The 273507-nt window shown below is 40.4% G+C and overlaps 1 protein-coding gene across 6 annotated transcripts; it reads left to right on the top strand.

Moving 5' to 3' along the window:
• The first annotated feature begins 60570 nt into the window (after nt 1–60570).
• On the top strand, nt 60571–266728 carry HIVEP2 (HIVEP zinc finger 2). Of its 6 annotated transcripts, XM_043457246.1 has the most exons (11): nt 61280–61409; nt 108034–108108; nt 175433–175545; nt 229889–229983; nt 238846–238890; nt 239540–245095; nt 247024–247178; nt 250909–251084; nt 255795–255896; nt 256655–257550; nt 264239–266728. In XM_043457246.1, exons 6-11 carry the CDS (start codon nt 239927–239929, stop codon nt 265061–265063), a joined length of 7323 nt encoding a protein of 2440 aa, XP_043313181.1. In that variant the 5' UTR covers nt 61280–61409; nt 108034–108108; nt 175433–175545; nt 229889–229983; nt 238846–238890; nt 239540–239926; the 3' UTR covers nt 265064–266728. The 6 variants fall into 6 exon arrangements, with proteins under 6 accessions (XP_043313185.1, XP_043313181.1, XP_043313183.1 ...); XM_043457250.1 differs by lacking the exons at nt 61280–61409; nt 108034–108108 and adding an exon at nt 60571–60944; XM_043457248.1 differs by lacking the exon at nt 108034–108108 and having other exon boundaries at nt 61304–61409.
• Nucleotides 266729–273507: the final 6779 nt, after the last annotated feature.

The raw sequence follows: 273507 nt of genomic DNA, 5'->3' as shown, positions 1-273507 counted from the left end.
CACCAACCCCCAGAGTTTACTCAAACTCATGTCCATTGAGTCCGTGATGCCACCCAACCATCTCATCCTCTGTCATCCCCTTCTCCTCCCGCCTTCAATCTTTCCCAGCATCAGGGTCTTTTCAAATGAGTCAGCTCTTCGCATCAGATGGCCAAAGTATAGGAGTGTCAGCTTCAACATCAGTCCTTCCAATTGACACTCAGGACTGATCTCCTTTAGGATGGACTGGTTGGATCTCCTTGCAGTCCAAGGGACTCTCAAGAGTCTTCTCCAACACCAGAGTTCAAAAGCATCAATTCTTCAGCACTCAGCTTTCTTTACAGTGCAACTCTCACATCCATACATGACTACTGGAAAAACCATAGCCTTGACTAGACAGACCTTTGTTGATAAGGAAACATCTCTGCTTTTTGATATGCTGTCTAGGCTGGTCATAACTTTTCTCCCAAGAAGTAAGCATCTTTTAATTTCATGGCTGCAGTCACCATCCACAGTGATTTTGGAGCCCCCCAAAATAAAAGTCTGCCACTGTTTCCACTGTTTCTCCATCTATTTGCCATGAAGTGATGGGACCGGATGCCATGATCTTAGTTTTCTTAATGTTGAGCTTTAAGCCAACTTTTTCACTCTCCTCTTTCACTTTCATCAAGAGGCTCTTTAGTTCTTCACTTTCTGCATCTGCATATGTCATCTGCATATCTGAGGTTATTGATATTTCTCTTGGCAATCTTGATTCCAACTTGTGCTTCTTCCAGCCCAGTGTTTCTCATGATGTACTCTGCATATAAGTTAAATAAGCAGGGTGACAATATACAGCCTTGATGTACTCCTTTTCCTATTTGGAACCAGTCTGTTGTTCCATGTCCAGTTCTAACTGTTGCTTCCTGACCTGCATACAGATTTCACAAGAGGCAGGTCAGGTGGTCTGGTATTCCCATCTCTTTCAGAATTTTCCACAGTTTATTGTGATCCATACAGTCAAAGGCTTTGGCATAGTCAATAAAGCAGAAATAGATGTTTTTCTGGAATTCTCTTGCTTTTTTGATGATCCAGTGGATGTTGGCAATTTGATCTCTGGTTCCTCTGCCTTTTCTAAATCCAGCTTGAACATCTTGGAAGTTCATGGTTCACGTATTGCTGAAGCCTGGCTTGGAGAATTTTGAGCATTACATTACTAGCATGTGAGATGAGTGCAATTGTGCGGTAGTTTGAGTATTCTTTGGCATTGCCTTTCTTAGGGATTGGAATGAGAACTGACCTTTCCCAGTCCTGTGGCCACTGCTGAGTTTTCCAAATTTGCTGGCATATTGAGCGCATACTGGACACCTGCCAAGCTAGGGCTTGTTTTCTGGTATCATATCTTTTTGACTTTTCATACTGCTCGTGGTGTTCTTGCGGCAAGAATACTGGAGTGGCTTGCCATTCCCTCCTCAAGTGGGCAACATTTTGTCAGAACTCTTCACTATGACCTGTCTTGGGTGGCCCTGCATGGCATGGCTCATAGCTTCATTGAGTTTTGCAAGCTCCTTTGCCATGACAAGGCTGTGATTCATGAAGGCGAGTTTATATAGACACTGCCCCCTCAAGGAAGTGAGAATAACATTCACCCCTTAAAAGTATGGGCTACTCATAGTGACACCCTTCCAAAGAGTCGAATGGGAAGTGCGAAAAAGAGTAACCCCAGAGTGGAGAAGGCTGAAGAACACTACCTTGGACAAGTGATCAAACTTAACGTTATTAGTTATAACATCTATTGATAGCATCTTTCTTTGAATATGAGGTGATGAAAATAATATTCCACCTCTGTGTTCTTCCTCCTGCAAATTCTTAACCCTTGTCTAATCATAGGGAAAAAAGTCATACAAGTACAAACTGCGGGATATTTTACAAAGTACTTGACCAGTATTCCTCAGAACCATTAAGACCATGAAAAACAAGGCAAGTCTGAGAAAGTGCCACAGTCTTTCATAAAAGGATTCTTAGGAGACATGTTAATACATGATATTCTAGATAGGATCCTGGAACAGGAAAAAGACAATAGGTAAAAATCTAAGAATATATGAATAATGTATGGACTTTAGTAAATAATAATGTCTTGATATTGACTCATTAGTTGTGACAGATGTTCTCTACTAGTGTCAAGTGTTGACAATTGGAGAAACTGGGTGCAAGGTTTATGGGGAGCCTTCTTAGATCTTTGCAATTTTCCTATAAATCTAAAACTATTCTAGATTAAAAAGTTCATTTAAAAATAAAATATTTAAAATGTTTTAACTTAAAAAAGTATTAGACTGCAACATCAAAGTAGATAGAAGTCTTCATTCATTGAATAATAATCCAAGATTAAGACTAAAAAGTACACCTAAAGCTGTTCAAAAAAAATTAATTGAGATAGCAAAAAGGGAAAATTGGGGAAGATAAGAATAAAATCATCATACTAGGCAGCCATTTGGTGTCGATTTTTTAAAGTAACAGTGGCATGGGAAAATGTATATGAAATAATTTTAAATGAAAAGACAATGTTAAATTATATATAAAATATGAGCAACACATATAACAAAAATACTAAGTTAGATAAATAGAATACAGTTGGGCAAAAAAATTGTAATGATAAAGGAGATACATTTAAACCTATTTTTCCAATTAATTTAAAATTATTTTAATTTATTTTTAATTGGAAGATAATGGCTTGACAGCAATATGTTAGTATTCACTGTTCAACAAGGTGCGTCAGCCATATGTGTATATACATCCCCTCTCTCTTGAGCCTCCCTCCCACCCTCCTCCATCCCACCCTTCCAGGTCATTTCAGAACACCAGACTGGGTTCCCTGTGCTATACAGTTCCCACTAGCTATCTATTTTATGCATCGTAGTGCAAATATATCAGTGCTACTCTCAGAAACTATTTTTAAAAATAAAAAAGACAAAAAATACGGGGCAACTGATATTCTCCAGCATTGCTGGTGGGAATGTATTTCGGTCTAAGCCTTCGGTGGGGTGGTGGGGCAGTGGGTTTTAGCATTGTTTTTTAAAAAGTTCAAATAGGCATACCCTAAGTTACAAACCCTGAGCCTGACTCCAAATATTCAAGGTCCCTGTTCCTGCCTTTCCCTATTACAGAATCAGGAATTGGGAAAGCAAAAATAATCACCTATCCTGGTAGCAAGGGATGTGCTATGATGGAGTACAGGTAGATGTCCCCGAGTAGGTCCTTTCCAAACAAATGATGAAGGTCCACATGGAGAAATTCTGTGCTGTTCCTTCTTTGAATCAGCATTACTAACACATCCCTGTATGTGCAACAGCTGTCTTGCAATACAGGGATGCAAGCCAAATGCCAAATATGGCAAAGCTGAAAATCTGAAAAAGACAAGTTTTCTGATGATATCCCTGAGCATCTGTATTAGGGTGACCTTGACTCCTGGTTTTTTGTGGCCTGAGACAACTGGAACTTCCTACTTTTGAAAACCACTGTGGTCAGACTTTTCAGTTGCCTGTCACCAGATGCAACTGTAATAGTTATAACAAAGAGATAGGGAAACAGACAGTGCTTGAAGGGTATAACTTGAAGCTGACTTTTTACAGGCAATGTAGAGATGTGTGACAAAATCTTTTAAACTTTATTATGTATTTTACCTATTTGTATTTATTCTATAGCAAAAATATGAGTATGCATAAAGATTCAAATATATGAACATTATCTGACCACTGTCAATAGTATAAAAAAAAGGCTCTATGTCCCAACAATGTGTTATTTACCTAAGTATTATAAAATATTTACATAAATTATGGTATAATTATCCAAAAGAACACTTCACAGTTATTAAAACTCAAGTTGTATAAGTTCACAGGTAAAGTTTCATAATAAATGTAAGAAGGAGTTTTTGTCAAAGAAGTAGGCGCCAACTGATTTTTAAATAAAATAATGATTATTATTTAATTAATATTGTGTTGTGTGTTAGTCACTCAGTCGTGTCCGACTCTGCAACTCCATAGACTGTAGCCCACCAGGCTCCTCTGTCCATGGGGGTTCTCCAGGCAAGAGTACTAGAGTGGATTGCCATTCCCTTCTCCAAATTAAAATAATAATTATTCTTTAATTAATATTAATAGTGTATAATAATAGATGGAGTAGATGGGGCTTCCCTGGGGGTGCAGTGGTAAAGAATCTGATTGTAATGCAGGAGACACAAGAGACATGGGTTCAATCTCTTGGTTGGGAAGATCCCCTGGAGAAGGAAATGACAACCCACTCTAGTATCCTTGCCTGGAAAACCCATGGACAGAGGATCCTGGCAGGCTACAGTTCATGGGGTCGCAAAAGAGTTGGTCACAAAAGAGCTTCTAAACAACAACAACAAATAACAATAGATACTAATATAAATTCTAGAATATGTTGATATGTACCACATGTGTATTATTATTATATATAATCTATGTAATTGTAAACATAAATGTAATTTTATAATATAAAATATGTAAAAGTATAATTATATTTACATGAACAGAAAAGTTTTGGGTGGATATCATATTGCAATACTTAAATGCATCAAATCACTATGCTCTACTCTTTAAAATTACACATTGGCATATGTCAGTTATACTTCAATTAAAAAAAGAAAGAAAGAAATTGGGGGATTTATTAACTGAAATAATAATGGTTGTCTTTAACAGTGATTTTTATTTTTATTACGTTACACTTCACATTTTTTACATTACATTTTTCCTACATTTTCAACGTTTACATTGTTCCTATATTACTTTTTAAATCAGAAAAAATGCATATGATTTTTTAAAAATTAAATCATGCTTAAAAATAGGCTGTGATACAAATGTAAATTCAATAAAGTCATTTTCAAATGGTTAATTTAGCCTTACTCCTCATTAAATGCATTCCTCCATGAGAAGAATTACTGTGCCTTGAGCTTTATAGTCTAGAAAGCTGCAATTTGGTGTAACTATGAAGCTGAATCTTGCATGTGTTAATACACCTTTCTTTGTGTTCCATGAAGTAGAGAGACAGTAGAGTTTTAAACATAGCCCTTGGAAAATCTGGAAATTTGAGTTCTAAATTTGGATTATTTACGTCTTCAATTGTCCACTAAGTCTCTCCACTCTCTGGGAATTATACCTTCCTACATGTGAAAGGACACCTTCTGTTATTAAATCAGGAAGCATTCTGGGAAAATGCATGTTTAGTGGCACTCTACTCCTGGCAAACGGTGAGCTGAAGTGCTTCCCTTTCGGTTTAACACACATGACCTCATTCATGTCCACAACCTCCTAGAAGGCCGAGAAGCCATAGATGTTACCGTTACCAAGGATCATCAGATGAAGTAGCAAACAGGCACAGTGAGGGGAGGATAAGTTGATTTGCAGACCACATGGGAGGAGAAGCTTTCAGAGCCAAGGATGAATCCGGGGTTACAGTATCAGGTAAAAATGCGCTTCTTTAACATTCCAGAGAGGGAGGTCCTCTAGAGCTGCCTGACTTCTTCAGGCTATTCAAGGCCAACTTCTGGGGTGGAATGAGGGACAGCAGCTCACGTAACTACCCTATGAAGTAGAAAATGGCATGCTACATGGAGGGAAACCCAGGAAAAGACCCACATTAGCACACTCTAATAGCACACACTCATTAGCCCACTCTAATTAGCACACTCATTGACATACACTCGGTCCCCTTATAGGTTTCTTAGGCTTTCCCACGTAAAAACAGTTGCTATCAATACAATTCAGGGGCCTAGTGAGTTCTTTATACTTGACATGGCTAAGTTAACTCCAGTCTGACTGGCAAGGGGATAGAGCAGATTCCTTCTATCTCTACTTAAAAAAAAAAGTATTTCAAGAAAAACATTTGACTAGAGGAAAAATATGGAAATGTAGAAAGGGATACCATGTACAAAAGATGTCAGGACTGTTTCCTCTCTATTTATGCCAACCGGGGTGGTAAACTGTGGCAGCATACACTTTCTGAGAGTTTCCCCCCCCCCCTTTTTTTTTTGGTTTTGTCCCTTTTTATAAAAGCCTGGAATTTTCCCTTTGTAGGTTCAAGATGTGGGCTACTCTTCAAGTATTGGGATAATAGTTACATGCTAATCATATCAATTTTTCACTCGTGTTGAAAAGATATGAAATGAAGGTTGAAGACTTATTAAAAATTCAGAAGAGTCATTTTGAAAACTGAATTTACCAAGTGAAATGGCTCAGTTGATAGTCATTTCTTTAAAATTGTGTTTGAATTTTGCCTTTTCACAGAAATCCCAATGGAAAATGTCTTTTAGTGCCTCAATCCCATTTCTCAGTGCAGAAGAGCCTGAAGTTACTATTTTGCATTCCCGCATAGACTGCTTATTGAACTTCACTCAGAGCTCAGCCAGACTGTCTTCTTGCGAGTTATTCCCTAACTAGTAAGTTATTTGGGACATCAAGTGGCTCATGCATTGACGCTTTAAGCTTAGTTCTTCTTTGCTGTGCTCTGGACCCAGAATTTTATGATGACTCAAATATTAGCTCCACAGTCCTGGTTATGACCCATGTTTGTGGTGTTCTGTGCGGCATCAGAAAGATCTTGAATGGCCATTTCACACTTTCCCCGTGCCATTATCACCTTCTGACTCCAGTATCAGTTTGATAGTATGTAAAATCCCAAGGTATGTTTCACTGGCAAAACTGACAGCCAAAACAATTTTGAATTTAAAGCCAATCACTTGATGAAAATGCAAGCTTCTGCATGTCTTTTTTCATCTTTCTATTACCAGCCACTACTCATACTGTTTCCCAGACTCACATTTTAAGACTGAGTAAAGAGGTGGGATATCAGCTTTCATTTTTATTACTAAGAAGGCAGAGCTCCACAGAGAAATGTCTGACTCCAGGACTAAGACCAGAAAAAGAGCAAGATAAATATTTTGTGGTACCAGATAATAAAGGAGGTGCTTAAAAGTAATAAGAATGGGCTTCCCAGGTGGCTCAGTGGTAAAGAATCTGCCTGCTGAGCAGGAGACACGAGTTCGATTCCTGGGTCAGAAAGATTCCCTGGAGAAGGAAATTACAACCCATTCCAATATTCTTGCCTGGAAAATCCTATGAACAGAGGAGTCTGGCAGACTACGGTCCATGGAGTCACAAAAGAGTCGGACACCACTTAGCGACTAAACAACAACAAAAGTGATGGGAAAGTGTCAAAAATACACAGGAGTCAATTTGAGTGGAATTCCAATTGCCACGTCTGGACAATGTGAGCAAAAAGCAGATGAATTAATAATGATAATAATGAATTAAAATCCAGAGGCTCGAACAACAAGCCATGAGTGCATACTGATGTAAATAGATAATTGAAACAAATACGTGGAAAGTGGAAAGCTCTTCCTCATGATAGAGTTCTACCTAACAAATAGAGAAGGAGGGGTGAAAATAGAAAATCATCACTTGGCAACAAACACAGTAGCAATTGTTTCAGGCAAGAATCACCAACAGATGGCAAAAGTACTGGATGAAAAATACCATGAGGAATGGGATACTTATGGTCTTAAAGCATCCCTCTATAAGTTACCTATTGATTAAAACAGGGAAAATAGTAACTACAGTAAAGAAACCTAGAAGATATCACCTTAAGCAACTGAAATTAACATTGCCAGTAACGAGATGATGGTCAAAGCAGGCACATCCTGATGTGCCACACTGAAGAGGACACAATCTCATTTTTGTGGAATTTTTACCCAAAATGAGTAACCAGAGTTTAATCAGGAGAAAATATCAGATAACCTTAAATTTAGGAACATTGCTCAAAATACCTGGCCAACCCTCTTCAAAAGTGTCAAGAATGTGAAAGATAAAGAAAGATTGAGGGACAGTTCCAGATTATAGGAAACTAAACATATGTGGGAACTAAATGTAACGTGTGATCATGAATTGGATGCTGGATGAGAAAAACGACAATCAATGGATAATTCATAAAAATGTGAATAAGAGCCAGTGATTGTGCAGAACAAGATTAGTCTCTTTATTTTGATTATTTGGTTTATGCAAGATGTTAACTTTTGGGGAATTTGGGTGAAGTGGTATGGGGAATGCTGTCATATATAAATCTGAAATTATATGAAAATCAAGTAAACATTTTTCAAAAAACATAAAAATGGATTGAAGTACATTCTTACAAACAGTTCGAAGTACTTTTGGAGTAACAATCCTCTGAGGCATTATCCACATTTTAAAGAAAAAGTTAAGGAAGTTGAAGTCATTTGCTGTAAGATCACAGGATTAGTGAATGTGGACTTTAAGACCTGACATACAAGCCTTAAAAGATAAGTGGCATGTTCAATTTCATCATATAATTATGCCAGTGTTATTTTGCTTTAAAAATCATCTTTATTGAGAAATAGTTTATTGAGAAATAGTATGCACCTAATTTAAGGGTGGGATTCCCAGGTGGTGCAATAGAAAAGAACCCACCTGCTAATGCAGGAGATGTAAGAGAAGTGGATTCCTGTGTCAGGAAGATCTCTTGGAGGAGGATATGACGACTCCTTCCAGTATTCTTCCCTGGAAAACCCCATGGACAGAGAAGCCTGGCAGGCTACAGTCCACAGGATCACAAAGAATTCGACACAACTGAGTGACTGAGCCCACTGCACACACTTTAAAGGTATAGTTTGGTGAGATTTGAAAGATATAGGTAGCCATGCAACCACCACCACAATCAAGATATAGAACTTTCTGTCAGCCTCCCAAATTCCCTTATGTCATTTGCTACCATTCTCCCCATCCCAAAGAGTCATACCTCTTATCTGTCCATTTAAACTGAATTTGTCATTTTAGGATCTCATATAAATAGAATCATTTGGTGTAAATTCTTTTGTGTCTGACTTCTTTTGCTTCGGATCATGTTTTGAAACTCATTCTTTTTGTTGACGATGTCAGTAATTTGTTATTTTTTAATTGTAGTCCTTTATGCACAGTTCAGTTCAGCCGCTCAGTCATGTCCAACTCTTTGCGACCCCATGAATCGCAGCACGCCAGGCCTCCCTGTCCATCACCAACCCCCAGAGTTTACTCAAACTCATGCCCATCGAGTCGGTGATGCCATCCAGCCATCTCATCCTCTGTTGCCCCCTTCTCCTCCTGCCCCCAATCCCTCCCAGCATTAGGGTCTTTTCCAATGAGTCAACTCTTTGCATGAGGTGGCCAAAGTGTTGGAGTTTCAGCTTCAGTATCAGTCCTTCCAATGAACACCCAGGACTGATCTCCTTTAGGATGGACTGCTTGGATCTCCTTGCAGTCCAAGGGACTCTCAAGAGTCTTCTCCAACACCACAGTTCAAAAGCATCAATTTTTTTTGGTGCTCAGTTTTCTTCACAATCCAACTCTCACATCCATACATAGCTACTGGAAAAACCATAGCCTTGACCAGATGGACCTTTGTTGGCAAAGTAATGTCTCTGCTTTTTAATATGCTATCTAGGTTGGTCATAACTTTCCTTCCAAGGAGTAAGCGTCTTTTAATTTCATGGCTGCAGTCACCATCTGCAGTGATTTTGGAATCCCCCAAAATAAAGTCTGACACTGCTTCCACTGTTTCCCCATCTATTTCCCATGAAGTGATGGGACCGAATGCCATGATCTTAGTTTTTCTGAATGTTAAGCTTTAAGCCAACTTTTTCACTCTCCTTTTCCACTTTCATGTGTGTGGATCACAATAAACTGTGGAAAATTCTGAAAGAGATGGGAATACCAGACCACCTGACCTGCCTCTTGAGAAACCTGTATGCAGGTCAGGAAGCAACAGTTAGAACTGGACATGGAACAACAGACTGGTTCCAAATAGGAAAAGGAGTCCATCAAGGCTGTATATTGTCACCCGGCTTATTTAACTTATATGCAGAGTACATCATGAGAAACGCTGGGCTGGAAGAAGTGCAAGCTGGAATCAAGATTTCCGGGAGAAATATCAATAACCTCAGATATACAGATGACACCACCCTTATGGCAGAAAGTGAAGAGGAACTAAAAAAAAAAGCCTTTATGCACATCTGTATATAAATAACGTGTTTACCTATTCACCACTTATTGATGAACATTTGAGTTGTTTACAACTCTGGCTATTATAAATAAAATTGCTGTGACATTAATATACAAGTCTTTTTTGGACATGTGTTTTCATTTCTTTGTGTAAATATCTAGAAATGGGACTGCTTGGTTGTATGGTAAGCTATGTTAACTTTACAAGAAAGTGTCAAGTGTTTTTCCACAAAGGTGTACAAGTTTGCATTCTATCCGCAATGAATGGAAGTTCCAGTTACTAGTCCACACCCTCACCAACATGGAATATAATCTATCTGGATGTATATATACTGTGTTTTTAAATTTAAAAATTTTAATGTTTATTAATTTTTTTAAATCACAAAATAGTGTTCTAATCATAGAACATTTATAAAAAGTTGAAATACATAAATAACAAAAACAGCCAAAACCCCTTGATCCCAACCTGTTGGATACAAGCACTTTTATAATCTGGGGATTTTCAGTTTTTTATTTTTCTATATATACTATAGTATATATATAATAAAACAGGATCATATTGTGTAAAAGTCTTTATATCCATTATATTTCCACCAACTATATTTTCTTAGCTCTTATTTCTCTAGTAGTTTGGAAGGTACAATTACAGTTTTACTATTAGTGATTATCTTTTTGTTGTTAAGTGCAGTTTGAAATATTTCTTATCAAGCCTAAGAATGTAATGGTATCTAATTATTATCATCTGTATAAAATGAGAAATCTTTCAGGCTTTTGCTGTCCTTGCTGTCTCTCTCCCACTTCACAATTTTGATTGATGTAATCTGGAATTTAGATCTAAATTATTATTATCTTACATTGTTAACTTTTCTCTGAAGACATTTTTGAAATTTTCATCAAATTTACAACATTTTAGTTCATTATTTCCTCAAATAATCTTACCTTTTCCCCAATACTCAAATAATGTTAAACCAACTGGTATTGTTCCACAGGTCACTGATGCTTGATCCACAATTTTTAAGAAGTTGTTTTTATCAGAGATCACAGACATGCAGACATCTAGAAACATTTGTTTCATTTGCTTGACAAACATTTGTTTGTCCAGTGTTCTACCAGTTTATGGTGGGAAAGTGAATCTGGGTTCTGTTACTCCATTAAGACAGAATACAGAGGTCTTATATTTTTCTTTTGATTAGCTGTTACATCTCACAAAGTCACCGTTTTCTAAACCCAGTTTCCCCCAGATTGATCTGTGTTTCAAAGGCTGCAAAGGGCTTACTGCTTCACTTTTATGATTCAGTTCTTTAGAGTAGGACATAAAACAAGCACTGAGACCACATCAAGCTCATGAAATAATGAATAAAACATTTAAATGCTTTCAAGGTCAAGGTGATGTTAGATAAGGATAAAGATGGGCTGCACCTTGATAGCCCAACAGCAGGATCTTTTCCTACAAGGGAATGCTTTCCTTTCATCAAGAAAATTTTATGAGTGCTCATTAGGCACTTGGTGGGGGAGAGTAAACTAAACAAGAAATGGCTCTGAATCACTTTTAACTGCCAAGTGTTTTAGTATCAATAAAGTCATACCTAAAGATAATAATAGCCAAATTAAATAAATAATATCCTAACATTCCATGCCAGAAAAAAATAGCTCATATATAATGTAGAGACCATTATGACTTTGTGTGTTTATTTCAGTGTATGATTGATGACCTTCTATAATTCCCCCAGTTCCTCAAGATGATTGGAATGTAGACTCTTTAGTATCTGTCTGAGTTCTATTTTTCTAGACTCCTCTTATTTTCCAGCTTTATTGAGATATTATTGACATATAACATTTATGTTTAAGATGCAAAATGTGATGATTTGATACATATGTATATTATGAAACAATTATCACAATAAAGTTAGTTAACACCTGTATCCTCACATATCATTATCATTTTTTGGTGGTTATAATATTTAAGATTCACTCTCTTGACAGTATGGTATCAATAATGATAGTCACTACACTGTGTGTTAGATCTGTGGAACTTATTCATCTTATAGCTGGGAGCTTGTACCCTTTGACCACATGTGTTGACACGGAAAGGAAAGATATCTGTTCTATCAATACATCTTTTACACCAAACCAGTCATGTATTTCTTAGAATGTAAAAAGGAACATCTGTAATTGTTATATTACTATGTATCAATAGTTACCTTGATGAGCACATTGACAAGCTTTAAATTCTTTAGAAATTTAGCAAAAACAAATTTAAAGTATCTTAATATAGCTTTCTACCATATTCAGATTTCTCCTCTGTCTCAACCCCAAATACCTCTTCATATTTGGGGAGTGGGGTACATTTTATTCATTTTTTAATTGGCGAAAAACCGCTTTACGATTCTGTGTTGGTTTCCCTTCCCTCCTGAGTAGAAATCCTTCCTCCCATCCCATTTGTCTACATCAGCACAGAGCACCAGGCTCGGCTCCCTGTGTTTTATAGCAGCTTCCCACTGTTTCACACATGCTTGTGTGCTAGGTCACTTCAGTTGTGTCCAACTCTGTGCGACCCTATGGACTATAGTCTGCCAGGCTCCTCTGTTCATGGGATTCTCCAGGCAAGAATACTGGAGTGCGTTGCCATGCCCTCCTCCAGGGGAGCTTCCCCACCCAGGGATCAAACCTGTGTTTCTTATATCTTTTGCATTGGCATGCGGTTTCTTTACCACTGGCGGCACCTGGGAAGTCCACACATGATACTGCCTATATGTCAATTCAACTTTCCCAATTCGTCCCACCCTCACCGTCCCCCACTGTGTCTACAAGTTCTCTGCTAGGTTCATTGGCGCCATTTTTATAGATTCCATATATATGCATTAATATACAGTGACCCCAAATACTTTTTCATATTAAGTCTAAATAGAAATACAGGTTTTCTAGACTATTAATTTATAAATATGATAGAAAAAAAATAAAACACACATCCCAATGATTTCAATATTGTGGCTAACATGTTGAGTTTTTAAAATATTTTTTAATGCTTCTAAACGAGAAGAAACTCCATTATGGACACTCAGTTACATACATATGTAAATATACATGACAAATATCCACCTTTAATTATATAAACAAAGCACAGCATCACACAATTTTGCATTAAAAGCACTAGGGAAATTTGCTGTTCTCTGATCAAACTTTACATAGTTATCACACATTGTGACTTTATATCTTGTCTGAATTAGGTACAGTTTTCACCTAGAATGAAGAAGTGGATATTTTTGAGCTGAATGATTACCATTCATTGACTATGACAGGAGTTGGTGAGTTTCTTGGCCATAGAATAGCAGAGACAGCAGGTGTGAGTAAAGAAAAGAGCTTGAGTGAGGAAAGGAGTCTGTTAGTAATCTGAAACTTCTCACATGACATCGGGAACTTTATAGGATTAGACAGCAAACTAGAATGGACTCTTCGGTCAGCACGTCCAGCTACAGCTGCTCACAGTCAAAATGCAATTCAGCAGTCAGGGCCGAAACTGGGGAAATGCAGGAAGTAACATCCAAATGCCAAGATCGTATTTAAGAATAAAATCTTTATTGAAAGTACTTATGATAGTGATTGATACAGAGTAGAAATTTAATATATGTTGGCTCAAGTTTTGGAAAATAGGAACTATCTCATAGGAGTTACATGGCCTTTGGCCAGCTTGTATTTTCTTGAGCAAGTCACTTAAACCCTTTGATCTTTAATTTTTTATGTAAAATTTACACAGTGAGAGCCCTTTAATGCTTAGATATCTACAATACAAAGCACTACACTTTCTAAACACTACAGATGAGCAATGAAGTACAATTCTCAAGAGTGATTGAAAGATATCTAGATAGGCTGTTTGTGTTTTCCATTGAGAATTCAAGTTGATCGTCATAAAGCACTGTGTTGCAGGGGTTTCAAGATGAATAGGACACAATCTCTCCTCTTACAGAGAAACTTCTTGAGAATAAGATCAAATTTATTAAGAACTTCTGTTATTCCAGGCCCTGGACAACATTATTTTATTTCATTATATTCTTACAGCAACCCAATGCTTAAGTTACTAGCATCACAACAGTGAAGAATCCATTCAGAAAAGTTGAAGATGACTATGGTCATCCCTTATGTATAATACAGACCACAAGCACTTCACCAAGGCAGCAGTGTCTTTTTCTCAGGCACTGGTTTAAGTCAGAAAGTGATCATTACTAAACTGCTCCTCTAGAAAAATGCTCAAGAGTCCATGAAAAAGAAAGGAAGACTTCTTTCATTTTAAAGTAGCACTAGATTTGGAGTTGTAACATGAGCAGTGATGTCAAAAAAGTTCCATGTCCAAATAGCTTGATCAGAGTGACTGTAACAATACGTTGTATATCTGCATCACAAGCCCAGGAAGAAAACCAGATCCACTCGATGGGGACAGATAGTCTCTAGGGGAACCAGGTTGAGTGTTTCATAGACAAAAATTGGGGACATGATGCAAAATCCTAGCTCTAGTGATTGGTCCCCCATTTCTGAGGCTAGCAGGGAAATGGTTCTAAACCACACTTAGAACCGCTTAGTCAGGGAGCTCTTGCTGTTTGACATTTTATGGTGAGTCAGAACTGTACCTCCTTGCTTTTGAAAGTGTTTTTGCCTCTGCTTAGAATGCACCTCCTCTTTGGTTGTTATTGTTAATCCTACCCACCTGATATAACCATGGGGTTTTTTCCTATGTACTTCCTCACCCCGGTCTTTCTCATCCCAACCTCCAGACTGTTTCTTTATTATTATTATTTGACTCTGCTGGGTTTCTGTTGCTGTGTGGGTTTTCCTCTAGTTGCCGCGAGTGGGGACTACTCTCTAGTTGTGGTGTGCAGGCTTCTCATTGTGGTGGCCTCTCATTGCAGAGCACAGGCTCTAGGGCCTGTGGGCTTCAGTCGTTGCAGCTCCAGGGCTCTAGAGCAAAGGCTCAATAATTGTGGCCCACGGTCTTAGCTGCTCTGTGGCATGTGGGATCTTCCCAGATCAGGGATCGAACCCATGTCTCCTGCACTGGCAGGCGGATTCTTTACCACTGAAACACCAGGAGCGCCCTTTCCAGACAGCTTAAATGTTTTTTTAATGATTTTAGATTTTCAGAAAAATTGCAAAGACATTACAGAGGAGGCCTATAGGCTGTTCACTCAGCTGTTAACTCTTAAATAATAATAGCATTATTTGTCCAAACTGGTAAAATAACAAGGGTACAATACTATCAGCTAAATCACAGACTTTATTCAAATTTCACTGGCTTTTCCACTAACGTGCATTTCTATTCCAGGATTCAACCCAGGATACTACACTGCACTTAGTTACTACATCTTTAAAATCTTATACTATTCTCTCTGACTCATTTATCACTCTTTACCTTGCATTTCAGTGATTTGTAGATATTTATCTATCTACTAGAGTGGAACCACCTTGAAGGCAGGATTCATGGCAAGTCTGATTCATCTTGTTACCCTGAAGTGACTTGCACTAATCATATGCTTAGTAAATATCTATTAATTATATATAAAATGTGTAATTGAGGATATATCATTTCTTCACATTCCTGGATTTTCTTCACCCTTGTTGCCCCTTCATGTGCCAGTTGTCTCTCCACTTACCCACTTCTAAATGATTCCCTGCCCAGATCTCAGACTTTGGGCCACTTCCCTGTTTTTTGTCTACACTTAGATGACAGGTAGGTTATCCCATCCAGTCTTGAGGTATTAAATGCTCCCAATATGCTAAGGGTTCCAAAATTGTACCTCTAGCCCAGACTACTCTCCTGGTATCTAGACCTCTATACTAAACTGCCTTGCTGACCTCTACCTTTGCATGTCTGATGGGAATCATGAAATTAACACATCTAACATGTAGTTGCCAACCTTCTCCCCATCTCACACCTACTACTCCAATGCTCATGTTATCTCAGTAAACATAGCTCTGTTTACTCAAATCAAATACTTGAGAATCTCTCTTTTCCTTTCTTTTACAGCCCACACCGAGCCTTTCAGAAAGCACGTCGGGTTTAATGCTTTTAATGATTTTCCCAAAAGTCACAGAGTGGCAGGAGTTGTTGTTCAGTTGCTAAGTCATTTCCAGCTCTTTGCAATCCCATGGACTGCAACACACCAGGCTTCCCTGTCCTTCACTGTTTCCTGGAGTTCACTCAAATTCATGTCCACTAAGTGGGTGATGTCATCCAACCATCTCATCCTCTGTCATCCCCTTCTCCTCTTGCCGTCAATCTTTCCCAGCATCAGGGTCTTTTCTAATGAGCTGGCTCTTCACATCAGGTGGTGTTGAAGCTTCAGCTTCAGTGTCAGTCCTTCCCATGAATATTCAGGGTTGATTTCCTTTAGAAATGACTGGTTTGATCTCCTTGCTATCCAAGGGACTCTCAAGAGTCTTCTCCAGCACCACAGTTCAAAAGCATCAACTCTTTGCCACTCAACCTTCTTTATGGTCCTATTGTCATATCCATATATGACTACTGGGAAAACCATAGCTTTGTCTTTATGGATCTTTGTTGGCAAAGTGATGTCTCTGCTTTTTAATACACTGTCTAGGTTTGTCATAGCTTTTCTTCCAAGGAGCAAGCATCTTTTGATTTCATGGCTGCAGTCTCTGTCTGCAGTGATTTTGGAGCCCAAGAATGGGATCAGATGCCATGATCTTGTTTTTTGGATGTTGAGTTTTAAGCCAGCTTTTCAAGAGGCTCTTTAGTTCCTCTTCACTTTCTGCCATTAAGGTGGTGTCATCTGCATATCTAAGTGGCAGGAGAATTGGACTTAAATCCAGACTTTTCCGTTTATTCCACAGCTGCCTTGAGCATGAGAAGCCACAGCAAGAAATGAAGTGTACATCTGGGTCAAAGTAGGGCCATTGGGAAGGGAGAATACTAGAGTTGGCCACAGGACACATGTCAAGTGGAAGCACCATGGTAGGAGGACATGAACACCAGATGGTAGTGTACACATGGAGGAGGCTTTGTTATGTCCTGGAAAAGTGTTTGTGTTTTATTCTCAGGGCAATGTGAGCCATGATCTAATGCTAAATGTATAAGGAATGTATGTTACTTTATTGACATTTTGCAACTTGAGCAGAACGTCTGGTTGAAATGGGGAATAGAGGACTGAACTAGATCTTACTGCTAACTAGGATACCTAACCGTAAAAAGTCATGAGAGAGAGAACTAATGATAGTTCAGAAAGAACTGATGATAGTTCAATCTCCCTTTATCCAGCAGAGAAGTTAATTTCAGCAGAATCTTATTTTAATTTTCAAATCATAACAAAGAACCAGACTTAAAGTCCCATTCTTTAGTGGTAATATTTACCACTGGTAATGTGGCTAACATTTACTTTGTAAATACTGGCAAATAAATACTTTATACATACTTTTTAAATGGATACATGAAAGTAGTTAGCTAACCTTACAAGAAGAAATCACACTTTATTCTACTAAGATGGTTGGAACCTACCATGAAAGTCAAGACAAAGTAACTTAGACGTCTGCTCTGAACTGGTGACCACATGCAGTATACTTAAACTGCTAGCCTCTCTGTCTTTATCTTTTTCTCTCTCTCCCTCTCTCCCCTGGTCTCCTTCTCTATTAGTCCTTCAGTGAAACTGAGTCTTATAAAGCTGAAATACCAACCTGCGCTTGTCACAGATTTGAATTCTGGAAACAAGAAACCTAGAAGGCAACACTCCATAGCAGACTTATTTCACTGCTGCTTTAAGAACGCTGCTTCAAATTACTCACATTTCAATATCTTCGTTTTCTCTTCAGTTTGCAATTACCATTAGGATTCTATCAACAACAAAATTTTAGCCAATTATGCTACTGAGTGATGCACTTTAAAAAAGCAGTTACAGATGGCAATCTACTTGGCAAATCTCTTTAGTAGAAATAAAATAATTCGTTAAGTTGATTTGCTGGTCAGACAAAAAATTAAGGCAAAGGAGTTAGGGGTTTGTTTCTTATTTAGCACGGGTCAGTTGTGCACAAGAAAACTGTCAGCAAACACTGCAGTACTTTCCGTTTTGTGAAGGGTGCCAAGTAGAGTCAACTTATTTTCAGAATAACTTCGAAAACATTCTTCTGGTTTTCAGCAAATATGATTTTGCTGAAAAGATTTTGGCTTTTAATTGGGGTCTTTCATCAAATGTCTTTGCTTTTTTCCTGTTTCATTTTAGGGATTATGGTCTTTTTATAAAAATGTGATAAAAATCTCAGCTTCTACCAGAGATCAGCATATACACAGCCACTTGATTCTATAAAGGATCTGAGTCAGCAGGAAGAACAGAAATACGACACAGTTGTCATCTGGAAGGCCCACTGAAAACAACATCATCCACATCTCTACAAGTTTTCTTCTAGGAGCTCATTGTTACTTTCGATCCAAAATTGTTCTTCAAAAGATTCATAAAGGGAAAGTGAACAACACAAGCTGAATGAAGGAGGAGCATGTAGTAGGCTTGGAACATCCGGATTGTGTAGGACCATATTTAAACAGTACCTTGTTGGAAGTCGTGTTTGTGTGCACACGTGTGCCTGTGGGTGTGCAAATACTCCAATTTTGTGTGTTTATTAATTCACAGTCATAAAGTAGAGTGGACCTCAAGGGGAACACCAGTCATCATTTACCCAAATAGAGCTGAAAAGAACTATCCTTGAGATAACATAATTTGGTATGGTTATAACAAATCAGTTACTGACAGATTGGGACATTTAAAATTGTAATACTAATTTTCTGTAACTAAACAAAATTTTAAAATTACTTATGGATCAGGCGACACATTGAATTTAAGAATTTCAGCAATCCCCGGTAATCTAATCAACACTCCTTGATCAATGAGCGCCATATTCTCTGGGCTGAGACATTGATGTGAAAATGAATGCTTCCCATCCCTTGTTCTAAGTCACGTGAGGGTTCCATTTCAGGTGGAGGTGTTCAGTAATAGTGTGAGAAGATTTTAAATGAACACCAAAAGCATTATTTGTTTTTAAAAAGTCAAACTGAAGTTTGTGGAGGAAAAATCAGTCCGCATTTAATGGATGGAACAGAGAGTGGAAACATCTGACAGAACAGTAGGAAACTTTGTACTGTTTTGAATGCCTCACTACTCCTCACACCATCTGTCATGCATTTGTCATGAAATAAACAATTTTCAGAAATGTTTTGTCCAGGAAAGAGACATTTGACATTTTATGGATTTATTTATTCCACGTGGACTTAATGTAGGGGCGTGTAGGAAGATCACTTGTGAAGGACGTACTGTTTTGCTAATGGCTACTAGTTCTTTTAGTTACGGAGAGTGTGAGATGTGGATACATATTAGAATAGATAGATCAAATAGGAAATGTTGGGGGTGGCCTGAAAAGAGAGGCAGCGCTGCCAAGAGCAAACGCTGAATTTCCTGCTGTTTTTATTTCCCCAAATCAGAGTTTCTGAGAAAGGTCTGGCTGGAAGAAAGAACTGGGGGGAAGGGAGAGGAAAGATGACTCTTCTCCAGGAGTTGAGGAGGGGGGCGGGTCTCTCCTTTACAAAATTCTTGAACTGTCGCCACAATCTGGCCATCTTTTTCTGCCAGAGGAAAAATGACAGTCTCTTCACTATTTACAATTTTCATACTATGTCTCAGTTGATTACAAAGTCTCTTCCCACCTCTCCATATGTGAAAATTACATTTTATTAAATGGCTCCTGTTTCCTTAATAGTTCAATGACTGTGACCCTTGGCTCGACTTTGACTTATTAGAATATTTTTAACACCATCTCCTTAGGATTTTTTCTACTTAAGAATTTTCAGCTTCAACTTTTCTCCTTTTGTTTCTCCTATTCTACAAATGCCATTTTTTCTGTTTCGAGGAGACACGTGTTGTGATAGGAGACTCTGAACACAGTCTCAGCTTCAGTGGAGCTGTATGTTCTTGGACAAGTTATTTAACCTCCTGCTTTTTGGATCCTAAAAGGGCCATGGTGACTCCTCAGGACTGTGGTGAAGGTTGCATAAAATAATGTATTTAGAGCATCTGGTTCATATCAGGAAATAAATGCTTATTCCCTCCCGACACGTATTCCTTCTGTCTCTTTCACCATTATTCCCACTACTGTATCCGTCTTTCATCCACCAGGTTCTCCCACTCCTCTGTGTTCATGGCACCACTTTTGGCTTTCTCAGGGATGAATGACAAGACAGAGGCGCTGCGGGCTGAAACCGTGCTCTCTCCCCATCTATTATGCTATGTTCAAAATAATTTTAAGGCTCCACAATTCATACTTCATAGAGCAATAAAAAGTAGCGGGAGTTCTAAAACAACCAGAACAGTTCTGGCTTTTCCTCATGCTTTTCAAATTTATCTCTCACCTCCATACTTCTGAGGTCCAGACACATTCTGTTGCTTTTTTTCCTCCTACTCTCTATCTCTCTTGGTAATTTCATCGTTGTTTTGCTTTCTGTTAACCTTTGCCCCTCCTTTTGCACTATCATTTAATTGGGTATCCGCTTGAGATGAACAGTGATTTCTTCTGGTTAAATCCAGCGGCCTTGCATCTCTGATTTAGTTGCCTTGTACTGGCCTTAACACTAATGACCGGCCTTAATGCTAATAACTTACCTTGCTATTTCATCTGTTCTTCTGTAGAAGCACTGATTTCCTCACATCTCTCACATACTTCCTCATTTTCACACGTGGTGTAGCTTCAAATAACAGTACCTCCTTATCTAAAATATCTTTTTTTTTTTTTTTCCATTTATCTATGGTGAAACAGATCACCAGCCCAGGTTGGATGCATGAGACAAGTGCTCGGGCCTGGTGCACTGGGAAGACCCAGAGGCATCGGGTGGAGAGGGAGGTGGGAGGGGGGATCGGGATGGGGAATACATGTAAATCCATGGCTGATTCATGTCAGTGTATGACAAAAACCACTACAATATTGTACATATACACCATGGAATATTACTCAGCCATTAAAAAGAATACATTTTAATCAGTTCTAATGAGATGGATGAAACTGGAGCCCATTATACGGAGTGAAGTAAGCCAGAAAGATAAAGACCATTACAACACATATATATGGAATTTAGAAAGATGGTAATGATAACCCTATATGCAAAATAAAATATCTTTATAACCACTTTTTATTTTCCCCTTTTCCAGGCACTAAAAAGAACTGAAAGTCTGCCTATTTTCCATTTTATTTGCCATGATGATTGTTAGGGATCTCCAGAGAAACAGAGCCAACAGGATAGACAGATAGACAGACAGATAAAAGAGATTTATTATAGGATTTGGCTTACATGACTATGGAGGCTGACGAGGCTCCCAACCCGCCGTCTGCAGGCAGAGGTACCAGGAGAGCAGGGGGTGTGATCAATCTGAGTCAGAAAGTCTGAGAAGCAGGGAGGCTGCTGCTATAAATCCTGAAGTCTGAAGGCCTGAGAACCAGGAGCTCCAATGTCTATGGGCAGGAAAAAATGGGTGTCCCAGTTGAAGAAGAGTCAGAGAATTCAGCCTACCTTTGCCTTTTTGCCCCGTTCACACTCTCGATGAATTGAAAGGTGCCTGCCTCCAGCACTGGTGAGGATGCATCTTTACTCAGCATTCCAAACCACATGCTGGTCTCTACCAGAAACACCTCACAGACCTACACAGAAATGTGTTGGCTATTACCTTGAATGCTTATAAGTCCTGTGGAAGTGGGGCCAGTGAGATACTTGAATTTTTGTCAATGTCACAGTTCTTCAGTTGAAAGCATTCAGTGGTGAACCCACCCTACTTCGCAGGAGAGATCTTCTCTTCCAGGATTTTGGCTGCAATTGAAAAAGTTTATGATCTTTTAGACTCTGCCATGTCTTCTTTTTGTGATACCTATTTTGTGATGCTACCTTTATGATTCCAAAGCAAAAGTCATGAATAATGTAAGCTACATACACAAAGTTTCAAAAAAATCAATAAAATACACAAACCAACACAGGAGAGAGGTAAGAGAAAAATAATTTATAATAGATTAGCATGAACTTCATTATGTAAATGATTAAGACTAAGCATTCTAGAAGATACAATAGTGTAGTCATGATTGCACCTAGGTACCAAACCAACTTGTGACAAACACAGAGGCAGATGGTTAGAGGTATGTTTATTTGGAGACTCACATAGCACACGTAAGTGGTGCTACTGTCAAAATGTGATCTTCAGAAATAGTGGTAAAGTCCAAACAATACAAAATACAATCTTTCCCATGAAAAAATAATAGTGTTGTTATATAAAATGGAATTAGCTTCTAGACTCAGATAATATTAAACAGGTTTTTAACTTATATGAATATTTTGTGGGACAATGATAAGTTATGTATGATGCTATTAATAGATTTTATTGTCTGGATTGTCTCATGTATTCCAGGACACCTAGTATTCCTGGACCCTGCCTACAGATCTAGTGAAAACCAGTAGCATATTCACTGTGGGGACAACCCAAAATTGTTCCTCCCCCCATTTATAAACTGCCACCAAGAAGATGAGAGCATTCCCATTGAGAATCACTGCTTTAAGTTATCCATCTGCCAGGGAATGTGAGCAGGGAGAAAGGCGGAGTATGTCATAATTATAATTTATTACACACCTACCAGGGTTTTCCAGGTGGCATTAGTGGTGAAGAACCCTCCTGCCAATGCAGGAGACCTGGGTTCAATCCCTGGGTTGGGATGAGCCCCTGGAAGAGGTCATGGCAACCCACTCTAGTATTCTTACCTGGAGAATCCCATGGACACAGAAGCCTGGAAGGCTACAGTCCATAGGGTCGCACAGAGTGGGACACCACCAAAGCAACTTAGAATGCACACATGCACACACCTACTAATGGCAGAAAGCAAAGAACTAAAGAGCTTCTTGATGAAGGTGAAAGAGGAGAGTGAAAAAACTGGCTTAAAACTCAACATTCAAAAGATAAAATCATAGCATCCAGGACCACTACTTCATGGCAAAGAGATGGGGGAAAGGTGGAAACAGTAGCAGATTTTATTTTCTTGGACTCAAAAGTCACTGCAGATGGTGATTGCAGCCACAAAATTAAAAGATGCTTGCTCCTTGGAAGAAAATCTATGACAAACCTAGAGAGCATATTAAAAAGCACAAACATCATTTTGCAGATGAAAGTCATAGCTATGATTTTTCTAGTAGTCATGTATGGATGTGAGAGTTAGACCATAAAGAAGGCTGAGCACCAAAAAATTGATGCTTTCACACTGTGTTGCTAGAGAAGACTCTTGAGAGTTCCTTGGACTGCAAAGAGATAGAAACAGTCAATCCTAAAGCAAATCAATCCTGAATATTCATTGGAAGGACTGATGCTGAAGCTGGTGCTCCAATACTGTGGCCACCTGATGTGAAGAGCTGACTCACTGGAAACAACTCTGATGCTGGAAAAGATTGAGGGCACGAGGAGAAGAGGGCAACAGAGAATGCAATGGTTGGATGGCATCACGGACTCAATGGACGTAAGTTTGAACAAACTCCGGGAGATAGTGAAAGACAGGGAACCTGATGTGCTGCAGTCCATGGTGTTGCAAAGAGTTTGCAATCATTTCACAACTTGGTGACTGAAAAACAATGAACAGCAACAACACACCTACTAGGTTGCAATGTCTATGAAAGTATCTTACATGTTTTGAAGCTTTATCTTGAAAATCGATCTTTGAGGTAGGCACCCTGGAGAGGTTAAATGACTTACTCAAAAAGTCACACAGCTAAGAAGCAGTGATCTAAATGGAGCTTGGTTTCAATGCTGGTAGCATTCTTGGTGCTCTGGTTGTGCAGAAAACTAAGAAATGGTCAATATCACACACACAGCAGGAGAGGCCCCTTCATGGAAATTTCAAGGGGTTCCCAGCTGAGCCATGCCAGATGCATGAAAGCCCAGGCCAGGAGGAGAATGTCAATCAAGCTAGGCACAAGCTCCAGCTGAGTAAGGTCCTACCCACCGCTGTGCCGCAGAGTCTAAACCTTGGCCCAAGACCCAGCCCTGGAACAATGCTGCTCTCTGTGAGATTTTCCTTTTTTTCTTTCAAAAAAAAAAAAAGATTAAATTACATTGTTTTCCTTCTTATAATAGAGATAATAGATGCTCATTGTAAAACGTTCCTACAATTCAGAGATCTATAAAACAGGAAGTGAAAATTCTATAATCTCATCCCTCAGAGATAATTGTTGCTACCCAAATGGTATACATCCTTTAGAACTTTTTGTCTAGAGTGTATAAAAACAGCAATTTTAAGTAAGATCACATCATACATAATATTTTAACTTACTATTTTTATTTAAAAATATATTGTGGTCCTTATCAATATGCAAGAAACAATCTCTTATTTTTAGTGGTTACATAATATAGACTTGTTTACTCTTTCTTGAACTAGGTCCATAAGGAATCTTTGCTGAGGGAAAATAGACCACAAAAAGTAATTTTTAAAACTTTTCTGCTGTCACAAACAATGCTATAATGGGCATCACTGAGCATATATAACTTTGCACAAGGGTATAACTACTCCCACAGGATAAATTCCTAGAAATTGAATTGTCAAATTGCCCTCTAGAAGGCTCTACCAATTTACAATTATACTAGTGGTACATGAAAATCTCAATTCTCTACACCCCAGCAAATTCTAGTTGTTAACAATTTTTTTTCTACTGATTTTGGGAAATAGTGCGTGTTCCTTATTTTAAAAATATAGTTAAGTATATGAAAAACTAATAACCCTTGAAATCACACCCTTCAAGAATTTCTATTGAAATACTGAGTTGGCCAAAAATTTTGTTCATTTGTTGCATAAGATCTCATGGAAAAACTGGAACGAACTTGCGGCCAATGCAATATTTCACCACACCTCTGTAGTGTGTTGATAGGTGCTCCCACAAAGGTAGGTTCACCAGGACCTTGCTAATGTAACTTACTAATATATGGAGAAAGATATCTATAGAAGTACTTGTATTAGTCAGAGTTCCTCAGAGAAACAGAACTAGTGGGATATACAGGGAGATAGATAAGAGGAGACTTACAGGAACTGGCTCATGCAACTATGGAGTGCAAGGAGTCCCACAGTCTGGAACACCAAGCTGGTAGCATAATTCAGTCACAGGCTGTCGGCCTGAGAATCGGGAGAGCTGATGATGTAACCCCTACTCCAAAGCCCAAAGCCTCAGAATTACTTGGTCTGAAAGCTGGAGGACCAGAAGCCCTGCGTCATAGCAGGAGGTGTGAAAGTCCCATCTCCCTCTCTCTTTTTCAATCAGGATCTTTTCAGGCACATTTTCTCAATCTTCACAAGAACCACACAGGGTGATTGTCACACTTCCCCTGCCTTTTTGTTCTATGTGAGCCTTCAGTGGACTGGATTGGATTTGACTGTATTGAATGATGCCCATCCACACTGGGGAGGCAAGCCTTCTTTCTCAGTCTACTGATTCTCTTTCAGAAACACTCCCACAGACATATCCAGAAGTACTGTTTTACCAACTATCTGGGCATCCCTTTAGCCCAGTGAAGTTGACACAAAATATTAACCATCACAGGACCTTGTTCCTCTTCATGGTTGTATCAGTCCTTCATTCCCTTTTATTGTTGAATAATACTTAATTGCATGGATACACCACTTTTGTTTACCCATTCATCTACACTCAGATTGTTTCCATTTTGGGGTTATTATGGATAATACTGCTATAAACACACATGTACAAGTTATTGTATAGACATATGTTTTTGATTCATTTGGCTATATAAGTAAGAGTGGAATTGCTGAGTCATATGGTTATCCTATGTTTAAGTTTTTGAGGAACTGCCAAACTGTTTTCCACAGCAGCTGCACCATTTTACCTTCCCACTAGCAATTTATGAAGATTCCAATTTCTCCATATCCTCCCTAATACTTTTTTTAAAAAAATTTATCTTTTAAATTATGAAGTTATGATAACACATTTACAGGAGACTTGGAAAATAAAGAACAACGTTACACATCATTCCACTATATATTACAATAATTTTTAAAGTAGATAAACCTAGATTTTTAGTTGGAGTTTCAATATCAAACTCAGAAATTAATAGAATGAAAAGACAGAAAAGTAGAAGGATATAGTAGACCTGATAAGCACTATGAACCAATTCAACATAATTAAGATTTAATTATAGTTAGCCTAGTGGGTATGAAGTGGCATCTCGTTGTGGCTTTGACTTCTATTTCCTTAATGAATAATGTTTTGAGCACATAATCACTTATAATGCTTCAGAATAGTCCATTGTATGTATATACCCTGGTTTATTACATAATTTATTCAAGCAGTTTCCTACTGAGAGGCATGCAGAACTTTCCAAAATCTTTTCAGTATTATAAGCAATTTTGCAGTATATCTATTCACTTTGCCCAGTAAATAAAGTTCTTCCGTGTAAAGTCCTAGGATTAAGATTGCTAGTCAAAAAAGTGCTCATTTTTTATTTTAATATGTATTAACAAGTGGCTCTCCCGAATAGTTTCTGCTCATTTTCCAGTGGTGCCTCTTTTCCCACATGCTGGTTAACCATGTCGCAACTAAGCCACTGAGACTTGGTGCAGAAGAAATGTCATATTCCCTTATTTACTAAAAAATTTTTAAATTAGATTTGGTGGTCTATCCTCTTGACGTGAGAAAAGGGATTAGATTACAACCTTAACTGCAGATCTCCTCCAAGCCTCTTTTCCAACGAAGCCACAAGGTCTTGCAAAACCTGGGGATTCTTAAAACTACTCCAGTGCAGCAGAGAGCTTCCTGAAGCCTTCTGTCCATGAGGTTACAGTAGGCATGCTTATCCTCCAAGGCTCATGTCCCCTGGCATCTGATGACTCTGCTGTTTCCATGCCATACTTGGGGAGCTTTAAAAAGCTGTAAACCTAGAGCTGGTCCCCAGACTCCCCAGGCTGCTGCCCCTGGGAACGGCGTAAGCCCTGCTGCCCTCAGGACCTTTGAATCTCAACTTTCTTTTTCCCTGTAAATCACCCTCTGTCTTCCTCTGTCTCTGTCTCTCTCTTTCCACCTTCTCCCCACCTATCTATGAAACCAGACAATTTGGTCAATGAGTTCAGTTGTGTACAAATAAATGATAGGCAAAGCCAGGTAGATTTTGTCTGCCAAAGCTGGAAAAATCCATGAGGTAAGAAAACAGAAAGGCTGGAGGTAGAACATGCTTACAGGAAGAACAAACACAGATTATTCACTGTATTCTACTTCATTGTGTCTTTTTCTTCTCTGTTAATCTGATATACAAAAGTTGTTATTCTTTTCTTGGCTCATTCTTCTCTTGAGGTGTTTCTTGTCTTCCACATTGATTAGAAATCTTTTTAATCTTTGTGAACCTAATAGGTATTAGATTATATTTTACTTTGTTTGAACTTCTGTGTATTTTATTTAGTGACATTGGTTACCTTCTCCCATGTTTTTCTTCATTTATAAGTCTATTCTGTGAATCCCTTTTTCATTTTCTTTGCTTATTTCCTAATGAATGATTTTTTTCTTATTGATGTGTAAGCATTCTTTTTTTCTGAATTGGAGTAAGTTGATTTACAATGTTATGTTAGTTTCAGATGTACAGCAAAGTAAATCAATTATACATCTACATATATCCACTCTTTTTGTTAGATTCTTTTCTCATGGGCTCCCGTGGTAACTCCGACTGTAAAGAATCTGCCTGCAATGCAGGAGACCTGGGTTCGATCCCTGGGTTGGGAAGATCCCCTAGAGAAGGGAATGGCTACCCACTCCAGTATCCTGGCCTGGAGAATTCCATAGACAGAGGAGCCTGGCAGGCTACAGTCCATGGAGTCACAAAGAGTTGGACACAACTGAGCGACTTTCACTTTCCCATGTGTGGTCACTATTTATAACAAAACTATTCAACCTTCAAATGTATCACAAGTATTTCCTCTTAGTGTGTTATTTACTGGCCAAGTTTTCTATGATATTTAAGTTTCTAATTTTATATAATCAGCTGTCAATATTTTCCTTTTCAGTTTTTGTATTTTTTTCCGAGTGTCACAATAGGCTTTTCTACACCATGAAAGATTTTTGTTTTGGTACTATATTTTGTTTTGGTGCTCTTGTATTTTATTCTTTATATTCTTTATTTGCATATTTAAACCATCTGGATTGTGGGTGCATTGTTTGAAGAAAGAATATAATTTTTTCCTATTTTGACTAGCAAATTCTTCCAAACTATTGATTAATCTGTCAGTCATTCACTGATTTGAATTGCTTCCTTTTCTTCATTATATTTTCTGATTATTATTGCTTATGTATATAGTTAATTCTACATATTTTCCTTATTTCTAACTATCTTACTGAATTTTAATGTTAAACTATCAGTTACTTCTTTGAGTTTTCTTTTTTTTATTTTCTTTGAGTTTTCTATATGTAAGAATACTAGAATCATCAAAGAGAGATTTAATATTTTTAGTCCTCATATAAACATCAATGAATTTATACAGTTTTCTTCATAGGAGTTTTAGGTATTTCTTGCTAAATTTAGTTCTTATTACTGTTGGGAATAGAGTATGTAGGTGAATGTGGGTCTGTGTGTCTTATTGCATAAGTAAGAGATCTTGAACAATATCAAATAATAGAGCTTTCTTTAAAATTTTTTGCTGCTAGTGAATATCCAGGTGGCACTGTGATAAAGAATTCATCTGCCAAGGCAGGAGACATGGGTTCAATCCCTGGGTTGGGAAGAAGCCCTGGAGGAGGAAATGGCAACCCTCTCCAGTATTCTTACCTGGAAAATCCCACAGACAGAGGAGCCTGGTGGGCTACAGTCCATGGGATCATAAAAGAGTGGATACAACTGAGCAACTGAACACACATGCATGCTAGTGAATGCACATTTAAAATATTTGAGAGAATTGTCAAGTTTCCCTCTTAAAATTTATATTCCCACTCAAGTATCTAAGACCTACTATCCATATTGAAAAAGAGTCATAATGTGTAATAATTCATCTGGGCATAAAATGAACATGGTCCTTGAAGCAGTAAATTAGATCCATCCTAGCAATAACCTGTCATATTTCTCTCCTATTCTTGCTTTCCCAGTGCACCAACTGTGGGCTCAAATTCTTTGCTTTGCTGCTGGCACTTTCTCCACTCAGCTCACAGCCTCCTATCTCGCCTCTATCTTGGCTCTAACTGAGCTGTTCCTCCCTCTTGTTTGGTTTGCTAACTCATCCCTACATGTAGGAGATGGAGTTGGCCTGGTAAGGCAGATACTGGCCAAGTGGAGCAGAATGTGTCAAAGACTGGGTTTCCCAGGGACTGGAGCTGGAACCCAGTCAAAGTCCAGAGGTTGAAAAGCAGAAGTTACTCTGTACAAACAAAACGAGGACCAAATGCAAACACTGGACTCGAGCTTTGAAACCCAGACACGGCTCACTGCTGAGCTTATCAGCCTCTCTCTGACTTGGACCTAGGAAGAAATCTTTGTGCTGATTTCAAAGCTTAAATGAAAATGAAAATGAGTGCCAAGTGAAGGTGTTACTATAATCATATATTAATATACGGTGAAAATTCATTTTTTTTCCTGAGTGAATGTGCAGAAATGGTATTCTAAGGCTGGTAGCATGACTTTGTTCTACAAAGTCTTCAGGGACCTAGACTATTTGCAGCTTTCCACTTGACCGTGCCTTTTCCTCAAGAACCAAAATGGAACTTTAGTTATCAAATCCATGTTCCAAAAGTGGACTGAAAGAAAAGAAGGGTCAAAGAGGGGGTCTTTATGTTGGCCTAGGGCTTCCCTGGTGGCTCAGAGGTTAAAGCATCTGCCTGCAATGCGAGAGACCTGGGTTCGATCCCTGGGTTGGGAAGATCCCCTGGAGAAGGAAATGACAACCCACTTCAGTATTCTTGCCTGGAAAATCCCATGGACAGAGGAGCCTGGTAGGCTATACTCCACCGGGCAGCAAAGAGTCAGACATGACTGAGCGATTTTACTTTTCTTTCTTTTATGTTGGCCTAAGGTGCTGGCCAGGTTACTATATTCTGTTCATTAAGACAGCTGCCCCTGACATAGAGAATAGGATGGAGGGATGGACTGAGAGTTTGGGGTTAGCAGATAAAAACTATTGTATATAGAAAACAGAAGAAATTAACACAACATTGTAAATCAACTATACTTCAATTAAAAAAGAAAATAGATCACCTGCCCCCAATGAAGCTTCTTGAATGCTGGCCCAGGACACTTTCATTAGATTCATTTTCATTTGGTCAGAATTCAGTCACTTAACCACACCAAGTTGCAAGGGAGACTGAAAATGTAGACTTTATTCTGGGTGGCCATGTGCCAAGCTAGCAGTTCTATTACTGTGGAAGAGGAGAGGATGGATATTGATGAGGCGTTAGCAATTGTTGCCACAAAAGTCTACTACGTTAGGGAATGAATTAGGCCTCACGGCTTAACAGAGGAAGACAAACATGTAAATGAACAAATGTAATAAATTCTTATATTACAGCTGTAATTGGGTGAAGTATACAAGAGGAAGCTGGGGTACAAAGGACAAGTTGATCAGTTCTACCGGGAAGGGAGATGATGGGGAGGTTTTATAGAAGATGCTTCAACCAAGTCTTTGAAGTTTAGTAGGTTTTCACCAGGTGCTCTATAAGCTAGGATATTTGAAATTATAGGAGCAGCTTAAGCATAGAACAGAAAATTATGAGGTGCCTTCAAATATACGGAAGTGTTTCCATCTAGCTGATAAGTACAAGATAAATGGGTAGTACAGGTAAACATTAGTCTGGAGAACGAAGCAGGTCCAAAAAATGAATAGCCATGTATACCCTGCTTAAGAGTTTGGACTTTAATGTCTAAGTAATAGGGAGACTATATGAGTTATAGGAGTATGAAATCAGATCTGATAGTTATTTTGAAAAATAACTGGAAAGGAGTAGGACTGGATGAAAGCTGTACGGAGAATGTGTTGAGGAAGTCTTGTAGGTTCTTAGTATGGATGTCTAGATGTCTAGGGCATCACTTTCAGATTGTTCGAAGAAACAGAAACAGTCGGATGGTGGGGTGCTGGCTAGTCTGGAGTCGGTAGGGAAGACTGGCAGGCTAGACACTCTCAAGCAGGAGCTGAGCTGATGCTGCTATCTTCAGGCCTAATATCTTCTTCCCCAGGAAAGCCTCAATTTTGCTTTGCAACTGACTGGTGAGATTTACTCAGATTATAAAGATATTCTCCTTTACTTAAAGTCAACTGATTGTAGACGTTAAACACATCTACAGAATACTTTCTCAGCAAGACCTAGATTAGTGTTTATTGGATAACTGCGTACTCCAGCCTAGGCAAATCGACATGTAAAACATTATAGGGACTTCACGTTTGGTTTGGTGGCTAAGGCTCTGCGCTCCCAATGCGGGTGGCTCAGGTTCTATCCCTGGTCAGGGAACTATATACCATATGCTTCAACTAAGGGTTTGTATACGGCAACTCAAGATTTCACAAGCTGCAACTAAGACCCAGCATGGCCAAATACATAAATATTTTTTTAAAACCTGACCACTATGGATGGTGACATATTAATTGTATAGAGACTACAGGAGAAGCAAATTTGGTGGCTAATGAAAAAAAAAAAATCTGTTTGGTTTTGGATACTCTGAGACTCAGGAACCTACAGTCCCTCTAGTGGGAATGGAGATACCATAGGGCATTTGAGAAAATGTTCTCGATTAGCACTTTCGAGTAAGGTAGTTGAAACCACAAGTGTGGGTGAGACTCCACGGGATGAGTTCAAGGGGTCGGTCATGGAAGTGAGTTAAGGGGATGGGCCAGAGATTCAAGGCAGCAGGGAGTGGTGAGAACTACAGCAAATAATTAGCTATGCAGAAATGTTGGTCTAGAGTTGTCAAATACCTCTATGTTTTAAAAGAACCTGGAAAATCCAAATGAATAAGTGAAAAATTCTATTTTTAAATACTGTTTCTTAAATTTGCCTGAAATACTGTTGAGCCCAAATTGAACATATCTGTGGACTGTATCCAGTATGTAGGCTCCTACTTTGAGAATTCTGAAGAAGCGTGAAGCCAGAAAACAGTGGATAAAACTCTGGGAGCTCCAATACTTAAGGGTCAATATGAGAAGATGTCAACTGCTTGATGTAAGGAAGGTCTAAAATGAGGTTATAAAATATGACCATTGAAAGTCAGTTGGTGAATTAGCCTTGAATTGTTGTAATAGTAGAGTGGAAGTAAAAGTTGGATTATACATGTTGAAGAACATTGAGACTATTTTTTGGAGACCAGCCTCATAAGTATTTTTTTTTCATAGAAGCAAGTTAGTAACTCCTACCTCACTTTTAGCTTTTGAGAACGCAGTGTACATTTCTTGCTCTCTTCATGGGTCTGTGCTCAAACTGGGGGAAAATATGATTCTATGGTCCTCAAACACTTTGATCTTCCTGCTTCTTAGAGTTGAAGGGGTGCAAACAAAAACTATCAAATAAATGATAAGCATAATTTATTTCTACCAATTATGTTAAGTTTATGCAAAGCAATCAATAAAAAGAATACATTGTAACAATTTATGAACACTGCCCAGACAGAATCACTGCAACTTCACATATTCAGCAAAAGAATAAAATTTACACAAAACAGTCATTCTTCCTAAGACTCTCTAAGACCTCTAGAGAGGAAGCTCATCAAAGGCCAAGAAAGCTGAAGTTTGTAGCATCTATACTTGTCAACTGACAATTCAGTAATTAATCATCAGTCACACCTGTATTTTTGTATGTTCTAAAGCCAGAAAGATGAAAGAGTGTCCAATGCAATTGAAATTGTTTTTGCCTATGAATGGGGAAGAAATGCTGCTTTGTGTGTGTGTTTGTGTGTGTGTATACACATGAATGAAAAACTTTATTTCCTCATGGGTTTATGCCAATCAGCAGGACTCTGCAAGCTGCTTTCATGGTCCACTAACAAAGCTGCATTCTCAGCGTCAAGCTTAGATGGCAGTCAGAAGTAACTCTTCTCTGGAAATAAACGCAGAGTTTCTAGGGACTCACCCAAGCCAAAACGGGGGGGAGGGGGAAGCTTCCCATGTGAGTAGAAAGCTAAAGGAATGAAGAAAAGTCTGTTGCCCATAGATGTCTCCACCCTGTAACCAAAACCCCCTTTAAATTCCATGTGGACTGGACTGTGTGCTCAGTCATATCCGACTCTTTGCGACCCCATGGAGCCTGCCAGGCTCCTCTGTCCATGGAATTTTCCAGGCAAGAACACTAGAGTGGGTTGCCATTTCCTTCTCCAGGGGATTTTCCTGATCCAGGGATCAAACCTACGTCTCCTGCATTGGCAGGCAAATTCTTTACCACTAGGCCACTTGGGAGGCCCCCCTAAATTTCATGGGATTTCACTAACTGTAGATGAATATAGGTTAACAAGCTTAAAATGCAAAATCCCAGTCAGGAAAAAGCAATGATTCACACTTCGAGTTTGACTAGGTGGTTTTTCTGTTTATACTTCTTTGAGATCAGCAGATATGAGAAAATGTGAGTTTGATGGAAAAGGAAACTGGAGAAAAAACAGTGATCATCTTGGAATTGGGGAGACTTCAGAGGAGGCAGGGAGAAGTCAGTCAGCAGAGAAGACAGCAGACTCCTGGGGAGCAGGGAAGGGACGATCTGGGTAAGAATGAGAAGAGGGTTAGGAGACAGAGGATGAGAACCAAGAAACTGAAGTGAAATGCTGAGTAGTGAAAATGAATTTTATTTATGATCCATTGCCACGTGATTCTCTTTGTGATTAGGTGATGAAGTGCTTTTCCTGGTGGCGATTTAACTGGAGCTGCCTGGGTTGGGGTGGGGCAGAGTGAGGATAGGAGAGGAGACTGATTGATCCCAGCCAGAGAAGCTGGGCTAAAGTGAAAGTGAGGAAGAATCCAATTAAAATATCTCAAATTAATGAAGAGATAATGGTAGTTGAAGGATGAATTATCAGAGCACTTCCACAGAAGTCATTTCTTTTTTTAAATTTTATTTTTAAAATTTTATTTTTAATTGAAGGGTAATTGCTTTACAGTATTGTTTTGGTTTCTACCAAACTTCAACATGAATCAGCCGTAGGTTTATCATTTCTAACATCTTCACTGGCGAGGGATGTTTCTCAGATCTGATTTCTCCATTTGACTAAACTTAAATTAAAACTCTGTGTTGTTGCTATACAATTGTTCAGCCATGTTTGACTCTTTATGACCCTATGTACTGCAGCACGCCAGCCTTCCCTGTCCTTCACTGTCTTCTGGAGTTTGCTCAAACTCACGTCCATTGAGTCGATGATGGCATCCAACTATCTCATCCTCTGTTGCCCCCTTCTCCTGCTCTCAATCTTTCCCAGCATCAGGGTCTTTTCTAATAAGTCAGCTCTTCACATCAGGTGGCCAAGGTATTAGAGCTTCAGCTTCAATATCAGTCCTTCCAATGAATATTCATGACTGATTTGATCTCCTTGCACTCCAAGGGAGTCTCAAGAGTTTTCTCCAACACCACAGTTCAAAAGCATCAATTCTTGGGCACTCAGCATTCTTTTATGGTCCAACTCTCACATCCATACATTACAACTGGAAAAACCATAGCTTTGACTGTGTGACTCTGTGTATGTACATCCATTCATATAAATATAAATATATATATATATATATAATTATGATAGCTACTACAATGTAATTGTACAATTACTCTTACTTGTAACTTGACTTTAATTTATCAGAGGTTATTTTTTATAGGTGACTATAGTTGTGTTAGTTCTTGGATTTGAAATGTATTTACTATAATTTTTATGTCAGGGAAGGAGTTGAAAACTGGTGCTCAATTATCTTTAATATCTTATATTCACATACAGATTTACAGTGCTTTTTTAAAAAGCTGAACAGTGAAAGGACATTTTAATCTTTCAATCTTTACAAATTCCCCGAGAAAGATATTAATATTTCTATTTTACTAAGAGAAAAAGAAACTGAGGATCAGATAAATTGAATAATTAGGTTGCCTAACCCCAAGTGCAAAGCTAGCCTCTGAGCCAAAAATCTGGGCACCGGTATCAGGATATCTTTTTTTTTTTTTTTTTATCATTGACATAGTACAACATTTATTTGACTAGAAATAATTTTTTAATGATGAGAACAATTCGTAGACTTTTACAAATAAGCAGTTTTCTCCTTGATCACTGGTAGACTCAAGTCCATCAGGATATCTTTTTGTTGGGCTTCAGGATCATTCTCATCACTGTAGAAAGGGAAGAACGACTTCTCTCTCCACCCTGTTTGTGACTCTGTTTGAGCTATTTATTCCCATGAGATGTTCAGAGGGCACCCAGAGGCGGCAAGCAATTAGTAAATAGTCTTATTAAGGTAAACAAATACCATATAAAAGGCCCAGAATTTGATTAAAATTATAACTACTGGGACTTTCCTGGTGGTCCAGTGGTTGAAACTTCACCTTCCAATACAAGGGATGTGATTTCGGTCCCAGGAATGTAGCTAAGACCCCACACACCTTGTGGCCAAAAAAACAAAATGTTAAAAAAAAAAAAAAGAAGCAATATTGTAACACATTCAACAAGGACTTTAAAAATGGTCCACATCAAGAAAAATCTTCTAAAAGAATAAAATTATAACCATTTACTTGTAAAAGAGTAAAGTAGAACCCTAGATTTCTGACAAGTTGGCCATCCACATGTTTCTGTAGTACCTATGGCTGAGACCTGGCAAATCTTGTCTTCACATTTGTTGTGAAAGAGAAAATTCAGCTCACAGTCTTGCTTTGAAGATTCAGTAAAATCAAGTGAAGTAAAGAGTGTGACTAAATATGATAAAAATGGAAGAACTCTGTGTCAGATATGAAAACTTGAGGAGACCCATGATATTCTTACATTGCTGTTTCTCTTAAGCTTCTCAGGGCATGCTAAATTTTTGCAAAAAAAGTCAGGAGGTTTAGAAACCACACAGAGAAACATTCCTTGGAAAGAGGAACTCTTCAATGGTCTAAGATTACAGATCCTTGAATTGGAATGGTATGCAGTTGAGTTTTCCATTCACAGTTCCAGGAAAAAATGGGATTTTTTTCCCATTAAGAATACTGTTATTTAGTTATTTTGAAGTATACAGTACATACATGCTTTTTTCTAAAACCACTAGATTTCACAAGAAGCACACATTTGAGTATTTCAAACCTTCTCTGTTGACTTTAGATTAGACCTGAGACTCAACTGTAGAAAAAATTTCAAGTACAGAACAGAAGCACATCCATCATATGGCTCATAAAGTGCTTAAATTTACTATTTACTTCTTGAGAATGACTCAGCATTCATATTTACAATAACAAATGCTACACAAGACCTGCCAATAAATATTGGAAAGGCTGAATTTTCTAGATACAGTTCAGTAATTATTCTATCCTGAGGAAACTTTTCTTCAGTCTTGATATCAAAGAGAAAAGTGCTTTACAACTTTAAAAGAATCTTAATTAAATAAAAATTAATTAGAGCACTGCCCTTTAAATCAATATTCTTTCTGTTCTACCCAAGTGAGTTGCTTAAGTTCTCTAAACCTCCGTTTGCTAAGTTGTGTCCAACACTTTGGCGACCCCACGGATGGTAGCTTGACAGGCTCCTCTGTCCATGGGATTTCCCAGGCAAGAATACTGGAATTGGTTGCCATTTCCTTCTCCAGGCGATCTTCCTGACCCAGGGATCAAACTTGTGCCTCTTGCTTGGCAGGCGGATTCTTTACCACTGAGCCATCTGGGAAGGAATCTGGTAACAGCCCAACCAAAAGCACATTCAGTTGCAAATAAAAATTACTCAGCTCAAAATGGCAAAAGGGGACAAAAAGAATGCATTGACCCTCCAGGATTAGCCTTGCATTGGTGTGTCTGGATTCTGGTTTAAATGTTGTCACTACTACAGACTAAAAGTTTCTGTCCGCCCCCCCCAAAACTCATATGTTGAAATTTAACTCTCAAGGTGATGGTATTGGAGGTGCGGTTTGGGGGAGGTGATTAGGTCATGAAAATCAAGAGGTGACCTCATAAAAGAGACTGCAGAGAGCTCCCCTGCCCTTCCTTCCAAGTAAGGACACATCAAGGAAATGACGTCCATGAACCAGGAAGCAGGCTCTCACCAGACAGCAACTGGCCAGGCAACTTGATCTTGGACTTCCCATCCTCAAGAACTAAGAGAAAATTAATTTCTGTTGTTTATAAGCTACCCAGTTTATGGTATTCTGCTATAGCAGCCCAAATAGACCAAGAGACTATGCCAAGACTAATGCCTTGACTCTGCTTTCTCCTGCTAGACTCAATTCTCAGGCAGGTTCTCCTCATGGGGTGAGATGGCCTCCAACAACTCCAGCTTATATCCAGTGAACTTCAGAAACAGAAGGTCTGTTTCTCAATTGTTGCAACAGTTGTCAAATCATCCATTGGCAATGACTCTGATTAGTATGATTCGGATGTTGTGATTGTTTCTGAACCACTCCTTGCAATAAGGAGTTTTGAAGTGTTATTGGCCAGGCCTAGGCCATATGCCCTTCCCATAAATTAGAGGTAGAGCCAACTCCACCCAGCAGTTCCTCATAGAAAATCTGGATGGTATGATGACACGTGGAGAGAATAAATTAAGTGACGGTGATGATAACATAATATATGTACATAAGATATTTTGTAAACATAAGGATACTTATTGTGCCAGATGTTGATATCTCTAACAGACTGTTTATTGTTCAATAACGACATTTAAGGTTTTGTAACTTGAAACATCTGAGTTCTACAATCTCTTAAAGTTCTGTTTCAATTTGCCGAATTCTCCCCTGTAATTATGGTGGCAAATTCTCATAGAGATGAGAAAGGAGGAAAGAACCACTAAGTAGTATTACCTTTTGCATAAGGATCTGAATTTCTCCAGAAGAATTAGCAAGCTTTTGGCATCCATGTAACAAAGTGTCTTAAATGAGTAGGAGAAAATAGTATGATCTTATTTTGCAGTTACAAAATACTGTAAATGATTCATTCTTTGATCAGTAAATCTGCGTGGAAGCATAAACGCTGATGATTAGTATTGTATATTTATTTATGCCCTTACCTGAAAACTAGCTGTCTGATTGTGAATTGTTGTAGAGACTGGCTAGATGGCGATCAATCCTCGTTCCCATTTCTAGGCAGACATAGGATCAGATTTAACAACCTCTTTGCATTGGGCTGAGACCACGTGACTCTGTTTATCAATGGAATGTGGGCAGAGGTGATTTAATCTGCTTCTAGGCCTAATCCTTAAAATATCTTGAGCAACTCGTCAGCCCTATCATCAAATGTGACACCCTCAGAAGCCATATCTCTAAGATAACCGATTTTTAAGATTGTAGGAGCCTGAATCATTGAGCTAGCAGGAGCTCTGACGAGGGGAAACCACTAGATCAACTTTGAAATGTTTCAAAAGACAGTGAATTTTTATCGTATTGAGTCTATGATTTGGAGTTTTTTCTTTCTTTTTTTTTTTTTTTTTTAACAACTAGCTTAATAGAATGAGCAAGTCTAGAAAAAAAAAGTCAGTGTCACTAATAATAACACTGCTTCATATCCAGCAAATTTATGTAGAGGTACATGAATTTACAATAGCAGCAATTGATTCAGCCTTCTCCAGACCTTAGAGGAAGCTTTCCTTGCCTTCTATCTTCAGAATGAAAACAGCTGCAGAAATCGTTACCAAATTTGACTCCTTTATTTATGCATTTTTTTAAGTCATAAAAATACTATGCACCAAGGTTTTGCCAAAAACTGACACTGCACCTACAAACTCTCAAATACAAGATATACAAATTGAATCCATTATCTTTCCCTATACCTTTGAAGGACATCATCATCTATCTAATCAGCCAGGCCCAAAATATAGGATCATTCTTGATTTTTATTTCTCCTTAACTGGGCCCTGTAGACCTTGTTGGTGGTGTTTAGCCGCTCAGTCATGTCTGACTCATTTGCGACCCCATGGGCTGTAGCCCATCAGGCTCCTCTGTCCACGGAATTCTCCAGTTAAGAATGCTGGAATGTGTACCCATTCCCTTCTCCTGGGGATCTTCCCAGACCCAGGGGGAGTCTCCAAGTCTCCTGCGTTGTAGGCAGATTCTTTACTGTCTGAGTCACCAAGGAAGCTCTCCATAATTCTCTAATCTGTATATTTCTCTCCCTTCTCATCACCACTCTTTGGAAACCTTTGTGACTTTGGATTAGACAAGGATTTCTTAGATATGACAAAGGCATTATCCATAAAAGAAGAAATGCAAACATTGAACTTCATCAAAAGAGAAAGAAAAACAAGCCAGAGATAGATAGAAAATATCTGTAAATCAGATAACTGATAAAAATTCTATCCAGAATATTTAAAGAACTCTCAAAACTCAACAATAAGAAATAATTCATTTTTTTGTAAATGGATCAAAGTTCTCAACACTTTACAGCTAATCAGCATATGAAATGATGCTCAGAGACATAATTCATTAGAGAAATGGAAGTTAAAACCACAATAGTGTGTCACTACAGACCTATTACAATGGTTAAAATTAAAGGACTGACCATACCCAGTGTTGTCAAGGATGTGGCAGAATAGCAATTCTCATAAACTGATAATGGGAATGTAAAATATTTGGAAAATATTTTGACAGTTTCTTAAGAAGGTAAATGTATACCAACCACACAATCCAGACATTTTAGTCCTAAGTATTTACTCAAGAGAAATAATATCATGTATTTCTTCCAAAACCTCTACATGAATGTTCATAGAAGCTTTATTTGTAATAAATCAAAAAGTGCAAACCATTTAAATGTCCATTAACAGGTGAATGGATAAAAATGAAAATACAATCAGCATTGACAAATAATGAACTACTGATGTATGTGACAACACAAAACAATGTTTATATCCATGGAAAATGCTTTACAGTTTGCTAACAGTCTGAATCTCCTAAATATATGATGCTGTGGACTGAATATATCCTTGTCAACATTCATGTTGAGGCTTAATTACGAATGTGGTGGTATTTGGAGGTAAGCGTCTTTGGGAGGCAATCAGGTCAAGAGGGTAGAGCCTCTATGAATGGTATTAGTGCCTATATACGAAAAGACGCAAAAAAGATGACCTCTCTCTCTGTCGTGTGAGGCTAAAGTAAGAAGGCATCCTTTGCAAACCAGGAACAGGATGGAGCCAGGAACTGATCTTGGACTTCCCAGCTTCCAAAACTGAAAATAAATTTCTGTTTTAAGTCATCCAATCTATGGAATTTTTGTTGCAGCAGCTAGAATTGATTAAGATATATGGATAGACTCATCTCATGATAATGTCACTGTCATTTTGTAATGCTTACACAGTCTAGACCAGGGGATGACAACCTCTCTAGATGAAGGGCTAGAGGGAAAATGTTTTAGGCTCAGAAGACCAGACTGTTGCTGTCACAGCTATTCAGCTCTGACCTTCCAGCACACAGGCAGCCACAGACAATACCTAAAGGAATGGGGGTGGCAGGGACCCCAAAAATCTTTATTTACAAAAACAGACAGTGAGTGGATTTGGCCCTCTGGTTTAGCACTGATGCGAGCCTTTGAAAGTTCCCCTTCCTTGATGGGCTGGGTCCTACTGGCTGTTTGCCTGACATTGATCCTGGGCGTCCAGAATGACATCAGTGGATCTCAGCCATCTCTGTGGTGCCAAGAAGCCTGACTTATCTGGGGACTTTTCCAGTGTCAGTGAACAGGTTCTTTATCTCACAAGATGCCAAAAGTCCATGAGAAGTACGGTGGGTTAAATGTGACTGCAGTTTTCTTTGTCACCACCATGGACTGCTCCTCTTGAATCTGAGCTGGCCATGTGACCACTTAGGCAGTAGAATGTGATGAAATTGATACTGTACCAGTTCTGTGCCTAAACCATAAGAGGACATAGGAATATTCTGATTTGGTAATTTGGGAGCCCTGAGTCACTATGTAAGTCACCTTTTTATCCTATGAAGACACCATAAGGTGAGATCACATGGTAAACACATGTGAAGAGCTAGAAGTCCTGAGACTGGATGGAGAGAGAGACACGCACAACCATCCTAGCATCCAAAGTTAAGTTCAGGTTTCATCCATCCCAATCGAGACATCAGAGTGGGGCGTCTGGGCTGTGCTAGCCAAGCCAAGCCACAGATAACTGCAGACTTAGCTAACATTATGTGGAACAGAACTGCCCAGATTATCCCAGTCAACCAAAATAATAAAATAAAAAGCTACTAAGTTTAATTAGCTGAAACAAGGGGATAAAAACACTGCATGGGACTTCCACCTGAATGAAAGAATTAGAGCAATTTAGTGACTCTTGAAGTGGATTCTGTAAGATGCCTATAGGTGTCCACAAAATAACAGCATAAGCAATTCATGTTCAAATAAGATTGAAAACCACTTTGGGCATCAAAATTAAATGTTTTTTTTTTAATTGCAGAACTTCTCAGAGGTTTTTAAAGTGCGCATTTAATAATAAACACCATGAAACTCCAAGAGGAGGATGTAAAATCTCCCTGTGACTTTTTAAAGGCGTACTTATTCACATCCTGAGGGCTTCCCTAATAGCTCAGTTGGTAAAGAATCTGCATGCAATGGAGGAGACCCTGGTTTGATTCCTGGGTCGGGAAGATCCACTGGAGAAAGGATAGGCTACCCACTCCAGTATTCTTGGACTTCCCTTGTGGCACAGCTGGTAAAGAAACTGCCTGCAATGCGGAAGGCCTGGGTTTGTTCCCTGAGTTGGGAAGATCCCCTGGAGAAGGGAAAGACTACCCATTCCCCTATTCTGGCCTGGAGAATTCCATGGACAGTAAAGACCATGGTGTCGCAAAGAGTTGGACATGACTGAGCAACTTTCACTTTATTCACATCCTGAGGAAGAATTCCCAGAACATGTGACGTCTAAGCTGTGTCCTGACCAATAAAGACTGGACCATGCTGGACAAGATAGTCTCAGCTTATTTCCAGCTCCAAAATGTCATTATCTAGGTTCCATTATGCAATGGTCTCTTAGTGTTCTTAGAGCTCTAATACAAGCTCACAGTAGAGTGAGCTCATGGGGTTCCTGATGGATAGCCTCTCACACAGTCTTCACTGAGATCCACTCATTATCGACAAAGGCTTCTGCTTGAAGCCATTCTAATACTTTTGCCCTCCAATCTTAATCAATGCCTTGGAATGAAAATATGGTCACCTAGGATAGAAGATAAAACCCAAGTCATGATCTAAGGTGTGAGACCTCAGTAAAAACTTTATACAAACTAATTTTTCTCATTTGCTATCATATTTCAATGACTCAGATGGTAAAGAATCTGCCTGCAATGTGAGAGACCTGGGTTTGATCCCTGGATGGGGAAGATCCCCTGGAGAAGGGAATGGCAACCCACTCCAGTATTCTTGCCTGGAGAATTCCATGGACAGAGGCTACAGTTCATGTGGTTGCAAAGAGTTGGACATGACTGAGTGACGAACACTTTCACACTTTCAAAATAATATCTCTCCAATGACTCTGGTCCCTCAATTTGAAAATAGGCTCAATTGGCTTTTATTTTTTGAACAAATAAAACAAAGATGAAAACAGCATAATACTATCCAATCTCATTTACCTGTTAGGATATTCTCTTACCTGCTTTACTCAACATCTCAGCGCGGCGACTTCCCTGGTGGTCCAGTGGTTAAGAATCCTCCTTCCAATGCAGCAGATGTGAGTTAGACCCCTAGTGGGGAAATTAAGATCCTACACACCGCAGGCCAACTAAGGCCACAACTAGAGAGAAGGCTGTGCGCCACAAGGAAAGATCCTGCATGCTGCAATGATCCCAATGCAGCCAAAAAAAAAAAAAAAAAATCTCACCACCAACTTTTTTGAGTTAGTTGTCCACACAGTTTGCATGTGTCTTCTCTCTTCCCATTTACTCCACAACCTACTACAATCTGGCCCTCTCATCTCATTTTCAGCTACTTTAAAAAATGGCACTTGTTCTCAGGTAAGTTCATCCAGTTTAAAGCTTTCAACTCTTACCTACTAGAGCAATGAGTGTTCATATTATCTATACTCCATATTATCTATAGTATATCTATCTATACTTCATATTATCTATACTCCACCACCTGCCCATACCAGAAGCCCAATGCTCACACTCCAAACCTATATTGTCAACTATCTATTTCTACCTGAATATCACACAGCTATAAAGAAACTTCTCCATCCCCAACAACCACATCAAACCTGTTCAAGTACTTATTCACTGATTCAACTAACATTTGCTGAGCATTACTCAGATGGTAAAGAATCTGCCTGCAGTGTAGGAGACCTGGGTCAGGAAGATCTCCTGGAAAAGGAAATGGCAACCCACTCCAGTATTCATGCCTGGAGAATTCCATGGACAGAGGAGCCTGGCAGGTTACAGTCCATGCAGAAGCAAAGAGTTGGACATGACTGAGTGACAACCACGCACATATTGTGAATGAGAAACTTTGCTGGATGTTAGATTCTGGCTATGATCAAGACTCTATTCCTGGGGAGCTTATAGTCCAGTGGTGGAGGCAGATAAATTGTGACTGTTGTTCACTCACTAAGTTGTGTTCCACTCTTCATGACCCCATGGACTGCAGCACACCAGCCTTCCCTGTCCTCTACTATCTTCCGGAGTTTGCTCAAGTTCATATCCATTGAGTTGGTGACACTATCTAACCATCTCATCCTCTGCCACCCTCTTCTCTTTTTGCTTGCAATCCTTCCTAGCATCAGGGTCTTTTCCAATGAATCCGCTCTTCACATTAGTTGGCCAAAGTACTGGAGGTTCAGTATCACTCCTTCCAATGAATACTGAGGGTTGATTTCCTTTAGAATTGACTGGTTTGATCTTCTTGCAGTTCAAGGGACTCTCAGGAGTCTTCTCCAGCACCGCAATTCAAAAGCATCAATTCTTTGACTCTCAGCCTTCTTTATGGTCCAATTCTCACATCCATATCTCACCACTGGAAAAACCATGGTTTTGACTAGACGGGCTTTTGTCAGCAAAGTGATGTCTTTGTTTTTTAATATGCTGTCCAGGTTTGTCATTCATAAATAACCAAGTTTTCCCCTTATAAGGAAAAACATGGTTTTCTATATGAGCATCAAGGAGGAACCCTTCATTCGGCTTGGAGGGTGATTGTGGGGGGTCTAGAGATGGGTGATATAAAGGCCTTCCAGGGATGAAAATAATTCTCATCTCTGAGGATAGATAGGGCAGATAAAGAAGAGAAGAGCAGCTATCCAGAGGAAGGATCTTGTAGGCAGAATTACAGGGAAGAGACTAAGTCACATACTCATGGAGCAGCAAGTCGTTCTGCATGGCTGGATCAGTGAATGATGGTGGTGAGAAGCCAGACAGGGCATTCAGGTGGAGGATTAACTGCCTTTACAGAACCCCAAATCACTGACTGCCTTGGTACTGTGCGGCAACTACATGTTTTGTGTTTGTGTTTTCCTTCTAGATGGAATATTTTAAACACACATGCATGCTTTTAATAAAGTTAAATAGGCTTCTATCCTGTGACCCAGCAATTCTACTCTCAGGTATTTACTCAAGAGAAAGGAAAACATATTATGTCCACACAAACACTTGTACAAGACTGTTCAAGGCAACCTTATTCATAATGGCCCTAAACTGGAAAGAACTCAAATGTCTGTCAATGGGAGAATGAATAAACAAATTGTGGTATGTTTATGTAATGGAATCATAGTCAGTCATAAAACAGAGCAAATTACCAAGACATACAACATGGTCGATTCTCAGAATCACTATGCTGAACAAAGTAAGACAGACACAGACCCCATTTATATAAAGTCCAAGAACAGACAACATATATTATGATGACAGAAATCAGAAAATGATTGCTCTGGGTGTCAGGGTGAATGGGAAAGGGAAAATTGATAGGAAAGAGACAAAGGGAATTTCCTGGGGTGATGGATACATTCTTCCTCCTGTTTTAGGTGGTGGTTACATGCGCTTATTGAAAACTCGCTGAGCTAAACACTATGATCTGTGCATTCTACTGAATGGTAATTATACTTCTATTTTTTAAAAAATGCAAACCAGACTAATTATTTCAAAAGTTTAAGAGTAACAACACTGTTTGCTCATAGAAAAGCTGCTCAAGTCTTGCAGTGTGGCTCATTACAATATAACGACACTAAAATAAAATTTCAAAAGTCTGGAAGAGAAATATAAATACAAACAAGGTGCCAAAAGTTTATCCAAACAGATGAAAAAGCATAAATACTTCATTTTACCTGAAATTTGATAGACGTTTTGGAAATTTTCAACTAAAAAAATCTGAGAAATCAATGACTTTTGATACGGACATACAGGAAGAGTACTTCTTTTGTCACCTATGAATTAATTTATTAAAGCACTGAGAAAAAAAATCCAGGTGAAAATTAATGGACTATAAAATAAAACTGAGTAATAAAATCAATAAAAATTCTTTTGTCATCAAGAAGTGAATTATAACAAAAACATTTTTCAGATAATAGAGAGAGTAATAATTCTTTAAGAAGAGACAGGTTTTAAAGAAGCTGTTTATTCTTTGAAAATCTAATGACTGAAGAGGAGTGAATCACTTGAACTCATTGGAAAAATATTTAAATGTCTTTCAAATTAGATACATAATACTGGCATTGTTGGAGTGGAAATCAAATTCACAATATACCATTGCAAAAAGGACATGAATGACTAGCTGATTCACAAGTGTCATCAACTGAAAGAGTATTTAAAATTATTCATTTATAGGAAAATTTGCAGTGCCTTGAAATCTTATAGCTCTTACAGTTTATTTAAGAAGGAAACTTGATTGAGATTTTTCTCTACTTGACAACAATTCTGAAAATTTACTTTTAATTATGACTAAGTTGTGAACCAGAAAGAAAACAAATTTTGATCAAGATTATTAGAGGAATGCATACCAGAGGAACTATTATTCTATTCTTTTGATGGGAAATGATTTCAAAAAATTCTTGTTGTGGTCAACAATATGCAACCAATATGTAGGACAAATAGAATTACAGATATGAATCACACAGTTAATTAAAAACAGTTTTTTTCCCTAGATTTTGTGATGGTTCTGGAATTTGTTGGAATTTTAAGACTTGTAATTTGTTGTGGCTTCTTTTCTCTCTGAAATACATATTCACTTTCATTCTTAATTTTGTATTTGTAATTATGGATTCCTGTCTTAAAATGCAGATCCAAAATTACACTAGCAGAACTCCCCAACCACACCTGGGTTCACTTGCTGTTTTTAGACTGTCTTATTCAAGGTCATGGGCTGTGATCTGTTTCTCTTTGTATTCCTGGCACAGTGCCTGATAAAAAGTAGGAGCATAACAAATATATGTGCAACTAAATGCAACAGGGCACATAAGCTGATAGCTTAGTATAAAGCAAAATATCAGTGATGAAGGGGGCACTGCAGATATATCAGATCCCAACCCACAGTGTCTCCAAGGAACAAATATCCTTTTACTTCTTGAAATAGTGGCCTGAAAGACTGAAATTCTAATTAGGTTTATTCAGTCCAGCCTTCCTACCACTTCACCCACCCCCCAAGTACTACTCAATTAAAATTAAAAATTGAATACAGGATTCTGTACATTGTCTTATCCCTAACTTCTTTTTTTTTTTTTTGTCTTATCCCTAACTTCTTTGTAAGGACATAAACTCAGTACCTTTCTGGTTTCGTAATGTTTGGGGAAAATATTACAAACAGGTAAGTAAGGTTTGAACCTTTGCTATAGATTCAACTGTATGTGTGTGTTTGAGTGCTCAGCTGTGTCTGACTCTTTGCAACCCTTTGGACTGCAGCCTGTCCAGCTCCTCTGTACATGGGATTTTTCAGGCAAGAATCCTGGGTAGGTTCCCATTTCCTTCTCCACTGGATCTTCCTTATCCAGAGATCAAACCTGAATCTCCTGTGTCTCCTGCATCGTGAGCAGATTCTTTACCTGCTGAGCCCTCAGGGAAGCCCAAATTCAACTATATACTGAATAATTTAGCTATCTAGTGTTGCGTAGCAAAACCCAATGAAAACAATTTTGTAACACGATTAAAACGATAGACATTGTTAAGTCCCAGTATGATAGGTGGACTGAAGTTATTTGTTACTTCTCAACAATCAGAAATAGAAACGGTAGAATAACCAGCCTCTGGGTTTGCCTGAGAAGCTGTGCAGTCAGGCAGTACCACTGTTATTCCATTCCCACCAGATGTGATCCTATTTTTAAAGACTTCTGGGAAAGGGAGATTCCCTCACCTCCCTTAGCAACCCGTTCCGATGTTTAATAACACTTGCTACCAGGGGTGCTGGTTCCCTGAGCCTAACTGGAGTATTTTTAAGTTTCTATGTGTTGGTGTTTTTCCCTATTCCCATTTCCTCCTTCAGTATTTATTTTATCCCCTCCCTTCTTTGCCTTTTTTCCACTAATTTCCCCTGTAGATTTCTCTCTCTCTCTTTTTTTTTTTTTTTGCAAATAAAAGTGAAATTGAAAATTGCCAAAAACCTAAAACAAAAGCAAAGCAGGTAAAATATTAATTTAGATGTCACACATTCTTGGGATGAAAATGAGTTTTTGCTTAAACTTTATACAAGTACTACATAGGCATTTGATAGTCTCTGCATCTATCAGACACCTGTGAACTTGGCTGAGTTGGGGACATATACCATTTTATTGAAACACATTACATTTTGGTAGCTTTGATCCCATGGAGTAGGAAATGGTAACCTGCTGCAGCATTCTTGCCGGGAAAATTCCATGTACAGAAGGAGCCTTGTGGGCTACAGTCCATGGGGTTGCAGAGTCAGACACAACTGAGCAACTAAACTCACACAACACAAACATTTAAACACATGTACAATTTTGTTTTGGTCTTTAGTCTCTTTTGAATGCTCTCCAAATTTCCATATTTTTCCTTTTGTTGATGAGCTCTGAACTGGATATGAAACTCTAAGGTTTGGCTAGTGCTAAGCATCTTGGGCAGAACACCTTTCATTTCTACCTTGTTAATTTACAGTTTTTACCTATGAATTTCATCAATACATGTAGTATGCAGCTGATCAATAGTGCTTAAACATCGAGCTGGCTGAGTCTCATAGGAAAGATGTGAACTGACAGATGTCAGGAAGATACTGTTGTTTTGAAATAGTTTGCATTATCTGATAACCTGACTACTTGAAATTCCACAGTCAGTGGTTTATTTGATTGCAACTGTTTCTCTGAGGGCTCATTGAAAAATGGAAGACTTCCTAGAATTGTAAGACTTTAATCAATTTAAACCAAGAAATCAGCACCTGACCAGAAACACTGGGTGTCTGGCAGATGACTGGAGTGGGGAGAAGAAGAGAGAAGGTGACCAAACCTCCCAGTTGACCCTGGACTGCCTTGGTTCATGCCAATCGCCAAGACTTATTTATTCACAGCTTCTTTCACTCTCAAATGTACAGTCACCTCTGTAGGGTCAACCAAAGGTGGGATATGGTTACTAAATGCATTTGTGAGGAGTCTGGGGCATAACTTTCAGAGAAGGCAATGGCACCCCACTCCAGTACTCTTGCCTGGAGAATCCCATGGACAGAGGAGCCTGGTAGGCTGCAGTCCATGAGGTTGCTAAGAGTCAGACACAACTGAGAGACTTCACTTTTACTTTTCACTTTCATGCATTGGAGAAGGAAATGGCAACCCACTCCAGTGTTCTTGCCTGGAGAATCCCCGGGACGGGGGAGCCTGGTGGGCTGCCGTCTATGGGGTCGCACAGAGTCAGACACAACTGAAGCGACTTAGCAGCAGCAGCAGCCGAAGCAACAGAGGGGCATGACTTTAGAGCCCTTAGCCCTGGACTTGAATCTCTTACCTGATGACTGGGTGATCACGGGAAGACTATTTAACCTCCCTCCACCTCAGCCTCCACATAGACCAACTAAGACTTAATATCAATTATCTTTTGGATACAGCTAGTAATGAATGCTGCATACACTAGAATTGGAAACTCCTGTTTTTCCCAGGCTTGGCATTTCCACACTAGTCAAACCTACTAAGATAGATAGTACTCAAACCAAATTTTCAACTCTAGAGGCACTAGCTATCTTGCTTTTGCATTTCATTTCTAATCATTTTTCTAAATTTTACCTTCTTAACTGTTCTTTTATACATACCAAATAACTGATTACACTGATAATATGTACCATTGTGCTTAGCACTTTCACGTTCATCTATGTAATTGGCTGTGGTTCTATGTATGACTTCCCAGATGGTTCAGTGGGTAAAGAATCTGCCTGCAATGCAGGAAACACAGAAGACACGATTTGATCTCTGGGTCAGCAAGATCCTTTGGAGTGGGAAATGACAACCCACTACAGTATTCTTGCCTGGAAAATCCCATGGACAGAGGAGCCTGGCAGGCTACAGTCCATAGCGTCACAAAGAGACACGACTAAAGTGACTGAGCATGTACGCAAGCACTATGTGTGTTTACTGTGTCCTTCCTCCCTTATTTTAAGTTTCTTGAAAGCAGCAAAATTCATCTAGCCTTTTCCCAGAACCTAGGACAATATGAAGAACAATAAGGAACAGCCAGATTCGTGGGTTTCATTGAGTTAAAACCCTAGGCTATACAGCACTCTTAGCTTCAGCCTCAATTTTAGCTGAGGATGAAAAGCATTAAAATGATGACCATCTTGTAAATGGTGCCTAATAGCTTAAAAGAGGCCCAAATATTCTTAAAAAGTGTAGGGACTGCATCCTTCAAGATTGAGATTAAAAATAAAAACAGCTTTGATAGTGATAGCTTCTTTGCAACATAAGCTAAGAAAATGAGTCTGCCTGAAAAAGAGGAAACTTCTACAGAGTTTGAGCTGTGTCTACATGGTTCAGTGGGTTCTTAGCCTCCTCACTGGGCCTGCCAATCAGGACTCTTAGCAGAGAGCTTTTTTGGCAGACAAGCCCTGACTACTTGCAATGAGGCAGACATCACTGGGGCATCTCAGAGGCCAGACACCAGATGGTAATAATACATTTCAACTATTAGAAGTTTAGATCAGAAAGCTAAAGGTGAAGGCCTTATCTCATTTGTCAAATGATGTAATTCATTATTAAATCAGGACAAACCAGTTAACATCTGAAGTATAATTTTGGTTGCTATTTATAATGCACTCACCAGTTCATTTGCCTGAACCAGCTTATTTAATTGTGTGTAGCTTTTCACAAAAAGGTTAGGGTGACTGAGGAAATGACCTATGCAAATCACAGTTCAGATAAATCCAAACTTTTCTTCAAGTGCCAATGAAATGTTAGCATGTTTGAGTTATTTTATGAAATTATGTTTTATTTAAAATTATTTGAAGAGGAAACTCTCCAAGTAAATTTACTGAACTCTGACAATAAGTATAGAATTTTGGTGCTAGAGTTTTCTACAACGAAAGTACACACAAAAAGTACCCATTTTCAGACTCACAAAAAGAGAGGGTGGTGATAAGTGAGTCAATTAATTTTTTAAAACATTGTTACTAGATGAAAAAAAATTAAGATGCTAGCAGATCAGGGTATCTGTCCTGGAAAATCTCTACCAATGTTTCATTGAGAAGCAAGTAAGTTTAGTTTTGAAGAACCTTTAGAGGATAAAATCTTAGTAACTCTGGCATTGACTCTGGAAAGAAGAGATCATATAATCAACCAAACACTAAATGTTTTAGAACTACCACACTATTTACCAGTGGAGTTATCATCATCATTATCACCACCATGGCTAACATGTATGTGCCAGGCAATGTTCTAAGAATTTCTGTCAATTTATTTTATCCTCTCAAAAATTCTGTGAGGGAGGTGCTCTTACTATGCCCATTACGAAGATGAGGAAACTGATACCATATAGATAATAAGAATTATCAAGTATCAGAGTTAAAAGGAAACCTAGGGCTCACATTGTTCAACTCTCAGTTTATAAACTAGAATACTTAGACCCAAAGATTAATGTCTTGCTCAGAGTCATATAAAAATTTAGTGTCCAAGCCACAGATATTTATACAAATAACCAGCACATAGGAAGTGCTTGTTGTACGCCACTTACCTGTTGCAGTAACACTGAAATAAATACTATTGTCCCAATTTTGCGGGAAAATTTGCTCTCAATCAGGAAGAATCTTTCGGTTTGTTCCAGATAAAACAAAATCTCCATAATCATGGAAAATTCAATCATATAGCTTCATGCTTTCAGACATTTTGATATTTAAAATCATGCAAATTTTCTTCATTTCTGCTTTCATTTAGGCTTTTTTGGGAGTACATTTTCCAAACACTGTTATTAATACTTACATAAATGAACCTGGTGATGAAATGTCTTATGGAGAACTTCGACTCAAAGGTAAGTTATCTCGATTTGTTTCCATCCTCAAATTTCACCCTGACCATGAAATTAATGTTTACCATCATGTATACTTCACAGTTTTTGCTTTTTAGTAACATCATGGTTAAAAAGGGATGTTTTAAAGGTGATCATTGGCTATTTGTTTTCAGTATATATCTGTTTCTACATAGTTGGATCAGTAAATATTAGAAATTCTTTTTAAAATGAGAAATATATAGCTTACTAAAGAGAAGATAAACGTGCATGTGTATAAGTATATACATATATGTAACATATATATATACCTGAGATTTTACATAATCATTTACTTTTTCTAATTACATGCACATGAAAATGTTGGTTTTCTAAGCTACCTAGCCAAATATCACATTTTTCTGTGTAAAGGGGAAAAATGGAAAACTTAGATTTTTAAGAGCAAAGTGAATTTGGGAGTTGCTTCATTAACACGGAGACGTGATTTGAACTTAAGTATCCACTAATAAGAGAAAGCTACCCTTAATAGATATTCAGAAGGCTATTATTTTTACTCATCTACTCTGATAACACAATGCATGTTCTGAGACAAGCTGGGGGTGGTAACCAAGGGCTTCATTTATCTGAAATTAGAAGTGCCCATAATGGGTTGGCAGGGCGCTGGGCAGCACTGTGTGTTTCCCAGTTCTCTCTAATTAGCCATAGAAAAATGTGAAGAACAGCACCCACATTATCCAAATTCTCTTTAGGATTTGCTACCTTAAAAACTATTTTCCTTTTGTTACATTCAACATGTATAATTACACTTTCACAAAGTCCTCTGCTTTGGAATTCTTTCCTCACTGACCTGCCATCCAGTTGCAAGTCATCTCTAGCAGCCACTACTTATTTACTGAAGGTTCTTTGTAGGAAAAGTTTTTACAGTTAATTAATAGAGTATATCAGATACATATTTCTAAACTCCAAGGTCTCCCCCCTTGTTCCAGTCACTTACCCCATAGAGGCATGTTACTCCGGCTCCTGGGTGCTTCCCTCACATTGTTTCTCAGGACTTTCTCGCTGAGTCCCCACCTCCCAAGTCCAGCCACTCTTGGACCAGTTCCTCTTGGTACTGAACTCCTTCTTGTCTCAGGGATTCTACACCTTCAGTTCTCTCTTCCTGGGGCTGTCTTTCCCTGCTCCTCAGTCAGTTCTCAGCCCAAATGGTACCTGGGCAGAGACTCCCCACCCCCATCCAACACTTCTCAACCTTACCTATCTATTGTCTATCAATTACCTTGATCCATGTTCATGACTTTTTTCATGATTTGGCCTATCTTGTTAACGTGCCTCTGATCAGGTCCCCAACCAGAATGTGAGCCCCACAGAGCCCAGAGGCCTCACCTGCTGTCTTTATTCCTGTGTCTCCTGCTACCAAACAGTGTGCACCACACGGGCACTCAATAATTAATTTTTGGAACAAAAAAATAGATAGAAGGATAGATGATAGATGTCTTTGCTCAAAAACTAATCTATGGAGATGGAAGTTAGAATGCTGATTACTTCAGGGGTCCATTCACTGGGAAGAGTCATAAGTGAGCATCTTGAAGTGTTAAAAATATTCTCCACTGTGGTCAGGGTTAGGGTTATACACACACACACACCTATATATATGGGCTTCCCAGGTGGCTTAGTGGTATAGAAGCAGCCTGCCAATGCAGGAGACACAGGAGACATGAATTCCATCCCTGGGTCAGGAAGCTCTTCTGGAGAAGGAAATGGCAATCCATTCCAATATTCTTGCCTTAGAAATTCCACGGACAGAGAAACCTGGTGGGCTACAATCCATAGCGTTGCAAAAAGTCAGACATGACTTAAGCAACTGAGCACGTGTATCTATCTATCTATCCATATAGACTCACATATGCATATATGTTGGGCTTCCCTGGTGACTCAGACACTAAAGAATCCGCCCTCAATGCAGGAGACGTGGGGTTGGGAAGATCCTCTGCAGAAGGGAACAGCTACCCACTCCAGTATTCTGACCTGGAGAATTCCGTGCACAGAGGAGCCTGGCAGGCTAAAGTCCATGGGGTTGCCAAGAGTTGGACATGACTGAGTGACTAAGCACAACATATATATATATATATGCAAAAAGCAATGACACAATTTGTTCATTTTGTGTACCTAAATTTAAAAAATAATACTGACTGTTCTATCAGTCCTTCAAGGTCTGGTCTATGTGCATGGCATTCAGTAGCCCTGGTGCTTTGTTGGGCATCCCTAATATCCAGCACAGAATCTTTAATTGCTGGAAAGTAATAATTGCCTTAAAGAACAGATCTAAGATCAACATCAGAACAGGCTGCTTCCCCAAAGCACATACAGTTCTTTTGAATGTAGATCTGTTTTAATCTGACCCTGTCTGTGTCATTATATGAGATTTTATTTAGCTAAGGCTGTGCCATGGCTTGTATGCAGTGACCAGGAAAAGTAAGATAAAACACTAACTTCAAAATTCATTGTATTTATTTACCCCAATGCATAGTTGACACAGTCTCAGCTCATTGAGGATTCCACAATCTAGATTAGGAGAAATGATTAGAAAACAATGACAGGTAAAATAAGAGGGCACTCTGGGGACATGAAGAACGTCAGTTTGCTGGGACAGAGCCTTCTGACATATTCTTGTACATGGGTAAGAATGTCAATGGAAAATGACATACTAAATAAATACTCCTCCATAAAATTTTTTTAAAAGATATAAACCAAATATTTAGCTTTGTAATACTGCTATACCATATGAACATTCAATGAGAATGGTCTTACCTATATACACGGACTTTTCAAATAATTGAATCAATCCTCTTAGACACAAAATATTTAAAAAATGATTTTAATTTTCTCTCGTGGAAACCCTTCTAAATGGTCCTGGATGTCTTCCTTCCCTTACACAAAATGTATTGCTATGACACGCTTCCCTCCGTGGTTTGAGTTCATCAAGCATGTTGATGGTTGTGTGAGACCATCTCAGGGGGTACCCCCACACTGTGTTGTGAGCAACGCTACATCTTGGTGGATCCCTTTGCTGCACATCTATGTAATTTGAGAGTATTCTCCCTTGGGTTTCAGATAATAACCTCTACTAGCACATATTCTCTTTGACATAATGCTTTTTAACCTTATTTTACATAAAATTTCTAGATAAGGGCCTGAGTTACTACACAAGGTTTGTGACAACTATTTGACTTCTATTTCTCCTCTTAACTCAGATTCCAAGCTATAAAAAAGAGAGTTAGATCTGATCAACAGATAGATTCAGAGTGGGTCAAGTCATTATTTTCAGAAATCACCAAAGTGTAAGGATTCAGATATCAATAAAAGACTTCATTGCACTTTCCTGGTGACTCAGTGGTAAAGAATCTGCCTGCCAATGCAGGAGATGTGGGTTCAATCCCTGGTAGGACAGATCCTCTGGAGGAGGAAATGGCAACCCACTCCAGTATTCTTGCCTGTAAAACCCCATGGACAGAGGAGCCTGGTGGGCTACAGTCCTTGGGGTCCCAAAGAGTTGGACACAACTGAGTGACTGAAAAACAACAAACAACAAAAAGACTTCACTGGATAAATTCAAGAAAAATACTTTTTTTCCCTAACACGTCTTAAGGTTGATAATGGGAAACAGTTCTCATATCTGGGCATACAGCACAATGAATTTATATAGCATCGGTTTAACCCGAAGTCTCTGTCCCCTCATCCTTACCCATTATTTATCCATCCTCCCAAATATGTCCATTTCTTTAGAATTGGAAATTGAGGTTTTCTCCTAAGAAACTACTCATGAGCTTTTGAAGAATGCAATGGTCCTTAGTAGGCTCTCTCCCCTATTTTTCTCCTTTCTGCTGCCCTCCCCTCCTGTTTCCTCCCTTCAGGCCCTACTGGATTGTCAGGAGTTCAGAACTGTCAGAATCTGTGCTTAGAAGGGGATCTCCTTGGTGTTTGGATCAGGAAGTGGAGGCCTGGAGAGGGAAGGCAACTTTCCCTTGAGCTCAAGGTCAGAAGGGGACCTACACTCTAGACTGCTGGAGCCACCCACTTCCCTCCTGCCTGAGAAGCCCAGATCATCACGGCCCCCTTCATAGACCCTGAGCAGAGGCATATTCAGTGGGTACCAAAGACCTCGTTCTGCTTTGCCTGTCTCTCATTTCATATTTCTACACCCTTTCCCCTATAGCAGTCCTGCCCAAGCTTTGACCTCTTTGTCTTATCCCCCTCCTCATACCATATCCATCTTAGGCTTTATCAAGATAAATCAGTGTGAACCCTGAGCTAGCTGTCACTTTGGAAAGGCAATTTAATAAATAAATCTCTCATAAGAAGTTAATGACCTATTAAGAGCTTAGGATAGTAAGAGCTCACTACTTGTATCTGGCTTGTAATGGAAGATTTCGATAGATGCAAAGACTTAACCTCAAGTAATGACTGTTGAGTGAAGGAATTTCAGTTATAATTTATTTTGGAGTGGCAGGAGCTGATGGAAGAGAGTAGAATGGGAAAAGGCTAATGTGGGTTTCCCAGGTGGCGCTAGTGGGAAAGAATCCTCCTGCCAACATAAGAGACCAAAGAGATGTGGTTTGATCCCTGGGTCAGGAAGATCCCCTGGAGAAGAGAATGGCAACCCACTCCAGTATTCTTGCCTGGAGAAGACCATGGACAGAGGAGCCTGGCAGGTTACAGCCCATGGGGTTGCAAAGAGCTGGACACGATTGAGCGTCTGAGCACCAATGTGATGTGGGTAAATTATTAGTGAGGTATTAATCAAGTCTCTTTGTCCCTATATCTAAGGTGCATTTGGATTTCAGTAATCCTGGTACTGACTGTTTCCTAATCTGAGTTTTTGTTCTTTATTCTTCAAGAAGGTTTTCCACGAGAGGCCGCTGAAACCGTCTTCCTCAGGAAAAAGACCAGATGTGCATATTCCCTGAGTGCTCTCAAGAATGAAGAAGTTGGTCTTCTTAGCAGCATGGACTGCTGAAATGCACAGTACCCTTCCAGACACTGTGGTCAATGATTGGTTCTGGTGCAAGGACCTGACTATAAGGCTGCCTGAGCTATCTGGGAAGGTCTTTTCCTGCTGCAGTTGCTAACCTAGGAAAACAGTCATCTGGGACTGTGGCCAGCACACCACATAGTATCGGTCTGAAGAGGGAAATGAAACAGAGAGACAGAGAGCTGAGAGAGGGGAAATGACTGAACCAGGGTAACATCATCTGAGCCTCAGGGTCCCACTGAATTGGAATTTAGTCCTTGATATTCTAGTTGTGTGAATCAATGAAGTCCCTTTTATTAAGCTAGTTTGAGTTGAGGATTGCAACTTGCCCACAGCAAACGTCCTGATTAATAACATGGCCTTGCCTGCTTTATGTACAAATAGCTCCTGGTACCCAGTTCACCTGGGCGTATCAGTCACTGTGTTTTGTGGCAGTATGACTCAAGATTTAGAATGGATAAGTATAAAAAATTTATTAAAATGCAGATTCCTGGGTCCACAAAGATTCAGATTAAGTGGGATTGGGTGGCAACGCAATAAATGCCCTTTGTCAAGCTTTTTTTTTTTTTCCTGAATGAGAGAAGTCCTTACAGTGGCCTGGGAGGCTGTTTAATTCACAGGCAGTTACATTCTGACTGTTTCTCTTAAGGTCCACAAACACTCCAGGCCTGCTCCTGCTCTTAGAACTTAATCTTAGCTGGTTTCTCTACCTGAAAAGTTCTTTACTCCAGATATGTCCACTGCTAAATCATTTCTTTCAAGCCTCAGCAGAAATGTCACTTCCCAGTGAGTCCATTCTGATCTTCCTATTTAATACTGAAACATGACACTTCTCACCCCACCCTTTACCCTATTTTTGTTTTTCCTTGTAATTCTTTTTATCTTCCAAAGTTCTCTACCATTTATGTATTAGGGCTGTTTTATATTCTGTTCCTCTCCCATCTCCTTCCCCCTTCACTAGAATACAAGTTCCAGGACAGCAGAGATCTTTCCTGTGTTCACTGATCCTAAGCGTCTTCAGCATGTAGGAAAGTGCTTTCAGGGACTTCTCTGGTGGTCCAGCTAAGACCCCTCTCTCCCAATGCAGGGGGTCCGGGTTTGATCCCTGGTTAGGGAACTAGATCCCACGTGCTGCAACTATGAACCAGTGCAGTGAAAGTTTAAAAAAAAAAAAAGCGCTTTCAGTTTGAAGTGATTTCTGACTCTGAAAAAAATACCCTACTGCCACGTGACATTATTTTACTTTCTTAATATCTCATAATCCAGATTACCAGATTTTCCTCTCCTTTGAACCTGAGAAGTAAGAAGAAAGACAAAGGAATGAAAAGAAAGTTTCTACCTTGTTGTGATGCTCCATGTGAGTGCCCAGTCAGGGTGAAGCTCTGGCCTAGCCAACCTCACTTACTATAGCACTTCTCGGGGCTGAGCGCACAGTTTACCCAGGCCAGTTTTGGTTTTGACTTTTGACTTTGAAGTTTTCTGGGCAGGGGAATTTTTCTGTTACCATGTTGCCCTTAAATAGAAGCAACTAGACAGACATGTTTTAGCAGTAGCGGCTGGAGACAGGGATGCTTTTACTTAAAGACAGTGATTCTTCTTACCAGAGGGGATGTCACCTAGTATATTCCTAAGTATTTTTACTTGTGCTTCAACTCAATTCAGGCTATCATCTTTAGTGTCTGATGATTTGGGGACAAAAGTTTGACTAGGGGTCCACTTAGGTCATCAAAACTGATGTCTATTTGCTTTAAAAAAAGTGAATAAACTAATTACATAAATATCCTAATATTCACATTATACCACTTAATCGAGTCCTTTAAAATAGACTTTTAAGATTTCAACTAACATTTATTCTTGTGAAGCAAAACACTGCTTGCTACTTTCCTTTTGCTTAGCTTCTGGGAGCTTGGGCAGCTGCTGTTGTGTGTGAAGGAAAATTGGATTCTTAAAGAAACTGCTTAATCTTCTCTATTAAGCAATTAAATAAAATGGGTTCTGGGAGTATGTAGCAGGTGGGTTTGGCAGTGAAAAATATCTTCAAAATCACGTTTTGCGTATTAAACGGATGTCTAAAAATGCAATGGCATACATATAAGAGAAAATGATGATCAGGAGTTTTTATTAAGTTCTTCAAGTTAAGTCAAGAAAGGCAGAACGATAAAGAACTTATACAATGAAAGGAGAAGCCGCTTCAGTGGAAGTAGGCCCTGAATTTAAATGAGCTCACTCTCAAAGGATACAGTGAAACTTTTTTCAAATCGTTTTTTTCTCCTTAAAAAAAAAATATATCGATAAAAAATGTATCACTGCTTTACGGTCCAGAAGCGGCCTTCAGGGCCATGTTGCCCTTGCACCGGAACCTCAGAAATACACTGATTATACGTCGAAATGGAAAACAAAACAAAACAAAAACGAAACCGGCAGTGCTATTCTCGCAGTCATTAAAGGGGCTGTCCTATTAATGCACTCGCTTTTAATGAAAAGGGAAGGGAATATTTGATATGCCTTGACATTTGGTCCCTTTCCGCGAAATCTGAAACTTGAGACGCAAAACAGTCCGCAGTTGTCGGTGAAATACCTGCCTTAAAAGCAGAACCACAGTGAATGTATTTGGCCCGGAATTCCAGAGACTAATTTCCACCCCTCCCACGGAGTCACCTGCTCAGGGGGAACCCCGGCCAGAAATCCGGGTCGCGCCAGGTCAAATCTTGCGCGTCTCTTGTTTACTCCGCCCGGGGCAGGGCGGCGGCGCGGCCGCGGGGTGGGGAGGGCGGCTGGGGCCCGCGGCGCCCGGGCACCCGGCTCCGCTCGGCCGCTCGGGCGCCCAGGAGGGGCTGCGCGCGGTCCCCGCCGGGTCCGGAGACCACCCGGAGGAGGCGCTCGGGGCATCCGCCCGGCCCGACGGCCTCTCGCGGCTCTCCGGCCGCCGCGGCCTCCCGGGAACCTCCCCCTCGAGGGTGTACACGAGTCCACACGGGCAGGCTAGCGGCTCGAGGGAGCCCCGGTGTCCCCCGGGGTGTCGCCGGGCCGGGGAGGAAGCCCAGCGCCCCGGCGCCTGCTCGCCTGGGATTCCCCCGCCCCCTGGTCCGGCTCTCCCCGAGTTGCGTGTGATTTCAGTCGCGTCCCTTCCGAAGAAGGGACTCGGCCAGGCTGGGGGCGGCCTCTCGCCCCAGGTCCCAGCTCGGCCCACCAGGAAGCCGGCAGCTGCTCCCCGCGCCGCTGCCCCAGCCGATTTGAATACCCCGGCGGGGCGGGCCGCGTTCCCCGAACTGGGTGCGCCCAGGGCGCCCTGGTGAGTGACCTCAGGGAAGGCAGCTGGGGCATTTCGGGCGCCTGAAAAGTTCGTGCTTCCGCGGGGGGGCAAGTACTTCTAAAACACTTTGCAAAGCTCCAGAAACGCAGCCAGCAGCTACAGTCTGATTTTGTTTTTCTTGACCGATAACAGAAATGTGAGTAGCAGAGGCGGGATGAGGGAAAGGGATCAGAGGATGGAACCGGCCAGAATCGTCCAAGACAATACTCATTATTCTGTAATCCCGTGCGTGTTCAAGACCGGGAAACAGCATCTGGGAAATGGGGAAGATGGGGGTGGGGAAGAGGAGGTTTCCACATCCCTAAAGGAAATTCTCAGGCTCCCAGAGACGCCCAAGTTGTTTTTTTTTTTTTCCTGCATGACAAGTAGAGACCAGCCCTCCGGGGGAGATCCCCGATCCGAGCGAGCGAGAGCGCGGCCGCGGTCTTCCCGCCCGGAGCGGCCGCGCGGGGGCCCGGCCCTGCCCTCGCGGTCGCTTCCCGGCCCCGTCGCCCCGCGAGCCGCTCAACCCTCTCCGCTCGCCGGCTCCAGACTGGTTTTTCTGGTTCAGCCTCCCTCCCTGGGACGCGCTGGGGGATCCGATGACGTCGCTGGCTGAGTCTCTCCCTCTTCCTCCCTCCCTCTCTCCGCCTCTCCCCCCCGCCCGCCCTGGCCGCGCACTCCTCCTAGTAACTTCTGTTCGGGGAGGCGCTGCCAGGAATAACCCGGTGCGTCCACAGACCGGGAGGGGAGGCGGCCGCTGCGGCTCCCGCACGCAGACGGCTGCGGCCCGGGCCTCGCGGCTCCCTCCCGAGCCCGGTGGCCCCTGCCCCGGGCCCATCTCCGTACAGTGTCAGAAAAATAAATAAAAGGAAAGAGGAGCCTGGGCAGGCGGTCGGGATCGCTTCCCTCCCTCCGCACCCGCCCTCCCTCTGTCCTTAAGGAAATGCTACCAGACACCCCCCACCAGACACGCTCAGCCTTGGCGAGGAGCGGCCGCCGCGGCAGCGAGAACAAGGGCACCAGGGGGGTTTCCTCCCCCTCCTCCTCTCCCTCCTCTTCCTCCTCCTTCTCTCCGTCCTCCTCCTCCTCCTTCTTCTCAGCGGTGACTTTCCAGGTGAGCGGCCGCCGCTGCTGCTGCTGCTGCGAGGATCCCCCTCGACCGCTCGGGCTCGGGCCGCCGCGTCGCGCCCTCCTCCGGCCCCTGTCACCCGGCGGCGGCCGGGAGCTGACAGCCGCCCGAGGGGCTAGCGGCCCGGGGGCGGGCGGCCGGCCGGAGGCGGGCTGGAGGTGAGGGGGTGGAGAGGAGGCGAGCGGGGCGCCGCCGAGCGCTGTCTCTGCCCGCCGGAGGAGGGTCTCCGCAGAAACATCTCCGGTGACTGTGGCACAAGTCTTGGCCAAGTTGTGTCTTGGACGTTGAGGCTCCCGGGAGCCCGGAGCAACTTGGAGGGTCTCCTGGCTCCTTAACCATATTCCTACACGTCTCGACTTTTGGGGGTTCTGGGTGCAGCCTTGGGGTGCGTGGAGGGCGGACCGACCGTTCGGGCGAGCAGAGCGGCGGGAATCTAGGTCCCTCGGCTCGGTAAGTGGCCTCGGCGCGGTGTTTTTTCCTGCCTCCTTTAGCACTGGGAGCTCGTTTCACTTTACACCGTAATCGCCGCCGCCGGACCCCTCTGGCCCCTCCCGGCGCGCGCCCCCGGCTCGGGACCGGCGTCCGGAGGGTGAGGGTCGGAGGGGGCGGGGATGGGGGAGACCTCGGGAGGGGGGGTCCGGCGCGTTGGGAAATGCGGGGAATACCCTGGCCGAGGATCTATGCAGATGAGGGGAGGCTGCTTTGCGTAATGTCCTGGGGGGAGGGGGCGGCGCGGGAGCGCTGGAGGCAGGAATGTGCCTGGTTACTAATGAGGGACGTGCACCGGCGCGCACCGCCCGGCCACCGCTGCGGCTGCCGCGGCCGCCGGCCGCCCGTCGTCAGGTAACGGGGGAGGGGGCCGCGCGGCGTGGGTCGGGGCCGGGGGCGGGCGGCGCGAGGGCCGGGCCGCCGGCCTGCGGCCGAGCGAGCGCAGCGGAGGAGCCGGCTGTTGGCATTTCGGCGACTCCTTTCTCCTCCCCAGCGGGGAAGGAAGGAAGGAAGGAGAGAAGGAAGGAAGCGAGGAAGGAGGGGACTGTCTCGATGGAAGGTTCAGGCGGAGGCGCCCTCGCCTCGCGGGTGCACCGGCCGCAGAGCGGCTCCCGGCGCGGCGGGCTGGCCGGGGGCGCGCGGAGACCGGTGGGGGCGTCTTGCATGCGTGTTCGTCTGTGCGTCTGCCCGGGGACCGGGAGAGGGACATGTGTGTTTGGGCTGTGCGCGGTGGGGAGCTGGGTCTGCGCCTTTATGTCTGTTCCCTGAAGTGGGTGGAACGTTGGCCCGTTCCGGGAATGTTCCATGACGTGGTGCAGCCACAGGAAGGGGGTTAACGAGGGGCTCTCTGCCGCGGCAGCTCTGCCGGCTGCTATCAAAGCAGACGTGCGGCTCTCCTCCTCCTCTCACCTCCCTGCACCCCTCCCCCCGCCTTTCCTTTCTGTGCGTCTGGTACTGCTAGGGGTGAGACAGGAAAACACTGCTGGGGGTGGGGGGGGGTGGGGGGGGGTGGGGGGGTGATGTGTGTGTGTGTGTGTGTGTGTGTGGTGTCTGTCGTATTTGGTGGGGGAGACTCCAGATCTGCTTTGCCACCCCAGCTGTTATCACAGATCCGTGCGCTTTATACGCATGTGCCTCCCGCGTCCTGTCCCTCTTACATAACACATCCAGTGCAGCAGAGGACACGAGAAAATGCGACCCCAACCCTCCCAGCCCCAGTCGGGCGAAGGGGTAGAAGGTCAGGAAGTGGCCCTTGGTGTTGTCCTTCAGGGACGTGGCTCCGGTGGGGGGGACCGGAGAGGGGGCGGAGGGTTTTCTTCAAGTGGCTCCTCTCTGACTTGAAAGCATCTAAGTCGAAAGGACTGCAGGAACTAGTCCTCTCTAATGGGAAAGCTTTTACATGCCACGCCGAGGAGAAGTGGGTACTTTAACCGCAGGAGTGCAGAGAAGAGAGAGGGTCCTTAATAGAGACGCTCGCAGGAAATGGGCAGTCGTCTGTGCGGGGTAGGGGGCAGTAGGGATGGCTTCGAGGGGACCGCAGGAATCCCTTGATAGTAGATCGGTTTCACTGGAGGGTTTAGGACACCTGTAATGGTTGAGAATTCGCACAGGAAGCAGAGTGTGCAACTGACATTGCAAAAGCCCTATTCTCTGCACGGTTACTTGGGCCTAAAATGAACATAAAAAGGCTTGTTTCCGGTACTTTCATTATAATGGAAAATTTGAACTGATTTTCTTCCTTCCTTTTTTTGCCGTGTTAAAAATAATTCAGTTGACTTCCAAATTGTTATTGGTACTCTCCCCCACCCGCAAAGGCTAGACCTGGGTAAGGCACAAGAGAACGGTGTTTTTCTAGCATACCCCAGAGCCCTGGTCAAGGGCTATTGATTTTTCTCTTCAGTACAGTTGTTTCTTCTGTAGCGCATAATCAAGCCCAGAAATTACTTGAAATATTAATAAGATCCATTTTAATTAAGTTTGCTATGATCTGTCCTCCTAGAAAAAAGCAGTTTAACTTTATTAGAAACGTTTTCTCTAGTGATATAGTAATGTTTGGTGCTGTTTGTCTTTGAGGAAATCAAGTTATTTAAAATATTTGCACATATGTGTTATATGTACTTAAATATTTATTACATATATCATATATATAGCACATATACATTAGAATTTGCAAATGTCTTGTGCTTTTTCTCCGTATAACAGTGCCAAAGCAAAAATTTACCAAGAATATTGTATAATAAATAGACCGGTCTTGATTTTTAGGATACAGGCCAAATAATTTATCAAGACAGAAATGCCCTCCCACTTGAGTAGAAAGGATATCATTTTCATTATTCAGACAAAATTCCTGTGGAACCCTAAGAAGTAATGTACCAGATGAAAACTGTGCATTTTTATTGTGAGGTGAAAGGGGTTTACCTGTATCTCCTTAATGACAGTGTGCTTCAAGTGTCATAACCCCTTTTGACCACTAGGTTTGAAATGCAGTATATTTCTTATATATAGGAAAATGTTGTATTACAGTGGTGAAGCTGTTAGAAAATTGTCTGAGTTTCTTGCTTTGAACATCGGTCAGGTATAAAACAAAATCTGCTTGTTGGCATCTATATTTCTGTGATGGTGATTGTATTTTATGTGGTTGACTTTATTAGAGACTGCTTTTATTTCTATAAGGGCATTTATGATTAAACCGATGTGAAATTAATTTGGGTGCAATTTGGGGCATGATAATTAATGATTCTACAAATTAAGATGTAACTGATTTTCAACTGGTTAGATCCTTGCAGCAGTCTCTGGAAAGATACCATTAGAGTAGATAAAACATGTTTATTTGTCTCTTAAACATGGAACATAAAAGTGAATTTACTGTGTATATTATCACGTAATGAGATCATGTTATTTGACTACATTGAAAGATTAGCCAGCAAAATTGATCAGGCTCCTTTTACATGAGATGTGTTGATAAATGTTCTTGTTACTATGAAAACAAAACAGAAACAACATGTTTGCAGGTGTTCCTTGTGGAATAATGGTACATGTGTCTGCTTGAGGTTTTGGGCCTTTGTCACTATTCAGAAAATCAGACTGAATCTTTTATGCTGATTCAATCTAAAATGAAGAATCTTTAAGAATTTGCCAATTTTTTTTTTTAAAGCAGGGTTTATTTCAGCAGTAGCAGCTACAAATAACATGTATTCTTTCTGTGCTGGTTTTAGATTTTTGAGTTATTAGTACTTAGCTGAAATTAATCAGAAAGCTTCAGTATAGGAAAAGTAGTTTTAAAGACCTATAGAAGATGTTATTTGGTGAGGAATGTTATTTGGTGAGGAAAGTGTAATCCATTAAGATGGGGAATATTGATATCTGATGTGGTAAATATTATAATAAGGGGAAAGTGGCTAAGATCAACTGGATGGATGGTTGTGGATCAAACTAATCACCTATGTCTGTTAAACATGATTTTCACATTTTAGTCCATAGTCAGCCTCAGCAGTACCCTCTGTAGGTCTATGCACTGATCCTGTAGGTGGAGAAATGGTTCACAGTTTAAATTTCCACCTGAAGCTTCCAGTGGTATGCTTCTGGTTAATGTATTTATGTATTAATTCATTGTGAATCCATGTTTTGGCTAAAATTTGGTATGTAAGTATTGTGCCTTTTTAACTGATATTAGGGAAAGGAGCAGAGGTAGTTGGCTAAGTCAACTCAGTGGACTTCAGATTTCATAAGACTATGTGTATGGCTTTGCTGTAACCACAGAGGCAGAGCCTTCATTAATCTTGAGTAAAATTGCAGTGAATCTTCTTAAGTCAGGGAGTCAGTCTTCTCAATGTTTGAAGCTGTGGATGAACACAGAGGGTGGAGGGAAAATGGGAAAACTTTATGAAAATAATATTGTGCTTATTTGAAGGAAATTGTGTAAGTCATGTAATTTTCTACTTGTTCCTGGTTATTGATCACAATCAAAAGCATTGCTTTTTCTATATGCTGTTTATGACAAAGTTAATAAAAAGGGAGGTTATAGGTCAGTATTTGTAGCTATGAGATGGCTCTAAGTAATTTGGAAAAATATTTCAGCATTTCATCTATTGCTGTGAAGCAACACCAGGTCTTTATGTACAAGGGGAGGACACAGCTTACTTGATCTCTGAAAACCTTGGTTTCTGAGGTGGATCATGGTTACTAGCATTAATATAGACCTAGGACTATACTGTTTTAACAACTGCATTTAGAATAGAATCAGAACTGCTTGATAATTTGTGTCATTATTGTTCTGGGTCAAATAATAAGCCACTAATCTTAACATATACTTTAATTGCCCATCACTTGACATGTGACATGTATTAACTGTGACATGTGATCTTACAAGTGTCCATAACTAGATTTCCTAACAGCTACAAATTTGGAATCTAACCATTTGAGGTATTTGAGGAAAGTGCTTGCTTTGGAGAGAAGCAATGAATGAAGGGTTAGGCTCCAAATTTATAGCTTTGGAAAGAAGCAATGAAAGTGATGTTTGTGTGCCTGAAGACAGTTCTGGGCAGAAAGCAGGTGGGGTTTGACCTGCTCCTTTGGCCACAAGATGGTTGGATGTAAAGTCAGGAAGTATTCAGGGCCCTCCAGTGTCTTGCCTTATCACTCACTTAAAATCCCAGCCTTTTCTTTAGAGTATTATGACAGGCGCCCTGGTTGTCTTGATCAGTTGCAACTTATTCATCCATTCATTCAACAAGTATTTACTAGGAGTCAGACCTTGTGCTTGATACCAAAGGTATAATGATGAACCAGATCAGAAAAGAAACTTGTAATCTGTTGGGGCTGACTGGTCCAAATCATTAGGTCTGTTACAAGTGCTACGGAAGAAACATAAAAGAAAGTGTAACAAGAGGTCCGTCACCCCTGTCTGGGAGTGAGGAGGCGATCTCTCTGAGGAGGTGATATTTCAGCTGAGACTGCAGAACAAATAAGAGGAGAAAAAGATATATATGGAGAGGGGAATATCCTTCAACGAAGGAACAATGCAAATGAGCCGAGGTGTTTTGAAGAGTTAGAAGCAGGCCAGTGGGGCTGGCAGGCAGGTAACAGGAGGGGTAATGCAAGATGAGTTCAGAATATGTGGGCAGGTTGACTACATGAATGATTATCTTTCTTGGCATAAATGGAGACTGTCCTTGGCAAATCCAGGCATATGATGACCCTACCATTGGCCGTGTTAGAGACTTTCATTGGAGAGGGAATCTGAGAGGCAGGGCCTAGAACCTGGAGAAGGCTTGTGTATAACCTGTGTCTTTTCATAGTACCTCATATAAATGACTCCCCTGGAGATTTGTTGTGATTTTATGTGCTGACTTCAGTTTGAGGGGGTTAGTTGTACGAAAACTAACAGATAATTTTTTTTTTTTAAGGAATAAATAGTTTGTCTTAAAATATACTTGTCTGGGGCTCCAGTTAACTAAATTGACTGGCATCATTGTTTCAGTTAATGAATAACTGCAAATTCAAAAGTCTTTACAAGGTCACTGTGTGAAGTAACCGATTAATCTTTAGAGCTCTGCATGAGCTGGATCTATATGATTCTAAATAGCTACTAAAACATTCATTTTGCCAGATAATTTGTCTACATGTTTGCAAACTTCAGAAAGTTTGGAGAAATTTGGATCTGATTTTTTTTTTTTTTTGCTTTCTGTGTGATGAGTGGTCAGTGTAGTAGTTACAAGAGAATATGAAGACAAAGAGGTTCTTGAAATACAACATTCTTTTAGGTAGTCTTGGACTCATATTCCATTTTTTTCAGCTGTATCATTTAATAATTTGCTTCCTGTTTTAAAATTTATATAATGTAAAAAATTTTATTTAGGTGGTAGAAAGAGTCAGTATTTGTAGGTATTCCAAGCTTGGTCTGTGGAGTCATACTGGAGATCAGAATGAATAACTGAGAAATAGAAAGACAAAGATCCCTGACTGCAAGAATTTTACAGTCTAGAGAAGACAGATGGTTTCTAAGTACATTTTATTAAGCTTACAAGTGAAAGCAGTGTATGAATGGAGGCACTTTTTTTTTTCCCCAGCAGGGAAGATTTGAAAATTTTTTTGGGAGGATGTGATTTTTAATTGGGGCCTTGGAAAATTGGGTAGGATTTCAGTAAACAAAAGGGGAAGGGAAGGGCCCAGCATAATTTGATCTGGAGTCCTGGGGCAGAGTTAAAGTAATGGGAGAGAAAGAATAAGGTGAGCCTGGAAAGATACATTGGTTTCAGATCTGTGGGGCTCTATAGCCCTCCTGAAGCCAGACTTCACTTAGGTTTTTGAGCAGAGAAATGATGCTATGATGTATATGTTTTAGAAAGATGATAAGGGTATATAGGATGGATATCTTGGTAGCTGAGAGGCAGTAAAATTGTTGTAATGCTCCAAAGAGAAGTAACAAAGATTGACACTACTGCCTAACAATATGATTCTTTCATCCTGTTAATGGACATCTTAAAAGCACCTTGTAAAGTAGTAACGAGAGTGATTAAAATATTTTGATAAAAATGGCCCAATAGGTATGACAGATTGTCAGTTTGAACTACATTTTAAATACAGTACTGCATTATTATTTTAACCTACTGTAGAACTTTTTGCTCCAGAAAATACTCATAAATACTAATAGTTAAAGTTGACCAACTTATGAAAATGGTTATACTCAGAATTACAAGGTATTTATGTTTTTAGGTTTAAGTATTTAAGAAATGAATAGATGATTCATTTCATGGTTGATTAGAATACTGCTTTTTAAATTTTATTAATTTTTTGGCTGTACTGGGTCTTCTTTGCTGCACAGATCTTTCACTAGTTGTGCTAAGTAGGGGCTGCTTTCTAGTTATGGTGCATGGGCTTCTCATTGAGCTGGCTTTTCTCATTGCTCTTGGGTGCGAGGGCTCAGTAGTTGCGGCACAGGGGCCTCAGTAGTTGCGGCTCCTGGGCTCTAGAGCACAAGCTCAGTAATTGTGGCACGCAGGACATGGGCTCAGGTGCTCTGCAGCATGTGGGATCTTCCTGGACCAGGGATCAAACCCGTGTCTCCTGCATTGGCAGGAGGACTCCTTGCCACTGAACCACCAGGGGGGAAACCCTAAAATACTGCTTTTTCATTGATAACTATTACACCTAATTCACAGCAATACTGGACAGACAGCCTAGTGCAGTGCGCTTGAAAAGCAGTGTTGTTTTTTGTTTTTTTTCCTTCTTTGACAGATTTATTTGGTGGTTTTATTTTCTCTGAAAAAGAAAGCAGGAGCTCTCTGAAACTCATTATTTGCTCTATGCAGATTCACTACATTTCAGAAACTCAACAGAAAGATGGGACTTTTGAAACTAGGCAATAAGTAAATGTAGACACACCCTCATTTATATTTGCTTGGGGATCTGTAGGCATGCATATGTGTATGGGCATGTAAGCGCACAAACACGCTAATCTTAGAAAATCATATGTGTACAGTGAGAAGGAAGATTTGATACTTAGAATGCAGTGTAGTAATTCTCATCCTGATAGTTGCAGAGAGTCTTTCTTTTAAAATGGAGATTAGGTCTAATTCCATATAAAGAAGATTATAGGAAAGGTAATTTAAATTGTAAGTAGCTTTGTTCACTAAAATGCTAGATTCATTTGAAACAGTGTTTTATTTCTTTTGGAAGCCAGACAACTAGTTTAATAGTGTACATATGAAACACTAATTTGGTTTGTTAATTGGATGCAATTAAACTGAGGTTATTTTATACTGCTTAATTGTCTGAAAATTACATGCATTGCCATGCCTGTGTAATGTGAGGCAAAAACTGGGGGTTTAGTGGGAGCCAGGGCAGAGGACTTAAGGTCTAGTTGTGTCTTTGCAATTAACTTTCTGTGAAAACTTGGAAATGGGTCATTTTAAACTCTGGACTTGATTTGGAAATGGGAAAGATGGGAACAGATGGCTTCTAAAGGCTCTTCCAACTCATATTTTATCAGTTTATAAATTGTACTTTGTAGTTATAGAGAATGCAGCGTCATTATATTCTGTAATTATGGTATTACAAGGATGAACCAAACACTTAAAAAAATCAGCCCGGTGCCAATTTAGCAAATCCGTTAGAAGGAAGGGAATTTAGGTTTTAAGAGCACTTACTCTGTGCAGGCTTCAGCGCAGGCATGCTCCAGTAACAACCCTGAGAAGATTTGGTGTCTTTCTCCTCATGGTTACACTTAACGAAACTGAGAGTCAGAAAGGGTAAGTGGTTTTGCAAGGATGCTCTGATAGTTGGTGGTGAAGCTGGATCTGAACTCAGGGCCATTTGGCTCCAACAACCTTTGGTCTTTTCACTATTCCACACTGCACAAGCTAGTGTTTGCACATCAGAATTATTTCAAAAATTTAAAGAAATCATCAATCATTTTGTCTCTTATCACATTGTTCTCCCCAGTAGTTTATGCACATCTGCCAGTGGGATACCCAGGTAGCCTAGGGGTTAAGAGCCTGGTTTGAGGGCAGCTATCCTTGTGGCTCAGCTGGTAAAGAATCCACTTGCAGTGTGGGAGACCTGGGTTCAATCCCTGGCTGGGACCGTCCCCTAGAGAAGGGAAAAGCTACCCACTGCAGTATTCTGGCCTGGAGAATTCCATGGACTATATAGTCCATGGGGTCTCAAAGAGTCGGACATGACTGAGCGACTTTCATTTCACTTCACTTCAGAACTGGGTGAATTCCAGTTCTACGACCAGCTTGGGGAATTTAGGAAGGCCAGCTAACCTCTTTGTGATTGCAAAATGAGAATGATAATCTCTGTTTAAGGGTCATTGTGAAATTTTTATGAGAATGTGGACACTGATGTCAATGAAAGTGAAAGTGTTAGTTGCTCAGTTGTGTCCAACTCTTTGCGACCCCATGGACCCACCAGGCTCCTCTCTCTATGGAATTCTCCAGGCAAGAATATTGGAGCTGATTGCCATTCCCTTTTCCACAACACTCAGGAAACACTTGATACCTCGTAGCTATGATTGGGGCTTCCCAGGTGGCTCAGTGGTAAAGCACCCTCCTGCCAATACAGGAGACACATGTTTGATCCCTGGGTTGGGAAGATACCCTAGAGGAGGAAGTGGCAACCCATTCCAGTATTCTTACCTGAATAATCCCATGAACAGAGGAGCCTAGGGGGGCTACAGTCCACGGGGTCGCAAAGAGTCAGACACAAATTAGTGACTGATCACACACACAGCAGGTAAGATTATTGTTAAGAAGGGGTCATGTGTTAGTTGTTCATCTGACTCGTTGCGACCCCATGAACTGTAGCCTCCTAGACTCCTCCATCCATGGGATTTTCCAGGCAAGAATACTGGAGTGGGTTGCCATTGCCTTCTCCAAAGAAGGGGTTAGATCAAAAGAAAAGACAATAAAATACTTAGACGTTTGATTGAAATGGTTTAAGAAGTGATGCCAGAAGACACTTGTTTCTCCATAGTTAACAAATGGAAATAGCAATTAAAATTTGGGATATTTCTCCTTTAACTCAGCTAGTGCTACACTAGTGGAGTGGACAAAATTCTGTGGTTCTCTGTGTATCATCCTTCTTGAGTTTTTGATCTAAAAATAGCCTTTGGGGTCAGAATTGCCCAACTTGAACTTCTACGTAAATTGCAAGAGCCAGAGAAACAGTGTTTACTCCTGGGGCCTTGGGCTTTCTTAGGAGACCAGCTAAAGTGTTTATGAGACTGCTGACTTTTAAACAAACATTTATTAATTCAGCAAAAATTTATTAGGCACCTACTCTGGAAAAAGTGGGGATTCATCAGTGAACAAAATAGTAAAAAAAAAAAAAATTCCTGTCCTCATGGCGCTTCTATTCTAGTGGACTAATTTAGAAACTGTTTATGGTGTATTCAGCAATTGTACTACTTTCTAGTGTTTTTAGGAATCTTTGCTTTTATATTGAGTCACTCCACCCAAATAACAGTTAAAGAAGCTTTGTAAAATCTTACTAAATCAGTAATGAAAACATCCCATTACATATATATATATATATATATGGCTTCCCTGATAGCTCAGTTGGTAAAGAATCCACCTGCAATTCAGAAGACCCTGGTTCAATTCCTGAGTCAGGAAGATCTGCTGGAGAAGGGATAGGCTACCCACTCCAATATTCTTGGGCTTTCCTTGTGGTTCAGCTGGTAAACATGCAATGCGGGAGACCTGGGTTCAATCCCTGGGTTGGGACGATCCCCCAGAGAAGGGAAAGGCTACCCAGTCCAGTATTCTGGCCTGGAGAATTCCATGGACTATATAGTTCATGGGGTCACAAAGATTCGGACATGACTGAGGAACTTTCACTTTCACTTTTTACACACACACACACACACACACACACATATTTGTATTTCTAGTAAGGTAGCTGCTAGAAATATTTTTCATAGTAAGGTAGTTTTTGAAGAGGTACTGTTTGTATATAACTAAATATTATAGCACTAGATTTTTAAATGGAGAAGGAAATGGCAACCCACTCCAGTGTTCTTGCCTGGAGAATCCCAGGGACGGGGGAGCCTGGTGGGCTGCCATCTGTGGGGTCGCACAGAGTCGGACACGACTGAAGTGACTTAGCAGCTGCAGCAGCAGCTTTTTAAAAAAGTCCTCTTTAGCATTACAACACTTCATACTTGTAGAATCATGTCCTGGCTGTTTTTTTTTTTTTTTTTTAATGGGAAGGGGAAAAAAAATGGTTTAATTGTAAAACACTTTGATCAGTTTGTTAAAGTGATTACTACAAATAATATTTGGATTTTTAATCTTGTTTTTATTTTGTTTAAGTGAATTTTTAAAATGTATTTTAAATCTTGTGTAAATGAATTTTTCACCTTTAACGTGATTTTTCTTATAAAATTTCTAATGGGTGAGGATGGTTTCCGCTTTCACAGAAGTGTGGTAGACACAAGACAAGGTGTGTATGTAGTAGGTGCAGAGTAGATATCTGGTGAATGCTTAAAGTCCTCATTCTCAAGAAGCTTGCTGTCCTCATGGTGAGAACAGACCTTTGGCCCACTGTAAGCAAAGGGGTCATCAGAACCACATGAGGGATGAAATCTTGCTCCCACAGGCACGTCAGTCTGCTCACCCCTAACTGTTGCTTCAGCTTTTTTTGAAAGAAGTCCTCCAGGAAACAGCTCCCTCACCTCTCCACGCAGCAGTCACAAACACTTCTTGCAGCCATACTCAGCCTCTCCTCGGGTTCTGCACTTCCCGTTTGTTTTTATAGCAAGGGAACCAATGGAGTCATCTTGAGGTGGTTTTTTTTTCCTGCGGTCGGATAGAGAAGTTTAGTGTCAGGCCGGGATTCCTCTCTGCAGAACAGCTTTCTTCGGCCATATTTTGTTAGGGTGCTCTGAGGAGGAAAGTTGTATGGAGGTGGTCATGGCTCAGGGCGGTGGGGTTTGAGAAAGACTCGTTTCTTGGTGGGTCTGCTTGGATGAATTAGGCAGAAAAGAGGGAGGATATGCCTTTTCTCCACTGAAGACCCTTGCCCTGTGGAGGCAGGGGAAAATGAAGACGCTGGGGGTGAGGCTTTTCTTTTCACTTGGAGCTAGTGAGGAAATCTGTCTTTGCAGCTCAGCGGTGCCCCATGGGACAGTCCTAATGGCTGGCCCCGGCACTTGATGGACAGGTCATGGGAAGTTCAGCTTCTCTTTTATCCATGAAACAGTTATCAGACTTTATTATTATTATTATTTTTTTTCTCCTGATGCTTCCATTTCGAACAATCCCCATTTCTCTAAGCGAGTGGAAAAAAGAATCCAGGGTCGGAAACATTCAATTAATTTTCTTGTCATTCAATGTATTTGCCATGTGTCAAGGCTGTGTTGGGAGAGAGAGAGATCTGGGGGGTAAAAATGAGGATTTCAGGTTTCTTTTGTGCCCGTGTTGTGTGGATGTGCTCATTAGAGCTCACACCAGGGTTGCAGAGGACACCGGGAGTGCTAACAGTAAACCCTGACCCCACTGGTTCATTGCTTGCCTCATTATTGATTTTCAAAATGATTCAGGCCAAGTGGCTGTACCTCCGTTATATTTCATTGTTTCTTCATCTGTAAAAAATGAAGCATTGTTTATAGCACTGCCCTACCTCCTGGGAACAGAGCGGGGTAACACAAGAGAACTGGAGTGGCTATTTTTGGGATGTGAAGCAATACTAAGTTTCGAGAATAATTCAATTGTTGGGAAAAGTATCTGATGCACAGCAATACATTTGTGACAAGGGTTGGTAGAGTGTTCTTGAGATAATTGACTGCTATTGATGCAATTTATTACAGGCATATGTAATTGTTTTCAGAAAGATAATGGTCAGCAGCTCCACAGCTCAGTGGAATATCCCTAATGCATCTAAATTTGGGACGGGTCACAGATGAACATGTGTACCAAAATTTCGAGATAGTTATACCCATGTCAAGCAAAAGAAAAGGAATCCAAAGACATTTGGTTTTGAATTTATAGTCTGTTTACTTGTTCAGATGACCTCAGTGATATTCGCAATGAACTTGTTGCCCAAATTTAATCAAGTGTAGCTTTTCAAATGGGCCAAGTGGCTGAGAGTACTCAAAATGACCTTTGAAAATAAATCACCCGGCAGTATAGAATATAGCAAATAACTGGATGCTATGTGGAGATTAGATTTTTAATGGATAAACTCAAATTCATTCTGTCATCAGTTGATTTTTGTCCATGTTTGGTGAGAATTTACTAATGTCAAACCTGATGTCGTCTGAAAATAGTTATGCTTAATATTAGTAACTGATTTGGAAAAATTGTACATTCTAGCTAGTAATCCCAGGAGCTTATATTGTGAGGACATTATCCTGATAATTTGTCTTTCTTTTCCTATATTCTTCCGTTTCGTTATGTAGAATGGGAGCAATGAGAAGCAAAGAGAAGACATTTTGAAATTAAATAAGTTTTCCTGGCTTTGAAGCTTGCTATGATTATTTTAACCCTTCTTACAAAAGCAAACAGTGTCTAACAATATATTTAATGGTTGACATCTCCTTTAAGCCAACTGGTTTTGGTTTATGTTTCATAAAAGATTTTTACAATATGCCACACCGTTGTGTAAATCAAACTACTGTTCTTATGTCTGACATGTAAGTGTTTCTGAAAAGTGAGGCAGTGAGAGGGTTAGGCGTGGGGAATTGGATTTCTGAGACTCTTTTGGAATATGCAGATGGCCTGCTTCCTTGTTCAAAGGAACCTCTCCTAGCGCTGGTTTCTAGACAGGTCAGATCTTAGGTGTGAACAAGCTGCATCTTCAGTACTAGTTTAGCATTTTGTGGGTAATTTTGCCTCTTCCTGTCACTCTGATACCATGTGTAATACTGCAGTGATGACTTTTTTAGGGCATCCTTTAAAGTGTCTTAATTTGAATTATGCTGATTATCCTTAAGGGTAGGGTCTGATGTATTGATTTGTCCAGGGATGACAGAACACTTTGCAGTGTGAAGTTTTTCATTGAATTTCAGGCTTAGAGAAAACCATCAGAGGCATCATTTAATCCCCAACCGAATGAGGAGCAATCACTCAGGACAAATCACCAAGGACTGCCTGCATTCACTTTGTACACACAGCTCTTCCTTTCTCAGGGAGGCCTGTCCACTCTTAGACACTTCAGTTCATCAGTTGAGCCTTCTGCCGCTGTCTAGAGCAAGTTTGCTCATCGACTTGCATGACAATCATATCATTATTTAAAGATAGCGATCATGTTCACCCTAAGCCTTTTCTCCAGGCTAAATATCCCTGGTTCCTTCAATTAGACCTCTTATTATGTAGTTTTCATTTTTATTTTATTAATTTCTTTAGGGATCAGGCTGTTCGTGTCTGAAATTTACTTCAGGCTATTATTTTTTTATGAATCCTCAAAAAAATTACTTGTCTCCAGTTACTCTTCAGAATGTATCCTCTTGCCAGCTGGTTTAGAAACATTTTACAGAAAAGGTCTAGACATGCTTTTTGAGGCTTACAACTGGAAGAGAGCTGGAATGTCCAATAGTATAATACAAATCTATATTAACATGGATGATTATGGAGATCCTGGTATGTGTAAGATATATGGGAATATGAAATAAAGTATAAATAGAATATAAAATATAAAGAAGATGGACTGTTCTCATCATCAAAACTTTTTTTAAGTGAAATAAATTAAAAAATAATAATTAAGGTGAGCTTGGTCAGTGAAGGCAGGTTAGAAGTACAGGAGTTTTTAACAAGCAGATCCCTTACCTGTTGTTCTTTAAGACAAGCTCAAGAATTTCTTCTGTTAGTCACCAGTTCTATTAACTCTATGTGGCATGATTTCAAACTGTTCACACCTGTGGGACTGTCACTACAAGCAAGATAGTGAACATAGTCCTTACTGCCAAAAGTGTTCTCCTGCCTTTGTGAGGCATCATCAAAACTTGTCTAGTTTACTATATTGAGGAAAAGAACTGTGCAAAGGAAGCTATAATTAAAAGAGGCAGGTTGTGCATATATACGGAATTTAGAAAAACGGTATAGATGAACTTATTTGCAAAGCAGAAATAGAGACACAGACAGGAGGACAAATATATGGATAGCAAGGTGGGAAGGGGAGGTGGAATGGACTGGAAGAGTGGGATTGACATATATACAATACTGTGTATAAAAGAGATAACTAATAAGAGTCTGCTGCAAGCACAGGGAACTCGACTCAGTGCTCTCTGGTGACCTAAGTGGGAAGGAAATCCAAAAAAGAGGGTGTTTATGTATAGCTGAATCACTTTCCTGTATAGCAGAAGCTAACACAACATTGTGGAGCCACTATAGTCCAATCAAAAATAAAATAACATTAAAAAATAAAATATTTATCACAAAAAATAAAAAAAAGCAGGTTGAGTATCAAAAGTCAGGAATATATGAAATATTAAGGTGCAACATCACCCATGGGTGGGGTTATCGAGAGAGTTTCCTACGAGAATAAGTGCTATAGGTGGGCCTTGCTTTTGATAGGCACCAGCTTGAAAAGGGGGCTTCCCAGGTGGCGCTAGCGGCAAAGAACCCGCCTGCCAATGCAGGAGACATAAGAGACGTGCGTTCGATCCCTGGGTTGGGAAGATACCTTGAAGGAGGGCATGGCAACCCACTCCAATATTCTTGCCTGGAGAATCCCATGGACAGAGGAGAGTGGCAGGCTGCAGTCCATAGGCTCACAAAGAGTCGGACATGACTGAAGCGACTTAGCACACAACCTGAAAAGTGTCAAGGGTGCTTTCAGAGAAGCATCTGATTTGAGGAGAGCACAAAATGCATATGAATTGAATATTAGTGAAAAAGTTAGAAAGGTTAGGATACATCTTGTGAGGATTTGTATTTCAGCGTGAAGATATTGGACCTAAAACGGTAGATAGTAGGGGGCACACGTCTGTAATAGGTGGAGAGTTTGGTCCCTGGTCTGGGCATTTCCATGCAAACAAAGTTAGATGAAATGAAACAGTTGAAAGGCGTGTCTGTGAAAACTCCTATGCAGAAAATCCTGTTGCATTTATAATTAGTGTGAAGTATGTGTGTTTTGCATAGGAGATATATTGACTTTGAATTAGCATATTATTGTTGCTGTCTTTGTCCCAGGAACCCAGAAATCTCGAGGATACTGACTTTAATCATAAAAGTAAAGCAAATATATTGCTGGTGGACGCACTGCTATTCACACCTGTGCCAGTTATTCAAAACTTTTCTACTTCCCACTTTTTGGCCATAGAAATGACATACCATACACTGTTTAGCACAAATGGAGATCACTTTAACACAAAAAAACATTTTCTTTAATTTATTTATTGTTAGTTAAAAGTGGGGATATAAAATGTTGGGAGGTACTTCCATGCAGGTGTCTTACGTGTAAGAATGTTATTTAGATAGCAACTGAATGAGTTCTGTTGCATCTTAATCACAATTTTGAAAAATAGTCTTACTTTAGGTCTGGATGGTCTTTACTGTCCGTGAGAAAACTCTCTTCTTTTAATTTGCCTGCATGATTGCTTATTAATCCATCTAATAAATAGGAGAGAAGATAGGTACCTAGATGGTGGGCATATTTCATAGCACAAGAGGCTCTTTATGCAGAAGCGATGTATGAGACAATAACTGAAAGTTAATAAGTTACCAAAACAAAGGCTATCATTTCCTCGGTGGGCACTTTGACCGCGCAGCCCTGGTTATAACCACTGTGGAAAGTAGGCTATTTTAGATTTGACTCTAGTCATACTTTTAGTCTCTGGAGAAGTACACAGGAGTTTGTGAGGCACTAGGAGAGAATAAAAAATATGGTATCGTAATAAAATAATTTGTGCAGTTCATTAATTTTTAATCTCACTTTAGTGCATGTGGGAACGCTGATGTCTCAATAACACGCTTGATGGTAGGCCATGGGGGCACTTGCTATTATTTAGACTTTATTGAAGGCCAATTCTGAAATATTAAATATAGACAGAGGGTGGAAAAGGAGGGGGTGTTCTTAAGCGCTTAAGTGCTATACATAAATACGTTTCTATTGGAAGAAGACACTGACTTTTACCCAGAGCCTGAAGGGTATGAGGTGACATACCTCCTCTTGCTGTCGTCTAGAGCAGGGGTCCCTAGTCTCTGGGATCTAATGCCTGATGATCTGAGTTGGAACTGATGTAATAATAATAGAAATGTGTGTGTTAGTTGCTAAGTAGTGTCCGACTCTTTGCGACCCCATGGACTGGAGCCTGCAAGGCTCTTCTGTCCATGGACTTCTTTAGGCAAGAATACTGGAGTGGGTTGCCATTTCCTTCTCCAGGGGATCTTCCTGACCCAGGGATCAAACCCCTGTCTCCTGCATTGCAGGCAGATTTTGTACTGTCTGTGTCACCAGGGAGGCCCCCGGGGATAATAATAGAAATAAGTGCACAATAAATGTAATGCACTTGAGTCATCCTAAAACCATCCACCCCGGGGCCAGAGTTTTAGGGACCGCTGGTCTAGAGAGAATGAAACAGCTGGAGGCCAGGGCCTGCCTCAGGGACAGCTGCAGTTGCACTTTGTATGGTGATCCAGCCTCCAGTAGATCAAGGCACTCAGCATTTGTGCTGAGGACCATTTGATCAAGAGAAGGTTATAATTTGGGAGGTGGTTTGTAAGAAAAATAAATCATGGGACTTGGAAAAGTGGAAATAGAAAAACGGTTTGCTGCAACCAGATTGTGAAGCATGGAAGTAGGTAGGTTTTTCATGAAAGGTTTATTCATATTTGCAGGTGTGTATGTGTGTGTGTGTAAAATGCAGTTCTCCACATATTCCTGTAGTTTCCCGTTCACTCGGTGAGCCGTCTGTCATCCCTGTTGGACTATAGATGTTTCATTCTGAGCTGGACTCTGACCCAGGGAAGTTCTGGCTCTGGAGGAAGCATGCAGCCCAACACTGTGTCATGAAATAGGACATGACCAGGGAAGGAAGACTGTCCTGATGATCTGCTCACAGCATTTCTTAGGAGCCGGTTTTCTGGAAACACAGCAAATGACTGGCAGATGCTCATTTGAGAAGAAAGACTCAATATTGGATATTATGAGATAAGAATACAAACTTAGGAGGCTTGAGTACTTTTAGAGATGCCAGCTTGTGAGGCAAGTCAGTCTCTAATAGTCAAATTACATCAAAGACTAGTCAGAGTCTAAGAGAATGCAGAGCCTCTGGTGGTAGTGAATTGGGATCTCAGAAACATGGAGACCCAGATAATTACTGCCATAACTAACTACGACTCTCATATTGTCACTGAGCATCTAAGGGAAACCAATCCTGAATGAAATAATGAGTCTTTAAAAGAATAACTTGGGGAAATTCAAGTCTCGATTCTTTCCCTTGAATGAAGTGATAATACGTTTTATTAAGTTGGAATCATGCACACTCATAACATACTTAAAAGCACAAAATTGGAGCATTTAAATTTTTTTCCAGCACTTGTTAAAGAGAAAGTCTAAAATAGGCTATCCTGCAAAACATCCTTTCATCCTCACAGTTTACTTGTTCTCTTTCATAATGTAAAAGAGATGCATTTGAATATAGCACCAGGAACCTGAAGAATTCATAGTTTATTATGATGGTTTATATTTTCAATTATGTTTATTCACAAGTTGATTTATGTTTCTGCTCTCATACTGGTCTTCATATTATCAGTCTATACTAAATTTACAATAGTACTGATTTCCTCTATTCTGTAATTAGGATTATAAAACAGAATAGTTTTTAGTCGTCCTTCTTTTGTTCTCTCCAAGTGCCATCATCAGCAATTAAATATAAACCAGAGAGCATGAACTTTGAATAAAATCTTCAGTAAGCTTAGACAGTATTTGGGCAGTCATTTGCAGCTTGTGGAGTGTTAATTATATACCACTGACAGATGATTTGAAGGAATAAGTAAAAGTATGTTCTAATCAAAAACACAAGAATCACCCAGGAGACAGACAATCACAGCAGCATTTCCTAGAATTGAACACATTCGGAATCACTTTTACGATCAAAAATCCTTTGACAGAGCTTGGGAAGCCCAGGGAAGTTGTTTAAAAGTTGCTGTGTTCAGACTAAGTGAATACAAGCAGTAGGGTGGGATTATTTTCCAGGCCCTTCCCAGCACTTGTACGGAAGAGGTGTGGCTACTAAGCTAGCCCAGAGCATCCTATGTAGTACAGAAGGGGTTGTTTTAGTCTGGAGTTCGGAGTATGGGATGGGAAGGGTGCTATTTCTTTTCAAACAGATTGGAAGGAGTCCATCTGAGGTTCACACATGTATGCTAGTCCTGTGTTTTCTGAGCCGATTTCTTGATAAAATGGGGACAGGGATATACGTGAAGTAAATGTTAATAATGCCTGACTTGCCAGGTGGTTCAGTGATAAAGAATCCACCTATCAACGCAGGAGACTTGGGAGACATGGGTTCGATGCCTGGGTCAGGAATTTCTCCTGCAGCAGGAAGTAGTAGCCACTCTAGTATTCTTGCCTGGAAAATCCCATGGACAGAGGAGCCTGGCAGGCTATGGTCCTTGGGGTCACAAAGAGATAGGACTGAGCACAAATGTTAACCTTAACAAGCTATGCTAGTTTCATGTTATTACATGATAAAATATCCCATTGTGTTATTTAGAGATTTAGAAAATAAAAGAACAGAGGTTCTCAGGGGCTTTGGATCACTTGGAGTGGAAGCCAAGGTTACCTTAAATACTGCCCTTAGGTAGTAAATGCTGGGAGAGGACAAGCAATATTTACCAGATTGTGAAGTCTTTTATATATGATTAAAATGTAAAAAAAAGAAAAAAAATTTTAAATTAGTAAATTAAAAAAAAATGTAACTTCTGGGAGTTCCCCTGGCATGCAGTGATTAGGACTGTGCTCTCAGTGCCTTGGGCTCAGGTTCCGTTTGTGATCTGAGATCTAAGATCCTGGAGCAAGCTACACAGTGCTACCATCCCCACACCCCAAAGTAACTTCTTTATCAAGGAGAGGTAGACCTGAATGATGAACTTCTTGAAAGCTTCAAGATGATGATTTCTTTATAATTCTTCAGATGCATTTACTTGTGAATCCATAGGTTACAATGCACTGCACATTTTAAATATCATGCTTCTTTTAGCAATCTAGAGTTAATAGCAGACTTTATTTTTTAAGAGCACTTTTATGTTCATATCAAAATTGACTGGAAGAGAGATGTCCACATATTCCCTTGGCTTCCGTCTACCTCTTCCCCCTCCCCACCTCCCACCCCCACCCCCAGTAAGCCTCCTCCGCTGTTAAAGTCTTGCATAGAGTGTTACACCTGTTACAATCAACAAACCTACGTTGACATGTCACTGACACCCAAAGTCCATGTAAAGCCCTAAATATTTAAATGTCATGTCTTTTTGCGAGCCACTGCTTAGTTCAGATGTTAGAGACAGCGGCACAATGTGACATCTGGAACTTTGATTCACCAGGAGAAGAACAGAATCTATAATTTCTTAAGCTCATTTAGTTTTTATTAAAAAAAAAAGTGATTATACAGTACTTTATGGTCTCATTTTTAACCCTTATTAACCTTAAGCCACTGCTTCTCTAGAATTACACATGGTTATAGTCTGGTTTATGGTTTCTTAACTAAATGGAAGGCTGGAAATTTAGGATAAAGGAAACTTTTAAAAACTCACCGTTATTTTTATATGAATGGGTAATTTCAATTTTAAAACATTCTGGCCAAAATCCAGTGCCATTAAACTGGATAGGAACAAGACTGATTCTTAAGAGACTCTGAGTTTTTAAAATATTAGACATTTGAGATATGATAAATTAGGACCAAATAAGTAAAATGACTTTTATGTTGTGTAGCAGGTGTTTTAATAATGAAAATGTATAGAATAGGCTTTTAGAAACGTCTAAGGGGTGTCTTCTTGCCCCCTTTGACCTCACTGGAGCTATGCTGGAGAGAATGTCCTTTTTCCTCTCAGATCTGACAGTTAAGGAGTCCACGGACAGGAGATGGCAAAGGAGGAGAAAGCATAGTCTGAACAAGACTGAAATGCTTTTGACTTTTGATTGTTTAAAAATAATCCTAGGGGAGAAAAAGAGTCATCTTGGGGGAAATTTCGTTAAAAATTAAGCAGAGAAACTTGCCCTAGGAAAGTGCTTCCTCTGACACCTGGAAATCCACGCCTTTCCCCTCACCCCGGGGAAGAAGCCGGAGGAGGAGCGGCCGGGCCGGCCAGGCTGGCCCGGGCAGGCAGGCGGAAGAGCGGATCCTCGGGGCGACCCCCCCGGAGCCGGGGGTCCTTCCAGCGCCGGGGACCCCCGGGCCACTCGCCCGGGGAGGGGCTGAACTCGGGGCCCCGGGTCGCTGCCAAGCGAGGGAGGGTGAATGCCGTGACGTCTCCGCCGGCTTCAGCTGCACAACAGGAAATGCTCTCGGCCTCCCCCCTTCCTGCCCAGAGAAAGTGGGGCTCGGGCTCCCGCCGCGCCGGCCCAGACCTAGTTTCTGGGGCGCCCTGAGAAGGCACTGGCTTTTGCCAAGCCTCCCTCTGAGGAGCCTGCCGGGGGACTCCGTTGTGCTGGAAGGGCGGGGAGGTCGGGCATCACTGGCCTTGGGGAGAGCACGGCGCTTGCATCACACAGAAGCCCTGTGGACCCAGGGACCCGAAGCCCTGGGGCGGAGAGTGCTGAATAATGCTGGCTGCAGAGGGCCTGGGCCGACTTGTTCATCGCCCTCACAGACTGTACCATCTCTCTTTTCACAAAGCCCTACAGGAAACCTCTCGTTTCACCCTGCTTCTAACTGTCACCTCTTTACTTTGTTGTGGAAGCAAAGATGTAATGTTTAGTGCAAAGCACGAGCATCCTGTCCTTACAAGACAACTCAGTATGCAAGATTTTAATCGTTGTTTTGTAGGTAGTGAAATCTGGTTTGAAAAAATGCTTATGATCTTGTGAATTGGGGAACAGTACTGTGGTCCTAGGTTTACAATGCTCAAATTACAGATGCTTCTTGTTGGTTTTTTCCCTCCACTGCTTTTCTTCAGTTTAAAAAGTTGAATCCAAGCAAATCCAGCTTTTTAAATAGCAGGTGTTTTACTTTGCATTAATGATCTTTCAAGTTGCATTTTAGAATCGATGTTTAGTATTAATAATCTGTTATTTAGTAACATGAATCTTAATGTGTTTTATATACTAATGAGCATGATAAAGAAGGGTAATATCAGCCGGGCAGTCATCATTGTGATTACTTCTCTGCTTGACTCATGAATAGGCTTTGTAATGGAAGATTGTTCTTTTGGCTCCACAGCCAAAATGCCAGAGTTCACTGGGAGGTCTGCTTAGGTTTCTTATATCAAAGACTTGACAGAGAAAGGATTTAACAGATGAAAATATGATTTAGTAGTTCATAGTAAACGTAGAAAATCACTCTAAATTGGGACATACACTGTTAACATGTTTAAGTTAAACTGACTTACAAGGCTAATGACTGACCTATGCTTTTATAATTGTTGCCAGAATATTTTCCTGTAAAAGGAGTCCCCACGGGGTCATTAGATGTGTATATAGTACAATGTCATTTCCCTTGAGATGCTTTCAGCTGATTTATGCAATAAGGAAACTGCAGAGTATTTGAGTACCCTTGGAAGAAGAGCGGTAGATTTCAACGTCATATCTTTTTTAGATAGCTCGTTGCTTTGACAGAATATAACATAAATATCCTCTTTTTGCCATGTGAACCTCATTCAAGTTGTTTTCATAGCAGTCTTCTTTGGTGGTGAGATGTGCGAAAATATTTGTGCAGAAATTCTCAATGACTCTCTAAAGGAAATAAAGTTAGAAGCTAAGAACAGAGGAGAAGTTGTGACTGTTCAGTTATATGCCAAAGAGAGTGGACTCCATTAAAATTTACTCTCAATAACTAAATGGGTTCAAGGGGCAAACGAGATGGTGTGAGAGAAAGTGTCGTGTAAAACTGAAACGCAATACATTAATGCAAGATTGGATTTTTATATGATTCTTTTTCCCTTCTCTCCCCAATAATAAAATTACACAGAAGAAATATTTGACATAACAAGGACAACTGTTAGACTGGAAATTAGTCTCAAACTTTTGTGGCCACAATATAGTTGGGTCCCCTACACCATGCTTATTTACTTTATAATAAGATTTAACAGCTTTAAAACCCAGCTTGGCCATTTACAGCACTGGTATTATGAATGTGTTTCTTTAGCAGTATTAATACAAGGATCAATTACTCCAGATCTGTATTAAAAATAATCCTCAGTTTTTTATGCAGCATCTCATTGGAGGTGCTAAGTTGGAACCTTAGACACATTAATTAAATCCCGTAACAACAAAGAGGTTAGCCTGCTGTTTTCTAAAAACCACTGTGTGAAGAACTCATATGGACTGTACATAGAATCTGAATTTTTATAATATTAACCCAAATCAACATGTCATCTGTAATTCTGATACAAACGTACAACTTGATTCATACAGGAGTTATAAATAGATCTACTTTGGGGGATACATTCTACTTTTTTTGTGGCAGAAGAATTTTGTGCCTGTATAGTGATGAAAACTATAATTCTGAGTAGGGTGGGTAGAAGAATAAATTGTTTCTTAGCTGAGAAGGTTGTGCTTCTTGGAGGAATATCCTAGACCAAATGTGATCCATTATATCTCAGAATCATGGTTTGAAATAGCTTGAAAAGTATTTTAAAATAATTGGTTTTCTACTGTATGCCTTTCCCAGTGAGTTTCACCAGCCAGGACAGAGTTTGTCTTGTCCCCACTGATTTCCTCAAGGCCTAGAGCAGTGCCCCACTCAGGGCAGATGCCCAGGGCACGGGTGCCCAGTGAAGATATTATGACGCTATCCTACCTCTCATGTTTTAGACACTGTCTGCTGTCCCTGGGTCCTGATTTCAGAGTCCTCTTTTTGTTCAGTGGTTTGAATTCAGCGAATAGGAGACAGTATTTGATTTTTTTTCAATGAATTAAAAACACAGAGTGGATGCACAATAGGCATTTAGGAAGTTGAAAAACGTTGAAAGAAGCATGATGTTTAAGCAATATTGTCTTCCTGGGTGCTTTGTTTACTATTCTAATCATTTGCAGCTCTCCTTTTTCATCTAAGGAGAATCAGTTTTTTAAAAATGCTTATTGACCTATTGATTTACAAAAGAAGACATTTAGTGAAGCAAAAGATCAGTCCACTTAAATTTGAACCATTTTTATTAGCACTTATGGAAAAGGAAATGGCAGCCCACTCCAGTACTCTTGCCTGGAGAATTCCGTGGACCAAGGCGCCAGGCTACAGCCCATGGGGTCCGCAAAGAGTCAGACACAACTGAGTGACTATCACTCACTATTAGCACTTAACGCTACGGCGCTACATACCAGTTTGAGATCCAAAGATTCTCTGAGCTCTTAAACATAATTTCTCTTTGACCATTCGTTGCATAGTAGGATCTTTGATGTTGGGTTTGAACCTTTCTGGAAATGGGAATTGTGGATCAGAAGTCCATTGCTTTACTTTAAGTGCGCAGGATGGTGCCCAGCGTAGCATCTACGGGCTCCAGAGGACTAACTTTGTAGGCGGGCGAGTGATCTGTGTAGTCCCCAGGCCCCCGGCTTGGTTTAACGCTCTGTTGTCTTAAAATTCTCACTTTTTGAACAAGGAACCTTGTATTTTTGTTTTGCACTGGGCTTTGCAAATTATGTAGCTGATCTCGGTGTCAATAACTATTTATCACAAAATGAGTGACTTGACTACAGGATTTGGAAACTTAGATATTTTAATCCTGAAAGCATTGGCTTGGTGATGAATTTTAGTTTCCCTGTCTGTCTGAAGTGCAGAGAATGAAAAACAGATTGGATTCCATCCAATAAACTATCTCAACTAGAATATTAAAAAAATATCTTCTCCAAAGTGTTCAGTATAACCTCTTGGTGGGGCTGAGCTAAGTAAAAGTTCTGATAGAATGTGGAAGATTGAAGCTCACATAATAGGAAATGTAATAAGTAGTATCATCTCCGTATTTTATTCTTTTCTTTATATTCTCAGCTATATTTTGATTTGTGTTTTTTAACTCAGCTTTTTTTATTGTTTTGAAAGTAACTCTTTTTGTGGTTTTATTTATTTTTTATTTATTATTGTTATTATTATTTTTTGGCTGCACCACATGACATGTGGGATCTTAGTTCCCTGACCAGGCATGGAACCTGTGCCTGCTGCATTGGAAGTGCAGAGTCTCTATCCCTGGACTGCCAGAGATGTCCCAACTATTAACTTTTAATTATTTGTCCCTGTTATCAATGATGCAATTATTCATGAGTATTGATTTATTGATAATACTCAGTATGTTAGATATTGGGCAAAATTTATATTAAAACATGTTTCTTTGTTCTCTGGAGAGTATGAATGAGTATATAAAATAATGGAAGAAGGTACATCTTAGTGGGAGGAGCATGCTGTGGTCATCTGGTCCTTCCTTTGCCTCCAGAAGCCAGTTGGTCTTAAAAAAAAAAATCTATATTTAAGGCTCTCCAGGGATGTAAATTTCATCATTTTTGTTGAGAGCCAGTTCTGTTGCTTAATCAGATTTATGGCTGGAAAAGAGGCAGCATAGAGCATGACCGGGAGGGGGGATTTCAGAGCTGGGCTGCCTGGCTTTGAATGTTGCCTCAGTGACTTTCTAGTTGAATGACTTTGGGAAAGGTGCCTCATGTTTCTTAGCCACAGTTTTTCTCACCTGTACAACAAGGATAATTCCTAAAATGGATCTCAGATGTTGTTCTAAGATTAAATGAATTAATGTATGTAAAGTACTTGGTCTACAGGAGGAAATTTTTAAAAGTTTACTCATTTCCTTGTTTATTTAATGTTACTTACAGTATTATAAAATAATAACTGAAAGCTTACATTGATACCCTCAAAGACATCCTGATCTCTGAGGGAACTGACATAATCTAAGGGTGAGGATATTGTGGAATGAGTGTAAAAATAGAAGGAAGTAGAGGGTGATAAAGTCTAGAAGGATCCCTAAGCCATCCTTGGGGCAGGGGTGCAGGGCCTGTTCTCTCAGCTGCTCTTCCAGGGGTCAGTAGGTCACTAGAACAGTATGGGGAGGGTTTGAGAATGCATGGGGGAGGGTGGGGAATCCCAAATAGTTTAGTGTGGCTGGAGCTTCAAGGACAATTGGGAGACCATGAAAAACATGGTAGACATGTAAGCTGAGCCAGGCCATGAAAATGTGGACCGACTCAGGAGGGCAACCAGAAAAATCTCACTGTAGGAGGCAGGCTTTCCCCAAAGAGAGAGAGAGTGTCAGTACCAAAGGCTATGGACAGTCAAAGGAAGATAAAAACTCAAAAGTGATTTAATAACTAGGAGATGGCTGGTGTTTATTTTTGTCTATCATTTGCTCTTTAGCGTGAATGACTATTTAAGCCCCTGCTATTGGTGAGTGTAGGGGAGACATTTAAATTAGACATAGACGTGTCTGACTTAAAGAGGATTAAATCCTTGAATTACCAAAAGAAGTTTTACAACCTTTTTTTCTCTAATGTTTTCAAATTAGGATAAACCACAAGCTCATAGTTAGTTCATGGCCCCACTCCATTATCTTCAACTGGGAGAGGGCAATAGAGCCTGTTTATCATCCTAACTTTAGAATCTGATCATGTTTTTAGTTTGTAGTAGTAACTAAAAAATAACAACAAAAAAAATGCTGAGTGCCAGGCACTTTTCTAGGCACTTTATATGTATTAATTTATATGTATTAATTTAATCTATTTCTCTATATCTTTGTCTCTTACAAGGCAGGGCTTTTAGTCTCATCATTTTATAGGTGATAAAACTGAAGGACAGAGAGATTAAGTATCTTGTCCAAGGTCACAAAGCTGGTGTGCTTTGGAGCTTCTGTTTAGCAGACAGTCTGAATTCAAACCTCAGACACCCCTTTATCCTGACTACCCCTCCTCTTCCTTACTGTAGCTCATTACACAGTTTGCTTGATGCATGGGTGAATGAATGAATGAATTACTGAAAAGGATAGATTGATAATTACTTTTTTTCAGGTTAGTCCATCTGACTAAAAAGTCTTTCTTCCTGTTAGTGGTAAGTTTCTTTTCTTTTTCTAAGGGAAGTTTATTCTTTCATTATTTCAAACAATAATCTGTCTGGGAGAGTCTTGGAAGTTTAAGATGTACTTGGGAATTTGTTTCTTGGTAGTTGGGGAATAGCCAAATGAGTTCTTCTCCTGGTGCTGGGTCTTGAAGTGGGGGGGTGTGTCTCAGTTTGTTAGCGGTGGTGATCCAAAATGTGATCGTGCTATCTGGGCCGTGCAAGACTGGAACTCCCCGGGAAGTGGTAGAACTGTGAGCCCCTGGCCCGAGGCCAGCTCCGAGTGCCCTGAGCTTTGGAAGTCAGGACTCTGGAGATACCAAGATAACTAAATGACAAATAAGTAGCAGAATGTGACAGAAGGGACATTATTCTTATGTTTGTGACTTTCTTTTTAGCTGTAGCTCTCTGACCTTATGTAGCAGTTATGCAAAATGGTCTATCATTCTTATCTTTGAAGATGAAATGAGTGTGAAAGGAAAACGTTTGCAGGACTTAACAGAAAATCTGACTCCTGTGTCTTTACAGTGAACAGAATAGTTTCATAGGATGAAACTTAATTTCCTACTATAGGAATACTTTTAAAAAGTTTACGTTTAAAGATACAAAAATGTGTTTGAAAGGTCTCTGATTTTTATCCAGAATAAAGAACATGTAGAGGGTTTTTTTCTGCAGGAGGGCATGGCAGCCCACTCCAGTATTCTTGCCTGGTGAATCCCACGGACAGAGGGGCTTTGGCGGGCTAGAGTCCATGGGGTCACAAAGAGCTGGACACGACTGAAGAGACCTAGTATTCACGGTTTTTTTTAACTCCTGTGATTTCCTCTGTGAATAGATAATTCCTTCAGACATTTCTGCCTCCACTGAGGACCAAGATTCTTTGCTCTTTAACGTTACTGACCAGTGTGGAGCTGCCATACATTTATTGATAAGTTATTAATCGTAAGAATGGTCACTGTAAAATATGAAAGGAACAGAGTGAGAGCCATGACAAGGTATTGTTTTTTAAACTAAATATAATTATCCATATTTAAAAATGTAGCTTTACTATCCTTGCATAGATGATGGATATTGTGTTTTGTTTTCTAAAACTTAATAGGTTTGAACATGGAGTTTATTCATAGAAGGCAAATAAGAGGAAATTTATAAATTTGGGTCTTTGAATAGAATAGCAATAAACTTATCCATCCTATAAACTGCATTATGACATGTGTTTTATTAAGAGCAGTGTGACTTGAAAAAAAGACCTGTATATGAGATTGTGAGATTACTGTGGACCTAGATTTACTTAGGAGATATTTGTAGATAGTTCCTGATTTGAGCTGCCACTAATAAAGTGCATCCCTGACCTCACCAGTGAGACTCTAGAAAGATTCACTTTTTGATTTTTTAAAGCACAATTATGAATCAACTCTTAAAACATAAAGCTCTGAAATAGCTGAATCAAAGCGCTGTCATCAGGAAGAGGATAGAGGATATTTATATATTTCACACAAAGTGCATTTAATACTATTATTTTCTAGTTTTCCTTTTATTTACTTTATTTAGATCTTTCCTCATGAAAAAAAAGAGTTGAGCTGAGTTACTTTATAATTTTTGAGTGTTCTTTTTGCTTGTGTTTTTATAACTTAAATTTTTTTTTTAAATATGGCAAATACACTAGAATTAAGAAATCCAGTGTAAGTGAATGAAAATGCCATTAAACTAGGTAGAATTTGGGATAGATCAGTGACTTGGAGTTAACAAAGACCTTTCAATCAAAGCAGAAGAACATGATTTAAAGATAAAGCAATCTAAATTGTATGACTTAAAAGTAAAATAATTTCTAAGGAATTGTATACCCTGAAGAAACACATGAATGTGTTAACTACAGATATATATATATATGTATTTTGAAATCATGGTAGGAATGATTTAATCTGAGACTTCAGGCTGTCTCAGTTAAACTGCTTTTATGCCATCATCGTTTTCGAAATTACTGAAACCTGTATGTGTCAGTTTGTTTTTACATCGCTTGGTCATGGGAAAAAACATTTTTGTAACTTCAGGCTCTTTCATTCATTTATTTCCCCCATACTTACAGTGTAAGAAGGTGTTAGTTCTCTAAAATTGAAAGAACATTGTGTTTATTGGTGAATAAGGACTTCTTATAGAGTGCTCTATTTTTGCAGCTGTGCTTCATGGTATCACGTTCCAAAGAGGTCAGCTGGGCATGACCTCATGGGCATGAATCTTGAGGAGACAATTCTGAAACAGCCACAGGCCTGCAGAGTTGAAAGGCAATGCAGAATGTCCCAGTGCTATAGTCGGGAGGCATCGAGTCTGTTAATGCTTTAGTAGTTTGTTTTTTAAGTAGCATCTAAATTCAAAACTGAATCCAAAGATAAGAGGATCAGGTAGGGTAAGACCCAGGAAGATGTAGCTAGTAGGAAGCAGGGTTTGTATCCCTGAAAACTCCCAATACTGTTGCAGTTTTAATTCTGAGTTTGCTTAAGAGAAGAAATAAATAGGAAGGTGAAGAGGAGGGCAGAGGGGGTTGAAAGAAGAAGGTATTGAAAAGGGGAGGAGCGAGACTATTGTGATAGTTTCATTTCAGCACTAACAGTGTTCTTGCTAAAATTATAGAATAGTATGGTTTTCAGAATGTGCATGAAGCTGTTGGAGAAACAGAATTTATTTGATGTGCATTTATGTGCAGATATGATTATTTGGGGGATTTGCTTAGCGTTGTCCTTTGTACAGTCATGGGCAAGGTTTGAGGCTGCTGTTGGGTACACATGTCACTAGAAATTGTATATAAGACTCTCACTAAATGAAGTAAAATCTGAATTACTAACATTTCCCCATCATTTAGAAAAGATGTGCTGCATTCTCTTTCATCATCACTGTTAACGAGAATGAAATGTGTCAGTTTGGAGTTCACATGCATTCATACTTGTTGCCATCTGCTGTGGGGGACTGTTACATGGAAGCCATTTCAGCTGGCATTAGCTGTCCCTTCTCAGCACCGTATCAAGACATGCACTCAGGTAATTTTAAGGAAAATGTTTTAATAGGGCTGTAGTGATAAGTCACTCATTTTGGTAATGTAACACCAGTACTTTATTTTTCTATTATTAAGCATATCTTATTTTTCATATAAAATAAATCGATAATCCTGGAGAAGGAAGAATTTGGTGGCAAAACTGAGAGTGCTTCAACAGACAAAACCGTCACTTTCACTTACTCATATGTGGACAATTAGAATAAGCATATGAAAGAAGTTATCAGCTAATTAGATGTGAAATTTTTAGCGACATATATTAATTGTTGTTTATGGCAGCCTAAGTGTTAACAACCCTCTCCAGTATTCTTGCCTGGAAAATTCTATGGAGAGAGGAGCCTTGGTGGGCTACAGTCCATGGGGTTGGAAGAGTCGGACATGACTTAGCGACTAAACCACCACCAGCAGGTAGAGAGAGCAGCTTGCACATTGGCCCTATGATGGGTGGGATCAAGGGTCCCCTCAAAATCAACGGAGCACTGCCTTGGCTGGAGCACCTTCAAGAGCAGGGCAGGGAGAGTTGGTGGGGCCATTGTATGCAGAGCCTTAGTTTAAGATATTGGTCTTTATCCTAAGATGATGGAATGGAAAGCCTTAGAGGTTGTTTGAGCACGAAGATGAAAGGGTCAGATTTGCTTTATGAATATTACTCAGTCTGCTGCAGAACAAGTTAGAGGACACCTTGAATGGACCTGGAACTAGTTAACAGGCTGTTGCAGTAGGGAGTGTATTGTTACACTGGATTAATGTACTACAGTGGAGTGATGAAGATGGAGAATGGGGACAAGTGGGGAGATTTGAGAACTTTCCCGGGGGAGAAAGAGATCTGGTGGCAGTTTGGATATGGAGAATGAAGGAGGGGAAATAGACAAGAGTGAATCCTGTGTGAGGCCGTGCGCCCGAAGGAGCAGAGTTGCCATCCACTGGCATGCCAAGAGCCTGGTTTGAGGGAGCCATGGCTTTAGTTTTGGGATTTGTTGAGTTTAAAATGGCTTTGAGTTATCTAAGTGTGGAGTTGTAAGTAGCCAGTTGAACATCTGGATATAAAGGAGAGGATAGACAGGGGACAGAAATTTGGGAGCCATCAGTAGGTAGACTGTAATTGAACTGGGGTAGATGAGAGGATGTAAAGGAGGACATTTAGTAAGAAAACAAGTCCTGGGGCCACCCCCTGAGAAACCCTAATTTTTAAAGACCTGAAAGCAGAGGGTGAACCCACAGAGAAGATTAGAAAAGGCTAGTCAAAGTAGAAGGATAGCACTGAAGAGACCCCAGTGTCACAGCCTCTTAAGTGAGGAGAGATGTTAGTTTCCTGAATGTTAGTGATGAAGTAGCACAAACTAGGTGCCTGAAAATAGCAGGGATTTATTTTCTCACAGCTCTGCGCATTAGAAGTCTGAAGTCAAGGTGTGAACAGGATTGGTTCCTTCTGAGGGCCAAGAGGAAGAATCTGGTCCATGCCCCCCTCTTAGCTTCTGGTCCAGGCCTCCTATCCTTGTGGGTCCTTGGCTGGTAGATACATCCCTGCAGTATCAGTCTCCATCTTCACATGATGTTCTCTCAATGCCTCTGTGTCTTCAAATGGCATCTTCTTATAAGACCACTAGTCATATTGGATTAGGGTCCCACTCTACTCCATTATCAACTCATCTTAACTAATTATATCTGTAACAACTCTATTTCCAAATACGGTTGCATTCTGAGATCCTGGGGTTCGAGCTTCAGCATCTTTTTTTTGGGTGGGGGTAGCAATTCAAATACAGACATAGGGACCCCATGTAAGAAATTACAGGGAAACAAGTGGCCATCAAGACAGAGTTCCCTTTCTTACATAATATTTTGGTACAGGTATTAGTCTGTCCAGTGAGGTCCAAGTAAAGTGAATATGGTAGCTGAGGTGAATGTGAGGCGGGGAATAGAAAGAAAGGGGGATAAGATGGGGAAAACTTCTTAGAAAAATGGAATTTAAAGTGAGCCTTGGCAGATGGGGTTTAGGATTTATATTTGTGGACAATTGAGAAAATCTGGGGGGAGAATTATTAGGGACAAAATCTGCACAAAATCTTGATCTAGAAAAATGTCCCCAGCCTTTAAAAAGTAGGGATCTGTTATAATAACATAGCATTGAAGAGCCATGCACGTAGCTGGTTCCCTTTCTATAAAGGGTGTTGGATGTTTTGTTTGTTGCGGGGAGTCCTGTGGCATGAGTAAGGCTGGGCTGTACTTTCAGTTGCTTTTGTCCACAGTTATTAAAACTTATGGAGAGAACTTACTATGTGCCAGGCACAGTGCCGAGTGCTTGTGTATTTAGTATTAGTCGTGTCTGGCTCTTTGCAACCTCATGGACTGTAGCCCACCAGCTTCCTCTGTCCATGGGATTTTCCTGGCAAGAATACTAGAGTGGGTTGCCATTTCTTCCTCCAGGGGATCTGCCTGACCCAGGGATTGAACTTGTACCTCCTGCATCTCCTGCATTGGCAGGTGAATTCTTTACCACTGAGCCACCTGGGAAGCCAAGGGTTGGGGATAAATTAGATTTTAGTGAGGTATTTCACTATGCCTTCCAACACCTCTGCACTGATCATCATTCTAACACATAGTTTTGGTTAATAATAGGAGGATTTTATCTTATGACTGCATTCATTTCTGGAGTCATAAATTTAATAATCATAACTAATAATAATTGCACAGCTTACTCAAGGCCAAGCACTATTCTCAATACTCAAACTACATTAAAGAATTGAAACTTTACCCAAACCCTATGAAGTAGGTTCTACAGTGCTTCATAGACATTAAGGTGCCATTATGTGTAAGATGGCATTTAATATACCTCTAAGAAAGAACAATAGAGCCTCCAATTAATTGAAAGATGCTCTTAATGATAGTAAGACTACAGTCTGGTTTCAGAAATGTTGAAATCATGAAATGTTTCAAATATGTTGAAATGACGGAGAATGTGGTGGATATCAAACTGGTTGGCACGTGGTGATCATTGTTAGTCGACAGCTGAGGACATGGAGCTCACCTCGGTGCGAGAAGGTAAATCGCTTGCCCAGGGTTGTACACGGACATGCAGTGACCCCGGATTCTAATGCAGGGGGCTTCGCCATCTTGCTCCGTCGCCTGTGCTGTGATCCCAGAGTCCAAGCACCTCCCCAGCGTCTTAGTTTCTAAGCTGAGAGCCCGGTCATGTTTCAGGGCCCCCGTCTGACCAAGTTTGGCCGCTGCTGTGATGGGAAAGGTGTGTGCAGAGGAGCAACTTGCTGCTGGTGATTTGATGAGTCAGGCATGAGGCGCCGAGTTTTCTTTTGGTTGGCCCCTTTTCATCCGCCTGAAACGTGAACAATGAAGAAAGGGCGTCATGGTGAGCAGTGGGGCCAGGGTTGAAGGTGAGCTTGGGGCAAGAGTGGGTGACTTTCTTGTGGAAAATGATGCGTCTCCGCGGGGTTTGAAGTTCCGTTTCCTCCACAGGCCACCTCAGCGCCCCCCTCAGCGCCCCCTTTCAGCGCTTATCTCGGATCTCTTTGGCCGTCATCACTGAAGCTCTCACTCTCCTGCCCACGTTCATTTCCTGTGACGTTACCTTTCCCCTGGCCTGAGGCGGCCTCGAGGGTACCTCTAGCTTCCATGGCTTGTGGGAAAGTGTCCCTGAGCTGACTGAAGAAAGAGAAGCGGCGTTCAAGTTGGCCAAATAAAGCCGTGAGTGGTGAAGTACAAATGGGGTGACTTTTCTCTTCCTTTGTAATTTTTCTGTCTTCATAGACATATCCAGTGTGCCCTGATACATGGGTTTCCCCTTCACCAACAGAGTTTTCAAAAATATCAGAGACCGTTTTTCGTTTGTTGTTGTTTTCAGTTGCTCAGTCGTGTCCGGCTCTTTGCGACCCCTGGACTGCAGCACGCCATTCTTCCCTGTCCTTCACCATCTCCTGGAGCTTGCTCAAACTCACGCCCGTGGTGATGCCATCCAACCATCTCATCCTCTGATATTGTTCATATGTTGTATAATTTGAAACTATCCAAATGATACCAGGACGGAAATTTACCTTTTTTATTTCAGTGGTCCAGAGAAAGTTGAGAAGGGGTCCTCATGTGAATCCCAAGGCTTGAGTGTTTGAAGATATTGTCACTGCATGAATGAGAATCAGATTGACACAAACTTTACTGAAGAAGCTTCTCCTAAGCTAACCGTCTGATTCCCATTGATCACCAGGAGCACTGGCCTTGTGTCCCCGCACAGGGGTCGGGACCAGTCTCTGTCTGCTGACTGATGATGCTGTGATAGGGTAGGTATTAGATAGCCCAGCACTTCTCTGACATATGTCAGCTAAAGACATTTTGGACCTACTCCTAAAAGAATCTCATTCTTCTCCTTCTAAATATGTGGCACAAGCAGCGTTTCCATCTAAGCAGTTACCTCTTGGTTCAATGATTACAAAACCGTACCGTGCTTTGGACTTCTTTCTTTCTTCCTTTCATATTTATATCATTATTCTCTGGATGTTTCCATTAGTATCATGTTCTACCTTGTTGCTGAGTTGCGTCTGGCTCTTTGTGACTCCATAGACTATAGCCTGCCAGGTTCCTCTGTTCATAGGATTTCCCAGGCAGGAATACTGGAGTGGGGTGCCATTTCCTTATCCAGGGGGGTCTTCTCGACCCAGGGATGCAACTCAGGGCTTCTGCATTGGCAGGCGGGTTATTTACCACTGAACTACCCGGGGAGCCGGTATTCTACCTAGTAATCTTTTAACTAAGAATATACCTTGTATTTATGGAACTCCTACTGAATTAGGTAGTGAGAGTGCTCACATGACTCCCATTGGTCTGGAGGAGCTTGCTGTAGGGAGGACGGTGTGCATATAACTATCAGGCTGTGATGAAAAGAGCCATGAAAAGAGAAGTGTGATGAGCAGAAGGAGCTGAGATGCCTGAGGAGGAAGCCGTGCGTTTCTACTCAAGAGACTTGGACATGCTTAGTGGAAGGGAACACAGTTTGGTCACTGGTGTCATCATATGTTTAGAAATAGCGGTAAATGACAATTGTTTATACTGAGATCTATAGCTGTATTTTGGGAGGCTTGGTACTCTAGGACCGTTGTGTTCAGTTGAAGTTTGCAGTGATGAAAAAACCCTGTATCAAGTGCTCGAACCTGGTGCACTGGGAAGACCCAGAGGAATCGGGTGGAGAGGGAGGGGGGAGGGGGGATCGGGATGGGGAATACGTGTAAATCTATTGCTGATTCATGTCAATGTATGACAAAACCCACTGAAAAAATAAATAAATAAATTAAAAAGAAAAAACCCTGTATCTGCACTAACCATAGGGTGACTACTAACCCCATGTGGCTTTGGAGTACCCAAGAGACTGAGTGTTTAATTGTAGTTAATGTTAATTTTAATGTTAAACAGTCACCTGTGGTTGTCATATTGGACAGTATAGCCAGTGGAAAGATGTGTATCACTGACCCAGTATGGTGATTTGGAGTGGTTATTTTGATCACAAATCCAAGAGACTTTATTTTCAATATAATTTGTCATAAATGCTAGTGCTGCTGGAGCATCTTTGAGGATGCCAAAATATAGTGACTATTAAGAAAAATGAATGGTTAGTTAAATTAGTCACATACATACTTGTGCATACATGTATGCTCATATATGGCCATACGCACACAGGCACACACACATTTTTTTGGTGGCTTTTTGAAATGGAGGGAAGGAGAGATATAATGGGTTGACTGGCTTGCTGTTTTGAAGGATGTGATGAATTAATGACTCTCCTCCTTGGGGCAGTGTCAGGCCAGGCAGAGAATTGCTGATGGAAGAAAAGGACCAGCTCTGGAAAGAGCCTTGGCTGATTCTTAGTTTCCTCATCTGTAAATGGGGCATAAGAGTGCCTCCTCCGTCTGCCTCAAAAGATAATATATATTTGTAAAAAGCTCATCTTCAAGGTTTCACCAAACAATGTCTGAGGTTTTTTAATAACCCTGCATCCAGGCATTTCTCTTTCTGTCTATGGCAACAGGAGATATGATAATAGGTATTTTCTTCTTGATCTTAAATGCCCTCTGGCAGCCTCCACACCTCTTCAGAGACTCGCGTTTGCAAAGCTCTCCTTTTCTTTTCTCCCGCCCGCTTGCCTTGGGAGTCCTCCGTTGTGAGTTCCAGTGATACTTGCTCAGTCCTGGACGGCCTCTTTCAGTGTCTTCTTGCCCACCGCACAGGGGGCTGCAGCCCACCCTCCCCCTCTGAATGCTTCGTGTGCCTATTTTAAAGCTTTTTCATTCGTCTGTTTTGTCTTCCTGGTTAGAATGGAAGTTCCGGGGCAGCGACAGCTTTTAAACTTTATGTTTCAAACTTTTTGAACTTAATTTTATCCAGTGCTTGGCCGAGGGTGGCACTCAGTAAATGTTATAAGCTGATAGTGAAATAAGACTTGAGTCTCTAGGGCTCAGCCTGACATCTTCAATAAGCACTCTTTGATTATTTAGATCGGTGCTTTCAAGCTTTATCATGCTCAACAGGCTCCTAAGGTGCTTTTAAAAAGTTCAAGGTCTTAGGCTCTAAAAATATGATTCAGTACATCTGAGGAGGAAACCTGCATTTTTTTTTTTTTTTAAACCTGCATTTTAAGAAGCAAATCAGGTAACTTTGATGCAGGTGGTCTGAGGACCACTCTTTGGGAAACATAGTCTGTGTGTTATAATACCGTTTCTAAGTACTCTGCTTAAAGAAACCTTTTTCTGACAGCAGGTATATTTCTTTTAAGCAAAAATGTGGGGGTTTTAATGTTTTTAAAAACTCTATTTTTAACTGGAGGATAATTGCTTTACAATATTATATTGGTTTCAATATTGTATTGTATTGTATATGTTTCTGTCATACATTAACATGAATCAACCATAGGTATACATATGTCCCCTCTCTCTTGAGGGCTTTAAATGTTTTTGTAGTTTTTTTAGAAGGGCATGGGAGAAAAGGTGGGAAATTTTGTGGGTAGAACATTTGTTTTAACTGTCTTCTCAAATGTCTGCCTGGGTCAGTGAGATAATAGAAATATCACATCAGAAAGAACACCATAATTTCATCAAACCACAATGATATGAAACACTTATTAAGCCATCACTCGGAGCTTGTTTGTCCTTATTTTATCTCAGTTTTTACCGGCTCAATGATCCAGTCTTCTAGAAACGATTAGGAGCTGTACATTAGATGGGAGGAGAAGAGTGTCACTGGTAGAGAATGGCACGTTGATTGCAGAAGTGATAGCTGACAGCCTGAAAGTGAAGAAGGAAATAGACAAGCTATAGAAATCAGAAAGAAGATCTAAAAAGGCAACCAGAATGTAGGCCAGTGGGGAAGCCAAAGAGTGAAGGAGTAAGCAAATGCATGCATCTCGCTAGCTTAAGAAGGCGTTAACTGAGTTACTCCAGTTTATAGTAACTATTTGTTGATCTTTCTTCTTAGAATCAGAATTCTACCAGGGTTGAGACCATGCTCGTTCCATCTGGTACAGCATTTCCAGATAATGTATTCCTGGTCTTACAGGAGAGGCTCCGTGTGTGTGTGTGTGTGTGTGTGTGTGTGTGTGTAGCTATAAGTATGAAGAGACATTTGCTATAGTAATCTATACTTAGGATAATAACTCTAGTAAATCTGTATAAATAAATACATAGTTTTTCTGGGTGATCTGTGTTCGTGCCAATGATCCTGAAAGTTTCTTGGCTAGAAGTACTTTTAACCTTTTAGATATATAGTTAAAAAAAAAACCCAAAAACTCAAAAGCTTTTGGTATGTGAAGTCTTATTCTACATGCTTGGTATGTAATTCGTTCCCTAGCTCAGTCTTTATATTGTTGCTCTTTCCTCTGCCCAGTTCATATTTAAATTGTCTTGAAATGCATAGGGTTTATTTCTCGGATTATAAATGCTCATATTTGTAGATATATACTAAAATATTTTGAATCATCAACCAGTATACACTATACCAATGCCACATGAGCACAACATATTTTTCAGAAATATTCAGATAGATTTCTGTATATAGATAGAAATCTGTATATACCATTTTGAAGATGTCTCTTTATATAGTTAATGCCACATCATATTTTATATGGCTAATCATCCTTTGATATATCATAATGGTTTCCTTGGAGCATGACACATCTATTAAAATAGATATGGTAGCATGCATACTAATTAAGAAAATGCATGTTATGTGCTAGGCAGAAATGTGGGCTCCATATAGTAGAGAAAATCATATTTAGATCCCTCTGAAATGGTACACCTGCTCTCCAGGTGTTTCAAATTTGCCTTTAAACTTGCTCTTTAGTAGATTTTTGTTAACTGAAGAAGGAGAATTATTTTTTGATACTATGTGAAACAGGTTAAATTGTGCTTAAATTGTGCTGGGTTACTTTGTATTTTGTTTCAAAACTGTGTTTTTGATTGGTTGTGTATAATTGAGAATTCATTTTCTTGGAAGGTTTTGTCTTATTGGTAGGAGAAAGAGGTGAGGAGGAGGTTCTCTTTTTCTGTGATACATGGTTGGTCTTAGACAAAATTTTGAAATAAGGAAAAGTGTGACTTTGATAATGACATCCTGCCACTTAGCACCCTCTCCAGACCAGTGAGCCCGAAGGCATCAGGTTATCACAGTTTAGTCCCACGTTTTCTGTGGCTGTGTTCCTTTCCAGTCTAAACTACGCCCTCTAACATATCTAGTTTCTGAATCATCTGTCTCCACCCCATACAAATGTCCCAGCCAGTAGTTAAGTACCTGTCCTGATTTGGGCAATAGGCTTGGAACTGTATAGAAAGAAAGGGGAATTCTGTGCTATTTACATTTTCGGACATTATACATACAATCTAGGATTGGTTATGAGACGTACATGATTAACTCCTTATACTAGAAGACAGGATATACACAAATAAGAGACATAAACCAACTGAAAGTGCAAAGAAAAAGATTACAACCAATGGTGGGAACCAGGAAAGGTTTCACGGAAGACATGGACTTTGAAAAACTACTAGCGTCTTTAGAAGCAAAGTTGGGATTGGGAGATGGCATTCCATGCAGAGAGAGTGTTACAGATGAAAGGAGGAGCACCCCAAATGGCTGCCTACGTGTTGAATATTTTTAAACTTTTGAGGGCACTGCTGACATAGACTCTGGTATAAATGGTGCCCTCTCTAATTGTTCAGGCTTCCCTGGTGGCTCAGACGGTAAAGGATATGCCTGCCATGCGGGAGACACGGGTTCAATCCCTGGGTTGGGAAGATCCCCTGGAGAAGGGAATGACAATCCACTCCAGTATTCTTGTCTGGTGAATTCCTTGGACAAAGGAGCCTGGCAAGCTATGGTCCATGGGGTCACAAAGAGTTGGATACGTTCAGTATGGTGCCCGGGAGTGAAAGCCAGGAGTCAAGAAATGTGCAAGGATAAGATCAGAGAATCACAAGGAATATGATTCCTTATGGGCTGTCTTGTGATAGATCTTCCATTAAAGAGTGAAGTTGTTTTACCTCTTTCACTGTGAGTTTTAAAGACCTTAAAACTCCTAGTATCTTAGGCCTTATAACTCATAGTATCTCTAGCTCTGAGATACTGTGATTTCTCTAATTCAGTTGGTAAGAGGAGCTGAGGAAGATTTTTGAGCAATGGAGTAGCTTGAAATTTCAGAAGATGACTATATGCAAAGGGTGAAATGAACTGATAAGTTACTAGACTTGAGATGTGCATAAAGTAGTCCTACTTCTGTAAGGTCATCTGAGTGAAGTGAATCATACATTAAACTGGGGCTCTGTGGAGCCCACCCTCACTTTGACCCCATCTTTACTTCTTCCCTATCACATCTAGACTTCGTTTCTTTGATCATATATGGCATCATTATTAATAACCTTTGCTGGACTTTCAACTTCTGTTTTTCTCTCACCATTTATGTCTCGTCTTGTCTCTCTGTGAATCACGTACTCTTTGCCTGTGCTTTTGGACGCAGACTTTTCTGGGTTGGTCCTGGGCTTGGACTCAGTCCAGTGAACTGCCTTAGTGGGCAACCTGTTGATCACAGCTGTTTGTTACTGGGTGTCGATTCCCTTCTTTAGCTCCAGCTCCGTGAATCAGGAGCCCAAGAAAGAGGGCTGTTATCATCAGGCTATTGGAATAGCCAAGTCATCAGGCTCAAACTGCAGGGTGTAGACATTCATTCATTCATTCATCAGATGTTTATCGAGTCATGTGGAGGGTAAGCACCGGCTTTGTGTGGCTTCCATGGTTAGTCCTGCTTTCATTCCTTTGACCCTTCTTCCCTTCCAATGCTCTAAGAAGTTTAAGATTTTTTTCACAACAGCTGAATCTCTCTGGGAGTATCAGCAAGACCTCTGGTAGTGTTAGAAGGCGACAGCCTGGGGACAGCAGCAGCTGGTTTTATTTTTGGTTTTCCTCAGTCAGGTGTTTGTAAGTTGAGAACTGCCTGTATTCAAACAACGTGATTTGGTAGCATGTCATGAACTCCTGTAGAAATAATGGATGTGGTACAGTTAAAAGGATAACAATGAACCATTCCTAACATCACAAGCTATACAGTAAATATTTAAATATCTAGGTGTGGATTAAAGGCTCAGAGGGCATGGATATGCTGTGGATCCTTCACAGTCTCATTTTGTATAAAATTTTGAGTCTTGCTTTGGGTATAGGGATCCGGCCATTGGTGAACTTGTCTGGGGGAGTAGTCATTGACTGGTGGTAGGTACTGACTGATGCATTTGGGAGATTTTATTTAGGGACTCATTAGATTAATGTGTGCATTTGTTCTTGTCAAGCTTTAAATTTTGTCCCACATGCACTGTTATGACACAAATAAATAAAAGACATAACTATCTGATCACCTTTTATAATCTGTTGATCTGGTTTTTATTTTTTCCTTGTATGCTCCTAATCTTTGCTCAAATTCACACATTTGAAATGGTTATAATCATGATATTGATGTAGCCCTTATTTTCAAAACCATACACTTTGCATTTTGCTAATTTCTATACTCTTTTAATGGCCATATAATTTTGATTTATTTTAATAGTCACTGTTTTCTTAAAATTCTCCTATTTCTGAATATTCACAATTTTATTTGTTGAAGCACTTGAATATTTTTATTATACATGATCCCTATTTCCCATTTTTATCATAGCTGTGCAAAAATGAAAATCTTGCCTGCATTGTTGTTTTGGTTTGTATTTCTTTAATAATTAATGAAGCTTCTTTATTAGTTATATTTCTTTTTCTGAATTGGTTTGTCCTATTTTCTAATTTATTTCCTAGTTTTTTTAAAAAATAAATTTTTATGAACTCTATATGTTACAAGTACTAATACTTGTCATTTTATACTTGGTTCTAATATTTTTGAGATTTAATTTTGTTTTGTTATTTTGTAAGTTTAACAATTTTAGCTTAGTTTTATCTGGTTTATCTACTTCTGATTAGTATTTGATGAATGTTTCAAAAATTATTTAAAAATTATACTCATAAAAATAATTTTTAAATAGTGCAGTTCTCTGCTTATTATTCATCTTGTTTCTTGGTCTACTGTCAAACCAATTGGATTCTTATAGACATGTATATTCTAGAATCATACAATGATCAGTAAGAGGGCATTTATCAGTTTTTATTTTTAATATTTAGAGGATCTAACAAATCATATTTCTTATATCTACAGATAAATGTAGATTTACAGACGAGTGTTTAGAAGGTAGATGAAAATTACATTTAAGACCTGAATATAGTGAAGCAGGCTGGTACATTAAGAAATATATTTAACTTCAGATTTTAATAGCAAAAATTATATCATATTTATAAAACACTTAAAAATACTCTGTTTGGAAATCAGTTTTTCCATGTTTTTTAGCACTTATGACACATTTTTCCAATGTCTTAATTTTAAAATTTAAATATAATTTCAGAAATGTTTCTTCAGATCATTGGTCCTTTGCGAGAATCACTTTATCAGTCTCTAAAAACTTTTTCTCCATTTTTATTTTTTGATTATTAATTAATTAATTTTCGGCTGCACTGCTCTCCATGCAGGATATTAGTTTCCCCAGTCAGTGACTGAACCTGGACCCTCAGCAGTGAGAGCTAACTTCTGGACCACCAGGGAATCCCCTAGTGGCCTCTTATTAATTATCCAAATTGTGCCTTGTTATTATTATCCTTCTTTTGAGGCTCAGATCCTATTATGTAACTGGGGTATACTTTAGGATTTATAAAGCATTTCATCATTTCCTTTTCATTGGCTTAATTGATTTTGTATTCATTTAAAAATAATCTTAGTCATCTGGTAAATGTTTAGTTTATGGATAGTAGTTGAACAGTATGTTTCTCAACTGATTTAGAAATAGAAGTTCAATATAGCTCCCATTATTTCATACAAGGAGGAAGATTTTAAAAAGCGAATGAAAGGTTGTTTCCTTTAAGTAATTTAGAAGATAAATTTTTGTATCAAAAGTATTATATAATAAAAAAAAAAAACTTAGCGGAAATCTCACCCTATATGAAACGTGCACAAACCACTGCACCAACCTTAGGCAGGCAGAAACCAAAAGGAAGAAAGAATTCAGCCTTGAAGCCTGGGAAAAGGAGACCTCAAATACAATAAGTTAAAAAATAATAATAATGAAAAGGCAGAGAAATACTGCACAAATGAAGGAACAAACTAGAATCACAGAAGTTCAAATAAATGAAGAGGAAACAGGCAAACTACCTGGAAAAGAATTCAGAATAATGACAGAAAAGATGATCAAAAGCCTTGAAAACAGAATGGAGAAAATGCAGGAATCAATTAACAAAGACCTAGAAGAATTAAATAATAAACAGAGACGAACAACACAATTACTGAAATTAAAAATCTCTAGAAGGAATCAATAACATAATATCTGAAGCAGAAGAACAAATCAGTGAACTGGAAGATAAAATGGTGGAAATGACTCTTGAAGAGCAGAATAAAGTAAAAAGAATGAAAAGAACTGAGGATAGTCTCAGAGACCGCTGGGGCAATATCAAACACACCAACATTCAAATTATAGGGTAGGGGTCCCAGAAGAAGGAGAGAAAAAGAAAGAGTATGAGAAAATTTTTGAAGAGACTATAGTTGAAAATTTCCCCAAAATGGAAAAGGAAATAGTCAATCAAGTCCAAGAGGTGCAAAGAGTCCCATACAGGATAAACCCAAGGAGAAACATGCCAAGACACATACTAATCAAACAAAGATTAAACACAAAGAAAGAATATTAACAGCAGCAAGGGAGAAGCAACAAGTCACATACACGGGAAACCCCATACGTTTAACAGCTGATCTTTCTGCAGAAACTCTGCAGGCCAGAAGGGAATGGCAGGATACATATACTGAAAGGGAAAAATCTACAACCAAGATTACTCTACCCAGCACGATCTCATTCAAGATTGATGGAGAAATCAACAGCTTTTCAGACAAGCAAAAGTTAAGAGAATTCAGTATCACCAAACCAGCTTTACAACAAATGTTAAAGGGACTTATATAGTCAAGAAATGCAAGAGAAGAAAAAGATCTGCAAAATCAAACCCCAAACAGTTATGAAAATGGCAATAGGAACAACAACAACAACAAAGTATTATATAATAATGGGCAAACAAAATCATCAAAATAGTAATTCAGTCAGTTTTAATGTATCATGGAGGAGGAGTCATACCACTTGTGTGTTTATGACGTATCAGCCTACTCTTATCCTGGGTCAGTAGATATGAAAACCACAGTTTGCCCATGGTTACTTAATTGATAAATAATGGGGCAGGATGTGAAATCGAACCAATTCAATTAGGAAGACTAAAAATGAAGTTTGAGGCAAGTTAGGATTGACAGATGAGAACAAATGAATAGTAAATTATGCTTACAGAATATTGTAGGCTTGGTTTTTAATATCTTCAGTATTGGTAAAGATGTTCCTACTGTGGAACTTTCTTTTTCTTTTGCGGGATAAGAAAGGGCAATTTATCCTCTTTAATCACATGATCAGTTTCTTTGGGTTGTCTTATTTTCATTCACAAAGAGGATAGGAACTAATATCAATAGTGAGTTACTATGTAGATCTAAGTACACTAAAGGGAACTTTGTCAGTTCTGGTAGTGTTTGGAATGAAATGTGACATTCACATCTGATCCTGCACCTACTGTATTTTCTCATAGGTTTTACTTTTTCATTTTAAGTTTGCTGTCCCATTGCCCATGCTGAACAATAGGTTTACAGAAATATATCTATTATTGAAGGAAAGTATATGTGACACTGTGACTTTTGACTCCAGTATTATTTTCAGATGTTAATTACTAAGTTTTCCATGACATTATTTTTAAGGAGAATCAAAGGGATATTCTGGCATAAAAGGGATTGATAAATCATATTTGGGAATGATTAGTATAACAGATGGAAAACAAAAGTAGAACATGTGTCTTCGAACTCATCTCTCTAATTTCCTACTTCAGCATTTTGAGGTACTTGTCGAATATACCAGTTGAAATCCTGGCAGGGCGAATTGATATTGTAAGTCTAAAAACTGCGAGAAGCTCACATTTTGTATTGATATAAGTGCTTATATTTATATCTAGTCTTCAGAGCTTGTACATCTTGCTCCGTTCTTGCTTCTCTCCTCATTCCCCAGCAGCCGGCCGTCATCCTGTCTCCTTATTGTATAACAAAATGACCAATCAGTGAAAGAGATGCTCAGAGACTCATTTAAAGTATCAAATTGTCACAGAGATGTGCTTTAGTTTTGCCAATTTTTAAACTTTTTTGGTGGAATAATCAGCAAGAAAGCAAGAGAGGAGTGAAATAGATGAAAGAGAGAATGCTGTGAACTCTAAGAAGGTATTGTTGGTTGATAACACTGTCTTTGGTGCAGTGTTCTTGCTGGAGAATCCCAGGGATGGGGGAGCCTGGTGGGCTGCCGTCTATGGGGTCGCACAGAGTCAGACACGACTGAAGCAACTTAGCAGCAGCAGCAACAATATCTTGAAAAAGGACCCCCAAGGTGTGCCCCCATAGTTGAGATCTCTTTTGTTTTGTTCTCTTTATTGGTGTTGGATATCAGAATCAGTATGTGAGTAAATGGGAATCACTTGAGTCACCTGCCTGAGTATGGAGACTCCGTATGAGTGAAGTATCTCAGTCTTAGCACTCTATAAATGAAGCACTATTTTATTTCAGAATTTCTTGTATTTACTCTTGACAAGAATGCCCCTGAGCCTGTAAATTATTAGTATTGTTGGTACTAAGTGGCATAAATGAGAGATTGAGCTTATTAAATAATCATTTAAATTATATATTCAATCAATAGTAAGGGACGGTCTATCAAAAGTGTTTTCTGGCCTGAAAAAAATTATATTTTCACATCATTGTTTGAATCATCTTCAAAGGACAATTTGAAGCATTCATTCAGTGTACAGCACTTATAGTTCAGTGGCCCAAAGCCTTAAATCTTGTGCCTGGGTGGATGTTGTATTGTACATTAGTAATTCTGTAAATTATTTACAATAAAGAGGAAAACACAAGAGAAAAGATCTATCTGTGTGCTGCTCCCAGTTTTACAACAAGGGAATACTGTTAAATTTCCAAAGTAGCTCCAGTAGTTCAGTAGTTGAGATATTCCATCCCCTCTCCCCCTCCCCAACATCCTGTTTCATCACAAATGTTTATCATTTTATTCATCGGTTCTCCACCCGCCTTGTGGGCTGTTGTGGTTGCTGTCACCCAGCCAAGAGGCTGGGGAATGCCTGTCCACAAGCAGCCTGGGGCGTCTGGCTAGGGTGCTTACTAGGCCCTGTGACTGGCTAACATTGAACTGTCGGCAGTGTTGTGCCTTTGAGATCAATGTAGAGTCAGCCTATTTATATAATTACCAGGATCACCAATAACAGGCACGTTGTTGCTAGTCATAGTGAAAATATACGTACTATTTGTGGCGAGGAAAAACCTGAGGTCTACAGCATTTGGAGATGTCATTCTGACGTGCTGTGGAAACATTAGAATTAAAGAAAAGGGAAAATGACTATTTAAACAAAATGACTACCTAAAAAGGCTAGTCTGTTTGAGTGCTTGGCTAATGGTTTTAAAGACTTGTCTGGGTTTCCTGAAAACTTCATTTGGTATTAATTGGGTGCCCACTTTTAAAAGATTTAATATAATCTACAGAATACAAATGCAATACGATATATAATAACAGCATAGCATACCATGGCTCCACTTGTTTCTGAAGGGATGGACATTTCCAAAGAGTATTGGGCCAGAAATTTTGTAGGCTGGAGTTATGGGTTTGGGAAGGAAGACTGCAGAAGGTGTCCTCCTTATTGCATTGTATTATCGGGTGTGTCCTGTCAACATAACTGGTCACCAGTGATGCTAACCTTGATCACTTAGTTAAGGGATAGTCTGCTAGGGTCTCCACTGTAAAGTTAGGACTTTTCTCTTTCTATATTCTGTTCATTGGAAGTCAGCCCACTTTAAAGGGAGAATAATTAAGCTTGGAGGGAGGGAGTACCTATGTGATTTATTTATTTTTGATATGGAGGCATGGGTATTTATTTTATTTTTTGGGTTATCATCCAATGCCAATCACTGTTTATTTTGTTGCTGGCAAGCTGATTTTAAACTTTTAAAATCATATTTTGCTTAGCCATCTGATATCCTGCGTACGTAGCTTGGTGCCACATTCATCACCTGACATTTTGGCCTCTCCCACCTTCACGTGTTTACATTCTTTCTTCAAACCAATAGATTTGGTTTTGCTGCTCTGGTTAGTACTTAAGGTCATTTTCATAGTCAAGTCTTAACGGGTGCACTGTGGAAGGAGAAGTCATAACACGAAACTTCTTGTCAGCAGATTGGCGAACTTACCTGAGAAACTGAGACTCAAGATTGTGAGGATGTGTGACTAGGACTGAAAGCAAATTTCCAGGTAGGAAATCAAAATGATTTTCTTGAACTCCTTGGCACTTGATTTTATAGAAGTCAAATCACCATTTCTTGTGAGATGCAAAACTCCAAAAGGAGGGGTGGCGTGAATGTTGAGATTGCATTAGCAAATCATGTTGTGTTCCTCTTTTAGATTCTTTTATTTGAGTTTTACACAGTAAGGTAATAGCTGAGCTTTGAAATGAAATCCAAGGGGACCTTGCAGAAGGCTATCTATATTTACAAAATTTTTATTCATATGATTTTGATTGTTGAGGCCTATTGAGAAGTACCCATTGGAGTAGAAAGAACCTGATTTATCTTGTCAGAAAAAACAGCCACTGGTTACAGGAGGTTTTATATGTTTCATAGAATATTTACTAAATAAGTGTTGATTTCTAGTTTGCCTTTCTGATCAACTCCCCTAAGATGCAATAAGGTCATAAACTCTGCTGGAAGGGTGGAGGACGCTCCCTGTCACATATGTGCTCTACTTTCTGCATGCTGAGCTGATAAAAGCAAGCATCAGTTTTTCAGCAGCTTCCATTGCAGCAATCTTACAAAGAGTAAGTTAAAAAAAAATCAAGTTCATGAGAACAGGAAGAGAAGCAACTGAAAATCAGGAATACAACCAGAGTTAACATCATGTAGTGATTCTTCCCTCTGCTGCTGGAAGTGTAAAAGCAGTGTGATGTCTCAGCTCCATGGCAACATGCAGAACCTGTTGTGTTGGAGGGTGTGTGTACACAAATGCATTCAAAGCATGGGCTTGGGAGTGAGTTTGGGGGAGGAGGGCTCCGGGGCCCAAGCCTCCAAGTCTTGCCCACGCATTTTTATGTGTGTATTATAATCAGGCCTTTGTGCAGGGAAGCCAGAGAGAAGTTCATGTCCACCGCCCTCTGGTCTTTTACATGGTCTCGCTGCCTTCACCCACCTCTCTTCTCTCCTCAGAAAAGAAGCAAGAAAGGGCAATGAAAGAATGCTGCTGGAAGGGAAATGCTCCTCTCCCTTTCTCTTTTTCGGATGTCGACAGAGTTATTGCTTTTCTGTGTGTCTCTAGGGATCCTTGGCTGCTTCTGTCCACCGTCCTTTTCTAGGGAAAGCCTTTGAATCGCAGTCTTCACATGGGGGCTCGAGAAAGCTGTAATCGGCTTCCCCCCTGGTGGGGAGGGGTGCTTTCTGGCACAGCTGGTATGCTGTCTTCTGCATAAGGACCCAGGGGCAGCGTGGAGTGATTGGTGAAGGAAGTCTCCCTGCCCACAGTTACTGGCGTCTGTCTCAACTCTGAAACTTCAAGTCCTTTCTCTCACTCATGCCTCACAGACACGCTCATCTCCATCAGTTCCCTACCCCCCCCCACTCCCCCCCTGCAACCTCCCCAGTCTCTTGGGGAGACTTGAAGAGGTAACTTCACAACTGAACTATTTCTCATATGTCCATGACACTGCCCTGTGTTTCGGAAATGATAGAACAGTCTGGAAAAATGTTTATTTTTGCTTTGATTCAATTTAGCTGATCTGTGGGATAAGTCACATGCTCTGCTCTCTCTTGGTTAGGTCTGAGAATATTCTCTAATAAGCCTTAGACCACTTTTGTGCCACTTGAAATTTGAGGTCGAATTTGGATGGTTATCCACACTAGGTTCAGAAATTAGGGAATCCAGGTAACACCCTCTTCAATACAGATCTTTACTCTTTTCCTTTCGTTCCTGAGCATCATCATGAGCCCAGCATCATGGATAGCCCCGTGGGGGTTGCTGTTGTTTTTCAGCCACCCAGTTGTGTCCGACTGTTTGCGACCCCATGGACTGCAGCACGCCAAGCTTCCCTGTGCTTCACTGACTCCTGGAGTTTGCTCAAACTCATGTCCATTGAGTCGGTGATGCCATCCAACCATCTCATCCTCTGTCATCCGCTTCTCCTCCTGTGGCGGTAGGAGGAATGAGGTCTGAGGATTTTATGTGCCTGAGGACTTGGCAGCAAAATGTTTTCAGCTTAGACTTTGGGCCACACTTATCACTTCTTCATACAAAGAAATAATCTGTCTCCCCCCATTATTTCTGCCTAGAACATTCTTTTTGGCTTTACTCTTAAAAATAAACGATCTTCAGCTCCAAAGACATATACTCACATAGCATCAGTTTAATTTATTAATTAACATATGCAACTGCTTTTGACTTACTTTTGTGTGCTGGCTTAAGCATGCAAAACAGAACAGGCATGTAACTGCCCCTGAGGAGCTAATGTTCTAGAAGGAAAGTGCAGACTGTAAAATATTCCAATAGGTGGTGAAATGGGCTGTAAGAGAAAGCGCACAAAACCTAGCTGTGACATAAAAAGGAATCAGTCAGCTCTGCAGGGGGCTTGACAGGGGAGGAAATGCCAGGGCTGCATCTTGTAAGCTGAATGGCAGTTTGCCTGGAAGACAGCACAAGGAAAGGCATTCCAGGAAGACAGAGCCCTGGCATGCGGAGACCCAAAGACATAAAACCAACAAGTAAAAAAAAATTAAAAAAATAAAAAAAACAAAAAAACCAACAAGTAAATCTTCGTATGGCTGGACTACAGGGTATAGTGAGAGGAGGCGTGGATGTCACAAGGGAAGGATCTGGAAATTTTGGCAGGGACCAGCTCAAGGACGGTATGCCATGTTGCCATGTTGGAGCTTTATCCTGTAGGCAAGGAGGAGAGACACATTCAGATCTGCATTTTACCAGGAACCATCAGACAGCATCACGAGAATGAATTAGAAGGACCCAAGCTTGGGTTGGAAGACATAGTTTGCAGACAGTTACAATAATCTTCAGGCTTCTCTGCTAGCTCAGATGGTAAAGAATCCGCCTGCAATGCAGGAACCCCGGTTTGATTGCTCCCTGGGTCGGGAAGACTCCCTGGAGGAAGGATAGGCTACCCACTCTCGTATTCTTGCCTGGAGAATCCTATGGACAGAGGAGCCTAGTGGGCCACAGTCCCCAGGGTCGCAAAGAATCGGACACAGTAAAGTGACTGAACATGCATGTGTAATCTTCAAAAGAAAGAAACTGAAGGCTTAAACTCATGCTGGGATGTTCAGAACAGTGAGCACATGTTGGACCCTCAAGCTTGGAAAACAGTGCTAGTCACCGAGCCAGCGTGAAGGATGAGGGAAAGGGAAGGCAGTTCTCAGGACTCTAGCTGGATTACCAGGTGAATAGTGATGGCATTGTGCAGGAAGAGGAAGACAGGAAGATGAACAGGCCTTTGAGAAAAGCAGTGACTATGGTCATGTGTGGTGTCTGGAAGGATACATGGTTTGGGGATCAGAGAGAATCTGAATTTCAATTTTACTTCTCTGCTTTATCACCTGTGTAGTTATAGCTAAGTTACATAACCCTCTGGGATCCTTAGTTTCCTGGTCTCTTAAATGGAGACAGTAGTTATTGACTTGAAGCCCTTTGGTGAGGGACAAAAGAGATAATCTATGTAAAGCTCCTGACTCAGCCCATTCTTAAATAAAGGGTAGATTTTATTATCTCTGCTTTGTTCGGTAGGCTGTACACAGGAGGAGTGGGATGATAGATAGAGGTGGAGACCCAGAGAGCATTTTTATATAGATGTGAACTTGTTTATGTATGCTGACAAGAAAGAGCCACTGGAGAGAGAAAGGTTGGTGATGTAAACAAAAGATGACCAACGATTGAGTAGAATCCCGAGCAGCCAGAGTGCTCCCAGCTCTAGAAAGGATTGATTGGGGCAGAAGGAGTGGGGATAGGAAGGTCTGCTACTAAGTTTATGGGAAAAACTATACGTGGATGAAATTTCTCCTTGAAAAACTCATTATTTTCCTTAAAATGTATTATTTTTATTTCTATATAATTTTAAAGGTTGTACTCCACTTACAGTTATTACCGAATATTTGCTATATTCCCCGTGCTAGACAGTCCACCCTTGTAGCCCAACTTACAACGAATAGTTTGTACCTTCCATTTTCTTTGTGGTTTTTGTGAAGGAGAAGGCAAAGTCATTTGTCCATAAAAACTGGATGATAGTGAAGAAAACAGGGAACTGCCTCTAGAGGAAGCGTGAGCTGACCTGTGTGTTGGAGGTGATGATGTTCACCTGACCTGCAGAAAGCTCAGCGGAAGTAGCTGTGTCTCAGCAACTGATGTTCCTCAGCCACTCCAAGGAGGGGCTGCAGGACCCAAAGGGACCATGATCCAAAGGAGGGTTTGGGGTTGAGCACGCCCAAGGGCGCGGTGACAGAGGATGCTGGCAAGGGCAGGGGCACAGTGGTTCCCAGTGGGATCCAGACAGGATAGAGAAAGGAGCCTGGAGGAGGAGAGGAAGGAGCTGGGAGGAGAGAGGATGGGGAGGAAGAGGTCCTGAACTCCTGGAAGGGAGAGGCTGAGGAACTGGGGGTCTCTGTGAGGCTGGAAAACAATAGTGTGGGAATGTGACAGGTTAGGTGATGTGATGCGATTGACTAGAATACCTGTCCTATTGACCGCCTTGTAAGGTGTTGTGGAAAATGATCACTTAATTAAGCAAAGTGCATTGTTGTGTGTGAGATGCGCATTGAGCAAGGATTCCCCCTTTAAGGTGGGGGTGGGGCGCTCCTAGTCGCATGTGTGCATGTGTGTGCTCAGTCGTGTCTGACTCTTGGCAACTCCATGGCCTGTATAGCCCACCAGGCTCCTTAGTCTGTGGGATTTCTCAGGCAAGAATACTCGAGTGGGTTGCCATTTCCTTCATCAAGGGAATTTCCCAGCCCAGGGATTGAACCCTCTTGCATCTCCTGCATTGGCAGGCAGATTCTTTACCACTGACACCATTAGTCAATAAATATTTTTCATTAAGGAACTTCATTAAGTTTCGCTTGAGTATTTTCCCCCCATACCAGTCATTGGTTCTTAATTGGTTCAATAAAAATGATTTTAGATAGTGAGGGTAAATATAGGGACTCAAGTGTCAGGTTTTACACTTAAGTAAAATGCTGAAAATAAAGATTTATTGTGTCAACAATCTCCACCAATACAGGGTGGGCGTGTCATCTTAAGCACTTACATTGGGAGTCTTCATTTGATTCATTTGGAGTCCTCATTTGATTCAGCACTCACTTGTATTGTTCCCTCATAGCTACACATTGAAGTAAATAATAGAGTGTGCTAACATCTTTGATTCATCAATTCAGTTCAGTCGCTCAGTTGTGTCTGACTCTTTGTGACCCCATGGAGCACGCCAGGCTTCCATGTCCATCATCAGCTCCTGGAGTTTACTCAAGCTCATGTTCATTGAGTCAGTGATGCCATCCAACCATCGCATCCTCTGTCGTCCCCTTCTCCTCCCACCTTCAGTCTTTCCCAGCATCAGACTCTTCACATGAGTCAGTTCTTCGAATCAGGTTGCCAAAGTATTGGAGCTTCAGCTTCAGCATCAGTCCTTCCAGTGAATATTCAGAACTGATTTCCTTTAGGTTGGGCTGATTTGGATCTCCTTGCAGTCCAAGGGACTCTCAAGAGTCTTCTCCAACACCACAGTTCAAAAGCATCAATTTTTTGGCGCTCAGCTTTCTTTATAGTCCCACTCTCACATGCATACATGACTACTGGAAAAACCATAGCTTTGACTAGATGGACCTTTGTTGGCAAAGTAATGTCTCTGCTTTTTAATATACTGTCTAGGTTGGTCATAACTTTTCTTTCAAGGAGTAAGGATCTTTTAATTTCATGGCTGTGGTCACCATCTGCAGTGATTTTGGAGCCCCCCCAAAAATAGTGTCTGTCACTGTTTCCATTGTTTCCCCATCTATCTGCCAGGAAGTGTTGGGACCAGATGCCATGATCTTCGTTTTCTGAATGTTGAGTTTTAAGCCAACTTTTTCACTCTCCCCTTTCACTTTCATCAAGAGGCTCTTTAATTCTCCTTCACTTTCTGCCATAAAGGTGGTGTCATCTGCATCTCAGGTTATTGATATTTCTCCCAGCAATGTTTATTCCAGCTTGTGCTTCATCCAGTCTAGCATTTCTCATGATATACTCTGCATATAAATTAAATAAGCAGGGTGACAATGTACAGCCTTGATGTTCTCCTTTCCCGATTTGGAACCAGTCTGTTGTTCCATGTCCATTTGTAACTGTTGCTTCTTGACCTGCTTATTGTATGATGCTCTTAGCTGAAGTTTCAGTGATGTTTACATTTTCCTGAAACTAGCAAAGAGATTTTGCTAAATGAAAAAGGCTTCAATAGAAGGACTGTATCTAGGAAATGGCAGAGTGCAAATCCTATAATGTATTCCAGTATGTGTATGATTTACCAGGGCAGCTTGCTGAAAATGTAGACTTGGGGACCCACCTAAGAAGATAATGATGTCGGTTGTCTGCACAGTCAACTTTGAGAATCCTATGGGAGAGTTTCTAGTTTTGGAAGATGGCTACAGTACTGGGCAACACCCTAGGTCATGTGACAAGGAGAATACACAACAAGAAAGGGAAAGTAGAACAGAAAAAGATAAGGAGAAAATAAGATTGATGAGGGCAAGAAGAGAGATAAGAATTTAAATCCTGAAGAAGAAATCCCTCTACAAATTTCTGTGTTTCAAAAGATAGGTTTCAAAGGGTGATAGAATCACAATGATTTTAAGATTATAAGTGGAAAGCATTGTGAAGAATGCAAGATTATGTGGGGAAAAAAATGTCAAAAGATATTGTTCATGGAGAGCCAAACTGGTTACAAATTCCAACTTCCAAGTATTAAATGAAAATGTAGCAATAAATTTTAGTGTTCCAACAACCTTTTGAATAGTAATATGGTGGGTATATTACTTGGGGTAAATTTTGGTCATAGAACAGGATTGCTATTATAGACAATTAAATTGGATTCTTTTATTTTTCTCCTGTGAAGTGAAAGTCGCTTAGTTGTGTTGCTCTTTGCAACCCCATGGACTATACGGTCCATGGAATTCTCCAGGGCAGAGCACTGGAGTGGGTAGCCTTTCCCTTCTCCAGGTGATCTTCCCAATCCAGGGATCGAACCCAGGTCTCCCACATTGCAGGCGGATTCTTTACCAGCTGAGCCACAAGGGAAGCCCATTTTTCTCCTGATTATCAGTGAATTACCAAGGACAACCGTCAGTCTCCAAGATGATGAGCACTGCTGCCTGGGGTTGTTGTGAAGATTACACGAGATCTGAACTCTGATTGCCAGAATTGCTGGGTTCAAGGTATTGCTCTGCAACTACCTAACTCTGTGCCTTTGGGCAAGTTAATGTGGCTTAGTTTCTTTGACTGTAACATAGGATAATGATAGTGCCTACCTCTAGAAATGTTGCCAGGAATACATAAGTTAGTAAATGTAAAGCATTTAGGACAGTGCAAACCACATGGTAGATAGTCAACAAATGTTATTCTGAAACATAACATCTGTTGTCATTCTCTTGTTCAGAGCACCTACATTTTTTAAAAGGATTATTCAAAATAGGGATATACATATGATTTTATAAAGTAATATTATCTTGAGCTTTAGTCGATGAAATTATTGAACACCTATCCCTAAGACACTTCAAGTTCTATTGTGACAAGTAAAACATGACCCTGTACCCCAGCCACTCAGCCTTGGGAAGTTACCCTGTTGACTGGTTTTCTCTGTGCTATGTAACTATGTTTTATAGCATAAGTAAAAGGTAGTGCATGAAGGACAGAAGGGAATACTAATAATAGATCATACCTTAGTGTATTTCTCAGCATAGCAGATCATCCTGGTATTCTTCCAGAGACAGATATAGTAAAATGGACAGAACAGAGATAGGTCATCAGAAAAACTGGATATTCAAGTGCTAAGTATGCTATTTCCTGACTATGTGACTGTGAGCAGTTGACTTAACCTGTGTCTCCCTTTCTTCACCTAAGAAACCGGCACGTAACCACCTTGCTGAGTATCTTGATTCATTGAACCAGTGCTTGTGAACTATGAGATGTTGGGCATTTGTATTTTTGCATGATTTATATTATATAGAGCTTGTGGGTTTCTAAAGATCAATGGCTCAGAAACGACCACTTAGGATAATGTAGTTTTAATAGGATTACAGAGAACTTTATTATTCTCTGTAGAATTACCTGTAGATCAATAATAGATGGGTGACTTGCTGCAGAGATCAGATCCTGCTCCCTCCCAAAAAAAATCACAGCTGGAAGATGAAATGGGACAGAGAGGTTATGTGGCTGACCTAAGGGAATAGTTCACAAGCTGTGGAATAAGAACTGACCGGGAGGATCCTCCCCTCCTCTTTCCACACCGCTCCCCAACTATTTCTCAATTGGATGGAAGGAGTACAGGCTTTGAAGTCAGACCTGAGTTAAAATCCCTGCTGTGTCACTTACTAGTTATGACTCAGGCTGGTTACGAAACCTCTGAGCCTCACGTCCGTCATCGGCACAGGGGTTAGCATCACTTGCCTGGCAGAGTTGTGGGCAACAGAGATTACGTCTGCAAGCTACCTGCCCGACAGCTAGCTGATACGTTATTTTTCTCATGATTATACGTGGCCAGATTTCAGGGCAACTTGAATTACACCCTTGCTGAATAGGAATACTAATGCAACTAATAATAGCAACTGTTTAACTGAAGGGTTCCATGTGCCAGGCACACGTCCAAGTACACTACGCCTATGAGTATCTTATTTAATCTTCAACCAGCCTGATGATGTGAGTATTACTGTTATTGCCACTGAGGCTCCAGACGTGTAGCTAACATGCCCAAGGTCACCCAGTGAGTTGGTGGGGGAGCAGGTTTCCAAACCTGTGCATTTGTGACTCTGGATCCCACTTTCCTCGTTACTGGATTATTCCTGTTCCTCACTGGCCAGTTTAGGGATGTGGGACAGAGAATGAAAGGACTAGTTGTTTCATGAGAATTGTTTTGAGTTGGGTGAGTATTTGCTTTCGCAGTCTTCATTCAGGTATAAACACTATTGGAAGAGACCAGCACTTACCTATCACGTAAATCACGTAAGTTGTGAGTGTGTTCTGAAGCTTTGTAGAGCGCCGCTTTCCTTCTTTGTACCTTTTATACTTGTCAGGATTGTCGTGAGCATTTAGGGGGATGATAACTGGAGAGCCCAGTCCTGGCAGACATCTGCAGCTCTAATCTCTGGGCCCCACTCCCTTCTTAAGTAGCAGTCTGGCACTGAGGACAGAGCCTTGGGGAATGCCTGCTGTCTTTTTCTACATTAAACCAATGGAGTTCTCTGTTATTCAGCACTCCCACGTTGAAATCCAATGATGTTATGTCACAGGACATTAACTACTGATCCCCTTGAAAGAGCAATAAAATATTTGCTCACATACCTTCTCGTTGAACATACTTCTGATCAACTACCTTGATCAGAATGTAAATCGCATTGGTCTTTTCATTGATTTGCATCCTGTGTCTGGATACGTGCATGCGGAGCGCAGTCCCTTTAAGAACCACTAGCCCTCAGCAAAAAATAACCTAGAGCAGCTCAGGTTACTGCTGGGCTCCAGAGACTCTTCAGGGGGTCAGGTTGCTTTTTTTCTCTGGCACCTGCCTCAGCAGGGATGTAGGAAGAAGTTGATTTATTCCAGCAGAGAAGTTCTGGGTGGATCTGGGCACTGGAGTCCTCACCTCCGACTTCTGGATGTGACCCTGTCTTCATGGTAGCAAGGTTTTGATTGGGCCATTTAAATGGAATTCAATTAAGTGACCCTGTCCTTGGACCTGGACATAGGAGCCTGTCTTTCCTATCAACTGTGGATTTTATATTGTTTCTTTGAAAAATGAAAATGACATCAAAACCCATCAGATGGGGATGCATCTCCCGTCCCCAAATCCAGTGAAGGGAGGTCATGGGAGGACACGCCCTTTTCTCCAGACGCCCTGGGCCTGCACGTGTCTGTCTCACCAGCCTTTCTTGAAAGGAATGTTTTTCCTGGCTGTCCACAAGCCCAGGGAACAAAGACTATACAGGGCCTAAGGCTCTGTAAAGATAAACGTACAAATGGCATGAACTCTCAATTGTGAAAAGGGAAAGCTCCTCGGAGGTGGTACAGTATGGGATGGGGCAAAGAACCAGCCAGGACTTAGACCATCTGGGGCTTGTCTCAGCCACGCTACTGAATTTGCTGAGTTGCAGAATAATAGAATTTTGTCAGTTAAGTGGTATCTGTGAGTGACTCACAGTCTTTACTTTTCCTAGAAGGAAAGTGTGGCTCAGAGCATTTGGGTGACTTACCTAACGTCACTCAGCTGCTTGATAGTAGATCTCGACCTGCAGCCCAAGTACATATATCATTGCTCTTCATCGTGCTACACAGACATTGTAGAGTCAAGTTCTCTCCACGTCCCCATTTCCTTACCTGGAAAAGGGAATTCTCCTACCTGGCATGCCTTCTTTGTAAGGCTCTGCTAAATGATTGTGGATAGAAACACTGGTAAAAACTATTCAGTGGTATGTTTATACTGATATCAATTAAAAGTAAATTATAAAAAAAAAAGTAAATTATAGGGACTTCCCTGGTGGTCCAGTGGTTAAGACTTCGCCTTCCAATGCAGGGGGTACAGATTCTATTTCTGGTTGGGAGCTAAGATCCCACATGACTCGTGGTCAAAAAGCCAGAACGTAAAAAAATAACAGAAGCAATATTGTTAACAAATTCGATAGACTTTAAAAATGGCCCACATCAAAAAATATTTTAAAAATAGTAAATCAAATATTTATCTGTACACACATATATGATGATGAGATATATGTATGATGTGATACCTAATATTTTGTTAAAATTCTTCTTGTGGGAGATATTAACAAAAATCTGGATTCCTCTTTGGAAATTTGAAGCACCATGAATTTCCAGACATATGATAAAAGTTCTATACTTTGAGTTATTAACCTGACAGTTTTACCTACTAACATTACCATTACTTTACCTTTCTGAGAAATGGGAATAATAAAATTCTCTGGCTATCTTCAATTCAGTTCAGTCCAGTCGCTCAGTAATGTCCTACTCTTTGTGACCCCATGGACTGCAGCACGCCGGGCCTCCCTGTCCATCACCAGCTCCCGGAGTTTACTCAAACTCATGTCCATTGAGTCGGTGATGCCATCTAACCATTGCATCCTCTGTCAGCCCCTTCTCCTCCTGCCATCAGTCTTTCCCAGCATCAGGGTCTTTTCAAGTGAGTCAGCTGTTCTCACCAGGTGGCCAAAGTATTGGAGCTTCAGCTTCAGCATCAGTCCTTCCAATGAATATTCAGGACTCATTTCCTTTAGGTTAGACTGGTTGGCTCTCCTTGCTGTCCAAGGGACTCTCAAGAGTCTTCTCCAACACCACAGTTCAAGCATCCATTCTTCGGTGCTCAGCTTTCTTTATAGTCCAACTCTCACATGCATACATGACTACTGGAAAAACCATAGCTTTGACTAGACGGACCTTTGTTGGCAAGGTAATGTCTCTGCTTTTTATTATGCTGTCTAGGTTGGTCATAACTTTTCTTCCAAGGAGCAAGCATCTTTTAATTTCATAGCTACAATCACCATCTGCAGTGATTTTGGAGCCCAAGAAAACAAAGTCTCCCACTGCTTCCCTTGTTTCCCCATCTATTTGCCATGAAGTGTTGGGACCAGATGCCATGATCTTCGTTTTCTGAATGTTGAGTTTTAAGCCAACTTTTTCACTCTCCCCTTTCACTTTTGTCAAGAGGCTCTTTAATTCTTCTTTGCTTTCTGGCTATCTTAAGTTGTCCTAAAGATAACTTTATGAATATATGTGAAAGTACTTCTTGAACTGTAAAGCACAGAAACAAATGATTATTGCCAAATATTGCTGAGGGCCACAAAGCCTGTCCAGAGAGCACATGAGGTATGTTCAAGGAGAAAAGTCATATATTCAAAAGCAGATTTCAACATTATCTGAACTTGGTGTCAGATAAAAACTTTATACATAATGATTGAGATGAATTAATAAGTATTTGTTGTAGCTTCCAAATGGAAGTGTAGTCATCCGTTAATTATTACTCTTTTCCCATAGATATTTACCCAGTTTGTCAAGACATCCATAGTGTCTCATATTTATAGAATATCAGCTACTGTAATAATATAGAAGGTAGAGATTTAAATGTTATTTATACAACTTTCTCAGTTACATGGTTTGCTCTAATATTTATGTCTGATTTATCTCATTTGATTATTAAAGAATATTTCTGAGTTATAATTAATATTATCATTATCTGATGAATTAGAGGCCAAAAGATTTTCCCAAGACCTCATGGAATGTGAATGGAAGAGCTGGGATTTGAAGCAATGTCTTCTGGTCCCAAATTCTGTGTACTTGTAACCTGTCTCCTTGTATTGTGTTGGGGGTTCTATTTTGTAGACTGTATATTTCATTGCTTTCTTTCATTGATACATTCATTCAGCATGAATACTCTGTGTGGCACTCTGTCATATTATCTCCTCCTCCAGGACTAAATTTCTTTGGAGAAAACAGTTTGTTATATGTCTGATTCCTTTAACTGAAGGTGAAGTAGTGACACGGATGCCTGAACCTTGCATAAATACTGATTTGAGTAGGGAAGGGAGGAGACAGGCCCTTAAATGGGGAAACACTGATGTCAGAGTCAAAATAAATCTTTGCTGTCCAGTAAAGTTGTCCTCTAGTGTCATAGGGGCTCAGTTGGTAAAGCGTCCTCCTGCAATGCAGGAGACCCCAGTTCGGTCTCTGAGTCAGTAAGATCCCCTAGAGAAGGAAATGGCAACCCATTCCAGTATTCTTGCCTGAGGAATTCCATGGACAGAGGAGCCTGGCGGGCTAAACTCCATGGGGTTGCAAAAGTCAGACACGACTTAGCAACTAAACCACCAGCACCACTAGTCTCACAGGGCTATTTACATTCAATTAAAATTAATTAATTAATTAAAAATTTTAAATCAGTTAATTTTAATCATTAATTAAAATTTAAAAATCAGTTCCTCAGTCACACTAACCACATTCCAAGTACCGATAGCCACCTAAGACTGATGGCCACTGTGTTGGACTGTACAGATATATAGATATGTGTTTGTCACTGATACAGGTAATTTTGGTGTCTGATATGTGTGTGTATAATTTCACACTGGAAATGAAATTGTTCTGGTATACATTTCTACCTGAGACATAATAATAGCTACCATGTACTGAGCACCTTCTCAATAAGCAGTAGGCACATAATCTATGTTACTTTATTTTATCCTCACACCATTTTTTATACTGGGAATCTAAGGCTCGAGAGGTTATGTAATTGCCTAAGATCAGTTTTCTTTGATTTCAAAGAGAACGCTCTTTTGCTCTCGTATGCTATCTTTCTACGTAGCCTAGTTGGATTACATCAGGAGTTAACATTCTCAATGCACTGTCTTATCATTCAGTCCACTTCAGTTCAGCAAGCGTGCCAGGCAGTCATTCCGTTGGGAGCAAGAGTGCAGCCCTGTCTCTGACCGTAGGGAGTTCAAGGCACATAGAGAGTTCAGGTCATAAAGAGTAATTATGGTAGTGAAGGGTGATCTGTGGCCCAAGACCGCATGATGCATCCAGGGGCCATTGAAGGGTTCTGTCCAGTGAGTGCCATAGTCAGATTTATATTTCGTAAACTCCACTGTAATCATGTAGAGCCTTGTTTGAGAGGAAAGGGCGAACCTATGATAGTTCTTGTATTATTTATTTGTAATCTTGTAAGATTTACCTAAGTGAAGGAATGTGGACGGCTAGAGAACTAAGGTCATAGCGGTGACGTTAGAAGATTGATGAGAGGGAAGCAACTTGGTAAAATTGTCAGGCTTCAGTGATTAAAGCTGAGGGTAAGGAGCAGTTAAAGACGATTCTCGTGTTTGGGTGCTTGGTGAATGTTTGGCCTCTTTAAAGTAAAGGAGATTTGCTATGTGGAAAAAGTTGTGCATGAGTGTGTGTGTGTATGAGCATGGATCCTTAAGTAGATGAACTGCAGGGTGGGAACGGGTGAAGATAATGACTTAATAGACCACAAGCCCATAAAATATCCAGAAAGCAGTGTTATTTGCCAAGTGGAAAAGTGTTAGTCACTCAGTTGTGTCCAACTCTTTGTGACCCCATGGACTGTAGCCCACCAGGCTCCTCTGTCCGTGGAATTCTCTAGGTACGAATACTGGAATGGGTTGCCATTCCCTTCCCTAGGCTGCTGTAAAGCAATGACATCTTTTAGGAATGTAATTTAAAAAATGAAAAATCAAACAGAATCCTGCCGTAATACTGAAACTAAAAGGGAAAACTTAACCTTCTGGCCTAAATATGATACATCTGTCCTAGGCGGGCACAGAATAGTGAACGAGGGATGTATTTTCCCATTTTTCTAAATAGTCACAACATGTAAAAGTATTTATCATCATGAGATTCCAATAGTAACATAGACAGTGGATTTAAGTATGGCTTCTAGGGATTCTCCTGTTGAAAAGGCAGGTTTTTGCCACATTTTCTTTGGTGTATGCCTCCCTTCTTTTTATATAATTAAATAATCTGTTTTTAATTTAGTGACCAGGTAATTATGTAATTTGACATTTCTGAAAGATAAAGGTTAGCAAGTATTCTCTAACATGGTTTTTAGCAGTCCTTAATTTTGAGCAGTGGTGTTTTAATTGTGTTGTAGCAGAAAATAACCTCATAGGTTTAAATAATTATAATGATAGCATAGGTTCCAATCTAGAGTAAGGAAGTTCTATTTTCTTAAAAAAAAAAAAATCAATTGTTCTGCTGATAGTACATTTAACAGGTGTGGAATTACCAAAACCAGGAGTGCTGATGGAAATAATTTCTTCTGAAACTCAACCTGTAGTCTCTGGATTGATAGTCATGTCTGTGCAATTTGAAACAGTGTCTGCTTTGGAGATTAGCGTTGTTTTATAATTATCTGAGGCTCCTCGATTCAGACCTGACCAGCATAGACCACCATGACAGAAGGCTGTCAAATGTACGATGCCAGCTGAAACCTGATGACTTCTGGGTGCCTGGTTTTGTTTTGAGCTACTTAAAAGCAGGAGCTTATTAAAAAAAAAAAAAAAGCAGGAGCTTCTGTAAAATTTGTGAAACATCTTTGGTTTCCAGTCAGTTAACTTTAAGTATTTCTTTCTTCTCGGACACATGCCTCATTATCTTGTGTTTTAAATTTTTTTCCCCCAGTTTCTTAATGTTTTTTTCCTCTATTCATTTTCAAAATGAATCATAAAACCTTGTGAAATAAAACAGGCTCTAGATTTAATGTTTCATTATCCCACATCTTACGTTAGGAGTTAACTGCTCAACTGTTATGAATTAGGAACTTTGCCATCCTTCTATGAAGAGAGTGATGTGTGTGTTTCTTCAGAGCTGCTTAGTGGTGATCAACTAGAGGGCACCCGCGAACATTTCCATCTGAGTTCTGTAAACTAGGCCACATACTGTTAACACATATGCACAGGAGAGAAACGTGAATGCTTTGCGAAATCTCAGTACTAAAAATAATTTCCACCTGTATTTATAGCAGTGTTATCATACTTGACGAAAGTGATGTGGAACTTACCAGTACAGGAAGAAAAATGTCATCTTGTTACCATTCCTGGAGAGCTGCCCTCTAGAATTAAGCCCTTAAGTTTGTCCAGAGTTACAGCAATGCTGCTCACAGGTCTTTGCCAATTGCATGGGCTGGATAGTTAATACCATTAAGTATTGAGATATGGTCTATCACAGAGAAGTGTTCTGTGGCTAATAATCAACTGGGTAACAGTAAAAACCTGTCCACTAGTAGGAAAGATTGGTAATTAAGACTACCAAATAGGGCATGCAAGTAGGAAGTCTTCAGGTTCTGAGGCAGAATTTTGGGTTCTGTTAAATCCAGTTGCCATTATGGCTCTTTGTGTCAGCACAGTTGCTTAAATGAAACTGGAGAGGGAACATTTTTTAGATATCCAGATATTAAAATGTGCAAAAATCCAGCATTTTCTGATAGGAAAGCTATGTGAAAAGACCTTCCTTTGCAGGGTAACTGTGCATATGTTTGAGTGGGAGGAAAAAGAACAGATGATTTGAAAACTATTAAAATTGTTACACATGTAGAAAGTTATTTTCCTCCTCATAAAAAAAACCAGGATTTCAGTCTGAGTTAGCATCTTGTCACTTAATTAAAATATTTGCATATTGCATTTCATTGATCGATCAATCGATTCATTCACTATTTTGGCAAACAGTAATATGCCTACTGTGTGTAAGATACTGCAGTAGGTGTATCTCATACATGGGAGATTTACTTCTGTAAATGATCAGACAATTCAGGAGAGATATAATTGCAATATGGTGTGCAGAATGTCCATTTCTTGGGTGAAACTGATAGTTAAGCTTAATTCTACTTAAAAGCACGTTTTAAAAGAAGATAACTGCAGAAATGCACTCTGTGTCATTTTCCTACCATTTATTTGGAAAGCAGCTAATGTTCTTTTTCTCTGGATCGATTAAGTGTTAATGTTTGGGGAGCACGCTTTGAAAAAAAGAAGAATGGTTATAGGAAGGAGAACGTGACTAGGAGGAGAGGTTATGTGGCATTTTATAAGATAGTTGGTGGTGCTGTTTAATGCTTATAAAGTTGTGTTAAAATTGACTAAACAGCCTGTTATTGCAGGAGCTTATTTAAACCAGCGCTTTGTGGTTATGTCTGGTGAGGAAAGCTTAAACTTAAACTCTCTCCAGCCATTTAACTGCAGCACAGTGACTTCAGGTCTCTTGTAAGAAAGTCTAAATGTAGGCTGTTGAATAATCCCTTTGAGGGCCCTGTAACTATTTTTATGCCTGGATATGCGTCATCAGTGGGTATTTTCTCTGGTGACTCGCTTACATCAGGGCTCCTACCATACATTCTATCAGTGAGTGGCTTATGATTGATGGGAACCACGCTGTTGTTCAGCTTATCTGTGACCTCAGCGAACGGACAACAGGAATTTCCAGGCTGTGACATTCTCTGAATGCTTGAAGACAGGGGCTCACGGTGTTGATCCAGGCAGGTAGCAGTGATATTATTCACCAGCGGAGGATGGGAGGAGGGACAGGAGCAACAAGGGGAGGGAGAAGGAGGGGAAGGGAAGGGGAATTCCTTTTGTGAACGGAGGCAGTTCTGGCTCAGCCGGCTGCTTCATCCTCGCCTTCAGAGGCTGTGCCCTGTGGGGAAAGGTGCATTTCCTGAACCGGAGGAAGCGGACAGTCAGACCCTTGATGGAGGCACCCAGTGACTCCTTCGGGTTGGCTGGGGAAGCATTGAGTCCTCTTTCATGAGTTAAGATTTTGTTTTTCCCATCTTTTGGATTGATTCATGAGCCACTGGACTGCTCTGGTCCTGGATAGAAGTAGGGGCTTTGGATCGAAGGTGTGCCAGGGTTTGGGGTGATGCAGAGGAATCCAGTGCTGTCTATCACCTAGTAATGTTTGGAGGTGATTTGAAAAAGTTAACCTGCAGCTTGCATCGACAAGTTTTGGGGGAGTAGAGCCGTGCATCAGTGTATGTGTGTGGAAATGAATTATAACTGAATCCACAAAAATGTTTTCTCCTTTCGTTCCTTTCCCCCACCTCTTTTACACATGGTGAATAAGGTTTCTGAACCTAGAATGAGAGTTACCAGCATTTTTGCAGCTCCGTTTGCTTTCGGATAACCGTGTCCATCTCCTAAACTTTTTTCCTCCTGTCTGTCTTCCCATCTCCTCCTCTTCCTCATCCTGTTTTTTTCCTCACCCTCTCTTTCTCTCTGTGATGTTATTTTGTTTGTAAAAGCAGTTCCGGACCTTTTGCTGAGTTAAAGAAAACCAGGCTCTGCACAGATGAGTGAGGTGCACATGTGGATTCAAACCCATGCTGGTCTGCCCGTGTTTGCAGGCTGTCCTTTCAGTGCCCTTTTTTTTTTTAAGTGACAGTTAAACAAAATTACACTTTTTTAGTGTAATGCAATTGCATCATTAAAGCATTTATGCAAAATTGGTTTTCTGATCTTTTAAGACTATATTCATTATGGAAATATAACATTTATTGATTTGACTTTCTGAGTTTTATTCCCCCTTTCTTCCCCAAAACTGAAGCCACATCTCCTTAATGTAACAGATTACCAAGGTGACCATTCATGTCACTAGTTTCTTGACGGCTGGCCTCCTAGGAATCACATTCTGAGCTAGATCCTAGACACTGAAACAGGTGCTGTGTGGGGTAAAAAAAAAATCCTAATGGAAAAAAGAGATGTTTATTCTTGTCTTTCATATCTCATCCAATGCTTCTGAGTGAGTGTGGACATGCATAATTACTTTGATAGTCTCAATTTCCAAATAGCTGTCCTACTGGTAAAAAATTATTCAACTGTCAAGTCATATTGTTTCAATTTTAAACATTGAAAATTCAGGTGACTGAAGGAGAAAGACAAAAGAAAACCACTGTAAACCTCATCTACCAAAAAAACCCACTTTTCTTTCAAAAAACTGCTTCTTGGATAAGCAGTGTGACTCATGACAAGCAATTTATAATTTGAAATTTGTGAAAGATTAAAATTCAGAACTCTAGGAATTTTGAGTCATTAGTAGTTGAATGAGTTAAGGCTTCATAATGTATCTCATTAGAAAGAAATCATTAAAATATTAATGAGATTCATTGTTTATATCACTGTACTGTCCCCAGGATCTGTTGGTGACTAGCTTTACTTTTATAAAAGTAGCATTATATGAAAAAGATAGTTGTTCGTTCAGATGCTGAGATTTTTGTTTTTGGCCCTCCATTGCAGGGGATGTTATTAAAAGCTGTAAAATTCTTCTCCGTCTCTTGAAAATGCATGTATGCTTTTATGTGGAGGAGTGTAAAAGAAGAACCAACATGTAGGAGGGTTATGCATTCTTCATTAAAAATATATTTCACAAAAGATTATAGTTTGTGTGGGAGGGAAATAGCGGCTTGTCTGTTGATTGCATTGTGCTTATTCCGTGTGAGAACTATTTGAGTTTAGAAAGGATAACCTCATTTTGATAATCTGATGATGGCTTCTGCTTGAAGACGAGAATATAATTCCAAGGCTGCGTGCTAATGGGCCACAGTAATTATTCTCTTTTTGGCAGAGCTTAGCATGGAACCTACTTTGGTATTTTTATAACTATGTATGTACATCTTTTCTTCCAGATCTTTTCCTCTCCTCTCCATGTATAGAGCTTTTTGTACAAGACTGTGAAATTCCAAAGGGGTACTATCTAATATGCCAGTGTATGATGATGTGTAAACCTAAGTTAGAGCAATATCTTGCCTTGAAGTCTTTTTGATAAGCAGATCCTTGATTGTGAGCAGATTCTGCTGTATACTTGGTTTCTATGGAAACCCTTTTATTACTTATGGATGATCAGAACAACTTGAATACAGTAGGAGTGATTGGTGTGTTGGCTTGGGTCCATGCGGTTGATGGGGTTTTCTGGTTAATATGTGATCCTTTCACTGAGTTTCCTGTTATGTTGCAAGGGGATGATGCAAATAATGAAAACCCCACCTAAAACACTGAGGTGATATGATACTTAATTTTACCTTCTTATAGGTGTGTTACTCCAGTGTTACACAAGGAAAAGACGCTGTGAAACCCTCAAAAGTGTGTAAAATTAGAATAATACCTAAATGGAAGTGTGAGAACAATTGAATGACCCACATACATAGCTCATTCTGGGAGGATGTAGAAAGATTTCATTCGGTAAATGATTCTTTGACTTCTTACCTATATAATTCAGTATGTTAATCACATTGAAGGAACTGCTTAGTTTTATGAATTCTTCTTAATGATTTGCCAAGTTTAAAAGGCTTTGGATTTTACTGTCATCATTTTTACAGATGAGGACCCTGAGGTCTAGTGAACTGATGAGCTTTATACCCCAAGTTACACATTGTATTGACAGCCGCTAAGCGACAGGCTCTCCTGATTGGAAGCTTTCCTGCCGGGGCTTAGGAGCTGGAAGGCTCAGGTCTCCTAGGTGTGGTGTCAGGAGAGAGCTTGGTGACCCTGGGCCCAGTCCTCCTGCAGCCCTGACAAGTGTAACAGAACTGTGTTAATTAGGTAGGGCAATGTTTGCAGCTTTGAATGTCTTGTCTTGATTTTCCTGGAACAGAAGTTGCCAGTGTACGTCAGTGACCGCTGAGTGGATCCTGTCTGAGGTCCTCAGGCGTCTACAGCAAGGCACCATCACCCAGGTCAGCAGGTGGAGGTTCCTGTTGAATGGCAGCTCATAGAGCAGGATCAAGGAGCTCAGTGGTAGATGCAGAGATCACTGTGGACGACAGTGGATGGAGATAAATGTATTTTCTTGTGGAAATATTGTATTCTACTCTTTTTACTCTGTGTGGAAGAAGATCTATTTGCTATAAAAGGAAGAACCCAGAAGCTATATTTTTAGATACAAATGATGGAACTCAGGTCTAAGGATTTTCATCAAAGGCATTCTTCTAACTCACTAAAGTTAGGTGACACTGTCTGATTGCCTCCCAACTAAGGGATGGCTAGGAATGTCTTCTAAGAGCCCATGTAGGGGAATTCTTGCTGCCTGTTAAACAAGTTGCTGTCATTACCTACATTCACCTTCTCAGCATTCACTTGCTGCAGAATTTTGTCTAAAAATATCTCCCTTTCCAGGTATTTAGACTTTTTATTGGAGGTTTAAAAATTCTTGACATGGAGAGTTACAGGTATTTAAATACCTAATTGCCCGTAAGTGCCTCATTTTCTATAAAATTGCCGCCTAACTCCTGTGTGAACTAGGTAAGGTCATATTGAAAATAGTTTCTTTCTGTTATTTAGGTTAGTTTTATGTGAGTAGAGAGGTATTCGTAAGATCACATAGCATAATCCAATAAATAACTTATTTTCCTCCTGAGGGAATAAGTTTAAGAAAGACCAGGAGTCTATGGTACGAACCACGAGAAAGGCGTTTTAACCGTAACTCATAAGATAAAAAACCTCTGTCTTCGGAAACTTGAGTCTAATATGGGAAGAAAGTGGGATATGTCCCATACTTGATCCAGACAGAGTGCTGGACTCATCAAAGGTGACTGAGGTTTGAGTTCCAGGGGGTAGAGGAAGAGGAGGGGTCCTAACAACAGAAGGCAGACACATTGGGGTGAAGACATATTTGACTTTATAGAACTTCTCTGTCCAGTAAATGGGTGAGGAACCTGCCATTTTGACTGTGACTTTGAGTTGTACCCTGGCATTGATGGGAAAGAGAAATTAACGTGGGACCCAGTTGTAGGCTAAACTTTGCCTGGAGATGTCGTCAGAGTCAAAGCTATGTTGTCCTTACAGGTTTGACCAAATGGGGAAGCGGAGTGGGTCCATGTTCCCCATGTGTCATGAAGAACCAAAGCAAGCCTTTCTCTTTTACGTGGAAGACTGTCTTCAAGGGGGGGCACCAGGTGCCTCTGAAGGTGTAGAATCCTCGGGCCTCAGAGAGCCTGGACTTTGAAAGGCAATAATGATCCCTGAGAAGAGAGGCTTCTTTGTCATTAATGTAGGACACATTGGTGACTGTCTGGTGGCAGAGGCTTGCCTGTCCAGTCCCGCTTGAGGCTCAGCTGTCCCCACTGGGAGGGTTTGGTTCCTCGCTGACCTTTCTTCCTTCTCACTGGTCATTTTTTTTTTTTTTTTTTTAGTAAGGCTTTACCTCCTGGAGCAGTGTTGAAGTTATGGGAATCTTGGCAAGAATGTTGAATTTGGGTTCTAATGAGGATAATTGTCTGAAATATCTTGATGTTCACCTATGTTGGTGGAAATGGATCCCCGTTGGACAGAGAACAAAATGGGACTATGAGAGATCTGACTTTAGTTCCCAGGGACATAGCCTTAAATGGAGGACAGGGAGAAAGACAGAATCTGGTAAAGAGGAGCAGTGAAGGGGGTAGGTGGAAGCCAAGAAAAAAAGTAATAGGAGAGATGGAGTATAGTGTTTCCGAATACTGTCAAAACTTGTTCATGGTATATTGTGGCTCAGCTGTGGGCTAAGTTGCTTCAGTTGTGTCTGACTCTTTGCAACCCCATGGACTCCTCTGTCCATGGGATTCTTCAGGCAAGAATCCTGGAGGGTGTTCTGTGTGCCAGGCCCTGTGGCTATAGAAGTGAACCAGACATCGCCCTTGTCCTCAAAGAAGTCATCAGAAGCCAGAGACCTCTGCCTGAGTGGCACTGTTGAATGACTTTTGCTGGTGTTTCAGTATAAGCCAGGGGGAGACAGAGAAAGCAGCCTCTGGGCTGAGTCAGGTTGGGAGAAGGGTAGGAGAGGGGAGACGGAGGGATGTGAGGAGAAGAGAGTGTTACTGAAATGTCTGACTCTGTAGTCCATGATTGCCCAAATAGCTGAAGTCCAATGGCCTGGCAAGGGTGAGATTAAGAGGCCAAAAGTCAACATGAGGGCAAAGAGGCTCCTCAGCATTTGGAAGGAAGTGCAAGACATTTAGAGAAACGAGTCTGGCATGAGCAAGTGCATGAGCAAGTGGAGATCTGAGTTTGAGATAAAGGAGAAAGAAGAAGGTCTGAAAGTGTTAAATCTGAGATGTTAGTGCAGGGCTGAAAAGGTTGAGTGACTGAGTTGATTTTAATGGCAACCACGGACTACCCGTCTATATTATTATTCTTGATGTTCAACCTTCATGTTCTTCCAGAAAAAAAAAAATCTCCTACTATATATTTCAGCTACCACTACTCTAGAATTGCTTTGCCACATCACACCTAGTCTACTATATGGCCTTTCAGGTGGTGCGTGCCTGTGTGATCAGTTGTGTCCAACTCTTTGTGACCCCCATGGAGTCTTCCAGACTCTTCTGTCCACGGGATTTTCCAGGCAAGAATACTGGGGTGGGTTGCCATTTCCTTCTCCAGTTTTAGGTGGAACTCCGACTCAAATGATTCTATCTGTGGTTCATTCCATGGTCCACTGCAAGGCTCATCTCCTTAAAATACCATTTTTAATGGGTTACTGTGAAGATCTGGAACCTTCACTAGCTGCCCATTGCCTGCAGTTTAAAGGATGCACCCCTCCATAAAATGAGAAATGTCCATTTTCACAAGACTTCATAATTGACCCAGGGCTTCATATACATAACCTTACTGAGTTTTTACAAAACCCATATGGTGGACAGGATAGATATTTCTCTCTTTCTAAATTTATAAATGACATAACAGAGGGTCAGACAGGTTAAAGACATGCCCAGAGTCACACAGTTCATGAATGGCAGAGCCAGGAATAGAAACCAGGGGCTTCTGAGTTCAAGTGCAAGGTGTTCTGTAGTATACCATGGCCTCACCTGGTCTGTGGAGCCCCATCTCCCTCCTAATCCTGTGATTTCTGTACTTCGGGTGGTGACGTGATTGGTGTGCTTTTACCAAGGCCTCTCGGCCTTCTTGCAGTCACTCTTCTATCTGCTGAGAACCGCTGAGAAGTTGTGATCTAGAGCTGTCGACGGAGGCACGTTTCATGGCTGATTTTCCCCTAGATTGGGACAAGTCTGTCTCCTGCCAGGACATCTGAGGAGGCCCAGAAAACACTCTGTACTCCCCTGATGTCACTCTCTGTGCCTGCTCGTCTCTTGGGACTTGGAGAGGCTTGTTTTGCAATGGTTTCTGGAGGGCTTTAGACCACTGGCAGGACCAACACTCTCTCCAAGAAGGTGTGGCTGAAGCATGCTTTCCTTTTTCACCCAGAGGAATAATGGTCTAAAAACTTGTTTAAAAATATCTCCTTATTTGTTATATTAATGAATGTGTGTAGATTTGTTACCATTTAGACATAAATAGTTCCCGGGAAATGCTGTATACAGAAGGAGGTAAAGCTGTGCTTTTAACTATTTGTTAAAATCAAGACCGTTTGTGAGCAATGCAATGATTAATGAGACTGTGTTACCGTGGTTTTAGAGTACACTCAGTTTCCATCATTTTCTCATTGTACTGAAGCCAGTGTGATTTGGCTTTTCAAAGTTTGAGGAGGCAGTTTACTGTAGCAGAAGTTTAAATGACATAAAAAAATAGGCCTGACAATTGTCTAGAATATCAAGAATTGCCTCCACTCCTATAAAAATTGATGTAGGAAATAGGTGCACAAGGATTACTTAAATAATGTATTACAAGAGTGTTGCATTGCCTTGGGGCTTCACTTTAGGCCACACACACACACACACACACACACACACACACACAGATCTGGCATCTGTTTGAAAATTGTGACCCTGAATCCTTTAACTTGGGTTTCCGTGATGAAGGGTGCATCTTTCCAATGACAAAAGCTTTGGAAGAATAGTTGCAATACTCTTTTGTAAAATAAAGTATTTTTATAATCTTCATTGTTTTTGACCCCCTTATAATAGTACATGCCTCCTGAGATGATAGTATACTTCTCAGGAGGCTGAGATATGTATTCAACTTCTTCTAGTGCTTTCCATATGTTGGCGTTAAGGGGCCAGTAAATGTATGGGGTGGTTTCCCTGGTGACTCAGATGGTAAAGAATCTGCCTGCCATGCAGGAGGCCCGGTTTCAATCCTTGGGTCAAGGAGATCCCCCTGGAGAAGAGAATGGCTACCCACCCCAGTATTCTTGCCTGGAGAATTCCATGGACAGAGGAGCCTGGTGGGATACAATCCATGAGGCCGCAAAGAGTCGGACGCAACTGAGTGACTAACACTTTTCAAAGGTACAGGGTAGGAATATGAAGGATTCAACTGCCAAACTCTGTATTTTTTTCCTTTACCTTCTTTAATTTTACCAAAGGTATTATGATATGCAGATATTGGATTGAAGTACAATTTGGACTTGGGTAGTAAAACGTTTTACAAGAATTTACAAGATATGTAAATTCTAAGTGGTGTCGAATGGAAATATTTCTGAAATGGAATTTGAATTCTGAACTCAATGTTGTGTTATTACCATCTGGGTAATTTTTTAAAGTTTTATTTATTAAGGTACTCATTGGAAATATTGATTTACATTGTGACCTTTTAATCTTAAGTCATTGGTTCTTCATTATAGTTAACTGGCCAGGTAATAAAAATTGAATGCTTAAAGAGGACATTCTTGGTTTAAAATAATTAGACATGTATGTACTGTTAGAGATTGTTAGCATACCTATTGGAATGTACAATAAGGTAAAAGATGGTTAGGAAGGCTTCTAAGTATTTGCAAAACTGAAAGAAGGCTGATTATAATATTTAATAAGAAGAACACAATATGGAAAATTGATATTTTGTAGATGTCTTTGTGCCTGTCTTTTCAAGTAGAGATGTCATGTGTCATATCCTGTAGTAGGATTTTTCAAAAGTGCCTACTTAGCCTTTCTGTATTTCACACAGTATTTTTCTCCTCCCTCGTTAAATGACTTTTGATTAGTGGCACTCAGCTGAAAGTCATTCTCACCTGCCCTGGTGCTGTTTATTCTTTAGAGCTGTGGCCCTTTCACCTCTGTTCTTGCCCCGCAGCGCACGCTCTCATCACACAGCAGCTGGAGACCAGGGCATCTTCCACCTCAAACTGATCTTGTACATGATCTGGTCAACTTTGCTAGCCCTCACCTATGTGTTGTGGTTCCCTGTAGCTCTACCTTCAGTCCATTTATCTTCTTTATCTAAGGTCTCTAGCAGATATCAATAGTTGCATGGTTTCAGATATCATCTGTACGTTGGTAATTTTCAAAGTTTTATATCTGTGAATGGGTCTTCTCCTAAGTTCCCAACTTAAATATTTCCTTAGTATGTGCCCTAGGCTGTCTGACGGACACATCCTAGTTAGGAAAGTCAGAAAGGAACTGTTGATGTCTGCCTGCAAAGCTCTGCTCCCCCACGTACTCAGGCAATTTCATTAAGTAGAGCTGCCGTGCCCACCATTGCTCTGATCCAGATTCCAGAATTCATCTCCTTCCCTCTGGCCTCCCATTCACTGCAGCAAGTCCCTTGGTTCTCTCTCTCCAAAGTAAATGCTGAGGGAGAAATCTTCTTGCTATTTCCTCTGCCATAGTCTCAGTTCAAGACCCCAGCATCTGGCCTAGTCTGCTGCAAAAGCTCTTAGCTCACTTTCCAGCCTCTTATGTATAAATCATATAACACATTCCCTTGCCACAGATTCTCCAGTATATTTTCAACACCCTTAGATTAAAATGCAAGCTTCTCATTGTGTTCAGCAAAACTGCCATCCTGAGCACATCTGTTTCTACACTGCCCATTCCCTATCAGGCTCAACCTTTCAGCCTTCATTCTGTTCCTTGAACTTGCTAAGCTGTTCTCCTCTTGCACTTAGCTGTTTTCTCCTGCTTGGAATGCTGTTAACCCACATCCTCTGAATTATGGCTCCTTTTCCCTGCTCAAATCTCAATTCCAGCATTCCTTCTTTGGACAGGCCATCTGTGACCCAAGTTTGAGCAGTTTCTTCTCTCCATCTCCAATGCATCTTATAGCACACCATTGTGATAGAACTTATCAGAACCTGAAATGATCAATTTAATTGTTTTCGTGTGTTTTTTTTTTTTTTTTTTTTTTTTTTTTCCCCACTCTGGACTCCATGAAGTCAGTGACGTTTCCCCAAAGCCACTTTGCATCTCAGAGCCCAGTCAATAGCTCCTAGTGGCTGCTTAAAAGTTTTTGTGGGCTCATTCACCACCTTAAGTCCAGTTTCTTATTTATTAAATGAAGGCGTCAGGACAGGTGACCGCCAAACCTGTCCTACCCAGACAGTTTTAATTCTCATCGTGTCTCTAGTTCTCTGATGGAGTCCGTTTACCTCCTTAACATCCTGTGAATGGGCTGTGTTTATTCAGGTCTTCAGGCCATTGCTCCCTCTCTTCTCTCCTCAGGGTCCTTCCCCTCTTCTGGGCCTGCCAAATTCCTTAAGGATTTCGCTTCTTCTCCTTTTGTCTGTACCCTTCAGAGAGGAATGTAATCGTTTTGTGTCTGCATAGCTTGCCTTTTGCTACTTTATAACCTTAACTTTTGGACCCCATGGCAGCCACTACAGTGCTAGCCTATAGTGCATACTCAGTACATGTCTTATAACTCAGTAATGAGGGCATGGTGTCCCAAAACGTTGATTTCATAACAATAAGAATGTTTGAACTGTTCTACTAATTTACCTGAAACAAAAGAGATTTTAAAAAAGCAACCAAATAGGTGTATCTTTCTTAAGTCTGAACTGGAGAAAAAAAAATCTGAAAATGGGAAATTTAGGCTTATGATGAGGTGGAATTTTGCAAACATTTGTAAGCAATCTTACTAAAAAAGTTTTGAAAAAATATATAATCATAGATATTTGAAAAGAAAAATAAATGGGTTTTTTGGGTTTTTAAAAAAATTATTAGCTGAGGTTAAAGCTTGAGCTGGGTTTTTAAATTTGGTTTGGTTTGTTCAGGTATTAGGAATTTAGAGGCGCTCTATGAAAATATCCCGCCTACACATTTTGAATATCCATTTCCTGCTTATCTTCGGAACAGCTTGGTTCTTTTAATAGCAGACGGCTGAGTGGAGGGGAGCCATTTGTAGTGGGTAAATTTAAGTTCCGTGTGTGCTCCCATCCCAAGCAGAAGTCGTGCTGGCTGCTCAGAGGTTTGGTGCAAATGTGTTTGCTTTTTGCGGTCGTCCAGATCCTTGAAAACTCAGTATTGTGGAAGGATATTATCCATTGTTATGCAAGAAGAAGAATTACTGGTCAGATTTTTTTTTTTTTAAATTTTGAAGCTAGGAAACACCTCATCTATTCTTTTTATAAACGTGTTGATTTATTATGTTTTTTTTAGAGGCTGTTCTTCAGATTTCCACAGGCCAGGACAGGAAGAGCTAGTGCTGGGGAGAATCACAGGCTTCTTTCTTCATTTCATGTGTGAACCTAATGCTATACATTGGTGTGTATGCACAAATGGTAAATAGCTCTTAACCCAGAGTGGCTGGTAAATGTATGCTCAAATTTAAGAGTAATCATCTATTCCATTCAGGGATTAACTGTTTTCAAACAATTCAGTCAAATACACCGACAGTATTTTAAATTTATTTTTAATGATATAAATAGCACTTGGTAGCCCATGGTAATCAGTGTGTACATCAACTATTGGTGAAGAGCATTATTCTAGATAATGCCTGTGATTGGATTAATTCTCAGTCTATCCCAGAATTTGCTGTTTTGCATAAACGGCTTGTTTTCAAGGCATCCATTTCTTTTGGAAAAGTAGAGATGAGAAAAAAAAGTCTGCTTCTATAAATATCTTGTTTGGGATAAATAGCTATTTTTTTTTTCCTAGTGAATAATACAAAGGATTTCCCAAAAGGTTGCTGTAGCTTTGCATGGGAGAACTGAGAGAATACTTGTTGGATGTACAGCTGAGTGTTGAAGGCAGGTGAATCTTATTCTGTTGTTCTTAGACAGCAGCCTCATGCGGGGTCCAAGCTGTGTGGTGTCTGGAAAAAGGTTTGCTATGTAAGGCTTTAGGATTGGCGTTGCAGATTCTTCCTTTTAGAGGAGCCTTGCTGATGTGAATGTTGGCAAGGTTGTGTCCTGTGGCTGCTGGTGTGACCCAGTTAGATCCCTCAGGAATTAATACCTACAGAAGCTGGGACTGGGGAGACTGAGAATTATAGAGAAAAGTAGATTCAGGGTGCCTCAGTCAAAAAGGGTAGGAACCGTCAGGGTAATGCACTGAAAATGTAGCATGGGAAATTTATGCATCAGCATGAAAATCGCGTGGACAGAGGAGCCTGATGGGTCACAGTCCATGAGGTCACAAAGAGTCAGACACGACTAAGCGACTGAGCATGCACAAAGAAACACAATACTGTATGAAATATTACTGCAACCCTTCCAAATTGACCATAAAGGGGCTGACTTCAATTTTAGGGAAAGGGTAAATATTTAATTCAGACCTATGTGTTTAGGTAGGGCTTCCCTGATAGCTCAGTTGGTAAACAATCTGCCTGCAATGCAGGAGACCCTGGTTCAGTTCCTGGGTCAGGAAGATCCACTGGAGAAGGGATAGGCTACCCATTCCAGTATTTTTGGGCTTCCCTGGTGCTTCAGCTGGTAAAGAATCCGCCTGTGGTGTGGGAGACCTGGGTTTGTTCCCTGAGTTGGGAAGATCCCCTGGAGAAGGGAAAGGCTACCTACTCCAGTATTCTGGCCTGGAGAATGTTGTTCTCCAGGAAAATACTGGAGAACAGTATTCTGGGTCGCAAAGAGTTGGACACAGGTGAGCGACTTTCACTTTATTTGTTAACATCTCTTTAGTTATGTTTTGGTAGGATAACTTGGACTTTTTCCATGTGTTTTCAGGTAGAGATGTAAATTCTCTTTAATTGATATCCTGTGATGTTCTGTTGTGACCCTGGGGAGGTCACTGGCTTGTCATCCTGATTCTTCAGCAGCTGGTGTTTCACCAAGTAGTAGTGTGATTTTCACCACCCGTTTGCTTGCACAAAATAAGAAGGCATCGTTTTGTATTGTAAAATACAGTTGGAAAGACTTTATGAAATCATAGTCCATTTTGATTAATTTTTACCAGCAACTGCCTGCAACTTGGGCTTTGTTCTTGGTTGGGTCATAACTGTTGAGGGAAGTTTGCTGCTTTTTGAACATGATTTCGAAGACTCATAGTTCCAGACCTCGGACATCTTTATGTTTTTCAGGTTCCACCATGCTTGGTCTAAAGCAGGTTAATTACTAAACTCTCAGTGAATAATTAACCATCTGACTTGTTCCCTGGTTATATACTCACTGGGTTAGAAATGATTTCCCAAACTACTAAAGATAAGAGAAGGCTATTCCTGGTTTCACAATGTCCCCATTGTTACTGGCTTGTGTGTATGTGTGAGACCCATCAGCTGATCCCTCACACTGGTCCAGCTACTCAATCAAACCACTTCCTGGGGTTTTCTCGGGTAATGGCAGTGATTCAGAAGATACCACAGTAGTTTTAGAGGACTGCTCCCTGTGTGTAACACTGGGCTGAATGACTAGGAGCTGTCAAATCCAAAAGGAGCATTTTTGTTGCGCCCACATTAAATCTGCCCTTTGCCTGGAGAATTCCATGGATGAAGGAACCTGGGGGGTACAGTCCATGGGGTCGCAAAGAGTTGGACATGACTGAATGACTAACACTTTCTTGCTTTTGCTCAAAGTTGCATTTCAGCTGAGATTAGGGTTACTTCTATGTGTGCTTTCAACAAGATATTTTTCTTTTTTAAAAATTTATTTTTTTAATTGAAGGATTATTGCTTTATAGAATTTTGTTGGTTTCTGCCAAACAACAACATGAATCCACCATAGATACACCTATGTCCTCTCCCTCATGAACCTTCGTCCCGTCTCCCTCCCCATCCCACCCCTCTTGATTGTTACAGAGCCTCTGTTTGAGTTCCCTGGGTCACAGAGCAAATTCTCATTGGCTATCTATTTTATATATGGCAATGTAAGTTTCCATATTACTGTCTCCATACATACACTTATTTTTAAAGACTACTTATTTTATAGTAGTGAGTTAATGCCTAATTTCTATCAGTTAACCAGTTTGTGCCTTAGTTGAGTTCCATTATGTACCAAGTCACCCACTCCAGTATTCTTGCCTGGAGATTCCCAGGGATGGAGGAACCTGGTGGGCTGCCGTCTATGGGGTCGCACAGAGTCGGACACGACTGAAGTGACTTAGCAGCAGCAGCAGCATATGCCAAGTCCTATTGGAGGCTTTGGGGAGACAGGCAAATGTAAGTCATTTCTGGCAAGGTAGTCATTTGTACGCATTCAAGAGGATGTGATAATTGGCAATGGGGAGGGGGCTGTGTGTATGAGCTCAGTTGTGTCCAACTCTTTGCAACCCCACGGACTGTAGCCTGCCAGGCTCCTCTGTCCATGGGATTTCTCAGGCAAGAATATTGGAGTGGGTTGCTATTTCCTTCTTCAGGGGATCTTCCTGTCCCAGGGATCAAACCCATGCTTCTTGCATCTCCGGCATTGGCACGTGGATTGGTTCCCACTGTGCCACCTGGGAAGCCCTCACAGTAGTTAGGGAGATAGATCAAAATGAAGAGGCCACAAAGGGTGTGAATGTAAGCATATTCAATTTTACTTTTATAAATACATGTTTCTGTGATTTTAGTTTGTGAATCTATCATAAGTTGTGTTCCATAAGGTAAAGTTTGTATTTTTAGAATTTAATTTTGCAATGTAAAGTTGCATGGAAATTACTATCATAAAACCGTTGTTTTGTCTTCCTTAAATGAAAAATAAGAATTTTCAAAATTATCTTGAAATCAAAAGATATGTGTTCTTTTCCAGCCCTTCAGAAGCTCCAGAATTGTACTTTTGACCTTGGAATAACCAGGGGCCTTGGAAAAATAAGATAGTAGTTCCCTCTTGTTAGTTATGCTGACCTTTGAATTGCCTTTTTCTTTTCTATTCTTGCAAATCTACCCTCATGTCTGGATGATCTAGATCTGTTGAGATAATACATATGGAAGCATTCTGTAAGCTGGGAGGTATTGTGAGTAAGCATGTATTATTATTATTGTTATCATTGTTACTGTTTTCATGTATTCACTGCATTGTCCCCCAAACACACCAGCAATTTACTTCTGCTGTATCAGAGATGATTGTGTCTCTCTCAATGGAGAAGCTACTTCCTGCTTGAACTTAAAATTTGGTTTGCTGGTGGGACCTTTGTTCTGTTGGTGTCCTGACAGAGTGTGAGATTGTCAGGGAAAAGAGGTGATGGGGAGGTTGATGAAGAGAAAAGATTCAGTCTATTTATGTCGATTGTGCATTATTTGGCTATCTGCACCCTGTGAGGTTTACTTTACAAAAACTCTCGTTGATTTTATAAATCAGTTTATTCTTAAAATGAGAGACTGTTCTTGGTAGTGGTCAAGAGTGCAGACTCTGGAGTTAAATTGTCATGCTTCTTGTACTGGTTCCTTCATTTCCAGCTGGGTGAAAACTGGGCAAGCTTTTAAATCTCTTTGTGCCTGGGTTTTCTAAACTGTAAAATAGGGCTAATTTCATTACGTGGTAGGGCTGTTGGGAAGCTTAACTGGAATAATGCACCTGGATTAGATTATACATGTTAGTAATTTTACTTACTAACTGCTAGTTTATCAACACAGTGACCCCAAAAAGGCCTGGATTAAAGTTTGCACTCAATCATAGATTAAAGAAATAAACATTCTGTGTTGAAGTGATGATATGTACTGTCTCTTATACTCTTTCAGGCTCTATTTGATGGAGTTTGGGTTGAGTCTGATGCTCTGTCTCTTGAGAGGAAGAGAAAGGGCCAGGGAGGGGTGGTTAGAGCCGAGTATGCATGTGGAGGAACAGGAAGGAAGGTGTGGGGCTGGGGTAGCCCTTTCTGGACACAGGCCCACAGGCTTCACGGTGCTTGGCACCTTGCAGAGTCCTCTTATACACCTTGCTTTCCTTCAGTCCTCACAACAACCCCTGTTTTACAGAAATGGGAACCGTGCCTCGGAGATACTCCTTGACTGGCTCCCAGACAAGAAGTCAAGAGAGGGGCACAGCAGAACTCCTGGCCTTGGGTGGTGATGTCCTTCCTTCCAGGACATGGTCCTTCTCTGCTGTACACAAGGGTTTATGTTGATGGTAACCTTGGTGCTGAAGCCCAGAGGAGCTGTGGGTCACATGCCGATTGGAAGGGAAGGGTGTTTGTTGGTGGAGATCCGGCGGGGCGGTGGGGGTGCTCGTCCCGTGACCCTCAGGGCACTAACCTGCTGCTCTTTCGGGCTGGCCTGGCCCCTGCTGCTGGAGGGCGGGAAGCGACCCCAGGCTCTTCCTGGCCTCGAGTGAAGACTGTATCTCGTTCCTCTGGAGGGCCATTTTGGATCAGTGTTCTGTGGGAGAATTTGTCAGTCTGTCTTTTTTGCTGGGAAGGAAGTACACCTACAGTCCACCCACTCAGTGGTCAGACACATGCGATGTGAGTTTAGTAGTATGAATACTGTTTAAGCCAGGCCTTTTTGGGGTCGCTGTGTTGATAAACTTGAAGTTAGTAAGTAAAATGACTAACATATATAATCCAAACCTTAGTCTGATTTATGTAAGTCTTCCCATTATGAGTTGATTCAACGGTACATTTTAAAATGTTGCTTGTTACATAATATGTATTTTGCTTTGGGGGAGGGGGATATTCTGAGATTAAACACAGCTTTAAGAGTTTGATTTTCTCCTTATCTTGGTTGTCCTATTTGTCATATTAAAAATCAAGTGATCAGAGAAAATTCAGTATAGTGCTTTGAAATTTTAAAAGCATTGAGAACAAATTAAAATTGGAAGAATTATTTTATGCATGGAATGAGTAGAGATTGAATTGATTTTAGGATTATGTTTGAATGCATTATTTCTATGAAGTCATTTTCTACTCTGAATGAGAAATTTGCATATAGTTAGTATAATATGTTTGTCAAAGAAATAATTTTTTAATGCATTAACATTTTAATTAGCCATAATACAATTGTCTTTTGTCTATATGCACTTTACTTTTTAAAGAAGTAGGTAACAGTGCATTTTTTTTCTTTTTTTTTTGTCTAGCAACAACTAGATCTTGGCTTTTCTAAACCACTAAACTTGGCTTTTCTAAACAACTAAACCAAGGTTTTCTCAACCTTGGCGCTGTTGACACTTGAGTCTGGACTGTGCTTTTTTGTGGGCAGGCTGTTCTGTGTGTTATAGGGGGTGTAGCAGCAGCCCCCGCTGCTCACTGATTGTATCCTGTCCACTATTCCCAGTCTTGACAATCAAAAATGTCTCCAGACATTGCCAAAGCTTCCTAAAAGAGCAGCCTCACCCCAACTGAGGACCACTTACCTGGGGTTTTCAGTATATGCTCAAATCTTCTATCTTACCTAGATCTACATCATTCAGTCATTTTGAGTAGATGTTCAGAATCACACCAAAAAAGGAGAAAATAATATAGTTATAGAAGCAACAGACTTCTATAATAAGATTTTTCTTCAATATGCATTGAAATGTTTTTTATTAACTCTCAGTTACCACGACACATAGTTTACCAGAATTCCAGACGTTTGGATTAATATTCTGTCTCTTTGTTTTCTTTCAAAATAGATGTATTTTTTTTGATTCTGAATTAATTTGTAACAGTGACTTGATGATTTAGCTTCACATAACTGGAAATAATAGTGTAGTTTGCCATATATTAAATGCTTTCTCTGATAAGGACATTCTGTATGTTCCTCATGTACATACTGAAAGGCTTAATTACCTTTAGAGATGGGCATGTGTCTTAGTGAAGCAGTTGTGCAAACGGTGCTGAAGTTAAGTTTCAGGAATCCCTTTATGGACTTTTTAGTAGCTATTTTAGCATAAGGAGGCAGATACACCTATAACTACTGTATTAACTACCGTAGGGATACAGACATTTTGCTCGGCCTGTGAATTACATGACTGCTTTTTAAAATGTGTTTTGTTAAGGACAGAGCATAGTTTTGTTCTTGTGAACCACGGACTGAAGCTTTTAGCCAGTCAGAGGAAGGAGTGGACTGCAGGATAAAGGAAGTATTTGTCCCGTTATTGTACTCCATGGCCTCTCGCCATCTTTGATAAAGGATTGAAGTGTTGTGCACCCAAAGTCTGCTACCCTCTTGACCCTTCATCAGTCACCCGCCGCACCGTGAGGTTAGTGAACTGTGGCTCGGGAGGATAACTATTGTTTAAGCATTGCGTAACTCTTGAAAACGGAAATTACTGACACAGCAGTCTTGCAAGGAGATGTCTTTCTAGTTTTAAGATTATAGACACATGTTTCCTTTCTCTTGCTAATTGCGCCAGTTAGAGGTATAAGATAATAATATATGAGACTTGAAGTAGGGTTATTCACATGGATGACCCTGAGGCTATTGAGTTTCTTTAAAAAACAAAACAAAACTAAAGAACATAAACAGACAGAAAGGGCCTAGCACAAAATTTCAAGAATTTCACATGGGATCCTTCAATCCCTTAGGGTCCACTATTTATGTGTTGGTTACTGAAAGCATAAAGTAATTGATGGCACATACAAATCCTTTCATCGCATACCTTTTTTTTTTTTTTTCTTACTAGCTCAGGAAAACTTTATAAGAGCTATATCCAGTATTCACAGCTTTATGTCATCTCATCTCTATATTTATGCCACATTCTTAAACAAGTCGAGTAATGTATCAGCTGCAGCTGTTGCTGACCAAAGCTGTCACAGAAGTGGGTGGGGGAAGAATCAGAGATGCGGTGTTCAGGTTCTGTCTTTCAAAAGCATATCTGTTGCAGTCAATCTGTGATGATAACAACTGGCTTGTAGAAGGCAGATAAAGCCAGATATTTGTTTTATCTTTGACCAAATGTACAGTAACTTGGATGCCATAGCGATAAATACCACTGATAGCTTAAGAAAAAAAAAAAAAAACTGGATATATACGATTTTCTGACTTGTACAATAGGAAATACTCATGAATGTGAAGTATTCATTAGTTCTGGCTGCAGCCTTTCTGTAAGATTATTAACATAAAGCTTGATATTTAATAACGTGCAAAATCTAAAAAGAGGACAAATGAAAAATCTATAATAGCAAATAAGTAAAATGTTTGTTTTTTGCTATAAGTGAGCAATGATGCTTTCTAATTAAATGTATTTTGATTCAAGTAAATATTTACACCAATTGCTAATTAGAAGAATGTTGATACCACACTTTACTAGAGCTGGTTAGGATACTGGACTTAGTATAGCCCTGTCCAAGATTTCTCTTAACCCGCTGGATCTCACCTGTCCCCATCTTCCATCATTCCCATTTTCCAGTTTAGTATGAGGTCAGAGAAGAGAACTATAAATCCTCATCAAAACATTGTAGTCAGATTTTTATCTTTTTTTCCACTTTTTTATAAGGACAGTTCAAGGGAAAGAGAAACGACCTTTTTAGCCGTTAGGAAGGGATAGCCATATGAGGCTGTCTCTCCTTGTTATTTAACCCTGTTGGGCTAAAATGAAATCCTAATATGGTCAAATCAATTAAGGGAGAGATTTACCTTAAAGATGGAAAGAAAGCCCTTTGTACAGCTTAACATATAGCTCTCACTCTCATTAACATCAGAATACACATTGCTTTTGAGATTGTCTCCATGTTTTCTAAGTACTTGATAGCATAGACAAATTCCTAAGGCTACGGGTGCCTTATGAAGACAGCCTCCTAGATATTATATAATATCTAATATATTTAATATGTAATTATATAATACTTTATTAATAATACTTAATATTATATAATATTAATACTTCATATCAAAGATTTGAATACACATGTGTATGTAATCACATACATATTCAAGATATGGATACTTGTACGTTGCACAAAGATAATAAAGGACTTAGCTCTTACCTAATTCTGAAAGAAAGCTTCACAGTGGAGATGGAATTTCAGGAACTCTTTATTGCTGGAAATCTCTGTGTGGCTGGGGGTTGGGGAAAAGGAAGTGAGTGCCGATGGTTATGCTCAGTGATTATTAATAGCTAACAGTTACTGAGTACTTACTCTGTGCCAGGAGGGCGTGCTTTATGTGTTCACTCACCCCTCGGGTATCCCTGGGGATTTGGTTCCAGGACCCCTGCAGATACCAACATTTGTGGATGCTCACGTCCCTTATATAAAATGATGTAGAATTTGCACATAACCTACACAGAGTCTCCTTTCTACTTTCAATCAGCTCTAGATTACATATAATACCTAGTACATTATAAATGCTAGGTAAATCGTAAATACAATGTAAATGCCATGTACATTGTTGCCATTGCATATCAAATTTATGTTTTACTTTTGGCAACTTTCTGGAGGTTTTTTTTTTTTTTTTCTGATTGTTAATCCTCCATTGGTTGACTGCCTGGGTGTAGAACCTACAGATATGAATGGCTAACTGTACTAACTTATTTAGTTCTCCAACAAGATTTTGAAACAGTTAGTCTTATCTCCACTTTCTAGATGAGGAAACTGAGGTACAAGGGGACTAGATAATGTGCTTAAGGTTCTAGCAGTAATAAGAGGCAGAACATGCCTCTTAACCAATGCACCCAACTGTCCATGTAGTTTAATTTCCACCATAGCCCTGCAAACGAGAGATTTTCCTTACTTTCCACATTGAAGAAATTGAAGCCCAGAGAGGTTACCTTTGTCAAAGTCGCTGGTGGCTAATGACAAAAGGATTGCTGGGCAGCATTGAGGGCAGGAGGAGAAGGGGGCGACAGAGGATGAGATGGTTGGATGACATCACCGACTCAGTGGACATGAGTTTGAGCAAGCTCTGGGAGGTAGTGAAGGTGTGCTGCAGTCCACGGGGTTGCAAAGAGTCGGACACAACTTAGCGACTGAACAAGAACAAGAACTGACGCTCTCAAAGGTCTGTGCCTTTTCACTGCAAGAGGAGGCCTTCTTGGGAAGGGTCAGTGGCCTAGCTGACACCCTGCTGCTGCTGCTAAATCACTTCAGTCATGTCCGACTCTGTGCGACCCCATAGATGTCAGCCCACCAGTCTCCCCCGTCCCTGGGATTCTCCAGGCAAGAATGCTGGAGTGGGTTGCCATTTCCTCCTCCAATGCATGAAAGTGAAAAATGAAAGTGAAGTCTCTCAGTCGTGTCCAACTCTTAGCGACCCCATGGACTGCAGCCTACCAGGCTCCTCCGTCCATGGGATTTTCCAGGCAAGAGGACTGGAGTGGGGTGCCCTGCCACACACACACACACAAATACGGGAGGCCTTACTCCTTCCGGTAAAGACAGGTGAGGTTATAGAGAAGCCTGTGTAGGTTGTTGGTAACTCCTTGTATGGCCATAGAGTAGATGTACGCTGAAGCAGGAGACACCCCTCTGGCCCAGCTCTTCCAGAAATGGACTGCCTCTGTCATCTGCCTGGGGTGTGCTTCGTTTTGTTTGGGGTGCCTCTTTTCAGTATGCTGGGCTGTTCTGTTGCTGTTTATAAATCTTTTACGTGTGAACATTACAGAAGTAATTAAATTGTCATTATAATTTATAGTATGCCTGAAGTCAATCATCTAATTAAACTGCAAGAGAAGAGAGGTGGTAGCCTCATATGCATTTATTAAGTATTGCTGTATTAATTATTCAAGGATTTAGAACCAAGTGAAAGAGAAAACGAATGATAATACCAGTCTTTAAAAGTTTTCCTATTTCTGCTCTTCTCAGTTCAATAATTTGAGATTCTCACTAGTCAGTTCAGTTCAGTTCAGTCGCTCAGTCATGTCCGACTCTTTGCGACCCCATGAATCGCAGCACGTCAGGCCTCCCTGCCCATCACCAACTCCTGGAGTTTACTCAAACTCATGTCCATCGAGTCGGTGATGCCATCCAGCCATCTCATCCTCTGTCGTCCCCTTCTCCTCCTGCCCCCAATCCTTCCCCACATTAGGGTCTTTTCCAATGAGTCAACTGTTCGCGTGAGGCGGCCAAAGCATTGGCGTTTCAGCTTCAGCATCACTCCTTCCAATGAACACCCAGGACTAATCTCCTTTAGGATGGACCGGTTGGATCTCCTTGCAGTCCAAGGGACTCTCAAGAGTCTTCTCCAACAGCACAGTTCAAAAGCACCAATTCTTTGGCGCTCAGCTTTCTTCACTAGTTAGCATAACCCTAATGCCTTTGGGGAGGTAATTATTAATGAATTAGGATTTTTATGTCTTTCTCTCAGCCTTCTCTTATAATTCTCTGTGCAGCATTCATACATGCCACCCCGCATCCTAACTGAAGAAGCAATTAGAAATATAATAGAAAACAAAACTTAAATTCATGGGTTATATATAGTGGTCCAAGTTCTGTTTTGGATTATAAAAATTGGTAGCATTTTAGATACCTGGGATCATTTAGAGGAGATTTGATTTTACCAGAGCAATAGTGACTATTAAGATGCTTATTTTCTTATTAAGGAATAAAAAAAAAAAAAAAACCACAGCAACAAAACCAAAACCAAATAGGGTATAATTAAACTCTTGCTGGAGGGAACTATTTTTGAAGAGTCTATCTTTCAATTCTAAGCTCTAGCTTATATATATGTATGTATATTTATTCCGTGAGGTGAGAATTGATAACTAGCATAGGTATCTCAGCCCCTTGGGAAGTTAATTGCAGTTTGTAATGGAATTGGCTGAATCTGTTCTTTTGGGATTTGGGTGTTCAGGAAAAGAACACTGAAAGACATGATCAGGTGTCATTCATGTGAGTGACATTGTAAATGTGGTGAATTTTGCCCTTTTCATTTTAAATTTTGGGGGGCTGAGATTGAACTGAAGGCTATAATTCCAAAAGAGCCAATCCTTAAGAAAAGGTGATCAAGAGCACAGTAAAGGCATTTAATTGACCTACGTGTTAGCAAATATATCTGCCTAGAAGTTACTTGGTTTTCCAACGACTCTTGGCTAAACAGAAATTAGTCATGTGTAAAGATTCACGTGTAAAGATTCACATGTAAAGATTACAGTTTCTTTGCCCCTCTATGTGCATATAAGAGATCCTCAACTTCTAAACAGTTTTCTTGGATAACATTTATATTCCTTTGCTGAGTCACAAAAGCTGAGTTGACCGGTAATGTACTTGAAGTATTAGTAACAAGAAGTTACAAACTGGGTATTGGTTTCTCTGCAAAAATGCATTCTGAGTGATATTGGGGATCACATATTGTCGATCTGCTCTTGTGGGAACAGTGTCTCTCCTAGCGTTCTTGGTTGAAGAGATTGAGGAGGCTCCTTTGCTGACACTCTTGTAGGCTGGAAAATGGGGGAGAGAGCCAGTAAAGTCCGTTTTTGGTTTCAGAGAGCAGGTAATTAGGGGGAGAGAAAGGCAAGAGTGATATCCCCAGTGTGTGTAGCGGAGGGGAAAGGAACCCCCCCTGCAGTCCTTTTGCTGGTTTAGCTGCTTCCTGGGTGGTCGTTCCAGGGCAAGAGCCAAAGGTGAATCGTGTACTTTAAATTTGAAAATTGCTAACACATATATATCCTTTTAAAACAGTCTTTGTTTATAGCGATATAAACATCTCTCCATACTGGAACAAAAACTGCATAAAATAATAAGAATGAGATTTAAATAAAGATTTTGTGTAAACATGTGTTTTAGGGATCTGTGGACTATAAATATTCCTTGAACCAATGCTCAGTGGAATGTGAGCTTTTGCATAGAAAGATAGGCATCTGATAAGATCCTAGCTCTTGTCCCAGAGTTTGATAAATTGCAGGCCCTCAAAATGTGTGACATGTAAAAGCACGGTTAGATGAAGGTAAATGTGAGTTATTGTGAAAACTTTGATATTTTTCATTTGCGTTAAATCCGGCATGACATTTACTGTTGAACTTGACCTCTTTGGGGAGAGACTTTCTAAACTTATTTCCTCTTTCCTTCTAAGAACTCAATTAAATCTTTAGAAGGATTCATAACTTGATATTTGCCATGTGCTATCTTTAGAAGTATTTTATATCTTATATGCTTTTAATTTACTTATTTTTTTGGCTGTGCTGGGTTTTCGGTGCCGCGTGGGCCTTTCTCAAGTTGCGTTGCGCGGGCTTCCCGTCGTAGAGGCTTCTCTTCTGGTGAGCATGGGCTCTCGGGCGCATGGGCTCCGTTGTGGTTTCCAGGCTCTAGAGCACAGACGCATAGGTGTGACTTCCAGGGCCAGTTGCTCTGCAGCACGCGGAATCTTCCCGGACCAGGGATCGAACCTGTGTTTCCTGCACCAACAAACAAATTGTTTACCACTGAGCCACCAGGGAAGCCCCTTATATACTTTTTGATTCTTCAGAAAGCCGTATTTTAGGAAGAATTTTATACATAATAACCATTAATAGACATTAATAGTGTAAAGAAGTTAATTCATAATTTACAAAAAGACCTTAGGTTTTAAAATAAAAATAATGTCTGTGTTAATATCAGGAACAGTGACAAGGCTGAGGGAAAAAAAAAATTCTCCTGTAAACAATCTATAGTAGAATTCAGAGTTTATTTATCCTTTTATAATTCTGCTCTCTGAGGTTTCATGTTAAATTTTGTGGAACTATTTTATATATGGAGCTGTGGACAGAGAATTTATAAGAAAAATATAACCAAATCTATTTTTGTCATGTTTATATATTTCATTTACTACAGTAGCAAATCCTTTGTTCAATATAGTTAACTGTTGAAAGGATTAGAAATTATTTGAGGAAGAAGTGACATTTGTCCTTCACATGTAAAATCTAGTACCATAAATTTGTTTCACACTTTTCTTGTAATTATGTTAGACAGACACATTTCAATTATTAGTGTTTCATTGTTATGAAGATTTATATAGTGGGAAAAGAGAACCTAGGGCTAGAAAAAGGTTCAGATATAAAATATTGATAACAGAGTCTTACAGTGATTGCTGGACTGATATGCTTCCTTAACTTTATAATCCTAAAATTTTCTGAAAAAAATTTCAAGTAACACTATAAAAATTTAAATGCTGTTTCATTGTCGGTGGTAGTGGTTTTAATCATTACAGAAATCAATAGCTCTCAAACTATTCTCCCCGTCTTCCTGCAGCTGTCCATAATAGCCATCTGCTCTTGAAGGTGGACTAAATTCTAGTCTCCAGGAAGGCTTCTCACACTGTCTGTCTTGCTTACTTACCATTTCTTTCTTAGGAGTCCACTTTGAAGTGGAATCCTTTTCTAAATAGAAGCTCCACACACTGAATTTTATCTACTTATACTTTGAAAGGGTGGGCCTGACAACTTAGAACCTAAGAAGACATGAAATTGTTCGGAAGAAAAAGACTAATTTCGAGAGTATTTATGGACAACTTGTAAAGAAAGCCAAAACAGATCTTATGTTTTTTGTAATATTAAAATTTTGACATCAGCCTGACTGCAAAATGTGTATGTCTTGTGTGTCACTGTATCTTTTTTATAAATTCCTGCTATTTGTGTGGTGCTATTCTACTTTATCCAAGAAACAACAATTTTGTTGATCTGACTGTTGCTCACAGTTCATCACTGTTACTGTGTTAGATATTTGGTTTACATGGGACATGGCCTTTCTTTTTTTTTTTTTCCTATGTAGAAACTACAGTTTACTCATCTCAAGCCTGAAGTACATTTGTTAGAGCTCACCATTATTAGCGAATAGCTTCTTATAGATCAATCCTGTGAGTGTTACCACTGGGGAAGACATGGTCTGTCAGTGAATAGGGAAGGATTTTGCTGCTTCATAATATAATACAACAGTGATGGTGTTTCTCTCCAAACATACAGAAGCAGAGAGGCTTTGTTATTCTGGCCAACATTTGCCTTAATGAATGCACTTTAGCATTTGCACATGCTGCCTAAGCTGCCTTCGTTTGCCTCTTGTTGCTATTGACTCTGTTGGGGTGTTTTCCAGTTATCTGATGCGTACCCTCTAAGGAGATTTTTAACTTCTTTGAAAATCGATCCAGTTTTCTATGAAATGTTAATTGACTTCTATTTCTCTTTTATTTTTTCCACAGTTTAACAAAGCTTCTAGGAATTAAAGAGGATTTACTTCACTTTAAAAAGTCTATTTATTACTTAGACAAGTTGCAAATTTTGTTAGGAATAAGGCCTTCCACCAGGGCCAGTAGTGACAGTAACGGATAGCTTGCGGAACATTATATAATAGGAGTGAACACATATGTGGTTTTTTAAAATCTTGAAAGGAGTGATAAGTGCTGTATGTTTGTTTCCCTCACATTAGGAGCTCATTTAAGTTTTTATCCTCTTGGTTCTTCTTAGTGGGATTCATGTGAATGAATCCCAAATGTAAAATAGGTACATTTAAGCATAATCGTGGCTCAGAATTTGTCTTATCCCTTTTACAGTTCAGAACAATTACAAGGTCTGAGAGGATCTTTATTCTCTTTGTTGAGTGTCTGCCTTTCTTTTAAAAGGAGAGTTTGGAGGAGCAGGGTGGTTGGGAGTGGGGGTATGTTTACACTTTCCCTATTGTGAAGTTTAACCCAAATGAAGATTTTTATTTTGGTTAGGATCCTTCCCTTTCAGTGACTTTCAAAGGATATTACCTCAACCTCTTGCCTAGCAGGACAGCAATAAACATTTTATTTTCAACTTCCTTAAAAAAAGAAAATTCTTTCTCTGCTCTTTGTTTTGACAAATTTGTGTGGATTAAGTCTCACTGCCTTGCAGTTGAGAGGATGCTGTTGGCTGTGAAAATGCTGCAGACTTTTCTGGTCATGACCAAAAGTTACAGAATCAGTAAAAGAAAAAATTATAGACAGAAATCTGTCTTTTACTCCTTTGAGTATTTCTACAGGGTCTACGTGGTCCCTGGCCCCAAAGTAGGCGGTCACAAGTGATTCATTTAACAACTCTCAGCCGATGTTTTTCTGAGCACCTGATACGTGCCGAGTGTTCAGCGGAGTTTCCACCTCCAGAAGCTCTGGGTTTAGAAGAAAGGCAGATGTAAATGAACTGCAGTGTAATAAGTGAGGTTTCCACAGAGGCCAGCACAGAAGGGGGAGGTCACGAAGAGGGAAAGGGGTATTCATTCTGAGCCAATGTTAATCCACCGCTTGCTGTTTTCTAAGCACTATTCAAGGTGTCTGGGCTACAGGGAGACAAAACAATATTACCTCTCTTGAGAAGCTTCTGTCCTAGTGTGGGGACAGATGGAGTGATATACCAAGCTTCCTAGCATATATGATGTGTGTGTGTGAGAGAGAGAGGTGAGGGATGGACTTAGGCGGGGAGAGGAGAAGGTCTGGGAGGAGGTGACATTGAGCAGGAATCTGACACATAAGGCAGAAGGAGCAGCTGCTCTTGTGATAGTGTGGGCTGCATACATACACTTGGACCTGTCCTTGAAAGAGAGGGGTGAACATTTCAAAATGAGGAAGAAGGGCAGCTTGAGATAAATGAGATAATGTGTCAGGCAGGACACGTGATGCTTTATGCCGTGTGCAGGCCAGCAGCTTCCATCTGTAGTCTTCAGCCAACCTGGAGGTGCCAGGTGCTGGGCAAGGCTGTAAACGGGGGGTGTTGCCCAAGCCTAGGCTGTGATCCCCTTTCCAGAGGGCTGCCTCCCTTCCTCTCTAGGTCCTGACCCTTTGTCTCAGCGCCTCCTCCCACCCCTGGGCCTTGGTACAGGGGAGGCCCTGGCTTGGAAACCATGAATGTGACCTAAAATTAAACCTGGAGCTATAATATATATAAGTGCCATGATTAGGTGTTTACAGCGCGGAATCTTCAACAATTAAAGAGAAAAGGTGTGGGTGGGGTTAAAAAATAGCAATACCCACACTCTGAAGTTTTTGAGAAAAACAGGAAACTAGTCTTTTCTAACCAGTGATGCCCAGAACTGGTTATTGCAGAGAGGGTTGTTTTTCTAATGCATTGTGGTCAGCGCAGCTGTGCCAGAAGTTGATTTCTGCTCATTATGACAGCCGTCTGTGGATTTCTTTAGCTGACAAACCTATAGACAGGCAAGCATAATTATCAGTAGTAACCTGGTCATTATGGCCGGATGGTGCTTGGAAAACAATTTGCACAGGTCCTGAAAGCCTGTGAGAACATAGAAACTAAGAGCACTTGGCCACCATGCAGTTATTTCCGGGAGTTGTGAATGACCCAGACCTGTGAACCATACAATAGCTTATTGTAGAAAGACTGTTTGAATTCTGTCTATACTTGGATTTTTTAAAAACTTGACAGATGACATTGGATGGCAAGGGACATAATATTTTTTTCTAATGTGCTCGTTAACTCAAGCTCCCATTTTCTAACAGTGTTTTAGACCTCTTTATTTTTTGCTTGTATTTACTGGTTGGTGGCAGTTAGATATAATTTAAAAAGTAAAATCATTGAGGTCAAAGAGATGTCTCTTGTTCTCAGAATGTCACAAATGTATGCTTACTGCTGCGTTTGTGAAACAGGGAAAATGATTACAGAAGGGATTGTTTGAGCATTTATTGATTAGATTTGTGTTCTTTGGAATAAGGTGACATACTTATTATTTTAGAAGCAGATTGAAAGAGAGCAGTTCCCTTGACCTGTACTGTACACGGAAGACTAGGTTAGTACAGACTAGTCACTGAGGTTTCCCTTCACTTCCTGTGTGGGTTCAGTGTAATCGGGGAGCCCCTCTAAACCAGAGCACCCCCTTGTAGGCCATTTCTTTGTGCACGTGGAGATGTCATCTTTTTAAGGAGAAAGGGAGGGTGTTAAACTTCTGGAAGCGGAGTAATGGAACCTAGATTCGATCGCTCATTGCATTTTATGGTCGCCAAGTCAAGCATTTGGTCTGTGCGTTGAAGGATTTACGCTTGTCTGTTTGTATCAGACTTTACAGTTATCTCTTTAATAAGTAAATTACTCACGCTTCTCTCCGGTGAAGCTTGTTTGCAGAGCTTGATCCAGGCGGTGTGCCTGGGCTTAGCAATGCCCCCTGTCCAGCTGACTGCCCAGGCTGCTCCGGAAAAGGCGATCGTTACTGCTATTGATTTTTGTAGCATGCTGGTCCTGTCAGAGTTATTTGCAACGAAAGGGAAGTCAGCTCTTTGCATCTGCCTTTTTGCTTCACCACAAAGGTACTGTCTACCAAGGCTTCAGTCTCGGTGGCGGTGGCAGTAACAGGACTCCAGGGGGATCCTTGTCACTCCTCTCTCTGGGGTGGGGGGTGCCTGGGAGCAGTAGGTAGACTATGGGGGAGTGTGAAAGTCACCCTATTTTTAACCCCTTGCTAGCTGTTTCCTAATGTAATGGGGTGGGGGGAGGGAGTCCCTGCCATCTCCCCTCTCGCCAGCATGTGGCCAAAAGTAGTGAGACAACCGTTGTCAAGTACTCTCAAATGCACACGACAGATGTTTTTTTTTAAAAGTATCAGCTCTTACTGAGAAAAACAAGATGACAAACGAGCCCAGCAAACAAACACGCTTTATCAGAAAGGCCTCCTATTTCAAACATATATTAAAATACTCGTTTTAAGTTGGGAAAACATAGCCCTGGGAAGTTGTGATCATGTTGAAACGGGAGAAAAATGGCTTTTTATTTCTTTCGTCTTCTCATCTCTCTCTCTAGCATGGTGCACTTTTAATTATGTATTCATATTCAGATTTTTTAAGAAAATCTTGAGAACTAGAAATATAATCTTTTGCTTTTCATACTTGGTGGAGCCTCAATCTCTCCTTGACGTTATTACTTTAAATAGCCTCACTAAGCATATGAACAGAAAAAAACACAGACTAGAAGTCTCAGGGGAGAGACTAGGGGAAACCATATTCATTCTTGCAGTAGAACAGTGAATGAAAACAAGTTCAGTAGATCAGGCAGCAACGCTGAGCGGTTCCCTGGAACTAACTTGGGTGCCTACCAAAAGGTTATTAAGAAGTAAAGCATGTGTTTGCTAACTACTAAAGGGCCCTCAAACTCCTATTGCCGTGTCCCTCCCATTTTGTTTTCATTGGCGATGGTTCCGACAAAGACATGGTTAAAAACACACTGTACTCTTCTTCCTAATGAGAAAGTGGTGCTCGGAGGTGACGCGTTATCTGTGCGGGAGGCAGAGGCTGACGAGCTCAGTGGGTAATGATTAGTTCTTTTTCACTGTCCACACGTGGAGGCTGTCCCTTGATGTCTTAGCAACATCATCCCTAACACGCGTGCACACTAAGTCACTTCAGTCGTGTCCGACTCTTTACCACCCTGCAGACTATAGCCTGCCAGGCTCGCCTGCCCATAGGATTCTTCAGGCAAGAATACTGGAGTAGGTTGCCATGCCCACTTCCAGGGGATCTTCCCGACCCAGGGATCGATCTTGAGTCTCCTGCATTGGGAGGTAGGTTCTTTACCACCAGCACCACCTGGGAAGGCCCCTTCCTAATATAGCTCTGAAATAAACAGAGACTCTCTCTGTCAAGCTTGGGGCCAAAAGATTTCTCTTGTGGGGACTGCTTACTGCTTGGGTGGTTCGTGTGCTTCTTGTTCACAGGCACCCCGCCTCTGGAGCCCTCACAGTGGAGGGTTTCACAAAGTGGCTTTACCTACTTTCTTTGGAGCAGCCCCCTCTTCTCATTACCATCTGGAGAGAAAACAATCATAGTGGTGAGAATCGAAAGGAAGGTTGGAGATGACTAAGTCAAACTCGCTTAGTTGAAGAGAGAGCCAGAAAGAGGCTGCGTTGCTTGCCCGGGTCATGGAACTCTTTGTGCCCTGATTTTTGGCTCTGTTTTCATCATGTTTCACATAGACAGCCCAGTGAGGCTTTTCCTGGGGGGGATGAGTGCTTTAATACTGGGGAGCTGTGAGCGTTTCAGGAAGTAGCTGATGCTCCTGGGCTGTCATCCGATGCTGGGGAGGAATACGGCTGCTGTTCCTGGAGATGCCTAAGAAGCCGGATGTGGCATTGGTGGCAGGGTTTACATTGACATAGGAGCTTGTACCATACACTGCTCTAGAAAACTGCAGTGTGATCAGGTGATATCTATCCCAAGTTTGTGCCAGACTCTTTCTGCCATCCTCTCTACATTTGGCTCTCTTACTCTTTTCTCTCTAATTGCTTCAGTGAAAAAACAAATGTCATGCTTCATAATGCTGAATAGCGCTGTTGAGTGTTTGCAGAATTTCTCTTAGTGGAAACTTAGTCTTCACACTGCAGTCTGAGTGATAGTGTAGTTGGCTGGATTTGTGTCATCATCACTTGCTTAAACACATCAGGGATGCAGTTCACAGGTAACAGAAGTTACCGCAGCACAAAGTTTAGAGGGTTTTTCAACTTTGGCGCTGTTGACATCAGAGTATGGATAATACTTGCTGTGAGCGGACTCTCCTGTGAGTTGTAGGCTATTTCCAGCATCCTGGCTTCTATCCACTAGATGATAATAGCCACTGCTCTCTGGTCACGATAACCAGAAAGAACCCAAGACATGGCCCCTCTGTGTACGAGGGTTGAGAACCTCTCTAGGCTAACAGTCTGAGGAGGACGGCTTATCTACCAGCCTGAAGCACATTGTCATGAACAACACACAGCTTGACTCTAAGAAGACAGTGTAAGAAAGTAAGGGCTGGGAGGGTTAAATTGCTAAATAATGAACATTCCATGTCAGTGACACAGTGAATAGCAACCTAAACCGGGGATTTCCCCTGCTGGCTGTGGCAGGAATTCCCTTTCTCTTCCTCTCACCCTCAATTGTAGGGAGCTCCCTTTTCAGGACTGCCCTTGCTTCCGATTCACTTATTTTCTGCGTCCTCCTTTCTCTTCCACTTTTCTGCCACATCTGTTGCCATCAGCAACTGGTCCGCCCCTGGAGCCTTTATGAAAGCCTAGAGCCACTGAGATCTTCCAATGACCTTGAGCCATCCCTCTGATGCCGGGGAACACATCTGGCTATTCTGTCTTCATTATTTACCTCTTTGCATTCTACTTAGATTTTCACAGCCTGTGTAGGGAACAGTGAGGAGCAGTTTTGTATCTAAGGACACCAGTCCCCAGTGTGACTATTTTTTTCTGATAGAAGGTATGCCATATATGGTGAGCAGGCCCTAGAGTCCACTTATTACATTGCCTTAGGCTACTTCTCAATCAGGTTATATAAACTTTTGAAGGCTAGCCTGGAATGCCAACCACTGTTTGTGACACTAGTTACAAAGGGACACGTTCCAAATTTCAAATAGTAGGTTTCAAAGCAAATGTTCAGAACACAGTTTACTTTAAGTGGAACTGCTTTGACAGGCCGGAAGATGAGATGCAGTCATCCAACTTGCACCTGTTTTGAATACGTTCTTCCCCCTAAACCACAAAGAGACCCTTGGGGAGGTGGCTCAGACTCTCCCTTCCAACGGGACGGAACCTTCCCACCCTAAGTCCCAGACTTGGCAGGCAGACGAACTGCGCCAGCTAGGGTTTGCTTCTCTGATGTGGAAAAAATAGGCATCTGGCAATCTCCTTGGATTCCATTTGGACGTGCTTTTGTGTCTAACCTCTGCCAAGTGTACTTAGGCTGCCAAAGTTTGCCAAAAGAGGAAAAGAAGAGCACCTTCATCTATGGGTTGAGATGCTAACTGAAGGAAATCAATAAGAAAGCAACTAGAATCTTAGCAAGCCTAGAAATGGAAAAGAAAGATATATGTTGTACCAAGTGATGTAAGTCAGACAGAGAAGGAGAAATATCGGATAACATCCCTTATGAGTGGCATCTAAAGAAAAATGGTACAAATGAACTTACTTACAAAACAGAAAGAAACTCAGAGAACGTACTTATGGTTCCTGGCGGGGAGGATGAGAGGAAAGGACAGTTAGGGAGTTTGGGATGGACGTGTACACAGTGCTGTGTTTGAAATGGATAATCAACAAGGACCTCCTGTATAGCACATGGAATTCTGTTCAATGTTATGTGGCCGCCTGGATGGGACGGCAGTTTGGGGGAGAATGCATACATGTATATGTGCGACTGAATCCCTTTAGTGTTCACCTGAAACTATCACGATATTGTCAATTTTGTCACAATACTGTACATGTAGGAAAGAGTCGCCTTACTCCTGGAGAAGGAAATGGCAATGCAAAATAAACAGTTTAATTAAAAAAGATATATGTTGTACAGGAATGCAATTACACTAAGAAGAATTTGGATAATTACAATATAAGTACAATAATGACCTTACTCTTTGTTTCTATATCAAAGGGTATACATAAGTGGGTATGTATGGGTAAACATAAGTGTTTACACTAAATTTGTTAAAGATAGGAATGCTATTCATTTTGGACAAGAAACATCCAATGGAAAAGATGGCAATTCCAAGACTTGAAAGGGTTTTCCAATTCTGATAATCATATGGGCTTTTTTCACTTTCCCTCTAAATTTGCCAAGTTGCACATATTAATATGTTATACTGAGTGATAAATCTATGCAACTAGAGTATGAGAATGGTGGCCAATGAAGTATCTGGGGAAGTTTCTAGACATCTATACTGGTGATTTTCAAGTTGGATTCAGGGTATCCGGGAACATATGGAAGTTTAAAATATATATATATAGATATATATCGATATTGATATAGATAGATAGATATAGATAGATATAGATATAGTTGTGGTGGATTTGACATGTGTCAGTTTTAATCACCCCTAAATTTGAGGCTTCAGATGGTGACAGGAGGGATGCTTAGATCCCAAATTTTAAATACTGTACATTTAGGAAAGAGTCGCCTTACTCCTGGAGAAGGAAATGGCAACCCACTCCAGTATTCTTGCCTGTAGAATTCCATGACAGAGGAGCCTGGCAGGGTATAGTCCATGGGGTTGCAAAGAGTTGGACACGACTGAGCGACTCTTACTCACTCACTGCCTTACTCCAATACTATTACATAGTGTCTTGATTACATAGCATGCCTTTTGTTAGGGATTTACCAGCAACAGTCTGTTTTCAGTGTCTTTCCATCACTAGCCCCTGAGTTCCTGGAGGATAAGAATCATGGCTTTGGGAGGACACAGTTTTTTGTTGAATGAGTAATTGAATAAATGAGGGGGAAAAATTCATCATGAACATTTTATAAGAAAAGCATAGTGCTTTTTCTGATAGAAAAATAAAATATAGACATTTTCCAATAATGAAGTTAAAACAAAATTGAAAAGAATGTCATGCTGTGACATTTTGTTTCCTTTTTGGAAATTTTGGCTTTTCTTTAAGAACAAAGAAATATTGTATTTTCTAGAGAAGGAGAGCATAGCATGCCCTCCAAAATTAATCTACTGGAACATGGGCATATAAAGTCCTCTAGACCCATCAATTTTAGTCATACTTTATAGTAATAAACACTTTTTAGTGCCAAAGTAAATTAGGACAATGATCTGGGTAAAAAAATACTCTTGAGCTGTGTAAGAAAGATTTGGAGTTTGTTTCCAAATTTAGAGTAATGACCTTCATTCTGTACCTGAAAGCATTTCCATCATTGTCATATGTAGACCTGGTTGACCCACCTGAAACTCTTGTGACCATGTGATTCAGTAGTCCCAACATAGATAGTGAATAATCAGGAATGGTTCAGTATATTAAACTTTCTTTGATTTAGCACTTATGATCCACTTGCCAGATCAAAATCATAAGTGGAGCTGAGAATTAAGTGCAAGTAACTACAAGGTGGGCTTGCCTGGTGGCTCAGATGGTTAAGAATCCACCTGCAGCGTAGGAGACCTGGGTTCGATCCCCGTTTAAGGAAGATCCCCTGGAGACAGGAATGGCAACCCACTCCAGTATTCTTGCCTAGAGAATCCCCATGGACAGAGGAGCCTGGTGGGATATAATCCATGGGGTTGCAAAGAGTCTGATGCAGCTGAGCACACACACAATTACAAGGTACTTGGGCTTCTTCAACTTGAGAAATGTTTTATATTGCTACTATATATATCTTTTCAAGAGCCTTGGTTTCGAGTCAAGATTCTGTAGATTAAAAAGTCATTTTCAGCATTTACTATGAGGCCACGGACAAATTTCTTAAACTCTTGAATCCTTAAGCCCTCTGTGAGGGAGGTAATGATGGTACCTGCCTCATAAATAATTTAATGAGAAAATACACATGAATCACTTAGTACATTGATGGGATGCAAGGACTCAGTAAATGTTGATATAAAATGTTTATATTATTCTATGTGATGATTGTTTCAAACTCCATTACTATTTCTAGATCTTTTATTTTCTTAATGTTTTCAGTAGTGAGCCCAAATTCTTAAGTTTCTTTTTATGAAAGTCTGAGTCTAAACAGAGTCTAGACTGCCAAAACTGTCTGCTACATCGTATAAAGAAAAAAGGTAAAAAAAAAAAAAAAAAAAAGAAAGAAAAAAAAGACATAAGATAATGCTCAGTGTATGTGTGTGCTTCCATGTGAAAGAACCACAATCCTAAATCTTGCCAAACTGAGGGCAGGTGGATCCCAGTCTTTGCTGGGAGCCTAAATCCTATTATCAGGCCTTATTTATTTCAGGCCTGATAAAGATGCATCCTCTGGGTGATTTTTTTTTTCTCATCTCTTATTTAAAACATTTTAAACCAAGGGAGTTGGAAAGCTATAAATTAAACTTATAAAAGAAGTACAAAAGCGCTTCTATTATTTTTTTTATGTTTCCCAGAAATTGACTTTATAAGTCATTTCCAAAGTTCTAAAGAAATTTTCTTTCCTGACTTTTTTCATCACATGAATGAAACTGGGTTTTCAGTTACGGTCATGCCACAACACAAATCATCACATGGACACTCCTGTTTTTTACCTTGGTATAAGTTCTTGTTTACTCTTTTCAGGATTTCTTGGTCATGTAGTAACTTTCAGGGTGAGGACCAACCCCTGAGGGGCATGACCTCAGTCTGAGCAGGATGAGTTAGTCATGAGGTGCTAGGAGTATGGGATGTCAGTGGACCCTTGAGAGGATCCTTTCAGAAATCCTTCTGGTACACTCACTGGCAACTTTAAATCCTAAAACTGCCAGGTTTAGGAATTGCCTCCTTTTTGTCATGACCAATTTCTTTCATCTTGCGTACTTTAAATATGGTTTTGATATTTCCCAGTGGAAGTTGGTATTATTGCATGGAGTTAAAAATCTGTTTTAAAATAAGGGATTTAAGTGGATAGCCGATCTGTAAAGTTTTGTTCAGCTTTAAAAATCCTATGACCAAAGTTTACCTTTGCCTTTTAGTGGTTTTACTTTTAAAATGTCTCCAGTTTTGTGTAATTTCTTACTGATTCCTTTTGGTTCCCCAGAATATTATAAGTCATTAGTTAATTGTTGAGAATTTGAAATTTTACTTTCCCATGGTCAAGTTTTAACTGTCTCTCCACTGTGGCTGAAGTGTAATTCAGTAAAATCTTGTTAGAACACTTTTTCTTTTCAGGGCTATGGCTTTTAAATAGATCTCCCAACTTGAAAAATTAAGCATGTTCAAATATGTTACATTTTGGAAGTAAACAAACAAGCAAACTGAAACCAATAATCCTAAAGGATTTTCTACCTCCCAAGTTACCTGTCTCTCACCTGCATCACAGTTTTGACTACCTACTTTAGAAAGGAATCTCAATAACCTCTTAATTTTGAAATTCTGTGAACTCTTTCACTTATTTGTTCTATTTTTGATTTGTATTTGGCACTGTTTGTCATTTAATTGTTTCTCCACTTGGCTCTGTGATGCTGCTGACCTGATGCCCACCTCTGTCCTCATCCCCTTTCCCTACTCCCTAGTCTTTGTGGCTCTCCCCAAAGTACAGCCCCAAGGCCTCTTGTCTTTATAGCTTCCCAAATCTTTGACAAGGCCCATGGCTTCATGTTACCCTAGATACCGATGATGCTAATGGTCTTCCAAGCCGGGTTTCAGCTCCTGTATTCTTGTGGATTTTATATCTATATGTCCTGCTGTCTGCTTGGACATGTCTATCTGAAAATTCTTTTTCTTCTTTCTGGCCACTCCGTGTGGCATGTGGGATCTTAGTTCCCTGATCAGAGATCACACCTGCGCCCCTTGCATTGGAAGTGTGGGATTTTAACCACTGGGCTACCAAGAAAGTCCCTATCTGATTATTCCTAAGGCACCTCAAAACCTCAAACCTAGTTTGTTCTAAAACCAAATATACTGTTTCCTCCCAAACTTGGTTTTCTATTTGTCCGCCTGACAAGCTTCTGCTATTACTGCAGGCCATTTCAAGTGTCTTCTGTCTAAGCCCTTCTTTGACTCCGGCGCCTCACTCTCCTGTGGGTGCCGTTGTAACCTGGACTATGGCACTTTCCCTCCTACCTGCACATCAGGTATTTGTTGAGGCCAGAAAACACATGTGTGGACCTTTGGATGTAGCACAGCCCCCGGTGTGTGACAGCCACTGAGAAAATGGTTGCTGAGTATGTTAGCAGGTGACAGAAACTGCAAATTCTAGATACTGAAATAGGAAACAGTTTTTATGTCACCAGGCAGAATGGTTTGTAAGTGGTTGGATATTAAAAAGATATTTCCTTATAGTTTTATGGAAAATAAAACCTTGTTGATCAGCTGTAGCTCCTAGAACTAAAAGAGGAGAACAGAGGCCTTTATTTCCTTCCTACACTCATGGTCAACCAGGTATTTGGACTTGGCTTGAATGGAGACTCATCCATAGAGTCCTGGAAGCAGGTATAGTTTTTTGAGTGGGTTTTCCAGCTATTTCAAAAGGCTTCTGAATGAACAGTGCAGAACTCAACTGTCTGCCTGGAGAACATTTAGGTGTAATTGTTTCCTAGATGCACTTCCTCTCCACTTACTCTTCATTCCTAAGTGGAGCTATGTGGGTCAGGATAAGGGGATGATATGTAGGCTTCTGTTTACTTAGGCAGAAGTAGTGAAAAATCATGATTTAATTTAGAGTGATGACCCCTGCTCCGGCTTCCCTGGTGGCTCAGCGGTAAAGAATCTGCCTGCAATGCAGGAAACTCCCGTTCCACCCCTGGGTTGGGAAGATCCCTTGGAGAAGTAAATGGCAACCCCCTCCAGTGTTCTTGCCTGGGGAATCCCATGGACAGAGGAGCCTGGCAGCTACCTCCATGTGGTTGCAAAAGAGTTGGACACGACTTAGCGACTGAACGACAACAGCTACCCCTGCTCCATCCTCCTTCTTTCCCCTCATACACACAGATAAGATTGTGTATCTGGGTGTGCTAGTCATACCCATTTAAAATCATCTCTAAATACACTAATATTATCCTTTGATACCAGTAGCTTTATCACATTGCCTTGAAGGAGTATTAGAAAAACAAAGTTTGCTATTGGAATCTTTGTATTACTGGGATCAACTTCTATCTAAATGGGACAGGTATTAATGGGTTAATCCATGTTCATTTTAAAACCAAGAGGTCCTAGCATTGAAGACTCATCTCTAACTGTCCTGTATTTAAGATTAAGTTCTCTGCACTCTGATACTGGACCACTGCAGAATTATGTTATGTAACTATTTCCCTTTTGGCATTCATAAAAACAAGAAATATGTCTCCAGAGGTCATCCCACATTCAGCAAAAATTTAAAATACACGAATAAAAATTCCATCTGGCTTCATAAATACTTCACATAGATTTGTCTTTTTGTTGTCTTTTGTAGCTTTATAACTGGTTTGGTAGTCTTTTATGAGGAACAACAAACAAAACATCCTGTTTTTATAATATCCAGCACAAATCCCAGTGGAATTATTACAGAAATAGCTAAGGTTCTTCCTATATCAGTTAGCAGTTTTTAAAAAATCTCCATTATTTAATGTTTCTCTTCGAAGTCTTAGAAGTGTAACTAAAACAAAATTGCTTTGTGTCCTCAGGCACCCAAGTCCTGCTAAGTGTTAATTGTCCAGAGTTTGTATATTGAGTTCCAAGATAATAAAAAGGAACCACTGCATCCCAATGGTTACCATTTTAAATTGCAAATATTTGTAAAACTCTTTTGGTTGTTTTTTTCCCCCTTCCATTCCACAGTTTCATCTTTTTTTGAAATTCCTCAGGATTAAGTTGAAGGGTTTGCTTATGTTCAAATAAGTTAAAATTGAATAGGGTTGTACTATGGCTTTAGGACTGGTAAAAGAGCCAGAGCGATGATTCAGAAGCTGAAAATAGCTCTGCATTTTATGCAATCAAGTAAAACTCTGTACCTTGGCCTTCCCCACACTGGATGAGCAAGGAGTTGGAAGTTATTCCACCCCCAGCATGCCACTAGGGGTGACTCGCTGGGCCCTGACGAACTACCGCCTTAGTGGAGCGTGTGTGGCTGGAAGGATCACCCTGATGTACAGGGTGGATTAGGGTTGAGTGACCTCAACTCGTATTCATTTCCTCTGGAGGAACACTCACAAGGCCCTGTGTGTTCTAAGGAGCATTTATGCAGTGCGGGTTCTCACAGAGACACCCAGTCACTCTTTGGCCCACAGGTGCCATGTTTCCTTGAAAGGGCTTCGGTTCATTCACAGCATCTATCCTGGTTCTGAGGAATCACATTTTAAGATTACAAAAGGGAGAGTAATGGATTGATTTTTCTTTACTCCCTTCCAGAGTTTTCTTTCTTACTTTGTTTTCTATATGTTTTTATGCAAAAATCTATGCAATAAAGTGAGGAGGAGAGAAGATAATTAATTCCTGAATGAACTCCCATTTTTGTTGAGTGTGCGTGCATGCGTGCTAAGTCATTTCAGTCGTGTCCGACTCTTTGTGACCCCATGGACTGTAGCCTGCCAGGCTCCTCTGTCCATGGGATTCTCCAGGCAATAATTCTGGAGTGGGTTGCCAGGCCCTCCACCAGGGGAATCTTCCCGACCCAGGAATTGAACCCATGTCTCTTATGTCTCCTGCATTAGCAGGCAGATTCTTTACCATTGAGCCACCATGGAGCAAGCTGGGTCAGCTTTTCTGGGTAGAACATTCTAGGACTGAGAGCTGAGTCATCTTTGTGACAGAGTTTGAAGCCTCACTGTAAGTTCTCGTTCTACTTACTCAAAATGAGACTCTATGCTGTGTCCTGTCAAATAAATAAAACCGTCAGGTTATAATTAACATGCGGTGCTCCTCTAATTAAACAGAATTGATGGGAAATATCTGGGAGGATATTAGCAATGGAACAGTGATGTTTGCATTTCAATGATCTTAATTACCCCTTAGACTTAATGCCCTGTTACGATGGACGGGAGAATGTCACATCTCACTTAGCCCTATTGTTTTAGACAGTGGCTGCAAGCTGAAAAGGACCAGAGTGCATTAACTTGCATTGTGGTGTCTGCTTTTGCAGACAGAAGGTTTGGGAATGTATATTCTTTTCTTTTCTCCCTTTCCTTTTTTTTTTTTTTTCTCTTCAAAGGAAATTAAATCACATCCCTGACAGGAGAGGGTAAAATCTCTGAGCAGACCTCCCTGGTGCTTAGAATTCACAGACTCTACCCTGTCCCAGTTTGCTATTATCCTAAGGCAACACACTCCCCTGCTGCTCTTTGCGTCTTTGGCTGCTCGCCAGCCTCCCAGGGCGTCCAGCTTTGATGTAAGGAGCAGGCTGTCCTCAGGCCAGGCTGTTGTTGCTGCCCCGGCTTGGGCTTCATGCACCCACAGTGCCAGGAGGGACGACCTGTGTCTCACAGCACACATGTCGACAGCCCAAGTCATCACCAGGGGTTTCTAAGCCTCCGGAGGCAGAGGGGACTGCCTTGGTGTTGCCCCAAGTGGCTGCCCCCAGCTGCTCAGCTGGGCTCTGCCTCTGCCCGTCCTTGGGGGGGGCTTCTCTGCCCGCCCAGGGGAAGACACCAGCTCTGCCAGATCGGCTGTCAGTCTGCAGGGCCTCCTTGGCAAGGCTCAGGGGAACCGACCCGACGAGTTGAACAGCCTCCTCTGGGGACTGTGCGTCGACCTTCATTTGATCTAGGCCTGGCAGCCCGCTTAGGGACGACATCAGTTCCAGCTTGGGAAATCTCTTGTTCCCCGAATCTTTTCCACAGTGGTCGCAGGCTTGCAGTTAGAAGTCTGTGCTGCTGTAAAGTGAACTCTTAAAACCGCTGATAAATATGGGTGGGTGTTTCTAAAAGTGGGTGGACGCATCAACACAGAGCATTATAGGGAGAGATATGAGAGAAGAAAACGTGGGGCTGTGTCTTATGACTAAGCAAAAGGCCAGATCCACACCAGAAAGCGGGGGGTAGGGAAGAGAGCGAAGGAGAGGGAGAGGAGATGTCTCACTGAGGAACTGTCTTCAGAAGGGCCAGTTCGATTCAAAGAGAATTGAACACAACTGAAAGCAGACCATGTCTTGTGGTGGTTTAGAGGACATGGTACCTCGTACAGGGTCTTCACGGTATTAGTAACAGCATCTCCCAAAGAACGGGGGGGTTTCTTACTTTTATTCTAGTAAAATGCATTCCCGAAATAAACCTCATCGCCAGCCATTATTTATTTGTTTGTAATAAGTTTTGTCCTGTTCCAAGTACTTTTGTTTGTTTTCATAAATTCTTTTTCTAATGAGAATGTATTACATTTTCAGCAGCCAAGTATGAAAAAGATTATTAGCTCTTTTTTTTTTTTTGCAGTAGATGGGGAGTGCTGCTTTCACGATCCCTGACCTAGTTAGGGGAGGACACCTGAAAGGGTTCAGAATAGAAAGAGGAAGAGATTTGTAGAAGATAAACCTCGTGATCTTATTAGGGCATGTCCGTTTGCCTTGTACTTAATGTTTTGCAGCCATTCATGGTTAACAGTCTCATAGTAATCTCTGTTTTTTTGTCCTTATGAGTGTATGCATATGTGGGTTAGGGTGGGGGAGTAGGTAACCACTGGTGCATCCTGAACGTGTGTGTGTGTGTGTGTGTGTGTGTGTGTGTGCACGCTCAGATGCTCAGTCATGTCTGACTCTTTGCGACCCTGTGGACTGTAGCCCACCAGGTCCATGGGATTCTCCAGCAAGAATACTAGATTCAGTTGCCATGCCCTCCTCCAGGGCATCTTCCTGATTCAGGCATCAAATCCAGGGCCTTATTTAGCACAGCAGTAGTGATGAATATATCTTATCATGTTCAAGTTTACAGACTTTGAACTTGGAGAGTTTTGCCATAATCCATTACCTAAATTTCATCTTCCAGCAAGCACAGGGAAGTTTTATAGGACAGAAACATATAGGCACAGTAGTTGTAATTAAACCACAGTCACAGCTTTTAATGTTCACATGAAGTGTAGTATTTGCAAGTAGCCCACCTATCTTTTCTTACTCTTTATGATAAGGTGATAAGGTTGAAGGGCTTCCCATCCCGCTAGTGGTAAACAACCTGCCTGCCAATGCAAGAGATGTAAGAGATGCAGGTTCGATCCTTGGGTTGGGAATATTCCCTGGAGGAGTGCATGGCAACTCACTCCAGTATTCTTGCCTGGAGAATCCCCATGGACAGAAGAGCCTGGCAGGTTACAGTCTATATAGCCTTGCAAAGAGTCGGACTCAACTGAATCGACTTAGCATGCATGCACAATAAGGTTGATAGTGCCAAAGACAGAACTGGAACTTGATGAGAGTGTTGGCCTGCCTTGGGGCTAAAACACACTCTGCTTCTCTTTCAAATGCTTTCTTCCCTCCTACAGCTTACAGGTACCCTTGTCTCCCTACAATTTTCTTCAGTAAAAAAAGTGTAGAGTTCAAATTTCCATGTTTATACTGACCTTTGTAATCCTCTGTTCCTTTTCTGTTGGATCAATATATTCGACCTACTGGGGGTTGGTGAGAAAATCTCTTTAAGGAGATTTTTTTGGAAAAACCCAAAGCCCTCAGATATAATTCATTAATAATTTCATTCTGTTTCTGGGTATGTTTTCTTCCCATTGTCAGCCAGTGTGGGAGAAAAAGGAAGAATATTGCTGGAAGTGGGGGTGTTGTGTGGGTATGTGCCATCCAAAAGTATCTTCTAGGAGAAAAAAGTGTTTATTTTTATAATAAAAGTAGACTCTGAATAACAGGAAACACTCTGAATAACAGAAAATTATTAATTCTATTACAGTGAAAACTTCTATCCTAATGCTGTTAAAATCTTTCATTATTAAAGACATAGATTAATCAAAGGCATACATTACACAAGTATGTGTTTAGTCACTCAGTTGTGTCTGACTCTTTGTGACCCCATGGACTGTAGCCCACCAGGTGCCTCTGTCCATGGAATTCTCCAGGCAAGAACACTGGAGTGAGTTGCCATTCCCTTCTCCCGGGGATCCTTCCAACCCAGTGATCATACCTGGGTCTTCTGCATTATGGTCAGATTCTTACCATGTGAGCTACCAGGGAAGCCCAAATATATATACAAAAATGGTACCTTTGTGCTACCAGGCTTACACCTATCAAATGTCATTAATGACACATGATATTGCCAATGAAGAAAATTTAAGACTACAACAAGATTTCCTGTTGCTTTACTGTCCCAAAACAGCATTGTAAGTCCCAAGTGTACACATTTTAAACAAAGTCAGAAGTTCCCTAAACTTGGTTGAAAATGAATTCTGGTTAAAATTTCTAATGATGATATTTACAGCTGGAAAGCAAGTGATGTAGTTTTCTCTTATGGGAAGTCCAGGCACATAGCTCCCTTCTAGAATTTCCTTTTCTGGTCCCCGACTTTTTCTCTATCCACATCCTCCCAACCGCAGGCTCGACCGAGTCTACCTGGCTCTTTGAAACCCCTTGCCACTATTCCAGCCCTGTCTGATCTCTTCCTGTTTTCAGTTCCTGTTATTCTAGAATCATTACCACACTCTTTAGCATTTATCACTTAATTTTTTAAAAAATCGTTTCTTACGGGTTTCGTATAGAACTTTCCTGGTGGCTCAGACGGTAAAGCGTCTGCCTACAATGTGGGAGACCTGGGATTGATCCTTGGGTTGGGAAGATCCCCTGGAGAAGGAAATGGCAACCCACTCCAGTACTCTTGCCTGGAAAATCCCATGGACAGAGGAGTCCATGGGGTCGCAAAGAGTCGGACACGACTGAGCAACTTCACTTTCTTTCTTATGGGTTAGCTCAGGGCTCATCGTATGCAGTTGGTTATCCCCTCTAACACGTCCCATTGTTAGGTGCCCTGCAAACATTTGTAGTTGTTGATTATTATTTCTGTTGTCTGGCAGTCACTAAGCCATTGTGATTGACTAGAGCCTTGCTTCTTAAAGTATGGACCTCAGGCAAGTGTATCAGCATCTCCTGGGAACTTTAAGAAAGTTGGAGACCTGTAGAATCAGGGTCTGCATTTTAACAAGCTCCCCTGGTGATTCATATGCACCGTCAAGTGTTCATAGCCCTGTTGAAGAAGGTCCCTCTTTCTGGGTGTGGCAGCGTCCCCCATGGTCCTTCAACTAACTTTCCCTTTCTGTCACTGTTGTATTTAGGTATCTGGTTGTAACTGAATAGAAACTGCACACTCTTACTGTAACAATGAGGTTGTAAATATGGTCTTTACATGGAAACTGTAGCATTTAAAAGTGGCCGAAGGGCTCCGTTTACGTGTTCAGGACAGTATTTGTGTTCTGATTCCAGGCAGATGCTAGATCCAAATCATTAAAATTCCTTTAAAGGACCTCTTTTAAAATTCTCAAACTGAGGAGCAAGAAGTATGACTTCCTTTTCCTTAGTTACCTTTTTTTTTTTTTTTTACTTTGCACTTGAAGTGCTTACACCCACTCAGCTTGCTATTTTGAACTCTGGGAAAGAAAATTTGTGGGCATCTTGCAGTCTTTCAGGAAACAAGGCTCAGATTAAATATTTGCCACATTTTCTATGTGTTTTTTCTTCAGGAAAGTGGAGAAGCACATCATTCATGCTTTCACTCAATCTGACACAAAGTGTGACTTTCTAAGTGTGGATGGAAGATGGCTTCTGTCCTTATTTGCCTACCTTCACAAGACAGATGTTTCTGCCTTCTCCCCTCCCATTCCTTCTGTCCGTCCTTCTCCTCCTTTTTCACCATAGTATCTACAGTTCTAAATTTCATAATACATAAGACTTTTCAAGAAGATCTAGGTTTGTTAAGTCAAGGAAGATAGTGTGTGGATTTAATTATGATGTATTAATGTAACGATATAGGGACTATTCTCAGTCAAGTTTACATTTAAAATATTTTATTTAATTTAAGTCATTTACATTTCCCTTGTTTTTTTTTTTTCCCCCTCTCTGTTTTAAACCAAACCTATTTCACAGAGAACAGAAATCAGAGATATTGGTCAAGGTGGCGGGACAAGAGGAGGGTATTTGGTAACCTCAGTCATTCAGCTTCATTTTAGATGAACTCAGGGCTTTGTCCTGTAAATATGCAAAGAAAATAAAGTGGTGGCTGGAGCTGTTATTTTGTGGTGCTTGTCTCGTTTACAGACAGGCTATTTTCATTTTTGTTGAGACAATTAAGATGTTTTATTTGAGATAGGACTTAAAATACTTGTCTTGTATTTCATCAGTGTTCACCTGCACGTACAGGGTATTATTCAGGGGACTTTGTGAGGAATTAATGCCGCTTAGTAGCTGGACTTGAGAATGAAATATTTCCAAGCAAGTGAAGTGGAAATGAGGAAAGACACAACAGGAAAAGACATGTAAATGCTTATTGAATATAAAGGTTGAAAGGTAGTAGGTAGAGAGGTGCATATAATATACTATGTTTTTTTTCACATGAGAAAACAAAATATTGAACAGATGTTTATATTTGTGATTCAACACAATTCTTTTCAGACTGTTAATGAGAATTGTTTGGGTATGGCTGAATATGGAGGGTGGAAAATGCACTAAAAGAATATAATCTAGGAAAATAGGTGAGGATTTCTTAACTATATGTGTTCACACAAGGAAATATCAAGTCATATTTGAAAAAAGGAGACTAGGGAATAGAATCTAGGCCTACTGTATATTCAAACATACTATGAAACAGTAACAATAATTAAAATTACCTAATGCACACACACACAAGTTCATGTAATAATGCACATGAAAACTATATTACTCAATGCCAATCACATAACACTTGCTAGGTCTGAACAAACATTCCCTTTTAAATATGTAGATCAAGGTAACAGATAGAGGAAGCCAGAAATGAAGCCATAATAATACAATCTATACATAAAATATAACATACCAACCTTAGTAAGCAGGATTGTGGGAGCCCAGGATTTGTCAAAAATCTTTGAATATATACCTCACACTGAGAATCCAAATACACGCCAGACATATTAACTAGTGAATATCCAAAAATAAACTTATAGGACAATTTGTAGAAAATTAATGTATTTATTATACTGAAGGCCATTTAAATTCATGCAAAAATTAGAACTTAAAAATAATCAAATTATATGAATAGAATTATATTAAATTTTATATTAAAGTTGAAACAGTAAAATTATCTTAAAATATGAGATGAATTATGATTGCCATTAAAATAGAAAGGTAACTCTGAAATGCCATTTTATATTAAATAAATCAAAAAAATTTAATCACATGCCATGGTGAGGAAGTTTGGTGAAAGTAGAATGCTCATATGTTGCTGGTGACTTTATAGGTCATTTCAATCTCTTCACATCCATGTGGCTTTTTTTTGAAGACCATAAAATATTCATGCTAAGTCACTTCAGTCGTGTCCGACTCTGTGCGATCCCACAGATGGCAGCCCACCAGGCTCCCCCGTCCCTGGGATTCTCCAGGCAAGAACAGTGGAGTGGGTTGCCATTTCCTTCTCCAATGCATGAAAGTGAAAAGTGAAAGTGAAGTCGCTCAGTCATGTCCGACTCTTAGCGACCCCATGGACCGCAGCCCACCAGGCTCCTCTGTCCATCGGATTTTCCAGGCAAGAGTACTGGAGTGGGGTGCCATTCATACCCTTTGATTTAATAATCATATTTTGCTAATATTATAAGGAAAACATTGTGTTTCTAGTGTTAAAAGTAAATGAGATATATGTATGGCCGAGTCCCTTCTGTCACCTGAAACTATCACAGCATCATTAATTGGCTATACCTCAATACAAAATGTTTTTGGGGTTAAAAAATAAATAAAAATTTTTTAAAAAAGCAAATGAGAATATTTGAAATACTCCCACATATAGGAATGATTAAGGAAATGGCTAAGTAAGTATGCAAACCCTGATGTCATGTCTGACTCGATAGACATGAGTTTGAGCAAGATCCGGGAGTTGGTGATGAGACAGGAAAGCCTGGCGTGCTGCAGTCCATGGGGTCACAAAGAGTCAGTCACGAATGAGCGACTGAACTGAACTGAACTGATGGAACATTATATGGCTGATGAAAATGTGAACTTTGTGACTTACGTGGAAATATAGAATATGTTTATGAAATGTTAAATGAAAAATAGAATGCGTAATTATGCATGAGGTGCACGAGAGTGTTTTGAGAGCATCTTCGTGAAAATATGCTTTGTCGTTATTGTTTAGGTGCTAAGTCCTGTTCAATTCTTTTGGGACCCGATGGACAGTAGCCCGCCAGGCTCCTCTGTCAATGGGATTTCCCAGGCGAGAATACTGAAGCGGGTTGCATGGGGGCAAATAAATACTAGATTAGATTTTTTTTTTTAAATGAATATGATTGTGTTTGTGTGGTAGGATTAAGGGTATTTCTCTGGTTAAAAACATCTTCAATGCTGTTATGTATTTATAAGGAAAAATAATATTTATGACCCAGTAAGGCAGCTGTGTTAATAACCCTGGCTGTCAGGACGCTGCTTTCTAAATGTTATTTTGGAGCTCTGCCAGAATATGCCCAAATATCTTGGGTATGCAAGAGTCTCAACGTATTCTCAGTCTCTCTGTTCTTCTTGGCCAGTTTTTTATTAAGTTTTCAAAGAAGTAGTTTGACTATAACTATGCTCAAGAGGGTGGTGTGACACCTGTGGTATTTGTGGGCCTGTTCTCACTCACTTTGCACCCACTGTCTTCCCTTCCTAAATTGAGAAGCGTCTTTAATGTCATTGGTGCTCAGTAAGCTCCTGGTCAAGATTATTGAACTTTTGCTTATGGAAGGCAAAGAAGCTCTGTGAAGGAAAGGGGAAAATGGTGGAAGAGTAGTCAGGAGACCTCCCTACCGGCTGTGGCCCAGGGCAAGTGTCTGCAGCCTTCTGGGCCTCAGCCTCATCCTCAACGCAAGGAGGATGCTCCAGGACCACCAATCCATAGTGCAGGGCTATGAAGACATTACAGTTCACAAACTTACTCCAAGGTGCCCTTCATTCTCCTCAAGGGTAGTTTTCCGTGCTCCTGAGAGAGTAGTTTACTGTGTTCACTGTGGCAACAGTTTGGACAGCTGAACTGTCCTTGGAGTAGCCTTGTCAATTCAGGGAGCATGGTTCCTGCCTGTTACATGGGGAACCATTCAGCCAGAGAAAGTTGCTCTGATCCAGCATTGTAGGTATGTGGATTTATTACACAAAAATGACTAAACTAGGCCAGTTGGTGACAGGCACAATCAAATATTAGCTAATGATAAATTACTCTATTGTTTAGACCACATACTTGACAGAAATACAAAGTTCAAATGTATTTAGATTTTCTGATGGAGCCCAAATACCTCTGACTGAGGTGGGGTCGTTTTTTTATTTTTGGTCTTGTTTTCCTTTTTTCTTAGTGTGGTAAGGCAGGGTATAAAAACAAAATGAGTGTAAGGAGGTGTAGATTCAACTGTTTTCATCAGGTTACAAAATTATTTTAGGTAGGTACTACCGCATGCTGTAAGAATTATAGGGAATCAACCATCATCTCTCATTTGTTAGTCATTTCTAAGGAAATGAACATTTCTAAGGAATATTGTATCGTGGTTTGCAAACATGGGGCTCACTTGTTACACAGGCAACATATCTGTACCTTCTGTGTAAATTACAGCAATCATTTAACTAAATCATCCATACATATAATTAATATATTTTGTACTTACTGCTTTTGAAGCTTGATAGGGAGCACTCATGCTGAAAATTTCCTAAATCATTCAAAATCACTGACCACTCAGATAGTCCTAGTTAGTTTGAAACTAGAGCATATTTGCTATATTGTGAGCAAAAAACCTAAGTAAGATACTGGCTTGGTGGCCAACCACGAAATGATGCAAGAAGTGAAGCAAGAACTATACATAATTTAAGAAAACAATATTTCATCTAAATAATGAACAGAGCGATGGTAAATCTAGACAGTTGTACAGGTCAGTTTCACATTATGCATTGAAGCACCAATGAGGAAAGGATTTTTAGGATCTTCAAGTCATTCTGTATCATGATGGGCAGTGCCCTAGGTTTTTCCTAGAAAGTGACTAACCTAAATCACACTGTTTAGTCCGTATGATAGCACAAAACCATTGTGTAAGGACTCAGAGATGATAGGAAGCTAGCTGCTGAACATTGTTTAAAAGCACCTTTGTAACTAACTGTTTCATAAAGGGCCTGGAAAAGTACCAAAATATTTCACAGCTCTTAGATACTCAATGTGAAAATTATGTGCATTGTACCATTTTGCATTTCATTGTTTAGGTACTCTATTTGTTGGTCCAGTGTAATTAAAATAACCAAACTATTTGACATTTATCTTGTCATGGTTATGGCAAGAACCCTAGAATAATAATTAAGGCTATTTATCACCATTGATGAGGACCATATCCAAATGAGTTTCCTAGATGACTATTTCTTGAATAGCAGCAAGACTAGCATCTAGACATTGGTTGTCTTGGAAGTGAAAACATATTTCCCATGGCTACTGGGGATTTCTACTTAGTATTATTATTACTATTTGTCTTCTCCATTAGCAGGAACAATTTTGTTTTGTTTTGTTGGAGCATCTACCTTCAAATAGTGGGTAACAAATCTATTTAAACCTTTTTTTTTTTTAACAACTGAGGTAACTCAATTTTTCTGTTAACAATATGTGCAGTGGGACTCGGAGAGGGACAGTATGTGGTTAATTCCAAATTGCATTATAATTATATATTTATGACCTTGCAGTAGGTTTTAACTTTCACTAGAATATAGTTGTGTCTTATGTCCTAGAGCTTTAAAGTTACTTAATCTACCCTGGGGGGACCTGATTCAGAAGTAGCTAGAAGCTGTCCAATTTTCTCACTCTTCTGCTCAGCCTCCCAGATTCCCATTTATCTTAGGTTCTCGTCAGTTGAGATATAGCTTTGCCTTCTCTCAAAATTTCTCTTGACGCTAAAATAGCAAGTTAATATTGAGCTTCAGAAAATACACATCTATGGATAAGATGAATAGAATTAACTGGTATTACTTATGAACCATAATTAAACTATTTATGGGTCTTTAGTAAACACTTTCTGTGGGAGACAAGGTATAACAGTCTAAGAATGATTTTTAAATTTATGCTAGTGGATTCTCCCAAATGATCTATCTGGGTATTCATTTATATTCCTCAAGAGAGATTGCCTATAAGTAGGACTTACCTGCTCTAAAGAACTGCAACCTCCACATTTTCATTGCATCAGTAAATTAATAAGAATCAATGAATAGAATTCCGAAGTAGGCAGTTACATCTTTTCCTCATCTCTAATTTTACATACCCTAACTGACATTATATAGTCATCACTTCCGTGTGCCAATCAGTACTGAAAATAAACTCTTCTGCTCTCACACATTGTTATTTTATTGCTTTTTCTGTGCCTGAACGTTCTTTTTATTTTGAAACTGGAAAATTTAATCTAGTTGCCAGATGCTTTTGTTGCCTTACAGTTTCAAGTAGCACAGTAACTTAGAATATATAATAATAATCATCTTGCTTTGATTTCCATGTTACTAATATATAGATCATATAATGCTCCTCTGGTTTAAATGCTATCCTTTGTTGTGTTTTTTTTCTCTTTCCTCAATAGGTGGAGTCTTTGAAGTTTTTAAAAGACAACAGTAATCGGATCTACTTGAAAAATTAAGTGAATTGATTTGTTTGGAACACTCTTTGACCGATTCTTTAACATTTAGCCACTGGGTAAGTTGAGTCAAGTATTTTCTATGTGGTTTGATTTCAAAATTATTGGAATGATCTCTCAAGACACATATTAAGCTTTACGTGAAATTCTGATGCTCATAATTTGAGGCCCTCAAAACCTGTGAAAGAGGTCTGGGATGCTCTCGAACTGAACCTCACCACATCAGCAGAACTATCCTGATGAGAAAGATGAGAAGATTAGAAAATGTTGTCATTTATAGTTTGAAACCAGATCCTTTGGTTTACTGTTCTAATGATTGTGTGCTTGTTGCAGTCTGCGGTAATGTGAGAACATCAGGTTTTACTTTTAGTGAGATATTATGTACTGTATAGTGTCAGATTCAGATCTAAGGTATCAGGCGGCAGTGTCCAACCCTTTGGGCTCCAGGGACTGGTTTGGTGGAAGACAGTGTTTACAGACTGAGGGCAGGGGGTGGTGGTTTCAGGATGATTCAAGAGCAGTAGGGTTTGAGCTCCTGTGAGAATTCAGTGCTGGTACTCATCTGACAGGATGCAGGGCTTAGGCGGTAATGCTAGTGATGGCGAGCAGCTATAAATACAGACGAAGCTTCGCTCACTTGCCTGCCCTCCACACACCTCCTGCCGTGTGGCCCGGGGATGGGGGGAGGGTGGTTGGGGTCCCCTGCTACAAGGAACATTTTCCCGACCCAGGGGTTGAAACTGTGTCTTCTGCATTGGCAGGCAGATTCTTTACTACTGCACCACCTGGGAAGCCCCTGAGTAAATTAGTAACTCTCCTCATTCTCATTTTGCAGAAGGCTTGGTTTCTGTGATAAGAATAGCAATTTGAAGGGCTTGCTTAATACAGCTTCTTTGTTGCACTGTGTTACTTCCGAATGCTCTTAAGGTACAGAATTCTTAACCAGGAAGAGTTTAGGCTTTTAGCAAATTTTGGGGCTGCCAAGCCAAAATTTAGTGGGAATAGGACTTTGGTTACTGTTAAGATGTCAGTATAGTAAAGCCTGCTCTGTCAAACAGATTTTTAAAGTCAGAAACCTAAACAATACTGGTTTTAGGGTTTGGTAATTTTTGTTTTAACCAGGCAAATGCTTACTTCCTTATACAGTAACAGAAAACGTGGAAAAATTTTTGTATTCCTAGTCCAGGTCACAAGATTTGAGTTTCTGAAATTCTATGTTTTATTCATGATTCTAAATTGTGCAGCTTGTTACTTAATTTTCCTCTGGATAAACTGAAGGTATTTAAAAATCTGTTGAATGATGGTAAATGAGAACAAAGTGTCTAACCATTCAGGGAACAGACTTAAAAACCAAACTAACAGTGTCTGCTTTACCTGTGGGCATCTTCAGATGTGATGGGTCAGATGGTTTTTCAGAGATACTGTCGAGTATGGTATAGGCATTGCTAACAATTGCTGTAGCTTTGTCTAGAATAATCTTCCTTTGGCAACGTCCCTGGAACTTTATTTGTTTGTATAGCTTTTGAGCATCCAGTGAGTGCAGAGATATTAAGTATGGAAACCCAGGGAACCTTTTGATGTGGCCTGAATGGGTTCATGGACCCAAGATTCATCTGTGACCAGTAATTTTTACTGTTATGGGCACGTGGTACTTTGGGAAATTTTTTAGGGTAACTCAGTGGACATGAATTTGAGCAAACTCTGGGAGATAGTGGAGGACAGGGGAGCCTTTCATGGGGTCACAGAGTCAGACACAAGTTAGTGACTGAACACCAACAACAAAGCAGATGAAAAACCCCTCAGGAAGAGAAATGGTAAAGAAGTTTCAAAAGCAAAACCTTAATTTCTTCAGTAGCCATGATGGAAGATGAAAATTGATACTCTGAACTACTCACTTAAATGTCTTTGTCTGCCACATTTCATTTTCCATCTGCTCACAGGGATTGACTTATACAATTATTCCCCAAGTACCCCAGAGTATAATGGTTAAATTTGGTTGGTGGGACCTAATTTAAATTATGTTTAGGAAACTGTTCTGTAAGTGCTTCGTGAGAATGGACGTTGGCCTTCCTGCTTATCTCACTATGAATTCTGAGCACCTTTGGTTAAGTCAGTCACTGTGTTTTAAAATAATTTTTCTTTTGAGTTACATAAGGACACAACTCAATTCATGAGGTTACATGAGGATTAAACTCTTGGCAGGTGGTAGAGACTCAGTAACTTGTAGTAATAATAACAATGGTGATTCACCGTGGTTAAGTCACAGTCATGGTTTAAACGTAACAGTAATTGTATTTTATTAATCACATGACTGATTCTTTAGCCTGTCATTGTGGACATAGCTCATAGAGATGAGTACTTCTTCTCCATTAAACCAAATACTTGTTGAAATACTCCATAAAAACAAATACTTGTTTTGGTAAGAAACACATCATATGAAACTGGCCAGCTTTTTTCATGCCGTATGTGACATCATCAGCAAGTTGTCAATCACTTTATCTGTGAGCCTGGTCTTGTCCATTGACTCAAGCAATGATTTTTTTTTCAAATAATAAATTTTTAAAATGTGTCCATTTCCCCCCACTCCAAATTGCTAGTAATAGAAAACAGGGCAAATAAAAAGGGAAAGTTTGCATGATAAAATTTTACATGATAAAAAAAGAAAACTGTCATCATTAGGATCCTTTTATGGTATTTTTTGTAAAAAGATAAGAAATACAAATTACTTTATAATAATATGACTTTTCATGTCCTGCCATTGTCCTGCAAGTAGCCAGTGCTTTTGACTGATCTTGACCTTATTCATTTTCAGGTACTAGTAGCTGAACTATATAGACCTTTAAATCAAGTGCACAGAGTTATATGCTCTCATTGCATTGAATGCAGTTTTTTCAGAATTATGTAAGTAGTATGTCTTCTTTAAGCTGAGGAAAGATAAGACGGAGGGTGCAAATTGTTAGCATTCACCAGGTGTTATGCAGAGTCAGGTTTTTTGCTATAGCTGCTTCATCTCTGAAAAGTAAGAATAAAGGATTCTATATTCATTTGAGAAAATCGGATTTCAGAGAAGTAATTAATTTGTTGAGAATTCCATAGTTATGATAGTAATTTTAAGAGTCAGAAGTTTATCAAAATCTTACTTTGAATTAGAAAATCCAAACTATGTAATTCCATTTCCTGTAGAAATTGCTGTATTTTCTGATTTCCCCAGACTCGGTTTTCATCCATCCATCTGCTCCTTTATATGTTTTTATAGTTATTTTTGTCATTACTTATACCAATATGGAAAATAAAACGGGAGATTTTTAATCCATTTTATTTAGACACATTTTTCCTGGTGGCTCAGATGGTAAAGAATCTGCTTGCAATGCAGGAGACCTGGGTTTGATCCCTGGATTGGATTGATCCTTTGGAGTAGGAAATGGCTACCCACGCCAGTATTCTTGCCTGGAAAATTGCATGGACAGAGGAGTCTGGTTGGCTACAGTCGATGGGGTCGCAGAGGGTCGTACATGACTGAGCGTGCATGCATATGCGTAAAGATTTGATGAAGTTTCAAATAAGTTTTGCTCTCTGTTCTCTGTGGTTTGATATAGCTTTTCCTGCTGTTACATATAATGCGGAGCAAACTTCATTGTGTTGTGACCTTCAAAATATTTACTTTAAATAGGGCCATTTTCATAGGTTTTTCAGATGCCGACAATTCTTCTGTTGGATCCTTTATGTTTTAAGTCAGCTGAAGAGAATTTTACTAAACCAATATGAGACCTATGGATTTATAAGCTCTTCCACAGATTGTGATTTGTTTGGTCATTACAGTCTGTGTGAATGGAGCCCATTACTGTTAGCTTCTCGGGCTACAGGATTTCACTTTTTCAAAATTATCTTTTAACCTTTTGTGTAAAATTTCACTCTTCCTGCTTTGTTTTTCGAGCACGTCACTGGACTATGCCTAGATTCATTCATACATTCCCTTACCCTTCATTTTTTCATCATCAGCAAGATTAATTAAACTAGTAGTCTGAGCAGAGTACGTTTTGTTCCTTGAACCTTCTGTAGCCATTTGAAGAACTGACTGAGGGTTGATTTTCCATCATTTCGTGGTACTCTCTCCTGCCTCTCCTTCCTGCCGCTTCCTTTAGCTTGCAGTGTAGGATGGCTGTGTGTGGCAGGACCCCTTCTCTTTTATTGGCCATGGAGAACCTGCACGATGGAACTGACTAATCATATGCCTTGTATCTAGGGTAACCTGAATAATTATTTGCGTAATGCTTTACAGTCTGCCAATGGCTTCCACGTTGGATGCTCTCACTTAAATCAAGAACTGTTGTGTGGCTACTCCTTACATTTAATTTTGTGTGTAAGGAAACGGAGGCTCTGGGGGTTGCAGTGGAATGATTTGCTCCAAGTCACAGCATTAGAGAGTCATAGGAGCAGGACTCAGCCCTGGTTCTCCCAACTGCAGACAGCATGTCATTCAATGCCAGGCCACCAGTCTGGTTGGCTGTGCTGTGCTGTGTGCTGGGCGTGTTCAAATACAAGAGATTCATTGATATCATCTGTATATTCTGTTTAGCATGAAACATGTGAGTAGACGCCGTATTGGAGTTTGGGGGAAGAACCAGATCTCACAGCTTTAAGGAATCTTGAAGGCAATGCACCTTTACTTCCTTGATGATACTGTGAAATTCACCAATCACTCCCTTGCTCTGAGAATCTCACAGATTCCAGGCAGCATCCCTGCAGATCAAGAATGGCTTTTGGAATTCTGGTTCTCTTGGCAGTTATAGTTTCCACTGTGAATGACTAGATTGGGTGTTGGAGAGCATCACCCACTAGGGAGATCTTCATGCTTTATCTGTTCTCTCTGAAACTCCTTGTTGTTGTTGTTTGGTCATTCAGTGGTGTCCTACTCTTTTGCCATCCCATGGACTCTAGCCCATCAGGCTCCTCTGCCCATGGGGTTTCCCAGGCAAGAATATTGGAGTGGGTTGCCATTTCCTTCTCTAAGGGATCTTCCCAACCCAGGGATTGAAACTGCATCTCCTAATTCTCCTGCATTTCAGGCAGATTCTTTACTGCTGAACCAGCTGAGAAACCCTGGAGTCCCATTAATCCTTTGTATTCTTCTCCTGTCATGTTTTTGTATATATTTTTGTCTTTGCACTTTTTCGTAAAGTGATTCCTGTAGGATTTTTTATCACACCTGCCGCTCTGTAAGCTGCTTGAAGGGAAAGACTGCACCTTTATTTCATTGGTGTCCTCTTCAGTCTTGAAGATAGTGGTTGGAAAAAAACTAATAGATATTCCATAAATAAGTGTTGAATTTAATGAAAGCATTTGATTATGAGCTTTCATCTCGGATTCATTTTGGGAGCTTCAAATTGGTACCTGGGCACAGATTTAATTTTAATCATAGTAGGGAGATGAATTAGCAAGTCTTTATGTGTGTGAGTTGCTCAGTCATGTCTGACTCTTTGCGACACCACGGCTGTAGCTTGCCAGACTCCTCTGTCATAGGATTCTCCAGGCAAGAATACTGGAGTGGGTTGCCATGCCCTTCTCCAGGGGATCTTCCCCAGCCAGGGATCGAACCTGGGTCTCCCTCATTTCAGGCAGATTCTTTACCATATGAGCCACCAGGAAAGCCCCTGAGCAGAGCCATAAACAGATTTATATGCTTTGTAGGTGATCTTTTCAAATGCAAAAAAATTTGTCTTGAAGTAAAATAACAACACCCCCCACCACCACCCTGCAAACAAAACAAAACTCCATACATTCTTCTACAAAGGTGCTTTATTGTCCCTGTCTTGACCATGAGAACAAAAATAATTGATCTCTGTGAAGACTTAATGAGATAAAATAGCAGTGGGCTCTGTTTGGAGGCTTCCTAGAAGGTACAGGTGTAGCTGTGCTGTGAGTGTGGAGCATGGCTGTCACAGGCTTAGCACTAAGGATGCCCATTCAACTTGGCCTGCGTTGCTGGGAAGCCCCTGAAAATTTTTGAGCCAAAGAGTGATGTCATCAGAGCTGCACTTTGGGAAACTGAATCGGGCTGGATTGTGTTGGATGGCGTGGGGGTAGAGGTGAGGGTGGGGTGAGTGGATGCAAGAGTCCCTGAAAGCCTCTTAGGAGGCACTTAACATTAATTCACACAAGAAGCTGTCACCTCCTGTTATGCCCTTTCCCTCGCCTCCCACACGTACATCACAGATGAAAGCACTGTTAAGAAAACCTTAGTGAACACTTAAATCCCAAGTTCAAGGAATTCTTTCTTTTTTATTGTATCAAAGTATAGTTGATTTACAATATTGCCTTCATTTTGGGTGTACAGCATAGTGATTCAGTGTTTTTATTTTTATAGATTACACTCCATCCATCATGGCTATACTATCCTGCGCTGGAATTCTGACTTAACTTCCCCCAGTCTTTTCCTTAGCTTCTCACTTCTTGATTCTGCATCCTCATGCCTTTGTGGCTACTTTCAGCTCAAAGTATTTCCCTTAAGACTCTGCTGATGCCTCCACAAGTGACTACTTCTGAGAATTGTCCCTGGATTCCATACACCCAATGCCCGAGGGCACAGTGCCTAGACCTGTCCTATGAAAATTTGACAGTTGTACCCAAAGCACCTTCGATCTGACTTTGTGCAGTGGAGGGTCAGATAGGTGTTGAGGGCCTGACTTGCAGTGACAGCAATACGGGTTGACAGGAAACAGACAAGATGAAAGAGAATGTGCAGGAGGCCCATATAGGGCTGCCTGATTGGATGTAGGAGGTGTGTGTGTATGTGTGTGCACATGTGCTTCTGGGGGCGGGGAGCAGGAGGAAGCTGTCAGTGATGACACCGGGCTTTGAGAGTTTGAATAGGATTTTTAATAGAAAAAGGGAAGTGAATCCAGAAGCTGGCTTGGGCTGTAGGATGATGAATTTGTGTACCAGTTGAGTTTGAGATAAAAGTAGATAAAAAGCATGTATTTTCTACTACTTGACTTCTTTTTTCCCACGAGGATTTATAGCTGGAAACAGGAAATCATTGGAAGACTTGAGTCTTCTTCCTCTTTTTGCTGTTCTTCCAGCTCCTTAAATGTTTCACAAGAGCTCAGGATGGTTTCAGGTTTTCTCAACCTTACCCCTGCCAAAATCCCCCACAAATTCACCTCTCCAAGAACATGTGTGCTTGTCAGAGTACTCACAGCAGCCAGAAGTGTGTCTTTCAGCCTCCTAAAATAAAAACATTTGGGAAAAATATAGCTGTCCTCTCCTTTTGACAAGCATGAACATTGTCACCTTACGACTTGCTGAAATAGCTCAGCAAAGGAACACTTTTGTGCAGGCTGGAAAATCAAGGGAATGCAAAAACACGGGCACTTCCTCTTTCCTTTGCTATGAGGCATAACGGAGACAGTCTAGTTCAGGGAAGCAGGGGCATTTTTACTTGAGCACTAAACTCGAAGAATTGTATTAGCCATTCGAATCAGTATGTATTAGCCTTTCAAATCAAAAGTCGTTCTCTAAATTGGTGGTATTTCTAACAATAACATCCTTAGGCTCTTAAATTTGGCGGTAGCAGAGAGCCAGCTGGTCCCAGTGTAATCCACTCCCATCCCCATCCACTGAGGAGTTTCTGAATTTCAGCAGAGATATTCTTGATTCAATCAGTTTAAAAGCATATAATGATCCTGTAATTATAATTTGTCATTTACCTTGTGTACTAATGATTAAAGCAAACATTTAATAACCAAAGGGCAGTAAATATATTTTAGATCTTGAGCCATAAAAAGATTTCCATTAACAGAATGTTTTTTGCACAAATAAATTATTCATTGACTGTAGCAGAGCTTGAGCCTGTCATCAGCCTTAAGTGGAAATTTTGAGAACACCAATCATCACAGACGCCAACACTAAGTTGGCTTGAGCCTCCATCCTTCTTACATGGAACCTGAACTTTTTTGGCTATTTATAAGAGCTTTAATTTGGTTAAATTCAATGAATATTTATGGCATTTCTGCCATATGCAATTCAGTGTTCTGGTGGTTGGAGGACTACAATGATGAGTAAGTCTGCATTTTAGTCTTTAAGTTGCTTGTACACCTAAAAGAGGGACAAAATTGGTACATACATGACTTGGATATAAGAAGGCTTAAATAGCAACCTCAGAAATGTATAAATAAAATTTGTTGCAAATTCAGGGGAGAAAGAAATCACATGCATTTTCTCATGGGAACGGGGAGGGAAGGGTTTGGAGATCAGGAAGTGTTCCCTGAGGAAGGCCTTTAAGATGGGCAGGGTTTTGACAGATGGAGAGAATTATAACCACATAGGCAAAGAGTTGGGATGTATAATGTGGATGTCACTGGAATGAAAAGTACCTTGGTATGTTTGGAACATAACATTGGTAAGTGAAGAGGAGACATGAAAGAAGAGGAAAGAGAGGTACCTAGAGATTTAGGGAGTATAGAAGGCTTTCAGTGAGTAATTAGCACATCAGTTTGGTAGACATTAAAGAACCACTTTTGAGCTAAGGAGTGATGTGATTGGATTATATTTTTGAAATATACCTCACCTCGTAAGTAAGAGGTAGAAAACCTGGAGGTCAACAAATTAAAGAGCCATTGAAATTGTCTCCATGAGAGATAATACATTTCTGAACTAAGTTGGTGGTAATAGGAATACAAAGGAGGGCACAGATGAGAGCGATGATACAATTATTTGTCTACAGGTTTGGCACATGATTGCCTACATGACGGGTAGAAAAGAGGAAGGAGTTTAAAATTCCATTCAACAACTTTAGGCAGTTTTTGAATCCAGTCAACATTTGTGGAAAACCAAAGTCATGTGCAAGACATTGTACTCTGTGCTAGAGTTGTGTAGTAAGGAAAATGAGAAAGCTCCTGTCTCTGAATGGCTGAAAATTTGGTTGGGGATATAAATGTGCTCAACCAAAATCCAAAGCAGATCATGATTAGTGTGATCACAGGAGATATGAGAGAGTGGTACTTGTGTTAATTTTGATGCTGGAAAAGTGGAGAAACATCTAGGGGAGAGGACACTTGGGCCTGGAAGATCCGAAAGAGGAATCCAAAATATTTTCGGTCTCAGAAACATAGTGGGAAAAACTAAGAGAGCCAAGTATGAAAGAAGCTGAGGGGGGAGATCCTTACAGGTAGAGGAGCTCTTACTTATTGCCCCTGGGATGTCAGATTCTGAGCTGGGAGCTCTGTGTTTAAGGAAGGAGCGTCCCACACTGCTCAGTGATGCGGAGCAGTAACAATGTTATCTAAGGAAGGGCCCCTGCATTCAGCAATTTAAGGATTAGGAGTGGTTTTTTGAAGAGGTTTCAGTTGGATAGAGATTAGCCTGGTGGCTCAGATGGTACAGAATCCGCTTGCAATGCAGGAGACCTGGGTTCAATCCGTGGGTTGGGAAGATGCCCTGGAGAAGGAAATGGCTCCCCACTCCAGTATTCTTGCCTGGAGAATCCCATGGACAGAGGAGTCTGATGCGCTACATACAGTCCATGGTCTCTTAAAGAGTCGGACATGACTGAGTGACTAACTCGGTTGAGTAGGGAAGGAAATACTCTAAAGGTTATTCCTAGTTTTGAAGCCCCAGTACTTTGGCCACCTGATGGGAAGAGCTGACTCATTGGAAAAGACCCTGAAGCTGGGAAAGATTGAGGGCAAGAGGAGATGGGAACAGCAGAGGAAGAGATGGTTAGATAGTATCACAGACTCAATGGACATGAGTTTGAGCAAACTCCAGGAGAAAGCAAAGGACAGGGAAGCCTGGCGTGCTGCTGTCCATAGGGTCTCAGAGAGTTGGACATGACTGAGCGACTGAACATCAACAGCAATCTTGAAGATAGAAGTAAACTCTAGACTGAGCTTTCCTCAGTGATTTATCCTTGACGGGTCAAGTTTACAGAAACAGTAGATCTGATTGCGCCAGGTGGTCTTCGAGGTACCCCCTCGAGAATGTGTTTGTTCTGAGCAGTTTAGTTGCTCAGTCGTTTCGACCCTTTGCAACCCCACGGACTATAGCTGGCCAGGCTCTGTCCATGGGATTCTCCAGGCAAGAATACTAGAGTGGGTTGCCATCCCCTTCTCCAGGGGATCTTCCCGACCCCGGGATGGAACCTGGGTCTTCCACACTGCAGGCAGATTCCTTACCATCTGAGCCACCTACTCCTGAGAAGTCTTTGCTCATTGTACATTGCAAGCGTCTTGAATTCCTAGATGATTTTCTCACAGGTTGGAGATTTCAACACTGACTCCCAGCCTCCCTCTTTCTCACTTCCTCCTTCCCACCCCTTCCCTTTAAGCACCCAGCTGGTTAGGGTGCGCATATTTGCCACACCCTTGGCCCAAGGTCAGGGAAGTCCTCGGGCTTTCCTTGGCGCTTTTCCCAAGTGGAAGGAGATTTCGACAGAGAACAATCCAGGGAAGTGCACGCACACATAGACACATACGCACACACACCAGTTCTTTTCCTGTCCTTCAAGATATTCATATGCCAGTAAACAGACAAAACAGACCGTCACTTACAGGCACGTTGTGTCACATTCATCCTGAGAAAACAGGGCAGGGATGCAGTCATCTAGTAGGAGGTAATGGGGACAGCATTTAGGAACAGTGATAGAACTTAGAGAAAAAAATTAAAGGAGTAACACATTACTATAGAATGTGAAGGGATGGCATTGTGTCAAGGTTATATTTAGTGGACTTTTAAAACATCAATTAATACAGTAAATTGAACACAATAAAAGAATTTTCGCAGAGGCGCTCATATTACTACAGAGGGGAATTTTAAATTGCATCAGGCCACCCTGTAATTTGAAAGGAACGAAAGGAGAGAATTTAAAAGGAGTCGTAGAGTTGAGCAAGACGCAATTGCTTCTTTACCCCTCAGATGGTGTGTGTTAATTATCACTCATTCATTCATTTATCCATTCACCCACTTGATCACTAAATCAATAAACATTTACCAATTTCCTATCGTGTCTTGAGCTGAGTGCTAGGAAATATAACTGAGCAGAGGGGGAAGAATGTAACATTTTAAATACAGTACATCCTTCTTATGGGAAACTAGGCAATAGAAGTTTTCCCTGTTTTATTAATATTAGTGTGTATTAGTCACTCAGTCGTGTCTGACTCTTTGTGACCGACCCCATGGACTGTAGCCCACCAGGCACCTCTGTCCATGGGATTCTCCAGGCAAGAATACTGGAGCAGGTTGCCATTTCCTTCTTCAGGGATCTTCCCAACCCAGGGATCAAACCTGGGTCTCCTGCATTGCAGGCGGATGCTTTACCGTCTGAGCCTCTAGGGAATCCCACCGCTTGATAGAAGCACATTTATGAGGTGAGTATTATATACTCCTGATTTTACTGCTCAAAGCTGACTTTCTGCCATTGCAAATCCTAAAATGGGTTCAACTTGCTATAATACAGTAATCCAGCTTTATTAGATGAATGGTTATGGGACTCGTCAGAACTTCTAGAGAAACTGTTACGTGTTCTCATCAGACTTTACCTACTACAGGAAAATTGGACTTTCTTTTCCTTAAGAATTCAGTCAGCAGGATGATTAATCAGGCGGCTTTTCCTCTGTTTTATCAGAAGCCTTGGGCTAGACAGGGTCAATAAGCTTTTTTGTGTCTCCATAGAAATGTCCTCAGGGAATTCCTCCAAACGTAGGGTCACTATCTGCCTTCTGAGACTCGACAAGATCTTTGCAACCAGCAGTCACTGAGTCTGACTTAGACTGGTCTCCTCAGGCACAGTAAACTTGAGAATGTTAGTGATATGTTCCTTGCCAGCTAATTCTTTCTCTTTTTACTCTTTTTTATTACCCCTTCTTGCCTTATTTTAATAATTTTCTGCTCTTTTTCCAACTGGCAACTGTAGCTAATAGGTTTGTGTCTGGCAGGACTTGTTTTAATATCAGCTTGGTGATGCGTAAGAAAACAAGACCGTCATTTTCAGTATATATTCATGTTTTGAGGTCAGATATAGCATGGTGTCATGTTTTAAGTCTATTTTAAATGGTCAAAAATTTAAGGTGAACTAAGAAACCTGTGGCACTTTTGTCCCAGAACTCTTAATCTTGAGTTCTTTTGTTTCCAAGTAAAATAAAAAATATATATGTGTCATATTTCCTTAAATGGCAATAATTTTCATTATAAGCGGCAGCAATTTTTTATTACGTCAAAACAAAATTTTGAGTTTTTGCAGTTGATGAACATATTAACATAGATTTTTACAGAGATACTAAAATATTGTAATTAAACTATGTTAACTTGAAAGTTTTATTATACATACTTTAAGAATGCACTAACCCAAATTTGGAAGTATTTATTGACAAAAATAAAATGTTTATGTGGATTTCTTTTATTCTACAGAGAGAGAAAACAATTTCACTTTGGTATTATTTTCTAAATAGTATGCATTTATGCCTGCCTATACTGTTTTCTAAATCCGTGGCCATGGAGAGGACAGGAACTGGTCTGATGTGTGTACCTAGATCACTCATTCATTCACTCATTTATTCATTCATCCAGGATAGGGATGGATGGATGTTGATCAGTGACTAATATTTTCCATTTCAATAAATGCAAGTAAAGTAAATGTTTTTAACTGGAAAATATAGTATTAATGGAGAGTGGGGAATTACATGTCACACTCTAGGTTGTTGTAAGTGGATGGAAAACTGCCATCTGGTCAGGAAATACATAACAGCATCATTTTAATAAATTATTGATTAATTAAGTATGAAATTCTCTTTGATCATCTACAGGTAAAAGGGGTGTATTCTTTTCAAAATATCTAGAACTGTATACGTGCTTTTAAATTTATGTGCTGTGAACTTTTGCCAGTGGCAGGAACAAGACTTGAAATACTTAGTTATCAAGAAATTTTCTGCTATATTAAAAAAAAAAGAACATTAAAAGAATTAGAAAGATAAATATGTACCTGGTCCAGAGTCAATACTCAATAAATATATGTTATATAGAAAAAAAAAAGAAATTTTCTGCTAGTTACAGTAGAAGAGTTCAGAGCCCTCATCTAAGCTTTTATTCTTAAGCTGTTTAAACATATACCTAATGGAAATTTATCCTTAAGAATTTTATGATAAGACATTTTGTTTTACAGTTAGCTACAGATATTAAAAATTTTCTATATCAGACATTTTATATTTGTATTTTTTGACACAAATAAGATTGTCTTATACAGTATATGAGAAATAATATTTGTTCACTTGTGATTTTACTTAGAATTTAGAGGTGAGCCAGTGGACAAAGAAAACTTAATCTTTAATTAAAGATATACATATTACTTTATTTTAAACATTGCTAGGATTATAATCACATTTTTAATGTGCCTCATTTTACATACATATGTTTGATGCAGTTTGGAAATCTGATAAAAATTTAAATTGAAATAAATTAATTCCATTTTAAGGTTGGCACTTTGAATTATTCTTCAGAACAGATGTAATTAGTTAACATTTTTCTGAAGCACACATTTTAAAATCTTTTTACTCATAATATCATTATCACTTAAACCCTCTTTTAGAAATCTTAGAGAATTATGTTTGGAAATGTTCTGTATAAATTCTGTAATGTCTATTATAAATAGATATCTTTGAGTTTGTACATTTAGTAATAATATACATAACTGATGAGAAGGATGACTCTTGGTAACTCTGTGATGGCTAAGTCTTATTTTGTAACATTATCAAAATCTTAATGAGTGATTTCTGAATTTAATAGTACTAACGTTACATGGCAACACATAAACAATATGTGGATAGTTAACTGTTGTAGGGGCTTCCCAGGTGGCCCTAGTGGTAAAGAATCCGCCTGCCAATGCAAGAGACACTAGAGATGCAGGTTCAGTCCCTGGGTTGGTAGTATCCCTTGGAGGAGCACATGGCAATCCATTCCAGTACTCTTGCCAGGAAAGTCCCATGGACAGAGGAACTTGGCAAGCTATGGTCCGTGGGGTCGCATCTAGTCAGACATGACTGACTCAGCACACATGTACACCTCACTGCGGTAGGTAGGGAACAGTGATTGGTTGGAAAATTCGTCGGTTGCAATGTCAGGCAACTGTCGAGGTTCTTGCCCTGGGTCTCATAGACTATGGATCTTGTGCAAGTAATTCAACCTTCCCTTATTCCACTACCCACCCTCTTAATTTTTATATATATAATATAATTGCATATTCATATACATCTGCAAAACCTCTAAAAGTCTTCCTCTGTTTAAAATAATAATCTGTGAGATTCTAAAGAAGAGTTGGAAGGCAAAAACCCGGTGGCTTGCTTTCATGACAATCTTGAGGGAGGGTTGATTAGAAGCCAAGCTTGGTTTGGACATAAGTGCACGCAACCTGGGATTCGGCTATTGCCACCAATATTTGTGAGGCCTCCAGGGCCGGAGTTCAAATGGAGGCCCACGGGCTTTCTTCTTGGCTGAGTCAGTGGTTCTTTATTTGTAAAGAATGTGAATTTGCCGGGATTTTATCTGACCAGTTTAAGTTGTGGATTTGGTGAGAATAATTTTCTGGCTCCTTCTTGCTGTTTTGAGTAGTAATAATATCCTCATCAAATAATGAATTTGTAATGTCCTGTTAGTGAATTTTATATGGGTCATGCTTAGTAAAAGTTTGCTTACTGTAATTCATTGTTTCGGGCTTTATAAAGTTAAGCAGATTGACTTTGTCTAACCCCACACTTTGCAGTGTCACAGCCCACAAACCTTGGGGGCATTTGAACTCCTTTGATTGTAGACTGGAGCACAGAGATTGGGCACGAGATAAGGAAAAGCGTCTCCTGGGCCTAAAACAGCTGTAGTCCGGAGCTGGGACGTTTAAGGCTACAAGACAACTGGAATACCAGTGACAGAGGCACCCACGTAGTTGTTGGCACATTTCTTTTGTGTATTTGTGGTGTGGGGGCTTTCTGAGGCATGGGACCCAAGCCAGGAGCGCCTCCTGCCTTAAGATGTGGACTCTGCTATTGTTTCTGGGCATGAGCATCCTCTTGAGGGGCACCGTCTGCGGAGACAGCAGAGCACTTCCTTCCTGAGGACACTAGGGGGAGCTAGCGCAGGAAGGCGTAGCAGATGGTGCTGTGACTTGCTGTCAGGCTCCCCGTGGGCTTTTCTAAGTCCTTGCTGGCAACCTAGAAATACTTGGTTGGGACTTTTCAAGGGGACTGGAGGTCCTCTATGAGCAGGTGGGGCTGGAAAAGGAGCTGTGGCTAATTGGTGTTGATGCCACTTCATCTGTATATGCCTGTAGGCTGAGAGGGTCTGGAAGTGTTTGGGCAGCTCATTTCCAAGTCAGTTAAGTGCTCCCTTCACTTCCATAGGGATGGGGAGAGACACTTCTGTCCCATAAATTCGTTTTTCTCCACACATTTGGATAGGATCGTTCCATTTTCATTTTGTGAATATGCGCTGTGGAGGGAGCTAGCTCCTGTTGTGCCTGCTCAGTTGTATTGGACTTTTTGTGACTCCCAAGCTCCCGAAGGGAACTAGGGAAACAATTAAATCATTGATCCTAGGTCATTGGAATGATGAAGGGATTTATTATTTACCTAGATTGGGAACCTTAACCACAAATGGATAGAATTCAGAGGATCTGAGAAATTTGGTTGAGAAAAGAATTAAAACTTTATTTTCACAAACATCTAATGGAATGTTGGCACTCCCTCCATTATTAATGTAGGCAACAGACAGTAAGTTTAGCAGTTTCTGTGACTTTGTCACCAGTAGAAGTCACAGATATTTTCATGTCACTTTACTTTATAGATAGTATCTCACAGTATCTTTATAGTTGTGACTACTCAAAATGATGGTGAATATTATCCTGCACTGTATCCTGTTTCTGATTTTTAATAGTCACATATATTACTGTCAACAGATGTATTTAAAGTTTTTTGAGGTAGTTGAATTTCATTTCAGTTGGTTTCCTTTATAGCTCTGTGTATTTTATTTGACGTAATTGGAAACACCGTGTTATGGAGGGATCCCCAGGCTTCATCAGGTTGTCCAGGGGGTTCATGGTGATGAGGGGGTTGAGAGGTTCTGATCTAGATAAAATCTCCTGTTTTACTGCCTTGGAGAGGGTAGTGAGTTACTTAAGGTTACCCGGAACAGGAATTAAAAGTAGTGTCCTTCCTGTTGTGTGTGGCCCCCTGGCAGCTCCATCCCCATCTTGGTGCCAGGGGAATGAATGCGCCTGAGTCTTATTCAGCAAGCCCTTTTATTATGATAGAGGCCAACTCGGCTTCCTTCTTTCTCTGTACTTCCCTGTTGTGTGGTGGCCTTCCCCTCACCTCTGACTTCCAAGCCTGCAGGTGATGGTGGGGAGGTATGGTCATTTCCAGCCGAGCGTGGCCCTGCTTGGCCCCGCAGCCCACATCACCACAAAGCATGTTGTCCCAAGACACCTGAGGAAGTCAACAGAAAGAGAAAATTCAGTCCTGATTGCTTGACCCCATTTTAGTGGCGGCATTTCAGGCGATGTTGATATCCGCCCCCCAGCAAGGGAAATCTTTCATCCAATCCAGTGGGCTTTGTTAAATTAATTAAGGAATTCTTGTCACATAGCTTCTTCCTCTTTTAGACTAACATAAGGCTGAAATATCAACAGAGAAATAGAGATTTAACTACTAATATTTATGTTTCACTTCCTAGTGCCATTTCTAAGCACTGTATTAGTCTCTTACCTATTCTAATGTTACTATGATTGTTCCTGTTTGACAGATGGGAAAACGAAGGCACGGGGAGGTTAGGTAATTTGCCAGAAGTTATTTTTCTGTCTCCTAAGTGGAGAGGGAATTCGAAAGAGGTTTTCTGGGTCCAGAGTCGCTGGTCTGGGCCGCGGTGCCATGTGTCCCGTTACTATCCCAGTGTCTCACCCCAGCATTGCCCAATCTCTTGTGTCCTTTGGTTTGGGGTTATTTTGATGCAGTTCTAGGAGGGACTCTTTGCAGTTTCTCAGAGCTGTCTCTGAAAGGTACTGTGTCATTTGGTTCCAAGACCATCCGGCTTTAATGCCTTGCTTCTGCGTATTCGGGCAATATGGAGAAGGAGAAACACATTCATGCTCAGAAGGTTTAGTGGTGCTACAAAATGCTTAACTTGGGTTGACTCTGTCTCCTTTTTAAGGATGTTGTCAGTGCTTTGATCTTTGCTTTTGAAGCCCTCTCATCAGCAACATTGGCAAACACACCTTTGAAAATTTGTATCTGAATTCTTTTATTTTGAAAAAAAAAAAAGTTTGTTAGTGTTTCTTTTCTTGAACACTAGTTGATGTTTTGCCAGCTAGTTAAACGTCTGCAAATCTGAGTGCTGGCTGAGAAGCTGAGCTTGCTGTAACCAGTTATCCCCAGATGGCCAGATTCCGTTGTGTACCACTTTTATAGATGCTCACTGGTTGCATACTTGGGGTTATGAGGTGTACTGTTCCACTTGTTTTTGCCAGCCATGCACAGCACATTATTTGATAGGTTGAGACAGATGGTATAGCTTAAGCTAAAATGATGAGGGAGGGAAGAAAATGAAAAAAAATAGGAAAAGGGCACTTGATTTTCTAACTCACATTTCAGAAGTGAATTTTAGTTTCTATGATTGACTAATAAATGCAGTGTTGCTCTAAGACTTGAATTCATTAACGTCTGTTTAAACAGATATAACTGAGTAATCGGCAGGAAGCAATGTTTTCCTTTTTGGATGCTGTCAGATTTTATGGGGTCTCCTCCAGATTTGAAAATGTTGGGCCATTGGAAGTGTCAAAAATAGATCTGGGTTCTTCAGACTAAGATATACCACCATCAGTACCAATCCAAACAGAAAAATCCCAAATCTTATTTTTAAACTGGAAAAAAAAAAGGGGGGGGTATATATAGCCTGTTGAAATAGCAGTGATAAGGACAATTAATCAGTTTTCATGCAGCTGCTTCCTGACATTTCTGCAAATTGTTGTGGAAAAATTAATGAAGGTTAGATCAGTAATGGTTTCAAGCTTGGCCAGTGGAAAGTATGACAGTGTTTCCATCAGCAATTAAGCTGGGCTGCTTTCTTTTTTCTATAGGGGAAGTGGTATGATGTGTGTTCTCCACAGGAAATGGAAAACGGCAGCTGAACTCTGAGCACAGGTATGGAGGAGCTCTCCGCGGCTGCTCCACCAGGTGCTCCTTCGTGGGCATGACCGACCCATTCACATTTTCTGCAGAAGCGCTTTGGTTCTGCCACCCTGAGACATCATTCCTGAAAACTGAGAATCGGGATTAGGGCATTTTCTTGAGCTGCCATTTTAAAAACCCACATAGGCTCTGCATCTAAACTTTGGGAACCAGAAAGTGGAACTTATGACAAACAGAAAGTGAAACTCACCTATCTAATTTTATTTTTCAAGCCAAAGGTAGTTCAGCACAAGCCCAGTTCACATCCTGTGTAACCCTATGGGATTTTCCCCAGTATTAGTTAAAAAATTTTCCCATAGGGTCACACAGGATGTGAATTAGAGTAAACACTTAACAAGCATGATGAAAAGGAAATTAGCTTTCTAAATGATCCTTTCACTGTTAACATCCTGAGTAGCTATTAGAAACATGGGAAAGGGTGGCTTCATGTCTCATTATCAAGTTGTTACATTATTAATAAACTATATTAATATTCTACTACAAGTGAAATGTATTTCTTAGTATATGAAACTAGATTTTACCTATATATTTTCCTCTTTGGAAAACATTAAAAAGCCTTGCAAAATGCTCTATGAATCTGAGGTTCTTAAGTTTTTGTGGGGTGAGGGTCACAGATCTCTTTTGGACTCTGAAGAAAACCTCCTGACCCTTTCTCCCAGAAAAATGCATATATTCACAACATTTTACGTACAATTTTTAAAGTTTCACAGCTATCTTAAGTGAGCTTGGATGCCAGGATTTTTTTTTTTTTTTTAGTTCTAGTTTTATAAAGCTTTTTATGGACAGATAGAAAAATATAGTGAAAATGTTTATTCATTTCAAGTAAAGATTTTATAAGAGGCACTTTTTAAGAAATTTTAACTGTAGCAGTAATAATTCTTTTCTGTTTCCACCTGAAAAGTGTTTCCTTGCCCTTGGAAAGGAGTGCGTACATTGGACAGAACGTACAAAGCTGGCTTTGAAGCCTGCGGGGTGACACATTCCCAGGTGGCGCTAGTGGTAATGAGTCTGCCTGCCAATGTGGGAGACGTAAGAGATGCCGGCTCAATCCCTGGGTCAGGAAGATGCCCTGGAGGAGGGCATGGCAACCCACTCCAGTATTCTTGCCTGAAGAATCCCATGGACGGAGGAGCCTGGTGGTCCATGGGGTTGCAAAGAGTCAGACATGACTGAAGCGACTTAGCACACCTGGGTGACATATTAGCAAGTGACCTGAGGTATCCTGCCTCAGCTCCATCATCTCTAAAAGGGTGGAAACAGGGATGACAAATAGTCCATTTGCAATATGTATCCCTCCCCTCCTCTTCTTTCCTTCTTCCTTTGAGAGGTAGCTTAAATGCAATTTCTGAAGGCAGATTTTCACTTTCCCCTCAGTGTTTCTCTAGTGCTTTGTAAATCTCGTTACTCTTAAAATTGTGTCGTCATTCACTGGTTACAGCTAAAGACGTGTGTTTTGAGACTCTTCTGTCTTATTAGCGTTGTTTTATGTCTGTGCATGCTGTGTCCAGCATAGTGCTTAAGACGTAAAAGCATTCCCTGTTTATTACGTTAGTAGTAATAGTATAATGCTTATTAGAAATAAAATAATTTGGACTTGGGCTTATAATTATATCATGTTTATGTGACTGCTAGTCATCACAGAAGAGAGGTCAAATGATCCATGTACAGCTTAACTGAAATTTAGGGAGAGAACAGAGCCTTGAATGGGAAGTATGTCTTTTCCAGTTTTGGCTACCTCCAGAGTGTATTCTAAACCGGAGCCAGAGTTTTCAATCAAGTCAGTCACCAGGTGATTGGGAAAAAAGAGACGTTATGACATTACTCAAATGTTTTTCTTATACATCATCTGACTCTCAGAAGAAAATGTGGGCTCCCAAAGCCTTAGTTTTAGAATTTTGTTTGTTTATTCAAACTTTATTATTTAGGATTTGGGGTTGAACAATAGCTTGAAGGACATCCCGATCTGACTTTCTTTGGATTAAGTCCTCACATGCCCTTGCTAATGCTTTTCAATTCAAATTGAACAAAAACGTCCTGCTCTTTGAGAAGCTGTCATTTGTCAACTCCCATCACTCCCATTTCTCTCTCTCTGTATACACACACACACACACACACACACACATGTATATCCTGCAACTGTTACAAATATATTAAAGACAACTTAAAATAAAAAAATTTATATCAGACCACATTGTCTTAATACTTGAATAACTCAGTAGCAGTCAGCTTCATTCTTTCTATATATGATGAATGGTTTCCAAGCAGTAAACTGTGATTTAGAGCCTTGGGCATAAAGAATGACTTCATGAGCCCTGGGAGGCTTGGAAGAGAGCAATGCCTAGTTGGCTGCTGGAAGTTTTGGAGCAAACCAGTGTGGAAAGACAGCAATGACTTAGGATGGAGAAGGAGAAGAGAGTGGAGAGGGAAGGAAAGATGAGGGAAGTAGGGGGTGATATCTGGTGGTCTGGGGAAGGGTTTTGATACAAAGAAAGAACCCTTAGTCCTAACCTTTAGAGTACTAAAAAACTGTGGGTAGAACACTGGCTGGGGCAGTGGATGAATCAGACCCAATGGAAGGAGCTTCAGAAATGGAACTGAGGATCCATTGAGGTGCCGGCGGTGCTGAGCTGAGGAATGAAAGGTTGTTGTAGTTGACACAGAATATGAACAGAGGCTTGTGCCTGTGAGATATAGATGTGCTCTGCTAAGTCGCTCAGTCATGTCCGACTCTGCAGCCCATGGACTGTAGCCCACCAGGCTCCTCTGTGCATGGGGATTCTCCAGGCAAAAATACTGGAGTGGGTTGCTATACCCTCCTCCAGGGGATCTTCCCAACCCAGGGATCAAACCCAGGTCCCCCACATTGCAGGCAGATTCCTTACCATCTGAGCCACCAGGGAAGCCCATGAGATATAGATAAAGAGTTGAATTTAGACTATAGGGGAGGACAGAATGTTTGTTGGATATGGACTGAATTGGGAGCAAATGCAGTTGAAGACTTTGCTAATAAATCATTGGCCATGAATTCTTGGCACTTGTGAGATGCACACCATTCCTTCACTGAAGCATTTTCACCTCCTGGAAAGCCTTGTCTCTGCCTGTCAGAATTTTCAAGCCCTTACTTAACTTCTACCAGCTGCATAAATATTTCTTTCACAACACTGGCTCATAGCAGTCACTCTTCTGCTAAGCTTATATAGAACTATTATAAATCCCATAGACTGTAGCCTGCCAGGCTCCTCTGTCCATGGGATTTTTTTAGGCAAGAATACTGGAGTAGGTTGCCATTTCCTCCTCCGGGGGCTCTTCCCAACCCAGGGACTGAACCCACGTCTCCTGGGTTTCCTGCATCGGCAGTCGGATTCTTTACCACTGGAGCCATCTTGGGAAGCCCACTGTAAATGCAGTGGCACTTAATTGACATTTAAAGCTTGAATTTAACTTTTCACCTCCATGTCCTGTCTCTTGAGTGAGCTTCTAAACTTGTATAAAATTTGATCGTGTAAAAAAAATCTCTTCGGTGATCTAATATGAAGTCATGCCTCTAGCAAGAAGTCAATATACTTTTAAGAATTTTAAGAGATACTGAGCTTTTGTACACATAACCAATGCGCAGATTCTGTTGATTCTTCTTCCTAAACATCTCTTTGATCAGGGCCTCCATTCAATTCCACATGGTATGTCCTTGAGCTCTGACAGTAGCCTCTTGACTAGAGTCCTGGCCTTAAGCCCCACCCACCTCCCTTACACCCTCTGCCCTGCTTCCAATGCTATGTTTGTAGAAGAGAAATCTCCCTTCTGCTTTAAGATAAAGTTCAAAATCTTACCATATCATAAAGGTGCTTGATTATCTCTGCCAACTCTGTAATTCCTATATCGTTTCTCTCATCTCACTATAAAACCTCATGAAACTGATAATACTTCAGTAATACCCAAATGTACTCATTCCCAGAATATACCTCGTTTCTTCTTGCTTCTGTGCATTTATGGTTGTTATTTCCTCTCCATTTCCATAGATCCTTCGAGATATAAAGGTTGCCTGGGCTGTAGAGTTCTTTCTCACTCCCCTTTTCCCTCTTTTGTCACCCCCAGCACAGTTAGTGACCTTCTCACTTCGGCTCCCGTTGTGCTTTCTCCATCCTTGACACATATGGTATAAGATTATTTTCCACCTGCCTGACCCTAGACCATAAACTCTCCAAAGATTGTGTCTTATTTATCGTTATATTTCTAGTAACCACCATGGCCTGCTAGGCAGTCTATAAAGTAAAAAAGGAAAGGTTGTGAAGAGAAGCTGAAAAAGTTTTCTGTTATAGAATATCTGAACTGATAATGAGGCATCCAGATTTAAATGTCTTGTAGTTTATAAATTTTATTGCATTTAAATGGTTTAACAATATAATATTTATTACTACACTAGAGGGACAAATTTAAGAAAAATTAATTAAATATGTATATTACCCATGTGTAGAGCATAATGAAAATGTGAATGTGAATATTTTCAGAATCCAGAAGAGTTGACAACAAAAACTAGGAGAGAGAGATGAACCAAAAGATGGTCTGTTAGAAACTAGACCAGAAAAACAACATTAATCTTTCAAGTGAAATAAACTCTTCTAACAATTTTGATTGCATTAATATAATTGTCTACAATTATGAAAAAATAGTGGCCTGCCCATGAATTTTTATTATCACCACATATGCTAATATATGTGTAGCTGGTAAACTCAAACTAGTTATTTAAAACTATGAAGTTATTTATAAATTTTGATAGTACTCATTTCAGGTTTAGTAACAGTGACAGGTCTTATTAACGGTGGGTATAACCATCAACAGAAAGCTTATAAAGTGAGACAAGTCATAATGTCAAATACTTTTATTAATAGGCAAAATACCTTTCTTTTCACAGTGTTAAATAGATCTTCAACTGTATAGTGAATTTTGTCTCAGCCTCAAGACAACTGTCCTCATTTAACTCTCAGACACACTTTTGGAATTGTGGACTTTGAGTAGGGCTGAGTATTTTGTCTCTCTGTTTCATTTTGGATAGTTTCTATTACCATGTCTTCAAGTTCACTGTCCCTTCTTCTGGAATGTCTAATCTGCTACCCAGTGTATTTTCTCTTTCCGGTATTGAGATGGTCCTCTCTAGAGGTTCAAATTGGGCCTTTTAAAATATATCTTCCATATTGCTTCCACTTCACATATTCATTCTTTACTCTAGTTTCTTAAACATAGGGAATATAGTTAAAATAACTTCTAATGGCCTTTCTACTAATTCTGCCATCTGTGTCATTTCTGAGTCAGTTTTGATTCATTAATTTTTTGCCTTTTTATGGGTCAGATTTTCCTGTTTCTTTGCAGACTTGGTAATTTTTGATTGGATGCTAAAATTTTACCTTGTTGGGTACCAAAGACTTTTGTATTCCTAAAAATATCCTTGCGTTGTTTTTTTTTAAATTATTATTAGATGTAGTTAAGATACCTGACAATAGTTTTATTTTTTCAGGTCTTGCTTTTAAGCTTTGTAAGGTAACCAGGGCAGAGTGTAGCTTAGGTTTAATTTTTTCCCTCCTATCAAAGCAAGACCCTTCTTAATACTCTAACTGATGCCTTGTAAACTATGAGGCTGCCCACTCTGGCTGTTGGAAACGGTCACTCTTCTTGGCCCTTTGTGACTACCGGGCACTGTTATCTCTAGTAGTTTCAGTGGTTTTTCTCCTGACTGTGGGTAGATTCCTCATATGCCTATGCTATTCAGTATTCACCTGAGCACTTTATCTACAGATCTTCCAAGTTCTATCTGTCCAGTGCTGTCCTTATCATGCCCTGTGATCCCTGAACACTTAGGTTCCTTGTACTTCAGGGAGACCACTGGTCTCTTTCTGAGTTTCCCTTCCCAACATGGTGAAAATGTTCTCCAAGGGGTCATCTGGGGTAAGGTTAGGGCTCATCTCACTTGTCCGCTTTCTCTCAAGGATCACTGTCCTTTGTAGCCAGTTGTTCAGTTTCTTAGAAGCTATCAGCATATGTGTGTACATGGTAAGTTGCTCAGTCGTGTCTGACTCTTTGTGACCCTATGGACTGTAGCCCACCAGGCTCCTCTCTCCATGGGATTCTCCAGGCAAGAACACTGGAGTGGGTTGCCATGCCCTCCTCTAGGGAATCCTCCCAACCCAGGGGTCGAACCCATGTCTCTTACATCTACCTGCATTGGCAGGTGGGTTCTTTACCACTACCACCCCCTGGAAAACCTTATCATCATATATTTATTGTTTATCTTTATAGTGCTTTACAAGCAGGAGAATAAATAAATCCAGTTCCTGCTACTTCATGTTGATCTGAGGTTGAGTCAAGGCCTATTTTAGTTATTATTTACTTATTTATATAATATTCATTAGCCTGAAGAATTCAAGGTGCTGTTAGATAATTGTTAAATATTTAACCCAATGTCCGCACCTAACATAGGGAGTTAAGACTGTGAAATCTGTGTTGGAAAATGTGTTAGGAGGTGTTTTCACAGCACGATGCAAAAGTACTGTTGGCTATTCCTTTTGAAACCTTTGATCCATTTTAAAATAAACTAAAAGTTGTGTGATTTAAATCCAGTTGTGAATTTGTGAGATTTCAAAATAATGTCTCTTTCTTCTCCTTATTCCCAACCTGACGTCCTTAAAAGTAGCCACATTGTGTGACGGGGGAGGAGGGGAAAGACTTGTGACAGGAATGAAATTTTAGCCACTGCACAAAATGATAGGGTTTAGAAGATGTAAATAGCGTGGTTTGGACCAATCCACCTACTTACTCCTATTTGTAAGAAGCCAGGTTTCTTAAATTGATCTTAAGTGATCATTTTGCTTTCAGTAAACTCTCCGCATCTACAGTGGAAGAGAGTTCAGATGTGTTGCATTTTTCATGATTCGTCTTATAGTGCTTCTGAGGTCATTTTGCGGTGGAATGCTGTCAGATTGTCAGATCTCTCTCTCTCTCTCATACACACACACACTCACACACACGAAAATAGAGACGTCTTCCAGAGAACTTCCTGATGTACTGTTCTTTGAATGTGATGACATTTGTTTACACAGGAAGCTAGACACTGGATTCTTTTCTTTGGAAACTGTTTCAGAAACACATTTCCACATTGTTTTTTCTCAATATGGCCTACATGTGAACTACTTACATATTTAATGTTTGGAAGACTGATGAAGAATTCCTGATATGAAGTGCCTTTATTGATCTACTTTAAATATTTAATGTTGAGAAAACATCCTCTTTCCTCCCCACTGATTTTTTTTTTTAATTCTCCTTGGCAAACTGTGACAGCAATCAGATTAGAGACAGGCCTTAAAACCTTACTTCTTATGACATGTCCTTCATGTTTTCCTGTCAACTCCATGTGGCCTCTATAGATTCTATTATATTTCCTTTGTCAGTTGAATCAAGATTCTTATTAGAAACATGGCAAATAATTCGTAGCCCCGAAGATATGGACTGTGTCTGCATGGGATTTATAGAAAGCAATTTTTATATATTCATTGAAAAAATTTATATCAACATTTATTTTCACCTGTCCTTTTGATGTAGTACTTAAAATTGCTGTCATTCTTGAATACTATCCAATTGTTGGGAACTCTGTTAGGTGACTTATATACATAAAGTCTAGTCCTCACTACAGCCTCCCAAGTGGGTACTATTATCCCCTTGGGAGACATGCAGGCATCAACTCAGAAGTGTAACTGATTTGTGCAAGACCACCTCCCTGGTAAGAAGCAGAGCTGATGTTAGGCTAAGTTTTAGTACTCTTAAGAGATTAAGCAACATCCCAGGCTTGTTAACAGTAGTGAGTATCAGCTCAGTTCAGTTCAGTTCAGTCGCTCAGTTGTGTCCGACTTTGCAACCCCATGAAGCGCAGCACTCCAGGCCTCCCTGTCCATCACCAGCTCCCAGAGTCCACCGAAACCCATGTCCATTGAGTCAATGATGCCATCCAACCATCCCATCCTCTGTTGTCCCCTTCTTCTCCTGCCCTCAGTCTTTCCCAGCATCAGGGTCTTTTCCAGTGAGTCATCTCTTCTCATCAGGTGGCCAAAGTATTGGAGTTTCAGCTTCAACATCAGTCCTTCCAATGAACACCCAGGACTGATCTCCTTTAGGATGGACTCCTTGGATCTCCTTGCACTCCAAGGGACTCTCAAGCGTCTTCTCCAACACCGCAATTCAAAAGCATCAATTCTTCTGTGCTCACCTTTATTTATAGTCCAACTCTCACATCCATACATGACTACTGAAAAAACCATAGCCTTGACTAGATGGACCTTTGTTGGCAAAGTAATGTCTCTGCTTTTTAATATGCTATCTAGGTTAGTCATAACTTTCCTTTCAAGGAGTAAGTGTGTTTTAATTTCATGGCTGCAATCACTATCTGCAGTGATTTTAGAGCCCAGAAAAATAAAGTCAGCCACTATTTCCACTGTTTCCCCATCTATTTCCCATGAAGTGATGGGACCGGATGCCATGATCTTAGTTTTCTGAATGTTGAGCTTTAAGCCAACTTTTTCACTCTCCTCTTTCACTTTCATCAAGAGGCTCTTTAATTCTTCTTCCCTTTCTGCCATAAGGGTGGTGTCATCTGCATATCTGAGGTTATTGATATTTCTCCTGGCAATCTTGATTCCAGCTTGTGCTTCCTCCAGCCCAGTGTTTCTCATGACATACTCTGCATATAAGTTAAATAAGCACGGTGACAATATACAGCCTTGATGTTTCCTATTTGAAACCAGTCTGTTGTTCCATGTCCAGTTCTAACTGTTGCTTCCTGACCTGCATATAGATTTCTCAAGAGGCAGGTCAGGTAGTGAGTATACTTGGTAGATAAAAAATCAGAATGTTAACTAAATATTTCTAAAATAAAATATTATTCAGAAACTTTTATTGAGTGCCCAGTGTGTGTCAGATCCTGCTCTGGGGACAGTGGATTATGGAGGTGAGCAAAGCCTCTGCCTCTGGCCAGCAGAGAGACACAGGGAGCTGCCGTTACACAGTGGGGTGCGGTCTTGCTTCTGATGGTGTGTGCGCATGTGCCTGGGGAGCACAGAGACGCAGGGAGCACAGGTGGGGAGGGTGGTGGAGAGAGTGTTCTCAGAAAGGCTTCACGGAAGCCATGGTGCCCGAGTGGTGTCCTGAAGGAGAAGTAGAAGGCCACGACCTTGATTACCTCTAATGGAAATTAATTTCCAACTATAGATCTAACCTCTGTCTTCTGTAGTATTACTTGGAGTATTTAGGATGCTTTTTCTGATTTCTTTTTTTTTTTTCTTTTTGGAATCAGTAAGTTTTATTTACTAGGCATAATATGTTTTCAGAATTCTTAAGTTTTTATCAAATCTTAAATTTAAGATAATGATAGCTGTCCAGAAGAAAAAAATTAATGTAATAAGTGAGTGAAGTCGCTCAGTCGTGTCCGACTCTTTGCGACCCCATGGACTGTAGCCTACCAGGAACCTCAGTCCATGGGACTTTCCAGGCAAGAATACTGGAGTGGGTTGCCATTTCCTTCTCCAGAGGATCTTCCCGACCCAGGGATCAAACCCAGGTCTCCCGCATTGTAGGCAGACGCTTTACCCTCTGAGCCACCAGGGAAGCCCCAATGTAATAAGTGGAACCATATTAATGTTGATTTTAAATTAATAATTTTTGAAACTTCAAATTGTTGCTGGGGAAACAATTTAATTTGTGAGGGGAGAATATATTAGAATTAGGATGCTTTTTGTTTTAACATTGAGGGGAAATGCCACTCTTGTTATAACATTGTTTTTATGGAAAAAAATGAGATTTGATTTATATCGTTTCAACTTACAAGGACTTCCCAGGACTGCATTCAGCCCAGAGTTAGCCCCATACTTGTCTTTGGATGAAATGTGTGTCTTGCTTGTTTTCCTTCTAGCTGTCCCCTCAGTTCAGCCTCATGAGGCACTCTGCCTACAAGATATCTATATCTGGACACACAGGTTGCCCTCGATGCAAATTAAATATGGAGTGTACTCAGGGCATGCAAACTGAGTTTCATATTTGCTTAAATTAAACATGAAGGCAATATCAGCCTCAGTTGACCTTTCTAGCCTTCCCACTCTCAGTTCCTCTATACAAAACTACGAAGTACTAGCCAAATACTTTGCCCACCTCTAGGCTGTTGGTTCATTGTCTCATGTCCCTGGGCTACCCTCCTCTCTAATCTCTGCCTTTAAAAATCCTTCTAACTCTTCAAGTTCCATGTCTAATATCACCCTCCTTCATTTAGCCATTCATAATTATTTCAGCCATGAGTATATTTTTACTTCCCGTGGATTTTTCACGTACTACTTGTTCATAGGGCTTCCCAGGTGGCGCTGTTGGTAGAGAACCCACCTGCCAATGTGGGAGACATGAGAGAGGTGAGTTTGATACCTGGATCGGGGAGATCCCCTGGAGGACCCACTCCAGTATTCTTGACTGGAGAATCCCATGGACAAAGGAGTCTGGTGGGCTACAGTCCATGGCGTCACACAGAGTCAGACACAACCCAAGTGACTTAGCATGCACTTGGCATAGTCTAAGAGCTGGGACATTGCATTGGGATGTACCTATTTCCGGTGCCAGCTCCTTATTTACAACCTGTGTGACGCTAGACAAGTTACTTAACCAGTATAAACATCATCTATAAAATGGGATTAACACCACCTACCTCTGAGAATTGTTTTGATGATTAAATGTGATAATATATGTGCAAAGCTTAGCATAGGGTTATCTGTCATGTGGTATGTTTTTCAGAATGTGTTAGCAGTTTTTGCATCTCTCCTCTCAGAGTAAGTTCTGAGGTCGTCTTGTGTCTTATTTATCTTTGTGAATTCCTCTCCAAAGCCTGCCTTTACAAGAGAATGTCATAGTGTTTTGAATACAGCAAATATTCCATAAATATATTTTTGATAAGGAACTAAATGTGATTTTTAAATTGCAGAATTCACTGGCCAAGAAGGGATTTGTGAAAAAGTGACCTTAGGTTCTGGTTTGCCAAAGAAAATCTGGTCTCAAGTATTAAAAGTATCCCCTTTTGTGGTGATGATTTGGATTATAAATTTTATGGACACCCTATTTATGGAATATTTGCATTTTTGAATTGTCCATGGTACTTTTCCAACTGTGTTATTTTTTACATAGTTGTGTCTCTTAAAGGAGATTGAGGATGCACACCATTTCATATCTTATTTCTCCAAATATACTGAGGGCTTTGGGAGTTCTGACAGTGCAGTGGAACCAGGGCGAATCTACTGTGATCCAGTTCATGCTGTGGTCATATAGGTATTGACTGTGATCTAAATGCTGCTTTTTAAATGGAGATGTAAGCTAATGTGTAGATGTATTAGGCTATATATAAGTGGAGAATAGTCGTTCTAATCCGTGGTGGGAGGGCTGTTCACTAAACAGAATTTCTGCAGGGCTGAGATCATGTCTATTTGTTTCCTGACTATAGACTTAGCACCAGGCCCAGCACCCAAAACATGGTTATGTTCTCAATAAATATTTGTTGAATAAATGAATGAATGGTGAGGATCTTGGCACCCCACATGTTAGAGTTTCATGAGTCTCTACCATATTCCTTCCGGGTCCCTTGCAGATGGCAGAATATAGTATATATAGAGTCTGAAGTGCTCTGGTATGCCTACATATGAGCTCAGAAAGTTTATGAGAGGGTAAACTTAGGTCAGGAGACAGCTCGCCTTCTCAGACCTTCTCTGGAAACTGTTTCCATGTAGAGTTTGTTTGTTTTCTGAATAAGCTCCTTTTCTAGAAGAAAAGTGGAAGGTTTATTTTTGTAAGAGTCTGCCTACTTGATAAGAGAGCAGGTCCCTCTGCCTCTCTGCTCCTCTCCTCCAACACTGCAGAAGAGTGAGTTCCGTGGTACACAAGGTTCTTGATTAGGTGTAGAGAGATCTGACTTTTTCCCATTAGTCTCTCTGAGGCTTGCTGGAATCTCAGAGAATGTGGAGGAGGTGGAGGGCTCCTTTCAAAGGAATGTTGGCAGTAGTTGCTTCCCTTTCCCTCTTGGGGAGCACAGGCTTGTGTCCTCTGTGCTCAGGCAGCCAGGAGAAGTGGCCCAGGGTCACGGGCCATGTTCGTCTCACTCCTCTGGTTCTTTGTTTCCCTGGAGATGCCTGCTGTCCCATGGAAATCCATATAATTGCCCTTCTGCTTACAGTTACCTGGTCACATATTCAAAGAGTAAGTTACTTCACAACATAGCATTACACAAAACAACATTCTGTTAGTGCAGTGTTAAGCAATTTGTTGAGTATGTGTTTTTGCTTTTTGGACATGGGCTGAAATTTTAGTGGTCGTACCCTATGGAGTCAAATGTAAAGGACTGATATCCTCCCATTCATCTTTTTTAAAATCTGTTTAACATATTAATCTAACACTTTTCCTGTACTGATTCTTTCAACCTTTTTCCAAGCTGAGGTGAAATGGCCTTATCCACAGACACATCCTTATTAGATTGCCCTGTTTTCTTAAAAGAACATCAACTTTGCTCTTCTTCCATTGGCCATCTGTCTTAATCATCTTGGACTGCTATAACAGAAATACTATAGGCTGGTATACACACCAGACGTTCATTTCTCATAGTTATGGAGGTGATGGAAAGTTCAGGATTAGGGTGCCAGCATTGTCAAATTCTCAGTGAAGACCATCTTCCTGGCTTACAGATGGCCATCTCCTCAGTATCCTCACACGATGGGGAGAGAGGGGATGCAAGCATCCTTGTGTCTCATCTTCTAAGGGCATTAATCCCAGCAGGAGAACTACATCCTCATGACCTAGTACCTTTCAAAGCCTCCACCTCCTAATGCTATCCCACTGGCAGTTAGGATTTCAACATATGGATTCTAGGAGTGTGGGGGAGACACATGCTCAGTCCACGCAAGTGAAATTCACCTGAAATTCACCTTCATTCTTCAGCTGATTATTGAACACTACACTTCCTCTTGTCTTCACCAGGACACCCTGCTCATTTTCAGTATCTGCCTGGCCCTAAAGAGACTAGAATTGTGAACCCTGATATTCTAAAATGTATCCTGGGATGTCAGGCTAGAACAGGAGAGTGAGAACATGTTGTACATACCCTCCAAAACCCCAATCTTTTTCTTTTTTTTCTTTTTTACTCTTTTGGTCAAGACACATTTAGCATGAAGGATCTTAGTTCCACAGCCAGACTAGGGATCAAACCCCCTGAAGTGGACCTGTGGAATGTTAACCACTAGACCTCCAGAGAAGTGCCCCTAAACCCCAGTCTTTGTGGGACAGTAGATCTGGTTCAATACTAATGCAATTTTTTCTAATAGTGAATGAGGCTAGCCATGTGTAGTATTCATTTGTAATTATTCCCAATTTGTTTGAGTTCTTTCCCAATAAGATGTGGTTATTGAAGCTGTGAGCAAATTCTTCCCAGTAGAATTTATACATCTGGGTAAAAATAAACTGGTATCGTGCTTCTGTAATGTTTGAACTGGAGTTTGCTGTATTGTATCATTGTACATGCTTGCAAGCTTCATAAAATAATTAAAGGAGATTGTGAAAACAGGTAAAAATAGCTTTTGATGTTCATGCTTAAGAGCTCCTTCAGCTTAGAAGTTGAAATGCTTTGGAGTTCAACAAAGGTTTATATGGAAATGAGAGAATTTGGCCCCTTTCCCAGTTCTTCTAGCCTCTCTTCCCTGAGGACTGTGGGTGCATGAAGAGGCAACATTCCCACACCCAGGACACCCAGAAGAGAGGTTTCTACTCTGTGAATTAGGCAAGTGTACTTGGCCTTGATTATGGAAAAGGAAGAATTACTCCATAGTTTTCCCTCCTCCTTCTGCTCCATGTCCTGATATTTGCTTCACACCCATGGGTTAAAGGTGACTACTGAGTTTACTTTCAGTGCAGAAGGCTATCTTCTCTTCATGTTCCGAGTTAGTTTGTTACCGTGTGTGTGTGTACATGTGTGTGTGTGTGTGCATAGTTGTTGTTTTTGCCTCAGGATTGCTTACGGCTGTGCAAGATACAGACAGCAGTTGTTCTCCAGCTAATCCTCCCTCTTTGTGCCCATGTAGTGTAGGTGAAGTCTTTTTTTACCCTCTTCTTCAACTAATAATATGCCTTGCCTATGCAATTGTAATTATTTCTACACCATCTACAAAACCTATGTTATTTTTCTGTTAAAATATAGTCATAAGAATAGCAGAAATAAACCTATTTTGTGAGCTTGTATGGTCAGGCAGATTCCACTAAAGTAAAAGGATCCTCTGGACTGGCATCGCCCATAGCCTTTCATCACCTGAAAGTTCCCAGGGGTGATGCAGTGCTGGAATATACACCTAGTTTCCTATTGGAGCTTAAACTTATACTTGATAGATTTCTTTTAGCGAAAGTTAAATGCACTAGCGATTCTGACTTGGTCAAATATAGACTTTTAAAAAGTACTTTAAATACTACAGAGTTTTCTATGATGCCTTTAAAAGACCACACATTCATTCTTGCTGTTCTTAGTAACTTTACTTAAATGAAAACAAAAAAAATTTTTCAGTGTCTTTTTCATCTGTGCTTTTGGTCAACTTTTAAACTCAGTTGATTTTAAGACCACTTAAAAGCAATAACGTGAGAGTTTTATGATGTAAAATCTAGCTTAGCTATGGAAACATGACGGGCCCTTACCTCAAAGTATTATAAAAATGTAAAATTCTGCAGCAAGTAAACTCTGTCACGTTCTATCTTTTCTTAATGTATCGCTAGTGAATTTTGTCTCTGTTTATGATTCTCTCCTCTTTGTAATATCTCCTTCTCGTGAGGTGGTTCTGTTTTGGGGAACTTTGGGCTTTGCTTGAGTGTGTCGTTCATGCATGAGGAGGCATCTCTGAAGTTTCTAGTATGAGTGTAGCAGAGAGTGACTGGCCCTTCTCCAAACCTGGGTCCTGTTCTTCCAGGGCGCACAGTTAGGCTTCATTTCCCAGCCTCTCGTGTAGTTAGAGGAGCCACGTGGCTGATGAGTTCTGGTGAGTGGAATGTGGGAGGACGTGCGGGGTGCTACATCCACGTCTGACTCATAAACCCTCCCATAGGTGACCCTCTGTTTTCCTGCTTTTGCCAGCTTGAGGCAGATAATCATGGTGGTCCTAGAGTCTTTGCTTCAGATGGCAAATCGTAAGGTTGAAGGAGCTTAGGTTCTTGAGTTGAAGGGAGCCAGCATCTGTGAGGGGCTTCCCTAGTGGCCCAGACGGTAAAGAATCTGCCTGCAGTGCAGGAGACGTGGGTTCAATCCCTGGGTTGGGAAGATCCCCTGGAGAAGGGAATGGCAACCTATACCAATATTCTTGCCTGGAGAATTCCACGGACAGAAGAGCCTGGTGGGGTACAGTCCATGAGGTCGCGAAGAGTCGGACATGACCGAGCGGCTGACACACACACCATCTCTTAGGATACCTATTTTAGATGGCTGCTGTGAGTGAGCCAGGATGCATTTAGTATTTCGTTTGTTACAGCATCCTTTAGTACATTAACAAATACAGATAGAATTCCTGCCTCCACGGGCCTCCTACGGTAGTCTGAGAGATGCACATGTCAAAACCATGGCACGGTGTGATGATCCATTAGTAGATGTCTGTCCTGTGGGGACCACAAAGGAGGGTTGGGGATACTTTCAGAAACACAGGACATCCTTAGATTTAAAGATGAATAGGAATAAGCCAGATGTGTCCCTAGATCCATGAAAGGTCATGACTTGAGTCATGACACACAAGGCCTGTGATAGGGTCGTCTGCCAAACTATGACTGAGAAGTGCCATGAATTTAACTCTCATGTCTTCCGACAAATTAATTATTGCTTTCAAATGTATAGATTCATGTGGTTTTTAAAATAGCTAAGGAAGGCAGCAGGGTGGGAATTATGGTGTCCATTTTATAGGTGGGAAAACCAAGGCCCACTGATTTTAAGTGATTTATCTGAGGACACGTAAACAGGAGAGCTGAATTCATGGGCTGAGAGGTGCCATGAATGAGTGGAAATGTTTAGGGTTCTAGAGAAAAAGAGAATTAGCTTAAGATCCTGTGCCTGGTCTTTACCATCTGTGTGATGTTTGGTCTTACTTAACATTCTCAACTGTAAAAATGTGTTTCAGTGTTATCATGAAAATTCAATGAATTTGGATATTATAAAGTGTACAGGTGCTTGCTTTAACCCAGCATTCTTTTCATGTTATCATGAGACCTCTAGCCTGTGCCTCTCTGTACCCCTTGTTCCTGTTGTTTTTGATACTGGCCATTACTTGACCTCATCCATATGCAGGGAGGCCTCAGGGAAGACGCTCTCCATTCAGATCTGCAATGTGTGGCGGGACAGGCTGAGTAGCTGGGTGAGCCATCCTGGCCCCCCCTTCCCCATGCAGACTCTTAAATTCACAGTGTTCTCCATGCTGTGCATGGAGGAGGCTCCTGCCTTCCTTGATCTGTTCAAAATGTAGGGGTTGCTACATGATCGCCATTATCTAACCAGTCTTTGTCAAGCGAAGCCAGCATTCACCCATTAACACCAAGAGGCAGCAAAGAATAGAGTGAAGATGCCTCCAGCGCTGCTTTCTGGTACTATTTACATGGCCTGTCATTCGCAGGGAGAAACACTCCATTCTAAACAGGGATATTCCCAGTTTCAGCAAAGAGAACCAGTTCTTTATTTCCATAGACGTTAATACGTTCCGTACGTTTTCAGGGATTCTTCCTCCTAGATCTTCCCAGTTTCCCCCCCACCTTTTCTTCTGCTTATCATCCCTCAAGATATTAAAAGGACGCCATTCCTAAGAGTTTTATCTTCCAGTTTCAAATGTTAATCTCCTTCAATAAATTGAAATCTTTCTCATCAGCTAGATATCCTAAGTGGAAAATGTGTTCTTTTGTAAATTTTCATATATACATTTACTCATGCTAATCAGCCTTGCATTTCATGTTCCTCAGCATATTGGTCATATATAAAAGTGAAGGGCAAATACTTTGAAACTTGAGGCGATTCACTTGGAATGGAAGCAGATTCTCACCGAGAAGCATAAATCAAATGAAGATGCCATCTGGCAGTCGGAGTCCTACCTTATTAAACTTGAATTCTGCATTTTGCACAGAGGTGCTTAATAAGTGTTAACAGTGACTAATATCATATCATGGATGTTAATTGAATGTTGATAAGTATCTCAAAATTGCAGGAATAGAGCCACACTTCAGCAGCTGAGCTCAGTGATGCCTCAGCTTCATGCCTCAGCTGTTTGTGAGCTTTAAGACGGTTTTTTCTCACCAGTCAAAGGCAGACGTTTTCGGGGGTTTTTGCTGCCACCCAGCTGTGCTGCAACCCAAGCCCTGAGTCTGAAGTTAAGGGAAAATCTGTGCTGCTGAATCTAATTTCTGATGGAGGTTCTTGGGCAACAGTAAGGTTTGAAACATACAGCGGTGAGGGTGGGGCGGGTGGAAGAGACTTTAGCCGTTTGACCTGCATTTGAAGTGAATTCATTATTCACTGGTGTTCAGTGATACGTGGATTTGGAGGTACAAGCTGAATTGGGCGGATTCCAAGCTACTCAGTGGTGCTGGGTCACTGTCAGGGGCCGGCCTGCGCAGGGACTCTTTGCTCCCCCTAACTGGATCTCAGTTCACAAAGGTCTCCCTGCTCTTTTTCTTTCAAACTAATTTCATTTGTTTATTTTATTTTTGGCTGTGCTGGGTCTTCGTTGCCGTGTGGGCTTTGCTCGAGTTGCAGCGAGCGGGGTCTGCTTTCGTCATGGTGCCTGGGCTTCCCACTGCCGTGGTTGCTCTTGTTGCAGAGCGCGGGCCCTGGGGCGCGCGGGCTTCCCTCGTTGTGACGGGGGCTCGGTAGTTGCAGTTCCCAGGTTCTGGAGCACAGGCTTGGTAGCTGTGGGGCACAGGCTTAGTTGCTCCGTGGCATGCGGGATCCTCTCGGATCAGGGATCTAATCCACGTCCACTACATTGGCAGGTGGATTCTCTACCACTATGCCACTCGGGAAGCCCCTCTCTGCTTTCTGACATAACTTGTTTCTTCCTCCACCACCTGGGACTTTCATTACAGTTTCAGGTTGCATGCATAGAAGTTAGCTGCATAGCGTATCAATTCTATAGGGCTAGAGGGAACGGTGAATAGCAATGTGAACATCCAGTTTTTCTATGAAAAGATGATTCTCTCTGTCCCCTTTTCCTTAGTGTTTTAGCTTCTTGTGAAGGAATGGCTCTCTTTGAAATTGACAAGATGCATATCCACATTTGTTTTTCAGGAATACTTAGCTGTCCCTCGTGGGCAGCATTGAGGGCCTGAATGGCTTCCTGTGACAAGCCAAGAAACGAACATTTGATGGCTAGCCCTTCTTCCATGTGTGTGTGTGTGTGTGTGTGCGTGTGTGTGTGTGTGTGTGAGAGAGAGAGAGAGAAATAGAAATTATTACAGCATTGGTTTTCTACTTAACAAGCTTTACTTTATGAAATACAATTTTTAAAAGTTTGCCTTTTGAATATTTACTTGTACTGAGACAATATATTCTCAGGCTGGGTACAGGCAAAATTAAATAACCATTTTCAACAAATTTGATACACTTGTTATTCATATAGCTCAAATAATAAAAATCAAGTATCTACTTTTATAAATAGAATGTCAGCCTATGTTTACAGCTGCAGGAAATTTAACTCTGCTAGTATATCAATAAGAATGCCAGTGCTTTATGAATGTTCATAAGTTTCAGATATTGTCTGGGAGTTTTATATATGGTATCTCATTTAATACTCACAACAATCTTCTCGTGTAAGGACTACTGTTAGCCCCATTTTACGTGAAGAAACAGATGTTAGGAGCATTAGTAATTGAATCAAGGTCTTGTAGCTGGTGGGTGTGTTACAATTGAGACCCAATTCTCCAGAATCCTTGGACTTCATCGTTCCAGTGCTGTCTTCATGGAGTCACCTGTGACATTGAGCCTCAGGAGCAGAATTACTTCATTTTTTTTTGTTCTGAACCTCCTTCCCACCTCCTACTCCATCTCACCCTTCTAGGTTGTCACAGAGGCCAGGTTTGAATTCCCTGAGTCAGACAGCAAATTCCCACTGGCTATCTATTTTACATATGGCAATATTTATGTTTCCATGCTACTCTCTCCATTCATCCCACCCTCTCCTTCCCCCGCTCCCCATGTCCATAAGTCTGGTCTCTATGTCTGCATCTCCATGGCTGCCCTGCACATAGCTTCATCAGTACCATCTTTCTAGATTCCATATGTATGTGTTAACATACGATATTTGTTTTTCTCTTTCTGACTTAACTTCACCGTGTATAATAGGCTCTAAGTTCATCCACTTCATTAGCACTGACTCAGATGCATTCTTTTTTATGGCTGAGTAATATTGCATTGTGTATATATATGTGTATATATATATATATATATATATATATACCACAACTTCTCTGTCTATTCATCTGCTGGTGGATATCTAGTTTGCTTCCATGTCCTAGTTATTCTAAATAGTTGTGCAGTGTACATTAGGGCACATGTGTCTTCAGTTACGGTTTTCTCAGGGTATATGCCCAGTATTGGGATTGTTGGGTCATATGGTAGTTTTAGTCCTAGTTTTTTAAGGAATCGCCATACCGTCTTCCATAGTGGCTGTATCAATTTACATTCCCACTAACGGTGCAAGATGGTTCCCTTTTCTGCACATCCTCTCCAGCATTTATCGTTGGTAGATTTTTTTGATGATGTCCATTCTGACCCACTTTGATAAACTCAAAATGGATTAAAGACCTAAATGTAAGACCAGAAACTGTAAAATTCTTAGAGGAAAACACAGGCAGAACACTCTATGATATAAATCACAGCACAATCCTCTATGACCCACCTCCAAGAGTAATGGAAATAAAAGCAAAAATAAACGAGTGAGACCTAATTAAACTTAAAAGCTTTTACACAGCAAAGGAAACTATAAACAAGGTGAAAAGACAACCCTCAGAATGACAGCAAATAATAGCAAAACAACTGACAAAGTATTAATTTCCAAAACAGACAAGCAGCTCAGTCAGCTCAGTACTTCTTACTTTGAGAGAATGAATTGGGCAGAAAATTGCAACCCAGGTGAAGGACTACAACCTTCCTTGGCGTCATGCCTTCTTCACAGGCAGGCAGGTAGATCTAGGAAGCAAGAAACAGGAGCCCATGTGTTTTAACCTTACTATTTGTGTGGTGATTCCTTTGATAGCAAGGGACAACCTGGCTCAAATTCTCTACAGCAAAAATGGAAACATTACTGACTCATAATCCCCAGTCGTTCAGGGGTCGTGTGCTTTCAGGCTAGGCTTGATCCAGAGACTTGTGACGCCTCCAGGATATGGTTTCTTCTGTTGGGGTTTTTGGAATGCGCCTCTTCTGTATATCAGATTTGTCACTGGGCTCACTCCCTTCATGGTAGTGTCAATGACAGAAGAGATTCCTGACTTCCTCTCCTCACCACACAAATCAAAGGAGAAGATAATTTCTTGTGGCTTTTTAGGATGAAAATCTTCTTTTATGTTTGACAGGCGCTACCTGCTATTACCTAGAAGCTCAATTCATAATTACTTATAATACTTTTCTTGACATAATATCACCACATTAGAAACAAAAGGAAGGATTTTAGAGATGTGTGTACATGACATTTGCATACCAACCACATATGTACACAGCAGGAAAACTGTTATTCCGGAAGAATAGCTCTTTGTTTGCAATTTTGGATGACATTGCCTCCATTTACTGTCTAAATGATATGTGCCAATTTTCGCTTGAATTTCCTAATTGCTGTCTCCTTGAAGAAAGTATTTCAAATTTATCGCTTTTGATGAGTTACAACTACTTTCTTTGTCCCATGAAGGAAAGGGCTGTGAAACAATTTAGAACTAAATATTTTATTTTGATTTGGGTTCACTTGTGTAGGTCAAGTTTAACTAATGCCTAATAAAAATAAAAATACATAGTTCCCATCCAAAACTGTTAAGTATGGCTATTTTACACTATAACTTTATTTTATATCTCATGGAAATTAGACCACATTGCAATACAGTCATTTGAACTTCTCTTTGAGATGTTTTTGTCAGAGAAAATAAGCTGACAAGAATACAGAAACCCTCGATTTATAGCAAACCCTTGGTGAGGAAGCACTATTTATAAATATTTTCCATATGATGTACTTGTATTTTTTGGTTCCGAGTACTATGCCTATATTGTTTCTTTTCTCTTACTTTTTTTCTTATGAGTAAAGAGTTCCATTCTCTGTGCCCCTTTCTCCATGAGGAGAAAAGAAAGGAAGATCTATTTTATGAAACGGGTCATGGGAGCAGGTAATAAAATAAGGTTTTCCACAGGCATATTTATTACACTGTTCTTGCCCTCCTGTTCACTCATTTCTAAGTTCTGAGAAATGGATTTTATTATTAAAAATTTTGAAGAGAAAGGACCATAATAGTCAAAAGGGTCATGGTCCAAATATAGAAAAGCATCAAGGGTGAATAGGCCATGTGTCTTCAAGGGCAGAGCCCTGTCATTTTTATGGACGAGGCATCACTAAGCAGATGTACCTACTGAAGGGCTTTTAAGGGTATCAGTGGTCCCTACAGTTAAGAACACTATGATGCCGATATCTTATTTTTTCACGTGTCCCTTCCCATTTACTAAACTAAAGGTTGATGCTTACTGTAGACTGTGCCAGGCACAGATGAAATGATGCCAATTTTAGCTTCTGGGGTGAAGACGCTGCAGGGCCTGCAGGAGACAAACAGTAGCCCTCCCTCCAGGACACATCTTCCCACTGCAGCCCAGCAGGGCTCCCAGGTCTGAAGCCTTCCTGGCCTTTGCAAGTCCTTGTCATGGAGTCTCACACTGGGTGGATGCTGAAGTGACTTCCCATCAATGCATACAATGAGTGTAAATTGGTTGCTGGTGGATGTGTACAGAAGGCTTTGGCTGGTCTTTCTTAACCACAGAGTAGTCATATTAGTGTGGAGAAATATTGTATTTCTGATGCGTTACTGTGGGTTGACAGAACTTGCTCGGGGCCCTCAGGGAAATAGGAAGTATTAGTTAAGGCTCCAGCCTTTTAATTCCTTCTCTTTTTGTTTCTTGACCAACAAATCTGGTTTGCTCTGTGAGTATCTGGTGGCTCCAATGGTAAGGAATCTGCCTCCAATGTGGGAGACCTGGGATCAATCCCTGGGTTGGGAAGATCCCCTGGAGGAGGGAAATCCCATGGCGGCCATTTCCCATGGAGTGTAGAGAGTCGGACACGACTGAGCAACTAACCACACACACACACACACACACACACACACACACACACACACACACACTATTTGGTGACTTAAAATTGGCATGTCGATTGACATGTCACGTCATCTCAATTTTTGGGTCCCCAACTGAGTGGTATATAAATAGGGCCAGCACCTTTATGATTCCCATTTTATCTTATTATTTTTTTGCAGTACAAATTGACTTATATTCCCATTTTATATATGAGGAAATTCAAGCTCAGAGAAGGTAAGGGAACCACACCCAATGTCAGTCCATGGCAGAGGGGATCTTCAACCTGTGTCTCCTGCCCATGAATCTCATACATGCTTTCTGAAAACCTTTCTTTAAGCTGGCTTATAGCATCCTCTGTGGTCCACAGAAATAGCCTTATTCTAGGAGAGAGGAAGTAAGGTCACTCCTCACTGATTTTATTGTGTAATTTTGGAGAGATTGCTTTGACAACTACTTAACCTTTCTGAGCCTCTATTTCCACATGCTTTTCTCACATTATAAGGATATTATGAAGATGAAATGATAAGCTGTGAAAAAGAAAATAATAAACATACTCAAGGCATTATTAAAACATTTCTTCTCTATATTGCTAGTTATCAATTAAAAGAAATATTATAATCTACTTGTATACCCATGTTAAAACCAAAGAGCAGATGCTGCAATAAAATCAGTTCTGGCACCTAGTCTAAAGGCCCTTAATGAAATCAGAGAAAGCCTGATAAATGAGGCAATATGATAAAATATTTAATTTTATAATCTTTGTATATCTATTTGCTTAATTGTTTTTGCTTATTTTTCTGTACTTTCGTTTGTTTTAGTGAGAATCTGTGCTAGGGAAGAATTCTTAATAAGATTTCTAAACAAATTATTTTCCCTTCAGTGAAATATCAGAGAGAAGGAAAGTGAGATTCCAAATAACTTTAGTATATGTGGAGTCAATGAATAGTATGTGATGAAGACCATTCGTGGGTCTGCAGATTTTGGCAAACTACTTTAAAGCTGAAACCAAAGCATATTTTAAAAATGTATTCTAATTTTTTTCAGGGTGACTTATTGCTGGCTGCATTGTTTCAATTGTGTTCCTCAAATTATTTATATAGGTGTGAACAATATAGAAATCAAGCTAATATGCCCATATTGGATACTGGTCAATGTTGACTGAAACCCAAAATTATGGATACAAATACACATTCTCCAGCATTTGGATTTATTTGAAAACAAGGAGAAAATTAAATCACATATGATGGGCTAATCAAATCCTCACTGAAAATGGCTTTGGGATTCTAACTCATTGTTTAGAATTTTAGTAACATTTATGATAGATGATGCTTTTACCTTTAAAGTAGAAGTTGATTTGAGACTTGAAATGCTTTCTGATCAAATGGATTCTAAACTTGTTAAAGTACATGTGTTCAAATCTGATTTTGTACCCTATGGATGTTCAGCAAATAAAAAACATTCATCCAACCCTTTAATACTCTGCACAGGATCTGCGTGTAGGATCTGCCAGTGTAAGTTATCTGTGTCCAAGAATATGTCAGATGCATTTACCACGTCTGCTGCTGAGCCTTGACAGTAGCTGGAAATTTGACCATGTCTCAAAGATAATATAATTTGACCATATTATTTCCATATTATTCATATGCAATTTCTTAGAGAAGGAAAAACAATTAATGTTTTTCTTGAGTTGTGTTATATGTACCTTTTCAGTTGTATTTATGAAATCCTTTCTTTTCTTGGAATCAATACAGTTGGAGGCTGGAGGAAAGAAAAATATTTGGGGAGTTTCCACATTACTTTTTATGTTCCTGGAACCAGTTAGCTTTCAGAGTTGTACTGCCCAAACACTATTGAAATATACAAATAGATTCAATTTTGGAAACAGTTCCCAGCTACATTTATTATGTCTTTTGTAACAGTCCTCATTATTGAGGTGTGTGAGTGAGTGTGAGCATGAGCCAGTAGGAAACAAAGGTAGGACTAGTACTTGAAGCTAGAAATGACGTTAATGATCAAAATACATGTAAACAAAGCCTAGATACTTCCTAGAGAAAGGCCCCAAATTTAGATGTTAGCTTTCTAGCAGTCAACCTAAAAAGGGACACTAAATAAGCTTACAATGTAATCTATAAAGCCAGCTTTTAGGAAAAATAAAATTCTCCTTGATATTGATACCACATACATATCTCTGATGGATCCTCACTTTTAAAAGACAATTAAATATTGTAGACTGCACAGCTTCCTTTTAATTGCTAAATTAACTGAAATAGACACCTTGCTTTGTCCACAGTAGCACGCAATACATATTTTTGTTACCACTGAATTGGAAACCAAAACGTGGCATAGGATCATCATCACTTTTCTTTGATAAATTGATTAAAACACTGGGAAAAATCATCTCAATCACTAACAATATCATAAGAAATGAATATTCAGGCCATCAATAAATATATCCTTAATGTTAATGGGCTGAAGCACATCATGACTATTGCAGTATTCTGCTTTAGGTAGTGATTTATAGAATTACGAGATTTGATATCATTAGCTATTATATCCTCTTCCTCACAGGATCCCCCCTTAATCTTATTATCTTTCAAAAATCAATTTATTGAGTACCGACTGTGACAGACACCTGGATACAACAACCTTGATTGGGAGGAATTATTGTTTTCATTTTCTGAGAGAAGAAAGAAGTATCAAAAAGGTTGAATAAATTGTCCGATATTGTGCAGTTACAGGATTTAGATCCCTGACCTCCATCTCTTGCCTCTCCAGCTTGGCAGACGGATTCTTTGCCACTGCAGCACCTGGGAAGCCCTAGAACGAAGGCAGAGGTGTGAATTTCCTGAATTAAAATGCGGCGTTCTTTTCACTTGCACATTTTCTCTCTCATCCTAACACGGTTCAGGTTCTAATCCAGGCATGATCTTTCTTTTCCCCTGGTTTTCAGTGCTTCTCACATCTACATGTTTGGCATAAGTGTACATTGAATTAATTAGAGCTTCCCAGGTGTCCCAGTGGTAAAGAATCCTCCTGCCAATGCAGGATTTGATCCCTGGGTCAGGAAGATCCCCTGGAGAAGGAAATGGCAACCCACTCCAGTATTCTTGCCTGAAAAATTACTTGGACTGAGGAGTCTAGCGGGCTACAGTCCATTGACTCACAAAGAGTCTGACGCGACTGAGCATGCATGCATGATAGAATCAGCATCAGACTTCACAGGTCTTTAGCAATTAAAATGACCACTCCAGTCAGTCCTGAGGCAGGAAAGAAAGAGTGAGAAACTGGAGAGACCATGTTAAATTAATATTTTATTGTTTGCATTTCAGTTAAAGAGATTTAAGCCTAACTCTTACTTTAGTTACTGTATTGAGATGAGATTCTTAACAAAAGATAAGGTGATCGGATGTTTAAAATTATTATTTGGTTAAAAAAATACACATTTCTGTTAACTTTTTTTCTATCTAAACTTTTAAATAACATCTAACTTCTCTGCATCTTGCAACATTTGCAAAAAATTTCTCTTTGTGGTTAGTAGATGAAAAAGTGCCAGAAATTCAGAAGCTAACCCTTTTTGAGGTTTGGGGATGCTCACCTTTGCCGAAGTCCACTTAGATCTGCCACTTAGTCCTGAGGTGTTTCTGTGTCCGCAATTATTGGATAGGGTGGTAGACTAACCAATTTCCCATCTGTGCTCCATGTCTGAGAGTTCATGAAGCTCTTTTTTATTCAGTAAGCAAGAAGAGTGTTTTCTCAGGTGCTGAGCACACACATGTGGCATATTCACAGTCATTCCTTATTTCATTCACTTATTCACATTTATTTATTCCTCCATTCACTCAACTGACAAATATCTGTTGACTTCCTACTCTGCCAGCTACTGTCTGTCCTATGTCCTGTGGGACATTCAAATGACTTTTTAACTTTCAATATATTTCATTGTGGTTGAATATATATAGTTAATTCAATAAAGTAAGGAATCTATATCCTAGATATTAACTAATAGTTCAGTCTTTTAAACTCAACATTTCTAAAATCAAAATAGATGAGTTTTCATGTTTATAGTAAAAGATCTCCACAGCTATTCTTTTAAAGAAAAGATAAGAAATATATAAATTTTTAAAAATTGTTTTACATCTACTATTTATAGATAATGGCTTAAATAATTCATCATCTTTAGAGTTTTACTGAAAAATAAAAGAAATTTTTATATTTTATTTGATACAACTATAGTATTTAGATATATTTATCCAATACTTTGGCCACCTCATGTGAAGAACTGACTCATTGGAAAAGATCCTGATGCTGGGAAAGATTGAAGGTGGGAGGAGAAGGGGACGGCAGAGGATGAGATGGTTGGATGGCATCACCGACTCGATGGACTTGAGTTTGAGCAAGCTCTGGGAGTTGGTGATGACAGGGAGGGCTGGCATGCTGCAGTCCATAGGGTCACAAAGAGTTGGACACAACTGAGTGACTGATCTGAACTGATCAACTTAGATAAGTTTTGTGTATATTTTGGTGCAAAGTACTCTTTTTAAATAGCCTAATAAGAAATAGTGTTCTTAAGACTGTCAAATGATTAATTACTCAGGGAAAATAGCTGTTTAAAGTTGTTAAGCCCCTCAACAATTTCTAGCTCCTTCACGCCCATCAGATGACCAGTGCTCTACTTTTCTGAGTGAGTTAAGAACATCTTAAGGAAAATTCTCAGTTTCTTTTCTATCTAAAATGTTATTTTGCTTCATTATTTCTTCTTTTTCCTCCAGTCTAATTCAGAAAAGTTGGACTTCCCTGGAGGTGGTTAAGGTTCCGTGTTCCCAGTGTAGGGGACATGGGTTCCATCTCTGATTGGGAAAGATCCTGCATGCTGCTTGGTGCGATCAAATAAATATAGAATAAATAAATAAAACAAAAGACTTCATTCTTTCTTCTAAAACTGGTATTTTAATTGATGCCTTTGAGTTCCCTTTTCTTTCCCACTTTTCCAAGAGTTTATTCCCTAATTCTCTTATCACTTCTTTTTCCCTTTAGTTTCAAGTCTTCTTTATCTTACAAACTTCTCAAAATTGATTCTTTTTCAGGTTACACATTTGTAGTTTGTCCAGGAAGAGATGGAAAGAGATGAAATATGTGTGAATGTTCTGCAGTGTCTCTGTGATTGGGGTAGTCTGCTTGGAACTTCTGATGTCAGTCCCTGTCTACCAGAGTCCCCTTACCATCCCTCACATCCTTTCCTTCCCAGCCCTCTCTTCCATTACCTTGGTGTGCCAAATGTTCTAGTCAGACTGGCTATTTCTTCAACATCCCCTGGTCTTCTCTAATGCATAATGATGTGTACACATTAAATTCCTTTTCTCTGCATCTGTACTTAACCAAATCCTAGCATTCTTTTAAGACCTAAGAGAGTGTTTCCTAATTGCTGCATGACCAGTGTCTTGTTTCTGTACTCCCATAAGGCCATTTTATGCCTCTGTAGCTTTTACAACTTGTTTATGTGGTTTTCTCACACACTAGACAGCAAGCTCTTTGAAAGAAGGATTCTTGTCTTGTTTATCTTTGAATTCCACATATGTACATTATTTTGAATTCATACTCGATGTCATTGAAATTGATAAAAGTTAATAGATAAATGAGACAATAATATCTAGATTCAAACTTCATATGAAATTTGATTTCCAATATTATTTTATGTCATCACATTGGGATATATATGCTTTGGAAAGTGTGTCATATGATTGAGTGAATGAGCCAATAGATGAAATTCTGGAATTGTCTGACGGAGTTTGTCTATTAGGATATTATAGGCACCTGCTTGAAACTTGAACATTTTTCTAGCCTTAACCTTTGCAGGTGATGACATATTCCAGGATGAGGCTGAAAATATGAATGCCACCCAGAGATTATCAAACTGCCAGGGCAGTACCTGAATAACTCATAGCAAAGGATTATAAAGCTTTTCTGGTTACCTAACTTGGATAAAGGATTCCCTGGTGGCTCAGATGGTAAAGAGTCTGCCCGCAATGCTGGAGGCCCGAGTTCGATCCTTGGGTCCAGAAGATCGCCTGGAGAAAGAAATGGCAACCCCACTCCAGTATTCTTGCCTGGAAAATTCCATGGACAGAGGAGCCTGGCGGGCTACAGTCCATGGGATTGCAAAGAGTCAGACACGACTGAGCAACTGTGCACGCTTCACTTGGATAAAGCGTGACTTCCGTTTGAACCACTTACCACTGTTGTCCTACCTGTTGTTCAAACCCTTCTTGATCATATACTTTGTTAAGCTCTGATAATAGCTGATATTCAGATTACTTGTCATTTCCTGACTTTATGTCTAATTCCAAACTCTTGAGGGTGGTACCCTGTTGTTTATTTTGTTCCCTTTGCCTCATCAGTCCTTGGACAGTGTGGAATCAAGATGTGAGGTTGTGTACCTTCACGCTGACGCATGAGTCCTCATGTCCCCATTGACTGTAAACATTTTCAAGAGAAACAGAATTATTTCAGCAACTCAGTAACTAACTGCACAGGGCTCATCTGATTAGGTTGTAAGATATGCCGTAGGCTTTGCCTTGATTTCTTTTTGAAGGACCTTTATTGTGTGTGGACCTAGGATATGGAGGCTGAAAACAATGTTTTCCATTGCATCTGAGAATCAGTTGTAGCGTGAATTTTGGAATGCCTTTCAGGTTTTCAGCTGTGCTTTCATTACTTTGGGTATTATTTCCATTGATGTGGGAGGCTCTTCCCTAAGAGAGAGATTTTCCTTCAGGCAAGGTCAGCTTGTTTATGCATACTTATGAATATAATGCATATTTTACCACTCTATGTCTCTGTTCTCTTTGTTTACAGAATCCAAAAATTAACGTTGGCTTTTCTTTATGCTAATCTTGGCACATCCAGGAGTAAAAGGAGATTTAGAGAAAGAGTTATGACCTTATTTAGATATACCAAAATTGTAACCAAACAGTAAACGTAAGTTCTGTAAAAGGTGAAACTGGAGAAAACAATACCTTGAGGTGTGACTTCGTTATGTCATACTTCTCATTAGACTACACTAGTCAAATAGTCCTTCTTTGGCTTTATCTTTCAGGTATTTAGTTAAAGAATAAATATTTAAGATAACTTGTTAAGCAGTAGTTATTTCCCTGACATAATATTATTAAGGGATAGAATAGAGGGAATGGAAAAGAAGAAAAAGAAAATTTAAAGTGAGAATATAAATATAAAAATGTATCACATATGAGAAAACAAAAAAAAAATTAATTAATACAGAACATCTAATTGGCCATGCCCCTTTTCAAAAACAAAGCAGCAAAGAGCATTCTGCCAGCAAAGTAGTATGTGTGAAGGTGGGGTCCCATATTTCTATAGGCTCTGTTAGTGAAATTTCGGTTTTATGAACCAAAGGGCTTACCCTCCATTAACTGTCAATTAAAGAGCTGTTCTTGCTTTGGGATAAAAACTGATAAACAGTTTAATGGAGCATTGGTTTTTAGCTACTGTAATTTTCTGTTCATTTAACTTATTAACTTTAAGGTATGGGTAGTAAATGTCATTGCTCATTCTAAGTTCAATATTACTTATTCCTCATTTTTATTCCTTTTTTTCATTTAATCAGTTTCTGCAGTGGGATCAGGTTAATAAACTTGTAACAAGATAGTAATATGGATAGTGAAAAATAGTTGACTTGAAAGGTTGAAGACCTAAGCTATATATAGTCTAGATCATCATAATGACCTCTGAGTCCTTAAGCAAGTATTTTAACTTCTCTGGTTCTCAGCTTTTTTTCCCCTGTTATTTGGCTGAGGGATTCGATGATTTCCAAAATCTTTCACATTACTAAATACTCGCTATATTATTTAGAATAAGCTCAACAAATAATGGTGATAGAAGTGAATGATTATGTATTTGCTCCTAAAATAAGTTAGTCTGATGTCAAATATGTGGTCAAGAAAAAAGAAAAATCTCAGTTACAACCTTGGAAAACTTGACATGTGTTTAAGAATACATGTGGGGGAGAAGTTTGCATTGCCAACACCAGACAATCATAGCCCAGATGCAGAGTAAGGACCAGAGAACACTATACTATCCTGAATCATCAAAGAAAGATTAAATTATGTTCAGGAGACTGTAATTAACTCAAGGAGAAAGCTAATGTACTTTGGAAAATAACCACTAGCAGATGTTAAAACAAAAATTATTTCTCTGTGGTCTTTACCTAACCATAAGATTGTATTAACTAGAACATTTACCTTATTCCCTAAGCTTCCCCATGAACCAGACTTTCACCACAGTAAAATAAAATAGATGAAACTAGAGAGAAACAGGAATGGTAGAGCCTATGTTTTTATTTCATCTGATTATTTATCTCTAAATCTAACACTGGAAACTGCAAGTTTTTGTATGTTAGCATACATGCATGCTCAGTTGTGTCCAGCTCTTTGTGATCCCAGGGACTGTAGCCTACCACGCTCCTCTGTCCATGGGATTCTCCAGGCAAGAATACTGGACTGGGTTGTCGTTTCCTTCTCCAGGGGATCTTCCCGACCCAGGGACTGAATCCACATCTGTTGAGTCTCCTGCGTTGGCAGGCAGATTCTTCCCCAGAGACCTCTGGGAAGCCCCGTATTACTCTATGTGTGTGTGTTCAGTTGCTTAGTCATGTCAGACTCTTTGCCACCCCGTGAACTGTAGCCTGCCAGGCTTCTCTGTCCATGGGATTTCCCAGGCAAGAATACTGGAGTGGGTTGCCATTCCTTTCTCTGGGAGATCTTCCTGACCCAGGGGTTGAACCTGGGTCTCCTGCATTACAGGCAGATTCTTTACTGACTGAGCCACCAGCAAAGCCCATTAGCATGTATAGTTTTCTTTAAAGACTTTGTATCGTTGTGTCTCTCAAGCCTTTTCTGCTTGTCTTGATAGGATTGGCCATTTCCTCTTTTGTGCTGTGCCCAGTACTGTGCTTATATTTTTGTCAAAGCACCTAGAACACTTTGCATCACTTATTTGTTCACAAAAGTTTCCCTTCTAGGCTCTGTAGAGTTTGCTTTTTCATTTATGTATTTTGTAAACTTAGCTCATTTTCTGATGAACATAGACACTCTATAAATGTCTAAAAGTGTCACAAAATAGTTCAGAAACCCTAATTAAGGAGGCTTAAGTTATAATCATTAATTCACAGGTACCTACTCTTTTGTGCTTTTAGTAGTTCTAATTCACACAATCCTTTTATTTTGTATCTTTCCTGTGCTCCAGCACTGACAACCTGCCGAGAAGTGGTGCTCTCAGATCATTTTCGCCAGCAGTTTCCAGAACCAGCCCCCTAAACACAATGGCAGAGTAATTGAATTTTAACTGTCCCATCCTCCTTTTGTGAAAACTTCTTTTCCAGACACACTTTTCACTTTGCAAAGCCTTCTATGTAGTTGTCCCAGCAGTGAATTGTCCCTTGCTCCCAAATTAGCACTCTTTCCCGTTTATACTCTTTATCCCTTTTTCGTCTTTACATTCTGAACTCAGTTCCAACCTTTAGCTTCATATCATAACTGTTTCTAAAAATATGAGCTTATTATCAGTTTGTGTGTGTATCTGTCTTCCCAGCCTATATCTCTCATCTCTACCACCTCCCAGGTGCCTCTTATTTTGCCCCTCTAGACACTCCAAGTGGAACAGTGGCTCCATTCAAAGTTCTTTTTTGTAGCAAGGAGAAGCTGCTTCTTCTGGTACACATTTGGTACACTCTGATAAAGTATTTAAGCATACATTTATCTTTCAGTACTCTCCTCCCGTCTTTACCTACTACTTTTGAATCTCTTCTACTCCCTTCTATAAAATAAAAGAGGTGTGTATCTCTTTTCTGCTACTGAATATATGAAGAGTGGTATTCCTTCTTTTAAACATTTCTTTTAACCAAGCAATATAAGGATCATATCTTGTTTCCAGGTCCTATTTGCCACTTCTTCCATAGAGTTGAAGCACATAATAATTGTTTTTAATTTTAACAGCTCTCATCTAAAGTGTAACTGGTATATCTTATTGGCTCTTCTACTAAAATTATGACCTAGTGTGTATGTGTTTAACCTCAGAAAAAAAGGTTGATAGCATTTGTGTTTGCATGAGAAGTTTGCCAATGAAGTGCTAACCATAGTAAACTATTAAACCATAACTTGTCTTAAAATAATTTGGAAGAATAGGGAAATGAAATACTAAGGAATCTTACCAGCAATGGACATTTTAGATATGTCTCCATGTCTGTCTATCTATCCATTAATACCTACCTACCTATCTAATCATAGCTCAACATGACCCTCACTTAGCTTAGTAATAATAACCTGTAAGCTTCCAAGAATAAATATGTCAAGGATGATTTTTTCTAAAAATAGGCTGAGAAACTACTGGATTAGAAACAATAATGTTCAAATTTTCCAAGTGTTTGTTACAAGTAGGCGACGGAAGTTTGGAAAATATTTTTAAGAAACTCTTCTGTAAGCCTGTAAATGACGAAAAATCAGTCTTTGTTAGTAAAGTGAAAGATAATTTTGCCTCATATTTAGGAAGGAATTTTAAATAACTTGGGGATATTTAACAAGATCCGTGAACACAATTTTCTGAAAACTTGTTAGTTTTATTGGATATTAATGTTTCATTGCAGAGTGGTTTCATATGAATCCAATAACCTAGAAGTAAAGCTTAAAAAATGAAAAATCTCTCTTTACTGTATTCCATTGTTTAAAAAATATACTGTTTGAACTGCTAATTTCTAGGAAATACAAGCATAAGTTGTAATACTACATTCTCAGGAACTGTTTGAGGAAGTATTTTTCTTTCATTTCAAAGAAGATACTGAGGCACAAAAACTCAATTAAAATTAAGGCAAAAACAAATTTTTGAGATGGTTGTTTCTATTTTAATAGTAACAACAATTGCCTCCCTTGTAGAGGCCACTACTGATTCCAATTGCAACAAAATAATTTGTGCAAAATCTCCAAACTTGGTGTCCTATCTTTCATGTTATTATCATTTAGATCTTTGCTTTAAAATCACACTAATTACTTGGAAGTTTCTGTGAGGTAAAATAGCAGTACAATATTATGATCACTGCTTTTTTGTTCTTCAAGGGCAAACCAATCATTGAAGAGGTCATGCGTAGCAGTTCCATACGATAGAAACAATTTTCAAATCCTCTTAATGAGTGAAAAGAGCAATCTTCTATCATCTAACATTTCAGTTATATGTGCATATCATGAGACGACTGTTTCCTATTTCCCGTGGCCATAGTCCTGGAGAGTCAGACTGGAAAAGTAGGGTCAGAACTGGGAACACTGCCCCTGACACATCTTGTCTGGAGGACTCACATGCTCCCTTTTGCTGGTGGAAGCTCTTGGTGGGAATGACGCTTTCTGGGTCAGGGGATGGCTGGGTGCTAGTGCACAGCTGCCAGAGAGCTGGAAGGGGTAGGTGTCAGTGCCAGCGTTCTGAGGCTGAAGTTCTCCTTTTGTCTTTTAACCTTAGTTCAGTGGTCATGGGGTCGCCAATCACAGGTGGTCCCTGGATACCACAAGTTGCTGTTTCCTGTAAATAGCTGTATCTATAGAATCCTGGCCTATTTCTATCTTGGATGAGTTCGTCTCAGAGTGTGAATAGCTCAGTGATTTATTCTTTTTTATCTGAGAGATGCCATGCTTTAGCTTAGGTCATATTGCCAGTGTACAGGTTTGGTTTTTTTAGCACTTGAGCTTGATTTTCTTTTCAAAAGAGGTGCTCTTTGGTTTGTTAATATGGATATGGTTTATATATATAAATATATATGTATAATTTATAGGAGCTATAATATTGTTGTTGTTGTTCAGTTGCTAAGTTGTGTCCAAATTTTTGCAACTTGATGAACTGCAGCATGCCAGGCTGCCCTGTCTTTCACTATCTCCTGGAGTTTGCTCAAACTCTTGTCCATTGAGTCGATGATGCCAGCCAACCGTCTCATTCTCTATTGTCCCCTTCTCCTCCTGTCTTCAATATTTTCCAGCTTCAGGGTCTTTTCCAGTGAGTCTTCTCTTCGCATCAGCTGGTCAAAGTACTGGAGCTTCAGCTTCAGCATCAGTCCTTCCAATGAATATTCAAGGTTGATTTCCTTTAGGATTGACTGGTTTGATCTCCTTATTGTCCAAGGGACTCTCAAGAGCCTTCTTCAACACCACAGTTCAAAAGCATCAATATATTTATTTAAGGATATATATACATATAAAATTATACCTTATATATATATAATACATAATATATATACTATAATTTAATGTGAAGAAAATGAAAGTGTTAGTCCTTCAACAGTGTCTGACTCCTTGTGATCCCATGGACTGTAGCCCACCAGGCTCCTCTGTCCATGGAATTCTCCAAGCAAGAATACTGGAGTGGGTAACCATCCCCTTCTTCAAGGGATCTTCCCAACCCGGGGATTAACCAGATCTCCCATATTGCAAGCAGATTCTTTACCTTCTAAGTCAGTAGGGAAGCCTTATTTTATATGTATATATGCATATACATACATACATACATATATGTGTGTATATATATATATATATCTTTAAGGACCCCATCACTATTCCCTCAGTGTTTAATCAGTCATGCTCTTTGGCTTTGACGAAACTTTCAATTTTGAGAATGGTGGAGCTTGTCAAGAGTCATTTAAATGCCAGAAAATGGTTGATTTGAGGCAAGAACAAAGTTTAGAAAGAAAATAAATCTAGCATTTGCTTAATAATTTGCCCTTTGCAGCAACAGAATCTTATCTGACCACCCACATTCATCTGGCTGCTGACGTGGTTCTTGCTTCAATTGCAGAAGCTATTTTTGCACCTTTTGTGTCTTTTGAGGAACCGAGTGGGCCTACGTGCTTATAATGATTCATGTTGCAAAGTGCACAGGGTGTCCTGAAGTGATATGCAAAGAGGAGGAGAAAATTAAAGCTAACTGCTTCCTTTAAGCATTTTGAACACTCACATGAAATTGTTCTGGATTAAGGCACATTTTAACTCTCATGTCTTGATGCTTTGGTCCTTTCTATGAGACATAACTTGTCTGGAAGAAAGAGCAATGTTTTTAAAAATGAACAAATATACAATGATTATCTATAGATATGTAGTGCTATTTTATATGGGCCTTTTTTACTGGGAGATAAACCATCTAAAGATGGTGACTGATTAATCTATTTGGATTATGTGCTTTGACTGATCTTCTATGCATTTTTTTTGGATCAGGCTTGAATAAATTAATTCTAAGTATGAGAAAGTTCCTTTCTTCGTTACTTTCCAGAGTTTGTTATGTCTCAGGATTTAACTTTGGTTGGTTTTGGCTTCCTATTTCAGAAATTAATTTTAGCATGGAACATAACATTGCTGAAATAAACTATAGAAAAGAATTTTCTATGAGGTTATCTGAGTCTTCATCCTAGGGAGTTTAGTTGCTAATGCACCAAAAGAAGTTTTGTGGGAATCAGCTTTAAGTCAGATTTGTATCATGGATTGCAGTGGCATAATTTCTAGTTCCAATACATTGTTTTAACTCTAGCATTATTTTCCACGTTGCTTGCTTCCACGTTTATTGAAACAGATAATTCTCTTTTAATGTAAGAACTTAGTCAAAAGATGTAAAGTATGTAAAGAGACAGGAAATTTTTTCTTGAAAGAAAAAAGGTCTTGAAGGATCCAGTTCCAAATTTTCTTTTCTCAAGGAGAGCATTTCTATGAGTAGTATGTTGGTTAAATTCACTACAAGGTTCATCATTTTAAAAAAATCTTGTTTATTTTTTAGATTCCCAGAAGTTGCGCATGTGTTCCTGTGGAGGGAGTTGGCATCGTGGAAAGCAAAGACGGCTGTGATGCACTTTTTTGATATGAGGATAACAGGTTAATAGCTGAAATTTATTATTTTATTCTATTATTTTTACATTTAACTTGAAGAGAAGTTTTAATTTACTGTGCACCCGTATGTGAATTGACTGTCATCCAGTCTAGGAAGAAACAATGTATATGCTATTTAGTGAGTGAAGGTTTTGTTTTGTTTTTCATAATAGCCCAGTTTTACTTATAATTTGCTTAATTGAAGCAGCTTCATTTAAGAGAATTTCTTTCTGGCAGAGTTTATTTTCATACGAAATTCTGTGTAGTAAAACCTAATAACTTTTGTTATAGAATGTGAAAACATTCCACCAGGAGAGCAAAATCACAATTGTAAAAAGTTTGCAAAAAGCTTATGACAAAATATTAAAATTAGTAAGCTGTAGTCATAAGTCATAAATACTTTGGACCAGATAGGCAAACTGTACAACTATCTGCGGTCATTGTAACCAACATGCAAAAAGTATAGTTGAGTTTTCCATTAGGTTTGAAATGTCAAGTTAAATTTTAATGTATGTCAAACTAGAGGGCGATCATCACAATCTCTTTACTTTCTTCTCCAGAAGTTCTCTTAATTGCTTGGCAAGGTTTTATATAGTATAAAGTACCCTCCTCATATTGGCTGCTTGCTCCTTTTAGGGAGAACTAAGATGGGAATTTTGACTAATAAAAGAAGCATTTATAATGAATTTGGCTCTCAGAAAGGTGCCTTTTTTTAATCATCCTGTGGAAATAAGTCTGTATTCAGCTGGACTCTGGCGCTGCTCATGGTTTTTCGGTAGATCCTTTTTTCCTTCATCCGGTACTCATAGGTGGTAGTGACTTGTGGGTCCGTCTGTGTTAAAGCATCAGTGCTCTGAGATGGTCGTGTATTTCTTAAAATATTTTGCAGTTGATCTGTGACATTTTGAAAGCAAATACATGGAAATGGCCTCTAAATTTTTGTCCAGTAGTTATTATCAGAAGACATCTGTTTTATTTACAAGTGTAATTCCACCAATGTCTCGAAAAAGACCAAATCACCCTTTTAGTTTTTAAAAAATGGTCTATTATGAAATCATTGGAAGTAGAGAAGTAGTGTTTATTACCTGTCATTTTATACCATTATTATTTAGGATGTTATTATTTAATGCTCACTTGACTTTTGCCACCACTCAAGTAATGATTAATTTCCTGAGGTAAAGTTTTTTTTCTAAGATAGTGTTTTTCTAAGCAAAAGATCCCAGATTGACAACCCTGGGTACTGTAGGCCTTTATTCGTCTACAGAGCTGGGCTGCCCGGCTGCCAATCCCACCCAGCTGTTATCCTGAAGAGACCTCTGTGGAGGTCTATACGGGAGGCTGTTTCTGTGCCTTTCCTTTCAGGGCCTGTCTGAGGAAATTATTTAACTGGGTGCCAGATTTATTTGAGTGGGACTGAAGTATGGCCAAAGGAGTGGGCACACTTTTAGAAAAATGGCAACTCTTCCAAGTAATATCATTTTCTTTTCTTTTGCTCAGTTCCTTTAGTTCTGTTACCACTGAAACAGCATGCAGAAGGTAGTGTCTTTTTCAATATTACCCCACTCAGAAAAATGCACAGAGCCTGCAAGACAATGCCTGTCTTTCTTTACCAACCGAAGGACTCCTAGGGGCTAGAGCATCATCCACAGGAAACCCCAAAGTCACATCCTCCTGCAAATTATCCTGCTCCTTTCGGAGCACTCAAAGGCATGAGGGAAAAATTTCAATGTGAATGTGAAGCTGTGTTTGGAATACTGTTCCTTTGTTGGCAACGGGTGCCAAAAGTGAATTTGCGTGGGTTTGGTTACCATAAAAAGAAACCTCAGAGAACGAAATGATAACCGGCTATTTTCCTTCCATGTGAGGATTGCTCTAATATTACATTTTTAACACACCAATTGATTGGGGAAATTGGAGATACATTTTTAACACATAATTAGAGAATTTGAAAAATGAAATCAATCTATACAATCATTGAGAAGTAATGTCACTATAATTAACTATATTACTACTGATCTTCATAGCTCCAAGTAGATCTCTATTGAGGAAATTATACTCAAATTGCAGATATATACAGTGATACATTTTATGGTTTATAATAATATTCTGAGATACAAAGAAGATATTTCTCTATAAGAATTTTCATACATTTAATTAATACAACACAAGCTCAAGAATTTCTACCATTATTGGTAGATTTAGATGGCTAAGTAAAAGTATCCTTAAAAAGTATCACCAAAAAAAGACAAATGTCATTATTAAACTTTGAAAGCCTTATGGATTTTCAAGTGAATTTATTTTCCTAAGTGTAAGTTGAGGAGAGCAGCAAAGAGACTTTGAACACCAGAAAGACATTCCATGCATGACCAGGAATAGATCCATGGTGCAAACCATTTGCATTGCAGAATTTTTTTCAGTCTCCAAGATAAAGCATCCAAAGACAAGAGATTAACGAAAAGAGTCCAAATGGTTCATGAATAGGATCAGTAAATTCCCAAAGGATCCATCACTCCTGTTTTCTCCCATCTACCTTTCTATGTGCCTCAGAAACTCCAAGAAGGAAAGTGGTCTTATGGATAGCAGTTAGTTGAAGGCTGTCCAAGGATGGGTTAGACAGTTATATCCTCAGATATGTTTAAAATCTCATGTAAACAGTTCATGTGAAATAGGAGTGATTTCCAATTCCCTAATAATAGTCTAATTACACAAAATTGTGTAATAGTCCCTAATAAGCCTGTCACTGAAGTAAAAAGTTAGACATTATAGTTCAAAGGAATGTAGACCAGAAGAGGTCCCAAGTCCTACTGGGATCTTCAGTTCAGGCAGAAGGACAGAACCGCTTCTTGGACAGAGGTAGGGAGAATGATACTCAGTTTATCTAATTTATGATAAAATGGTAAGACATCTTAGGTGGGTTTCTCTTAGAAATTTAAAAGGAGGAGGTTTTCCTGACTGATTCAGGGAAGTCTGGTGGCTCAGTGGTAAAGAATCTGCCTGCGGTGCCGGAGACCCGGCTTCGATCCCTGGGGGAAGATGCCCTGGAGTAGGACATGGCAACCCACTCCAGTATTTGTGCCTGGAGAATTCTGTGGACAGAGGAGCCTTGTGGGCTATATAGCCCATGGGTCACAAAGAGTCAAGACATGAAGGAGCAACTAACAACACTTTCCTGACTGAAGCTATTTGCATAATTGAGTCAATGTGTTTTTTTACCAGGATCCAAGTTGTGATTTTAAAACATTTTCTGGATAATAAATGCTATTGGAATATAGGATGTTCTTCTATTGGTATCAGCAAGATTGTTTTTTAAAAATAAAAAGTAGGTGTGACTTTTCCTGATTTGCCCTTTAAAATTTAAACCCATCAACAATTAAATAACTATTCCAGATAATTTTTTTCTGACCATTAATGTATTATTTCTGAATCTACTTTTGAATTTTGTGTAAATCACTTTTCTTCATCTTCTGGTCTGTTCTTTAATAGCAAAATATTATTAACTTTCCTTGAATTTTATTTGGTGCCTTTATTTTTATATATCCTTAGTGGATAAGAATTGTATATGTCTGGTTTAGGGTTTAATAAATGTAATTCTTTACTGTAAACCATAAAAATTAAATCTGATTTTAAAGGTTATTGCCTCATTGCTACACGAAAACACTATACTGTATTTAATTATTGAATATAGTATCCCAGTCCCATTTTTCATAAAATTTTATGTATGTGTTTAACTTGAAGTCCATGTGTTAAGCAAAATTATATATTCTATGAAAACTGAGAAATGGCAAGTGACCATATGCCTAATTTTCACTTGTGAGGTTCTTATTAATACTTTCTTAAAAGTAATGCTTTTCAAGGAACAAAGTAAAACAGTTGTATGTCATGAGACCCAATCATGGTCTCACAAAGGGCTGTCTTCATTAATACGTCAATATACAGATTTTAACATTGTTTAAATTGTGGATTTGTTTGAAATCCATACAGAACTCATATATTCTCTTAGGACTGTGAAAAATTCAAGCATTGGAAGTATTGGAGTCAAGTGAAAATACTTAGGAGAAAGCATTATTGCAGATGTATTTTTTCTGTTATGTTCAGTTGCTAAGTTGTGTCCGACTCTTTTTTTGACCCCATGGACTGAGCCTGGTGGCTTCTCTATCCATGGGATTTCCCAGGCAAGAATACTGGAGTGGGTTACCATTTCCTTCTCCAGGGGATCTTCCTCTCCCAGGGGTCAAACCCACATCTCCTGCATTGGCAGACAGATTCCTTGGCTCTGAGCCACCAGGGAAGCCCATGTTTTATTTTGCATTGTGATAAAACTGAACAGTTGAGCTGGGAGTAGGGGATGCCGGTTGGGGAGGTGAGACCCCCTTATGCTTGCTGCTGCTGCTGCTAAGTCACTTCAGTCGTGTCCGACTCTGTGACCCCATGGACTGTAGCCGCCAGGCCCCTCTGTCCATGGACATTTTCCGGGTAAGAACACCAGAGTGGGTTGCCAAGCCCTCCTCCAGGGGATCTTCCCAAATCAGGAATCGAACCCGAGTCTCTTATGTCTCCTGCATTGGACATACTCATGGTAAAAAAAAAAAAAAAAAAGAAACAAAAGAAAGAAAGATTACCAGAAGTCATAAGGTTAAAGGTAGAAATCCCTTCCTTTGTCCTTTCTTTTGACCGCCTGGCTCCATTTCTGTGATTTAACTCATGTAAAGCTGTTTGGCATCCTTACAGAAATGTTCTGTTTATTGCCTGTTTCTCTTTTACACAAATGGGATTATAAAATACATTCTAGGTCACAATAAACTATTTTACATCCAATGTTACTACCTTCTGGATGAGCTTTTATATTAGTACTTATAGATACACTTAATTTTCTTTAAGTGGCTGAGTCCTATGACTGAGCCTTAATTGACCTACGTAATCCTTGTACATACATCTTTGTGCTCTTGTGTACATCTGTAAAGACACATTTCAAGAAATGGAATTTCTGGACCAAAGAACATGAGCTTTCTTACTATGATGAACACTGCTATATTGCCTATTAAGGAAACACGTCAGATATCATCATAATTGATACAACTGAACATTGAAGTTCTCAGAATTCTATGTGTACTATATTGGCCATTCCCTTATGGAAACTGAGTATTCACTTAATATCTAATAGTTTCTAAGTTGTCAAGTTTTCCTGAGCCATTCATAGTCATGCGGAAGACTCTTTCACTTTGCTGTCATTCAAATTTCCTAAAAAGGATATTTATTAAAAAATTTTTAAAATCTACAGGTTACATTTTAAAAACCCACTCTTCTCAACTTTTTAATATCTAAGGAATTAAAACCAAGCCTTTCTGATAAAAGTCTAAGATGTTTTAATATGTTAATCTTATATTTTAGAAAATATGACTCTGAAGTTTAAAAAATTTTTTTCTCCTTGAGTTATTTTTAGGCATAGTGACAATCAATATTATGTTTACTACTTGAGTATAGTGTTTTCTAAAGCAGTTACTTGCTGTATTTTTTAGAGCACATAATATGGTGTTATTTGCTGTTCAGTTGCTCAGTTGTGTCCAACTCTTTGTGACCCCATGGACTGCACCACACCAGGTTTCTCTGTCCTTCACCACCGCCCAGAGTTTGCTCACACTCGTGTCCATTGAGTTGGTGATGCCATTCAACCATCTCATCCTCTGTCATCCCCTTTTCCTCCTGCCTTAAGTCTTTCCCAGCATCAGGGTCTTTTCCAATGAGTTGGCCCATCACATCAGGTGGCAAGAGTCTTGGAGCTTCAGCATCAGTCCTTCCAGTGATTTTTAATTCAGAGTTGATTTCCTTTAGGATGGACTGGTTTGATCTCCTTCCTGTCCAAGGGGTTCTCAAGAGTCTTCTCCAACACCACAGTTCAAAGGCATCAATTCTTCCACGCTCAGCCTTCTTTATGGTCCAACTCTCATATCAGTACATGACCACTGGGAAAACCATAGCTTTGACTATACAGACCTTTGTCAGCAAAGTACTGTCTCTGCTTTTTAATATGCTGACTAGGTTTGTCATAGCCTTTCTTCCAAGGAGCAAGCATCTTTTAATTTCATGGCTGCAGTCACCATCCACATTGATTCTGGAGCCCAAGAAAATAGTCTGTCACTGTTTCCATTGTTTCCCCATCTATCTGCCATGAAGTGATAAGACCAGATGCCATGATCTTAGTTTTTTGAATGTTGAGTTTTAAGCCAACTTTTCACTCTCCTCTTTCACTTTCATCAAGAGGCTCTTTAGTTCCTCTTCGCTTTCTGCCATAAGGGCGGTGTCATCTGCATATCTGAGGTCATTGATACTTCTCCCCACAATCTTGATTCCAGCTTGTGCTTCAGACAGCCTGGCATTTCATATGATGTACTCTGCATATGAGTTAAATAAACAGGGTGACAATATACAGTCTTGATATACTCCGTTCCCAATTTGGAACCAGTCTGTTGTTCCATGTCAGGTTCCTACTGTTGCTTCTTGAGCTGCATACAGGTTTCTCAGGAGGCGGGTAAGGTGGTCTGGTATTCCCATCTCTTTAAGAATTTTCCACAGTTTGTTGTGATCCACACAGTCAAAGGATTAAGCGTAGTCAACAAAGCAGAAGTAGATGTTTTTCTGGAACTCTCTTGCTTTTTTTTATGACCCAACAGATGCTGGCAATTTAATCTCTGGTTCCTCTGCCTTTCTAAATCCAACTTGTACATCTGGAAACTCTCAGTTCACATACTGTTGAGGCCTAGCTTGGAGGATTTTGAGCATGACCTCGCTAGCATGTGAAACCAGTGCAACTGTGTGGTAGTTTGAACATTTTTTGGCATTGCGTTTCTTTGGGATTGGAATGAAAACAGCTTTTCCAGTCCTGTGGCCACTGCTGAGTTTTCCAAATTTGCTGGCATATTGAGTGCAGCATTTTCACAGCATCATCATTTAGGACTTGAAATAGCTCAGCTGGAAATCCATCACTAGCTTTGTTCATAGTGATGCTTCTTAAGGCCCACTTGACTTTGCACTCCAGGATGTCTGGCTGTAGGTGAGTGATCACACCATCATGGTTATTTGGGTCATTAAGATATTTTTTGTATAGTTCTTCTGTGTATTCTTACCACTACTTCTTAATATCTTCTGCTTCTGTTAGGTCCATACCATTTCTGTCCGCAATTGTGTCCATCTTCGCGTGAAATATTCCCTTGGTATCTCTGATTTTCTTGAAGAGATCTCTAGTCTTTCCCATTTTATTGTTTTCCTCTATTTCTTTGCATTGATCACTTAGGAAGGCTTTCTTATCTCTCCTTACTATTCTTTGGAACTCTGTATTCAGATGGGTATATCTTTCCTTTTCTCCTTTGCCTTTCGCTTCTCTTCCTTTTTCAGCTATTTGTAAGGTCTCCTCAGACAAACATTTTGCCTTTTTAGCATTTCTTTTTCCTGGGCATGGTTTTGATCACCACCTCCTGTACAATGTTTTGAACCTCCGTCCGTAGTTCTTCAGGCATTCTGTCGATCAGATCTAATCCCTTGAATCTATTTGGCACTTTCACTGTATAATCATAAGGGATTTGATTTAGGTCACACTTGAATGGCTTAGTGGTTTTCCCCACTTTCTTCAATTAAGTCTGCACTTTGCAATAAGGAGTTCATGATCTGAGCCACAGTAAGCTCCCAGTCTTGTTTTTGCTGACTATATAGAGCTTCTTCATCTTCAACTGTAAAGATTATAATCAGTCTGATATCGGTATTGACCATCTGGTGATGTCCATGTGTAGAGTTGTCTCCTGTGTTGTTGCAAGAAGATGTTTGCTATGACCAATGTGTTCTCTTGGCAAAACCCTGTTAGCCTTTGCCCTGCTTCATTTTGTACTCCAAGGCCAAACTTGCCTTCCTCCAGGTATCTCTTGACTTCCTACTTTTGCATTCCAGTCCACTATGATGAAAAAGACATTTTTTTTTTTTTTTTGGTGTTAGTTCTAGAAGTTCTTATAGAACATTCAAGAAGGTTGAGTGGTCTTCATAGAACAGTTCAACTTCAGCTTCTTTGGCATTAGTGGTTGGGCATAGACTTTGATTACTATATCAAATGGTTTGCCTTGGGAATGAACCAAGATCATTCTTTCATTTTGAGATTGCAGAGACATTAGTTTGCCAACAAAGGTCCGTCTAGTCAAAGCTATGGTTTTTCTGGTAGTAGTATGGATATGAGAGTTGGACTCTAAAGAAAGCTGAGCACTGAAGAATTGATGCTCTTGAACTGTGGTGTTGGAGAAAACTCTTGAGAGTCCCTTGGACTGCAAGGAGATCCAACCAGTCCATCCTAAAGGAAATCAGTCCTGAATATTCATTGGAAAGACTGATGCTGAAGCTGAAACTCCAATACTTTGGCCACCTGATGCGAAGAGCTGACTCATTTGAAAAGATCCTGATGCTGGGAAAGATGGCTGGATGGCATCACCAACTCAATGGACATGAGTTTGAGTCAACTCCGGGAGTTGGTGATGGACAGGGAGGCCTGGCATGCTGCAGTCGATAGTGTCACAGAGAGTCGTACACTGAGTGACTGAGCGACTAAACTGCATTTTGCACTCTCTTGTTGACTATGAGGGCTACTCCATCTCTTCTATGGAATTCTTGCCCACAGTAGTAGATATAATGGTCATCTGAATTAAATTTGCCCATTCCTGTCCATTATAGTTCACTGATTCCTAAAATGTCAGTGTTCACTCTTGCCATCTCCTTATATTACACCTCATAACATTGTGAGATCTACATATAATGAATTTTAAACTGACATTTGTAATCAGCAATGGTGTAGTTTAATGGAACAACATTTCCTAACTGTATTTATTTTCTACCCAGGAAGCGTCAAGACAATCATGCCCATGAGAACTCTAAACCATTCAGGTAAACATTATATTTTTTAACTTTCCCCAAAATATGTTTTGTCATCCATATTATGAAGATTTTATAACTATTTTATTTAGATGCACTTTTCTGCCTTTTCCAAAGCTCTTGCAGCCAGCCTTAGTCTAATCAATGTTTTTAAGCTATAAAATATACTTATATTTTATGTTAACATTATATATAATACATATAACATTTTATGTTAACATTGTATTATATACTTGTAAATTATATCATATTATAATTTAACATATCTAAATAGAGAAATATGTAGTACACTTAGCATGTAAGTCATAAAACTTGGTTAGAAATAGGTCTAAATTTATTTTCATGAAGACTTTTAAAATTTTTATGATTTTATAAATAATATATATCAAAAGTTTTCCCTTAAATGCTCTTATTTTATCAAGATTAAGGGGGGTTTAAAAGGGTGACCAAAAGTTAAGAGATTTATGCTTATGACAATATGAAATTTGCAATTAATAACCTTTAATTGTGGAATTAGTATAACAGATATAAAAAGGATTTCTTGGAATAAACATATTTTCACTTTATCCAATTTCAGGCTGTATATTTAGGGTTGGTTTTAGTTTCTTACTTGATAACTGTTATTGACAATCTCTTTGTGTTTTGTTCTGTTTTATTTCAGACCATTTTGTCTTAGTGAAACTGACAGTTGAACTTTGCTCTAGTTGATGGGCAAAATTTCTCCTAGACTATTCATCATCCCAATTTCATCCTAGTTGAAAATATTCAAATGCCATAAGAAATCTTTATAGATTTGCACTTAGCTTTTGGATGGACATTTCTACAATGGAGAGAACTGTGTTATAGCCCCGGTCCAAGGACATTACCATCAAATGCCCACAGACTACGGGGTAGGTGTGGAAGGTTCCAAAGAGAAGGAGAACTCGGCAAGTTTGCAGACACCCTGGAACATGGAAGCAAGCAAGCTTTGAAAGGCACAGCTTTGAAGGCACTCCATGAGTCTGCACGGCTTTCAAGCAAACTAGCACTTGAGACCTTGTGTGACAAAATGGACACTGGGGACACAGCTCTAGGACAAAAAGCTACCTCAAGGTCTGGAGAAACTGATAAAGCATCAGGTAGATGGAGACAGGAACAATCAGCTGTTATTAAGATGAGCACTTTTGGCAGTCAAGAAGGACAGCGGCAACCACAAATTGATCCTGAGCATATCGGAAACACAGCATCAGCACAACTGTTTGGTTCTGGGAAACTGGCCTCACCTAGCGAAGTGGTCCAGCAAGTCACAGAGAAGCAATACCCACCACACCGTCCAAGTCCTTATTCATGCCAACATTCACTCTCTTTCCCTCAGCACTCGTTGCCACAGGGGGTCATGCACAGCAACAAGCCACACCAGAGCCTTGAAGGCCCTCCGTGGCTTTTCCCTGGCCCTTTGCCATCTGTTGCCTCTGAGGACCTATTTTCCTTTCCTATACACGGCCACAGTGGTGGTTATCCTAGAAAAAAGATTTCAAGTCTGAACCCTGCTTATAGCCAATACTCCCAGAAAAGTATCGAACAGTCCGAAGATGCTCACAAAAAAGAGCACAAACCCAAAAAGCCCGGCAAGTACATTTGCCCTTACTGCAGCAGGGCATGTGCCAAACCCAGCGTACTGAAAAAACACATCAGGTCCCATACCGGTGAGCGGCCATATCCATGTATACCTTGTGGTTTCTCTTTCAAGACGAAGAGCAATTTGTACAAGCACAGGAAGTCACATGCCCATGCAATTAAGGCAGGATTGGTCCCTTTCACAGAGTCAGCGGTATCAAAATTGGATCTAGAGGCCGGTTTTATTGATGTAGAAGCAGAAATACATTCGGACGGTGAACAGAGTACAGACACAGATGAGGAGAGTTCTTTGTTTGTTGAGGCTTCTGACAAAATGAGTCCTGGCCCACCCATTCCACTGGAAATGGCCAGCAGAGGTGGCTATCACGGGTCATTGGAAGAATCGCTGGGAGGCCCAATGAAGGTGCCGATTTTGATTATCCCCAAAAGCGGAATTCCTTTAACTAATGAAAGCTCTCAGTATATTGGCTCTGATATGTTACCAAATCCGTCTTTAAGTACTAAGGCTGATGACTCTCACACAGTTAAACAGAAACTTGCACTAAGACTGTCAGAGAAAAAAGGACAAGATTCTGAGCCATCTCTGAACCTTCTGAGCCCGCACAGTAAAGGAAGCACCGACTCTGGTTACTTTTCCCGCTCAGAAAGTGCAGAGCAGCAGATCAGCCCTCCAAACACAAACGCGAAGTCTTACGAAGAAATCATCTTTGGAAAATACTGTCGGCTTAGTCCAAGAAATACACTCAGTGTTACAACCACAAGTCAGGAGCGCGCCACGATGGGTAGGAAGGGCACCATGGACTCATTACCTCATGTCAACACCAGGTTAGATGTCAAGATGTTTGAAGATCCTGTTTCCCAGCTGATCCCAAGCAAGGCGGAAATTGATCCCAGCCAGACAGGCATGCTAAAATCCACCAAATTCAACAGTGAGTCAAGACAATCCCAAACGATTCCATCATCTATCAGGAATGAAGGAAAACTTTATCCAGCCAGTTTCCAAGGCGGCAGCCCAGTTCTCCTCGAAGCGCCAGTTGACTCTTCACCCCTTATTCGAAGCAACTCAATGCCAACTTCTTCAGCAACGAACTTAAGTCTTCCTCCTTCTTTGAGAGGAAGTCACTCATTTGATGAGCGGATGACTGGCTCCGATGATGTGTTCTACCCAGGAACGGTAGGCATACCACCGCAGCGCATGTTAAGGAGACAAGCGGCTTTTGAGCTGCCTTCAGTCCAGGAAGGGCACCTGGAGGGAGACCACCATGGCAGGGTGTCCAAAAGCATCACAGGTCCATCCTTGAAGGAAAAGAAGTTGATTCCTGGGGACAGGGTCGGCTATGACTATGACGTCTGCCGCAAACCCTATAAGAAGTGGGAGGACTCTGAGACGACGAAGCAAAGCTACAGGGATGTTTCCTGCATCAGCCCCTTGAAACATGGCGGGGAGTATTTCATGGATCCCTCGGCGCCATCCCAGGGCGTGCCAACCATGTTTGGAACCACGTGTGAAACTCGAAAACGCCGGAAAGAAAAGAGCGTGGGGGACGAGGAGGACACCCCCATGATCTGCAGCAGCACGCCCTTGGGCATCGCGACTGCAGATTACGAGTCCAAGCTGCAGATGCAGGAAGGCGCGAGGAGTGGGTTCGGCCTGGCTGGACAGGAAAACCCTTCTCATGGGCACTCTGAGCGCTTTGACCTGTGTCGACCCCCGCTGCAATCTGGGAGTCCCTCTCTCGGGTCGGAGGAGTCACCCTTGGCGGCTGATCAGGACAAGCAATCGGACGGAGCGGGCAGGAAGCCTCCCGGAAATGTGATCTCTGTGATTCAGCACACCAACTCGCTGAGCCGCCCCAATTCCTTCGAGCGGTCCGAGTCCGCTGAACTCGCGGCCAGCGCCCAGGAGAAAGCCTCGTCACCCTCCGAGACGTGTGACAGTGAGATCTCCGAAGCCCCGGTGAGCCCGGAGTGGGCCCCGCCCGGGGAGGGCGCAGACGGCGGGGGGAAGCCGTCCCCGGCGCCGCAAGTCCCGCCGCCGCCGCCGCCGCCCTACCACGCGCCTCCCCGGCTCGTGCGCCAGCACAACATCCAGGTGCCGGAGATCCGCGTGACCGAGGAGCCGGACAAGCCGGAGAAGGAGAAGGAAACGCAGAGCAAAGAGCCGGAAAAACCAGTGGAGGAGTTCCAGTGGCCCCAGAGAAGCGAGACCCTCTCCCAGCTTCCGGCCGAGAAGCTGCCGCCCAAGAAGAAGCGTCTGCGACTCGCGGACATGGAGCACTCCTCCGGGGAATCCAGCTTCGAGTCCACGGGCACCGGCCTCTCCCGCAGCCCCAGTCAAGAGAGTAACCTGTCCCACAGCTCCAGCTTCTCCATGTCTTTCGACCGAGAGGAGACCATGAAGCTTGCGGCGCCTCCCAAGCCGGATGAGTTCGGGAAGCATTCGGAGTTCTTGACCGTCCCCGCCGGTTCCTACTCACTGTCTGTCCCCGGCCACCACCACCACCAGAAGGAGATGCGACGCTGCTCATCTGAGCAGATGCCTTGTCCTCACCCCACGGAGGTCCCAGAAATTCGGAGCAAGTCATTTGATTATGGGAACCTGTCCCACGCGCCCGCAGCCGGGGCGTCAGCCGCCTCTGCGCTGTCCCCATCCCGGGAGAGGAAGAAGTGCTTTCTGGTGCGCCAGGCGTCCTTCAGCGGCTCTCCCGAGATCGCCCAGGGGGAGGCCGGTGCGGATCTGGGTGTCAAGCAGGAGCAGCTGGAGCATCTGCACGCCAGCCTCAGGTCCACGTGGCCCCACGCCGCGTGCTCCGTGCTCCCTCCCCTCCCTGCCGAGGACCCAGGGAAGCAGGTGGTGGGTCCCTGCCCCCAGCTGAGCTCAGGCCCCCTCCACCTGGCCCAGCAGCAGATCCTGCACCTGGACAGTCAGGAATCTCTGAGAAATCCCTTGATACAACCGACATCCTATATTGCAAGCAAGCACTTGTCCGAACAGCCACATTTGTTTCCCCATCAGGAGGCTCTCCCGTTTTCTCCAATCCAGAGCGCTTTGTTTCAGTTCCAGTATCCTACCGTCTGTATGGTTCACTTACCAGCCCAGCAGCCCCCCTGGTGGCAGGCGCACTTCCCCCATCCCCTTGCTCAGCACGCTCCGAAGAGCTATGGCAAGCCTTCTTTCCAGGCAGAAGTTCACCCCAGCTACCCCTTGGAGCCCTTGGCCGAACACACTGGAAAGAAATCCGCTGATTACACGCACACGAAAGATCAAACCTACCCGGGCTATTCAGGAACATCAGGGCTACCCTCAAAGAACCTCCTTCCAAAGTTTCCTTCCGGGGAGAGCACCAAGTCAACGGATACTCCCTCTGAGCAGGTTCTTCAGGAAGATTTCGCCTCAGCGAGCGCTGGGCCCTTGCAGTCCTTACCAGGAACAGTGGTTCCTGTTAGGATCCAGACGCACGTCCCATCCTATGGGAGTGTCATGTACACAAGCATTTCTCAGATGCTTGGGCAGAACAGTCCTGCCATTGTCATATGCAAAGTCGACGAGAATGTGACCCAAAGAACCCTGGTAACCAACGCGGCCATGCAAGGAATAGGATTTAACATTGCCCAGATGTTGGGGCAGCATGCAGGCTTGGAAAAATACCCCATCTGGAAAGTACCTCAGACCTTACCCCTTGGCTTGGAGTCCTCAATCCCCTTATGTTTACCTTCCACCTCTGACAGCGTGGCCACCCTGGGAGGCAGCAAACGTATGCTTTCTCCGGCCAGCAGCTTAGAACTCTTCATGGAAACAAAGCAGCAGAAAAGGGTCAAGGAAGAAAAGATGTATGGACAGATCGTGGAGGAGCTCAGTGCCGTGGAGCTGACCAACTCAGACATCAAGAAGGATCTCTCCCGCCCCCAGAAACCCCAGCTGGTTCGACAGGGCTGTGCTTCTGAGCCAAAGGATGGCTTGGCGTCAGGGTCTTCTTCCTTCTCCTCACTGTCCCCCTCCTCATCTCAAGACCATCCCTCTTCCAGCGTGCCCTCAAGGGAGCCTGGCTCCCGAGCATCCCCCCTGGGGCAGAAGTCGTCCAGTGGGCCCTCGGAAAGTAAAGAGTCCTCAGATGAGTTGGACATTGACGAGACAGCCTCTGATATTAGCATGAGCCCTCAGGCCTCCTCCTTGCCACCTGGGGACAGTCAGCTCGAAGAGCAAGGCAAGAGCCAGAAGCTGCCTGCTGGTGTGTTGGGCCCCAGGGCCTCGGGCCCCAGTGCGAAAGTGGCGAATTCAACTCTTCTTTTCACGGACGTGGTAGATTTCCAGCAGATTCTTCAGTTCCCCAGTCTGCGGACAACAACGACTGTGAGTTGGTGCTTCCTAAATTATACAAAACCCAATTATGTGCAGCAGGCCACCTTCAAATCCTCCGTTTATGCTTCATGGTGCATTAGTTCCTGTAACCCGAACCCATCCGGATTGAACACCAAGACCACGCTGGCTCTTCTGAGGTCCAAGCAAAAAATCACTGCAGAAATTTATACTCTGGCTGCTATGCACCGGCCTGGAACCGGCAAACTGACGTCGTCAAGTGCTTGGAAGCAGTTTGCTCAGGTAACAAACTTTTGTTTCTGAAAGCCTTCTGTGTTGTGGATTTGATTGCTGAGCAGAATAAGGTAGTAAAGAATGTACAAACGAAAAGATACAAGTAAAGTGAAGGCCAAGGTGGGCGGAATCCTCTGTAGACAGGCCTTAGCCACTGACCGTGAACTTGGTTATGAGGGTCTTAGGACTGTCCCAAGCAGAAACTATCTCCCTGGCCAGGTGCTGAGAAATCGCACCACAAGGACTAATTCCTTAGAGTTCCTCCCACTTTCCGAATGACCTGGATTAGTGACCTAGGAAATCGACTTTTTGTTGATGTGAGGAATTCAGGAAATTGTGAAATGAGGACATAGAACATGGAGTGAGCACTAGAGAGGAAAGATCCGGAAGGTATCAATTACAAATTGGTTCTTGCCAAGGGCATTTATCATCTGCCTCTGCAGAGATTGCATCTGAATCCTGTGCTTCTGTAGCTGTTGACCTTTGACATGCCCTGAAGGGTATTCAGGGTAGAGAGTGAGGCACTCTGTACTCTAGGGAAACTGGTGGAACAGGTCTTTAGATAGATATTTTCAGAAACTGATTCCCTGATTCCAATCCTTGTTGTTGTTCAGTCACTCAGTCATGTCCAACTCTCTGCAACCCCGTGGACTGCAGCACACCAGGCTTCCCTGACCTTCACTACCCCCTGGAGTTTGCTCAAACTCTTGTTCATTGAGTCAATGATCCTATCCAACCGTCTTATCCTCTGTCACCCCGTTCTCCTCCGACCCTCAATCTTTCCTGGCATCAGGTCTTTCCCAAAGAGTAGTTTCCAATCCTTGCATCTCCTCTTATCTAGAAAAGTACTAAATCCCTTCATGGTGACGTCAGCTCCTCGTGACTGGCAGAAAACCTTTTGTAAGAGTGCTTGATGGCATTGAACTCCCCCTTCACCAAAATCTTATATATTGACCTTCCCCCACTACCACTTGGGCTTCCCTGGTGTCTCAGAGGGTAAAGAATCCTCCTGCAATGCAGGAGACCTGGGTTTGATCCCTGGGCTAGGAAGATCCCCTGGAGGAGGGAATGGCAACCCACTCCTGTGTTCTTGCCTGGAGAATCCCATGGACAAAGGAGCCTGGCAGGCTGTAGTCCATGGGGTCGCAAAGAGACGGACACGACTGACCAACTCACACACACATACACTAACTCTTTGGAGCAGTTTCTCAGGGCTATCTAAAGTGCTATCTCCTGGGTTGCAGTCCTCATTTTGCCCCAAATAAAACTCAACTCACAACTCTCACATTATGCATCTTTTTTCAGTCGACGAAGGAGACTGCAGGATGTCAGAACTGAACTCTGCAAACTTCTGGGGGAGGGGTTTTTCCCATTGACTATACTTTTTACTAAAATTTATTTTATATTTATAATACATATTATTTCTCTCAACTCATTTTTCCAAGGATTACTGGGTTTGCTTCTGCATGAACAATTATTGCCTTACATGTAAAATTATAAAACTATTAATAAGGGCCATTTTGGAATTCATGCTAATAAAAAAGTAAATGGAGAATTTATGAAAATAAAATATATAAAATTTACAGTATATTTCAGTTACCATTTCTCTTTAATGACTTTTGAGAATATTTTGGAAATGCATAGAGATTGCTTGAATTGCTATTTCCAAAATAGCACTTGTTTTTAATGTTTTTATTAGTGTTGCATGGTATATGTGCTAGTGGGGTCTTGTTTTTAAAAGAATGTTGAATTTATTCTGTAGAAACTGTCATTCTTTTCTGATTTTATCCCCGTTGTCCCTTCTTTTATGTAGCCACCCTATGGCCTTTTAGTGTGGAATTTAGGCTAATTTCAGAGACCATGAAAGAGTGGAATATGTGGCCTTCCTCTGTGTTTTAGGGAATGCATACAAAATGATCCTCTCTTTTTTCCTGCAGATGAAACCTGATGCGTCCTTTTTATTTGGCAGCAAACTAGAAAGGAAACTAGTGGGAAGTATCTTAAAGGAAAGAGGGAAAGGAGATATTCATGGAGATAAGGATATTGGATCCAAGCAAACTGAGCCTATTCGAATTAAAATCTTTGAAGGAGGGTAAGGAAACATAAGTGCAAATGTCAACTATTCTGTTAGACATCAGAATAAATGGTCCTGAGTGTCTTTCCCTGGTGGCTCAGACGCTAAAGCGTCTATGCCTACAATGCGGGAGACCCGGGTTCGATCCCTGGGTCAGGAAGATCCTCTGGAGAAGGAAATGGCAACCCACTGCAGTACTCTTGCCTGGAAAATCCCATGGACGGAGAAGCATGGCAGGCTACAGTCCATGGGGTCGCAGAGAGTCGGACATGACTGAGCGACTTCACTTACTCACTTATCTGTGTGGAAAAATGTCATATCTCCTCTGGTCCAAAGCATAAAGCAAATTCTTTTTCTATACACATTTCTGAAGTCTGCTTGGTAATAGATAATGAGTTCATGCCCATGCTTTCATGACTTGCTTTTAATAAAAATGTCTTAATATATATGCTTTGAACTTCTGCCTTAAATTTTCATACCTCTAACTTAAATTGCTGGACTTTTGACGTCATCTAAGTTTGTTCATTCTTTCGTATTATTTTTACAACCACTTGTGTTAACTAATGGACATGTTTTTATTTTGTGCTTACAAAAATGCAATCTTGCACACTCATGTATGTACCTGGAAACTAGTTGGTTTTATTGCTTTTATTATTACCTGAACTCCAGATGTATGGGATTTCACCAGTTCCTGCCCTACCCTCTTTTTGTTCCAGGACCCAAGCCAGAGCACCATCTTGCATTTAGTTGTCATGTTTCCCCAGCCTCCTCTGATCTGTGATAGTTTCTCTGTCTTTAGAAATTTCTTTTTAAGAATTCTGAGTTGCAGAAACTCAAATGAAAAGGTTCAGCGACTTTGTTATCTATCTAGTTAAGAAAAATTACATGTGTGTGTAATGTCAAGTTTTAGATTTTGATAGAAAAGTATCTTCAATCCAGTCACATTGGAGAAAAAGCCAAGATATTTGCTTTAAAATGTAAAAAATTTAAAGGACATTAACCACATTTGGGGATTGTCATGTAATTACCTTATCTCTACAGCAGATCTATAACTTACAACTTTCCATGAGCATGAATTTATTCTAATTATATTTGGAGGACAAAGTAATGTTTTCTCTTTGACTCTAAATTGTTAAATGGTTGGTAATAAAAGATACCAGTTCCTCACATAGACTTACCATTTGGAGATAGAATTTGGAAGCTGGTTCCCTCATAGGGTTGGCCCCCTTTGGGTGGATGCCTGAGTATTGTCACCACTGAAACCATAGTTGTTTGTCGTCATGAAGCTTGTCTCAGTATTTTTTGACATTTCTCATCTTTTAACACAAACAAGAGAAACAGAGATAATATCTTTCCTCAGAGACCAAGAAGTTCCTGTGACTGAGTCGACCCTTGTGTCCAGCAGTCTTCTTCAGAGCAGTGCACTTGTGCTAGACAAGCGAGACCTTCACAGGTCTGCGTGCTTTGGGGAGCTCATCTCCACTAACAAAAGATGCAAATGAAAAGCATATGTGAACATTTTATGACTGTGTTTTGATGATCCGAAAGGATTGTGCCGATATTTCATTTCCTCTTCCTTTCATTGTCTCTTTATGGGCTATATCTCATTCATTCCTTAATCTGTGATCCAACTTCTGCCTGGTGGTGACCAGTTGTTTATTCCAAGAAATGTGTTAAAACCTCTTTATTTTGCCATTGCAAAGGGATAACTTCCAAAAAAAAAAATCACTGACCAAATTTTTAAGTGTGTATGTTTCCTATATTGTCTAATTCATAGACCTAGTAATTTCATTGTTGTTGTTTAGTTGCTAAGTCATGTCTGGCTCTTAGTGATCCCATGGACTGTAGCCCACCAGGCTCCTCTGTCCATGGGATTTCTTAGGCAAGGATACTAGAGTGGGTTGACATATTTTTTTCAAAAATCCATTAATTCTTATATCAAGTAGATTCATGGGTCTGCAAAACTTTTGAAGGGTAAATGTTTTATTTGTACAGATTTTTCTAATGCATTTATATTTTATACAGAACTTAATTTTCATTCTGGAAGCAAGTTAATCAGCTAAGGAATTAAAAATAGTATTATTTGAAAATAAAATGCATTTTCCATCAAGTATAATGATGCACCACAGGAAGCTTGAAGTACCCTTCCCTGAAGAGGAATTGCTGTCTATTAAATTATTTGTTTTATTCTGTAGTCCTTAGGTAGTTTCATCCAGTTTGGGGCAGAGAATAGTGGTATTAAAAGGTGACATATTGTGCAACTTTAGGTTCCTTTCTGCTTTATTACAAAAGACGATGAGATGAAAGATGAAGTTCAAAATAGCTTTGAAGAAAAAGTTGACTTTGGAAGTTCCTTGTAAAGGGGGAAAGATTTAAAGGACTAAAAATTATGTAAAATTGACTGTTGATATTTTTGATACTACTTAATTCTCACCTGGATTGGTACTGACTAAAAAATAGATAATGTTAAGATCAAATAGTATCCATAGCAGAGTTGATAGGATGGATTTTCTATCTTAAATATCCTGCAGTGGTTTGGACGAATGAAACTGAATTTGCTTTTATTCCTGATGATGGATTAGCTGGAACAAAATAGAGAAGTTTGCAGTGCTCTTAGAATATTTGAAAATAAACAAAAGAAAAAAAAAGACTAAATCTAAGGCCTTTAAGTCAGCCCACACTGAGTTAGGGCATTTGTAGGTCACTTTACCTTTGGAAGTTATAAAAAGAACCCTCACAAGAAATATCTTCGGTAGTAGACCCATAATTCTAGCCTGAGATTTAAGAGATAATGATATTCACTGAGTTATTCAGTAGAATGCCACTGTACGCTGTGATGGGGCATGTTGCTTTAAATTCTGAACAAAATGTGACTGATGGTGATCACTGGATAGGTTTTTTCCATGGATTATTACAGTGAATACCTAAGACTTTGTTCATCTTACTGATTTAATTAAACTGGATGACCTCAGACATCCTTTCAAACTTCTCTATAAATCCTCCCAGAAACAAAGGCAAATTTGATTGAAAAATAGAATCTCTAGTTTTCATTATGTAACGGTACCTTCCAGAAGCCACTTGAAATTTAGACTTCACTTCAGTACAGAATTACGGTCCTTGGGAAGAACAGATCAAATCTGTAGGCAACAGTTGGTGAGCTCAGCTCAGCCTGTGTAAGCTAGAAATTTCTGACTCTCGTGCCAGGATTGTAAAAATAGAGTAGAAACTTGCAGTGAAGAATTCTATAATCAGTTATATTTATTCTAGCAATTTAGAGGGGTATATGTGTTGTGCATGCACATCTTAGATGATGTAATGTTAACAAGTGATATGTGATGATTTAAGTATGCTAGTATAACTTTTTGGATGTTTCTTGGTATCCAAATCTGGAAGTAGTAAGGCCCACAGTGTTGCAACTCTTTGCAGCTTATATAAGCCCGTTTGAACTTCTGTACAGAGTCCATATAGTCACATTTCATAGAAGAGCCAACTCCGTTTTGAACTCCACATAGAAAAAAAATTCCTTTTATTTACAATGCCAAATCTGTTTCCAAGTTCTTTCAGGTACTGCATAGATTTCACTGGCTCTGTAGAAATAAAGTTGAATAATTGTAAAAGACCCATCTAAAATTTTGTCTCGCAAGTGATTAGCTTTTGGTTTTATATATAACATGTATGTGGAAACATGTTAGTATTTGGAATCATGTGAAGTATTTGGAAACACACTGAATTTTCCACTTTTTAACAGATATAAATCAAATGAAGACTATGTATATGTCAGAGGACGTGGACGTGGAAAGTACATTTGTGAAGAATGTGGGATTCGGTGTAAGAAACCAAGCATGCTCAAGAAGCATATCCGCACGCATACTGATGTCCGGCCTTATGTATGCAAGTTATGTAACTTTGCCTTCAAAACAAAAGGTACAGGTCTGATTTTTTTTTTTTTAAGAGGGAAAACTCTTTTTTTTCTTAATGGCTATTCCAGATTCTGAATACCATTTTGTAACTGTCATTGACAATTCGATGGTTTCTTTGTGAAAATGTGACACTCATGAAATGTGTTTTCTTTCTGTAAGTGGTCTGAGGATGTATGAGACAGTGAGGCTCCTTTTATGACTGAAGTAAGAGCTATAGACTTAGGTCCAGGCTAGTAGTCTCGAAGGAAGTGGCTAAGAATTGCCTGCATAGCTATTACTTCTTGTTGGAAATGTTATGTGGTCTAGAGAATCTTTGCACTGGTATTGAAATTCTGCAGGGAGACAACCCATTCTGGGGCATTAGAAAAGCAAGGCAGCAGCTGGGAAGCAAACATGTGCCCATGGTCAGTTTCAAGATTATTAATAATGCAGAGACCCACAGAGTCCCGGGTGGGCCCCTCCATCCACACTTGCATTAATTATGTATAGAAATTTGATCGCTTGTGTTCTGTGTATTTATGAGCTCAGAGACAATTTCTTACTCAGGCCACAGCTATTAATCTCATAAAACTAAGACTTGCCTTGAAATGATATTCTGTCTTTTAAAAATAAGTCTGTTTTTAACAGGTAGTCTTACCTGAAAATATTTTATACAAAAATGTTGCTTCAATCTTTTTTCTATCAGATTGTAGAATTATGAAAATGTTCATAAACCCAGTGTTTTCAGAATACAAGTAGTTGTGGAATAGAGGTGATTTGACTTCTATAGAAGTTTATTTTACTACATACTGTTAAAATATGCAGGAGACATGGGTTCAATCCCTAGATCAGGAAGATCCCCTGGAGGAGGAAATGGTAGCCCACTTCAGTATTCTTGCCAGGAAAATCCCATGGACAGAGAAGCCTGGTGGGCTACAGTCCATGGGGTCGCAGAGTCAGACGTGACTGAGCATACATAGATGCATGTGCACACGTAGAAATACTAATGAAACCCTATAGACACCCCACCACTAACCTTACACAAACATTTTCCGATGTTTTAACTTTAATTTGCATACTAATTAATCTGCTCCACTACCCATCAAGAAAAACAAATATCAAATAAAACTATCTTTGGTAGGGAAATATGTACCTACTTTCTTTTATACCCCAAACCCAAAATTGTCTTTATTGGTTTGTCAGAAATGTAAATGTGTTGCCTCTGAGCATATCTGTTTTTTCTTTATTAAAAAGATATTTATATTACAATTATGCCTCTTTGAAGCCACAAAAAGGGGGAGGGAATGTTCATTTGCATTTCAAAGGAGATAAACATGAGGTCCTTTAAATACCATCCACTTTTGCACAATCAAGCCTTTTATGTAGAACTTCAGTAAGAGACTCCCTAGGACATAAAAATATATAAACTTTGGTTTTAGGAAATAAAGCAGATCCACTGGTCATTACAACTGGTATTTCCTGGGCGTGTGAGTTGACTGTGGGCATAGCCTCCTGAAACTACCTGAAGAAATGTCACATGGCTAGATAGTTCTTTTTTATCATGTTAAATTTGGCTCTGAACCATTGTCTTGGAGTTTTAGCAGAAAATAACTTATGCTTGATCATTATCGGAGTTTCCTTGTAACCCTTTGGAAAAGTACAAATGTCTTAGGATCTTGAAAAGAGCAAATCATCCTGGGAAGCCCCTCACCAGTGTTCACTTCCAGCCAGCTGCTTGTCGTCACACCATCTGAGTACAGAATCAAAGTGCTCTTGTAGGACTGGTACCTCCTCTTTGCCTGTATCACTTCTCCAGGCACCCTTTCCTGCCATCCTGCTGCTTTCTCTTTGCTATAATTCTTCGGACATTCAAGACTTCAGTAAGCCAAAGTCAGGGCAGGGTCATTTCTGAGCCAGATTTCTAACTATAAACCTACCCTGAGGATGAGAGCCCAAAGCCTGAGTGCGTACTTGAAACAGGAAGAAAGAAAAATATAAGAGAAGAAGCACATATGAAGATCTATCTTGACTTAACTAACTTCCACATCTATCCACGTACACAGATTATTTGCACCCTTACAGAAGCAGATGATTTCCACTAATTTACAGGTTTTGAAATTCTTGATAATCATGCGCTGTGCTTTGTCTGACTCTTTGCGACCCCATGGACTGTAGCCCGCCAGGCTCCTTTGTCCATGGGGATTCTCCAGACAAGAATACTGGAGTGGGGTGCCATGCCCTCCTCCGGGGGATCTTCCCAACCGAGGTCTTCTGCATTACAGGCTGATTCTTTACCCTCTGAGCCACCAGTGAAGCCCAACAATACTGGAGTGGGTGACCTATCCCTTCTCCAGGGGATCTTCCCAACCCAGGAATCGAACCAGGTTCTCCTCCATTGCAAGTGGATTCTTTACCAGCTGAACTACCAGGGAAGCTCATGATAATTTGTCTATAAGAATTTTTGAGACCTTTAGAAAAATTAGAGGTATGATTTTTTGGTACATAAGAGCAATATGGGCCAGGAAGTATTTCCATGTTTGGAGTTACAAAAATAGCACATTAAATTTGTAGGAATATAAGCAATAAGCCAAATGTTAAGGATTCCCTGGTGGCTCAGATGGTAAAGAGTTTGCCTGAAATGTGGGAGACCCGAGTTCAATCCCTGCGGTCAGGAAAATTCCCTGGAGAAGGAAATGGCAACCCACTCCAGTATCCTTGCCTGGAAAACCCCATGGACGGAGGAACCTGGGGGGCTACAGTCCACAGGGTCGCAAAGAGTCAGACACAACTGAGTGACTTCATTTTCCCTAATTAAAAAATAAAGTAATATAAATAAAATAATAAACAACAGTGCCCCAGTTTAGAGTTGTGGCTCATATATTACATTAATAGTAAGCCAAAAACTCCTGCAAGAGGAACAAACTATTCCAGCAAGCTGGATTTCAGCAAGCTCAGCTGGTAAAGAATCTGCCTGTAATGCAGGAGACCCCAGTTTGATTCCTGGGTCAGGAAGTTCCCCTGGGGAGGGGATAGGCTACACACTCCAATATTTTGGGGCTTCCCTGGTGGCTCAGATTGTAAAGAATTCACCTGCCATGTGGGAGACCTGGGTTCAATCCCTGGTTTGGGAAGATCCCCTGGAGGAGAGCATGGCAACCCACTCCAGGATTTTTGCCTGGAGAATCCCCACGGAGAGAAGAGCCTGGTGGGCTACAGGCCATAGGGTCACAAAGAGTTGAACACGACTGAGCGACTAAACACAGCACAGCTGTGGAATTCCACATGATATGGAATTTTATATATATATATATATAATTTCATAGATCCTAAGTCAGAGGTGATTGATCAGTGTTTTCATAATCTCTCACATTCTGTTTAGAAATTATATAAATCTGTGGAAGCACATGGTCTTCCCAGGTGACGTAATGGTAAAGAACCCACCTGCCAATGCAGGAAGGAGATGCAGGTTTGAGCCCTGGGTCAGGAAGATCCCCCAGAGAAGGAAATGGCAACCCACTCCAGTATTTTTGCCTGGGAAATGCCATGGACAGAGGAGCTTGGAGGGCTGCAATCCATGGGGTCACAAAGAGTCGAACACAACTTATCGACTGAGCATGCACATGTAGAAACACACATATATATGTAATTAGGTACATGTGTAGTTATACAATCATCCCTCCTTATCCATGAACTCTGAACCTACAGATACAGAGGGCATCATACTATAGCATTTATACTACACATAAAGGACAGTTGTCTATAACTATTTGTGTATGGAAGATGCAAGAGTTTGGGCTTATGCTATGTCGCTTCAGTTGTGTTTGACACTTTGCGACCCTATGGACTGTAGCCCACCAGGCGCCTCTGTTCATGGGATCTTCCAGGCAAAAATATTGGTGTGGGTTGCCATTTCCTACTCCAGGGAATCTTCCCAACTCAGGGATCAAACCCCAGTCTGTTATGGCCCCTGCATTGGCAGGCATGTTTTTTATCACTAGCAACCTGGGAAGCCTATATCACCATCATAGTACATTCTTTGTTCTTAGAACAGTGGAAATTTCAAGATAAATAAGGAATTTTGCTGCTCTGGAACTTTAGAAGTTGCTGTCATAAACTCTGCTAATATATATCAGATGGATAGAAGCTAAATACTAAGATTAATGTTCCCAATAAGTAGTTAGCTAAGTATTTGTTTGGATCTTTGAATTCATTTACAGGATTGGCCCCAACATCGTTTTGTGTTTATTTTTTCTTCTGACAAGTGAGCATCCTGCCAGTTTAATCTATATCTGATTGATGATAGGAGGTCTGGGGTCCAGGGACGATGTTGATTACAATAGTTTACTCTAAAATTGCTCAGAGATGTGTGACCCAGCTTGTGTCACCCTGTTTATGTGGAGCCCAAGAAGGCAGACCCAACGGGGCCAAAGATATTGGATCCTCTCTCAGCCAGAAAAGTGTGGGATTCTGTCATACTTGAGTCTACACCTGAAATAATATGAGCCTAGACTTCCCCAGGTCTAGAACAAAGACGACCTGAGACTGGGCTGAAGCTGTTGGGGGTTCATATCTTCAGAAGCCAAATTGTTCCTCTTAGGTTTGAGGCAAGGAGCAGGGGGTAGAAACAAACTTGTGTTATTTCAAGTTGGTTCGTTTCACACTGAATTTTGGAGCAGTCATCACATTTTGGTAACCAATTAATTGCTCTTTTTTTTTTTTTGGCTGTATTTTCTAGGAAACTTAACGAAGCATATGAAATCTAAAGCACACATGAAGAAATGCCTGGAGTTGGGAGTCTCAATGACATCAGTCGATGACACCGAAACCGAGGAAGCAGGTATTCACACTTTGGTTGACTGACCTCTTTACTCTGCATGCTGGAGCTGTGCAGCCAAGGTGGTAAAATAAATATAGGTATAAAAAAAAAAACTGATCACGTTTCATTTTACTAAATACTAAACATAGAAGAGAAGTCTGACGCATTGAATTGCTTGAGACCTAGCAAGAAGAAATCCATTTCAGTTCTGGCTGAAGAGGTAGAAATGCCTTAATGTGAAAATAATTCTATTATTAGAATAGAACCATAAAGGAAATCTAATTGCACTTAAGTTGTAATGGTGATTTAAATTTTATGATACTTTTTGGGAAATTTGAAAAGCATTTTAATGTCTTATTTTTTTGACCGAGAGGAAATCTAGTAGGAAAAAAAGTCCATCAATAACCTCAGTAGAAAATCTGGGGATCAGCTGGACCTCTTGACTTGTAGAGACAGGTTCTTGCTTTTCTTTTTCCTCTAATATCATCATTAACATTATGTACCCACTTATTGAGGGTTTTCGATGAGTGGAATGATGCCTGAGCTAAAAGTTCCTACTCTGGAGGCCATATTGTAGGTGGGAATGAAACCAGATAGCTACATAAAAAGATAAGAACCAGTGTCACAGAGGTAAGTGCTAATGTTATAGGCATTCAGAGATGACCATCTTTAGGGGCTGGAGGATCGAGGAAAGCTTTTGGAAAGAGATGGCATCTGAATTAGCTTCTAACCTTCTTGTCTGAATCTTGATGTTCACTCTCTTTGTTCAATTGCTTCAGAAACGATGGAAGATTTGCACAAAGCAAGTGAGAAGCATAGCATGTCCAGCATTTCAACTGATCATCAGTTCTCAGATGCCGAAGAATCGGACGGTGAAGATGGAGATGATAATGACGATGATGATGAAGACGATGATGACTTTGATGACCAAGGAGATTTGACACCAAAAACAAGATCAAGAAGCACCAGTCCCCAGCCTCCTAGATTCTCCTCCTTGCCTGTGAATGTTGGCGCTGTGCCCCACGGGGTTCCTTCCGATAGCTCCCTGGGGCATTCTTCATTGATCAGCTATTTGGTTACGTTGCCAAGTATTCAGGTTACTCAGCTGATGACACCAAGTGACTCATGTGAAGATACTCAGATGACAGAATACCAGAGGTTATTCCAGAGCAAAAGTACAGACTCAGAACCAGACAAAGACAGGTTAGACATCCCCAGTTGTATGGATGAAGAGTGCATGCTGTCTTCAGAGCCGGGCTCCTCCCCACAGGACTTCTCACCCTCCAGCCGCCATTCCTCACCAGGATATGATTCTTCACCCTGTCGAGATAATTCACCAAAGAGGTGTCTGATACCCAAAGGGGATTTGTCACCCAGAAGACATTTGTCACCTAGAAGAGATCTGTCACCCATGCGACATCTTTCACCAAGAAAGGAAGCCGCCTTGAGAAGAGAGATGTCGCAGAGAGATGTTTCGCCAAGAAGGCATCTGTCCCCAAGGAGGCCAGTGTCACCTGGGAAAGAAATCATGGCCAGGAGGGACCTCTCTCCCAGAAGAGAGAGAAGATACATGACCACCATAAGGGCAGCATCTCCCAGAAGGGCTTTATACCACAACCCACCGTTGTCCATGGGGCAGTATTTGCAAGCAGAGCCAATTGTATTGGGGCCTCCTGTAAGTATCCTTAGTTTTCTCTTTCTAATATATAAGCCCAAGCCTATTGGAGCCTCTTGATGACATACTGGTGTGAAATTTATGATGACATGGGTATCTCTCATGGGGAGGAGTGAACTTGGTTACTGAAAATAGCAGGAAGGCATTTTTATCACATGCTATTGTCAATCTCACGGCTGTGGCGTTACCCCAAGTGTAGTATTGCATCAGAGAAGAGCATTTCAATCTGGTAATGACAGGTGAGACCTCTCTGAACGCTTTCTAAGTTTAACTCGTTATAGGCAGGAGTTGAAACCTTGGCATGAGTGGAAAAGGTAAAAAGTCTTTGGAATGACATGACTCCCTAGACAGACACTCTTAGGGATATTTAGGTGTCATTTATCTAACTCTCTACCAGGTGAAAATTCTGATTCAGGCATTAGCATTGACTCTCAATCCAAAAAAATGTTTTTTAAATAAACTAATTACTTTGCTGATAGTGAGTGGATGTGTGAAACCAGTCAGGGACCAGGAGAGGGGAGAATGAACCCCGTGGTATAAATGAAAGGCATGAACACGTATGCTTTTCTTGCTGGTCCCACCACCTCCTATTACCGAGAACCGTTGTTCAGTGATATCATGAGCTCACAGAGTGGGCAGTTGGAAGAGGTAAGGGAGAAAGCATCAGAGGAGATTTCTGTGGATGCCCTCATTATGGGTTAAGATAACAACAGTAGCAATCACGGATGAAATACGGGCAGTGGGGCTTAATGCACATCCATAGAAGAGGATCGGCCCTGCCTCTCTTCACCAACATGATAGATCTTGATATATTTTTCAACTCGTGTAAAATTAAAAAAAAAAAAAGAAAGAAGCAGGCACCTAGCATACCTAGCACAGACAGAGGAAGGATACCTCTGGAGTTTGGCTGCTTTCCATGTGTTTTTTGTTTCCTGGGCTCCATTCGTGGCCATTCTCTCTTTGCTCTGGATTTCCGTCACTGTCCTTCACAGCCAAGGAAGCACTACCAGCTATCAGCTCTGCCGTCTTCTCACGGCCCTAGTGGTCCTCTTCCCCTCTCTCATCATCTTTTCACCATCCTGAATTAGATGCTTAGATTCACATTTTTGAGCTTTAGGAAAACTCCCTGCTGCATTCTACTCTCCAGCCCCTAGGACCCTCTGTTTACAAGCCTGCCACCAGCATAGTCTTCAGGGTGCAATTACTGTAGAAACATGTATAGCAATCAAGACATAACTTAGCTGTTGAGCTAATAAATTAGCCAGCTAAGAAAAAGAAGGGCATTTCCACAGGTTTTTGTGTCTTAGTGGTACCAAGTAGCAAGGAGGGCTCTTCTTAAGTTCATGCTATTGCAAGATAAATAGAGTGAGAAATCCCTTTCATACCACATCTGGGGTGGAAAATGCCTTTTCTGGTATTTGTTGTTCAGTCACTAAGTTGTGTCTGACTCTTTGTGATCCCATGGATTGCAGCACCCCAGGCTTCCCTGTTCTTCACGATCTCCAGAGTTTGCTCAGACTCATGTCTGTTGAGTTGATGATGCCATCTCATCTTCTGTCATCCCCTTCTCCTCCTGCCCTCAGCCATTCCCAGCATCAGGGTCTTTTCCAATGAGTCAGCTCTTTGCATCAGGTGGCCAAAGGATTGGAGCTTCGGCTTCAGCATCAGTTCTTCCAGTGAATATTCAGGGTTGATTTCATTGACTGCTTTATCTCCTTGCAGTCCAAGGGACTCTCAAGAGTCTTCTCAGGCATCACAGTTCAAAAGCATCTGTTCTTTTGGCGCTCAGCCTTCTTTATAGTTCACCTCTCACATCTGTACATGACTATTTGAGGAACCATAGATTTGACTAGATGAACCTTTGTTGGCAAAGTGATGTCTCTGCTTTTTAATAATCTGTCTAGGTTTATCATAGCTTTTCTTCCAAGGAGCAAGCGTCTTTTAATTTCATGACTTCAGTCACCGTCTGCAGTGATTTTGGAGCCCATGAAAATAAAGTCTGTCACTGTTTCCATTTTTTCCCCATCTATTTGCCATGAGGTGATGGGACTGGATGCCATGACCTTACTTTTATGAATGTTGAGTATTAAGCCAGCTTTTTCACTCTCCTCTTTCACCTTCATCAAGAGGCTCTTTAGTTCCTCTTCACTTTTTGTCATTAAGGTGGTGTCATGTGCATATCTGAGGCTGGTGTTATTTCTCCTGGCAGTCTTGATTCCAGCCTGTGATTCATCTAGCCTGGCATTTCACATGATTTACTCTGTATATTAAATAAGCAGGGTGATAATTGTAGCCTTGACATACTCCTTTCCCAGTTTAAACAAGTCCATTGTTCCATGTCCGGTTTTAACTGTTGCTTCTTAATCTGCATACAGATTTCTCAGAAGGCAGGTAAAGTCGTCTGGTACTCCCATCTCTTGAAGAATTTTCCACAGTTTGTTGTCATCCACACAATCAAGGCTTTAGCATAGTCAATGAAGCAGAAGTAGATGTTTTTCTGGAATTCCCTTGTTTTTTCTATGATCCAACGGATGTTGGCAATTTGATCTCTGGTTAGACCCAATGGTGCTGTGGAGTGTGTGAGCTGAGGCTCCCCCATTCTAATTTGCCTAGTGGGTCAAGACTGTGATATATGGGAGATATTGGAGTATACCCAGTCATCTGTAGGCATAAAAAATAATGCTTTGGTGCCAACACAGTACTGTTATTAAAAAATAATAGCAACTCACAGTCACTTTGGGCAAAGGAAGCAAAGAAGTGGACTTAAAGACTTCATCTAATTTTTGGATCTCTGCCCAGAAAGTTGTTGGGGAAAAGAGATTGATTTTATTAGTGATTAAATTTGTATTTTTTTTTCATACCAGTTCACCTGGATATTTAATGAAATTGTTGGACTTTACCATTTATGAAGCCCAAGTGTTGAGCTTTTGCTCTATTACCCAGTTTAATTCTCTGTAGACAGTTCTTAACATGCTACTTTGCTGATGTGATAGGAAAGAATAGCCCTTGGAATCCTTCCTAAAGCAGGGACGCTTGGTCTCAGACACTTCCCATTTGATGCTTTAGCACTCTGTTTTTGAGGGGCAGCAGAGAATTTTCGTCTTTCCATGATGTATGGACAAGATTCTCATTGTGAAAAAGAATCAATGATCCTTTAAGGAGAACTTCTGCTGACTGTTGTAGGAGATGAGTGCTTCCCTCTGTGAAGAATCTATACTGTTGTTCTTCAATCACTAAGTTGTGTCCAGCTCTCTGCGACCCCATGGATTGCAGCATGCCAGGTTTCCCTGTCCTTCACCATCTCCCAGAGCTTGCTCAAACTCGCATGTTCATTGAGCAGATGATGCTATTCGGCCATCTCATGTATGAACATATTAAATTGGAATAACCCTAAAGATTAATTATTTTTGGTGGAAATTCTGTTAGCAATACCTGTGGTTTCACATTGACCAAGCGCTCACAGGGTAGTAACTGGCATTGAAAGGACCTCATAGCCAAGCATGGCACACTCATTATCTGGTTCAGCCTGTAGTGGTAGGTTCCAGGGAGCAAGTTTGGAGGAGATGATATGCAGTCACTGAGATTCTAGAACCCTGCTATTTCTGCTCTAATGTCCTCTGGTTAGTTTTAATTTTAAGATAGATGATAGGTAGGTAGGTAGGTAGGTAGATGGATGGATAGATAAAGAGAAAAGGAAAGAAGGAAGGAAATAAAGAGAGGGAAGAAAGGAGGGAGGGAGGAAGGACAGAAGGAAGGAAGAGGAAGAGAGAAAAGAGTCTTTTATTCACTCATTCAGTAAATTTTTTTTGAGGGTTTAATCATATGTGGCTCAGTGATGATGATGGAAAAATTGTATGGTTTCTGGCCTCATCCTTTTAAAACAAGAATTGTTCCTTTTCCGTTTTTAAGGTTTTGGTAGATAAATAGCAAGGAGACAAAGAAAGTGTGTCCTGGTCCGCAGTGCAGAGCGTCCGTGAACACTGTCTAGCACAAGGGTCATGACTCGGTTCCATCCTTTGCTCTCTGTGTGGTCTTGAGCAAGTCACTTAACCTCTTGGCCAGTTTTTTTCATCTGTTTGTGGCAGCCAGGGAGGTGGGCCAAGTAGACTTCTGTCCTTGAAAGAACTTACCATTCAGCTGTAAGGAATGCAGTGAGCTAACAGCCTCCTGATGTTTGAACCTTCAGGATAGACCTCTGTTTTCAAGCCAAGGCCACATTCTCCCCTGTGCCCTCTATCGGTGGCTGAGCCTGGATCAGTTCCAGCTGACCCCCTGCTTCCTCTCCCTGTCACCGTCACATACCTTACATCCCGCTCCCCCGGCACCAACCCCAGCCAGAACTCCTGTATCTCTACCTCCTTCTCATCCTTTGCTTCCAGAGGACCTACAGACACTGTTGAAAAGATGAGTTGGGCTAAATATCTGGTACATAGGATACAGATAGATATACACACACATATGCATACACTTCACACAACCCGCACAGGCATTCATTATTCATATTTCTGTGTCAAGATTTTTAAGTAAGGTGGGAGTTTATTCATATTAAAATGGTAAGGCTCAAATTGTAAAACAAGTTAAGGTTGCAAATGGAGTAAAAATTAAGAGTAGAAAAATCTTTTGGAGAGTTATTTGGAGGGTGAAGAAGGGGTGAGTCTGAGGACAAAGAATATGTGAAAGGCTTGGCAGTATTTGAAGCTATGGAAGTGGTTACGTGATAGGAATTGTACACTCGCTTCTGTGGTTGTAATCATTTAATGTCTGGTCAGTAAAAGTCTGAATATAACACTTGTATTCTTAACACAAAATGCTATTGGCTTTTGAACAGATTGAATACATCCTATTTTTAGAGGACACTTCATCACTCGCTTTGTTGGACTTGAGTCAGAGATCTTATGAAATAGGACAGCTCTGTCTTTGGCTGCCTCACAAACCCCCATTCTGATTAGGTATATACCGTGGACATCACAGAATAGCAACCAAAGGCAAGATGGAAAAAGAGCCAAGCTATGTTTTATTTCAGACTTTACATCTGTGATCATTGTGATCCAAAGAAGATTCATTAGGTTACATTCACAGGTGGTTATTGTAGGCATTATGATCTTCCACCTTACGTAGTGTTGGATGAAGTAAACATGCCTTTTTTATACCAGAGCAAATAAATACAAGTGGGATTTTTTGGTCGCATTTAATGATTTCTTTCTCATACCATAGAATTCTCCCCTTACGTAGCTTATGAGGTCCTTAGCTTATGAAGATTGATGTTTTCATGATTTCTCCTGCACTTTTAGCACAAGTCATTTGTTTTTGGCTTGAATAAGGTGAAGCCTAGAACAGGGTAAGGGCCAAGAATGGTACAGAGTAGCAGAAACGGTGGATAATTTATCATTCCTAACCTGGTCTCACAATCTAATTAGAACTGGATGAATCACTTATGGTATAGAGCATAACTTGCATTTTAGACCTGAAACATTCTTGAAACGATGGCACAGTGGTAAAGAATCTGCCTGCAATGCAGGAGACACAGGTTCAATCCCTGGGTTGGGAAGATCCTCTGGAGAAGGAAATGGCAACCCACTCTAGTGTTCTTGCCTGGAGAATCCCATGGACAGAGGAGCCTAGCGGGCTACAGTCCATGGGGTCGCAAAGAGTCAGACATGACTGAGTGACTGACCATGCATGCATTAAAAGGATGAATCTCGGTTAATTGAAGCTTCGCCATCTCATTTAAACCCGATAATCTCACAGCTAGGTTAGGTTTTGCTATAGAAACAATTCTACAAAATGGGTTCTCCGTTTTCAGGACTGGGACCATGAAATCTGGAATTCTGGCCCCAAACTTTAAACGTCCTAATTTATTAATTGCCAGGAAGCTATTTAAGTGGAAATAATAACATAGACAGAAAAATTAAAATATAGTCATTTCTGGTTCCCAGCCACAAAGTCGAATACGAATTATAACTATTTTAAATACTTAGCATTAACTACTTTGATGCACAGTTTCCGTACAAAATCTGACCTTGAATTACAGTTTGATGGAAATGCTGGTGCTAATCTTCTGCCTCGATGCCTCCTGAGCAGAAATCTATTTCTTTAGAGCAATGTCTTACACATTGGAGGGACCAGTTTGTGTATCACCACCATTTTGTCATCTGTTCTGTAGAAGACTAAAAAAGAAAAAAAAAAAGGAGAGCTAATTTTCAAGCTTGTCACTCCATTTATATTCATCAACACTTAAGAAAAATATTAAAAATCTGCCCAGTATATAAACAGATGGTAATCGTTTAACTTTCTTTTGGATTTAAAAACTTGTTATTAGTGTTTTTTGGCTCAGTATAGTTTTTCTGGTAATTATCCATTATTTTCTTTTCATTCTGTCTTACAAAAAAAAGAGCTGGACAGCCCCTGTACCTAGTGGAAAACACACTGCAGGTTTTATCACATTCCTGTTTAACAACAAAAGCAACTTTTCACAGACCTACCTGCTTCATTCAAGAATCCTAAAAGACTGCAGAGCAAACCTCTTTTGTCTTGAGAAATGAAAGAGTGACAGAGAGATTAGGGAGTCTTCATGTGTTTTGAAGGAATGAGTGAGTGAGTGAATGAATGAATGAATGAATGAATCAGCTTGACCTAAACGTGAAGCACAGTAGGTCCTAAGTGTTGTCTCTCTGTGTCCCCGATGCAGAATTTAAGAAGAGGATTACCTCAGGTTCCTTACTTCAGTCTCTATGGAGACCAAGAAGGTGCTTATGAACATCCAGGCCCCAGCCTTTTCCCTGAGGGTCCCACTGACTATGTCTTCAGCCACCTTCCACTCCACTCTCAGCAGCAAGTGCGAGCTCCTATCCCCATGGTGCCAGTCGGTGGGATCCAAATGGTTCACTCCATCCCGCCGGCCCTTGCCGGTGTCCACCCCCCACCCACATTGCCTCTGCCAATGGAGGGCTCCGAGGAGAAGCGGGGCGCCTCGGGGGACTCCTTCGCCAAGGATCCCCACGCAGGTTCGAAGCCGCCTGGGAAGCGGTCGCCTCACGCTCCCCAGTCATCTGGTCCACCTAGCACGCCCTCCTCTCCGCGGCTGCTGATGAAACAGAGCACTTCAGAAGACAGCCTGAATGCCACCGAGCGGGAACAGGAGGAAAACATCCAGACTTGCACAAAAGCCATCGCCTCCCTCCGGATTGCCACAGAAGAGGCCGCTCTGCTGGGGGCAGATCAGTCAGCTCGGGGGCAGGCGCCTCATCAGAAACCCTTGGAAAGTGCACAGGCTAGCATTAGACACTTTAGTGGGCCTGAGCCAGGCCAGCCCTGTACCTCAGCCACCCACCCTGACTTGCATGATGGCGAAAAGGACAATTTTGGTACATCCCAGACTGCGTTCGCTCACTCCACGTTTTACAGCAAGAGTTGTCTGGATGACCAACAGTCGGGCTTTCAAGACAGCAAGGAATTACCTTCAAGCACAGAGGAAGGCAAGGAAGCGGCTTCAGAAAAGAGTCAACTACATTGATCTAAGATGCATGGAGACTTTCATTTCCACATTTTCCCATTTGTTTTTGTTTTCGTTTTTCTAGAAATAGAGGTAATCAAGTTTATAGCATGCCTGTCCTAAGTTACTGGTAGTTTGCTATTATATATACTTTTGTTATATCAGAAGAATTAGGTAAATTAACAAGTCATCATGAGCCTGACCAAAACAAAATTTGAAATTAACCTATTGGGTCTGGTACTTTTAAAATTGTACAGATGTTTGTGCCTTTTCTTTACTTTGCTTATATTCTTATAAGCATTTTTTAGCAGTAATTTGTACATATTTTAGAATTTGTGTATCTGCTTTGTAATAAATGTAATTTCTTTCCTTTTTTGGACACTTGGATCTAAATGATGTAAAGCAAAACAGCATCAATATATATGTGAGGTTGCACTAAAACATATTTTTATATGATTAAAACTGAACAGCTTTTATGTACAGCTCTGATTCTGTAATACTAATATTTATTTACTTTGTTTCATAAATTGTACATTTTTTCTTAATGTTGTGGATTGCTTTTCTATGTGAAGCATGGGGTTTACTGTTGCGTAACTAGAACAAAAAAAATGTATATTGTAAACAAGATATTTAAACTAGAGTATCTTATTCTGCACTTATGCATTAGTTAAAAAAAAAAAGATAAAGGATGTATCAGTCAGTTCTTAACTCTTGTAAATTTTTTTGTCTCTTGTTTGCTGGATTGACTATAACTTAAGTGCTGATTGTGATTTTAAACTGATAGTACCGTACAGCATTAAAGTAAACAATGTGCTATTGTGAGTTTTTTCAAAGCTTTATAAATCAGTTATAAATAATATTAAAAGTATTTGGTCTTATGTGAACATGTTGATCTATATACTCAACTAAAAATATGGGAAAACATTCCGCCCCATGTAAATATGTACAAGTGCATCACTGGTACAATTTTATGTAACTCAGTTGGACACTAGGTTGCCACAGGCCTATGCTAGGGTGTCTTTAAACATTAAAGTGACAAAGCACACAGGACTGTGTTGAGCTTGGTTATCGGCCGGCCCGGTGGCTTGGCAGGCGGTGCTGTGCGCTGCCCGTGGAGAAGACCTGGGCTTAGCAATCTCCTTGGTTCTTTGCTGCACGAGATGGTGACTGGAACTGAGGCCACTCCAGAGGGGTCGCGCTTGGACTGAGGTGGGTGTGGAAGCGGGGAAGGGCAGGGAGACCTGCTCCCCAGCCTTTTCTGTCAGCCAGTCTGCACGGTAACAGGGTTGACATCAGCTCTGGGGGAAGCCACTTGACCCTACTCCAGAAGGGAAGAGTGTCAGACCCCTGGCTATCTCAGGGGGAATGGAAAAGAGGCTTACCAGGGAAGGGAACTTGTGGGAGGATGCTGTCTTTTGTATATAACATTCAGAATGGGCTTTGGTTAGCGTTGACGATGGGCAGAGCCTTTGTTTGTAGGTTCCGAAGGGTGGAAGGAAGGGAAGGGGTACAACACATGGGCACACACACACACGTGTGTGCATGCACAGACACACACACACACACACAATCTGGGTTATCTTTGTGCTATATAGTGGATTATAATTCTGTGAAACCAAGTTTGTATATTGAATTACATTAAGGAGTGTTCTTTAAAAAGAGAAATAAATATACGATTACATGCTTGAGGTGTCTAGTTTTTATGTCTTGTTTGACATTTTGATTTCCCAATTTTGTTGCTGGAGAAATGTTGATGCTACCAACTTGCCATCTGTGCTTTTCATTCCTAGGCTCTGCCCGTTCCAGGCTGCGCAGAGTATGAATGCCTTGAACAAGTGAGAAGGCAGTCATCGGCTTCAGCGTGTCACCTGATTAGAACAGAGAGTGGTCAGCACAGTGTGCGTTCTAGAAATGGAGTCCTTAGAACCTGGACATGGGAATGGGTGTCTGAAAAGAGTCATGAAGAAATCAAATCATTATTTCCCCTCAGCTTCCCTCTCAGCATGCATGCATGTCTGAAATTCCACTACCCGGGAAACCTCCTGATTTTTGCTGAAATGACATAAAATATCCACAAATCGCAGTTCCTTTATTACAAAAGAGTACAATCTTTTAAATAATGGAAGTAGCTCATTAAAGGTCAAAATCTATCAGTATTTCCGTTCCAGAAATCTCAAATAGGCGGATTTACAACTTACCTATGATGTTTTATGAGCCAGGCTGTCTCTTTAAAACTGTGTTTTACAAAGGTGATTTAACGGCCACCATGACCAGCCTAGTATCCATCTCTCACGGAGAAGAATCCTTGAAACATTTAATTGCATAGGGTGATCTGTGTGTTTTACTCCTCACTGGTGTGTTGTGTGTGTGATCCCAGGTCAAATCAAATGCTCTATTTCTTCCTCTGATTCATTGCATGTATTCACTTGCTCATAAAACAGTTTTTGAATGCCTACCATGAACTGGGTGCTATAATGCACATTTAGGGTGGATAAGAGTATTCCTGCCATCAAGGAGACCAAATAAAGAAAAGAGATGATATGTGAGTAACTGTGTGCAGTATGGTATTAGTGCTAAAATAATGGTACATTTGATGTATTTTGCAATGGCAAAGGATCAACCACCCTGCTGAGCATGGAAGGCGGGATGGAGCAGGCTTCTTTGCAGAGGTGGTCCTGGAGCGTTACCAACCAGGGCTCTTGGCCTTCTTTTTTTTTTTTCATTTATTTTTATTAGTTGGAGGCTAATTACTTTACAATATTGTAGTGGTTTTTGTCATACATTGACTTGATTTAGCCATGGATTTACATGTATTCCCCATCCCAATCCCCCCTCCCACCTCCCAGGGCTCTTGGCCTTCTTAATGGATAGAAATTGCTGAGTTCAGACAAGAAATCCTGGCAAGGCTTCGTTGGGGGCGCCTGCTGCAGCGCAAGGAAGTAAGGTGAACCAACAGGTGCCTTTGCTTGCCCACTTGCTGAGGGGGAGCAAGCGGGTTCCTCGTACGAGGTGAGGGTAGGTGTGGGTCCAGGGGTCGGGCTGGAGTGGTGGCTAAGTTGGTTTGCCCACCCCTCCCGTGGTCATGTGCAGAGGGTGTGCCCAGTACTCTGCTTTGGCTCCCAACTCCCTGCTTTTGTCCCAGCTCTTCAGAAGTGGCCGTTGGGCTTCTTGGTCTTTTTGCACCTTGTTCTCCATAATTTGTCCCAACTGTCCGTGCAGTTATTTTTAGTCCTTTATAACGTCTTTGTATTTCGTTGCTTGAGGCGTTTGTTCAAGTGCAAGCACTGGAGCGAACCGTCCCAGGTCCCAGGTCTCATCCTATCTCAGAACAATTTATTGACTTATTCAATAGATAAACTTCATCATGGACACTGGGACACTGTTCTGTGTGCTAGGTGCACGGTACTACGCAAAACACAGCAGGTCCTTGCCTTCATGGAGTTTACATTCCAGTAGAGGTGGGGCATAAAATAAAGTGGAAAGTAGCATGTTAGATAATCATGATCATGCTGTGTAAGACTGAATGGAGAAGAAGCCAGGTGTAGCTGGCTGTCTGGGTCTATGACAGGGTGGATGTAGTTAAGCTGGAAAAGCAGGTCAAAACCCAAGATCCTAATCTAGCCCAAGGAGCTCAGATCTAGCCCTGTAAGCAATGAGGAGTGGAGCCAAGGGAAGATTGAAACAAGACAGTGGCATTGCCATTGTTAGTGTCTTTGTTATTATTTAGAAAAATATCAATGTGGCAGCAAGGAAAATAATCGAGTTGAGAGGGAGTGGGGGCAGGGAGACCAATTGGGACAATTATGAAGTCATGTTGTTTCCATGGAAATTGGGCAGCAACAATCCAAACAGACAATGGAAGTAGAAGGGACAGTTTTGCTTAATGAAGAGGAATTGATCATAACTAGTGACTGATTTGATGTCAGGGGGAGAGAGAGATGGAGGACCAAAAGATGACCAGAATTCTAACCAGGGCAGTGGAAAGAGGTGGTCTTGTTAACCAGGAAAAAGCCTGGATTTATAAGATATTTGGAGATGCAGGTAAGGAATTGAGCTTCCCACTACAGTTCATAAGGAATGTGGTCTCAAGAAAGGCCCACACTGGAGGCTGATTTGTCCCTTCTTGTCACTTAATGGTAGCTGAGCTCTGAACTGGATGAAATCCCTCAAGGTTTATGTGTTTGGAGAGCTAGAAAGAGGAAGTTTGAGGACTCTCATAGGAGAGAAGTTAAATTCGGGCATCAGGGCTTACTCTTCTTGTGGGACCCTATTTGTAAAGAGATGTGATCAGTTGCTCAGTCATGTCTGACTCTTTGTGACCCCATGAACTGTACCCCACCAGGCTCCTCTGTCCATGGGATTTTCCAGGCAAGAACACTGGAGTGTGTTCCCATTTCCTTCTCCAAGGTGTAAAGGGATGGACTGTAGTGTATTTCCCAATTCAACTCAAGCCCAGTCACACTGTCAGACCTGGTTATCAGAGAGTGTATACTGAGTCTCATAGCACAGCATAACATCTTCTCAAATTGTACTTGAGATGTGGCTGGTCCAAAGGGATAAGTGCTGTGAATATAAAGTACATGCCAGACTTTGAAGACATGGCAGAAGGAGGAGGCCAAATGTCTTTTACAGTTTTTAGTATGAGTAGCATCTTGACATGATTAGCATTTGGATATAGTAAGTTAAATAAATTGCTATTAAAATTGATGGCCCACATTTCCTTTTCTAAATGTTGGTCCAGAAAATTGAAAATTGCATATAAGTCTTATTGTGTTTCTGTTGGATGATGGTGAAGAGAAGAGAGATCTGAGGAGATAAAGAGAGGAGACTGAGCTTAGCTTGGAGGCTATTTCCATGGGAGATGATGGTAGCTTGAAATACTGTGGTAGTAGTCAGGATAGAGAAAAGCAGATAGATTTGAAATATGCAGAGGGACTAGAATTTACGGGAAGGGGGGTTTATTGGATATAGGCCTCTCAGAAAAGAGAAGAGTCACATATAATGCTCCATGGCTAGCTGGCTACTACTAGGTTAAACATGAAGCCTTTTCATTACAAGGTTAAATCCAGAGAGGAGCAAGTTTGGGGGAGTAATGGGCAGTTACTGAGTTTGGTGACCCTGGTCTGAGTTTGGGGTCCCTGTGGGGCATCCATAAGGAAAGATTCAAGGAGTGACTGGATATGTGGGTCTTCTAATACGGTATCAAAAATAGTAATAATACCACCAATCATTTATTTAAACCTATCATATGTTCAGGAATATCTCCTTTAATCCTCACATTTATTCATGGATACGCTAAATATGCCACCTTCCCCCTTTTTTTTTTTGAAGTTTCTCTATATCAGGGGTTCACAGTCCTATTAAACCCAGTGCCACCCTCCTTTCCTGATACATGTTTTATCGTGCCCCTTTTATATAACATAATTGGCCTTTACATAACATTTCAAATTTTTCAATATAATATTCTAGCTGTATGTGAAGGGAGAAATGACAGGAATGTAATCTCTAAGGTAATTTTATTTATTCATTAGATAAATGCTGTTTAACTATTCTGGTTAAAGGTTACAGTAGAAGATCTAGTGACATTGTTTGGTACCTGCACCTCTACACAGATCACCAGGAATATGGCAGCTGCCAATGCAGGCTCAGACCAGTGCATCATGTTGGGGAGCTCATGGACCACAAGTCTTAACTGCCCAAAGGATATGATGTTCTGAAATGGTGAACAAGTCTTGGAAAATTCCAAACCAAACCAAACCCACATTTTTCTTGATGGTAGCTGCCTTCCTAGAACAAGTCATAGTTCTCCTCTAACATTTGCTTTAAACTTTGTTCCAAAGCAATTGACATATTAAGGAACAATCTCAACATAGTACATTTGCTGATTATGCAGGACATTTTCAGCGAGAAACACTTGGCAGACCCAGAGAAGTGCTCTTCTTCTGAATGATTCTTGTTCAGGAGTACACACACACATACAAATTAACACACCAGACACAGACCAGTTACTTCATTTCACCACACCTGGACACGTAGTGAATGGGGCTGCGGCTTTCTATCCAGTTTCAGATAACCCTCCACCACTTCACAGTTACCCACAAATGTTGACTCCTCTGTTGCTCGCTTCCACTAGTGAACTTTAGGGTGTTTTTTTTTTCCCCCAGGACTTATTGTAGTTCTTGTATATTTCTTAACCATTTACCATGTACAAAACTATGCTACTACTTTTACCGGGATCCCATCTTTTTATTTATGTGTTGAATATAGTGTCCCTAACTGCATTTTCCTCATGAGCCCTGTGTTTTTTTTTATTGCATGATTTTGCATAGCATGATGATTTTTAGAAACACATCTTATAGCAGAAACGACTTATTAAAGATCTATTCCATCCCCAATTTGTCTTTAAAATAAAACAGATTCTAGATTCATATAAATCATAAATCTAAATAGATCTTTCACTTTCATGAATGACTGCTCTGGGAAAAAGAAAAAAATGACTATCTCCTCTGGAGGGACATTAGCAAGTTGTCCAGAACTGTCCTACACGCTGCTGGGACCCCAGCATCCCAGAAGCTGGTCTACTAAATGTCAGTGTTACACTGCAGTCAAGATACCCTGCAATTATAGCAGCAATGGACAAGTCTTCATATATTTCTGAAAGGCACTGGGTGTTTATGTGTGTGATACTGCCCCAATTAAGAACCTTTGGTCTGTTTGAAGCTGGGGGAAATAAATAGAAATTCATCAGAAATGTACTTATTTATTCTAAAATTCTCATCCTCAATTTCACAGAATCAAACATTTTGAGTTTTATATCTGAAATGATTTTTCAAAGCATTTGACAGTTTCTAGAAGTCTATTCCGATTATAGTTGCAGACACGTAAATTCACCCATAGTGTGTTAAGAAGATTACTACTATTTAAGTATGATGCCAGGAAATTCCCTGGTGATCCAGTGGATTGGACTCTGCAGTTTCACTGCCAAGGGCCCGGGGTTAGAGCCCTAGTCAGGGAACTAAGATTCCACAAGCTACCTGGTGAAGACAAAAAAAAAAAAAAATTATAGTCCTGAAAAAAGAAAAAAAGTTGTCAATAACTACTTTTTTTACTGCTTTGTGTTTGCTGTTACTAAAATGAGGAAGTTCAAATCCAAGTTAGACACATTATTGTCATCCATGCAGTCTCCCTGTTTCTATGTTTATTCAGTGTGATAACATAGATTTGTAAAATTTACCAATATGCAAACATTACTGTACATACATATCCTAAGGTCTTCAAATTGACCTCTACCTATAAACTCATAAAAGTAACAACATTTCTTTACTCTCTTCACAAACCAAGCTGAATGCTCAAAGCTGTTCCCAATACATCTGAGCATTTCTGCTGTTACCAGTTGAATTACATGCAGTTGAATTTAATCCCAAACCAGTTTATGCAAGTTTTATGGATTATTGAAGTTGCATAATTTAAATGTCCCATAAAACTATGAAGTATGAGTACAAAAAGGGAGAGTACTTACATCAATGACGACAAAGTTAAATGCTTTAGAAAGACTTAATAAAGATGAGTCACTAAAATTTGTCATTAACTTATGTGTGGTCGATACAACTATGAAAGAGTCAAAAAAGAAAATAAAAACTAAAAAATGATTCTGCCCTCCAACTGATTCTTGAATGTCTTTGAATTCTCATTCCCCTTTAAATGAAGTTGGAATTTTAGTTTATTATGGTTGGGTTGTACTTAAACTGCCTGATTAGATTTCCAACAACAGACTCATACTCAAAAGAAAGATGGTAAATTTTCATATGCTAAAAGATAAATGTATGAGCATTTTTAACTAAGTTAAAAGGAAATATTTAAAGGTATAATTATTAACTTTTATAATGCTTTGACTTTTTAAAATTAACCAATCAACTACTAGTTCTGGTTGCATTATATAAGACAACTTACTGTGTATTGCATTTCTAGAGTTTGGTGTAAGAGGACCAAACCACAAGAACCAATAATGGAGTATTCACAAATAGAGCAAATTATATAGATATAGATCATCATTTGTTTCTCTTTATAACACGGGGGGTCCAGGATAAAAAAAAAATAACATCTTTCATCTTTGAAAGTAAAAGTCTAAGGAAAAAAAAACAGTGTCTAAGGAAAAAGCAGAGTCTAAGGGAGATTCCATAATAAACACTTATTAACTGTTTTCTAACAACCTCTGTTTTCATATTAATCATTCTCTTTTCCCCAAGATGGACAGGAGAGATAAATTAACTGCACCCTTAATTTTAAAATGCAAACATCACCACAGAAACCTCCTTTTTGCATTCTTTATCCATGAGTGAGATCTCAGAATTAAAATATCTATTTTGAGGCCAACCGGTAACTATAAACTCCAGTGTAAACAAATCCTGCTTGGTGGGGAAAGATGGCAAGAATGAGCAGGAGTGGTATTTTGGAATGCCTGTTTC

The sequence above is a fragment of the Cervus canadensis genome, chromosome 33, assembly GCF_019320065.1.
Source record: "Cervus canadensis isolate Bull #8, Minnesota chromosome 33, ASM1932006v1, whole genome shotgun sequence".
Classification (NCBI taxonomy): Eukaryota; Metazoa; Chordata; class Mammalia; order Artiodactyla; family Cervidae; genus Cervus; species Cervus canadensis.
The sequence above is the reverse complement of the archived record's forward strand: the minus strand, read 5'-3'. Positions and strand labels throughout refer to the sequence as shown.

Excerpts from the sequence above, each read along its gene's own strand:
- HIVEP2 (XM_043457250.1), top strand. The coding sequence starts at position 239,927 with ATGGACACTGGGGACACAGCTCTAGGACAAAAAGCTACCTCAAGGTCT. Across the intron at positions 247,179-250,908 it reads ATTAAAATCTTTGAAGGAGG|ATATAAATCAAATGAAGACT; the intron begins GTAAGGAAACAT and ends ACTTTTTAACAG. Across the intron at positions 257,551-264,238 it reads CAATTGTATTGGGGCCTCCT|AATTTAAGAAGAGGATTACC; the intron begins GTAAGTATCCTT and ends TCCCCGATGCAG.